The 288,358-nt window shown below is 45.8% G+C and overlaps 1 protein-coding gene and 1 non-coding gene across 5 annotated transcripts; both read right to left on the bottom strand.

The window, feature by feature from the left end:
- Positions 1-8,184: 8,184 nt before the first annotated feature.
- Positions 8,185-181,001, bottom strand: NOTUM (notum, palmitoleoyl-protein carboxylesterase). Of its 4 annotated transcripts, none has more exons than XM_086931182.1 (11): positions 180,727-181,001; positions 142,002-142,382; positions 107,980-108,032; positions 100,790-100,885; positions 99,368-99,428; positions 98,232-98,290; positions 92,765-92,867; positions 70,226-70,417; positions 63,511-63,759; positions 62,271-62,318; positions 8,185-13,679 (listed from the first exon to the last, which is right to left on the bottom strand). In XM_086931182.1, the coding sequence occupies exons 2-11, from the start codon at positions 142,328-142,330 to the stop codon at positions 13,373-13,375; spliced, it is 1,497 nt and encodes a 498-aa protein (XP_086787308.1). In that variant the 5' UTR covers positions 142,331-142,382; positions 180,727-181,001; the 3' UTR covers positions 8,185-13,372. The 4 variants fall into 4 exon arrangements, with proteins under 4 accessions (XP_086787308.1, XP_086787307.1, XP_086787306.1 ...); XM_086931181.1 differs by lacking the exon at positions 180,727-181,001 and adding an exon at positions 148,693-148,986; XM_086931180.1 differs by lacking the exon at positions 180,727-181,001 and adding an exon at positions 147,930-148,519.
- LOC147702516 (U6 spliceosomal RNA) lies at positions 178,224-178,331 on the bottom strand. Its single transcript, XR_015298494.1, has one exon. It is a non-coding gene; the product is annotated as a U6 spliceosomal RNA (small nuclear RNA).
- Positions 181,002-288,358: the final 107,357 nt, after the last annotated feature.

Below are 288,358 nucleotides of genomic sequence, written 5' to 3' on the forward strand. Positions count from 1 at the left end.
CACAGTAGTGGGCTTCAGTACAGTAACAATAAGTGTCTCCTGAAGGGAGGGTGGAAGTATTCCATGCCTCAAAGACTCTCCATACATGGTCAAAAGGTGGGGGGGTGGAGTAATGGAGCATATTATTTATAAAAGGCTACTGTTAAGACATCCAGACTTTGTGCCTTGTCTCCAGGCATGCTTTTGATGACCTGCACAATTTATTCAGTTGTGAAGGGGACATCTAGAAACTGGCAGTGCAAATCATCAAGCCAGAGTAATTGACTGGTATTAAAATAGGAAGTCAGGGCGGTAGGGCCATGTGACAGCAAGGAGGTGTTAAGGTCAGTGTAGAACATGGCCATGATGCAGCAGATATCGTCGGGACCAAATGGGCTGTCTGTGGGTCATCTACCAGCTCCATGATGTGGTCACTAGCCCAGGGTTTGTGAAGTAGCCTAGCAAGTGTTTTGCCCCCCCATTCTCTTCCCCAATGCACTAAGCAACTGCCTCCCTACCAAGATAATGCGTCTCCCTGAGCACCACCTCCTCATACTCCAATAATTTACTCTTGAGGGTCGCTAGGGTGTACATGTCTTTGGTGGCATAGCATTGAAGTTCTAGTGCTCGTATCGGTTTCCAGTTGTGTAAGATCCCTATGCAATTCACGGAGCACTTAATGATACAATCCCCACGGATCAACACATTAAAGGCCTCCCACAATGTGTAGGGAGAATCACCAGAGCAAGCATAATAATCAAAATAGTCAAGTATGACCGTTCTGATCTTGTCCCTAAAGATCTGGTACCTGAGAGCACCGGAGGGAGGGGAGTCTCCAGGAAAAGGCCTTTGTGTCACGTTCTTTGTGGGTGTGGGTGGGGTGGGGGGGGGGGGGGGACGGAGAGAACTCGACCAGTACAAGAATATGACCCAATAGCGTTTTGGGGTGGTGTGTGACGTTGGCAGTCCAGGTAACTATGTCTTTGGTGACCTATCAGTATTCTATTCAAGATTCAAGATTCAAAAATTCTTTATTTGGGCCAATTTGGCGATAGAAGAGTACAGAATAAAACACAAAGGGGATGAAGGGGGGAAAGGAAAGCAAATAACATTAAAATTAATTTATGTACACATGGCAATATTTTCGTACAGGTAAAAGTACCCTCTCATCTATGGATAATTAAAAATGCATCAGATACCAAACAGTCATTTCATAAACATTAAAGCTAGTAATCAATATCGATTAATTTACGCCGCTTGCACCACATAGCTAGCAAAAATTTGGAAAGGGCAAAAACAATAGGGCCCGGTTTACTGGTTTTAAAAATTCTAAAAGCATTCAGACAATGTTTAAAGCCCAGATTTCTGCACAATGGTATCAGCCAATATTTTCTTGGTTTAGTATATGCTGGACAATAGAAGAGAACATGGAGCTCATCTTCTAAGTCACAGCTGCAGCCCGGGCAAGACTTATTAGAGAAGGCCGTCCACTTGCTTGTGACGGCCTTGAGGGGTAAAGTGCCATGTCGCAATTGAATAAAAAGTTTCCGCGCTAAATCGGGAAGACAACATCCATGAAGTCCTCGAAATAATAAGAATTTTTGAATTCCCAAAAAAAGTTAGTGAGGGAACCTGCATTAGGGGCCGTGATTAAAAGTTCCAGCTTTCGCCCTTTGTAAATTTTGGTAAGCATCTTTCGTGATATCCGGCCACATGCCCTATCTGGATCTTCCCACATGGATTGTAGTCCTAGACTTAAAAGTTCACACTTAATGAACGCAAGCCAGGGGATTTTGCTTACACAATTAAAACTAAGGATCTGTTTAAGTTCATCCCTATAGTTTAAAAGATCTGGAGTGGTCCATAGTCTATGCCAGAACCTTAGGGGCTTTACTGCTAACTCATTTGCAACAGGCGTCAGTCCCAGGTCTAACCTCAACGGTGTTAATGGAGTACTCTGAGGAAGCGATAGTAATCGCCTTGCAAATTTGGACTCAACTTTGGTGATATCAGGGGTAGCACAGTGACCCCAAAGCTCACCCCCATAGAGAGCAGCTGCCCTTGCTTGGGTCTTATAGACCTCAAGGGCAGGACTCACTGGTCTAAAGCTTGATGAGTTGGAAACCTTTAAGATAGCACCCAACAGCTGTGAAAGTCTCATGTGGGATTTGGCCTTTTGCGGACCCCATGACAAATTTTCATGAACTGTAACACCCAGGTACTGGAAGGTTGAAACCCTTTCCAGACATACATCGCCCAGTGATGGATTTGCACGAGTATACACTGGCGGGTTAAAAATCATGAATTTTGTCTTGTCGGCGTTGATCTCAAGGCCTCTGCTCTGACAGAAGTCCCCAAAGCCGTTCAATATCCTCTGGATCCCCATGGGAGATTTGGAAAGTAGGAGGGTGTCGTCCGCTAACATGATCACCGGCACCCTCCTATCAGCCAGCCTTGGTGCGTCATTGTCATGGACACTGTCCAGATGTGAGATTACCCCATTGACATAAAGGCAGAACAGGGTCGGTGCTAAGACACAACCCTGTCTCACCCCCCTGCCAACAGGGAACCTTAGTGACAGCCTCCCATTCTTACCACAGCGAACCTGGGCGAAGTTCCCCTCATGCAATCTCATGAGTAGCACTAAAATCTGATGCGGGAGGCCCAAATCCTGAAGGACAGCCCACAGTTTCCCCCCCAGGAACTAGGTCAAACGCGGACCAAAGGTCCACGAAGACCATGTAGAGGCTGCCACCCTCTACCTTAACCGTCTTCCAGTACAATAGGATCAGTCGGAAAATTTGGTCCATAGTGGACGTATTCCTTCTGAATCCCGCCTGGAAGGGGCTCAGTATGTCGTGATCCTCCATCCACGTCAACAAATGGTCCAAGACCAGTCTTGCAAATATTTTTTGTTGAACGTCGATTAAGCTGATTGGCCTGTAGTTGACTGGGAGCAGAGGTGACCCCTTCTTAAATATCGGGACTAACTCTGCCCCAGCCAAGTACTGGGAATTCTATTCTAGACCAGGTGTTGTGGGTTGAATAGTCTGTGCTGGCGCCATGCTGATGTCGCCAAATGTCTGTAAGATCATTATCCACTATGTGAGTGTGCAATTGTGCAGCAGCTCCTGGGTGTGGTCGACGGGTGTCACTGGATCGATCTACATGCTCATCAAGGATTACATTGAAGTCCCTACTGCAAATTACAGTGCCTGAGCCCATAATGGCAATCAGATGCCATACCTCAGTGAAGAAGACCGGGTGGTCTACATTTGGACCATATATCAAGGATAGTATAACAGAGTGCCCTTACAGTGTCCCTACCAAAATGGTAAACCTACCTTGTGTATTGCACAGGACCTGGCGCATTTACCAAGGCAACACCTTCCCAAGGAGTTCAGCTAACCCCACATGCATAATTTGAATAATAAATAGATGTGAGTATCTGCGATCCATCCTGTGTGAAGTTGGGAGCGGCTAGCATCCATCAAGTGTAGCTCCTGTAGCAGGCATGTGTCAGGCATAGGTCTGTTTGATGTCTTTGCAGGTACGCAAGCACAAGCAGAGTTTTGTACTGATTATTGAGCCCCTGACATTCCAGGTTAAACAGTTAATAGTGGCCATCAAGTGTCAGGGATTGCATCCTTAGAGGCCTGACCATTTCACCCAAGGAGCAGATATAGCATTTGCAATTGATGACTGTGCACCTGAAATGGGGGAAAACAAATGTTGAAGAACAAGCAACAAACAAGCCACTCAACACCCACCTCCCTGTCCCTGTAACTCTTCCACCTAGTCAAATTTCCTACTCCCCCAACCAAATAAACATATCAACAGACCAAAAGTTTAAAGGGAATCCTCCTCAGCTGGTGCCAAGATGGCCATGTGTAACCCCAAGTCAAGAAGCGGCCGGGTGGCCAGGGAGGTGCAAGAGGGAAGATTATCGCTAGATCGGCGTACTGCTCCAACATCATTGGGGACCATACAGGGCTCATCCTATCCCAGGAGACGTGCAGACCTTCGCCAATTAACACCACTGCCTGTAGTTTAAATAGACCAGTTGCCCCCCTACTTCCATGGCCACCATGCAATAATAGCATTAACGTTTACAGGTAATAGTTCATTGTTGTCACTGAGTCAACCCCTTGCCGAACCCCCTGGGGAAGGGGAGTGTTTCACAGTCGAGGAATCTAGGACATGAGAAAACGTTGTTTTAGCTTTGAGGTCTGTGAAGTAGTAGGACTTCTCATTATGGTTGATGCGAAGCTTGGCCAGATAGAGCAGCGAGTAATTGGCACCAGCCTTCTGCAGGGTTCTCATGATGGTAGAAATTCCTGATGTGTAGCCAGAGCACTAAGGTGAAGTCCAGATTCAAGGAGATGGCGTTCCCCTGGTACTGGATAAGCTAGTGTTCCCTCAGCAGTAGCTGGACGGTGTCTCTGTCCCTGTAGTTCAAAAGTCAGGTCACTATAGCATTGCCGGGGCCCCAGGAGGTAGATGTGGGCCCAGGGATTGATGTGCCCGCTCCACAAGAAACACAGGAGAGAGGCAATCTCCAAACAGCGCCCTCAGCATGGTTTCAACATAAGTTTCCATCCTGTCCATGGCTGTGGATTCAGGGACGCCAACAATGCACAGGTTGTTCCTGGGAAAGCAGGCCTTGAGTTCTTCACTTTTGTTTTTTATGGCTTCCTGTACTTTTTCCATCCATGGGAAGAAGCTGTTCTCCAGAGGGCGTGTACTCTTCCTAAATGTCAGACATGCAACATTCCGGCTGGTCTAAGCACTCCTCACGTTTCCCACCTTTTTTGGAACCAATTGTATTTAGGCTGTGTTTAAGATCCATGAGCATGGAATTTATGTCCTGAGCACATGTAACATCTCCATTCTCCTCTGCATCTTGCACCCAGTCCCTCAGTTCCAGGTCTGCTGCATGCGTAAAGTGCTGAGGTTCAAACAACAGTTTGGCTGGTTTATTAACACTTTTCCCATGATTAAAGTCTGTGATCTCTGCTGGTCACCAGTAAAGAATTATGTGTAGCAGAATTTCCAAATCTAGGGAGCCAAAAACTGTAGTCTTCAGGGTCCCGCCACTCCCCAAAGGTCAGTCATTGGGGGGGCTCGAGCAGACCCAGCTCCTGTGTCTTGCAGGCCTCCTGTTCCAGGCCTGCAGTGCTTCATAGCACAAAGTTCAATGAAGAATTCTTGCAAGCACTGTTACTCTGAGGTCTGCAAGGTGTACCAGGAGATGGAGCTCTTGTAGTAGCAGTGCTAAGTCCAGGGTGCCTCCAGCTACCATAGCCAGGGTCCCGACACTCCGCAGGGGTCACCTGCGGGGGGGGAGGGGGCACGAGCAGACACAGTTGCACCTGCACAGTGATGGCAGCTCTAGAACCAGTCTCCACATATAACCTAAAAATGAGCTGACTGGTGTCAGCAGGCCGGTTCCCCAGTTTGCTGTGGGGGGAACCCCCAGTAAGTCCGGAGGAGCGCTCAGCTGTGTTGAAGGTCCCCCAGCGCACCCAGGCCCCCTCTCACAGCGATCGGGTGAAACCCCGTGAGCAGAACCCCGCTCCTCACCTGACAGTCACTGGTTTCAGGCGCACACATGGCCACTATCCGACTTGGCAGCCACTGATGTCGCCTCCCAGTAGTTCGCTGGTGTAATCTGCGTTAAGGAAAGAGCATTGCGCCCTGCTGCACAGCACAATTCACAGACCTCAGATGGATGGGCGAGGCGCACCGTTCAGGCCACTAGGCTCCAGAGTGACGGCCCAGGTTACGTGGCTGCGGCTCCGGTCACGAAGACAGGCAGGAAGACCATGACAAGAGGCATTTAAATGCAGTGAGGATTGTAAAAGTGTCATAGTCGCTACTCCCTGTATGATAACCCACAGATTAAGCTCCCATGCCGGCAGAGGCTCGCTACATGGTGGCCATCTTGCTGTCAGGCTCTCTAATGCCCCCCATTTTGTTAATTTACTCTTACTCCATTTTTCTAAATCGTTGTGGGATATTTATTGTTTTGCATTTTGCTTTTATTACTGCTATAGTACTGCATACATACAAGCTAGTGAGTGCTTTGGATTCTCAGTGAGACAGTGTTGAAGACCCTTCTTATCACGTGGACCAAGATCTGCATTCCAGCAACTTCAGCAGATGCTTTTTTGCCTTTATCCACGAGACGCTGCTGTCAAGGGAAGGCTTATATACTTCTTTTGCAGTGTTTGTGAGCTACAGACATGTCTAAACAACAGGAACCATAACAAATCTACCTTAACTGTATAAAACACCAAATACACAGTGATTTTTAAAGATGCAAAAGAATATTTATTTTAAAAAACACCACGGAAATGTACTATAAAAAGTCTGAAGGCATTAGAATGGACAGTCGTTACAATACAAAAGAGTAAAACACTTATAATGTCCCTTGGGGGAGCTTTAAGCAATTGTATAAAAAGGTTCAATTTCTAGTGAATGCCAACTTGGTGTACATATTTAGATGAAGTACCTTAAAGCCAAGCCTTTGCTGGCTTATAACTTCAATGTACTTGATCCAGAGTGATATCAAAGTTTATTTTCAGGGTGAGCAACTATTCCTGTCAAAATAGTGACAGCGTCGTATTTTACATCTAGTCCCAGCATAAATAGTAACCAAAGTATACTCTTTCCTTCGTGAGAGATCTGTAAATTGATTGGTCTCTGATGGCCTTTACTTATACACCACAGTGTAGACCAATGTCAGGGTGTCTTAATCCCACAAGAGACCATGGATTACCCACTGTTGCTCTTTCACGAAGATGCTAGTCTGCAGCCATAGTAGGTTTGTATTATTTTCCAATATACTGTTGTTTCCCTCAGCAACATTATAACAAGTATTTAGACACGTAATACTTCTCTGCTGTGAATTTCGTGATATGGGAAGTACGCCTGGATCTAACACTGTTCCTGGCCAGCAAACCATATTCAGGTATAATGGAGGCTTACTGTGGCTACTTCTTCTGTGTCCCAGTGGTGGTGACTGATAGACTGCCCTGCACACAGTGACCCTATTGAGGTCTGGGTGAGGTATATCCCCGTAGAAGATTTGGTCAGGTTTATGAAGGGCCTGTCCTATGAACAAGATTTAAGGCCTGTGTTTGAAGAAATGGTACTTGAGTGGTGATGTTATGCAGAATTTATAGGCATCTGCAGATCCTCGCTGAAGACAAACTTTGTAAACCTCTGGTGCTCCCAAGCACATGCTCCACGAACATGGGCACCATGTGCCCAAAGGTTACAAGAGCATCTGCCATGGTCTGTTAAAACGGTCAAGCTCCAGATATTGAGCGGTAGCTCGGATTTCTTGACTGGAAATATACCTACTGAATTAGCCTGGGGTGCCTAGTCCATCTACTACGTAGCCTTGTGTGATTTGGCAATGCTGTCAGCTGTCTAAGCCGAGGAGAAGCCACTATAGCGTGCCTCTATGCCATCCATTACATTATGTTATTTTGAATATATCCTTTCTAGATGATCATCTTAAAATGAGTTTCCTTTGCCTGAGTGTTCAACTATTCCCACAGGTGCCGCACAAATTGGAATGCTTTTAAAGTTATCCAGGAAATGGCCTATGTCAAATTCCCCAATTACAACTGTGTTTGGAAGCCGGTTTGCCACATATTCTTGACGGTGTCTCAGATCAAAGTATCAGTTTCTGTCATTTAGCAAGTGTGGAGATGGTGTGCACTAAGCAAGAAGTAAACTATTGCCTTTATTTTTTCTTAGATTGGCATGGTCAATTGTTTCCTTCAATTCAACCCTCGTGGAACTGGTGCTGCTTGTTAGAAGCAGGGCAGTGTAGTATGTGCAATATAATTCCTGTGAAAAATCTGAGATTTTAACACCCCCTTATCCACATTTAAGACGCTAAGGCTTCAGGTCTACAGACTTAAGCAGGTCGTGCTTTTTGTAGCCATTCGCGAAATGTTATAGCAACCCAATACCAGTTCATCCTTTCAGATGAAGCAGGTGCATGCATGCACTGGCAATTTTTTGTTTGAAGCCACTGATATTAACATTACTTCACACAGCTTTTCTCAGACAGACCCTTCTTCTTTAAACCTGCCAATTGACTGTTTTCTGCAGAGTTGTCCACCTAAAAAATATAAGCCAAAAAACTCGCACAGCCGCCCCCCCTCACCCTCACCCCCACCCCCTCCATCTCGTGTTTAACTACTGTGCACCATAATGGATTCAAGGTTTTCACCAGACTAGGCAACATGCTATTTTGTGTTGTGGTACCCCTATCCATTAAACTGCAGGTTTTTTAATGTAATTTGGCAATTGTGTCGTCCTATGGCTATGTTACCTCGCCTTATATAAGCACCCGTCATGGCAAACTCCACCTTTTACCAGGAACTATGGACCAGTCATTGGCATGCTCTGACACATGGGATATGTTCAGTGCAGTTCTGAAAAACATATGTGCCTTCTCTTCCAAAGGAGAAAGCAGGATGTAGTACCACAAACTGGAGAGTGTTACTCATGAACCCACCGAGCATGGGTGTAGCTAAGTAACTGAGGCAAATAAAAGTGGAAGAACAGACAAAATGTACCCTGTTAATAGCATCAAAATACTTAGACAGGCCTGGGAGAAAGAGCCCGATCAAGAGGCCCTTCACAATACTCTTAAGAGGGAAACGTTCGAGACACCCCGTCCCTCCAGAAATGAGCAGAGAAGGGACAAGATAGAACAATTATGGCTGCTTTGTTAGTCGTTCAGCTCCATATACTGGTGTGTCAGTGACATTGCCCCATATTCTATTGGTTGTTCAGGAACACTAGTGTGACAGGAATTATCTTGATCGTCGCCAAATCTGAAACTAGTGTGTGGTTATATTCAGTATTGTTGTATAGTGGTGGGGTGATTGGAACAGTATAAGCAAACAATACTTTGCAATGTCCGACTGCTGTATGAAGGGTTGTGACCAGTGGGCCACAGCCGTAAGATCTACCTGCAGAGTACAGATGAAGGGCCTGTTCTCCAGTCCCAAGTCCTCCATAGCAAGACTGCGATAACAAAGACATCAGCAGCAACGCCCATACTAACATGACCAGAGGCACACAGTACACAGGTCAGTGCCCTCAAGCACCGGACAGCAGGGTGCAGCCCAGTCAGGACAAAATCCGAAAACAATGTATCTTGACCAATAGCATGCATGCCGTTTATGAAAGAAAGGCCAAGGGTTTCAAGTCTACACAGAAAGGACTTCCTGAAAGGAAATGCCACCTCTCTCTGGTTTTATACAGTAAGCACTGAACATATAACTTTATTTTGTAGCATGTAACACACTGTTATATACATTCGTCAGTAATATCAGTTCCTCCACATGATGGGAGAGACAGTCTTCATATGGACCATGGGTCCTTACCATGCCTAGAAAAGAAGCAAGGGTGAGCTGTGGGAGCGTGAGCAGCAACGAAGGGCCATTGGCATTAGGATAGGGTAGGGCTGACTAGAGGCAGCCAGAGGTACTAAGGTCAAACGGGGAGGTCAGGGAGCAGTAGGGGGCTGTGAAGACCACTGAGGGAAGGATTGGAGGCTGTGGTGAAAGAGACAACGCAGCTGGAGGACAAGAGGCTTGAGGAGGATCAGCAGCAAAAAGGGATGGCTTGAAGCAGCAAAGGAGTAAGGAGCTGGAAAAAGGAGTATGGGGAAGACATGCTGGCACGAAGCAAATAAGGATTAAACCCAGCAGGGTAGTGGTCAGAAGGAAGGTAAAAGAGGAAACGCAGCAGGTGAAGTAAGGCCACGATTTTATCATGGGAGGAGCAAGAGGGGAAAATAATTGGTGAGAAAGGCAGCATGGTAAGTAAGATGGGAACTGCGTAGAGTGAGGGACAACAGAGGAAGCTAAAGGGCCAGTGTGTGACGGAAAGTGACAGAAATTAGGCAATCTGGGAGATACATATGGCTTAAGGGATAATAAGGTGTAGTGAAGATGAGGAGGGTAACCCAGGGGCAAAGGGCAGGGATGGGCACGATAGGCAGATAGCAAGGGTCAGCAAGGTAGGGCATGGGGTAGGAGTTAATGTACAGAGCTGAGGGCAAGTGGATGGGTGAACGGGAGGGGCAGTAAGTGACAGCAGTATGTGGGACAGTATAAGAAGAGTCAGAGCAAAAAGGGGGAGATCAAGAACAAAAATTGAAAGGGTGAGGAGCAGCAGCGGGAGGATACAGAGATGCCTGGTGAATGGTACTAGCGGAGGACAAGGGGAAGCAGATGGGGCAGCATGGTAGGGACAGGGGGCGCAAGAGGTAGAAGAGGAGGGAACAGGGCTGAAGCTATGAGGGGCGGTCAGGGAAAAGGTAACCAGAGTGAAAGAAGGTCTATGAGAGAGACAGGGAGCAGTAAGCAGTGGTGGGAGACTACACTTGGTGTGAGAGGTGTCATGGCGCAGCATGCTGCCTCTCAGATGAGGCAGTCTGTACATTTACATATAAATACAATTTGCACAATAACAAAATAAATAAAATCATGTCGCCGTGGCAGCAGCAGAGCACGGGCGGCACGTCCTTCATTCTTTAAAAAAATATGTTACAAAATAATATACTTTTTCATATATTTCTTACTTAGATTTTAGTAGTTAGAAAACACTCTATAGAAGAAACCCATAGTCAGGCTGGACGCAGGAAGCCCTTGACGGGTCTCTTTCAGTCTGTCACTACCTGGGATGGAGGATAGTACTTGGGAAGTGGGGAAATAGGAAGCTCTCTTCTCTTGTCAATGCAAACAAATCCAGTGCTTTCCGTGAAGGTAAGGAGTCTGAAGAAAGGGCTCTGTTCTAGTATACTTATTAATGTAGAACTATAAACTTCATGGTGCAAGGTTTTGGTGAAGTGAGGAGTCCAGCACATCTAGGTGCTTGAAGATGGCTGAAGTCTTGGATGAGAAGTTGACCATGACTGGCTGAGCACTGTTCCTTCATGCATGACTTTATGGTTTTTGTGACAGTCTTGGTCATGCGTGAGCAAGTGCTCCATATTCATGATAATCTTTGGTGAAAAGTTGCCCGTGGTGGGAAGAGTGTCACGCTTTCATGTTATTCTTGTAGAAGATATAGTACATGGCAGGACGAACATTGTCTTTCCACAGTGAGGTGGGGAGACTTAAATAGTAATCTTTTGTGAAGTCAAACACGGTTTGCCCAGTACCAGAATTTCTTGGTAATCATAGTAAAAGTGCGATTGAGTGTAATTTTTTCGCTGCATTTTAAAATGAAGGGTTGGCCATCACTGTGGACGCACCAGCTTTTAACAGTAATGTTGGTTGAAGAGTTGGCCACAGTTGTGTGATACGAGGTTTTCACTGCATTCTTGGCTTGCCATTCCTAGACAAGTTATTCTAAGGTTTTCTTGGCTTGGCCATATTTAGACGAGTTCAACGTTCTCTTGGTTACCAGGGGTGGGAGGTTAGGCTTTTCTGAAGAAGCTGCATGTGTTCCTGTTTCGGTTTGAAGAATTGACCCGTGCTTGGCAATTGTTCACATCATTTTGTTGGCTACAGAATTGTACATAGTTGGGTGCATGCCACATGTACAATGTAACCATGGCTGAAATGTACGACTTGGATTACCAAGTGGCACATTTTCATTATTTTGCTGGGTGAAGAACTGGCAATAGCTGGGTAAGTTCTTACAACATTATCGTGGCTGATGGTTTGGCTAAAGATTGCAATAAGTGTCCATGCACATTTTGACTGAAGCATGCCATGCTTGACTGACTGCAAGGCTTTCAGGACAACCATGGATAAAAGGTTTGCGGAGAAAGGTTTTCGTGCCAGTCTTACCTTAAGAACTGGACATTAGCATGGGTAGTTTCAAGTCTTAAGTTTAGACATAACTGGACAGTTGGCTATTGCTGAGTGGTACATGACATGCAATCTAGGATGAAAAGTTGGATTTGGTAAGGCAACTGCAGTTTTCTATATAATTTTGGATAAAGAAATAGCCAAAAGTAGGTGACTTTCCAAAGAGTTTGTTTTTGAGAGAGGCTTTGAAGAAATATTTGTTATGGAAGTTTGATTGTGAAGTTTTTTTACTCAAATTTTCAGATTTTTAGGTTCTAGTTTTCGATCTGAACTAAAAGCAGCATGTTCTTAATAGAGGCATGGACTTGTGGAGAAATGGTAGAACAGTGCCAAGCCTTCATAAAGCAGACCAGTGTCTGCAGTGTGATTTATCTGGCAAACTACGGGCAAAAAACAACATCTGGAAGAAAATAAAGCAGTTTTGAAGACTGTTCTGAATTGCTAGCCAAAGAATGGAGCTGGTGTTGTACAGAGTTCACATCACCAGGTGTAGAACTGCACCTAAGGGATATCAACCCTGGTCCAATCAATGAACACTGTGCTGGAGGCGCAGAGGGAGATCGGGGTAAATAAAAGGGAGCTCTGGGTTTTAACAGGGCCAAGCTTCAGGCAGAAGATGCATCGGTTCCCATAAGTCTTAAGGGGTTGGAGCATGGACGGAAAATGGAAGCTCCAGATGTCAAAGGTACGCAGGCTGGGGTACATTGATGTTCCATAAGAAGAAAAACTGCTTAGGTGCGTATAGTTTCCAGTACCATCTCTTTGGTACTCCCTCACCACTAATGTTATTGGCCCAACACTAAATACCCTTGTACTAGGTGCCCCTGCACCCTATTCCCGGTTTATGTTGTCCTTGCTGCTCCTTCAATCCCCTCATAAGGTGCCACCTTTCCAGGCCTGTGTTGGATGGTGTTCTCCCCATTGCAGACATTGGTCAGTTCCTCCTAGACACTGCCTCGTCAGCTAATCTTTTCTACTTTGTACCCAAATTCCTTTCCTTTGGTCACTTACTTGTGCCCCAACAGTTTTCCTTTCCTGGACAGATTGGGTGCCTTCCAACCAACCCACCACTACCTCCTCCCTCTGCAGCCAAAGCTCAGCACGCCCAGGATCTTAATTGGATCCAAGTCATGGTCCCATTCCCTACAGCCCAGTGGCCCCATCAGTAACCCCAGCCCCTGGCACCTAAACCCCGACAGATGCAGGAGGTTGTTGAGTTAAAATCCATGCCACCCACACTTGGAGCCCTTGGCCATCTTCCTTCGTGTGCCGTTGATCAGTCTAATCCCTACCCACTTTATTGGTTGTGCTCAGCATTCACAGGAGCAAGAAGCTTCATGGGCTTCGTGTCCTGCTCGCCTCCCTGAGTGTCCCAGTCCTCAGGGACTCCTACCTGATGCATACACTGGATAACTCCATCCTCCAGCTGTAATTATTCAGAAAGATCAGGAGCTTTGACTCCATGCCCTACCCCCATTCCAGGAGCACTCCTTCCCTGGTGCATCCTCCTCAGTGCTCCCAGTCCCCCGGTGTCCTCCTTAGCTGCCGCTGCTTAGCATGCCCAGGAGTTTGTTGGGCTCCATGCCCTGCTGCTGGGCCATCTTCTGCACATCAAATCCCAGGTGCATCAGGAACTGGACAGCATTCATCTCCTGCCCCGTGAACTGGTCCCGGATGGTGGGGCATGAGGGGTTACAATGGGGCCAAGGGCAGCTATCCACCAGATGCGTGGGGCACCCCTTCAAGGGTGTTCTTCCATTTTTGTTGCTGTCGTGGAGACTCCGGTCCCAGCAATGTAGAGCCCGTGGCAGAGATGTGCCCTTCACCTGAATATCCATCCAGTGGCTGCCAAAGCAAGGAGTACAGATTAGTGACCGCCAGAGGATGACATTGAAAAGGGGGAAGAGATACATGGACACAAAAGCTCATGAGTGGAGGAGGTGCATAGACCAGGTAGGAAAGAGAGAGGCACAGCGCAAGAACCACCGAGATTCGCAAAGAAATGTAGAGAGGAACTAATAACTTAGCTCGATAGCTTATCTAAATTAATATGCTCTCTATTCTCTATCAAAATTTCCATTGTTTATTTAATAGTTGTACTCAAAGGCAACATCAAAAGACGGAGGGATGTGTGTGTGTCTTGTCTATACATATATATGTCATCGTAAAAAAGCAACGATTATAGTGAAGTTATAGTTAGCGATGAAAATAAGAGCTTCATTTGTTAAAACGACAGCAATTCACAGAAAAAAAACAAAAAGGTAATTTGACGTTATATGTGGGTGTTAATAATGAGATAAAAACTAACATACAAAAAACTGGAAACCACTGAACTAATTATAACTTGCACTCAAATCATGCATTGCTATTCACACATGTATTTAATATAAAAACCTGGTAATGCCGACTGACTTGTGAGAGCATGCTCTATGCCGTCAGGCCCTATGCCGTTTTCCTACAGTTGTACAGTTTGTGTGCTTGACAGTCAAGCATCCCAAAGACTGAGACCACAGGGCTTCGCTAGGGGGTGATGAGGGTCACTCAAAATGCAACCCTTATAGAGAGAGTGACTGCTATCATCTTACCAGTCTTTGTAAGACTGGCTATGGAGACAGCATAGACTTACAGAGAGGGCACCCCCTCACTGGCATTTCCTTTTTAAAAAGTGCTCCCCGACGCCACTGAGAAAATACATACTTGTAACAATAGTTTTGAAGCTATTTTTAGAGTTACATGTTTTGTATTATTTTACAATCTATTGGTTGGTCCTAGAGTGTATATATAAGTAGTGAGAAACATACTTCCCTATTAAGTAAAGGAGGTGTCTGCCTGCCTGCTTGCTTGCTTGCTTGCTTGTTTATGGTCAGACTCCCACCACTCTGGCCTGCCTAGCCCAGCCTGCAGCATCTCTCAAACTGGAAGGTATAGGAGGCGGATATTATCTCAGAGAAGGCTTGGGCGTCTGCCAATCAGGCCGATGTAAACCTTCCCACCACTGTCACCTGCCCACTTGACAACCCACATAACTAAGTCTGTGGGAAACCAGGGAAGTAGCTGTTTGCTTACCAGTCATCCGAAGGAAGGGGAATAAAAAACAAAAAAGATACTCAAAGATGGATGTACTTTTCTGAAGAGTCTCAATTCAAGCACCATACATTGATGCATTCAGTATCTAGTCCTTGTTTTCGTAATTTATACTACAGGACTTGTAGTTTTATTTTCTGTTGGAAAATACAGACTACAAGTGCTAAAATGCAAATAAATTGTGGGATTGAAATCGCTATGTACACATTACCTGGTATAATGTGTGGGTTCAGTGGCAAGGTGGAAACAGAATGACCCATTTTTAATACAGAATAAAAGTTCCCCAGATGTACATAAACCACTTTGCTGCCCTATTGATATATGTACGTCATTAAAGTAGGTCTCTAGGACGGCCTTATGATTATGTATACGTCAACGATGGGCCCCCAATCCTCTCACGCTTGTGGCAGTTTAAAATAAATAAATGTGTCCTTTCAGAACTATCGTAGACATCCTTCTTGGGTGACAACGAGCCAGTGTTTGCCGGTGCAAAGGAGATGACAAAATGATTTATTTTCTCGAGTTGGCTTGTTTCTTGCAAGTGACACATGGCTGCCCCTTTGACATCCGGTGTGTGAAAGGCATTTTCTGCCTGAGATCCTGGGTTTTGGAAGAAGCTGGTAGCTGTATAGCCTTGTTGATATCAACATTTATAATGACCTCTTACAAAAAATGAGCGTTTGTCCCCATTACAGTCAGCCCTTTCATATCTGCAAGGAGTAGTATAACTTTATTTCAATTAAAAATAATTAACTATAGAAGTACATGGAAATTATCACATATGTTACTTGTCCACAAACAGGGCCGTAAGAAGTTACAGCACCATAATCATTATTTGAGAACAATCAAAATGCATTCAGTTATTAAGTGATTTCCACAAAACAAAGGGGAGAATTTGAATTCTCGAATTCTTGTTGGTATCCATAGGTTACATAAATATTTGAAGACCTACCTAAATTATCATGCGCCATAACCAAATCATGCAGTAAATTACAGCAGTTGGAAAGTGAGCAACATAACTTTGATCAACAGTTGTAGATTGTATTGTTGTTGTAAAAGTGCCATTATGTATAAAAAAAACGCGAGTGCTGATGTAATCGGACTCACAATACAATATCCAGTAGACAAATGTAAACATTACTAACAAAACTTTTGAAAACTACAGACCATCGTAAAATAGACGATATAATATGATTAAACATTTTGACAATTGAGGGATTGCAGCCTGTCTTCCAGCTAACCGTGAAGAGGGCAGTCTGAAGCCAGAGCCCTTACCGCCTCTCCAGAGTGCCTGTGGGCTTTTTTTAATTTTAATTTTGTGCCCTTGAAACAAAACTTCTCCATCGACCTCCCCAAAAATCGGACACCAATGTATTTACAATAGAAACTCAAATAGACCCTTCGCGCTAACTTGGACACTGTGGGGACACTCTGTTTGTTTGCCTTGCCTCTCACCTTCACGTCTCGCCGCTCCCGCTGCGCGGGAGCCGCTTCGAGGGAGGACCGCCCCACCAACGCTGTAAGCTGCCTGCTGAGCCAAGCCTGAGGAACATCTGTGGTGCAGAGAGGCTGCGGGGGAGTAGCGCGGCAGGGACTCACTTTCCCAGGAGTCCGTGCCTGACCAAGCAACATCCGGTCAGCGCCCCCTGCGTGCCCCGCCCACACCGGCAAACGGCTAAAAAGGAGGTTGTGGAGCCTAATCCTTGTGACCCTTCGCGCTAACTTGGACACTGTGGGGACACTCTGTTTGTTTGCCCTGCCTCTCACCTTTACGTCTCGCCGCTCCTGCTGCGCGGGAGCCGCTTCGAGGGAGGACCGCCCCACCAACGCTGTAAGCTGCCTGCTGAGCCGAGCCTGAGGAACATCTGTGGTGCAGAGAGGCTGCAGGGGAGTAGTGCGGCAGGGACTCACTTTCCCAGGAGTCCCTGCCTGACCAAGCAACATCCGGTCAGCGCCCCCTGCGTGACGCGCCCACACACACCCTCTCATCCTTATTACCAGGAGAAGAGCCGCTTTGCGGGACGCCCGGGGCGAAGCCCGGGCAAAGGGCGGGCCCTCTACGGCCCTCAGCGGCCAGAGGAGGCCGGGCCGGGCCACCCCCCTTATCGTTGGACACGTTTACTGGCATGAGGAAGGGTCTCAAAACCGGCAAAATGCCTATCCTACGTTCCAAAACCAAGCGTAAGGAACCTGTACCTCAACCTGTCCCTACATTAACTGCTATTGACCTTATGCTGCAACAAACTATTGGGGTTGTATCTTCAGTTATAGCCAACACGGAAAGGAGACTATCATTACCACCTACAATAATTCTGCACGACTCCCAGGAGGCACCAGCCAATCACATGTCTCCATCCCTTAACACTACCGAGGATTTAGACTTAAGTCTTGAAGTCACTGCTTCGTTCGCGGAACTTCCGTGCGGCCAGCCACCTACTGAGTCACCAGGGGTCTTAAAGAACTCCATGCCTGATACTATTTCCATAAGGGATGGCGAAACAACAAATAACATATGCCCAGGTTATAGGAATGAAAGCAATGTTAGTAGTCAACACAGGAAAAAGAAAAAGATAAACGCTAATACACGTAATCACAATCTAGTGACCCCAATTTCTAGTCACTCACCAGGTATACCTTGTTGGGTAACTAACATGGTAACGGACCTCAAAGCGGACCTAGAAGCCACAATTATTGCTCACATTAAGCCCCTTATGGCAAAAATTGATAGATTAACATCACTAATGAACACCAAAGGGCTGGGGTCCAATAAGCCAGGCAGTATCGAGGGCACATCATCCCAAGGAAGATCGAAAGGAGTGACATTGGGGGAAAATGTCAGCAAATCAGACATAGTTACAAAGTCGAAATTGCCCTCGGCAAATATAGCCAAAGTCACACATTGTCAGACCCAAATTGGGGCAAGAAAGATGTTCCTTCTGTCCCGCTCCCAAGTTCTGCTGGTTCCATTTTACAGACCCAGCAGAAGTTGGGAACTGGAAAATCCTCTAATTCGGCAACTGGGAACGCCCAAAGTTCTAGTAAACACACAAAATCAACTTCCTCTCCTACTAAAACCCAAGAGCTAAAGCCAAGACCTGCTCGTTTTAGGACAATCAATTTACCAGTGGAAGCTGCACCTTTTGTAGTCATACTAACGGGAGTGCCACCACTGAAGGAAGGTAGAAGGGAGACAAATGTCGAACTAAGAAACAAATGTGCTCAATGGTTACAGATTCACAGACCCCTACCCCCACATATGCCAGGGGAAATACTTGCGGTCAGAAGAGGAGAGTGGGTGGGCAGGAACACTAAAACTATAGCAGGGGATGTCATAACCGTTAATTTTAGAAATATAGCGGTAGTGAACCATATATGTAACACACCCACTAGTGGAGTAAATACTCAAATTCACCCACTACCCCTCTCTTACTTCTACCCGATGGCACATAGGCAACACATTCCGAAAACTAATTTTCCTTTAAACAGGGTCTATCCTCAAGTTCCCCATCATCCCTTTCATCAGTGGCAATCCCCTTGGCCCGGCCCACCTGTAGCTGACCCCTTTATTTCTCAATTCACCCATTGGAACCGGTTTTGTGCTCTCGATGAGGTGGATTGACTCATCTCTGAGCCAATCAGTACCCCTCCTTTACATTTGAAATTGGGGGAGGAGGAGCATACATTGACTGGCTGGCACACTAAGAGCCCTAAGCTTCCATCCCAGGTAGTCCCAACTAAAATCCAACTTCTACCATCTTCTCAACCGATAGAGAGTTTGGGACTACATAACAGCAGCGAGAGCGATAGTAATCCTGATAAGGGCCTAATAAAAATACTTAGTTGGAACCTTGCAGGTATCCACAGGAAACTGGGCTCGCCCGAATGGAACAACTTGATTGAGGCGCATAAAATTTGCCTGTTCCAAGAGACTTGGAGTGTTGAACCGCTCCACTGGGTTGGCTTTGTAACATACTTTGTGCCCGCTGTGAAAGCCACACAAGGAAAGGGTCGTCCCTCTGGGGGGCTTCTTATTTGGGTAAGCACTTCCCTTAACTGCCTTATCAATTCTAAGCATGTCAACAGTCCAGACATACTAGCAATTGTACTAAGAAATCGTAGTAGGGGCTTATCCCTTGTCTTGTACAATGTTTATGCCAGAGGAACCAAAAAAGTGGTGACATCCCTAGTAATATCTTCCCTAGAAACAGAATTAAGAGATCATGCAGAAGGTGATTATACCCTAATAGCGGGCGATTTTAATTGTACATATGAACCACTCCCTATGGAGGATGGTTCAGACCTAAGTGAGGACGACAGCAGATGGGGTATCCCATTACTATCTATTGCCCCGATAAAAAGATGGTCGCGAACTGCAGTTCAACTTAATGCTCTAACACTGGAGTTTGGCTTAAGGGCCGCGAACGGCCGTACAATTTCTGATCGCTTAGGTGCTCCCACTTTCAACAGGGTTGATCAAACCTCGAGGATTGACTATATCCTGTTGGATTTAAAACTTTGGGGACTGGTTAAGGATATGGCTGTCCAACCCACCGTGGAGAGCGATCATAACTCGCTTTGCTTATCTTTATACAATCCCTGGTCTAGTAAAGAAATCGCACCCCTCCCCAAACGTACTAATGAAATTACTGTAGCATCCTGTGGACGACGTCTTAAGTGGAATAAAATCGCCACTGACGCTGCCAAACTTTCTACCATCAAGGAATTACTCCAGGCTTCTCAGACTGAACTAGATGCTACCAATCTGGTCCATTCAGCTAGAATGGCGACGTCTATTTTTGAGACAGCTGTTAAGTCCATAGGGGATGTATTCCAGGGTAAGGGGTTCACAAGGGGGAATCCATCTCAGTGCAAACCCAGGGGGAAGCACGACTGGTACACCCCAGCATGCAGGCGGGCAAAGTCACTTTTAATAGAGGCTGTTAAAGGGAAATCCCAGCCCTCGATACAGATAGCCAGGAAAGAGTATAGGCTCGCACTAGCATATGCAAAAAGAGAGTGGGAAGAGGAGTACTGGCGTACTCTTAAAGAGGCTAGCTCCAAGAGGGACTCAAAATGCTTCTGGGATACAATAAAAGCCAGAAATAAACCAACTCTGATTTGATGACATGCAATATCCCCAGCCAGCCGTGGGTCAACCATTTTTCAAAGTTATATACTGCTGCTGAAGTAGGGGCAGGGAATTAGCCTGAGATTGCTTTAGATTGGGCGACCTTTCAGGAAGGCTCAGACTTTACAATTAAAGAAGTGGAGTATGCCATAAGCTCCATCAGGCCACAAAAAGCTGCTGGACCGGATGGCATACCGGGGGACTTGTTGAGATCAGATATCCAGAAGTGGTGAAAATGTATCTATTGCCTTCTTGTTGCCATCTGTAGGGGTGCACCGATTCCCACATCATGGAAAGGAGCTGAGGTAGTCCCTATCTATAAAAAAGGCGCCAGAGATGATCCCTCCAATTATAGGCCAATCAGCCTGCTGGATATTAGCCAAAAAGTAGTTGGCAAGGTCTTATTGGTCAGAATATTGGACTGGGTAGATCAAAACAATATTCTCTCCGACTACCAGGCAGGGTTCCGAGTGGGCACGGGCACAATTGAGCAAGCCTTTAGGCTAATGATGATATATTGGAAGGTAGTGGTTATAGGCAAGGGCAGTCTTTATCTCGCTTTTATCAATTTAAAGACTGCCTTTGACCTTGTACTGAGGGCGACCCTTTGGGGTGTTTTGGCAGACATGGGGCTACCGCACTATATCCTTTCATTGCTTATTAGGCTTCATGAAAATAGTTTTGCCCAGATAAGGTGGGGCCCAGAGGGTGAAAAAACTAGTAGCATCCCGGTAGAGAGGGGGGTCCGCCAGGGATGTGTCCTAGCTCCCACTCTTTTTTCTCTTTACATCAATGGGGTGGTTGAGCACCTCCGGAGACATCCTTCAGACGAACCATCCCTGGCTGGAGAGCGTATACCAACCCTTCTATTCGCGGATGATACGCTTCTGATATCGAAAACCCCGATTGGCCTCCAAAGACTTTTGACCAACTTTCAGTCCTTTTGCTCGGAACGGGGCTTGATTATCAACACCGACAAGACGAAGTATCTCTTGTTGAATCCCCCAAAAATGTCAATCCGCCCTCCTACCCTGAATGGAGAACCTCTGGGGAAAGTTGAAGTTTTCGACTATCTAGGCATACGGTTGTCCCACAAAATGCAATGGGCCCCTCATTTGCATAAAATGTTGTTAACCCACAAACGTATAACAGGAGCCCTATTGAAAGAACAACGTTCCTGTATCTTTAGACCTATTTCTACGGTTCTTGAAATTTATACAGCCAAAGGGGTTAGCTCTGCTCTTTATGGGGCTGAGTTATTGGCTCATCTATTACAAACGAACTGCCAAGATCCGAGAGGAAATTTTGTAGAGCAATTATGTCCCTCCCACAAGGTACGCCTATGGTCCCACTAATGCTGGATTTAGGTTGTCGCCCAATTGACGACAAAGCAAAACTTCGGCCACTATTGTTATGGGCCCGCCTGTGGCGAGTAGAGGAACTTGGCAAATACGCAAAAGGCCTTTCAGAAATGGTGTCTCTTCCAGGATGGCAGAAAATTAAATGGTTGAGAGATATGAAAACCTTGTTAATTAATGTGGGCCTAAAAGAAGCATGGCTAAATAGATCCTCACCACCTAAAGAAACTTTAAAAATCCTGTACTGGAATTGGATTGCCTCAAAAATCGACACCAATGACTGTTTGGGCAGACTAACGGAAGATTTCCTGAATTTTAAGGACTTGCCAGTGCGTGAACTGTACTTAGATACAATCGAGAAACCTTTTGATAGGGCCCTCTACTTTAGATTTAGAGTAGGTACTCTTCCTTTGTATGCCTTTTCATCACGTTGGAAATCGCCCGCGCAAACCACAGAGTTCTGCCCAACGTGCATAGGCAGACCAGAGACAGTGGCGCACTTCTTGTTTGAATGCGGAGAGTACACCTTGCCACGGAAGAAATGGCTTAAACATTTATGTCGCCAGCTAAGCACGAGGCGCCATGCGGAGGCAATACGCATACTTAGGTCTGACTGTCGCACTTTATATGCTTGCATTCTTGCAAAATTTTTATCATGGGCTTGGTCCATTAGATCCAAGAGGCTTAAATCAATTGTTTAATTTGCTTTTTAAATCATTTTATGAAATATCTTTTTTTTCCCTATGAACTCCGGAAATTCCAAAATTAACTGTATACTTAATTTTCTGTGTTTTGATTACTCTTCCTTTTTTAAATTTAAATATGTAATTGTGTATTTTATAAGCTTTTATGATAATTTTTATCGAAATAAAGCCTTCTTGACTTGACTTGATTAAAAGCACCTCTGGATAAGACAACAATATTGAATTAAAAGCTAGTACGAAATATTACATAATGAAAAAACTCTTAATAGATTCTGTGATATGAATAGCTTGAAGGAAGCCTACGTGGATGCTATATCAATATGAGATTATCAATTGTTAGAGACATTGAATTTCACATGGGACGCAGACGCCACAGTATTAGCCACATCAATAAGATTAATCAATCTGTTGACTATAACTGGAACAGCTTGCCCTTAAGTACCAGGATAAATTTAAATACTTTGATAAAGCAAACACTATTTGTTTACGTGCATCAGATCTAAGCATGCGTTGTGTCTCAGCGCAATGATTTAATCCCGGAAGTCGGCATATCAGCATGATCCACTTTGAGCAAGGTGGTGTATACTTAGGGCAAACAATTTAAAGTGGGCCTCAGTTTCCATAACTGATGGGCAGAAAAGGCACTCCTCTGCTAAACCATTAGGGGGGAGGTGGGAGGGGGGGGGGGGGGATGAGTTATTCTATCCATGTAAGGCTCATATTCTGTAAGGCATATTTGGACTAAGAACCCCACTATCACATCCTCCAGTCAGGCACCCCGCCAAGTTTCAATTACGATGTGCTCCCAGGGGATCCTGTTAATCTGTGTAGCCATGTTACTATCCAGGCTTGCTGTGTTTTCCCACATTTCAAACAAAAGTAAATGACTACAAAGATCATTTACCATCTTTAGCTAAGGTGTAGGTCTACTCTTGTCGAGTGCAATCAAATCTTTCAGCACCATCCTGTATGGGGAGGACCAGACTCTGATCCAATATTTTATGATCCTTAAATGATCAGTATGATCAAACCTCTGTAAATCCAGGTTACATCTCAACAGTAACATCGGGGTACTTCTTGGTAAGTTCAGTAGAGACGTAGGAATTTATTTTCCGTACGTACTAGGAGGCTAGTATCACTGTATCTCCAAATTCAGCCCCAGCGCAACTCTATAAACGTCTAGTACTGGGGAAAGTGCCCTACTGGAAGTACAGCTATACTTTTTGACTGACAATCGATGTTGCATCACGGATTGGCTTGTCTCAAGTTCAGGTTTACGCGACAATTTGTCTGATCGTGTCATGCCCAAATAATCAAAACTCCTGACCAGCTTAATTAGAACAACATTTATGTTCATCTTACCTTCAAATGCACGGAAAGGGGGCGTAGCCAAGATGGCGCGTAGGCAAATCGAGCCTTAACGACTCTCCTGCCCGGCGCTGCCCTAAACAGCGCTTTCCAGGTCCGGCTACGGGCATATATCGCACAGGGGGGGGCCGCTATCAGCTGTGGAGCATTGTGTTGGCGATGCAACCCCGAGCGACCTCGCTAAGAGCAGCTAGCGAGGTCAACCAGAGACAGCACAGGAGGTATGCTGTGGCAGCTGCAGCGTGCATGCCGTATGCTGCGGCAGCGTGCATGCCCTAAGCTGGGACAGGGCTACGTGAGTGCAAAGCTTCTACTTCTGGGCTGAGCGGGGCGGGGTGCAGGCGCCTGTCGCGCACCCCCCTTATCTCTTGTATTCCTCATGGTGAGCCTGGATTGTACACACCGCCATCGGACGCGGCCTCGGGCTGCAGGCGCAACTGGTCTAGAGCCACAAGGAGCGAGGGAGAGGCAATGTCCCGCATGAGATTTGGTGCGGCCTGCCTGCTGTGACACCTTTGCGGCGGGTGGACCGGCCCGCGACAGGCAGCCCCTACTAGCGGCATACAGGGAAGTGAGTGAAGACCCCCAGACATCAAGGAGGATGAGGCTAGCTCGAGTCCCGGTGAACTGGCAGGTGGTCTGTAGACTCGGCCTTGTGGAGATAAGGAAGACAGACTGTGGACAACACTGAGCTACGTCTCTCCTACAACACACACTGACCCGTGGGCTCCACAGCTTGGATCTAGACACGCACACCCCCATGGTCCGGCAGACTAGTGGAGGGCCTGGTCCAGCTATAGTGGCCTTGTCGCGTGTGGAGGAGAGGGCCGGGGACCAAAACGAAGCTGCGGGTTCTGTGCCCACTGTGAATGATCCCCCGTCCCTTCTCTCGGGTGTGGTCCGGCTCGCGGTAAACAGGCGCCGTTGAGGGCAGCAAGAAGGGAGCGTTACATTTGGTGGGGAGCGCACCACTAAGCCCGACGACCTCCACAGAAGCCAGAGGTCCAGAGATGCCAGGAGGCCATCCCTTTCACTTAATTTTTCACTGGGAGGGAAAACTCCTCCAACTTCGCTCACTGGCAGAGACATGCCGCCTCCTGGGACTAGATCCTCCGGAGGAGCAGCGCCCCGAAGACACACTACCTGCCTCACAAAGAGCAATAAAAAGCGGCTGGCAGAGAGTGGGACAACGCCGTACATTAACAAAGCCAAACTCGGAGGAATTTGCTAACGGTCGGCAGGCAGCTTTGGACGCTATCGCTTACACATTGGCTAAACCTGCTACCCCTTGAACCCGGACTCAACTTTTGCATGATGCACAGATAAGAGTGGGGCGGCAGGATAGGACTAGAAAAAAGAATGTATTTCTATTTTTTATCATTGTTGTGGTTTGTTAATTTGAAAAGGGAATTTGTTGAGGTCCACACTCATCCATACAGGGGTAACGCAACTTCTTACACTGTGCTGACACCAATCTCTGAATAGCTTCCTGAGTTCCCGAGGGCATGGGGGAGGTAGAGAGGCGGGGTTAGATGGAGCAGGCACCAAGTCATTGCCAACATGACCAGAAATACTCTTAGCATTTTAACACTTAATATGCATGGGCTTAAAAACCCGATCAAATGGCAGGCGATACTTAATTACCTTGAGGCCTCCGAGCAGATATCTACCTACTGCAAGAAACCCACCTCTTACAAGGGGACTCGTACTACTCTAATGCCCATGAAACGTATGCCAGGCTGGACTATTTTTTGGGCACCAAGGAAATTCTCCCACTCACACAAGACGTTGATATACACACTGCGGTGCTGTCCGACCACGGAGCAGTCACACTCTCACTTTCTCTTCCCCAGATTGCTCTTCCCCCAGGTACTGGCAGTTGCGGGATTCAATGCTACTACGCAAGGCGGTCAAGAACCAAATCTAGCACGCACCTGAAGGCTATCTCGCACATAATGATACCCCGGAACTTCACCAGCGACACTATAGGGAGCACTTAAGGGTGTCAGAGAGGAATTCATTGCTATTTCGTCAGCAGACAATAAGATGCACAGGGAAAAAGGGAGGACCTCACCGGGCAAACCAGGGAACTCGAATGCATACATCAGAGCACGGGAGCACCACAGGTCTGGCGCCAGCTGTCCAACATGCGCACACAATTAGCAGCTCTAGACACAGATAGGGCAGAATACTCAGCCCTCTGCCACTCATATTATATCGGGGGAGGTAAGTGCGGCCGACACCTGGCTAATACCCTCCGGGATAAATGGCAAGAACAGGGAATCACTGAGACTTATTCCCCTGCAGGGAACCTGGTCACTGACAGACCAGACTTAGCGAAAGCTTTCAAGGACTTTTATGAGCAGCTTTATGACTCCCAATGCCTAGACAGTGAGGCCGGATCGCAATACCTGAAGGGGGCCAAGACCTCGCCTCTCATCCCAGATCAGGCAGAGTCCCTCGACGAGGATATTAGCATCGAGGAGGTTATCTTAGCGATAGTGCGCCTTAAACCGGGTCGCCGGGTCCAGATAAGATCTCAGCTGCCTTTTATAGAACCTTTTGCTCAACTTTAGCCACTGTTCTTACAAAACTCTATAATTCCTTTTCAGAGCCTGGGGCGATCCTGCCTGGCATGCTTCAAGCCCCTAAAATAGTACTCCCTAAGCCTGGCAAGGACATACAACGCTGCAGCTCTTATCGGACACTTTCCCCCCTAAACATCAACCTCAAATTATACACGAGTAACATAGCCCACAGAATCAACAAATGCCTCCCCTACCTAGTAGGCCCGGACCAAGCAGGTTTCATTCCCCCTAGACAGGCCAGCGATAATACAAAGAGAGCCTTGCATATTAGTGACAAGGCAAATAGGTTTCAGGGGGAATATATGCTCTTAGCTGTCAACGACAAGAAGGCGTTCGACCGGGTCCATTGGCCGTACCTCAATCAAGTACTGACACACTTCGGGTTTCGAGAACAATGCAGAACTCGCATCCTAAATTGCTACCTAGCCCCTTCCGAGTCGGTCCGGATTAATAGTTTCACCTCAACACCCCTTTCCATACACAGAGGCACCGCCAGCGCTGTCCGCTTTCGCCCTTATTATTTGCTTTGTATATGGAGCCCATGGCCCAGAGGATCCGAGATCTCCCGGACATAGTCAGCCTTCCATTGGGTGGAGATAAGCTTTCGATCAGTCTCTATGCTGACGAAGTCCTGGCTTCCCTGGTGAATCATATTACTTCGCTACATGCCTTTATGGGGGAGCTGAAGGCTTTCAGGGCAGTCTCTGGGTTTCAGATCAACATCAGTAAATCCCAAGCAGTCAACCTCTCGGTGCCTCGGGGTACAGTAGACCTCCTCACGTCCCAATTCCTAGTGCCTTGGGCCCCAGAGACTATTCCGTATCTGGGGGTACAACTAGCCAGCACAATTCAAGTGACAATAGACAGCAATTAAAGGGCACTTCTCCAACAAATACGAAATTACCTGAGGAGGTGGAATTTCTTGGTTGGGGCGGATAGCGGCCTGCAAGATGACAGCCCTCCCCAAGATATTGTATCTCTTCCAGACCATGCCCGCTTTCACCCTCAGGGTACGATTGCTAAACTCCAATCACAGTTCATCTGGCAGGGACGGAAGCCACGTATGAAGCACTCCTTGAGCTATCTCCCCGCCGGAGGGCTGGGAATCCCGGATCTGCAACTATATTTGGTGGAATGGAGCCGCCGTGAGTCTGAGAATAACTGGCTCTTCCAGGATAGAGTGATGGCAGGTACAGCTCTCTGAAAGATCCCATTTCTCCCCAAAACACACATTTGGCGGAGCCTGTACCTGTCCCCGATAACCCGAGCAACGATGTCAGTCTGGGACAGTGTTAGCACCAGAATGGGTCTGACTACACATCCGTCCCCGCTGACTCCCCTGATTGAGAACCCGGACTTCACCCCGGGATCTACAGCAGCGGATTTCACAACTTGGAGGGCATCAGAATGCCACTCCACTCCACGGGACTCCGAGGGCCTGCTCTGATTCCCCCAACTACAGGAGGGCTTTGGGCTCTCTGAAATGAAACGATTTCACTATCTTTAACTGAGACATTGGATCCTGCATTCCTCCAACTGTGCCAAAGCACAACGTCGCTTGACTCAGTATGAAAGATGGCTCTTGGCCAAATCGTCTGATAAAGGCATGATCTCAGAGTTATATACAATCTTGCTTCAAACACAGACTCACACCTTCCACGCTGGGAGGGTGTGTTGGGAGGAGGAACTGGGGCGATCCCTGAGCGCAAAGAAATGGGAGGGCATTGCCTACAGGGCTCGCCACACAGCACGTAGTATGGCCCTTACTGAGACCCTCACTAAGATCACATCACACTGGTATTACATACCAGTCCAAATAAATAAAACCAAGCTTTCCCATAGTGACAGCTGCTGGCGGGGCTGCGGTAACAAGGGGTCCATAATTCACATTCTTTGGGACGGTCCGCAGATTCAGAAATATTGGACACAGGTTATTGATGATATAGATAAACACTTGGACACGCAGCTTCCACGGTTTCCAACTTACGTACTGCTAGGCCTCCCAAACCCATTAACATACCTTCTGAAATCCATTTGCGGCCGGCAGATTAATATGGTGCTGGGAGCGGCAGCACAGGTCATCCTAGCCCTTTGGAGCACAGCGAATATCCCTACACACACAAACTGGTTGCATACTTACGTATTGCCACTGTGAAAGCACACTTTGAGAGGTAGGTTGCAGCGTGGAGCATGCATTAGGAGGGCGAGGGAGGGGTGACAGGTTATAATCCACCTCTAGGAGGCACAATTCTTATAGGTACTGATACTCCTCGAAAGGCATCTTTGAATTGTAAGGCACCCCTTGCCTTTTCTGTTTCACCTCCCTTTTCAGTCTTTGCAGTCAATTGTCCACTACTGGCTCGAAGAGGTTTTCGCTGATAAAAGCATGTTTACAACTGCTGCTTACACTTCATGCAAAAAAAAAAAAAAAGGAAATTGCTACTTACCAGTATGCATCTGTTCTTGGCATGTAGAGCTGCAGAGTTCTACACTTTGCATTAGATCGCCACCTGGTGTTGGGCTCGGATGATTGCATGTTGTTGTCGTCTTGGAAGAAGTCTTTTGTAGTCAGGAGATAGGTGACTCCTCCCTTGCACGATAGTGCGAATGGGCATTGGCTTCATCCTTAGATTGTTTTACGCCATGATGGGAAATAATGGAGTTAGTAGAAATAAAGAAGGGATGTCCATGTGTATATCTAATACAAATGAAACTGGAACAGATACAGGTCCCAAGGAGGCGAAAGGGCGTGTAGAACTCTGCAGCTCTACATGCCAAGAACAGGTGCCAAGAAGCAGGTGACAATATTTAATGATGATTTCATGAAAGCAGATGTCAACGCTGGCATATCTTCACCTACGTAGGACAAAGATTTCCTATGATTTCCTATGAACAGAAAAACGAGTATGCCTTGGCTGTCTTTTAATTACCCGAAGTCCTAAGTTTATGTGACCTGTGGTTCAACATTAAATGAACAAGTGTAGCAAGAAGTGTCAACTATGTTTAGCACAACAGGACTGGATCAAGGCTGCCCAGTCAACTGAAGGCCCTGTTAGGTCAATCTACACAGACGGTGAAGACTCGGGCTTTTAAATAGAGTATCACCCAAATATTATTGCAGCAGTTCTCTCATTGGCCTCAAGGCTCGTTGGACTGAAGGTAACAGTAGGAGTTCAACCAGAAAATATTCAGAGAACAATAGCTATAGACCTGCTGGCATGGCTGCAATATTGTATTGCTGCAGGTGTACTGGACCTTCACAGACCCATATCTCACAAAGCACTGGTTGCAGCCTCGCAGATGTAAATATGTAAGAAGCAGGTGACAATATTTAATCAGGTCAACAATTAAGAAACAGATGGCAATATTAATAAGAAACAGGCCACAAAAAACGAGTGAAACAGAGGGCAGAAGGGCACGAAAAACGAGGGAAACAGGGGGCAGAAGGGCACGAAACACAAGGGGAAAACGATTGAAACAGAGGGCAGAAGGCCACAAAAAACGTGGGGAACAGAGGGCAGAAGGGCACGAAAAACGAGAGAAACAGGGGGCAAAAGGGCCGGAAAACGAGGGAAACAGAAGGCAGAAGGGCACGAAAAACAAGGGGAAAACGAGTGAAACAGAGGGCAGCATCGCGTTGTCATGTCGCGCGATGTAAAGTCGCCGATGTGACACGCGATCCAATTACATTACCACATTTGCAGCGCAACTACTTGCGATGAGATAAAGGCTGGTGTGACGGCCGATGCGATGTAATGGCCGCGATTTAAAGTGCCGCGATGAGATTGAGCTCGACGGATCGTCATACAACCACAGAATACGGTACCATCGCGTGTTCCACACAACTACTGTCGGACATTGGGTACAGAAATTGATGATGCGATGCAACAAGCAAATCTCTGCAGACATACCCCGGCTCAACCAAATCGGAATGCACAATTAAATGTAATAGCTTCTTAAATTATAGGCACAGGAGTCCCTGCATAGAGTGGAATGTAAGTGTAAAAAGTCCCATCAAACATTGTGGTATCTGTGTCTGAGAACTTGCTACATCCATGGAATTATAAAGATGGTACCAAAGCGGAGTGGAGTGGCTCCCAACCAAGTAGCACTAAATCCAACAGTAAATAACCTACCCTACTCCCCCCCCCCCTCCTCCTCCTCCCAGTACCTGGTGGCGGCAAAAAAAAAAAAAAGGGAGTATACGTTAGAGACTGCCTGACAGATTGCAGTTCACAATTGGAAAAGATGGAGTGCCCTAATGGAGGAAGGGCAGACGGCTGACGGGAGACCTCGGGAGAGGAAAGTGACCAGTGGACCCCACGTGAATTCAAAGTTTTTAAAATCGTCTCTAAAAATTTCCGACATTCGCTCCAGACTAGGGAGCTTCCATAATCTGGAGTGCCAGAGGGAAATTGCTGGGGCTTCCCTGCCGCTGCTAACGTAATCTTCGCAGCCCCTATACATAGCCACATGATCTTTTTGTCCGCCCGTGTCTGGTGTTCTAAGGAAGGATCCCTAAGCCCCACCAGAACCTCGGCCATATTAGTGGGGATAGGATAACCAAGCATGTCTTTAATGTGCGCAAGAATTTCTTCCCAGAAGGGCCTTATGTGTGGGCAGTCCCACCAAATAAGCTGAAAATCACCCAAAAGACCACATCCCCTCCAGCACCTATCAGAGGACCCAAGAAATATGCAACGGAGTTTGGAAGGGTAAAAGTACCAGTCCATAATAGTCTTGAGGTGCGCTTCCCTGAGTTTGACAGAGTGGTTAAATTTCATAATGTCAGACCATAGATGGGACCATTCCTCATCCGCAAATAACCGCTGAGGCAGACCCTCCCACATTGAGATGTAACGGGGACGAGGAGCCCAATGTAAGAGCTGAGTGTGATGGTATCTCTCAGAGTCCTGTAGATTATACTCCCTTTTACAGGCCTCAAAAGTAAGGGGGTCATAGTTATGAAAAAGGTGTGTAAGGGCCAGGCATACCCCATCCCGCCAGGCGTCAAATGGCCCTGACTGTAGTCCCGGAGGGAATGCAGGATTAAAATGCAAGGGTGTAAAGGGGGAGGGAAAATAGGTCCATCTCTCATCGCCTGACACAGAGTCCCAAACCTTGAGTGTTGTGCGGGTAGGGATGCTAATATAGATGTTCTTAGGCCTATCACACTTGGGGCGCCACACTAGGTCCCAGATGGTTTGACTGGTTACACTACGATCCATATGCAGCCAATGTTTATCGGACTCATATTTTGTCCATTCAGTAAGCCCTCACAATTAGGCAGCCTTATAGTACAAGTGGACATCGGGGAGTCAGACTCCCCCTCTTCTCTGGGACGGCAAAGTATCGTAAAAGAGAAGCGTGCCAGTGTCCCCTGCCATATGAATTTCAAAATCATGGCCTTAACACGTTGGAAGAAGTCTCTCTCCACTTCGATAGGTAAGGCCTGAAATAGGTACAGAAGTTTAGGCAGGAGGGTCATTTTTATAGCATGGATACGACCCAACCACGACAAGAAGAGGGGTTTCCACTTGTGGAGCTCAGTTTGGATACACCCCAATATAGGAGGACAATTGGCAGCGTAGAGACCTCCCACTCTGAGCGTGATTTGAACGCCCAGGTATTGAATGGAAGAAGTGGTCCACTGAAGGGCCGTAAGCAGTCAAAGAGCCTGCATCTCCGCAGAAAAAAGCGTGAGATTAAGGATAAAAGATTTACCTAAATTTACTTTGAAGCCTGCTACTTCTTTGAATTTAGCCAGTTCTGTTTGTAAAGGGGGGAGCGATGTTGCCGGGTCCGAAAGGGATAACAAAACATCGTCAGCAAATAGGGAAATTTTATGTTGTTCCCCCGTGAAGGGAATCCCCCGGATGGCAGGGTTTGCTCTGATCGCCACAGCTAGGCGTTCAATACTAAGGGCAAAAAGTAGAGGGGAGATGGGGCAAACTGCCTGGTGCCCCTGGAATGGTAGAAAGGTTGATTGGGTTCCATTAACCAGGACCCGAGATCGAGGAAGAAGATAGTTGGCCCGAATCATAGTGAGGAACCTGGGGGCGAAGCCAAATGCCGACAAGATATGGAACAGGAACTCCCAGTCCACCCTGTCGAAAGCCTTTTCCGCGTCTAGCCCCACCAGGACCGCTGGGATCCGGAACTTATAGGCCTTCTCGACAAGATGGACAATTCGACTTGTGTGGTCGTGAGTTTGGCGCCCCTTGATGAAACCGGATTGATCCGGATGGACGAGATCGGGCATGAGGTCATTTAACCGCCTGGCTAGAATGGAGGAGAATAGTTTTGCATCAAGGTTGAGGAGTGCGATCGGCCTGTAAGAGGAGCAGGCCTCAGGGTCTTTCCCCGGTTTGGGAATAACAGTAATGACTGCTTCCGATAATGAAGTAGAAGTGGAACCCTCCTCCGCCATCTTGTTGAAGAGTCGCGTAAGATGAGGAATGATATCTGGGGCAAAGGTCTTATAAAACAGGGCTGTAAACCCATCCGGGCCAGGAGCTTTATGTAGTTTGAGTGCCTTAATTGCCAGATTAACATCGTCGCACGTGATGGGAGCCGTAAGAAGCTCGTTCCACTCCGGGGAGACCTGCGGAAGCTGAAGAGATTGTAAATATGCCCGTTGGGCCTCAGAGTCTAAAAGATCGCCAGAGTATAAATGTTGGACCTGGCCTCGTGGCGTGGCCCCACTCCTCCCGTATGGCGGGTCCCGGACTACCTCGACCCCTGTTCCCCGGCCAAGAGCGGCACCTTCCACCTTCCACGAGTACCGCCCCTCCGGGCCGCCCCCAGCTCTCCCCCGACGGAACTCGACCTCATCTCCTCAACCCACTCGGCTGGCCCGGACCCTTTCCCGGACCATCGTCCCCGGCCCAGCCGCCATCTTGGACCCTCCACGACCAGGCCTTGTGGCCTCGGGTCGACCTCAGGCTCGGGCCCAGCCAAGCCCCGACATCGAGGCACCACCATCCACCCAGGGGATAAAGAGACCACTTGGCGAGTCAATGGGAGAAGGAGTTTCGATGGTCCCCCATCCGCCTGGTTTCGATCGCCCCCGGCCTCCCTGGGCGCTGGCTCCACCCCCCTGCTGGGTGTCTGGACTCACTCATCCCGGACCCCCCGACCTCCTAGTGCAAGGGTCCGGACATCAAAGGGCACCAGGCCTATAACTGGGGCAGCTCCAGAGCAGGAAGGCAGTTGTATCCTGGAGTCGAGAGACACCGAGACAAACTCATCCGTGGAGTCCTGCTGGCGCTGCCGCGGCTCATCTTCGTGAACCATCCTTGGGGTCCTGCTGGCGCTGCCGCGGCCCAACTTCGTGAACCATCCTTGGGGTCCTGCTGGCGCTGCCGCGGCCAATCTTCGTGAACCATCCTTGGAGTCCTGCTGGCGCTGCCGCGGCTCATCTTCGTGAACCATCCTTGGAGTCCTGCTGGCGCTGCCGCGGCTCATCTTCGTGAACTATCCTTGAAGGCCTGCTGGCGCTGCCGCGGCCCCCACCAGAGAACCCTCCAGCTCGAGGATTGAGAGCTGTACGCCAGAGATCACTGTACCAGACCGATACTGAGACTGTCCCGCTACCCCCCTTCCCCCAGAGACTAGAATTGAAGGGATCCCAGTATCCTGTTCCTTCTGTATCGTGAAGATAACCTGCCTAAAGAATACCGATAAAAGTGTTACGAACCTATCTTTGTGTGGTGTCCATCTGTGGGGGGGGGTGGTTGCTCGTCCGTACGATCTGAGGAGAGGACCCTCGCCAGGAGGCCTCTCCCCCTTGCTCGGCCGACCCTCAGGTTTCCCGTCTAACAATAAAGCTTTATAAAATGACCCAAAGAGTTCCGCTTTAGTCTCATCTTTATGAGTAAGGTCACCCCGAGGATCCCGGATCCCCCCAATGTATTCCCGCACCCGTTTATCCTTGAGTTGCCGAGTGAGGTGTTTACCAACCTTGTTGCCCTGGGAATAAGACAAGTGGCGCAATTCCAATAAAGTGCGTTCAGCCCTATTATACATGGCTCGAAGTTTACCCCTTAGTGCCATAAGATTGCGTAGGGTCTGTCTCTTGGGATTTAATTTATTGGCTTGTTCCATAGTAGCCAATTCCGACTCTAGAGTTTCTCTCTCCTGAGCACGTTGTGAATTTAAAACAGAGTTAAGGGAGATGCACTTCCCCCGGAAGACCGATTTAAAAGCATCCCAGGTGATAAATTCCGAAGTGACGTCGGGATTATTGATATCGAAGAATTCAGTGATGGCCTCCCTTAGTTTAGTGCAGGAGTCCTTATCATGGGCAGGAGCAGCTGGAAATTACCACCTGGGAGATGTAAAGTTGTTGACCCTCCAGGACAGGGAGATCGCTAGGAGGCTATGGTCAGAAACAGAGAGGGGAAATATCCTGGCTTCTTGGAGGTCGCCCAGAAGTGAGTGGCTAATAAAAATGTAATCCAATCATGAATAAGTTGGATGCACTTGTGAATAAAATGTAAAGTCACGATAAGAGGGGTACAGGGTGCGCCAAGAATCGAGGAGGCCCATGTCACGGAGACGCTGTTGCGTGGCTGCTGTGAAGGAACCAGTGCAGGCACGTTGCGAATGGGTGGTGTCTAAGTCTTTACTCCAAACTAAGTTAAAGTCTCCCATGAGAATGGTCTGTCCTTCTGCAAAATACAGTAGTTTCCCCAAAAAAGTGCCCAAAAAAGTTGTCTGTCCCGTGTTGGGGGCATATACTGCTACAAAAGTATTGAGCCTCCCCCGCAGGTGACCCTTGATCATCACCCAGCGCCCATCCCTATCCTGTTGAACATCTAGGGGTTGGAATTTAGAGGAGGAGTGGAACAACAGTGCAACCCCCCTGTGTTTCGTTAAGGCGGAAGACTTGTAAATCAAAGGGTATTGTTTGTGACAAAGCCGTGTGTCTTCGGATCTAGCGAGGTGAGTTTCTTGGAGGGCTACTACATCGAGGTGGTGATCGGTGATGTATTTCCAGATCTTCTGGCGTTTCTGAGGGGAGTTAAGACCTTTGACATTCCAAGTTCCTATGGTGAGTGTCATTATACTAGTGGGGGAAGGTAACAGTGCAATAGGAGCCGCAGCAGGTCCAGCAGGCCTCCCACACGTATGAGACCCAGGGGATTCGTCCCGTCTCCCTCAGTGGAGTGAAAAAGGGTTGTGCAACTCCCGAACCGAGGTGCACTGAACATGAAAGAGCTGCCACAACAATATTCCCAGCCCCTCCCCACCACACCCACCAATAGATAATAGCCTTTCCCTCCATCTGCCTCATCAAGAAAGTCATACATGTTCAAGTATACAGGTGTTAAAAAGCTGCCACCATAACCCTCCCACACCCACCCCTCAACCCCTAAACAAAAGTGAACAAACATAACCAAATAGCCAATACAAGACATTACTATCAGTCCCAACGCAGGGTTAAGAGACCCCACAGGAACCAGGGGAGAGACAACAGGACCGAGGGCCTGGTCCACGCACGCCCCAGCGCAAAAGCCATGTCCAAGGCAGCTTGGAAGGCCGGAGAGGCCACTCCGGCAGGAAGGCTGCCTCAAATTAGGTGCAGCATGCAAGACAGAGCATGAATGAAGAATTCTGAACTCAGCCCATGAGAACTGCAACATACCCTAAGCCTGTACTAGACTCTCTCAGTAGTGAGAACCCACTACCAGAAAATAGGAGGCAACAGTGGCCTTACACAAGAAGTTCTCAGAGATCATAGTCACTTCCGGTGCAGACCCATGGCCCGAGCAAACCAGGTTCTGGTGCGTGTTTTGAGCTTTTACCAAAGACAACAGGCAACTTGCCCATTACAAAGAAGTTCGTGAAAACGTCCTACTCGGGCCAGATCCCAGTGTTCATCGCCGCCCTCTGCATGATCCAGCGATCCATGCTGATGCCATTGCAGAGCTCCGGGAAGAGTCTCCAGTTTTATCTGACAGAGAAGTGACCTCTTCGGAGGGGAGTCCCAGCAGAGCTAGACCTTCCTGCAAGTCAGTGATAGGACGCCGTTTATTCTGATATTCAAAGGACAGCCCAAATGGATAAGTCCATCTATACCTAATTTTTTCATCTGGCAACTTAGTGGTTACCGGCCTGAGCAGTTGCCGTTGTGCGAGCGTGGATGGCGATACATCCTGAAAGATGGCGCAGGAGTGGCCCTGAAACAATAGAGTTTTTCTTCCTCGGCGCCTGCATAACCGCTTCCTTGACTTTAAAGGAATGAAACTTTGCGAGGACATCCTGTGCTCTTCTTCTCTTCATGCTGTAGTGGACCCACTCGGTGGGCCCTGTCCAACTTTATTTTAAGAGTCTGTGGGGCTAGGATCTCCGAGAACAAACCTACCAGGAAGGCCTCAAGGTCCCATCCCTGTGCGCCCTACTCCAGGTCCCTTAAGAGTAGATTCTCCCTCCGTGCCCTGTTCGAGATCTTCCGCCTTGAGTTGCGCTTGCATCAACTGGTCTTTGAGTGAGTGCACATCTTCTCGGAGCTCACTAGACAATTGAGCCTGCTTCTGGTGTTGTGTTTCGAGGTTGACGATTCTCGTGCCCACGGAATCAACATCTTGTTGAAGGGAGGCCAAGCGGTCCGACAGGTCCGACCGAAACTGGTCTATAGAAGATTTAATATCCTGGCTAATATCAGTACGGAGTTAATCTTTGAAGTCTTTGAGCATAGTCAAAAGGTCAGTCTTTGTGAGAGCCATTGCCGATGCACTGGCGTCACGCCGGAGGGTTGGAAGTTTGTCTGCGGCGTAGAAAAAATTTGAAAGACTATTCGAAGGCTTGCCTGTTGATTTCTTAGGCGGCATAAGGCTGAAACCCTCAAAACAGAGTGGATACGTCAGGAATGGTGCAAGCAATATGGTATCTGCAGGCCGTCATGGGGGAACTGCAGCTTTCGTTGGGGGAGAATCACTCTCCGGAGCCAGGATAAGGTCCTACACCGGTTCGAGACTCCCTGTCGTCCAAATACAAATGGACAAGTACCTCCGCTGCAAGAAGTCCCATGAGCCGACGTGGTCTGGTGCACAGAGAGAGGCCAACAGAGCCGCTTCCCCGTCTAAAGTACGCTCCGGTGAGGATGGATCCACAAGGGGTAGCGCAGGACCCCCATGCAACTGCCGGCCGTTCGTTGGGTAAGCTCACCCCCAGTCTTTGAATCAGGGACCATAGGGTACCGCTGCTGGTATGTGAGGCAGTGATGGGCAGAAACACCGACGATAAGCTCCTAGGCGAGGTAACAAGGCATGCAGGGATAGCAGAGTTAATTGATCCCAACTACCTGGGAACATCAAGTTGCAACAGGGCTAGAAGCAGGGATGACCAATTTCACCGCCTTCCGGGGAATTGCGGCCGCCATCTTAGAGTCAGGCAGGGGTGAAACTGCAGCGTACGATCGCCTCGTGGTCAGCGATTCTGCCTTCTTCAATGCCCCACGACAGACGCTACCTGAATTATGGCAAGCCTCCTCAATGGAGCATCATCTTTGGTGCATCGTCAGCAATCGGAAACCACTCTCTTTCACAGGCGCCGCGCCACAAATTTGCGCAGTGCCCGACCTTCCCCGCGGCGGCAGAGCAATCAGGGTGCCTCCAACACTGCTCAGGGCATAGAAGCAGCCTCCGTGGGTGCCCCACACCTTCACACGCTGAGGCCTTCTTTTACGGAGACGCGAGGTGTCTAGAGCCGCTGATAAGAGCACGGAAGGCGCGCGCGACTGGGAGCCGAGACGGATTAAGTCCGGTCGGCCATCTTGCCCGGCCACGCCCGGGTGATGTCATGTTCTGAGGTTACACATGCCACCCTGTTGCCTTACAAGGTTAGGGGTACAGATGAGCTAGCCATGACTACGGCCAACATATCCTTATGGTGTGCGTGGACTCAGTCTCGTTCAATCTTGATGTTTATGTATGTCCACTTCTTACTGTGAATCGTACAACAGTCTTCTTCTTAGGGCTCTGCTATAGCCAGAGATTCCAGCTCTGTGTTCCTCCTCTGGGTCCTTCTCACTTTGAGGCTTCAAAGTGGAATATTAAATCCCTTGTGGGTATTGTTGAACGACTTTTCCAGTCTCAAAATGGCCTGCATTTTGGGCTAGAGCCTGCCCTTTTCCTCTTGATGTTGAGCGCTCGCTGTTTGGCTTTGAGGTACTCCTCTCTGGCACAGAGTCCTTCATTTCCTGAGGCAATTTTGTCCTGCTCATGCCCCCAATCCCGTTTTGAGTCCAAGCCATATCCGTTGTTTTACCACCAATGGTGTCTTTTGACCCTTGACAGTTGGGGTTCTTTACGTTTGCACTTGCCCTTGATCACTTTTGGCTTCAGTGTCGGGCAGCCTTGCAGGACTTTGTGTACCAGTCCTTTGGCTCCGCCCCAACGAGCACCTGTGGTGCTATATTTTGCTTCTTTGCCTCTCTTTCTTAGGACATCCTCTTCACCATCTTCTCCATCACTGTTTTGGTAATTTCCTTGAGGTTTGAGCCCTCCTGCGGTCCCATCTTAGTTTCCTCGAGGCTCTCATCTCTCGACAGCCCTTGGTTTTCTGCTGTGACTGTGCCAAGACATTAGTATACATATATCTCCCTCCCTCCCTCCCTCTCTCCCTCCCTCCCTCATCTACAGGGTCTTGGATAGGAACTCCACACGCACATCACAGCCCTCTTAGCTGTGGTCCTACGGCAAAGAAAGGTTCCAAACCTCGTGCCTGTCCTTCTGGGTAAACTGGGGGGGGAGGGGGGCACTTGGGGTAAAATCTAAATGGGGTAATGCCCATACCAGATGTTCATTGTCTGACCCTCATAGTTTATGTCCTTCCGATCAAGAAATCTCAAAAACTCTTCATTTTATCCAGATGGAAACTGTTCCCTCAACATTATTCTTCTACCCTTCGGTTCCCTTCAGGCTTTTTCTTTTTTTGTTAACGATCCCTCAGTGAAATTTCGATTTTCCCTTGAATATCTTCTGTGCTGTTAGCTGCTTTTCCAGACCAAATGGCAGAAAAAAAGGATCTGAAGATGGTGACCACACAGAGGGATTTCCACTGCATCAGTTTAACATCAAAGAAGGTGGACAGGACACCAAATGGTGGATGTAAGCCACAGAGGGGGAAAAAAGAAATCAGACTACAAGAGTCAATTCCAGTCCCAACTGCTAGGGTGGAATGATGCTCGGCATGTAAATCCAGAAAATATTCATGCTGCAAAACTCTTCTTAATGATGCAGTTGCCAACAAGAAGGTGGCTTTCAGTTTTAAACTTATCTTATGCATTGGTTCGAAAGGTGGCTTAATAAGCCATGCCAAAATCAGGTTTCAACATCACGTAGGGGCTGGTATAGCATGAGGTGGGTATTACCTTCTAATCCATTCAAGGAATTGAATAATAAACGGGATAAAAAAATTGGTCTCTGATCCAAACCTTTGATTAGGCTAAAATTGCAGACAGAGTCTCATCAGCATTCAATTTTCTGCTGAATTTAAATATTGGTAATGCGGTTTCAGGAGTAATGCTACCAGTTGAAGCCTGTGAAGATTGAGGTGATAAGATTGCATTTTTAACAAGTCTTTGTATGGTGGCAGTTTGGGCAATTTTAACAGATGTGAGTACCATGTTTCTCACGCACAGTTTTCAGAATGGTCTTCATAAAGGACATTTTGAATAATAAAACATGATTAAAGTAGCAGCATAATTGGGAAAACAGAAGCAAATACCCCTTACCAACATTTTGTTTCTGTGTAACTGCATACAGGCATTACCACCCTCAAAGTTTTGGCATTTCACAAAATAGTGCACCACACAGGTTGAATATCCTTTCCAGCAGTGCTTTTGTTTTTTTATCTCACCCTCGCGTGATGTTCATACTTGCCTACTTAAAGGTGTGTAGGCTGTCCTCTTGTGGCAGGTAGTTTTCTACAAGTGTTATATTACTTTGTATTACCCAATGCCAGATTTCTTGTGCCAGTTGGCAAGGTCTTGCCATTCCGTTTGTTTAGCTAGACTGCATCCTGAGAAGACCACCATTGACAATCCAGAGTATGGTGCATTTCTAGTGATGGTGGCTGTTGGGACTAGTGTTTTGAAACGTCTGCCCATTCATATAGATCATTGTCTGTCCTCTATTTCAGTGTCTTTTACACTTTATTTGTAGCAAAAATGACATCTTCCTATACCGTCTGAACCTGAAATAATGGGTGGTTTTATCATTCTTAAATGGACTCATGACTTGCATATGGAATTAGGGGAATACAGGACACTCATATCCCTCAATAATCTCACCCGTTGCTCCGGGATCCCTTTCCCACCAAACCAGTTCCTAGAAAGCAACTATAGAATACTTGTCAATTCAACACCACACAGTTCTTTGATGTGTAGTCATAGATAAATTATAGCTATTTTTCAGCTTGACTTCTCTGTACGTGTATTCTTTAAAGCATGGCACACTTATCTACTAAACAGGATGTCGCAACATTGCAAGGTGGAAACGGGTCAGGGGCAGAATTTTCTCGAGTTTGTCAGTGCTCTATTATTGTGCAAGGCACTATATGAACCTCTGCATGCAACCCCCTCAGTCTAAATATTTAGACCTCCCAGCTTCCTTTCGATAAAAGACAATTCTTATTTCAAGATATTGGAAAAATTGCTCTCTGTGTTGAAAGACATGTATGGCTCAATGAAAGGATACAAGACGTTTTTCTAGGTCTTGAGGCAGGCAGGGAATAATGAGGAATGGGTACTATTTACCCCTGGTGTCTTAAGGACACTAATTCCCTCGACCATGTACTCCTTTAGTACTAAAGCCTCTAAATTGGTAGCTTGGATGAGATATCAAAGTTTATTTGCAGTGGTGGCAATAGGTTTAAAATACAGTACGACAGTAACTGCACAATAAAATACATAAAGAAATATGATCACATCTCTCCCATACTGATGGAACTCCATTTGCTCCCCCTGCCGACCCCTCCCATCTTCAAAACCAGCTGCATCATTTACAAAGCCATCATGACAGGCACACCCGCTTTATCTTGCAGACAATCTCGCGATCTCTAGTGGTTCACAGAACACCCGCTGCCTGAGACTCCATCAGACTGTTAAAAATACAATTATTAAAAACAAATTATTTAAAGATTACAATGTATTCTTGTCCACAAACCAACCACCTCTCCCATCACTTATTAACGTCCTGCTGGTATTTAGCCCGGCACATCACTCTGCTGCCCTTTGGCTGGGTTCATCCTGTAAAAATACCATATACATGTCCAGCCACAGCTACATCTTGTTAAAATAAAATAAAAAAAGACTAAACATTGACTTACAGGATGAAAATGTATGACAGCTAAAATAAGAAACTTCTAATCCTCAAGACACCACCTGGGGCTGAGATAAGACTGCAGATATTCTACAGGTTAACTAATTAGGTGTTAATTTATTTTAGAATTAAATCATATAGCCATTGTTATCCCATGGAAGTGACTCACAAAGACTTAGGCAGACTTGGAATTTCATCATATTTCTTTGGTTTACTCCTGTTCTTCAGTTCCCACACTCTGCTCAATGGACATCAAAACTGCTGTCACAGTAAAGGGTAAACAGTTTTGAATCAGAAGGGTATCAAGTAGACCAGATCCCCGGCTGGTGTTCTTGTAACTAGAATTAAAGGCAACACCAATTATTCAGGTCTAGTCTAGTCTTACACCCTCTTTTTTTCCTGACACTGTGGATTTGGAGTTTTCTGTGATTCTGCTCAAATGTTGGCGCTCTATTGGTGATGGATTTTTGTCTTTTTATAATCCCAGTCCATGTTTAGAATGCCATGGAGGTTTGGGAGACACAATGCTATCTTGTGGTGGTCAACAACGATGGTCTACAACTTTAGGGTCTCATATCTTAGAAAAAGCCTGTTGCAGTCAAGCTTTCCAGTGTCAAGAGGTAGGGACTCCTGGGACTAAAGGAATTCACTGCAAAGGGTGACATTCACCAGGAGCTGGCACACCACTGTTTGGGCGTAGTGAACAGCAAATTGTGTAACCATGATAGCTTGTGGACTGTACCGGTTGTAGACACTGGGTCCAACAGTGACCAGGCCAGAACAGTGATGGGGTCCCCTTGAATCAATGATGCAATACAAGAAAGGACACACTAGTGTGCTGCTTGGCCTGGAAATAAAAAGATCTAGTTAACGCACAGTTTCAAAAGGAGTTGTAGAGACATTGAATGTTACACTCACTGTCCACCACTAGGTCTTAGGTCCAGGTGCTCACTACTGGGCTATGGACCAAGCATGTAGAGGGGCAGGTCAAGACGGCAATCAATGCAGGTTCACCACTAGGTAGTCCATCAGAGTCTCCAGAATACCATAGAATCTCATGAAGGAGATTATAATCTTGCTCTCGGGTCAGTCTAGGTTTTGGAAATTTTGCAGTTTCGGCAGGGCCACCCCAGATTTCTGTGTCTTCTGCTGAATCCTATATTTTTCTTATTGTAGAACTCTGTGCTCCTTACCCCTACTAACCAGTAGTAAAGTGCTTGTGCTCCTCCTTTCTACATGAGGTCATTGGTGTACACCGGATTGGCATATTTAGCTTACTCATAAGTCCCTAGTTTATGGTACTGAGGTGTACCTAGAGCCTATATGTTAAATGTTACAAGTGGACTACAGCATCCACTGCGCTATCCGCTACAGTGACAATGTAAATATGACTGTAGGCCTGACACCAGCAGCCTGGCTGTGCACGTGTGAATAGCAAATTTGACCTGTCAAACTAACCCTTTTTTTATGACGGGCCTAAACCGTCCTTTTAAATATTTATAAGTCACTCCAATGTAGGCCTTTTTTCCCCGTCGGTCAGAGTGCATTTTCTTTAAAAAGACATGTAACTGTTTAATGCTATACACGTCCCTACAGTGAAAATAACCCTGAAAGCTATTTTTACTGTAGCAGGGTTGGCTGTTCCATAGGAAAGCCTTGAGGTACAGTATTAAGTTTCACTAATGTCATCTCCTCCTAGGAAACAGTTACAAATTAAAAATTTTGACTTTTTGAAACCTTTATTACAAGCCTAATTCACTGGTGAAGTCAGATTTGAGATAAATACTTTGGAAAGATGAGTTTTAGAAAGTAGCTTTGTCCTGCTTGACGTTCCTGGAAGCTAAATCTGCAGTTTGCTCTCACCCTCTTCCAGCCAGTAATTAGCATTTCTGTGGGCATGAGGGAGGTATGAACTTCCTCATAGGATAGGGACAAAAGGCTTTGGGAGTGGGGAGGTGGTGTTGTTGTGTCCTTCACTTGGCCAAGTACTTGATTATTTTCAAAGAGGTCTACTCTGTCACGAGCAGATATAGCCAAACCCAGGCCTGTACCTTTCTATTGTCCACCAAGCAAGAACGGCCTCCATCACGGCAGGTCTATTGTTGACATCATAGTGTCCGATTCTGATGAAGTGTCAACCTGCTGGAATGTCTGATGGGGTTTTTCATGCAACATTTGGGACAAACTTCAAAGGAAGGAACCAGAAAGTTGGAAGTACAAGGAAAGTACAGTACTGTGGTAGAGAATTCAATGTTAGGGCGGATGATCCAGAACCACGACGAGACAAAGTTTGTCCCAAGGTTCAAGAACCGGTTATGAACAGAACCAGACAGGGTGTCGCAAGACCTAGATGGAGAGTCCGGAGGTCAAAGGGAGCAAGAGGCCCAGAATGGGCAGTGGGCAATGTCTCAATCACGAAGGTGTGTCGGAAAAGAGAGCCCACCAAGGGGATCAAGGCCCCAGAACCGGAAGGGGACAAAGTCCCCAGAATTAGTACCGGGAGTGGACAAAGGAGGTCCCAGGACCGGAAGGGGACAAAGGCCCCAGAATCAGTACCGGGAGTGGACAAAGGAGGTCCCAGGACCGGAAGGGGACAAAGGCCCCAGAATCAGTACCGGGAGTGGACAAAGGAGGTCCCAGGACCGGGAGAGTTCACAACCGAGATTCGTGACGGACATTAGTTTCAGTACCACGACAGAAAAATCGTGAGAAGGTGGTTCCCTGAACCGAGACAAATGTTCTGCGACTAGAACCGGGCCTTATAGCCCACAGTACTGAGACACATTGTTCACAAAAAAAAATTATTAACAGTAACTTAGAGGCCCGAACCACAACAAGAGGCCCATAACCCGAGAAGGAGAACCAGAACCGAGACACCTGGTCCAGAACTTCAACTTGGACTGTAAGAGAACTGGCTCCAACTTTTTCTTCGGGAACATCCTTCCAGAACTTTTTGAGTGTTGGAGGCACTTGTTGAACTGTCCTATCTTCAACAATTAGCGGAAAGCCGCGACGGACAAAGACTGATCGGAGAAAGTAAACAGTCTCTTCCAGTTTTTGCTGGCCACAATGACGGATTGTAGAGGGTAGAGTAGCTCTTCATGTTTTGTCAATTGAAAGGGAGAAGGTGGTCATCATGATCCTTATTATGATCCTGTTCCTTTGCCTTCGTGATCTGGAAGTCCAGGAGGTTGCTGACCTCCTACGTGTTTATGTTTCCTTTCTTGTTGTTTTCCATGCCTTAACCTCTTACTATGTGTTTGAGTCTTTCATTTTTGTTTTCTCTGTAAAGGAAGAAGATATGTTGTATATTTCTGCTTCCTACATTATGGCTACTTGGTGTCAGTAGTCCCTCCTTTGTATTTTCACCTTCCCAACCTCCCATAGTACCTATGAGTGTTCTAACTTGTATGTGAAAGTTCCAGTATGGGCAGTTGATGGTCTGGTCAGCTGGCGAGGTATAATGCTCTGCTGTACTATCTTAATAAATCTATCTTGTAACTTGAAGATGTGTCCTGCTACCTACCTGAACTACTTACAACAAAGCTCTCTTACACTGGGCTGTTCAGTTCCTCTTTTTGTCACTAAGAGTAGTTGTTTCAGCCTTCTCCTCTACTAATAGACCTAGGCTCAGCTTCAGGACCACATTTTTCTCTGAGCTGGCTCAGCTGAGCTTCCAAAAGTGCATCATCTTTAATTTTTGGGGATTCCATCCATCCACTGGAAAGTGGAGGCACTAGCAGAATCCAATGCACATGCACCTTGGAATTCAAGCTAAAACCCTAACTTGAACTCCCTGTATTAGGTCACTTTTGTACCCCAGAGGGATGTGGATTGGGAAGTCATAGCCCAGAGACTCCATGCGGGGTCAAGGTGATGCTGAAGCGTTAGGGGATGACTCTGCTGAGGCAGTCATGCTGTGAGGAAAATCTGAGCTGAAGTGGTTTGCAGCTCAGAAACCAAGTGCACATTAAATTACTTTATGGTCTCTGCGGTGCATAGCCCCAGACCTTCTGAACAGATAATGATATTGGAATCACTTCAACCCAGCCTGGAGTGTTAGCTGATCAAATACATTTAGGAATTTTCTGGAGCTTCTCTAATGCAGCTAATTCAATAAGAGCTTTCCTTCATCCAGAAGGAATGCAGTTTTCCTCTGCTTTCCTTATCAAAAGAATAATAGTAACTGGCCATGTTCCCCATTGCCTTCTGTCATATCTTGCAAACTAAGCCACCAAATAGGTTTTATTAAATGTTTGGAAGGCTGTACAGCACACTTGTCTACTCCATCTACCTATTATGTTTTGATTTCTAGGAACCTCACGGTGGATACGAAGTTAAACTGGCCTTCTCATAGTGGTTTTTGCAACGAGTAAGTCCACTTTAGAATGTCCGTGGACATGTCTGGGGAGCTCTGGGGGTGGTAGCAATGTGGAATTTTATAACATCTCGATGAGTCAGGAATATGTGGAGCAGCTCTTACATGGATCATCTTTTTCCTCAGAGGCACATCTCCAAACCCTCCAACATGATCTGCAACGTCCCCCAGAGATCTTTTCGCAGCCCACTGCTCTTCATCATCAACAAGACCCCACTTGCCAACATTGTCAGAAAACACCTAGTCTCAACATCATTTTTTACACTGAACACACAGATCATACTCTCTAACCCCCCCCCCAACAACCCCCTAGAAACCGCCAGCACCCGAGCAAAGGTCTTCACCCTCTGGATTAACTCAAAGTGCCTAAAGTTCAACTCCGAGAAGACTGAGGTGGAACTCTTCGGAAGAGATCACACACTCTGGTCCTTGGCCTGGTGGCAATCTGAACTGGGACCAACCCCAACCCTGTCCAGCCAAATCAGGAATCTAGGGATCATGACTGAAGCATGTATCTCTATCCAGCAAGGTTAACTCAATCACCTCCGGTGGCTTTCAAACCCTCAAGCCCTCAAGAGAGTCTTGAGATGGATTCCTCTTGACACTAGTTGATCCATCACCCAAGCCATACTACTGGATCATGCTGTACATAGGAATCAATGCCCATCTTACCAAGAGGCTCCAGATCATCCAGAACGCAGCAGGCAGACTCCCTCTCAACCTCCCACTCCGCAACCACATATACATTTACCTCAAAGACCTCCACTGGCTTGCCATCCACAAGTGCACCATTTTCAAACCACTCACACACTGACACACACACAAAGGGTTGCACAACCTAGGTCCCACTAACCTGAGTAACCACATCAAAATTCACACTCCCAACAGACACCTTTGCTCTACTAGCCTTCTGCTCACTTCCGTACCACACACCTTAAGAGCCCGAGCTGGCAGCCGCTCCTTCTTGTGACTGGCTCCTAAAGCCTAGTGCAAACTCCACTTTCTCATTAGCACCACCAGCTCAGTCCTATATTTCCACAAGAAACTTAAACAATAGCTATTTGTTGCAATAAATCCTAATTTACTTCAACTACCTGTTTCCTGACTTTACACTCTTACAATACACCCCAGATAGGGCTCCTTCCCCTTCTCAAAAGCACCAGGATACACAGCCGGGTGATATACGTGCTCAGCAAATACACATATCATAACAAGGGAATTTCTCCACATGGGAAAATATTTCTTACTGCAGAAATAAATAAATAGGCAAGTGAATTTATAACTGCTGAGCAGATTTCCCATCAGCATATATACACATATGTATTTGCTCATGTAAACATTGAATTCACAAATGTTTGCTAGGTGTACACCTGGAAACTTACAGCTTTTGCAGGTTTCCGTACCTTTTGCTATAATCTCTTGTGAATTCCTGAAAGTTGCAAATCTGCAGAATGTCAATGACCTGGGGAGGGGGGTGGGGGGGGGGGGAGATTTCTGTAAAAACTGGGCCAGTATTAGTTTTGTGCATCCCATATTGGTAGCACACGGATTACCCGCTATTCTTTTTAATCACTGGCATGCATCAAACATGTTTGATTAAATTATTTGTTCGAAAAAAATGCACTGTAGTTCAGTAAAACGATCTTCAACCTTATTGTAAAGTTTTTTTTTAAGTTTCAATAATTATTGGGCATATTTTATTTTGAAAACAAATTTGACAACAGTTTAGCAAACCTGTCTGCAACCTTCATCATTTTTGTCTCAGTTGCAAATATCTTTGGGGTACATGGTTTGCTTTCCAAATAAGAACACCATTCTGCATGTATTATAAAGCAACATTCTGGAGCAGTATAAATAGCCACAAACTGGTACATTTTGCAAAAATATACACCTTTTTCTCTTGAAAGCACAGTCATAAATGCAATCTGAGCTTAGAGCCGACTGTATATCCTAAAAATGCTCACCCCAACAGTAAAGAATTTTCAGTAAAGAAACATGTATACCATTTTAAACATCGGACATAGAGATGCATATTTTTTCTTAATAGCAGACAATTCTCTTTCTCAAAAACATACAGTGGCACTGTAAACTGATATCCAAATTGTTTATACTGCAAAGGTTGGCTATTCGACTGAACAAAATTAACATGCAGACATTTTGTCCTCAACTCCAAACACTATATCCAGTGTGGTAGGGATAGGACTTCCACGCCTCTGGTCTGGCTCTTGTTTCTTCTTTGGGCGTTAGACACAGTAATGAAAAGGTCTTTAGCAGTTTGAAGTAGATCTGCAGTCAGTGACAAAAAGGTGTTTGCTGTCTGTGCAGATTCTAGAGGTTTTACTAGAGGTTTCTCTGTGGAAGGTTTCTGAATAAAATAGCTCATCTTGGCAGTACTTCTGAACCAGGACACTGAATACAATTTTGTCATCTGTGAGAAACGATCCTCATCAGAGAATCTCCTCCATATATAGTGAATCTATTCTGAAGCCAATCTATACATTTTTGTGTTTTCTTTCAGATAAAAAGGTCATTAATTATGTTAAGATATGCACAGTCTTCAGTCTCAATTCTTAGAATATCAGGCCATATTAAATATTGCTTTCTCTCTCACAAGAGTTGCCTCTATCATTGAAAAATTCTGGTCCATTGGAATATCAAGCAGCAATATATTTAGCACCGTATAGAACATTGGATTGTGTCCAAGAGTGGAGTGGCATTCAATCAATCAGAGAATTGTAAGCGCGCTTCTCACCTGTGAGGGTCTCAAGGCGCTGAGTGGGGGTCCGTAGATCTGTTTAGCCGGAGAGCCAGGTCTTGAGGGTCTTCTTGAAGGTGTTCAAGAAGGGGGCGGGTCTGATGTCTGCTGGTAGCACGTTCTAGGTCTTGGCTGCAATGTGAGAGAAGGATCTTCCACCTGCTCTGGCTCCATGGATGCGTGGGGTTTTGGCCAGTGCCAGATTGGAAGATTAAAGGTTTCTTTTGGGTATGTGGAAGTTGATTCTGTCATGGAGGTATTTGGGCCCGTTGTTGTGTAGGCATTTGTAGGCGTGAGTGAGGATTTTGAAAGTGACTCTTTACTCCACTGGGAGCCAGTGGGGACTTCATAGGTGTTGGCTGATGCGTTTGTGTCGGGGGATGCCGAGGACGAGTCTGGCGGCGGTGTTCTGCATTGTCTGGAGTTTGTGGAGTAGGGACTTATTGATGCCGGCGTAGAGTGTGTTTCCATAGTCCCGTCTGCTGGTGATGAGTGCGTGGGTGACAGTCTTCCTTGACTCAGGGGGGATCCACTTGAAGGTCTTGCGGAGGGTGTTGAAGCAGCTCAGAGGTGACGGTGTTGAACTGTCAGTTCATGGTGAGTGATGAGTCAAGTACGATGCCGAAGTTCTTGCCATGGTCTGAGGGGGTAGGTGGGCTTCCGAGGGTGGTCGGCCATCAGGTGCTGTCCCATGCAAAAGGGGTGGTGACGAGGACTTCTGTCTTCTCGGCGTTGACCTTCAGGCAGCTGTTGGTCATCCAGACTGAGACGTCTTTCATTCCTTTCTGGAAGTTGAGTTTGGCAGTGGTGGGGTCTTTGGTGAGGGAGAGGAAGAGCTGGGTGTCGTCAGCTCATCGTAAGATACGATGTTGAGGCTGTGTTGTCGATTGATGGCTGCGAGGGGGGCCATGTAGATGTTGAAGAGGGTGAGGCTCAAGGATGAAACCTGTGGGACTCCGCAGGTAATTTTCGTGGGGCCAGAGAGGAAGGGTGGGAGTATGATCCTTTGGTTTTTTCCATTGAGGAATGATACACTTCAGGGCTGTTCCTTGTATACCTCCGTCATGTAGTCTGGCGACTAGTGTACGTTGAGAGACTGTGTCGAAGGCCGCTGATAGGTCGAGTAGAATGAGTGGCCTTGGTCCAGGAGGGTGCGAATGTCGTCTGTGGCGTCGAGTAGGGCAGTCTCGGTGCTGTTGCTATTTCGGAATCTGGATTGTGACAGGTCGAGGACGGCATTCTCTTCAATAATTTGTGTCAGTTTCCTGTTGACAGTTTTCTCTGCAACTTTGGCTGCAAAAGGGAGGAGCGCGATAGTTCAGGAGGTCAGTGGGGTCAGCTGTAGGCTTCTCGAGCAGGGGTCGGACTTCTGCGCGCTTCCAGTCATCTGGGAAGGTGCCCGTTTTGAAGGTGGTTTTGATGGTGCTTTGTAGTTCGGGTGAGATTGCGGCCGCAGCTCTGTGGTAGATGTGAGAGGGGCAGGGGTCAGTGCCACCCCCCCGAATCCAGTTGGAGATGGTGGGCTGGCTGGTGTTTCTGGGGGGCAGGGGCCATCTGTGGCACCTGGTGGATGGTCGATGAAGTTGTTGTATAGGTTTTTGATCTTGAGGTGGAAATAGGTTCCAAACTTGCTGCAGAGGTCTTGGGATGGGGTGATGTCTTTGGCTTCGCTGAGTGGGTTGGTGAATTCTTAAATGACACTGAAAATTTCCTTGGAGTTGGCCAGGATTTTGTTGTGGATGAAGTTCCTCTTGGTGGCTCTGATCTGGTTGTGGTAGTCAGTCATGGCGTCCTTGTAGGAGGTGTGGTTTTTAGTTGTCTTGGTGTTTCTCCAGTTCTTCTCCAGGAGTCTGCAGGTGCACCTGGCTTCTTAGAGAGCGGTAGTGAACCAGGTGGCTTTCCTGGAGCGTTGTCTGTCGGGGTTGCGTAGCGGGCAAGCTGGTCTGCGCAGTTGGAGATCCAGGTGTGGAGTTCTCTGGCTGCGTCGTTTGCGTCAGGTGCCCAGGTGTGGTTGTATCGGGTGAGGGTGGAGTTAAGTTGCTCATCGGTAACCTTGCTCCAGTTCCTTCATGGTGGGCGTGGGGCTGGTTAGAGTGCCTTGGGTTTGTTGATGGGGAAGTGTACGCAGTGGTGGTCGGTCCATGGCGGTCGCGTTGTGTAGCTGAATTGGACACTGTTTCCTTCCGCGAAGATGGGGGTCAAGGGTGTGTCCTGCTCTGTGGGTCTGTGTGCTGACGAGTAGTTTAAGTCCGATGCTGACAAGGTTGTCACGAGGATAGTGGATTTGGGGTCGCTGGGGTTGTCTAGGTGAAAGTTCAAGTCTCCAATGAGTATGTAGTTTGCTGAGGCGATGGCGTGGAGTGCGATGAAGTCGGTGATGGTGGTGGCGAAGGGTGTTTGGGGGTCTGTAGATGAGGGTTCCTCGGAGTGTGGCTTTGGGTGTGGTATGGCTCTGGAAGTGGAGGTGTTTGGTGGAGAGGAAGGTTTCACTGGGAGGTGCTGAGGCGGAGGGTGCTTCTGTGGGCGATGGCGAGGCCCCCTCCTGGGTGGTTGGGGTGGTCTTTCCTCTGGATCTTGTATCCATCTGGGATGGCGGTGCGGATGTCGGGGGCGGAGGAAGCGTTGGTCCAGATCTCTGTGAAGAAGGCGATGTCGGGCAAGAGAGAGTCAAGTAGGTTCCAGATGTCCATGACGTGTCTGTGTACGGAGCGTACGTTGAGGAGGATGCATTTTAGGGCGTCGCTGGCTGGTGCTGGCATCTGCTGTGTGATGGAGGCCGGGGTAGCATTGAGGGTCTGGCAGCAGTGGAGGCAGGAGAACTGGCCATGGGTCGTGTTTGGCGAGGCCTGTTGGCATTCTCTAAGTCTTCCAGGGTTGAGTGCGAGGATGGTTGTGTCATAGTGATGGGTAGTGAGAGGTCCAGGGTTCCTGGCGCTGGCCGCAGTCGGGCGCAGAAGGGCTTGCTTTTGGCCCACCGGCTGCGCGCGACCGCTCAGCGGCTGCCATTAAGTAGGGGAGGTGGGAGGGAGAAAAGACTGGGAGGCGGGAGCGGGGAAATTCCAGGTAGGAATTCCCAAGGAATTCCGGGGGAGGGGCAGCAGCGGCGAAAGGAACAGGCAGGTACGAGAAAATAAAAAAGTGGTAGATTTAGAGCAAGACCCAGATGGCCACAATAACAGTGGCACAACAGGGAATAATTCAAGAAAGAAACGGCTGAGAGAGGTTACGGTGGTTGCAGGCAGTCTGGTCCCAGTTGGAGCGGAGCGCGCAGCAGGCGCAGGTGCGGGCAGCAGCCTCGAACCTCCCAAGTAAGAGTTCGGGTCTGGCGGCAGGAGGCGGCACAGCAGAGCTGCGGGGAGAGAGTGGACCTAGACTGAGGGCCGGAGCCCGGAATTGAAACCTGTTGAAGGCGTGGCTTCAGAACAAAATAGTTACCTGTAGGAGTAGTTTGCAGTTAAATAATTTTCTGGATTTGCATGCTGTGCATTATTTCAATTCTTCTGCTATCTCTTTTGTTTTTGTTTCCTGGGCGACCATTTCGTGTAGTAGTCCTTCCCCGTTCACCTGCTCAAGGAGACAGTTTATTTGGTCATCATCTTCAGATTCTTTTTTTCCCGTCTGTTGGCAACCTTGTTTTGTGGTGGCTTCCTTGAACTTATTTTCTTTGTTTCTTATGGTTTTCCCATAATCCTTATTTCCAGGGAGAGGAGAGGGTCACATGTGAAGCCAAAAAAACTCTTCAAGCTGCAATACTACTCCTACAGGTAAGTAACCATTTCGTTTCTGGATTCAAATGCTGTGAATTGATGATATAGCTATATTGTTTTCCCCTAGGAGGCTGGATCGAAAGGAGTATGGAGAGGAAAACAGAAGCTTTAGCAACTTTGATCCTACTTGAGTTTCCTTATTCACTTGAATGTCCAAGCAGTAATGTTTTGTGAACATATGTCCAGAAGTTCATGTGGCTGCCATATAGAGGTTTTTAATGGATATGTTGCCAGAGTGGCTCCCCTTTTCCCCTCAGAGAATGGATCTTTGGTCTTTGTTAGCCATATGCCAGCTGACTGGTAGTATATTTGGATAGTTTTCACAATCCATCTTGCGAAGGTTCCTTTAGCGACTGTTGCACCCTTGTTGCTCATGGCAAATGAGGCAAAGAACTGGTTTGTCTTCTTGATCGCTCTTGTTTTCTATAACACATTACTGCCTTATTACGCCTAGCCTGTGTAGGGTTCTCTCTGCCTGTCTTAGGGTTTTGGAAGAAGGCTAGTAGCTGCAGTGATTGGTTCACAGGGAAAAGGGAAATTACCTTTGGTAGAAATTGTAGGTTTGTCCTCATTACCACTCCGTCTTTAAGGATCTGTAGGTAGGGTTCTTGTTTTGTGAGCACTTGTAGTGCTATAACCCTTCTTATGGAGGTGACCGAGATTAGAAGGCTATCGTGAGAGTTAGGTTTTGAGATCGGCTTTGTGCGTCGGCTCAAAAGGGCTAGCGATGAGCTGAGTCAGTACTAGGTTCAGGGTCTAAAGTGATGTGGGCACTATTGGTGGTGGGGTTATTCTTTTTGCCCCCTCCAGGAACCTTTTATTTTGAAGTAACGTGTACCCTTGATTTAACTGGTGTAATGGACTATGGCTGAGAGGTTCACCTTTAGAGAAGCTTATGACCACCCTCATCTAGCAGATGGGCAAGTTACTTAAGCACTGTGATGTCTTGAGAACACCAGTTTTTGACCCCTTGTTTGCTGCACTAGTTTGTGAATCCGCTCCATTTTGCAGTGTAGCATGTCATTGTTTTTCCTCTTCTTGCTTCCTTAAGTATCTCCATGCTCCTGTGTGGTAGATCTAAGATTGTTAAATTCTACTTATAAAAAACGATACTGGGTGGTACATTTGCCCTCCTTTCATCATTTTATAAGCCCATGTGCAGAGGCAGTTTCATTATTTTGTCCTGTGCCATTTCTACCTGCTCAGAGAACCATGACTCTCTGGCCCATTTTGGGGCAATCAGAATTAGTATCAGAAGGGCCTGTCTGCGTCTGTTCAGTGTCAGCGGCATTATTAGAATTTGCAGAAATGCATACACAAATCTCCCTGACCAGTTTATTGGCAGGGCATTCCTCTCTGACCCCTCTTGTGGGTAACTGGATGTGCATTTTTGGCATTTTGCATTTGCTTGTGTTGCGAAAAAGTCTATCTTTGGTGTTCCCTGTTCTCCAGTATTTGCCATTTCAGTTTTCACTCATGTGAGAAGTTTTATTGTCTACTTAGCCTGTCCACTTCTGTGTTGAGGTCTATCGTGACCATGAAGTCCCCAATCTGCAACTGCGGTAGCACCTCCTGCAGGGAGGTCATTTTGAATTTCTGTGTTCTTATGAATGTGTTCAGGAACCTGAGGTCCAGAATGGGTCTCATTGTCTCGTCGACCTTTGGCACGAGGAAATACGTTAAGTATATTCCCTGGTCTCTTTCTTTGAAGGGAACCCGTTCTATGGCCTCCTTCTGTAGGAGCTCTCTTGCTTCTTCCTGAAGCCGCTGTAGCTGTTCGTTTGCTAGTGGCTTTCGCTTTGGTCTCCTGCTTGTTGGCCTCCCCTCCAACTCTAAGCAGTACCCGAATTGGATGATGTTTAGTATCCATTTGTCTGATGTGATCTCTCTCCATTCCTGGAGGTAGAGTCTTAATCTTCCACCCACTGGTGTTATGTGGTGGTAGTTGTCCATTGTGTCCTGACCCCTTTGTACGTGCTGCCCCCTGGGATCCTTTCTGTTGGCGGGCGCACGGATGTTTCTGAAGTCATTTAGAGGCGGGCTGCTGGCCCCCTCTTTTATGCTGTCCTCGTCCATTTCCTCTCCCTCGAAAGGACTGGCCCCTTGACTGGTACTGCCAGGACTGCTTCTGTTGACCCTGTTGCGCCTGCGAGTCCGCCTGGTGCGTCTGTTGGAAAGCCTGGTGTGAAGTACCTGGCTGGTTTCGACCTCTTCCGCCTGGCCTCCGTGACTGGGTGCCCCTCTTGTTGCCTCTGAACTGCAAAGCTCCCATGGATCGTGCAGTTTCATTGTCTTTCTTAAGCTGACTGAGTTTGTCGTCAACTGTTGTCCCGAACAGCGTCTCGCCGTTGAACGGAGTGTTCAAGATGCTGTGTTGCACCTCAGGCGTGAAGCCCGAGATTCTGAGCCATGCGTGTCTTCTTTCCGTGACACCCATCATCATGAGCCTGCTGGAGGTGTCTGCTCCATCCAGGTCCATCTTGAGGCAACAATTTGCCGCATTCTTCCCGTCTTCCACCAGTTTCTCTGCCTTCTGCCTGGCCTCCTGGGGTAGGTCTTTCACGAGCTTTCCTAGCTCCTCCATGATCTGGTACATGTGTCTGTTTATGAGGGCATTGGAATTAGCCATGCGCCATTGGGTCGCGGCATTCCGTTCGATCCTTCTGCCCACTAAGTCCATCCTTTTGCTCTCCTTATCAGGAGGTGGTCCAGAAGTAGTAGTGGCCACGTTAGCCCTCTTCCTTGCTGTGGCCGTGATGATGGAGTCGACTGAGACCACGCCTCGAATGTAGGCCGGGTCCTTTGATGAATGTTTATACTTCTCTTCCGTTCTGGGAGTGACTGCCTTGCATGTTGCGGGCTCCCTGAATGCCTCCATCCCCTGCGCCAAGACGCTGTCGAGCATCGGTAGATACTGGCTCCTTGTTTGCGTGGGGAGTAATGTCTCGAGGAGAAAGTCCGCTTTCTGCTTCTCCTCGTCGAGCTTGAGCTTGAAAGCTGCTGCCGCAGACCTGATCACCGAGTTGTAAGCCCCGATGTCGTCCGGCGGCGATGGTCTCGAGGGGTATTTGTCGACCGCCTCTTCCGGGCTCTCGATGTCGACATCCAGGTAATCCTCCTCCTGCGGGTCAGAGGTGGCCGACTCGGCGTCCAACCTGCTGTCCTCTTCCTCCTCATAGCTGTAAGCTTCGTAGGGATTCTCGTCCTCTTCCTGGTCGTCGACCATTTCGGCGCCAGGCTCATGTTCCTCGACGTGTTAGTCTTCCTCCTCGACCAGTTCTAGCATGGGTGACTTGGTCTTGTGGGGAATCGTGAAGGCTCTCATCTTGGCGTCGAACTCTTTCTTCAGCTGCAAGATGTTTTCCATTTCGGCTTCTAGTCGCCGTTTTTTCTTTTCCATCTCGGCCGCGTTGTCCGCGCCGGATTGTTCGGCCACCCTCTTCGGCGCCTGGCTCGGCTGTGAGAGTTTTGGCGTCGAGGACTTGGACGTCGAACTGGGTTTCGGGTCCCTGTACGGCGTCGAGCCTTTCGGGTCTTTCTCCCTCGACCGGTCCTTTTCGGGGACGATCTTCGACGACTTTTGCTGCTCAACAGCTCTCGGCGCCAGGGACTCCTTCTCAGAGGATCCGGTGGGCCTGTGGGTAGCCGCGGACGCCAGGTGTCTCTGCGTCGGCGCTTTCGGGGTCTTGCCCGTGTTTTTTCGAGACTCAGAGTCTCTCGTGCTCTTGGGGAACGATAAGTCTCCTACCTTATCAGAAGTCTTTGTGTAATCGGTCTCTACGACCGTGTAGCTGTCGTCTTCGGCGGCAGTGTTGTCCTCTTCCTCCGAGGACATCCCCAGCTCGTACAGCGATGGCGTCGGGGCTGTTCCTTGGAGGGTGGCGTGCGCTACCCTCTGGCTCTTCCTCACACGAAGGGTCTTGGAGGCGAAGGCGGAGCAGGCGTTGCAGTCCTCGCTTCTGTGGTCTACCGGTAAGCAAAGGTTGCACACCAGGTGTTGGTCTTTCTGCGCGAACTTGTGGTGGCAGTTAGGGCAGAACTTGAACGGCGTGTTGTCCATCATAGAGTGTTTAGGCCTCCCTGGCCACGCGGACGTCGACGATCGTCGAAGTCCTCGATGATTTCTCCTTCCTTTAGCTGGTCAGTGTTCTGCGAAGTCTTTCGTAGTCTTTTTCTTTCGATGTCTTCTCCAATTTCAATCTTTTCCTAGTACTTTCTCCAAAAATGTCTGGAGCCCAACGGGAACGATCCAGACCCGACCGTGGAAAAAAGAATCTGAAGATGGCGCCCAAGGGTGGGAGCTTCCGCAGGAAGCATGCCGACGTCACCGGAAATACACCCAAGGATGGGTGACGCCGACGCCCACCTGGGCGACGAAAAAAAAACAAAAAACACAAAGAAAAGACTACGAATCCGGACCCAACCACAAGACCGCGGAATATGCACAGCATAGTAAATCCAGAAAGATTCACGCTGCAAAACTTAATGTTTACCAACGTTATCCTCCTTTTGGATAGCCCACTGCTACCTAGGATAGTGGATGCAACCATGTTCTCCCGTTTTTTTAAGGTAGAGCATTGTGGTTGTGTTGTGCATCTGGATTTGGACTTCTTGTCCCTTGACATGTCTTCAAAAAGCCGTTAGTGCCAGAAAAAAAAATCATTTTGCGCTATAGAATGTTTATGTGCTTCACTCGTCCCTCTGGGCTCCATAGGACTCTGATGTTTAATTTACTCATGTGCACTCTACACTCTGTGTGAGATACATGCATTAGGATGGTCACTGATGGAGTTAGGTGTTCGAAAGGCCTGCCCACTGTGATGTTCTTTATGTTACACCTCTCGATCTTCTTTAGTACCTTTGCAATGGCAACCACTAGACCCTCCAAACTTCTGGTGGTCTGTGACATTGTCCTTGTAGCCACTCTTGAAGAGGTTTCGTCTGCAACTGTGCATATGGCACCAGGGGGATGCAGGATGCCAACATGCCCATTACCTTCCCAACAGTTCTCACTGTCAGAGACCATCCCTTCTGGTAAAGTGTTAATCTTAGGAATGCTTCGGCATTGTTTGAGTTCAGTGTTGCTCACAAGAAAAGTATTTTCCCTGTGTGGTGTCAGTAATGATTTGCCCAGGTTTATGGAGAATCCAAGGTTGTAGAGCGTTTGCATGACAGTTCTTATGCTGTTTTGGCACTGTGTGAACGATGATGCTTTCACTAGCCAGCCATCCAGGTAAGGGTATACCTGGATTCTTTACCTTTTCATAAGTGCTGTGACTGTCGCCAGGCACTTTGTGAACACTCTTGGTGCTGATTTTGAATATATGATTATAGCACGCAAACAAGTTCCACGCATGCCAATACTACGTGAATTTAACAACGCAAGAGGTTTTAACACGCTGAAAATTAAAACGAAGTACTTTACCACGCATATAACGTAATGATGTAATTACTTCCATCCTCCATTGAAACAAGCCTCAAAACACTTATACCAAAATAAAAAAAGGACTGCTTTTTTGACGTACACGGCACGTCTTTGGGGGAGGCTCTTTCCTTTTCCTTTTTAATTTATGTTCGTTTTTTTTATAAAGTAGCCTGCTTGTTATTTTTGGGGGGGGAGACCCCCCCCAGCCCCCCTCTGAGCCCCCCCCCGCCACCCCCCCCCATGCCCACGCAGATCGACTTGATGGAATGCCACGCCCGTGGTAAAGACGTCGTGGAAGGCACCCTGCGTGGAAGGCACCCTGCGTGGTAAGTGTCACGTGGTAAACGTTAGTAGTGGTAATGCCTTCGTGGTAAATGCTGTTTCCCGCTGATTTTATCCTGAAGGGAAACACTGAACTTGTGCCTTGTTCGGTCAATGACTAACCATAGGAATTTCTTGTGCTTCTTGTTCATTGGGACAAGCAGTTAGAAATCCTTGTAGTCTATGGCCACAGCATAGTCTCCCTTGCCAAGGAATAGAAGGCCTCCTAAAGTTTTAATGAATTTGTTTAAGGTGCATAGTTCCAGGATCGGTTTGAATGTGTTGTTCTGTTTTGGTACCAAGAAGTAAACTGAGAAGATTCTTTGAAACTCTTGTTATTTTGGTACCCTTTCTATTGAGTATTTCTTTACGAGGCTTGCCTTCTTCTGAAGTAAGCGCACCTTTTGTTCCTTGTTGCAAGGCCTTTTCCTTGGTTTCATGTTTGGAAGATTTAGCAGTTCTACTCAATATCCAGGTTGTATTAGGTCTAGGACCCACTTGTCGAGGTGAGCTTTGCCCTTCCTTCAGTAATACTCAGTCTGCCCCCATCCCTCTCAACAGGGCACCTTTCCCTCCGGGCGTGTGTATTTAATCCCGCCTCCTCGCGTGTGTCTTTTACCGACGAAAACCTTCACGCTGCATGGAGAAGGAGCTCCGCGTCTGTCATCCGCGAGGACGCCGCTTTCTATCCGGACCTTCGGGTCTATTCAGGTTAGTTTATATTGACCATGTGCCACTCTCGCTGCTTTCCACTTTACCTTCTGTTACCGGTGCCCGCTTCTCTTTACAATTATGGAGGCTGTATATTCAGTATGGAGTCTTTCAACCTACTTTTCATTTTTCTTTTAGGCCCCCAATTTTCCTTTGGAATTGACTTCCTGTACTTGCGGGATATTCCTTGTCCCCTTTTTACCTCCGATCAAACATCTCCGAGTACATTCCTTTAAGGTAGGGTCTCATTCACTTCACGTTTTGAGATGCATTATGTCAGAGTAACGACACCCCTATATGTTGTGTGTAGTCTATTTAGTAGTTTTCTCATCTATTCCTTTCAGGTCGTTCCCTTCTGCTTAAAAGGCATCCTTGTTATTTCCTGCATTAACTACAGTTTTTGCCAATTACTTTGAGGTATTTCTTTATTCGTTTCTTTCCTGTTGTCCTCATTTTCCACTATCGTTAGACTTGTGTCACATTTATTTTCTCATGTCTTCATTAGATATTTTATGCTGTCTGCGGAATTGTTGTCTCTGCATTCTTGCTCCCTGTGAACGCCTGGCTCTTATGTGGGGCCATCCTTAAATTTTAACCTCCTGACCTGTGGAAACTGGAGTTTATTTATCGTGTGGATAAGGTCTCTCATTTATCTATAGACCGCCCCTGGATATCTCGACTGGCCTCGTTTAACCTTAGCTTTCTAGGTAGACTACTTCTCTTCGAACTGGTTCCTAATATGGGTGCACTTTCCCTCATCCTGGAGAACTTTTGGTCTTACTTGGCTATACACCTTTCTTTATCTATATTCTCACGTGGTTGTTTAGTTCTACTACTTGTGGGATATAAGGACAGTCTTACTTTGAGTGAATTTTATGTTTTTGGTTGATTGAAGATTTGTTGTCTTGCTTACTCGCTCTCCTAGGCCACCTTGTCGTAATTTTACTTTATTTGGATTAGTCCTGAAATTATATTTTTTTCCCCCACAGATTACCCTCCCTCAGCCTTGCTGTTACCTAGGACCGCCTCTCAAGACCTTGCCACAGACATTAATTCTGTGTCTGTCCATGTTTATACCAAGTGCGCCCTGATGAAGGAAGCCTCTTATGGCACTTGTCCGAAACGCGCGTCGGCGCTTTTCTTGTCTTTGTGTGGATTGATATGGATGTGAATACATGAGTGTGGAAGTGATGGTATAAAAGTGATGCTTGTATGTATGAGTGGATGAATTTGGTGCCTTTCTTTAAACTGATCTTGCGTGTCCTAGCTTTTTAAACTGTCATTTGTTCCTTGATGATTAAATTTTCTAATGTTTAAATGAATTTATCTAAAAGAAATATTTTGATGTTTACATGTGAAAAAAATGAAAATTAAAAACTCTTTTGAATATAATCTTTTGTATTATTATGTGTGGGTTAGCCGCTGATGTGGGTTGAATTTCTGTACTTTGTTTATTAGGGAACACCCTTTCATGTTTTTTCCTTCCACCTTTCCCTCTGGGCCAAAAGGTCTGCCTCTGTGTGCTGGGGTATTTCTACTGGGGTGGTTCATTTTGTGGTGTTGCGCGAGTCACAAAGCTAGTGTGCGATTCCCCTTCACGACAATTTCCTTCTTTGTCTGTCCCCCTCAGGAAAACTCTCATGAACTGGAGTGCCCCCATGATCTTCGCTGTGACAGTGTCTCTCTTCATCTTTGGAAGCGACTCTTCCACTGCTGGCCAGTAGACGTTGTCCCCTGTTAGGGGCATGTTCAGTACAGCTGCCTGCACTTCCTGCTTGAAACCTGAGATCCACAGCCATATGTGTCTCTTGAAAGAGCTGCCGGCTGGTAGTGTCAGCGGCGTCCAGTGCTGGCTTGAGGCATGTGTTGGTGATGAATTTGTCTTCTTATGCGTGGGTCTTAGCCCTTGCCTGGTACAGTATCCAGGTCCAAAGCATGGACCTCAAGGTCCTTCTCCATCTATTGCTTTTAAGGCATGTAAAAACCCTTGAGGGATTCTATGATTTCCCTCTCTCTTGATGAGGGCTGTATTTCGGCTAAGAGTTTAAGTTTTTCCTCAATGTCAAGGGCCTTTTCGGCGATGTCTTTTCGTCACCAAAGTTTCTTTCTCTCTCTGCTTTTTATTGCTCTTTATTGCTCCTATGCTTGCGTTAAGGTCAGTTCAAAAGGTCAACCCCCAAAGGTGTCTTTTTCAACTTCAACCTGTGGGAGTCTTTTTGTTTTCCCTCGCACGGTTGGTTTTGGTTTCAGGACAGAGTTCCTTTTTAAGCCAGTGTCTCGACACTACTCCTCTGCACCCTTCTGTTACCAGGCACTTCTTCTAGTCCCCCATTGAATTTTTCCAACATCTCCTTCTCCGTCTCAATTACCATTTTGATGTCGGAGTCTTCCCTTTGTGCTACTTATGTGTGTTCGAGCTTCTAATCGCTTGAGAGGTAGAGTTCCATCAGGGATGTCTTTGCCTTCACCATGGCGTAATGTACCTATCTCTGCTTTTTCCTTATGTTCAGTGCCTTCAACTGAAATTCAACGCACGCGTTGATGTCCATGCAGTGTGATGTCCTTCTGGCCATTCTTTCCCCTTGTGGTCGATTTCTTCCTGATGGTTATTTTTTTGTTATTAGTGGAAACTATGTTGTCTCCTCGTTATTGCTGTATTTATTGATGTGCTTTAATTTTTGGGTACTTTCCTCCAAAATCCTTGGTAAAAAAAGCATAGTTATTCTAATAAAATCTTCTATGTCTTAGCTCTGTTTCCAGACTCAACGGCGGAAAGAAGAATCTGAAGATGGCGACCAAACAAATGGGCTTCCGGGGTGGGCGTCTGACGTCACAGGGGAATGACTACTACACCAAATGGAAACCACCCAGCAAAAAAAAGAAGGAACAGGAGGGGAACTAACAGAAGAATTACCAGATGGCAGAATATTGCACAACATGTGAATCTAGAAGAGTCACACTGCAAAATTAAATGTTCAACACTTATTTTGCAGGCTCCCTTTCAACATGTTTATTCTATGCCATTTCAGGGCTGTCTACAAGTTTGCATGTTGTCTGACATACAGAGACAATTGGCTTTAAATGTGTTGTTGAGGAGGATAGTAAGCCATGTATTACTGTGGCACTTAGTCATAACTTTCTTAGGCAAGGTCTTCTTCAAATATTCAACAAATGACAATCCCAGTTGCAACCATTAAATAGAAGAGATTGCAAGTGTATGTGATCTATGACACAATCAAGCTAGAAAACCTAGAAAAGGTACCAAGCTGCAATAACAGTGGAGAAACAAGAGATCGAAAAGTTAGTGACAAGAGACAGGAGGAAACAAAGATATACTGAAGAGAACAGACCCAAGAATGACTTAAACATTTAGAGATATAGCTGTCAAGTGAACATGCCATGCATTATACCATCAGCCAGTCCTGGACGTTTAACCAGCAGATTGCTAAATATAGCAGGGGAAGCAAAACATTTTCAAAATGAGATGTTTTGAAGAGTGGATACAAGTAGAGACACTCACCTCTGTGTAATCAGCTCATGCGAGAGGCAGGCTGCAGCAAAGGTAGCCCTGCGGGGAAAAAGGCATGGGTCAGATGGCTCTCAACTCTCATTGAACCCATCAAGGGGCATGCGCTATGCCATGTAGTAGCTCAAACATACAGCAGTGCTAATAAGCAAGCACTGAAGCAGCACTGTGAAGCACTGCATGTGGTCTGTACTTTAGGTTCCTGTGCCATGCATTCCATGAAAAGAGTTCTATGGTGATTTCAGGCTACACTGGCATTGTGCAGATCATCCAGGAATGCTTCATTACTTCACTTATTTCACCCATGCAAGCACTTCCATTGAGGCAGCATCACTCTGCTTGATGGAAGCAGTCCGAGTCTGTTAGAGGAGGAGTGTGGGAGGTGGTAGGATTGAGATTTAAGACATTGTGCTCTAGCAAGAGCAGGGAATAGTTTGGCTCTGCTGCAGAAGGGGGTAACTGTGTAGGATCTAGGAAGGGAAAGGATGAGAGCAGATTAGGTTGGGGTTGGGATTCAGTTCAGGGAAAAAGGGGGTAGGGTTGCTCTTACTAGGGTGAAGGCAGAGCAGTCTAGCTAGGGGAAGTAGAACACTATTCTGGCTCCAACATGTAGAAGAGCAGTCTGGCTGTTCCAATGCAGACCCATGTGGAATTCCAATTGCACCTTAACCAGGGTCTAATGAAATAGAATCCTTACTGCACATTGATTTAGCATACATTGTTGCTGAACAGTCATTATTTAATCAAATCATGCAGCAGAGGGCCTTTGGTCAAGTAAAAATAGTCCCTACTTGTGATGTATGGTTTGTACTGGCTACGTGCAAGCAGATGGTGTTTTGCCAATACAGGAGCTGAAAAGAGATTTCAGTTGATTCCACCAGTTTGTAGATCATACTCATCCCAAATAAGTAGACTATTCCTTATTTTGTCTGCCGGGCACATGTAGTAAAATGTCCCCAATCTCATGTAACATAATATTTATAAGGTTCACTTAAAGTCACTGTAGCACTGTTGTTCCTGAATCTAGTGGAAAACCTTTGCAAATCTTCAAATGAAATGTCAGCAAGAGGCTTTCTCTTTACCACTTCCACAGGACTGCATCCAGAGTACGGATCTCTGAACCCTGTTCCTGCAACACAGCTCACCAAATACTGCTCCTCTGGACACTTTCCTCTTACACGCCACCCTACCCCAAGCTGCTTTCTTATTACTGTGCCTCCACATGCTCACTCACGTGACATCCTTGAGGGTGTTTCTTAGTTCTCGACCCAAGTCTTGGATGTAGATCCACTGGCCCTCCTGCACCCGCTGACCAGTCAGGTGTACATTGTCCACAGTGAGCTGTGCCTCATCAAACAGCCATTGCACAACGAACACTGGGCTACGCAGTGTGGGGTACAGCTTGTATCCGAAGAAGCAGTGCCACTCCTCTCCTTCTGGGTACTGTCGCCGACACCGCTCAGGCACCATTCCACTCCAAAATCTATCAATTAAAGCAAAGAACGGGTGTGAGGACCACAAACTGCACTGCACTATCCCCCAGCTATGAACATGCAATTCCCTTTAAGTTGATTGCCCAGTGCCAATACAGTAAGAATACAATATTATCCAAGTTTGAATGTTGAGGGCCCTGTGGGTATGAATATGCATTGCTGGTTAAGAACAATTATATAATGCCGTTTGTATATGTGTGATGATTTGTGGCTGTAAATGAGTGATGGATAATTGAAATGGTTACTTACCTGTAGTAGTAGTTTTGCAGGTTGAAGACTCTCGGGATTCACATGGTGTGCATCATTTTACCATCTACTGGTTGGGTCCAGAAATGTATCTACCTTTTTTTTTTGAATGGACGTTGAACATTGGGGGACATGCTCCTCCTTGATGTCAGACTTACTTCCAGGAATCCTCATTGCATGGTCGCAATCTTCAGATTCTTTTTTATCCGACATCCTTATGTATGTTGCTTCCCTTGTGTCTTCATAAAGTATCTCATCCTTCCAGTTGTTAATCTCTGTACTAGTTTTCTGGCGGAGATAGGACGGTGATGTGTACATCCAGAAAGTCTTCAAGCTGATAAACTACTGCTACAGAAAAGTAACTTTTCATTTTGCATTGTGAACCTTTCTGGATTCACATGCCGTGAATAGATTGTGTAGCTTGGTGTTCTCTTTTCCTGTGGGAGGTTGGGTAGAGAACAGGTTTGTGTTTGAAAACCAGTGTTTCAGTACCATTTGTCCACCCCCTTCTTGCTTGCTTGGATGTCAACATATAAATGCTTGGTAAAGGTATAAGAAGGACCATGTAGCAGCCATGTAGATGTTGACTGAGATATTGACCAAGAAAGCTCGAGTTGTCCACATCTTCCTTGTGGAGAGTGCCCTGGGTTTTTTTTTAGCATTACTTATGCTGCTGTGTGGTGTCTCTGTGTGGTGTCTCTGTATAGTCTGAACTATCTATCTTGGTATGGTTCCCTTTGTAACTCTTACATCCCTGTTTTCTCGGACGAATGAGATTAAGACCTGGTTGGTTTTCCGGATTGATTTAGTTTCCTGTATGTAATACATCACTACTCTCCTGATAACCAGCATGTGCAGGATGCATTCTGCCGAGACTTGGTTTGCTGGAAGAACCCTGGCAGTTGTATTGTTCGGTTAACATGAAAATGTAATACAACTTTGGGCAGGAAATTGGGGTTAGTTCTCATTACTATCATGTCCTTGTAGATTTGAATGTTCGGTTCCTGCACGGTCAGTACTTACAGTCTGCTCATTCTGCGCACTGATGTTATGGCTACCATGAAGGCAGTCTTTAAAGGTAAGCAGTTACAGTCCTGTACTGTGCATGCACTCGAATGGTGGTTTCCTCAGTTGTGTAAGTACCAGGTTAAGGTTCCTTGTGGGCGTGGGCACTGCTCTTGGCGGCACAGTCTTTTCAATTTTTTAGAGTAATACTTACTTATGGTTTTTACTTCCTTTTTAGTTTTCCATGTTTATTTGGGCAGCATTGCCCTTGAAGATATAAGAATTCTGACACTTACAACTGAGTGATTTTGTTTCCGGGTGAAAATATTGTCCTCCTGCATGGTTAGAATGTCCTACTGGGTTGATAGTGGCATCACATGTCCCCGTGCCAGTAGGTCAGATCACCATGCCAGTGTGTGGATGTATGACGTTACAACTCATGCTTTTACCACGCATGCCTTTATAACGCGGTTTTTACAACGCATGCCTTTACAACGCATAGTGCTTTGGGGCGCTGGATAGTAAATCGTTTAATTTAGAAATTCCAACTCCAGTCCCCGTGGATAGTAGGGAAGGTGTTGGATAGTAAATTAAACCTATTCCCTATCCTAGAGCGCCCCCCAGCGCAATGCGTTGTAATGGTTTGCATTGTAAAAGTTGCGTCGTAAAGGCACTGCGTGGTAAAAGTTGCGTTGTAAAGGTTGTTTACCCAGTCTGTCTCATAAGTGTCATGGTTGACTGTTTACATCCCTCTCAAACTCTCTATTACCAGGATGATCAGGGGAATTAATGGAAAAGCATATGACATTTGCTGTGACAATTCTACCAATAGGGCATGCACCATGGACCTTGAGTTTAGGTATTTAGACACAAACTTTGGCATTTTGCTTTCTCATAAGTTGCAAATAAGTCCACGTGTCGCCACCTTTTGAAGATCCTATGTAGTATCCATGGGTTTAGCTTCCTTTTATGGAATGCACTTTTTTTATCTGCTTAGTCTGGCTACCTCTGTGTTCTCCGTTCCCGACAAGTGTATGGTTACCAAAATTATGTTCCTCTGTAACGCCCATTTTCATATCTCCTATACTAGGCTGTGTGTTGTCCATTTGTATAACCTTCCCCCTGCCTTGAGATTAGAAGGCTTTAAGAGCTAGGAAAACAGCCTTGAATTCCAGGGTATTTGTGTTTTACTGCCTTCTCTGGGTTCCACAGGCCCCTGGTGTTCAGACTGTTCATATGTGCTCCCCATCCAATGTGTGATGGAACCATTATCATGTTAACAGTGGGAGCTGGTTGCTGTAAAGGTCTGCCCACTGTGATTTTCATCCTGTTCCACCACTACATCCTCTTGTGCACGGTCTCAGTTACAACCCCCCAGATCTTACCAACTCCCAGTTGTTTGTGATCAGTATCACTGTAGCAATTCTTGAATCGTCCTCTTGTTGAGCCTGGCATTTGCTATGAGCAGTATACATGATGCCATCATGCTTATCAGTTTTCCCACTGTCCTCACTGTCAGAGCTTGCCCCCTTTGGTAGAGGCAATATTGTTCTGTCATTACTTGAACTGTTCTTCGTACTGGGAATTATTTTTCCTGTTCAAATTCCAATGTGGCCCCTTGGAAAATCTTCCCCCTTTCTGGTTCTGTGGACAATTTTTCTCTGTTGAAGGAGAATCAGAGTTTATGCAGTGTTTGTAGGACCATGTCAGTGTGGTCTTTGCACTGCAGGTACGACTGACTTTATGAGCCATCCTCCAGGTAGGGGTAGATGGGACTCCGCTTCCTTCATAGGTATGCTGCTACAGTGAACAGGCATTTTGTAAAGACACAGGGTGCAGATTTTATCCATAAGTGCTGAACTGTGACAAGTAATGAACCTTTTCTATTATAAATCTTAAGAATTTCTCATGCCTTCAGTTCATCAATGTTTAGGTACGAGTTCATGAGGTCTATAGCTGTGTATTCCCCTTTCCGAAGAAGGAGTGGGATGTCCTTTTACAATTTTGTCATCTTTGAAACTTGTGTCGTGTTGTACATGTTTAATTCCCTGAGATCCAGGATGGGTCAAGGACAAGTCTGCATTCAGCACTAGGAAATAGAGTGATTACACCTTATCCTCTTTTTAAAGCTGCCACCTTTTCAATTGTAGGATGTCCGATTCCTCCTTTTCAAATGTATGGTATTGATGTTTTGAGGTATCACCCTTAGTGTGATGTTGGGTGGTGCTTTCAAGAGTTTCATACAATATCTGTGTGAATTATGTCGAGTATGCACTAGTCGGAGGCGATGTTATGCCATTCCCAGAGGCATCATCGGACTGTGCCTCCTATGTTTGCTATGTGTAGGGATGGCTGGTTTGTGGAGTCACTTGCTGGTGTGTGCAACCCCTCTTCCTCATGCCCGCCCTTGAACTGCCTCAGTTCCTGCATACTGCCTCTGTCTGTGATGGTGTACTGAGGGTTGGTTGCTTCATACTTGAGGACGCAAAGGAGGTTGGAGGTTGTGAATCCTCCCTTAAAGGCGTTCTCCTTCGCGGAGTAGATCCTACCATGAAGTGGCCTCTGAATTGTGGAGTGTGCAGAGTTTAGCCATCTCATTGTCTTTTTTCATTCTTAGGAGGGAGCCATCTACCACCGTTCCAAAGCACGTGAAAAGAATGTTCACCACCACCACCTAGTTTCAATCCTGATACCCTTAGCAAGAAGTGGCTCCCGAGTGTGGCACCAGTACACAGTTGTCTGCTGGCAGTGTCTGCAGCATTAATTCAGGCCGGTGTTACTAATGGTCTCCCACTCCGGGTACGAGTACTCTTTTCCAATATTGTTCTGGAAGGTATTGCACAAGGCTCTCTATCTCCTCCCACTGTCGCAATTCTCCAGTGACCGGCAGAAGAGTGCTCCATCTTACTGGCCACCATGTAAACCTGCCTTCTCTCCCTTTCGGGTGCTGGGCCCACTGATGTTGGTTAATTTGCCCTCTTCCAGGCCCCACAGACTATGATGGAGTCAGCAGGCACTGATCCCCTCATGTAGTTGGTGTCCTGTGTGAAGCGCCTGTATTTGTGGGATAATAGCCTTGGGCACAGCTGACCCATTTAAGACCTTCAGCACACTTGGCAGCATTGGGAAGATCTGGCTCCTTCTTTGAGATGGAAAGATTCCCTTGTCTTTCTTTAAGCTTGATTCTGTAGGGGTTGCTGCGTGTTTCACCACAATATTGTAAACCCAGAGGTCACGTGGAAGCAAGGGTCCCGAGAGGTAGTTTCCACGCCTTCCTCATGTGAGGGAGTGTCGATATGTTGCCAATCCTCAGCGGTGTCTGCTCGAAAATGCTATCCTAGTACGATCAGTCGTAGAATTCTTTGTTGAACCTGAAGATTTCCTCTCCTTCTCTTCGGCCGGCTCGGGTATTTCCGGGGGCTGAAACTCCAGTTCGTTGGCTTCCATCGCAACCTCGGCTGGTGTTTCCTTCAAGAGCGGGATCTTGTGTCCCTTCAAGGAAATGTCAAACTCCTTCTACCTCTTGATAAGAGCCTCCATTTTGGCCTGAGGTGCCTTTTCTTCCTTTAAATGTTGAGGACTTTCTTTCTGAAGTGTCACCCTCTTGGTCCAATTCCTTCCTCTTGTGTTGTAAATCTCCTTTAGGAGTCAAGGCCGGTTCCGAGAGTTTGCCTCCAGCTGTGTCTTTCTGCTTAGACCCAAGGGACTCTTTGGGCTTTTGCTTTGCCTAGGGTGCCTTTGAAGTGAAGGTGGTCTTCTGTCTGGAACTGACCCATTCTGTCTGTTGTCTGTCTCTGATCTACCCTGTGGGGTCTTGTGGTTCCACCCTTCAGTGTCTTTTGACAATGGTCTCTTTGGCACCTTCCCCTTCTCAGCATCAGCCATTTCATCGTCTGATTCTTACTTCTACACCTTCTCCAGGTCATTGTTGTAGGTCTCTGTCCTCTATGTAGGTTTCTGTGCCTACCTCTACTTCTCCCTCACTTTGAGGATCTTTGGTCACAGGTGTTGCAGCCCTCTGGCTTGTGGCCCTTGGGTAAGCACAAGATGCGGACTTGATGGTTATCCTTCTACGCACACTTGTGGTGGCATGTAGGGCAGAACCAGAATTGCATATGCTCCATATGCCAAACGCATTCTCCATGCCGCACGATCAAGAACCTTGTGGCCTCCTGGTTTTGTGGAACCCGAGGTCTTCAATGTGAAATACATCATTTCGTCAGTGTTGATTGGAGTTCAATTGTTTTTTCGGTTTGTCCTAGTTTTTTGATGGAAAAAAAATGTCTTTCTCCAGTTCGTCCAGGGGCTATCTTCACTGCCTCCAGATCCAACAGTGTAAAACAGAATCTGAAGATGTCGGCCATGCAATGGAGCTTCCTGTACGTATATTTGATGTCATCAAGGAGGGATACCAAATGGTCGATGACTAGACCCACTCAAAAAAAAAAAAACAACAAGTAGAGACAATTCCATACCCAACCAAGCAATGGCAGAATGATGCGCAGAATGGGAATCTGGAAAGACTGATGCTGAGAAACCTTTGAGTTTAAATAATTCCCTGTGGATAAAGACTGTGTTCCATGTTGTTATGAAAGCAGTATTTGGTTTTCATGCATACTACACAGTAAGTGTGACATAAGGTCCTGAAGGTATGAACATGCAGTGCCATAAGAATTTTTATGATGGTGAGGTGAAAGACCTTAAGAGTAGATAGGAAGCTTTAAAACATGAGTGGCAACAGAGGTGGGTGGAGTTAGGGAGGGCAGCAGTGAGGAGCAAGAAGGCAAAAGGAAAGAGCTATAGAACACATCTATGGTGCTCGAGATGAGAATGGCATTTATGAGTTTATGGTTGGGTTGAAGTAGATGTAAGGAGAGAGCTTAGGTTGACGGTGGAATTGTGGAGTGATGAGAATGGCGCAGTAGTGTAAGTAGTGCGAATGGTGCAAACAGTGTGCTGTGAAGCCCATTCTAACCAAACTTTCAGATATCCTGGGTGGTGGTCTCTGCACTGTGCATAATATGATGAGAGTAGATGGCCTCAGTAAAGTGAAGTCAACTGTGTTGTATTTTGTCATAATATAAGTGGTGAGGGTGGTACAGGAGTGAGGCTGGTGCAGTAGTAGAATGGTGTCTATTGTGTAGTACTATAGGTGGTAAGGCTTATGCACCTTTACAGGTTGTCCGGGGGATTCATTGCCCTCACCTGACTCCTCTGCGGATGGCTTCTGTAGGAGGGCAGGTGATGGTATCAATGCAGTCTGTTCTACGGTACTGTTTGTTGTCCAGGAACCAGCCAGAGTCAGACAGGCCCCTCACCTGTATCCCAGGATATCCCAGCTCCTCCAACTGCTCTGCCACCCGATCCACGTTCAGCAGCACACCAGTGCCACCAGCACTACAACAAAAAGACAACCAATTAAGGATGACCAGTCAGGAACTCAACCAAAGAGAAATCAGAATGCAGGTAACCATCTATTAAGAAATGAGTGGGACAATCAGTTGACTAATGAAGAATTAAAGGCTCAGCTACCATTCATTGGGCAATCAGTCACGCAAATGGGTGGTATCTGGCGTAAGCAGGCTGAAGACTGCGAGGTAAACAGCTGAGCGCACTCTAAAGTTTTATCATGAGAAGAGTATTATCTCAGAGGTACAGAGCGTGTCAGGGTGTATGGCATCTGGGGGTTGCAGCCTAGTTTTCCTTGTGTTCTTTTTCTATATTGGTATATCCATACTTCCATACTAATATAATAAAGAGAGAGCCCAAGATTTTGAGGCGGGTAATCTCAAGAACCACAGCACCAATCACAATACCCAATACAGCGTTGGAAAGGGCAGCTGCAGCAGAAGGACATAGGCTATGCAGACGCCCACCACATACATTTAAAAGGTAAAAGAACCGTGCCAGCAAAGTAGTCCCTTGTGGGCCTGTCTGTGTTGTGCTGTGGGCGTGACAAATGCTGGGGGCGTGAGGTACGTTCCGCCCTTCATGCCATGTCTCATATCGTGTGCTAATCCCACCCTGCTCCCTTTAAACACACCTGCACCCCATAATCATAACCCACCCTTACTCCTTAAAATACCCCAACACCCTTAAACACTAACCCATCTTAACCCTATAAATATACCCTGTACCGCAAAACCCAAACCTATCCCTAAACCCTAAAAATACCCCTGTACCCCAAAACCGAAACCTAGCCCTGAACCCTATAAATACCCCTGTACCTCAAAACCCAAACCTACCCCTGAACACAAAAAATACCCCTGTACCCCAAAACCCAAACCTAGCCCTGAACCCTAAAAATACCACTGTACCCCAAAACCCAAACCTAGCCCTGAACCCTAAAAATACCACTGTACCCCAAAACCCAAACCTAGCCCTGAACCCTAAAATACCCCTGTACCCCAAAACCCAAACCTAGCCCTGAACCCTAAAATACCCCTGTACCCAAAAACCCAAACCTAGCACTGAACCCTAAAAATACCCCTATACCCCAAAACCTAGCCCTGAACCCTAAAATACCCCAAAACCCAAACCTAGCCCTGAACCCTAAAAATACCCCTGTACCCCTGTACCCCAAAACCCATACCTATCCCTAAACCGTAAAACTACCCCTGTACCCCATAACCCAAAACTATATCTGAACCCTTAAAATACCCAAACACCCCAAAACACATACTTCAGTACCCCAAAACATATACCCCTATACCCATACTTACCTTATCCAAACATTAAAAAAAACATGCTTTTACCATTCATGCATTTACAACAAATTTCGTTGTAAATGTATGCGTGGTAAAAGCATATAAAATGTAATGCCATGCGTTATAATGGCATTGCAGAGTCATGGTACTTTCGTAATGAAAGTATGCGGAGTGATGGTATGCAGAAAGAAAGATGCGGAATAATGGGTGTTTACCCTCCCCCGGTAAGTACATTGGTGGCACGGCGGCCCACATCTCCCGCAACATACTCATATTTTTTCACCACCCATTTGAAAAATGCACAGGTCTTTCTCATTGATGGCCAGCACCGACATACACTTTTAGACACACCTCCCGCCACAAGTTCTAGAATTGCGAACTTTATAGCTGGGGAGCTACGTTCGAATCTCGGCATCAGCTCAACATCCTGTGATTCCAGGCAAATCGCTTTGTCCCCCCGTGCCTACCACAAATTAATATGTTCTTCTGTAATGTAAATTGTGCTCATGCCATGTTGTCGAGTTCGCGCTATATAATATTGCAAGGAAAAATAAAGTAGGGAAACTCGAGTTCACACACTACTGAACGCGCACGTGCATCAGCAGTGCACTGTGAATCGGAGCGTTGCACAGGCCTGTCACAGATAAGAAATGCTATCAAAACGAAATCCTACAAAACAAAATACTACTGGCCAGCAGCAATTCATACCCGAACAACGTCGGGACGGGCTGCTAGTTCTTCTATAAAAAGGTTTTTTAGTCCTCTGCTGTTTGGGAGGTCTGTCTTGCTGGATAGCGGCTGGAGATTATTATTTTTTGCTGCTTTAAACAGGAGACCCTTTCAGATTGCACCACTTTGCTCATTAGACACCAGTGAGTAGGTAGTGTACCAATGAAAAATTTCAGAATGAGCATTCACCGGGATTGACAATTGACTCGCTCATGAGGAGACACATGGAAGGTAAACAAAAGAGGTACAGAAGAACCCACAATCAACCAATGTTAAATCAGAGGGACAGTCAATCGACCAAGGAGAAACTACAGGAACACTCATACTACTGATGGAAAATTTTGGCAGAAAATGGCTCACTCCGCTACTATGGTAAGAGAGGATTGCACACATTTAGTATTGGTTGGCGATCTGAATGCCAAAATCTCTATTCGCAGTGTAAGGCTGTACTCTAAGGCTTCGAAAGAGGAAGTTTTAAAAATTCCCCAGCTATGTTTCCAAATAATATTCGGGTAGATAAAAGAGGCTTGATCCGACTAGAAGGCTTGAGAAGTACAGATCTAAATGCCAATGAGAGAACAGGAAATGATATTCCAGCATCTGTTATGCATAAATTGACTTCTGGTAATGTAATGTAATATAATTGCCCATTTATACCGCGCTACAATCGTTCCAGGGAGCATCTCGGCGCCAATGTATGGTCAACCTGATGTCAAAGTTGCCTTACTGCTTGGAGTGACTAGGAACGGAAATCACACTAGTGCTCTGGCAGTTATGTCTGGAAGGTTGTAGATCCAAGTTTTTAATTGTTTACGGAATTCTGATTCCTTGCCCAGTGCTCTAAAGAGTGGGGGGAGGGCATTCCATGCTTTAGCACCTAGTACCGCCAGGGATTTGCCCCCACGGGTTTTAAGTCTAAACCCTGGGACGGTCAGTAGGTTGGCAGTGGAGGATCGTAGTGCTCGAGTTGGACAGTATCTTACGTATTTTTTTCTTAGGTATAGAGGGCCTAGGTCGTGGACAGCTCGAAAGGCAATTATCAGCACTTTATACAGAACCCTTTTTGTTATAGGCAGCCAGTGTAGTACATTAAGGGCTTTGGTTGCTGAGGATTTTCTCTGCCATTTTAAGACCAGCCTTGCTGCCGCATGCTGTACCATCTGGAGTTTATGGGTGACCACCTTATTGGTACCAGCATACAGGCTGTTACAATAGTCAATGCGTGATGTAACTAATGCAACCGTAACTGTTTTCCTCGCTTCAAAGGGCAGCAAGCCAAAGAACTTCCTGAGCCCCTTTATCACCCCAAAACAGGTGACTGCCACTTTTGACGCCTGATGTTTAAAGGATAAGTCGGTGTCAAAGTGTACCCCAAGGTTGCGGGCCGATGAGGTGGTAAGAGGCGGTATATCTGCCTTCTCGGGCCACCATAGTCTGGGAATGAAATCATTTTTTGGGCCTATAGGCATGATCCCAGTTTTGCCTGTGTTGCATTTTAGATGGTTTCTCCGCATCCACTCAAAAGTGGCCGTTAGGCAACATTTGAGTTTTTCCTCCCAGACCTGGTTATCTTTATCCATTACCAGGATAAGTTGTGTATCGTCTTGGGTCTATTAACAACTACTTAATTATTTCAGCTGATACTTTCAATAGGTTGTCTCATATGGAAGTTCTAGAAAACTCTTAGAGCAATAATATGCAGATCTCTTGTAAAATTGAGGTGACCCCAACAGAAGTAGGCTGGTGAAATTTTAAAGATAAATCTATAGGTAAAAAAAAATAACTGTAGAATATACTGGAACATCAAAGCAGCTTCAAAATTAAAAGAGACACTAACATTACTAATAGGAGATTAGCAGCATATGATAATAGGAGACCACCAGCCGGCTCAGCCAGATCCATTGGTATCTTACGGTTGCTGTAAAGATACTTTGGTTTCTGCATGTAAAGCTAACTATTGGATACCACATCTAAACCTGGTAAAACTTTTAAATGGGGAAATAAATAAAATAGTGAGGGCTCAAGGAAAAAACATTTCCTAAGGCAAGAAAAGGAAGATTACAGCTTGGTCCAGTTAAAAGAGGCCCCCTCAAAAAATTATGCTAAAAGGGTACTGGGAAATAATCTCAGATAGCTGTGGCTCTGGGGTAAAATCCGTCCCAATCCCATAAAAGAAGAACCTGGAAATCATATCTCGTAGATCTTTATTCAGCCAACTCGAATTCAGTTTGGTCTTCTTTCTCTAGATTCTGGGAGTTTAGATGTTTTGGTTATAGTCCTGCTCCTCTGATGAGTGAGGAGGTAAGACTCATTAAAAGAATGAGAGCCGCTGGAGCAATGGGTCCTGATGAAATTCCCAGGCAAATAATTTTTAAAAGAGCCTATGTTGTGGGCTACATATCTTGCTCACCTTTTAAATTACTGCTATCAGCGGAGGAAGACTACCCTCCCCCCTCCCTGGTCTGGTAGGGTTTTATTTCCACTATTTAAAAAGGGGCCTATATATCTTCCAGGTAACCACCACCATATAGCTTTACTAGATGCAGTAGGGAAAGTATTTGGACGCAGCATTTTGGAACATCTAACCGAGTGGGTGGTGGAGGAGAAAATCCTTCCCATAGGACAAGCATGACATAGAAAAGAACACTGCACCTTGGATAATATCTGTGTGTTGAAATTAACATAGGAGAAGTCCCCTCTTATTCAAGGGTCAAATATATGTGGCATTTATAGATTTTTCAACGGCCTTTGATAAGGTAGACCGGCCAACACTCTGGGATAAATTACAAGAAATGGGAGTGCCTGCCCCTGTGTATCTCTTTGCACTCTCATACGTGGTGCCAGGTGCTGCTAGAGGGAGATCAAGGCCTATCATCCAAACAAGGTTGTTTGTTAGCCCCGCTACTCTTCTCTTTGTACGTAGCAGATCTACTCAAATGCTTCACTCCTCAGGTGAGTGATGCGCCAATGATAGTTGGCTGCCCTTTTTCTTGTCTGATGTATGCAGAAGATATTGTAATTATGGATTTGACTCCCAATGGGTTGAATAAGAAATTGATGTCACTGCAGAAATATACAATGGTACAGTATTTGAAGATAAACGTCTCTAAAAGTAAAGTCTTGATTTTAAAAAGAAGGAGCAGAAAGATTCACAATTTTATTTGGAGAATTGGCTTATATAAACTTGAGATTGTCGATTCCTATCACTATTTGGGGAAATTAGTAGCTGGTAAAACAAGGGACAAATGCCACATTAAACACAGCTCTTGTAAAGCTGTCTCACATGCAAATGGTCTATGTGTATTTTATAACGTAATGGGTCGAAAGCATTTTTTGCATAGGATATCTTTTTTTAAAGTGAAAGTCACTCCAACACCATTATATGCTATTCAATCTATCAAAGTAGGAAAATGGAGCTTCCTTGAGGAGATAGAAGGCCAGATCTTACGTAAATTATGTAATTTTAACACATTGGTCCCTACTCCAGCTATCGATTGGAATTTGGTCTGATAAGCAAATTGAGTGATTCGGTGGGGCTATCAGCTGAAGAATAGTGAATCGAATACAATAAGGGGTCTCATAAGTCAGGAACTTTTTGTTGCAAAAGCAGATAAATATTTCTTCTCCCGTGATTTTACTTTTGCGTTGAACCACTTTGACGCACATGAGGAGCTTGTAATTTCTCTTCCATTCTTAGAATTCAAAACTTTAAAAAACATTAGTATCATAAGTTTCCAAAGAGATCTCAAGTACTGTAGGATGAAGAAAAGATTGGAGATAATAGCCACATCAAGTAACCCAAGAGTTGCCCAGGGGATTTGAATCATGGTATTCACCGTTTGTGGATTTTATTTCGTATGAATTTACTTCTGTTAAAAGAACGAACGGCAAATTGGTCTACCTCTGCGAAAACAGGGAGATGCTGTAATATGTGTAATTTTGGCACCCAGAACCTTAATAGTATTCTGTTTGTTTGTCCAGCCCTGTTACCACATCGCATTCATCTGTTTCAACCAATGTTTATACAGAAGAATATCAAAACTGTAGTGAGTTTCTCTTAACCCAAAGAATTAAATAATATGTACAAAACCATTTATTTCTTTTAAGGAGTTTTTTAATCTGTTTTAATCTCTTAGTATACTGCTATCTGAGAGTAAGCTAATGATAGGACTACTTTTTTAATAGTATAAACCATCTTTATCATCTATAGTTAGAAAGGAGGAACTTGTTGTAGGAGGTTGTAACTTAATACTGTCATGTGGTTACTAGAGACATTGCTGACATCTTTAAGTTAGCATGAGCCCGGTAGCCATGATGCTGCTTTTGCGCACAACAACTGTTCCTGGAGTTTAGTCTGAACATAGTGAGCAAGGTCGATAAACACGGACTCTTGTTATACTGATCAGTCCCTAGCACTTAGATAAAACATACCAATGCAGCTGTTTTTGCTGGAGACTCGTACTTCGATATTATGAGGATGCATGTTTAGTGAACACAACATGGAGAGGGACCTTTCCGGGGAGAAGATCAACCCGCACCTGTGATGTAGAAATATGATCTATGGCCTGAGTTATGGGGTCTGCTGACAAAGCCCAGAGATCTTCTATTATATAATAATACTTCTGCTTACCAAGGGGAGGGTGGTTAGGCCTTATAGTCCATTATCCACTGTCTTTATAAAATGATATCTCCATTTACGATATATGACCTTGCTGCAATGCTAACTGTATTGCTATTATGCCTTTTGCTGCTGATGGTGGCTTGTATACTGCATTTTAGAACAAGTTAGTTAAAATAATTATTTTCAACTATTTTCGTGTTTGTCAGATCTTATTGTGGAGAAGTATGAGAATGTGGGTGAAAAGGTATGTCTTGTTACCGCGATTCCTGAGAGATCCAGGAGTGTTATGTTCTGGGGTGTCTAATCATTGGTTTCTCCATTTGTGAGTAGGAGAACAAGTGAGACACTATAGCTAGTCGGTCCTGGGCTTGAGGGTACTAAGGCGGTAGGCAGGTTTAGCCCCTATACACCAAGGTCCCATAATCCTGCGCATAGTTCTGTGCCGAATCCCTGCAACATGGCGCCCAATGTTTGGTCTGGTACTTATTCGCGAGACCCCGGAATAGATAGTGCTTGTCCATAATACCCTATCACCAATTACCGGAGACGTCCGTGGTGCGAGGGATTGACATCCTAGATTAGAGATTATAGGTTTTTTAAGCTTGGATTATAAAAGGTTTTGTTTTTTCATATTTGAAACCCAGTGTTGCCCTTCCGTTTTATGCATTTTCCTCTCTCATTAGATAATGGCTATTGCTACTCATATTCGCGCATCACTGACTGCTCGTTTGACGCAACATGGAGTCCCAGTTGCGGGGGAAACCATTATCTTTGTGGTTGAAGCGAACGCTGCTTTTGTAAATGTAAATGTAAATGTATTGCGATTTATATAGCGCACGTATCACCCGAAGGCATCAAGGCGCTTGCCTTGGGAACCCGTCCTGGTATTCCCCTGTGAGCTAACCCCAGCAGGGTATCCACAAGGTGAAAGCCAGGCATCCCGCCGCGAGGGGCCGTAGTGGAGATTAAGCAAGCTATTGCCCAGAGTCGCAGAGTGTAAACCCGTGAGTTGAGTAGGCACCGGAACGAGAATTATCGAGTCCGTGGAATTTTTTGAGCCCAAGACCCGCCGAGGGTGGGAATTGAACCCTGGTCCAGGACTGATCTCAGCTTCCGGGTCTGCCGCCTCTAACCCCTGAGCCACACTTCTCCACTTTTCTCTTCGAGGTTTTTGTATTCTTGGGTTAAGTTCCCAGCAGTGGAAGGGAATGATGATTTCTTTCATGAATATGAACACATTGCGGTTACCCGGGATTATAGACCTCATCGGTCACTTGAAGTTCCGTTGTCAGCTTGGGAGCACACAATCTGGTTGAATGGCGCCCTACCTCACCCTGTTACAGTAGTTAGTTTATGCTCTTTATTTGTCAAGGGGCCTCATGTCCCTTTTTGGCGGGTTTTACACCACACCCAAATTATTGCGGTGTTTCACACGCAGAGCTACGAGACTTACATGAATCGTTAGTTAATATTCACATAAGTGTGGTACAATATATGTCCCGCATGATCCAGGTGACTCCGGCTAGAGCCCCACCTCTCACCTCAGCAACCAGGACATGGTGGCATGGTTATTAGCCCGATCACGATTAGTTCAGTGATGGGGAAGCGTCCTCAAAATAGAGATAAATTGCTATTCTGGTTAGCTGAGCGATTTGAGCAACTTGACGCTGTATTTCCCAATACTTCTCCTTTGGATAAACACAGAATCGTTAACGTGAGTTTTCCAAAAGATCTTATTCCCACTTTGGCTGATTGCACCGCCTGGGGTAAGGTGTTTGCAGCGCTGTATTCTCTATGCTTTGGCATCCCCTCCAGGACAGTGTTTCTGACAGTTCTTATGAAACTTTAAGAGGAGCACTGGATAGAGGCCGCCCTGGAGTTGGGGATGAGACTGGTTGGGGTGTTCCCCAGAGTCTCTGATATGATACTTGCCAATATAAAAGGAGAAGCGGTTAGTTTGCTAGTGAGTCAGCACCTTGAGGCATTAGAAGACCTTGATAAACAACGCAAACTGCCTAAGATTATTGCTAAGGTGTATAAAGCATTCTAGCATAATAATTCAGGGAATAAACCTTTTACTCAGCCACAAAATAAACCCCCTCCTGAAAAGGAGGGGCGTCCATTCTTTCCTAAAAATAAATTGGAACAAGAATAAACAACAACAACAGCAGACGCAAGGTTCACTTGCTGGTTCACAGACACCTGATGCTTCAGAGCATAGGTATGATTTGCGTGACCACTCTAAGCTTAAGACGCAAGAGTGGTTTCAGGTTCCTGATCCCCGTTCTCCTCATTCCTTGCAGGACTCGTCGGATCAACAGTCCGGTGGAGGGGAATGTCAAGATTGTAGAAAAGGCGAGACCACGCAACAACGATGTGATCCGCTACGCCAGTTTGATTTAAAAGCCAGACCGGAGGCACAAATGACATATCGTGTCTAGTTTCAGAAGAAAAAAGTTGCCGCTTTAACAGCGATGTATGCCTCAGACGGTGGGAACCCTGCTACTGGATTGGAGATGGGCTGTGACACTCCTAGATAGCGTGGTGAAAGTTACCAGAGGTTCTCCGTCCTTGTCTGGAGGAGAGAGCCTCTGACACATTCATTACTGTGGAAACAGCTGATACACAAGTTGCACCCCCAAATTGAAGGTGATATACAACGTACAATTAAGGGTATCTTTTGAGATAACCTTACCTTGTCATATGACATTGTTGGCGGAGGCAGACTGGCCTCCTCCATTTGTTTTAGCGTCTTCCCGCGGAGAGGACAGGATACACCAGAGCTTTTCAAATTAGGTCTCTGATGAGACTAGACAGGCTTATGCATTGGAATTGGCTATAGCCCTAGTGCCCGCTGTGTATCGCAATCAGGTTGGCTGGGATAGAGATTCACTAGCACATGAGATCCCTGTGCGATCAATGCTGCATCCTCAGGCGCAGTATCAGATCAGACGGGAGGTGAAAGCGTAAGTTAGTGACATTTTGGCCCAGTTGAATGCCAGCAGCCCTACATGCCAAGAACAGATGCATACTGGTAAGTAGCATATTCCGTTCGAGGCATGTGGCTGCTGAATTCATATCTGTGCAAAAACTGTATAGCAGTATCTCCTCTAGCGGTGGTTACCTGTGCCAGCTGCAGCAGTTTGAAAGAGAGTTTTGAGGACAGCCTGGCCTATAGCAGCTTGCTGCTTTAATTGCACGTCTACACAGTAGTGTTTTGTGAAAGTGTGTATGGTAGTCCATGTGGCTGCTCTACATATGTCTTCAAGAGGAATATTTCCCAGGAAAGCCATGGATGCCCCAATTTTTCGCGTAGAGTGTGCTCTTGGGGGGACATTTAAAGTGCGTTTAGCCTTTAGATAACATATTTGAATGCATTTAACTATCCATCTGACTATTCCGGACTTTGCTATTGGATTTCCTGTATGTTGTGGTGAAAAAGCAACAAATAATTGCTTTGTTTTCCTAAATGATTTCGTTCTGTCCACATAATAAAGCAGAGCTCTCTATACATCCAGTGTGTGTATGGCTCTTTCAGCTACTGACAGTGGATTTTGGAAGAACACTGGCAGTTCTATTGATTGATTAATATGGAAATTGGATATGACCTTTGGCATAAACTTAGGGTTTGTTCTAAGAACCACCCTGTTAGCATGTACTTGCATGAAAAGTGCTTGTAACTCGCTAACTCGCCTGAGTGAGGTAATGGCAATCAAGAATGCCACCTTCCACGTTAAGAATTGCAGTTTGCATGAGTGTAGAGGTTCGAAAGAAGGTCCCATAAGTCTGGTAAGTACTATATTTAGATTCCAGACTGGGGAAGGGGGGTGTCTTGGAGGGATCACCCTTTTAACCTCATGCGCGCTATCGGAATTCCGCTCGCACGCTGAGATTTAAAAAAACGCATGTTACGTGACGAGCTGGGCTCGTCATCAGCGTGCGAGGAGGCTACGCCATGACGAGCCCAGCTCGTCATCAGCGTGGAAGGGGTTAAGACCCTCCATAAAAGCCTTGATTGCTGGTACTCTAAACAGTGAAAGGTGTTTCCTGTTTTGAAGGTATGCTGCTATAGCAGCGAGGTGTAGTCTTATCGAAGAGTATGCTAGGTTGCATCTTTGAAGATGCAGCAGGTAACATATAATGTTCTGTATGGAAGCATCTAATGGGTTGATTTGGTTATTGTTGCAGTAAATAACAAATCTCTTCCATTTAGCTGCATAGCACGCTCTCGTAGTTGGTCGTCTTGCCTCCTTAATGATGTTCATGCAGTCTGGAGGCAAGTTAAGGTATCCAAATTCTAAGACTTCAGGAGCCAGATCGCTAGGTTCATCTGATTGGGATCTGGGTGTCTTATTTCTCCATGGTTCTGAGTTAGAAGATGGGGTGCGAGGCACAGCCTTTGATGAGGAACTACTGAAAGCTCCAGGAACGTTGTGTACCATGGCTGTCTCGCCCATGTGGGAGCAACTAGGATCAGTGTGAGTGACTGTTGCCGCAGTTTGCGTGCCACCAGCGGAATCAGTGGTGCTGGGGGAAAAGCGTACGCAAATCTGCCTGACCAGTTCATCCATATCGCATTGCCTTGTGACAACGGATGTGGGAACCTGGCGGCAAAGTACTGGCATTTTGAGTTTTCATTTGTGGCAAACAGGTCTATCTCTGGGTGTCCCCACTACCTGAAGAATAGTTAGAGAACTTGGGGGTGAATCTCCCATTTATGTAGTTGCTGGCTGTGCCTGCTGAGCAGGTCTGCTATTTGATTGTCTTTCCCTGGGAGGTGTTCTGCCAGGAGAAAGATGTATTTTGGAATTGCCCACTTCCATATGCTCTGTGCCAAGTGGGACAGCTGTGGAGAGTGTGTTCCTCCCGGTTTCTGGATATAGTACATTGCTGTTATGTTGTCCGTCCGGATCAACACAGTCTTGCTGTACAAGTATTTTTGGAATGCTTTCAGGGCTAGGAATATCGCCAACAACTCTAGTTGGTTGATATGCAGTTTCTTTTGTTTGATTGTCCAGAGCCCTTGTACTGTGTAGTGAAGGAGGTGGGCTCCCCAGCCTGTCAGTGATGCATCCGCTGTTAGTACTAGTTGTGGAACCAGCTCTTGGAACAGTCGCCCCTTGGAAAGGTTTTGTGGGTTCTACCACTGCAGAGAGTTGTGACCGCGACTGTCTACCAACACTAGGTCTTTTAGTTGTCCTTGAGCTTGGTTCCACCGCCGTGCTAGGCATTCTTGCAATGGGCGCATTTGAAGTCTGGCATGGGGGACAATGAATATGCAGGAGGCCATAATGCCTAGGAGCTGCATGAAGACTCGAGCTGGTAGATAGTGTTGTGGCAGAAATTTGCGAATGAGCATCTGCATGCTGGCTATCCTCGCTGAGTTTGGGTATGCCTTTGCCACTGAGGTATCTATAGTAGCTCCCAGATATTTTTGTGTGTGGGACGGTTTGAGATGCGATTTTAGGTAGTTTATTGAAAACCCTAGGCTGTGTAGCATCTGAAGTGTTTGAGACCTGTCTCTTGCACACTGTTTGTACGATTTTGCTTGTATCAGCCAACTGTCTAGGTACGGGAACACATGGATGTGTTGCCTCCTGAGATGTGCAGCTACTGTCGCTAAGCATTTTGTAAACACTTTTGGAGCCGTGGTTACCACGAAGGGGAGAACCTTGAATTGGTAGTGTTGACCTTCTATTGTGAACCGGAGATATTTTCTGTGAGCTGGATGGATGGGTATGTGAAAATACGCATCCTTGAGGTCCAATGTTGCTAGGAAGTCTCCTTGCTGTAGCAACAGGAGCTCTTGCTGTAGTGTGATCATATGGAAGTGCTCCGACAGTATGTATTGATTTAGGGGTCTGAGGTCCAATATTGGTCTGAGGGAACCGTCCTTCTTGGGAATAAGAAATATAGGGAGTATACTCCTGTCCCTTTGTGTTGGAAAGGGACTGGCTCTAGGGCCCCCTTTTCCAGCATGCATTTCACCTCTTGTTGTAGCAGGGTGATGTGTTCTTTGGACATAGGACGGTGTCTGGGTGGTATGTTTGGTGGGGTAGAGGTGAGTTCTAGGCAATAACCATACTGGATAATTTGTCTCACCCACCTGTCCGTGGTAATTGCGTTCCAGACAGGTAGGAATTGTTGGAGTCTGCCTCCGACCGGTGTTAGGTGGTCTGGAGGTAGCGTGATGAAGTCACTGTTTTGTGGCAGTGGAGACTCTGGTGTTATTGCCTCCACGTCCTCTTCCCCTGCTATTGTTGCCCCTATAACGTCCTCTGTTGGAGTTCTTGTTAAAGAAACCTTGGGTGTGGCCTTTGACTGTAGATGAGGTCTGTGTAGTATTGCCCCGTGTAGCTGCTCTGTATGAGGAGCGTCGAAAGGAACCTCTGTGTTGATGAAACTGCAATGCGCCCATTGATTTTGCAGTTTGTGTCTTTCTTCATTTTGTCTAAAATGGTGTCGACTGCAGAGCCAAAAAGGAAGTCTTGATTGACTGGTTGGTTAAGAATGGTGGACTGCACCTCGTTCTTAAAGCCCGAAATACGCAGCCATGTGTTTCTCCGTAGTAAAACGCTAGTGTTAATAGACCTGGCCACAGTGTCAGCTGTGTCAGGCGCACCCATTGATGGAGGAGTTTGTAATAAATTTTCCCTCCTGTATGAGGTCATTAGCTTGGGCTTTGAAAGGCTCAGGCAGGTGTTGCATTAAGCTTTCGAGCTGGTCATAGTGTGCTCTGTCGTAACGAGCTGAAGAATTGGCTTGGTAGTTTAGTCTGCCCTGTTCCCATGATGCACTGGGCCAGGGACAGACTGATTTGCATATAGCCAGGTTCTGAGCTGGGATGGGGCAGTGAGATAAATAACGGTGATGGATCAAGCCCTGATCTTTGGACTGGGTAAGAGTGGTCTGTTTAACTCAGACACTCTGTTCATCACCACCCCCTTTTCTAAATCTGTCGTAACGAGCTAGCAGAGCTTGTGTATTCGCAATTCTCCATGAATTGGAGGCCTGTGATGCTACCCTTTTACCCGAAGCCTCTAGTATTTTTTGACTCTTTATCAGGAGGAGGAGCCTCTCCTGTTGTCTGAGTTGGCCCTTTTGCGTGCATTAGCCACTACCAGTGAGTCTAATGGTAACTGCCCTCTGATATAGGTAGGGTCTGTAGGGGCTGCTCTATATTTCTTTTCAATCCTGGGATTGATTACGGTGCTCTGGCTGTATCTTTGAATATATCAGGCGCGTGTTTTAATACCCCCTTTAGCATAGGTAGTGTTCTGACGTTTTACTCTGAAGTAGGGAAGTAGGGAATGTGTCAAATAAGAAGTCTTCGTCTATAGGGTCATTGTGCATGTCTACGTTGTGGTACTGCGCTGTCCTGTCTATTAGTTGGTTGAAGACAATGGTGTCGTCGGTAGGTGACAGCTTTGCTGGGTATGAGGAGACATCGGGGATGGGATGTGTGTCATATGGGTCAGTTGGCTCTCCCCATGGTTCATTTTGGGGGTTAGGATCCTCTGGATAGTCATAATCATGCTGAGGATCTTCCCCTGTGTCACCCTCATTGCCCCCATAGTGAGAAGGAGAGTAAGGAGCAAAAGGCGTAATAGGCATAGTGGGATAGAAAGGAGTGAAGGGTCTAGAGGGAGAAGTCCCAAAGTCCTTCTTCTTTAGAGGAATGAGGGAATGAGAGTCCGTGTCCAGAGGTCTCTTCTTCCTGCGTAGGATTGTGACTTTACCAGTCTCAGAATTAATATATATTTTTGCCTGTTCGTCTGATGGATCTGGATGGAAGAGTTCTTCTTCCACTGTCCGTGACTGTGTAGTTGACTTCTTTGGCGTAGTCTGTTTTGGATCGACTATTGCCTCTGGGTCGATAACCCTTTTTGGTTCGACGACTTTCGGTGCCTTATTGCTTTTTCTCGGCTCGGACCCTTTGTTCAACAGGTTGTTTCGGTTCACTGTCCTTTGTCAAGTCGATGGCTTTTTTGGAATCGACCGGTCTTTTTGGAGCACTTGTCTTTGGTTCGATAGCCTTCTCCGGCTGGACCACAGGCTTCGGTGAGGCACCCTTTACATCGGCAACCTTCTTCGGTTCGGCGACCTTCGGCACAGCGGGCTTATTTGGGTCGACGGCCTTCTTCGGGTCGGCACCCTTCGGCTCTGTGCCTTCTTTGGCTCAGCGGCCTTTTTAGGTTCGGCGCCTTTTGGCTCGGCGGCGTTCTTTGGTTCGGCGCCCTTCTTCGGGTCGACGCCTTTAGGCTGTACGGCCTTTTTCGGTTTGGCGCCCTTCGGGTCGACGACCTTCTTGGGTTCTAGAACCTTCTTTGGGATCACGTTACTTAGCCCTGGGGTCTCTGAAGGCTTGGAATTTGGTTTTGGAGCCGAGCCGGATGGCGGGGCTGGCAAATGTTTCTTCGGATCTTGGCTAAGGCCTTTACCGGAGCCTTCGGTAACGGGGTAATCGGTGTCGAGGGCAGTGTACTCACGATTTGCCCCGGTGGGATCTCGTCATCGGAGTCCGAGTGGTCCTCGACAGTGACGATCTCTAGGTCCGAATCTGTCACTTCTGGAAGTTCTTGGTGATCATCGAAGATGTTGTCTGGTTCCGGTGCCTGTCGCTGCATCTCTTGACTAGCGGCCCGTCGATTCTGGAGGGTTTTCTTCTAACGGAATTGGGCACAGGCTGGGCAGGTTTCTTCCTTATGGTCTGGTGATAGGCACTTGTTGCATACTGAGTGTTTGTCAGTATGCGGGAACTTGGAGTGGCATTGTGGGCACCTTTTGAACGGGCTCCTTTCCATCGACAGCAGGCCCACGTGGCGTGGAAAAGGCCCAACGGCCCGCGTCGACGACCGGTCCGAGATGAAAAGTTTGATTGAGTCAATAAGTACCGAGTGAGAACAATACCGTCGAAGTTGAAGGCCTTTAGAAAAGTTTTGTTTCGATTCCGAAGTTGGAGTATAGGATTAACATCCAAACCCAATGGCAGAAAAAAACAATCTGAGGATGAAGATGCCCATGCGCACTGTAGTCCAGGGGAGGAGTCACCTATCTTGTGATACTTCGAAGACTCTTCCAGGACAACAAGGTGCAATCATCCGGACCCAACACTAGGCAGCGATCTATGCACAGATATGAATTCAGCCGCCCACATGCCTCGAACACAATATTGTCCGTAAAAAGTATAACACAACTTTGGACATTTCCAATGGATTTTACAGTCACAATTTGGCTCCTGAGAGCAGTGACTGGACAGCATTTACTGCGGCTGGCAATCAGAAAAGATTTAAAAGTTTGTCTTTTGGGCTAGAAGAATAGCCCTGGTGCGTTTGCTGCGCGTGTTGTGTCACTTTTACATGACATAGATCCTGATGCTTTCTCTTACGTCGATGACATTTAGTTGACGGATGACAAATTGATACCGCATCTGGTGCCTGTTGACTGCATCATCTGGTCCTTTGCAGACTTAGGGCACAAATTTAATTTTGCAAAGTCGCACATCACCTATTTGGCGGTTCTCTTTTTGGGTTACAAACTCAACAGTGAAGGAAGGGGGTTAGCCCCCCACTTTCTAGAAAATTATGCTCAATTAAAGCCTCCTTCCATTCTTAAGAAGTTACAATCTTTGCTGGGTTTTTTGAATTTCGGGAGGACATACATTCCTGATTATGCCCAGCGTATCAAACCACTTTATGAGTTGATACAACCCTCCTTTTCGTCTTCCAGCTCGCTTCCGGAACATACAGAAATTCTTCTGTCTTTGCATTTTGGTCTGCTGGCGACAAACTATCGTGACAACACAACGTACTTAGTCATACGGATTGTACCAACTACAGTGGGTTTCCCTTACCCAACGTCCATTGAGGGAGCTACGGTCCCCATTGCCTACAAATCGCATTTGTACACCCCAGCCAAGATGTGTTTTCCACCCGTTTGGAAAATTATTATAGCAGTACAGATGGAGATCCTGAAGGAACGCTCTTTGGCTCAGGGAAAACGCATGTGTATGGTATCACCTGTGCCTAATCTAGAAGCGGTCACAAAGGTGAGCGTACAGAATTCTAAAGCCTTATACCTGCGTGTGATACAGTGGGCAAGTTCTTTGCAAGGATGGGTCAAAGATGAAAGTGACCTCAGCCGATGTCAAACGCAGGAGAGTTTACAGTACGAAGAGGTTCATACTGAGCCACAGTTTTCGCTTCCTCTTGACCAATACAAATGTATAGTTTATACCGACGGATCTGCGCAGCCGGACGTGTATTACAAACATGCTTACTCGGCTGCATATGCTATTGAGGCGGGCTCTATGGTTGACGGTGTGTTTAAGTCTTCCTTAGTCCACACACAGTCTCCTGGAGACTGCACAGCTCAGTTGGCTGAGCTGCAGGCTTTAGTACTGGCTCTCAAATTCGCTGATCCAGATGTCCCTACTCCTACAGTGCGCGATTTTTTCTCTTTTGTACAGTCCTTTTACCGGTTCGATGCTGATGACGGAACCGCTCCGTCATCAGCTGCGGGTGCGCTGTGCCGATGACGAAGCGTTTCCGTCATGGCCCGCTCGGAACGCCTGCACGGCGCGAATTTCGTGCCTGCGCTGGACGTTCCATTGAGCGGGGCGGGCCATGACGGAACCGCTCCGTCATGCGCACAGCTCAACCGAGGCTGGTGACGGAGTGGTTCCGTCACCAGCATGCGGCCGCTGCGCAGCCGCCCCGCCCCCTTAGCATTGCGGCGGAATACCCGCCGCAGTGAAGGGGTTAATGACAATTATTCTTTTGGTCTCAAAATGACTTGCGTGCAACCTGTTTTCCACTGTTGACGGTGCCCTTCTATTGGGCCTTGGATATCTGCCTCTCCACTACTTCAGGCGCGGACCTAGATTATGATCTGTTGGTGGGTTCCTTGCTGGCCCATGACCAGGACTGTTCTAGTGACGCCCGTATGATTGTGGACAAGTACAAGAATGTGAGCGGAAAGGTGTGTCTTGTTACTGCGTTTCCTGAGAGATCCAGGAGTGTTGTGTTCTGGGGTGTCTAATCATTGGTTTCTCAATTTGGGAGTAGGAGAGCGAGTGAGGCACTATAGCTAGTCGGTCCTGGGCTCATGGGTACTAAGGCAGTAGGGAGGCTTAGCCCCTATACACCGAGGTCCCATAATCCTGCGCATAGTTCTGTGTATGTGCAGAATCCCTGCAACAATACCTGCTTGCATCTTTGGCCCACAATATTCTATACGTCCAAGAATATAAATATTGGGCTTACTTGCAGACTTTCGTTATGGCTGCCAGTATTTTTATACTATCTAAAATCATTTTACACACAACTTTTGCTGCTGGGTTTAAAATGTAGTTTTAAAATGGGTTTTTCTAATGTAAATACGCATGAATGCACTTTTACTATCATGGCCCACGGTAACAGTTTTAGTAAGTTTGCACATTTTGGGGCTATATGAAGATTTAGCCACAAATGTTATCGATTTCGCTCTCTTTAGAATAATTACCACATACATTTCTGCTGCTATGTGGTTGGATTTGTGCACAAAACTAACTTTTATGAATTGCCCTTATATGGAAGTTCTAAGAGAAGACTTCATATGAAAGATCTCATCATGGCAGACAGGACAATTGTCGAGCCGATTAAGTTAGATGCACGTTCCCGACCAACCACTAGATGGCAGGAGTATACAAAGGATAACATATAATCAACCAATTTACAAAAACAGAGAACATTTATTCTAACACGGGGAAGCATTACTACGAATAGTGGGGTAATAAATAATTCCAAGGCTAATCAGTCAACTTTTGAAATTTACAAGGTCATGCAGACAACCATTAGGAAATAAAAAGGTACACAATTTCCCAATTAACACCTGTCGGACTGGTCACAACAAATTAAGAGGCATCGAGAAAAGTAAATAAATGAGGAACTGAACCAATGATAAATAAGTGGACATGTAATCTCCTAATTAAGAACCACTGACCCGGAATGCAACGGTGAAGGGATGATTGGACATTGAATCTAACCTCAGAGATGAACAATGGACCAGCAAGAAGCAGAAGCAGGCAACGGGCCATGGAAAACCGATTAGAACTTTGACAGGTAATCAATGAATGAGGCGACAGAGAAATAAGCAACAGCCACTGTATGGCAAAATTGATCGGCATTCAACCTATGAGCAATCACTGGACAGGCAAAGGTGTAATCATCAATCAGGCAAACGGCAGTCACTCACTAACTAACTAAAGAGCAGCAAAAGAAAACCACGGTAAATTTAAATGATAAAGAGGAGCCACATGGGCGGCCAATCATGAAGAAATCAAATGACAAGTAACCGACATATGAGGATTCACATGAGTACTTAGACTTGCAATGAGCTAGTGAGAAATCAGAGGACATGCAGCTGACCAATGAACCCGCAGGCAATGAGGAACTCCAACTAGGGAACAGACCAATGAAGAATTGCAGGATAATTACAAACTAACATTAGAAGGATGGGCAATTGACCAATAGAGAATCAAGTAGAAGGAAATTTCCCAACAGAATTGAATTAAAGGCAAGCACCCAGTGAATAATCACTGAGAATATCTAGGACAGGCAACTGACAAATAAGGACTCATGGGGACAAGCACTTGGCCAAGTATGCCTCACAACAACTATCTGCACGATATGCTGGACCCTCCTTTTGACAGAGAGCAGTAGTTGGTGTAAAAAGGGCAGTGTATCTAATTTGATCCTCTATCTGGTAGGTTAGGTGCTAAGGTAAGACTTGTATTGAAGGCTTGACTCTATTAGACATAACAAGCCCTGACTAAGTTGATATTCGACAAAACTCATTGGCTACTGGGAAGAGTCAGCTTTGTGAACAAGCAAAATAAATTCTTTGTGAAGGCCAAGATTTGAAATAATAATTGACGTGTGGAGTTCAAAATCTGAATAAATACATCAACTTAAGAATCTATTGTGATTACTATCAGTGTGGGCCAATTGGGTTTGTCTGAATACTTTATTTAAAGTCACTTTAGTAATTATTAAAATTAAAGTCCTCTGTATATCTTAAAGCAGGGAGGACCAGCTATTATGTTATTTTTTGTCTGACCTATCCTATATTTTTCCTCTTATGAACGTGACAATCAGGGACTGCTTCTCATGTATTGCATTGCATGCAAGGTAGTAGCCAGAAAATTCAAATGTCACCATAAAACCTCTAATTACACTGGGTTGGAGATACAAGTAAGTCCAACCCATCCTAGAACAATTGGAATCACCTGTGTGTGTATATATATATATATATATATATATAGCCATTCGTCCTCATTCCTGCCCTCCAACCAACCCTATTTCTATTTTTTCATTAATCAGTACATTCTTTCACCTTTCCATCCACCTATTCACACATTCATCCTTTCGCTCACCTAGCCACCATTGTTTTTTCCATCCGCCCATGCTTGATTATTCTATCAATCCATCCTTTCACCATCTCGTCCGGCTAATGTGCGTTCTGTTCACACATCAATTTATTCATCCACTCATATCCATCCTTTCACTCTTTCATCCATTCTTCCTTTCACCCATCCATCCATCCATCCTTTCAAGCGTTCTTGGGCCCTTCTGTCGATCCATCCGTTCTTCCTTCTTTCAGGAATCTTTCCTTCATTTGCTCTATCCAACGTCCCATCCTACCACTCTTCCTTTCTTGCAAGTTTCCTTCCACCTTTTCTTCCTACCAACATCTCTTCCTACTTTTTCTCTGCTCTATCCTTTCCGATTTCTATCTAAAATCTTTCTTTCTCTCTTGCACTCACTCGGTTTGCTGCTCTTTGCCCTTTAATATTTTCATAATTTCTTTCTTAGTCTTCTGGTTCACTTAGCAGCCATACCTCAGCTCTGCTATGGTATTCCCTTACTGTGTTTTATGAGGCTTTTATGCACACCAACAAATAGGAGAGACCAATAAAACAAAAACATTTTTGCAAGACCCAGCTTATCAGGCTTTCTGGAACAGTTGGAACCCCCACTTAAGCTGCCAAAGCGGGTTGGTCATGACGCCTCTGATTACAGGTTTATAGCCGAGCCTAGGTTACAGCAGGAAGGTTTCACCAGCATAACTTAGGGAGACTACTGCTTACTCATCCAAGAATATGGTGTGGTGGCATTGGGGTCACGCTGTGAGTTTCTAAACTCTACTCTCCCCAAGGATACACATTGACTGTTCAATTCTACTCCCCTTAGGGAGTCAAAAGGCCCAACATAAGTACCTTGGTTAGCCAACTGACGTGTGACAGCAATAGGGACCCTTGGACACCTGTAATAAACAGTACCTACACCGGCTCCGATTGCCCCTGCATTCCAAGAAAAGGTCTTTAACAACGCTATACAGCTCTATAGTCTGTCACCTAATTAACTTATCTGACAGAAAAAAAGTTAAATCAGTTCACCGACACATTTAATGATGAATAGCTCAACTTTAGTTTCAGCCTCTAGTTCATTTGAATTATACTTCAGTACTCTATCCTTGAGCCTTCCCGTAGCCAACGTGCCTGCATCATTCCCTACAGTACTTGAAAGACTGAGCCTGCAGGAACACTTCGATCTCTTTGCAGATGTAATCATGCTTGGACATTGCGACTCACCAAAAGATTGTCAGGGACTGTAGGTCACAGACCACAGCTGTAAATACATCTTTAAATTCCCTGTAGGTGGACTGCCGATTTGGTACTGTAGGGTTCAGATTCTCTTCCAAGCTAAAATCCAGATCGCTGAAAGCAAGTCTCATGAATTTCATGCAACTTCCTAAACACTGTAAAACAGATGTTCTCATCACATAGCTAGCTCTGGTAAACATCAAAACAAGCATTGTTGCCCTGATTTCTGAGCTAGCTCGTAAAAAAAATGGTGAGATTCCCGATCTCCATGTTGCTAGCTTCCACACATCTTTACACATGTTCAAATCCCTGATCTCATAACTGACACCTGCACACCTTTAAAAAAACTGATCATTCAAACTTTAAAAAAAAAAAAAACTGATCATATAGATGACTCAAGAATACATCGGAAAATATACAGATGTCCTGATCTCCTCCCAGATTACTCTCAAACACCTCTAAATATGGAGAGTTGTCCAGTTTTAACCCCTTGGCTGCGGCGGTAATTCCGCTGCGGCGCTGGGGGTGCCGCGCAGCGCCGCCATACTCGGGACGGAACAACTACGTCACAAGCCACGGGCGGGCTGTGCTTGTGACGGAGTGGTTCCGTCACGGCCCCGACCGCTCATTAGAACGGCCGCGCAGGCACGGAAATCCTGCAGCGTGGGCGGGGCGGCCGCGCCGTGACGGAACCACTCCATCACCAGCACAGCGGGTCCATGGCTCATGACGGAGTGGTTCCGTCACGAGCACGGAAGGGGTTAAAGATTGCTACCACACACCTTAAAACAAGCCCAGATACCCTCCTTGCCAGATAAAAGGTTTGATCACTTGCAGGGGCCCATCTCTTCCCGTCTCACATAAATAAACAGATGCAGGTGCTCTATTTACCTCAAAACTGGCTCCCAAAATCGTGTGTACATATGCCCGACCCTCTAGCTTTCCAATTTATGCGATAGTGTGTTTCTTCCTCAGGCCACACTTTCACCCTACTCGCCCCTAGTGCATCTTCTCTTCAGTGCTGAAACCTTATAGGTACTAACCTGCTTCCAGCCAAGAGCAGCACCTTGGCATTATCCAGGCCCTTTCGAAGAAGCTCCTTCACCACTTCCTGGATGATCAATGCGCCCATAAAGGCAAATCCACCTGGAAACAAATATTGACATTATACCAGTTGTCAACGGCTACCCACGCCTTCAATCCTAATAAGATACTCGTCTATAAATGTGGATACCAGTGGAAATCAGATCAGTGGTGGGAGGAAAGGGGCAAAGATAGGGTAGGAGCAGAAGAATCAGAGTAAGAGACCAAAGACGCTTTCAAGGCACAACAGGCAACGGGTAAGCAGCAAAGCAAAGTGTGGTTCATTTTATATTACAACATAATTTAGAGACATCTGAAAAGGCAGGGTCAGCAAGGAGCATCCAGGGCAGGGCCAAAGACCACAGAGCGCTGTAAGGATAATGTTACTTACCCAGTAAGCATCTGTTCTTGGAATGTAGAGCGGTAGATCCACATGCTTTGCATACTCCTGCCATCTAGTGTTGGGTCTGGATGTTTGCAAGTTGTTTTTCTTCAAAGAAGTCTTTCCAGTCACGAGGCAGGGGACGACTCCTTTCGGTGATAGTGTGCATGGGCATCGACTCCATTGTTAGATTGTTTTCTCGCAGAGGGTGAGAATGGAGTTAGTAAGTAAAGAATAGAGATGTCCATGCATATGTATATGGAGTAAAGGAGAGAACTGCAACAGGTACAGGTACCCGGGTGGGCGCATGTGAATCCACAGCTCTACATGCCAAGGACAGATGCTTACTGGGTAAGTAACATTAGCCGTTCAAGGTATATGAGTTATAGATCACATGCTTTGCATAGATTACACAGCAGTATTCTCCTAAAGCGGTGACTGATCTGTAGCGGTTGGAGTTGTCTGAAAAAGAGTTTTAAGTACTGCCGGGCCCACGTTAGCTTGTTGTCTCGCTCACACATTCACCAAACACTATTGTGTAGATGTGTGTGGTGAAGACCATGTTGCAGCTTTACAAATGTCAACTATGGGGATGTTTCCTAAGAAAGCGAGTGGAATGCGCTCTAGGGCGTATTGTTAACGTTCGCTTTGCTTTTGCATAACAAGTTTGAATGCATTTAACAATCCATCTGGCAATACCAGACTTGGATATGGGATTGCCCTTGTGTGGTGGTACAAAAGCAACAAAAAGTTGTTCGGCTTTACAAAATGATTTTGTTCTTTTGATGTAATATAAAAGGGCTCTTCGAACATCTGAGATGTGTAGAGCTCATTCTGCCACTGAATCAGGTTGAGGTAAGAGTGCAGGTAACTCAACCAACTGATTGATGTGCAAGGAAGAAACTACCTTAGGTAGAAACTTGGGGTTAGTACGATGAACCACTTTGTCTCCGTGAAGTTGGAAAAAAAGAGTCTTCTATGGTTCGTGCCTGTAGTTCACCCACTCTCCTCAGTGAAGTGAATGCAATGAGGAAAGCGGTTTACCAGGAGAGAAACTGTAGTTCACATTAATGCATGGGTTCAAAAGGTGGGCCGGGTCCATTAATCGTGTGAGGACTATATTAAGATTCAACACTGGGGCAGGTCTTTGTGTGATAACTCTTTTAAGTCCTTCTATGAAAGCTTTGATTACTGGCACTTTAAAAAGAGATAGGTGATGCCTATTTTGTAGATACGCAGTTATTGCAGCGAGGTATAGTCGCATAGAAGTTTAAGCTAGCCCTACTGCTGCAAGTATAGCCAATAACAAATTATATTTTGTATTGAAGCATCAAGAGGGTTGAGGATGTTATTATTGCAATAGATAACAAAACGTTTCCATTTAGCTGCATAACAGGCTCTTGTAATAGGCGTTCTGGCCTCTCTAATGAAGTTCATACAGTCTGGTGGGAGATTTAGATAACCAAACTATGATTTCAGGAGCCAGATCGGGAGGTTCAGTAGTGTGGGATATGGGTGTATATTTTCTCCATGGCTGTGTGTGAGGAGACTGGATGGGAGGGGAGGTTTCGGTGTGGAAGTAGTGACAGCTCCATAGGGGTGGTGTACCAAGGTTGACAAGCCCATGTGGGAGCTACTAGGATCAGTGTGAGGGATGTTTGCCTGAGTTTCCGAACCACTCATGGGATGAGTGGGAGAGGCGGAAAAGCGTAGGCAAATATCCCTGACCAGTTTATCCATGGTACATTGCGTTTGGAGAGTGGGTGTGGGTACTAGGAGGCGAAGTTTGGGCCTTTTGCGTTTTGGTGTGTGGCAAAAAGATCTATTTGAGGAACTTCCAAACTTTGAAAGTATGGGAGGATAACTTGAGGGTGAAGTTCCCATTCGTGGATTTGCTGTGTCTGTCTGTTGAGGAGATCAGCAATCTGATTGTTCACTCCTGGGAGGTGTTCTGTGAGGAGATAGATTTTTTTGGTTAATCACCCACTTCCAAATGTCTTGAGCCAAGTGCCACAGTTGGAAAGAGAGTGACCCCCCCCCCCTTGTTTTTGTATATATAATACATAGCTGTCATGTTGTCGGTACAAACTAGGACAGCTTTGCCGACAAGGTGAGTCTGAAATCCGTTGAGCGCTAGAAACACTGCTAGCAACTCTAGATGGTTTATGAGGAGAGTTTTTTGCTGTTGACTCCACAAGTCTTGTACTGTGTGATACGAAAGTGATCTCCCCCCTCCCCCCTACCAGTGAGGGACACGTCCGTTGTTCGCATTGTCTGTGGAACAGGATCTAGGAGGGGCCGTCCTTTTGATACATTTTGTCGATTCCACCACTGCAGAGAGCAATGAGTACGTCCACTTACCAACACTAGATCAGTTAAAAGACCCTGTGATAGGTTCCATTGACTAAACATTCCTGGGGGAAAGCATGGGATGCCTGGCATGGGGAACGATCATGATGCAAGAAGCCATAATTCCAAGCAGTTGCATATATACTCGAGCTGGCAGCGAGTGAGTGGGCTGAAACTGGAGAACTAGAGCATGAATATTGCGAATTCCGACTGTATTGGGGAAGGCTAGAGCCCTTTGAGTATATAAAGTGGTTCCTAGATAGTTTTGAATGTTGGAAGGTTGAAGATGCGATATCAACACATTGGCTGTGAACCCCAGTTGGTGCAGTAACTTCAGTGTCCTGGGTGTGTGTTGGAGACACTTTGGATACATACTGGATTTGATGAGATAGTCGTTCAAGTAGGGGAAGACATGAATGTGTGGTCCTCTTAGGTGAGCAGCGACCACTGCCAGACAATTTATAAAGATTCTGGGAGCTGTGGTGACTCCGAACGGGAGTACCTTGAACTGGTAATGATGGCCTACTACCACAGATGTGAGAAATTTGCAATGAGCGGGATGTATTAGAATATGGAGGTACGCGTCCTTTAAGTCTAGAGTAGACAGAAAGTCGCCCTGTTGTAGGAGTGGGAGCCCTTGTTGAAGTGTTACCATGTGAAAATGGTCTGATTGTATACAACAATTCTCAGAGGTCCAAGATAGGTCTGAGAGGACCGTCCTTTTTGGGTATTAGAAAATAGAAAGAGTTATATGCCCGACTCGTGGTATTGTAGTGGTAATGGCTCTATAGCTCCCTTCAAAAGGAGAGACTGAACCTTTTGCTTGAGGAGGTGTAAGTGGTCTGGTGACAGTTTGTGTGAACATGGAGGAATGTTTGGAGGAATGTTTGGAGGACTGTTGGTAAACTCCAGGTAATAACCAGAACAGATAATTTCCAATACCCATTTGTCTGTAGTTATTGACTTCCAGACGGGTAGAAATTGTGACGGACGCCCCCGACAGGCGTTAAATGGCCGGAGGGGAGGGAGTTGAAGTCACTGCTTGGTATTGGAGGGGGGGGGGGCATGTGTGTTGGAACCTCTAACTCTATCCTTGCCATTGTTCCCTTTGTAACCCCCTCTGAAGAAACCCTTAAAGGCAGAGGGTTGATTGTTGCCTTTGTAGGTTGTTCAGGCAGTGTCTGATGAGGTGTTCTATGACACGCCACGATAGAAGAAGCGCCAAAAGGAACCACGACCTGAAGGTGACTGGAGCACTACCATGGATTTTGCCACCTCTGTGTCCTTTTTCATCTTTTCTAATGAGGAGTCTACTACAGGGCCAAAGAGGTGCTGCTTGTCAAATGGTGTGTTAAGGATAGAAGCCTGAACCTCGGGTTTAAAGCCTGAAATGTATAACCAAGGATGCAGTCTTAAGAGGACGATGGTGTTGATAGCTCTAGCCACAGTGTCAGCTGCTTCTAAAGCATGCCTGATGGAATTATTGGAGAGAAGCTGTTCCTCCCGCACTAGGTCTTGAGCTTTGGCCTTGTGCAGCAATTGCTTCATTTCATCCCAAAGCGCCCTATCATACCAAACTAAAAGTGCTTTGGTACTGGAAATGCACCAAAAGTTTGCAGCTTGGGAGGCTATTCTTTTTCCAGAGGCGTCTATTAATTTAGACTCTCTGGGGGTGGAGCATCCCCCGACGTTTGGGAAATTGGCCCTCTTGCGTGCATTAGACACAACTATAGAATCTAATGGTAACTGTCCCCGATGTAAGCTGGGTCCGATGGTGCAGATTTATATTTCTTATCTACCCAGGGGTGATGGGATCCTGTTCTTCCTGTGCTCCTATGGCTTCTCAGATTTCCTGTTCCAACTCTTCTCCAAAGAGGTCCGGAATGGAACCTGTGTGCTGGCTCTGTATGTCGTGATGTCGAGCCCGACGATCGCGAAGCGTCTTCTCTGATCGGAAAGCCATACGCGCTTCTCAATCCAGTTCTATATGCTCCTGTGACAAGCACAAGTTGCACACTTCATTTGAGTCGCTGCACGTAAATTTTGCGTGGCACAGAGGTCAGAATTTTAATGGAGTGTGTTCCATCCACTGCGAGGCAGCCCGATGCCGGTAGGCCCAACCGCCTTACACTAGTTACCCGTTCGAAAGAATTTGAGTAAATACGATGCGCGGAGAATAGAGATACGCAATCGAAAACAATACAGTCGAGGGTGAGTGTATTATGCACCGAGGGGAGCCCGAGAAACAGTGTCGAACCAGAGCGCAGCAACTCACGTCTAAACCCGATGGCTGAAAAAACAATCCAACAATGGAGTAGATGCCTATGCGCACTATCACCGAAAGGAGGAATCACCTACCTCGTGACTGGAAAGACTTCTTCGAAGAAAAACAACCTGCAAACATCCAGACCCAACACTAGATGTCAAGAGTATGCAAAGCATTTGATCTACAGCTCCTATGCCTCGAACATATAGTTTACCACAATCATCTCTGTAATACCTAAAAATAATACCCCTCTCTAATTTACTACATTCAACTTTTTGCTCACCCCTTATTATTAAAGGAAAAGCCGACAGGTAGCCAGCTATTGTGTATTAGGGGAGGGGAATCTATGTTTAGGGGAGATGATCTCATTCCCAGTGGAGTTCAGTTTATGCTTGGCACTGTATACCACTACCAGTACAGTAAAACTCACCTTTCTCCGATTTAGGTGTAGCTCCACTCCACACATCGCTGGAACAGTACGGAATGAACCTGGAGCAGGGAAGATGCGGTTAGCGAAGCATCAAAAACAGAGGGAGCCAACTCTCAGACAGAAGAAAGATGCAAAGCAAAGGTGAGACATATGTTACTAACAAATCCTTAAGAGAACAAAATAATGAACAGAGATGGACAAACCACAGATTATAAATAACTCTCCTACAGGGGTACACAAACTATTAGCAGGAAGAAATATTCACAGTAAGAGTGACAGAAAAACAACGAGAATTCAAGAACTACAACTACAGTTGAAGTCAGCAACAGAAAAAAATAAATCAATAGAAATGAAAATTGCCAACTGATAAAGACAGAACAACGACGTAACAAAAGGATAGAATCCCCATAGCCCCCCACAAAAACAGGTCAACCCCAAGCAAAGTACCTGGGCAGAGAAAAGATAACCCATGGAGCACCAACAGGCAAAAATTACACCAAAGTGAGATCTACATCCACCACAAACAAATAAACATGCAAAAAAGAGATACACAACCAAGAGGGAGATATTTCCCAAAGAAAAAGAGATGCAACCAACAGTGAGAGCTATATCAACAATAGAGGGGACGAAACCACCAACAGACAATAAGAAAACAGTAAAAGAGAATATATAGTGCCTGTGGAAAAAAATAACCACCAACTGCGAGAAAATAAATAACCACCAACAGAGAGAGAACGCTATACCACTAGGTGAGAGAGTTAAGAAGAATAGTTATTAATCACCAACACAGAATAAACCTTCATGTTTCCATACGAACTGCCCCAATGCTTCTCCAGTTTAGGGAAGAATTGACATCTCTTTAAAGAACACTAGATCACAATGCAGTAACAATCCCGTAACTATCTACCTCTCCTATTGCTTGTTGACTGTATGCTTGTTGTACAAATGCGAAATTTTATACTATACTGCATAGCAAGCAGAGTGCCAAATCAGCTACTTCGTGAGATAAACAGCCAACAAAAGTTTAACACATAGAAATATACACCACAACGTGAAGGCAACAAATCCATAACAGAACAGAGCTACGCCCTTCACAGATTGCCATTTCCCAAGTCTTTGTCCATTTTGCTCCTTACACCATGTTTGCATTCCACCAATGAGGATTCTCTTCGGGCTGAGAGGACAGGATGCCACTGCCTGTAAAATGACAAAGAGGAGAACATGATCAGCATTTAACTAAAAGGGTCTCTGTGATTATTAGGCCTGGGCAGATATAGGGTAACCAGACAATCATACGGTGTCTGTTTTGATATAAGGGTCCATATAATATATATGCGTGTTGTGTGTGGAGACTAAATGCAGCCTGTGTTTGTTTTGCATGCGTCAGGAAAAGATCTACAAGAGTACTGTCTGGGTGAGTACTTGAGAAGTGAAGAGGTCTGTGTGGATATTGGAGATATCTATAGGAATTGGGGAGAGGAGAATGAGGTTAGGAGTGTACATGTGAAATCTGTAATCCAAGGATTTAGACAATGGTAACGGTATTTCTGATTAATTACAGGGTTGTTACTTTTTCGAATAACTTGAATCACACCTCAACAGACACAGCGCCATTAGTCACGCTCACGCTACCCCTTTAAATAGACGTCATCGTAGTGACGCATACCCGCAACCGTGAATCACACAGCAGATGGACTCGTTGTCCGGATACGGAGAGCGATATAGAAGCTCCTTAGCGGTAAGCACACTTATAAATATGGTACGCGCGACCCAAGGCTTAATTGTCTCTGGTTGATTGCGGCACTTAGTTGTTTAATGGAACACCTTAGCACAACACTATGAACACACCACCAGCGCGCAAGCAAGCGCCTTCTGTATTGGAGGAACACTCGCATTTTCAGGCACTCAAACACACACCAGCGAATTTACGATAAGCCCACAGACACAGATTCATACTAACATACACGCCACACACATAGAGAAGGACGGTTCCCTAAACCCATCACACATTAATTTTTTAATTTTGTTCACTTTTGCCACTAACATGCACCAGTGGAGTGGTGGAATAATCAGTGATTTCCAGAGACTTGAACACGATTTATTTACTTTCATAGAATTATCCCCTGATGAAGGCACGTTAAATGCCGAAATGCATTGGGAAAGAAAAAGACTGAACATACATTTCTTCGAAGAATAATGCATTATGGGATATGAAGTTTTGGAATGTCAAATATATGGAATACAAATCTTTGAATGTTAAACAAAAGGACTATTCAATCGTTTGGTGTGCATTTAACACATCGATAAGAATAAATAACATTAATCGAGCAACAAAAACGCAACGAGTTTTTACTGAACATAGCTGGGAATCCAGCACCCATGAAGCCTGTGCCCAGGGAGACAGACCAGGGATCCCTGTGTCTGCAACTTTAAGATAATTACAGGGTTGTGTCACTGCAGGTGCTTGTGATTTGTTTGCGTCTTTGTTATCGTATAGGAGACACAATGGCTCTTAGTTACAGAATACAAAATCCCTTCTCAGGAAGGAGTCAGCTTACCAGTTTTTGATCTTGGCCAATCCCTGGAGCTCATGAAACTTCTCATGGTGCGGTACCGGGTGTCACAGTTCTCCCTGCTAATGCAGTACCACCCCCCTAAAAGAAGAAAAGAAAAAAAAGGAATGTGGTGCTTATTGCTACATAGAGAAAGCATGTAAGTCTTGAGCAATGACAAAATAGAGTTATGGTAAGGAGCGCAAGAGAAGAGCTGCTCCCAGGATAAAAGTCAGCACTAGCTGACCTCAAACATTGCATCACTCAAACCTACACATTTCGGTCACCCACACACTAAGGGACATCCTTCACATATACAGATTCCATGCTCCACGGACCACGCTACAACAAAAAGGCCCCCAATGAGCAGTAAGCTGCTAAAACAGTGGGCCGCTAGTCCTGGCGAAAGGCAGTGCCCTAAGAAAGGAAAGTACATACAGCGGAGCACAGGGCCCTCAGTGATTGACAAGGTACACAAATGAAAGCATGCAGCTACTAGCAGTAACAAGCATTGTAAAAGCCAAACCGTCTGGGTTGCATTTGCGTTCCGGACTAAAACATTTAAAAGGCTTGATGGAGAAAAAAAAAGCATGATATATACATATCTATTGCATCAATGAGATCGAGAATTTAATGTGTAATGACTGACTGAGTGAACCTTTTAGATTTAAAAACAGTCCACGGGCATTGCAATGCAAGCAGCCCCCAAGAGGCACAATGATACACCAGACAGCCAATAGCAGGAGGTGAAAGAGTGTTACTTCAATGGGTACAGCCAAAGCCCACTCTGTGTAGATTTTAAAGAGTTAGTAATAGATAATGAGACTGCTGTGGTGTCAAGTCAGATCTAAAAAGGATAGCGTTCGACTATTGATGTGCACAAAAAGCAAACGGGAACAAGCAACACTTGACAAAGAGCACAATACAGTTGCTAACAAGTTTCAAGGTACTAATATATAAAGTGTGCATCCCACGACAAGCTATACTGCAGGCAAACAGGACAGGATGTCACTGCTGGTAGGGCCAAGTAATAATAATCCGGAATATGCATTTTTTGGTAGAGTATTGAGGGGGGATTATGCACTAATATAGGAGAAATAAAGTATGATCATCATGTGGAGCACCCCTTCATTTTTTTGTAAAATTAATTGTAGGATAACCTGGGTGGCCCAGAGTCAGTGTGCAATTCTGCTCTACCATCTAGGAAGCACAATCACTGTATGGCTGGTCCACAGAGAGGTGCCGGAGAGCTTCGACCTTCAGACAAAAATCGCACAGGTTAGGCGAAAGGTCGAAAGACCCAAGGCACCCATTTCACATATATATATATATATATATATATATATATATATATATATATATATATATATATATATATATTTCTCCAAAGTGCCCTGCGCACGGGAAGTCACTCGACATTGCTTCACCCGAAGGTTAGTATTATGCAGCCTGCCCTCCGCTTTCACCTTGCTTTGCCTTTGCCAACGTGTTTCGGGATATCACAATCCCTTCTTCATGGGCAGCAAATCACGCAGCAGATGCTCGCAATATATTTTAATCATTAGTATGAACGCCCACACTGGGCGTGTTCAACATTGCTTTATGGGATATTGAGTCCCTGCGAGTATCGTAGTTCCTTTTGTAAGGTCTGAAGCGTGTTTGAAATTAAAAGTTAGTAGTTCAAAAAAAAAGTTCAAAAAGTTTTATTATGTTTTGGCTCTCGATGAGGGCCACATAAAGTAAAACACACAGTATACATCACAAAAAAAACCAACAAAGTAAAACCATACAGTCGAGCATAAGCGAGGAGACACATACAATCATTAGTCGAGCAATCCCCAGCAATTCCCCGTGCATTATTAATAAATATCTAAAAAACTTTAAAAAAAATTAAAAATTCTGTAGCAAAACATTTCATTAGGCGGGCAATAAAGTGCATGGAGAAAAGTATTTACATTTAAAATTCCTAGTTGCAGACAAATTGGTTTTAGCCATTTAAGGCGAAAAGGGCGCAATACCTTACATACAAACAAAACATGGTTACGATTCTGTACAGCATTATGACAGAAATTACATACAGGAGACACACCGTACCATTTTGCGTGAAGAGAATTTAAAGGAAGCAGATCTTGTCTCAATAAAAACCATAACCTTCTGACTCTATGAGGGATGTTCCACATGAGATATTGTTGGGGCTGTTTAAATAAATATGTATTTAACAGAGATTGTCTTTCTTTTTTTCTTGATTGGGCTATCCTATCTAGTTTGTAACATAGTTCCCAGGATGCATTTTTTAATTTCATCTTAAGTTCAACAGGGTCTAATAAGAACAAGATGTTTGCATCCAACTCTAGTAGACTTACAGCCATTCTAAAGTTTTTTACCAATAAAGAGAAGTCGTTGAGGTCCCCCAAAAGTTCTCTTTTAATCGCTTCTCTAAGGGAACCAATTTTACCTCTAACCAGACAGGCTACCCATCTTACAAGGGCAATCAACCCCTGTACCCAACCACTTCTCAAACCAAATTCTAGCCTGCATGAAATGTCAGAGCAGGCCGTATTAAGAGAAGATATTTTCCTTAAGATCTTTCCTTCTGTTTTCTGCACAAATCCCCAGTGTTTTAAATCCACTAATTCAATCCCATACAGGAGAGTAGCGGGTATCTTTGCTTTAAATACATCAAGGAATAATGTGAAATGTCTCTTTCCCGTAGCATTATATAAGGAACACAATCCCATCCCATGTGATAATGCTTTACGAGAATTGTGCTCTATGTGGGCAGTCTCACTTATGTTTGCTGTAATTATTTTTCCTAAAAAGGTGTAGGTTTTAACGACCTCTAATTTCTGTCCTCCTAATATCCAGTTATAGTTTGCAGACCTGCATTTTTTCTTACCGAAAATGCACATAATCTTGCTTTTAGTAGCATTAATCTTCATAAAGTGTGTTTCTGCGAAGAGTGTTAATGCATGCAGGCGATTTGACAGGCCCTTCGGGGTTAAATCATGCACAAGTATGTCGTCTGCATACATTAAAAAAGATATCGGTACTCCCCCAATTTTTGGGGCTAGTCCTCCACTAGATGTTATTTGGGAAGGTAGGTCTGCTGTATATAGGGAGAACAGTATAGGGGCCAATATGCACCCTTGTTTTAATCCATTCGGGGAAGGGATTGATTGGGAAAGTCCCCTTTCCCCACCTAGTAACAACTTGCACCATGTGTTGGTGTGAAGGGACTTTACCAATTCTAGTAAATATACTGGCATACCCATTGTGGCAAGTTTTTTCCATAGCATTGACCGATCTACCTTATCAAACGCGGTTGAAAAATCAATGAATGCCACATATATTCCGCCTCCTCGAACACGGACATATTTGTCTACAAGCACCTGTAAGGCAGTTAAGTTATCAAGAGTTCCATGCTCTTTACGAAAGCCAGTTTGCTGCATAGGTAAGATATCATTTACATCTATCCATTTCATAATTAATAGTAAAACACATTTTGCGAAAATTTTCCCTATTGAATCTAAAAGTGCTATTAAGCGATAATTCTTAGGGTTATCCCGTTCTCCCTTTTTAAATATGGGAATCAGAATACTACCCCTCCAAGAATTGGGGACTAATTTAGTAATAAAACATGTATGAAACAGTGGGAGTAATATCTTACTCCATGAAGTAACATCCTGCTTTATTATAGTCATGGGCAATTCATCCGGGCCCATGCCTCCGGAAGAGCGCATACTTCTTATCACAGCTGCTATGGATTCCTCAGTAGGAAGATCTATATTATTGTCGTTATTCAGGATTAATTCAAAATTATTATCCTCCACTCCATTGGAAGCGTAGAGTTTAGAGATAAATGTCATCCATACTTCCTCTGCAATAGAAACTGGAGTGGGAAGAGTTCTCGCTCCGCATCCTTTTCCTATTACAGACCAGAAGTCTCTAGCATGGAAAAGTCTGCTTTGAAGTGTGTGCTATCAGGCATTTGTTGTGGCTTATGTGGTTAAACCCCATGGAGATTCATGGGAATCAAGCCAGCTATGCCTCGTCCTGTGGTTTTGGGGTGAGTGTTTCTAGTGTGTGAGGAGCACCAAGTAGAGACTGGATGCAGACTGATTTGAGGAAGAGCATTTTTGTGACAACTATCTGAGTTTGCCTGTTTTTGCACCTCTGTATTTTACCGGCAACCTCCTGCATTAGAGGAACTGTAAGGGCAGCTTGGTGTGTTAATCTGCAATTGTGTTACTTGTTTGTGAAAATGTGTATAAAAAAAATTGTATATAACTTCTGATTTGAAGATGAAAAAAATGTGTTATTGAACAAGCAAGTGGAAGACAGAAAAGGCATGTTGCAATTATAACCAATATGAATACATGAGTTTGGACTGGAAAGTCCAGGAACAGGAAATGGGGTGAACATTGGGTATTGCATTCAGAGGTTAAGTGGTTCGATTGGTCCTGGACAAGAGAAAAAGGACAAAGGATAGATTAGGGTTTTATAATCAGCATGAAAAAAAGAACTGGAAGGTGCCAAGATAGGGGGAGGGCAGCCCACTTGGATGACTGAGGTAGAGAAGGAAGGTGGATTTAAACATATTGAGTTTATTTAGGGAATTCTGCAAGAAAAAGAAGTCAGGTGCTGCAGTTTTTTGCAGGAGCCGGCTTGTCTTATTAGTCTCTTGATAGCCGTACGGAGGCTAAGTTAATGTGGATTTCTATGCACGTTTTCGAATTTAAAAAAAGTTGTAAAACAACAAAAACCCACAGCACTAAAATATTCTAGTTTTTCATAAATGACCCAAGTAGAACTTGCACTGTCACAGGTTTCAGAGGTCATCATTGACATATGTGATGTCATAAGCAATGCTTCACAGTGGTGCTAGTTATACTTAGGTCAATCAATCAATCAATAAAACTTTATTTCGGTTTTTGTTTAAAAAACACAAAAGTACAATTTACAGCATCCAAAAGAAAATAGTACAAAATTAGCAGCAGTTTACATTGATACATGTTATAGTAGGATAACTTAATACAGAATTTTTTTTGATAAAGTTCATTAGCAGTCCAGGCATTTTCTATATTTTAAAATTGATAAAAAAAATTCTAAAAACAAAAAGAATACTGTCACTATGCAAAAGTTGAAGATACATCATGGCAGGTCTAATCTGGTAAAAATTAAGTGTCTTTAAAAGAGGGACCAGATAGTGTTTGTGGGGAAATTCATAATATGTACATAAAAACATAAAATGCAGCATATCCTGCGGAGACTTTCCGTCGCAACCGCAGGTTGCTGCATCATTATTAAAACTAATTCTTTGGGGTCTAACAAGCATGTGATAAAATTGGTTAATTCGAAATCTAGTCAATAAAAATGTCTCATATGAGGTCAATGAACCCATTAAATAAGGTTCAATAAATGGGGTAGTTTTTAGCATGATATATGTTCTGACACTATTTTTGAACCTCTTTGGCTTCCCTTGATGTTCTCCTTTCCATGAGGAATGCCATTTTGACTGCCTCCACTTCCTTATTGGAAATACAATCAGGGGTTTCAAATAACTCTATCCGTCCTAGGCTCAGAAAACTGGTCTTTAAATATTTCAGCCAGGGTATAGTCCTAGCATTATCCATGGAGCGACAATCTTCTAAAATCAAATGAGTCGGGGGATGTCTGGATTTAACCATAATTTCAGCCAGCAGGTCAATGGACGTAATGAAAAAATATCACTAACATATTGAACCCCTAGTTCTTCTTGAGCAGCTAAGTTGGATGTACCTTGCGGGAGACACAGTAAACGTTTTAAGAACATGTTCTCCACTATCTGGAGCTGCTCACCCCGCGCGTACCCCCTAAATTTTGCTACCGAATGTAGCCGTAGCCACAGACTTGGCATTATATAATTGCAGCATTGCACCAGTGGGCTTATTCCCCAATTTAGAAGTGAAGCGAAAGATTGAAGCATTCACTCTCGCAACTTCACCCTTCTTTTTCAGAACATGCGGGCCCCAGTTTAATTTATTATCGAATAGGACTCCTAAATAGGATAAAGTGCTAGATGTGGGGATTGTTGCACCGCCCACGTTAAATTGGAAATTCCGTCTTGGCGGCCTACCTACTTGCATGATATAAGATTATGAATTATTTATTGTACGGTCTCTATCTAACATAAAGGACTCAAAGGCAATTAAAAGAGCTTGAAGGCCTTTTTCGGTCCTCGATACGAGGACCGCATCGTTCGCGTATAGTAGGACCGGAATGCCCAGACGACCAACTATGGGGCAATCGGCCCCCACCTCTTGTAAAACACTATCTAGATCATTTATATAAAAATTGAACAAAAAGGGAGCCAATATGCAACCTTGGTGGACTCCCCTTCTAATATTAATACTTAGGTCATTTATGTATAACCAGTTAATTTCAGTGTTTTTTGTTTTAAAACTTTTGTCTTTTCATCAGAAGAATTACGTGTAAGTCCCTGTAAATCATCGTTTTGGAGAGTGAATTTCAAATGTATTTTTTTTTACGTAAGACAATGTCACTACCTTACTTGCATAGAACTACTTTAACCTTTGTGTCTTTTCAGTGGGCAATTTGGAGAAAAAAACACTGCTAGAGAGCATGAAAGAGAGAGAAAATGTAACAAACTTGGGGGCCTCTATTGTGTCCACAAGGTTTGTGTTTTAAACGCCTTGTTTGGAAAGTGAAGTGTTGCAGTGCTACTGGGTGCCTCTTTCAAAGTTATGACACTCAACGTAACTAGGAGTCGAATATACAGAGTTAAACATAACGATAACGGGTACATAGGTGACGTTACAAAGTTTCTGAACTTCTATCACTGCTGCCTTGGGGTGACGTTCCTCCCTTTTGCGGAAGGGAAATCCCCAAAAATAAATTTGCAATGGTCCTGCCTCAGGGTAACCCAGTTTTTCGTGACTACAACAAGTTTACCGTCAAACTTCAGTACGCCACACAGGTTGGCACTTCACATGTCAATTGAAATGGGACAAAAGGCAATTCTAACAAGGAGACATTACTTCCAAAAGTGTACAGCATGCAGCCCTATAAGAAGCGCAAGGAACTAAAACCCGGGACCATGCGGCGTGAGGGTTTAAAGCGTAAGGGGCGTGAGGCGGGACTGTCAGCTAGATCTGGGGGAGAGGTGGCGATGAGGGCGGGGGCGAGGAGTCACTCACCTTCTAGGAAGACCAGCCAGCGCCGACTGCCCTTGGACTCTTTAAGGTAGAAACTGCAAAGAAAAAACAAATAGAACTTTTCAGTGAATGGGCCGATTGATTTCCGGGGGGTAGTGGGCAAAGGCGTGAGGGAATCCGGAGGAGGGGGTGGGGGGTCGTGGTCGGTAACCACAGCCTGCAGCGCGCCCTCATTAGAATATCAAGAGAACGATGAACAAGGAGTAAAAGTGCTCAGCTGTCAGCATCGCTGAGCACGGCTCTGGATGAAAGGCTGCCTGGCGCGGGCAGACCCTCAACCCCGGCCTTTCATCCGCAGCCAGCCGCGCGCCGCCAGCCTTTCATCGGCCGCCAAGAGAAACGCCGCTCCCGAGGCGCTGCCATTCCAGGCGTGTTTGGGGAGCGCGGGGAGGGGGCACGCGCACCGGGCGACAGGGAAATCCAGCGGGCGACAGCACTCCAGTTCACCCAGTCGGCGCGCGACGGCCAATTCATGATTCAACAGCGCATTAAGGACTCAACAGATTAATGGTCCGGCATACCTGATCAAAGTCCGTCTGAATGAAGGATAAAACAATAACACGATTAAATGAAAATAATGTATGGCAGATGTGCAATTAATATTAACAGTAATGCTATATTCATGTACGGTTCAATTTTACTGTGGGAACACGTATTAAAGTATCATTCATTTATGCACAACGACCTACAAATGTGTATGCACCAATTCATACGAATACACATTTTAATATTAATCATAATTGAGATTGATACCCCCTGCAGAATGTGATGAGAGGGCCTGGAGTCCCATATTTCTTAGAGACATTCGGCATTCGGTGGAAAGAGTTTCCTGCATCATTGCAGGTTAGACCCAATATAGCGCTCTACTGCCTTTTGGCTAAGTTCGTAGTATAGAAATACCACATACATGTTAGTTCCCCGTTACTTCTTCCTCGGTGTCGGGTGCGCAGCATAACCCATAATTAACAGCCACTCACATCTGTGTTCTGATCTGTTACGGAGTACTATAAACTTTGCAGAAATAGAAGTCTGTCCTCGTATTCTCGAATCTCCTATAACCCGATCCTCCTTTGTAGGGGGACATGGAGGGCTACATAACTAGAGACACAGAACCGAAGGTCGATTGATGGGATGTGTGCTGTGGGGTGGGGGGAGGGGGGTGAAGTAGTGTGCGTGTGTGTGGGGAGGGGGAGTGGGAGGATTTCTAAGTGAAGGGTTATACATCCCCAGCCCGACTTTCCGCTTTCAAGCAAAATTAGTGAGCTTGACTCCTCCCGGTGGGTTCAGAAGAAAGCCTAAATAGGGCCAAATAGTGCATTTTACACGCATTTGTTACAAATGAATAGGGTTAGAAGTCAGTTCTGATGGATAGCAACAAAATATATTCTTGGGGTACCAATCAATTATGAGCTTCTCAGTGGCGTCGGGGTCAAACACCCTCCAAAAACTTAGACAATATTGGGGTCTTGCTGTGCATGGTTTAGCTTAATAAACCAAAACGTCTACAGAGCAATAAGCGTTTACAGGCAGTTTAAATAACGTAGGTTTGTAGTTTGAGAAGGCATAAGACTGTATACAACACCTTTCTTCACTTCTACCTCCCATGTCCTTTCACTTTCCCATACTGCCATTCATATATAACATATGTGGGAACATGCAACCCATGTGTAAAAGTCGGTCTCTAATTTATTTGTTACAGGTGGCCTTTGACGTCTCTAGTCTGTAATAAAGAAATTTAGTAGCTGCTTAATTGTAGTAAACTGAACTTTTGACGCCATAATGCTTGCTACTTGAGCCAGCAGCCAAGGGGAAAGACAGGAGACTGGCAATAAATAAAGCTACAGTTTAAACTGAAAACGAAACCTGGGGTTTCCACCTTCCTTTTTATAGGCGAACAGTAATAAGCCGAAAATATATTTATGGTAACATGTCTAGTTTTTGCACCTGTAAGTATAAGAAAGGTAGAATATCTTTCTGCATGTTTCTACACATTTCGGGCTACTACATTTTTTTTAAATCAGACTTATTAAACTGATTCAAACTTCTTTTTGCAACAAATATCTAACTGCTTTTTGGTGCGTTTAATTTCACACTAGCAATTCTACATTTATTCTTCATGTCTTCAAACATTATTTCTTTTTTATATGAAAGAGCAACACACAAAAGATTTAATCAGTTTGTGGGAAGGGTGATAGTGTGGCCATGTTATAAGGAATAAAGTACTTCCTGCTGTACATTATAAGGATATTGCAAATCACAACGGAGCTCCATGACCTTATAAAGAAACGAACTCTGCCTTCGGCATAGTTCCTCTATATGGTCACAGAACTGGTCAGTGATTTGCAATGTCCTTATAATTTAAGGCAGGAAGTACGTTAATATGCAGTAGGTTATGAACACTTTCGTTGAGGGTAGGAAGAGGTTATTACCCACAAGAGGCAAAGCCTTGAGTGGGTCATGATGCCCCTCATCAACGGTAGTAGTATATTACACTCTGCTCACCTGCATATATGGTTTATTTTATGGCACTTTTCATGTTTTAATTAGCAATAAAAAGGTATTTCACAAAAAGCCGGATCCAAGTGTTCAAGTTTGTGCAGCGAGGTAAAAGCACACCAAGTGACCTCCTGACTGTTACAATGTCTTCGTGAAGAGAAGCAACTGTAGTATCTAATCTGTAAGGAGGAAAACAGGGTTTTCTCACATTAATTTAGCTGTAGTGTGGAATGAGCTAGGAATTCGACCATTGCACCATAGTAATATATGTGTTAATATGAGTTTGTTGGTGTATTTGATCTAAATACCAAGTCTTATGGACTATGGTTATTTTCACATGCATAGTGTGTGTGCATTCACAAAAAATAAGTAGAGGTAGGATTATGAAATAAACAGAAAAAAACACTGGAATTTGACAGTAAAGGTTAGTTAGCTCTGCAGTTTATAATTAGCAAAACGGTCATGTAACCATAACGTGCACACCAAATGCAATGGTCTGGACCTCAACCTTGAAGTAACAGATGCAATGTCAACTGTCAAAAATGATCTTAAGGTTAGATTACATATCACTTTAACACTATATCAGTGAGAATGTTGAACATAGTATTCATTGGTTTGATGTGTGTTGCTATTTGTTGATGTGCTTTTAGGGGTTATTACATATAGGTGTAAATAACATGACATCATAATCATTGCATTTGGTTTGCGAGTTAAGGTTTGCTTGTCTGTTTTTGGGAATTAAGGAGGTAAGCACAACTGTTACATTTCAGCAATTTTTCTATTTTAATTCGTAACCATAACTATACTTTTAATTGTTTTTTAAGTGAATGCCAGAGTTTATGTTAAACATCTGTGACAGTGAATTACTTTTTTTATGATATACTGCACCCAGCTATCATGAAAATATTCCCTTTTCTGCTGCACAACGCCTTTGGCGGTGCACACTGGGAGTTGGTCATAAGCCTGTGAACAATCAACCCCTGCTGCACGCAGTCTTCAGCTGTGTGCACTTGAGGCCGGCAAAAGGCCTGGCCAATGGCCAAGTCGTGCAGCCAACCAACAATGGACAGCCTTCCTGCCCCGGGCAGCCAACCCCTTTCTACGCAGCAGGGGTGGGCTCATTTTATTTATTTTTTCCTTATATATTTTTTATGAATTTAGTTTATTTTTTTGGGGGCGGTGGGATTTGCAAACCCTAATCTGAGTTTGAAAACCCTTAAGAACTTGTGGGACTTTGTTGGGCCTCCGATCGCTCCCCAGGTTTTGCGGACCTGGACCAAGTCCCCAAACCGAAGAGAGGAGAGACTAATAAGCACCAGAGAGCCTTTTCATGGACTCCAGGGACCGATAAGAAGGGTTTGCAGACCTCAGGATCTTGGTCTAAGGTTACAAACCCCTGGCATAAGGTCTGAAAACTCAACAGCATAATATCTCTTTAAAGTTTTTTTTTTCCTCAAACGAATGGGGGGTCCTTGTCCCCTTTTTGCTCTTATTTAAAAAAAGTATTTATAGATGTATTTTTACTGGAGCCGCCTGGTCTACGGATCCAACTTTGGTACTACTGACCTGGAATGGAAGACCAGAGTAAACTTTTCTTTACTCAATTGTGGGTTATTTTATTTGATCATTGTCCATGGACAGTTCACCCACCTGGGTTAGAGGACTGTCCGTAGACTAATTGTCCAGCTATAAATATCTCTAACACTCTAACACACACACACACACACACACACACACACACACACACCCCTACCTTTTAACTCTTTTTTCAAGCCCACACAACACTTTATTGCACTGCGGTCTATTAGAAAATGACGTGAATTGACTTACACCAAAATAAATAAAGGCACTTGACTGAGTAAAGTTCTAGTTTCATGCCAAGTTTAGTGTAGTTCCATTCAGCATTATTTTTCCAATTTTTCTCCTATGGGAGTCACAATTGGAAACGCTGCTTAATTCTCCCCACACCACTTTTCAGTGACCTCAATTCGATGAATTTGCATGGAACCTAAAATATCAAGAGTAAGCTTAACATGGTGACTGGCAGTGGTTGTGCAAATCTGTAAACCTATGCCAAGGTTTCTATCAAATCTAAGATCTTTTAATTCACCCCTTCTACATTTCTCTATAGGCAAGTGATGTCCCGCACCCAATGAGTAGATTACTAAATGACAGGGTTCCCTGGCTTATACAAGGGTAATCACTAGTTGTCAAGGATACCGTCCTGTACTAGTAGTTTGCAGCTGATATCAGACCCACACCCAAATAAGAAGATGCCCACCAGAAGCGGCAGCAAGTAGTTGTTGATTTCTTCAGTCTGACAGGGTAGACCTAGAAGTTCTACCTGCCATCAGATGTCATGGAGAGCCCACCTTATGTCAGACATGCCAACTTTTAGTTAGGGTTCCTCGTCACATGCCAAGGATGGCCACCTAATTTAATGGAATCTCACTATATGCCAAGCATCATCACTTTTAACCAGGTGAAGGTGCCCACCAGATGTCCGTGATCATTCATCTTTGGCACAGATGTCCACCCTGTGCCAATGATGTACACCATTTGCTATTAATGGCTGATTCCTAGCAAGAATAGACACTCTAAGTCAGTGACAGCCCCATCCTGTCACACACACATATACAATACATTTCTCGCTCCACCTACCTGTCCATCACTCATCTGTAGTGCTTGCACTATCAACCAAAAAGGTTGTAGTGCCCCTCCTTCCTAGGAGCTCTGCTTGACTTGGTCTAGTCAGGTTCTGATATTGTCTCTGGGCCCACACAGCATGGTGCTTGGCGTCTCCCAGTGCTGGAGAATTCTTTAGTTCCCTGCCTTCAGAACCCAGTATCAAGGATACAGGAACCACCTGGGAGAAAATGCACAGGTGGAGGCAGCAGAGGCGGCCACACATTCTCTGCCGTTACCCAGGTGAGCTCCTTCTCCCCCTCTTTAGTGGAGCATTGCTTTGGCTTAGCCAAGGACAAAGACAAATCCGGATGCTAGGCTGTGTTTCACCTGATTTAGAGTCACAATTAGAAGTGCCCCACACATTACCTACTGGCGGTCGCCAGTAGGTAGTTACAGTTATGACCCAACGCCCGTCAAAATGTAATACAGAAAGGGGAGCCCCAAAACCCCCTGCAGGGCAGATTTTGGGCATGGCGGATATACTTAAGAGGGAGAGGTGGCCACGCACCCCCTCTCCCAGGCTGATTTGGGGCCCCAGGGACCCCATCCCCAGGGCCCAGCTGATAATCTTAACAGGGAGGGAAGGGGGCTGCGCAACACCCTCAGGTGGACCACATCGCTGGTGCCCGGCCACTATAAAAAAAAATGGGGGGGGGGCTGCCCTGGGAGCTCCTCTCCCTGGGTTGCTTTCGACCACATGGACTCCATCCCCTGGGGTCCGCCTTGCATTGGTAAGTGAGGTGGGCCACATGACCCCCCTCCCACCTCCCGGAGCCATTAATGAGCCTAGGGACCCCATCCCCAGGACTGGTCTCCTATGTCCTGGGGTGCGCACTCTCCGGGATATAGCAGTTTCTCTGCCTGCACAGATGAAGAAATTCCTTCCGCTGGGAGTAGCATTTTTTGCTCCTCCCAACCTGTGGGTGCAATACCTGCTGTCACTGGAGGTGGGTCCATTGGTGCTTCCTCCCGCAGCCCTCCCCAAAAAAACTGGGTGCCTTGGGTGGGGCCAGGGCACCCCCTATTGACTGGCCCCTGGCGATGGGGCTCCCAGGGACAAAATTGGCCCTGCAGGGGAAGCCACATGCCCCCCTTCCCTTTCAGTAATTGGCATGGCCCCAGGAGTTGCCTTCTGTACCCTTGCCGTTCCTCATCCCATTTTTCCCGCCACTGCGTCCCCTGCAGCCCGCACCCAGCTTGCCAGTTTGTCCGCTCCCACCTCCCAGCGGCTCCTCCCTCCCACCTCCCTCTCCCTATGGTGGCCGCGTGCAGCGGGCGTGCTGCTTGCGTGCCTAAGGCAAGCCCGTCTGCGCCTGGACCGCACCTAGTGCCAGTACCCCTGGCCCCGCGAACGCCGCAACACCCGACACCGCTACGATGCCAGCACCCTACACGCACTCAACACCAAACAATCACACACCTGCTTCCTGGCCACCCCGAAGCACACACAAGGACCCTTCTCCTGCCGAACTGGAGCTTTAGCATCCGAACCGCCAAGCCACCCACCGTGAAGGAACGCAACCACCTCAGATGCATCCTTCTAAACACCCGCTCCGCCAGCAAACACGCCGTTGAACTCTGGGACCTACTTGACTCAACCTCCCCAGACGATGTCTTTCTGACAGAGACCTGGATGAACCCCTCCTCGGTACCCGCCATAGCCATCCCGGACAGATACAAGATCACCCGCAGGGACTGCACCAACGGAACAAGAGGAGGAATCGCCATTGTCCACAGGAACACCCTCAGTCTCGACCAACACCGACGACATACTCGGCACCGCCGAACACCTGCACTTCCAGATCTACACTGACCCAGACACCGCCCTCAGAGGAACCCTCGTCTACAGACCCCCCGTACCCCAGCCACAATTCAGCGACTCAATTGGCGACCTCGTCAGTACACATGCCCTCGCCTCCACAGACTACATCCTCCTCGGGGACCTGAACTTCCACCTCAAGAACAACGACAACACCAACTCCACCACCCTGTTAGCAAACCTCGCCAAACCTCGGATTCAGACAGCTCGTCACAACACCCACCCACTCTGCCGGCCACATGCTGAACTCCATCTTCTCCGCAAGCTCCCACGTCTCCTTCAGCCACACCACCGAACTCCATTGGACCGACCATCGCTGCATCCACTTCACCTTCCGGAAACCCACCAAGCACCACCGCACCCAACAGATCCCTCGCCGATGCTGGAGCAAAGTCACCGAATACCAACTAACCACCACCCTCGCCCGGAGCCCACCCGCTGACCCTGACACCGCCGCCCACAACCTCAGACAGTGGATAGACGACTGCGCCAACACCCTCGCCCCGATAAAGAAACGTGCCAACAGACACCAACAAGAAAGCCAGCTGGTTCAGAGGACCTCCAGGCCTCCAAGCAAACGTGCAGAAAACTAGATAAGAAATGGCACAGTGAACCAACACCGGACGACTACGCAGCCCACAAGACTGCCACCCGCAGACACCATCACCTCATCAGATCTGCCAAAAGGGCCTCCTTCAAAGACCGCCTAGATGACAACGCACACAACACCAAAGAGCTCTTCAACATCGTGAAGGAAATCTCCAACCCCAGCTCTAACACCAATGACATCCCACCCTCGCAAGACCTGTGCGACTCTCTCGCCACCTTCTTCCATCGCAAGATCGCAGACATCCTTGTCAGCTTCAACGTAACGACCGCCCCGACAGCCACGGAGACCCCCGCCCCCACAGTCACCATCCGCACCGATCCCCTGATCTCCTGGACCAACATAAGCTAAGACAACACCATCAAAATCATGAACACCATCCTCTCCGGATCTTCATCAGACCCATGCCCACACCACATCTTCAACATAGCCAGCACCACCATCGCACCCCATCTCCGGAAAACGATCAACATCTCCCGGAGAGCTGGAAGCATGCCGAGATTAACAAGGCTGACCTTAAGGACCTCAAGAACTTCCGACCCATCTTCCTGCTCCCATTCCCAGCGAAGGTCATCATCGAAAAGACCGTCAACAAACAACTGACCCGCTACCTCGAGGAGAACAGCATCCTGGACCCTTCCCAGTCCGGGTTCCGCAGCAACCACAGCACCGAAACTACCCTCATCACCGCCACCGACGACATCAGGGCCCAGCTGGACAACGGCGAAACCGCGGCCCTCATCCTCCTGGACCGGTCATCTTCCTTCGACCCTGTCTGCCACTGCACCCTAAGCACACGCCTGCACAACACTGGGATCCAGGAGAAGGCTCTGGTCTGGCCCAGCTCCTTCCTCTCTGGCAGAACCCAGAACGTCCGCCTCCCCCTTTCTGCTCTAAAACCACAAGATCATCGGTTGCGTTCCCCAGGGCTCATCCCTCAGCCCGACATTGTTCAACGTCTACATGGTCCCGCTCGCACGACTGCATGACCTCATCATCTACGCTGACGACACCCAGCTGATCTTCTCCCTCAGCAAAGACCCCCTCACCGCCAAAACCAACCTCCACGATGGAATGAAAGCTGTTGGCGAGTGGATGAAGAACAGCCGTCTGAAGCTAAACTCGGAAGTCCTCATCCTCGGCTCCACCCCCCTCGGCCGACTCCTGGTGGCCGACCACACTGGAAGCAGCACCAACACCCACTGACCATGCACGCAACTTGGGGTTCATCCCAGACTCTACTCTCTCCATGACAAAACAGGTCAACACAGTCTCATATTCCTGCTTCAACACCCTCCTCATGCTCCGCAAGATCTACAGGTGGATCCCCACCGGAACTAGAAGAACGGTCACCCAGGCCCTCGTCAGCAGCAGGGGACGGGGGGGGGGCATGTCCCCCTCCTCATTTTTGATGGCTGGGCCGTGGGAGATGGGGTCCTTTGGGCCAAAACCAGCCCAGGGAGGGGACTGTGTGACTCACTCCCCATTTACTATATGTCTGGCCCCAGGGGATGGGGTCCTCGGGCCGTAATCGTCCCAGGGAGGGGGACTGCGTGCCCCCCTCCTGGGTTGCATGCATGTGGGGATTGGCCACAGGGCCTGAATGCAGACCAGGACCTGCGGCCGATACCATGCTGAAGACTGTGCACTGTGTTGGGCGCCTACAGGGCGGGTGGGGGGGATTGACCACACAGTCTGCAGACAACTAGACATTCACAGTGGAGGTTGGATTGACTTAATGTAATTAAATATTACTTAACATTAAAAAAAACGTAATTAAATATTACTTAACATTAAAAAAAAACGAGAAATACTCTAAAAAAAACAAAGGTTATAGCAGGGCACATGTTGGGGGTACACGCGGGTTGACGGCACCACCCACTACTTTTACAGCAGCGCCTGCATATTGTCTGCTTTCCATCTGCAACAAGCAACAACGTGCAGGCAGGGACGGGGCTTTCTTATTTAAGACTCCTGCTGGGCCCATAACAAAGGCCGAATTTGAGGCGTCATCAGGCCTCCTTTTGTTTCGAGTCTCCTGGTTAGGAGCAGTCAGGAGCCTCACACCTGATGCAAATGAAGCGGAGGGGAAACAAAGGCTCACACCTTGTTAGCACTCCACACATGCTTAAGAGATGTAGCTTTTCACTTTGTTCAGTCCCTGTTTAGGAGATATGCATGCACTGTAAGAATGTCATATGTGTTGGTCTTTCCCAGTATTTGCACAAAACAAATTGCATTTATATAGAGCTTACTGTCGCTGAGGAGGTGTAGAAATAATTTAGGTACCACTACTTTTCAGGTCTCGCCTACGCAGCGCGCATGTGCTGATAGGAGACCTTTAGCCGTCGCTCTGCTCTTTTAAGAAGCACATACTCGTGCTTGCGGGAGCGCGCAGGGGCACACTACAAGCTTGAGTATGTGCTTCCAAAAAGAGCAGATTGCTCTCCCCAGTGCACGTGCGTGCGCACCACTCGCGGGCTCACCTCTGCTCCCTACCTCATGTCCCTCTCCTCGCCCACACATCCCGGCCACTCACTCGCTCGGCCCTCTCAGTCTTCTTTTTGTTTTGCTCGTTGTTTTTAATTAGCTGTTTGTGCAAGTACGTGCATTTCCTCAATTCAACCTTAACCACGCAGAAAATATTTTAAATATAATCAGTTTTACATCATCCGCAGCGAGCGCCAGAAATTCAGATTTATTAGAGGGTTTGTGAAGAACGAAGTACAAGAATTTGTTCGGAGTGTGCGATATGGCTAAAAGTCAGATTAAGAAAGTTAATGGGCCCACCCTACTAAAACTCCGGTAACATAATTGGAAGGAGATCTGGTCACGTGGCTGTGATGGAAGGAGTGTGGGGGCTTGGGTTTGAATCCTTGCATCGACACTTCAATGAAAATTACCTGATTGTAGCAATTTCCATGTGCTTAAATTACAAATTAGTAATTGAAAGGCTCATTTCCTGTACCCGAACTTGTGTAATTTTCTCTCAAGAGCCCCCACCCCTATTAATGTTGGTTTCTCTGGTGCTTGCTAGCTAGGTTTGTGCTTTATAATTATGACTAATGTGAACTCAACAAGTACACGTTAACCCCGGAACATCCTAGAATCCACCCCACGCTTTAAAGGGCCGATCTGGTCAAGTGCTTCACATTTGCCCCTTTGCCTTTCTGACGTCACCACAGGAAGGCATCATTCTAATTCTGGAATCCACCCAGTTGGCCATGCTGCATAAGGAATTGAAAAACAACTTCCTAATTGGGAACTGTTTGCTAGACAGTCCCTTTGAGGTATTTGGTGGATTCAAAATATATTTTTCAAGCACACATTTCTACTGACAATCTTGTTTTTTTTGAGTTAAATTTGTGTAGCGCTTCGGGCCTCTGAAAAGGAGCAGCGGTGCTGTACTGGACAGGTAGCGCTCTGCACCATGAGGGGGTGCTTCGTGGGAAGGTGGCTGCCATTGCAATGAGTTCCACGTGTGAAGCAATTTGGGGTGATGTATGAATGACCAGAGTGGCGCTTTTAACCTCTCTTGGGACGTGGCACTTAATATTGTGATAGTGGGAAGGAGAGGGACAGATCAAGTGTGTGAATTGCACACTAAGCAGTTGAAAAGGCACCACATTTTCTCGTATAAGTTACTCATTGAAAATCAAGCGGCAAACATCTTCAATTCCACACCTGTAACCAAAGTAATGTTTACCGTATGTTGTGTGCAGGTTGCATTAGGACACATCTGCAGTCATTTGTACTTCCAGTTTCTTGGAAAAACAATCCAAGAAACTGGAAGTATAAATGACTGCAGACTTGTCATACTGATGCAAGAATATGCGGAGCCTTTTCGGTTATTTTGTAGCTATACCATTTAGGCTGTGAGAAACTTTGTGAGATTAGCTCTCTCCTATACAACATAAAGTCCACATGTACATGTTCCACCTTTCGCACTTTCTGATCTAAAACGATTCCATTTGTACCACAGATTTGTATCCTCTCTTTATACTGGGTGTATCTGATGTCGTTTTTGAACAAATGAAAGCAAAACATGTCTCTTGGGTATTGTACCCTCTGTGTGCGCATTGCATGTGATGAAATATCATTCTATACTGCCAAAAGCCCATGTGCCAATACATTGTATTTGGTATTGTAGGAATGTAAATATAGAGGTTGGTTTTAATTTTATGATTAGAGGTTTTAAATATTTTGCAATTTTGCACATTACAGCCCTGATGAAGTTCATGTATGAGTGAAACACGTTGGCTGTTTTAAATGTGAACAAATATTGAATGAATAACCTTTTCAAACTACTTCAGCTGGGATAGTCTTGAAACATTGGCATTTTTTAACCAAAAAGCGTTACTAAAAATTGAACACACATTTCTGTTGCCCTCGGTTATATTGTACAATTTCCCGTGCTGTGCTGTTGGATAGCGAACCTACAGAGGTGGGCAACGATTCAATATACAAAAGCGAATTTACTGGTAGTGCGGTGCTTTGGTCTTTAGCTTTCCTAGTTATTTGACTCGATTTTAAGACTTCTTTCTGAAGTTCTAACAGTGATTAATTCGGATATCCTGTGTTTTCAACGAACAGCACTAGGCATGTTGGGACCTACAGTTTTACTTTTTAACTTGCTTAGAATGCCTAGTGCAGTTTATTGATAAACACAATTGGCTGTAAGTTACCCTCATGATATGTGGCCAATTGACTGTTACGGTTGAAGTAATAAACAAGCATTGGCATAGTAAATAATAGGTCTCGCCTTTGGGACCTTATAAGGGTTTAGTTATCCAGCACAATATCCTTGGTGCAACAACATAAGGTCCCAAAGGCGAGACCTATTGGGTATGCCATTGCTTTTCTTGTATAGCCCTACTTATCCCAATGCAGGGTGTCCGAGCGCTTTACATCAGACGTGCATATTATATATACAATAAATTATATACATTTGTAAATTAATGTACAGGATGTGTTACATAAAACTGGGTAATACAAGGTGTAGAAGTCAAATTTCATCTTCCATAGCTCACTGTGCTATTATCCTCGCAATGCCCTCAAACGTACACATAATAGACCTGCTAAACATATATGTGAGGGCTTTAGATCTGATGTCACTTCTTGTGATGCCACTTCCTGTAAAGTTGTGGCGGGTGATGCCACTTTCTATGATGTCAATTCCTGTGAGGCCATGTGTGATGTTGTGCACCATGATGTCATGCGCTGTGATGTCACGCACTGTGATGTCACTTGTATACTGCTTTACTAGGTTAGTCCCCCCCACTTCTTTTTTTAGGACTTGTGCCCTGGATAACAGGAATGTTATAGTTAGGATCACATTTTACACACACAGCACCATGGAAATTTAGCAGTTACAGCTAGAGTTACCTTAAGAAACTAAAACTCGTTCCCTCAGGTAACTATAACTCAGGGCCTCGCCAAGCACTGCTAATTTCACACATATTACATTACTCATCACATATTACATCACTCATCACATATTCTATGACATCATTAATAATATCACAGCAACATTCGCTAAAAAAATGAATGAGAAAACTGTGCATGGCGGGGCCACGAGTTATGGTTACCTTAGGGTAGAAGATCTAGTTACTTAAGATAACTAGAACCACTGAATTTCTATGGTTTGTGTAAAATGTGGACCTAACTATAACGTCCCTGTAACCTTTGGCTTTTTAGTGAATATATACATCTGCTTCTGAACAGTTCTGCTGGACTACTGTGCTCGCGCTCAGTTGTGGGAATACAGGAGAGCAATTTGTTAACTTTATACCATTTCATCTCTCTTCCTCAAGCGGTGCACCATTAGAAGATTCACCACTCTGAGGGTGGGGAGATCAGCAACCCCCCTACAAGGACTTGCAACACGACTGGAAGCCGTGCAAGATCCACTACAGCTCTCTCACCTCTTGCATAGTCTTGAGACCATACTCAGTAAAACTTGTATTATCTTCATAATATGTATAATATGTAGTTACCAGTACAAACTACGACAGCAGTACAAGCGTCCTTGCATACAAGGGATGCAGCATAGACGTCAACTGTGCATGTTAGCCTATTACACAATACAACTTCCCTCACTCTCCTAGAATCTGCAGAGCATGTAGCAGAACTAAAGCTCCCAGTAACAGCTACATCACAGGAAGTAGCAGTAAACACTTTATTCTGTCACAGAGCTGGTACGCACAGTTAACATAGTCAGACGTAGTGCAAGATTCAATCAAATAAAGTGAGCACAGGGCAGCAGCAACACAAGCCTCCCTCATACTAACACAATACATAAAACACAACAGTTTATGTTCAGTTTGCACAAGTAAATGAGACTATGGTTAGATAGTTGTGACCTATAAACTCACACACTCGAAACAACAGCAGAAGGCAAAAGTCATTCAGTAACTTTAAAGTGCTAGAGAGACAAACCCTTGAGGTTTTGCACCCATAAGCCTAAAACGATCGAGCTAAACCAACAAAGCAACTACAACATCCCAAAAGGAGCAGAAATATTTTCCCTTCACATCGCAGCTGAAGAGACAGGATTCGAGTGGGGTTGTCTTTGTTATGAAGTACTTACTAGTCAACCCCAGTTACTGAATTATGGTCACATCCTCTGCTGTCACCTTCTTGCCTTTAGCCTTTAATAATTGCTGCTTTTCCTTTTAGCCTATTTGGTCTCTTTTCAGTCTTGTCTCCCTCCCATCACTTGTTGCTCTGAAGTGGCACCAAAGAAATCACCAAAAATAATTAATGGCCAGTAGCGGTGAAAGCTTCAAGCACAGAACAGGAACAGACTTTAACTCCTTTCCTGGACTTGCACAGGTGGCACAGTCAGTATATGTGTGGCTTAGCAGTGGTGGGTGGCACCATGGCAAACCTCTTTACTTCTACTTAAGCTCTAACCAGGGGACTTTGTTTTGCTGCAGTAACTGCTTGCCTCTTAAGTGCAGGTCTTCCTGCTAGTCTACTGTGAAGCTGCTGCCATGTGACTAGAAAATCGGCTAGCTACCGAGCTACTGTCTGTTTATTAACATTTCCTGTGCCAGGTTGACATTGTCTGCCCCTACTTTAACGTTTGTATTGTTTTGCGGTTTCCACATTAGTGCAGCCCCTACTAGTTATCCCATTATCATTACTTTCTTCTTAATGGGTCTGCTTATACATCTGTTTAATGTGGTCCCTGCTTATTTCCCGCATCGGTTTTGTTTCAACCCACACTACTGTTAAATTAGGTGTGTTTGCACATGTTTTTAAAGCAGTCCGTGGAAAATACACTGCCCTTGGTTGCATGCAGAACACGCAACAATCGGAAGAACCTGTATTCTTAGTTTGGCAGATCGCTAAACAAAACAGACAGCATAAGCACCCTATCCGCTCTGCCTGCAAACACTTACAACAGTCTGAGTTTGAGATCATTCTAGATTAAATATCTGATAGGGCACTACTGAGTCAGAGTAAAGTCCATCCCTGATCTGGAGTCAGTGTATATTTTGCAGTGATCCTGCTCACCACTGACATTTTCAATCCAATGACTTACCAAAGAGAGTCCCTCTTGACTCTCTGAAGATGTTAATGTGGGATGGTAGATAAGACGGCGTGGATGGTGTAGGAGAGTAGGGTCTGCTTCCTATGATCACCCCCACTTTTTGCAGTGATTCTCTGTTTTTTCGACTTGTGTGGCTGTGGGCCTGCTAATCAGACCCACAGCCCAGCTGTTCTCTCTCTAAATTGATACCATGTACTTTAGGTACATACCAGATTGGATATTGGCTCACCTTTGTGAGTCCCTGTATAGTGTACCATAGGTACCCAGGGCATAGGTGCATCCAAGGCCTACCAGGGGCTGCAGCATGTACTATGCCACCCCTGGCTGGCCATCTAAACTGACACCACAGGCTTATCACTCAGCTTGGGCAAGGTGGTGTAATCACCCCTTACTTAGATATAGTATATCTACCTTATATATAGACACATAGTAACCTATAAGTCACTCCTATGGCAGGCCTTAACAATCCTGGAGGCAGAGTGCTTGGTTTTATGCGAGAGGGTGCCCTAGCATGAGCTGAGCCTCTCTGCAGCTTTTGGAACCATCTCCTTATAGCTGTTCTATGATATAGCAATACCATATACTTCTAAGTGCATTATAATCCTTGCGGTTAATGCTAACTTGGGTTTGGCTTTATCAAAACATGTCGTGTAAGGTGTCAAACACTTTGGAATACTACCCCCGCCAGTTCTGGCGGCGGGGGTAGCATTCCACACTTCTAGAGGGAAAAGACATGTAGTTACTGCTTTACCCGGTTAAAGTTAAACAGAGCCTCAGCATCACAAAATGGATGCTGCTGCCACAGACGTGAGTCTGACCTGCTGCTGGGGGAAACTCCGGCAAGGGAGGCCTGGACAATAGGTTGTGTGTCGAGGGAGGTGCTAGCACCTCCCCAGACAGCCTGTAGTGTATTGGAGCAGGGTGGGTTGAATGGAAAGATGCTTTTCCAGACACTGGCTGGGGCACACAAGGTGCTCCATGCATAGCCCGCTTCAAACCAGTTGCTGGGGCACTCCAGCCCCGCTCTGGCGCGAAACTGGACAAAGGGAAAGGGGTGTAACCACCCCTTCCCAGGTCCACCCATAGGAGGGACCTAGCAGGTAATCCAGTCCCTAAAATCAGTATAAAGATAGGAGCTGTGTCTACAGACTTTAGATTATCCTGGAATGAAACTCTGATACGAAACTCTTGGACCTTCGATGTTCTATACCGACTAAAAGACTGAAGACATCTCCCTTGTGGTGAAGGAGTGACCACCCTGTGCAAACAGACACCGCCAGTAACTTGCCAGTTTGCTTTGTCGACGCTCCTGCCGGAACCCGAAGACTCAGCGACTCAGGAACTGGACTTCCAGACTTCTTTGACTCCGATCCACATCCACAGCAAATCTGAGACCCGTGGTGGACACGAGAGACGTGGAACCGAACATCCTGGACTGCCTGCATTTTGCTAACTGCTCGACTACCGAGGTACCCTCGCAGGCGTGCATTGGGGTATGAGAAGCCCCAAACCAGAGCGCCATTTGCACCAAAGCACAACCCTCCACGAGTGCCGCGTGGGGCCTGCTCCTGCATTTCAGCTCGACGAGTCTTCCAGATTGCTAGCCCGCTAGCTAGTTAGCCCTCTGAAGACTTCTTTTGAATTTACACCACGGGCCTGGTTGCTCCAGGCTTGCTCCAGCTTCCCTCGAAAGGAGAAGCTCCCCAGACCTTGCTGGTCTGACTCGAAGCCAATCTTCACTTCCTGTGTGGGTTGCGTTTGCCAAGGCTTGTTAGGTCCAATCCGGATACCGACGCCACAGTCAACTAGATCCTTCGTGGGACAGCTCGAATCCAGATCCTGGTCGTCGTTGACGCCTCCTGGTTCTCGTGGCTGCAGAGACAAGCTTCACCTCTTCACCTGAAATCTCCTCAACATCGCCCGGTTCCTTCCTGGTCACTGGCTAGTGACCCAGACTCTCCCCTCTGCTTTCAGGTTCTTCAGTTCCTCAATCCACCCTTGGATTCACCCGGACACTTTTCCTCTGGTCGCCTGCAGCACTCCTTCGAAGATCTCCATAGAAAACATCGACAAAACCAGACACCAAAAGACACCTATGCACCCGGCTTCCCTGGGTGAGGTAACTAGAGTACTCCGGTGCTCCCATGGGTAGTGACTATCCAAGGGTCCTAGTCTAAAGTGGTTTTGTCGTAGTCCATCCGGAAGTGCCCTAAATCTATAACTTTGTAACTTTTACGTTCCTATTATAAGTCCATGCTAACTCGCGACTGTGTTTAGACACTGCACGCTTCTACCGTGCGTCTCCTACTTCCTAACCGTTGGTCGTTTATTGTAGCCCCAGCGATTCCCTAGGCTCTAGGCCTATTCACTCTTTCTGTAGTGGCTCTTATACCACTATTTTAGTTTATGGTTTATGAGAGCTCTAGGGCAAAACTGTATTTGTGCAATTTATTGTATGCTATTGAAGTAACTTGTGATGTACTTTGATCTCTGACCTCATAAAGAGTGCAGAGGGATTGTGTTAGAAATAAATACATATATATTTGATATATACCTTGTGTGGTGTCCTTTCCTTTGGTATTCAAGGGATTATAATTGGTAAAAAGAAAAAGCTTCACGTGCTCTTTGGAGTTTAGCCTATGACTGCTGGTCCATGCTACCACTAGAATAGTTTGTCTATAAGGGTGACTTTACAACCACCATCAATAAGGGTCGTTTAGACTGGTGCAAGGTGCCCACTAGAATAGTGGACATCATATGCCAGGCTAACTTCTCACAGATGGTAGCTACAGAGTCCAGGAAGGGGTTAACAAACGCTTTCACCAGAACTATGTGATCCTGAGTTGGAATAAACGGCACAGCGTCATGAAAAACATTTAGCTCATAAAATAAAGATTTCACAACCAGCTCCATTGCATGTTGAGATCTGCATCCAACAATTTTTACCACCTTCTTTATTGGGAAAGAAGATTCAGAGACAGATGGGGTATGTGGGTGGTGTCAGAGTCTTAACCAGATGTTTAGGGCCAAGAACCGTCTTTGTTTGCCATTAATTTTTAAACTGTGAATACTTATCTACTTTTCCACTTTGAAAAACTGGTTGTTTGTAATTACTTGGGGCACACTTTGGATCAACCTGATTATCAACAACACAGAATGAAACACCGGTAGTAAGTAATCTTAGATCATGGGAATGACCAGTTTGATGTGTATTTTACATTTTTGGCACAAGGGAGGTATTTGGAGAGATAATTTTGGTTTTTAAATATCTATCCCCTGTCAGCAGGGAAAAGGTCAGCCTAACTAACAGATTGCTTTGATAACGAATTTACTGAGCAAAGCTGTAACATGGCACCATAATCAAAGGTGTCCAAGATAAGAGACAGTTTGGATAAAGACTCCACAGATAAAAATCTACTCTACGATAGATGGATGTCCCTATCCAAAAACATAGTAAGAGGTGAAACCTGACTTTGTTTGAAATTCAGTGCCCGATTTGACCAAAGACTCTTCCGTTTCCACCTCCGAAATGGAAACAAAAATACTATTCTCACTGCATGGGATGAAATATTGGTGAATGATGCCAGATTCCGCGGCCGCTCCCCCCACGCTCCCTCCCTGGCCACTGACTCGACCACGCTGGTGTCTGGTATCGTGTGCATTTCAGCTGGATTAGCGCTCCTCACCAGATTATAGCGCCGAGCATCGCGCTGCAGTCATCCTTAATAGCGCGACTTTGCTGTCTGCAATTGTTGCCTGTTGCTGTCTGTAATTGTTGCCTTTAGCTTTTTTACGTTGTGCGCTGGGTTCGCTGAATGCTTAATTTGTCTGCTATTTGAATTACTTTGGTAATATTTCCCTGCTGTTGCTCGGACCCTCAATCCTCCTGCCCCCCCGTTTTGACTCTCTATCCCGCCCTCCATTTCCCGGTTGTTCATTCCCCTGGCCCACCTACCCTCCTCGCTACCGCCTCCCAGCTGCCCCTCCCAAGCTCCGCCCCCCCTCCTCTCTCCATTTATGACCAATGACCCAACGCGCAGCGTCCACGCGCTGCGGCCGCGCCGAAGGTGCGCCTAAGGTAAGCCCGTCTACGCCCATCCGCGCCTGGACCGCGCCCAGCGCTAGACCCCCCTGGTCCCCGCAAATCCCAGCCCACCCGCATTACATACAACTCATCCACCCTCCTAGCACTTAACCCGGGCACACTCCCCAACTGTGCCCAAGCTTCACCGGGGCATACCCATGGACCCTTCACATGCCACTCCTGCAAGTTCGACTGCACCACACCCTCAAACACCAAACAGAGATACGACACTAACCACCTTAAATGCATCCTGCTCAACACCCGATCGGTCCACAGACACGCCATCGATCTTTGGAATCTACTTGACACCATCTCTCCAGACGTCGCCTTCCTCACAGAAACCTGGATGAACGCCTCTTCAGCTCCAGACATCACCATAGCCATCCCGGACGGATACAAGATCATCCAAAAAGACCGCACCAACCAAACAGGAGGAGGCATCGTCCATAAGAACTCCATCCGCATCTCAACCAGCTCAGAAGCCAACCTCGTTAGCGCCGAACACCTTCACTTCCAGATCCACACCGACCCCAAAACCACACTCAGAGGCACACTCCTCTACAGACCACCAGGACCCCGTGCACAATTCAGTGAAGACATCACGGACTTCATCACCCCACACGCCCTCCCCTCCGAGGACTACATTCTACTGGGAGACCTCAATTTTCACCTGGAAAAGAGTAACGACAGCAACACCACCACCCTTCTGGACAATCTCGCCAACCTCAGACTCAAACAACTTGTAAACACCCCCACCCACAACGCTGGACACACACTTGACCCTATCTTCACCTCCAGCAAACACATCTCATTCAATCACACCACAGCTCTCCATTGGACAGACCACAGCTGCGTTCACTTTGTCTACAAAAAGACCTCAACCCACAACCACCCACAACCTACTTTGCGAAGAAACTGGAACAAAATCACCATCGACCAGATCTCCACATCCCTTTTTCAAAACCCCCCTGCCTATTCATCGAACCCTAACCAAGCAGCCATTAACCTCACACAATGGCTAACCAACAGCGCCGACAACCTAGCACCCTTGAAAAAACCCCAAATCAAACTAGGAAGCAAAAACGCCCACTGGTTCAACGATGATCTTAAGAAATCCAAGAAACTTTGTCGCTCCCTTGAGAAGGTCTGGAAAAAAGACCCTAACACTAGCACCAAGGACGCCTTCAAAAACGCCACCCGTATACACCACCAACTGATCCGGACAGCCAAGAAAGCAGCATTCAAAGGCCGACTAGACAACAACGCCCAAAACAGCAAGGAATTATTCAACATCGTCAAAGAGTTTACTAACCCCACTGCCAACTCCAACGACATCACTCCCTCCCAAACCCTCTGCGACTCCTTAGCTTCGTTCTTCCACGACAAAATCGCCGACATCCACAACAGCTTTGACAACCAACCCGGAGACCAACCCACCCAACCTCCTGCCGAACCCTCACCCTCCTTAAACATCCTTCCTGACTGGAACCTAATCTCCACCGAGGACACCATCCGCCTGATGAACTCCATCCACTCAGGATCCCCCACAGACCCCTGTCCTCACCACATCTTCAACAAAGCAGACTCCATCATAGCACCACACCTCAGAGACGTCATCAACTCCTCCCTCAACTACGGCACCTTCCCGGAATGCTGGAAAAACGCCGAACTCAGCGCTCTTCTGAAAAAACCCACAGCAGACCCCACCGTACTCAAAAACTACCGCCCCATCTCGCTCCTACCATTCCCGGCCAAAGTCAACGAGAAAGCCGTCAACAACCAGCTCGCCGCCTTCCTCGAAACCAACAAATCCCTTGACTCCTCACAGTCCGGCTTCCGAGCCAAACACAGTACTGAGACCGCCCTTATCGCAGCAACAGATGACATTCGAACTCTACTGGACAATGGAGACACAGTCGCCCTCATCCTTCTCGACCTCTCTGCAGCCTTCGACACAGTCTGCCACAGCACCCTTATACAACGCCTCAACAACATCGGAATCCAAGGAAAAGCACTGGACTGGATCACCTCGTTCCTTGCCGGAAGAACTCAGAGAGTCCGACTCCCACCGTTCAAGTCTGAAGCCACGAGGTCATTTGCGGCGTGCCACAAGGATCCTCTCTTAGCCCCACCCTCTTCAATGTATACATGAGCCCCCTCGCGACCATCGCACGCCAACACAACCTCAACATCATCTCCTACGCTGATGACACTCAACTGATCCTCTCACTCACCAAAGACCCTAACACCGCCAAAACCAACCTACATGAAGGAATGAAAGAAGTAGCTGAGTGGTGAAGCACAGCCGTCAAACTGAATTCAGACAAAACAGAGGTCCTCATTTTAGGTACTTCCCCCTTCCGCCTGGGACCTACATGAAGGAATGAAAGAAGTAGCTGAGTGGATGAAGCACAGCCGTCAAACTGAATTCAGACAAAACAGAGGTCCTCATCTTAGGTACTTCCCCCTTCCGCCTGGGACGACTCTTGGTGGCCAGCGGCCCTAGGAAAAGCACCCATCCCAACGGACCACGCACGGAACCTGGGCGTCATCCTGGACTCCTCACTCTCGATGACCAAACAAGTCAACGCCGTATCATCATCTTGCTTCAATATTCTTCGCATGCTCAAAAAAACATTTCGCTGGATCCCCACCGAAACTAGAAAAACAGTCACCCACACACTAGTTACGAGTCGCCTGGACTACGGAAACACCCTAAACGCCGGTACCACCGTAAAACTTCAGAAAAAACTCCAACACATCCAGAACGCCTCAGCCAGACTCATACTAGACATCCCGCGCAAAGACCACATTTCTGGTCACCTTAAAGACCTCCACTGGCTCCCTGTCAATAAGAGGATAACATTCCGCCTCCTCACTCACGCACACAAAGCACTTTACGATCTTGGACCCGATTGCCTCAACACGCGACTTTCCTTCTACACCCCCTCCCGCCAGCTACGCTCTTCCAACCAAGCCCTTGCTGCGGTTCCACGCATCAACAAAACCACCATGGGAGGAAGATCCTTCTCATACCTGGAACTCCATCCCCACACACCTCCGCCTCACTCAAAACCACTTAGCCTTCAGAAAGCAACTTAAAACCTGGATATTCGACAAGTATGTCCACACCCTTCCTCAAGCGCCTTGAGACCCTCTGGGTATGTAGCGCGCTATACAAATTATTTGACTTGACTTGACAACCACCTTTGATTATTGGTGCTCATCAATACCATCTCAGGGCAGATTACCTTGATGCCCACAATTAAGGTAGGCTCAAAACTCCTGCCTCAACCATCAAAAACTCAATAGGTCAAAGTCAGACTTTTTTTCTCCGACACACTAGTAGCCACATGCATCATCCTTCCAGGTTACTAATCCCATTCATCATGCACATGCTTACCCTCAGACACCATAACCTCATCGTTCACCCCCCCCCCCCATTCTAACGACATCCAAAACTACCTTCGGTAATGTGGAACCATTGAGGTAAACAGTTACACTTATGATAGATCTGACATGCAGAAGCAAAGAAGCATTACACATGACTGGAGCTGTACCTGTACCAATTTCCTTAAAAACTACATAGATACTGCACCTCTCGGTTTACTGCTTTGTAGCGATCTTACCGCAAGACTGCACCTGGAGGGAATGTGATGGTGCATAAAGAAGACCTACATGTAGTCTATCTTTCTTCCAGCTTTGAATAAGCTTGAAATGATTTGATGTGACTGACAAATCTGCCTGCTGAAGAGTTCCCGAAGGAACAGAATCCTCAATGGAAAGAGGAATCATTGACCAGTTCTAGAATGCCTTCCAGCTCTGTACAAAGATCATGGATGCCTGCTGGGAGAATAGAATACGCGATTGGTCCAGTAGTGGAAAGAGAATGATGATGATGCATGGCAAGCGAAGTGAGCAGCTCTTGAACAGCGGTTGTAGCTGGCAAACATACTCATACTGCAATGAAGACCTAACCTTTTTCAGTCCAGGGAGCAGCCCGAATGAGTGCTGTTACCCCCCCACCCCAACCCCATCCCTACCCCCCCCCCCCCCCTCCCCCCCAAATCACCTCTAACCAGCAAGGTATAGATCATGGGTCAAAGATCATGGTTAGCTTCTAGGGGTGTAGAGAGAAAACATGCATGTCCAAGAACAAGCAAAGCCTCAAAGATCCTGTATTGCTGGATGCATTAGATCATGAACTAGAGACATTACAATCCCCTAAACCTCCAGGTTCTAGAGCCTCGTCAGCTCTCAGCACGACTGAAGGGGTGGCCCAGGTCTGTAGGAACCTACACGTGAAACCATTTATGGCCGCAGCCAGTGATACCAGGGAGTGCAGCACTCAAAGTTCCAGTGCCAGAGCTAACCTATCCAACTTGTCTCTTAGTACCCATAGACAGCAAGCCAGAATCTGAATTTTTTTCAAAGGCCTGTTCCAAGATAATGGCCTGCAAAGGTTCCATCCCCCTCTAGGGTAAACAAACCAAGACTAACATTTTCTGGGATTCTGGGTAAATGGCAACTAAGAAACTATTCAGTAGCCGGAATGAGAACTGTAAGTTTATGTGGGCACTTGGGCACCATCAGATATTTTTTACCATTGACTGGACTCAGTCTTAAAAGCCCAATGCTATCAAACGTTGTTCCTCCCAATTCTAGTGGGCTCTTCTTGCTTTTTGGCCCAAAATTAAAATTCATAAATGTAAACACATTCACTTTCTGTGTGGTGTGTTCTAACCCTAAAGCCCTGATCCCGACCAAAGTGCCCATGAACCTTACCCACAGACTTGCAGTGTGTTGTATTTGACACTATAGATTAACACAAGTTTGCATTTTGAGTCAGAACTCAGAAAACCTCAAGCGTAGGCACTTGAGATTTTTGCTACTCTACTCTAATTGCCCAACTAGTTCACAGGTGTTTTCAGTACTTATTCATTTCTGAAACAAATCTCCCTTATTGGTCATTGACCCGTAGCGAATGTGGTAATGTCTCTCTTACAGTGTATCTATTCTGATAGCCAACCCCGACACCCCTCATTCGAGTAAAGCATGACTTCAGAACCACACACACCAATGGAGATTCTGACACTAAGGGTGGCCTCGGCCATCCTTTCCAAACAAAAGTATCCAGGGCCCTGGTACAAAGAGAAAAGTCCCCAGCAAATAGATACAAACCTGTATTCTGCATGCCAGGGCCTGAAGAAAAGACCCACCACTAGGCTGAACTCACACACCCAACTGAAGCTTTTTGCAAGTATTTCTCATTCAAACGTAAGAGCTCCAGTACCTGCAGCCTCAGTGCAAGTTTCCCACACGTGCACAGAACACGTACAGCAGATATGGGCTGTACCTTTGCAAGCGTTTCCCACGCATTTACAGGTCACATTCACTTGCTCACAAGAGAGGGGGGCGGAGTGGGTTTTACCGATGTAATCTGCTGCACAGGTGTATGGAGGGGGCAGCCTTCGTGCTCAGCTCATGTCCTGGAAGAGGCTTCCTCTGTGAGCTCACCTCCTGGTCTGGAGCCTTCTACAGAGCTCAGGATTGTGAAATCCTTTGAAAGCCTGGATTATGAGATTTAGGTTGGCATTGTTCACTTACTGGGGTAGAAGTGGGGGATGAAAGGGGAAGTGCGTGATGAGATCATGGAAGAGCCTGGAAGAAGTCTGCTCGGATTTCAGCACACATTTTAGAGAGAGACATTAGCTTGTTTTGCTGCATCGAATTCATGCCTTGGATGGGTGGGGCAGAATATGGAGAATAAGCAATGTATGTACCACATTATGTTGCATTATTATTCAACTATCACCATTTAACACACTGCGATACTGACCTAAAAATACATTGCAATGCTTTTGAAATTCAGTGGACTATTGTAAGCAAGGAAGCTACTTACCTTGAGATATCATCATACATAATACATTTTACCATAAACTTAATTTGAATGCTAAAACACATACATACATATATATATATATATATATATATATATATATATTGGGGTTTTAATTTAGTCAAGCACAGAAGTGTCTGCCCTAGCCATCACTTTCATTTTATTAGCACGTTGTTCAGTCATATGGAGACTGTCACACGTTTCTGGCATTCGACTCAGAAATCTGTGGAGAGATTAATACATCTGTCCGAAATGCAGGCAACAACGTTTTTACTACGACCTTTATCTGCAATTACACTTGCAGCATGAGTTTGAACTTTTGATCAGTTTAAACTAAAATATTTTACAGTGTAATCTGCAGGTCGTGTAGAAAAGGATAGATTTTTTAAACAAACCCCCAGTATTGCAGACTTAGTGCTGCACAGACTAATGCAAGAAACACGTGTGATCTGCTCTAGGAATGAAGGCATGCAGCTATGAACAGGGCCAGTGGAAGTATGGGACTATTCAGGACCACCTTATGTGGCGGGAAGAATGAAATATGCAGCTAGAAAGTGCAACACCTGTGGTATTATAAAGCTTTTATAGCGGTTTACACGTATCAATACGAAATGGATCCCGATACTTTAGAGACTATAGAGGGTTTAAGAAAAAATGTTCCCAAGCAGCAAATAGTCAAAATATTCTTCACGGGCAATTAATGAATGTGTCTTTCACGGAACTCGACTAGTTAATACCACAGTTTCTGCCTCCTAATACAACAAGCATTTACAATGCAACGGTCTCGCCTTTGTAAAGGTTAGAGCTATTGGCATTGTAAATGACAAACTTTTTGTTTATGTGTTGGTTTGAAAACAGCAATGCAATAGGGTGCGTATTTACGCGAGTTTGAGCTATTGATAATGAAAATAACTGCGTTTTATTTATGTTTCAAAAACCAAAATATAAATAAAAGTTCTCACACTGTTGTCTCTCTCACACACACACACACTGCTGTCTCTCTCACATTGCTGTCTTTCTTACACACAATGCTGTTTCTCACACTGCGGTCTCTCATACACACAATGCTGTCTCTCACAATGCAGGTGTGAGTTGTGGGTTTCCAGCTCATATCTGGAGTGTGGGCATTGGTGCGTTTCATGTTTTTCATTTATTTATTTATTTACATACTCTCCAGGGCATTAGTGGTAGCTTTAGAAGCTTTTGTTTTGAGGGGGGGGGGGATGTTGGGGGTCAGATCTCAGCCAGCAAAAGGCAAATATACATTAGCCAGTAAGAAAATGCAGCATTAAGTAAAACTACACAAGCCAGGCAGAATTTGCAACAAATCACAAACAAACACTAGCCAGGCCGCATGTGCATCGGGAAGCAAAAATACACTCGCCAGACAGAATGTGGAACAAATGTCAAATATACAGCAGCTAGTCAGAATGTGCAGTGGGGAGTTAAAATACGTAGGCCATGTATACAGCAAATGTCAGAAATATACTAGCCAGGAAGAATGTGCAGCACAAGGTGGCTATACACTAGCCAGGCAGAATGTGCAGCGGGAAGTAAAAATACACTAGCAAGAAAGACTGTGCAGCAAGGGGTATAATTACACTAGCCAGGCAGAATGTGCAGCAAATTATAGATGTACACTAGATAGACGGAATGTGTAGCAGGAGGTAAACATACACTAACCAGGCTGAATGTTCAGAAAATGGAAGCTATGCACTATCCAGGCAGGATGTGCAGCAAGGGGTACAATGACACTAGCCAGGCGGAATAGGCAGCAAATGGCAATATACACTAATCAGGAAGAATGCACAGCAAATGATACATATACATTAGCCAGGCAGAATGTGCAGCAGGAGGTAAAAACACAATGGCCAGGAAGACTGTGTAGCAAGGTTAATAATATAATAGGTGTGTAGACAGTGCAGCATACAGAAAAAAAAATACAGTAGCCAAGCAGAATAAGCAGGTAGTGGTAAAAATACACTCGCAGAGCACATTGGGCAACAAGAGGTAAATACACTAATCAGGCAGAACGTAGTGCAAATGATAAATACACACTGGCCAGGCATACTGCAACAAGAGTTAAACTAGACTGTGCATCAAAGAGAAAAAATACAGTAGCCATGGAGATTGCGCAGGTGTGGTAGTGGTAAATTAGACTAGCCAGGCACAATGGGCAACAGGAGGTAAAATACACTAGCTACGCAGACTTACAGAAATAGGCAAAACACACTAGCCACGTAGATTGCATAAAAAGAGACAAAATACACTAGCCAAGCAGAATGTGTAGCGAGGGTACACTAGTAGCGAATAGTGTGCACTTAAAAGGTAAAAATAACACTAGCGACGCTGACTGAAGCAAGCGGAAAATACACTAGCCACGCAAATAGTATAGCTAGAGGTTAAAATAGATTAGCAGCAAAGAATGTGCATGTAGAGGTAAAAATACACTAGCAGCACAACCTGTGCAGCATGGGGGGGAAATACTACAGCAAAGCAGCCTATGCAGCAGCAAGCTTCTAAGCGCTATGAGTACTAGCTCTAATATTACTCAATCTAATGGTGTTTAAGTTACAAACCTGGGATATATGGCCGGCTGGGCTGGCCCGGTCTTCACCGTGATCTTTGAAAAACCGATCAGACTCCTCAATTTCGAAATTGACGCACAGACTGGAGCCCCTGGGGTGTATTGTGTTTAAAGGTGTGAAAATGTGTCTCCTGGTGTATCCCAAGCGGAAGTGCACACTGCCCATGCGTTTGAGAGTTGAACGGTTCATCCGTTGTGCCCTTAGAGTTCGTGCCCTTTCCGTAGGATAGAGGGGGGGGATGCTGAAAGCTCGAGCTTAGCATGACCCTGACGCGAGACATGGTCCAGGCTCGAGTTCTTCTTGGACTTCCAGGCCCAAAACGAGCAGAGCTGCTCTGCACTCAAACCACACGCGCAAAAGCAGTGACCATGATGCATTGGGAGACAGAAGTACATCTGTGGCTGAATGGCACAATGGCAAGGGAATCACTCCCAGCTTCCGAATTCACCAAAATGTGTGATCTTGGCAAAATATTTTATTTCACTGAACCTCCTTTCTTCATTATCACAAAGGAAAGCACTTTCGAATTGTGAGTTTAGGCTGAGTGCTTACCTTGAGTTTCTTACACTATAATGTTGCCCCTTGTATAATGTATAGTGAGGGCTTAGTCCAGATGTGGTAGCACATAACAGCGGCCTTGCCTCTAGTTCAGTAATAGCGCTGTAGTGGCCAAGGCAGGAATGTTTCTAAGTTCACCTTTAAATGCCACGACCTTTCATAAATGCCTCTTAATGCCCCGATATCTGGCGTACTCGGCTCCGCATGCCAGAGAAATACACTTCCTTTTTATTTTGAAGATATTTTAATTACCAACAACTGAAATAGCAATGGGTCAAAACAGAAAATCTAACTGTGTGTCTGTAGGGTACAGCCGCGAAATCAAACCTGGAGTATTTCGTCGTGAGAAAATTGTTCCCATCAGATTACCGACCTGTACCGCCCTGCATCATTTGGGATCCTTCACCATGAAGGTAAGTGGTTTTACCAGCGCTGTAGCCAGGTGAGGTGGGGCGTGCGTTCCCTAAAAATTAGGTGAATTTCTGGTGATATAATATATCTCCTTTATATTATTTTTCACTGATTTAATTCATATCAAGCAGTAGCATAAGTCAAGGTCCTGAAGAAGCAGTAGGAGACCTATAGGCTCCGATCTAACTGCAGAAACATGTCGACCAAACATCTATCTTAGTAGTCATTTGTTTACACTACTATGCACTGGTTTAAATTTTGGGAGTGGATAGGAACTTATTAAAATTGCTCTATTTACCATTTTCACTACCCATTTTTAAGAGTTTTCACACTATGCACATATTATTTTACCACAGTTAGCACTGCTAGTCGGATTACCACTTGATGCCATATCATACCACACTCACTTTTGGGACATATTCATTAGATTAGGCTACAACCTGCCAAATCTACTGTGGGTAAAACCACTTAGCTTCATGGTGAAGGATCCCAAATGATGCAGGGCGGTACAGGTCGGTAATCTGATGGGAACAATTTTCTCACCACGAAATACTCCAGGTTTGATTTTGCGGCTGTACCCTACAGACACACAGTTAGATTTTCTGTTTTGACCCATTGCTATTTCAGTTGTTGGTACTTATAGTTGTTTGGGGCGATAGCAATGCCTGGTCGGTAAACATCCCCTAGTACCCTCCCTTCCTCCGTTTTACATTTACGTAGATATTTTAATAACATTGTTGCATAAAATGTGTTGCATTGTTGCCATGCCACGTAGTTCTATGGCTCGGCTCGAGCTTGGGCTCTCTGGGGATGCTAGAGCCTTGGCTCGGATAGCTCGGCGCTCCCTGTTAATCTGTGGCTCAGTCTCCTCGCGAGGGACTAGCGGAGTCAGGCCAAGTTGTATCTGCCCCCGCTGTACAAAGTTGGCAGCCCAGCAACTTTCTCTAGCCACCCCGCCCCCACACCAATGCACCCTTCACATTCTCACAACCAGGGATGTGACCGCCCCATGGTTGACCCGGACATCAATGTATGCGGTGTCCTGCACAAGGAACCGGACCCCCTGCCCGACTCTCCCCTTCTCCCGCACAGTATAGGCCACACAGGGCCGCTGTACGGCCAGAGAGGCTCTCGGTTCTCGAAAAACAACGCTCTAAAAACAACAACTAGAGGGCGGCAGCCGCGCACAGCCGCAGCCGGGGTCAGGCACTTCAGGCTGCCGGGCAGACACCACCAGCAGACACTAGATTCCCGGGGACACGCTTCACGGCTACAAGGTTCACAGGAGTGTTGTGGATCAAACTGAGAAAAGTTGCAGTTACCCGCTTTAGAGTATTTTATGCACGTACAGTTTTGTGGGGAAATGGGATCGCTTAAAACGCACCGATATTCAACAATGCGCAGGGGCCACGGCCACTGGTTCAAGACGGCACTGCGGAGCTTCGCAAGTAAGCTACTGCCCGGGCGCCATCTTCGGAGGAATGACAAAAACAAACCTTGGAAAAAATAAATAAATAAACAAACACCCACCGCTGCATGACGGAGAAATGGGGCGGAGCTTTAAAAAAAAAAACACAGAAACGCCCACGAATCTGCTCCCACAATGGCTAGCCTCCATTTATGGAGCTAGCCAATGGAAGAGAGAGGCGGGTTAAAGCCACAGTACTGGAAAACAAAAAATTTGCCTGCGCGACACTGCTGCGGAGTGAACGGTAGGCGAAACCTAAAAAGCTTAAGTCCACATCAACAATGTTCTTCTCTTTCTCTAGATAACTAATTCCTCCCACCAGTTACTATCTTATGTCACCATACTTAAACTCGGGTCGCCAACTTGTCACAGAAAGGAGGCATCACAGCAGTCCCATGACTTTTTATTAAGTGCAAAACATGACTGATACTTTTCGGCAAAGCCTTCAACTGGGGAAATAGATATACACACATATAGATACATATTCTGCATGTATATATACACATTAACTTTTGAAATTCTAATGTTCACCTCAGTCTACACGTTTTAAAACTGGTCTCCTGCAGGTCAGCGTGAAGTCTGCTTGCAGATTTAACAAGGAAGTTCTGTGAAAGCAAGCCTTCCAACAAGAAACAGAATTGTGAAACAGTATCACACGGGGGGGGTTCTCTGTGCTGATAAATAGCAGCAAGCTCAAAGTTGAAGTACCCAACTTTATGGTGGAAGGAATACTGATTTATTTACCTGTTACCACCTTCCCGGATAGCTATAAGTGATAAGCTCCACAGCTTCGGGGGGAAACTTTCTTTCTTGTCCTACAGCCTCAGGCTCCCTGCTCCTGGTGCCGGTCTCCCCCCGCCGCCGCAAGCCTCCTGACATCTCGGCGCGGCCACAGAGAGGGGGGGGGGGGGGGTGGGGGAGGGGGACTACACGTCTTAGGAGCCTTAGAGGCAGGAAGCCGCATACGCCCGGAATCGCGCTCCAAGGCTCTTAGACTCCAGGAAGCCAGGTACGTGTTAACAAAACAGTTCCGCCAGAAATATATTACTGTAAGAACACTGCCCCACTGTTTAACTTTAAGCAGCAATGGACATTACCGCAAAAATTAGTAAACGGAAGGGGGTAGTTGGAACATTAGATGACTTCTTTACAATAGGGGAATCGGTGATAATACACGATAATACACGAAATACAGGCAACTGAGAGACGCCAGTCACTAGATCTTATGCCGCTACATCCCCGTTTGTCAACTGGGGGTACTCCGGACATAACGACAACAGGCCGTTTAACACCCTCATCTGTGCCTCTAAGCCACGCAATTGTTGTATCAAACAATCATTCTTCACCTGACCCTACTAACCAGGACCGAAGTGCACCTGCCAATAACACCAGAGGGACCTTGAGTAAGATGGCCAGAGGACAGTCATTGGTTGCCACAGCCGTCGGGAGAAAGAAAAACGCAGTTAAACCAAACCAACTAAAGCCTAGGCAAAAGCACACAGATTTTAACACTGGCACTCCGTGCAACTGTGAGGTTATTGGAGGCGATGGTATAACTGCTCAGAAAAGGGGGTGGTGATGAACAGAGTGTCTGAATTAAGCAGACCACTCTTACCCAGTCCAAAGATCAGGGCTTGATCCATCACCGTTATTTAGCTCACTGCACCATCCCAGCTCAGAACCTGGTTATATATGCAAATTAGTCTGTCCCTGGCCCAGTGCATCATGGGAACAGGGCAGACCAAACTACCCAGCCAATTCTTCACCAGAAAGGAGACAAGCTTCCGGGGACCGGTTTCTGGCATTTCAGCCGTCGTCGGCCCGGCTTGCTTGAATCCTGATGGTGCAGTGAGCAAGGGACTCATGTCTGAGTATACCCTGCCACTCCTATAGTGGCCAAAAACGATTCAGAAAAGGGGGTGGTGATGAACAGAGTGTCTGAATTAAGCAGACCACTCTTACCCAGTCCAAAGATCAGGGCTTGATCCATCACCGTTATTTAGCTCACTGCACCATCCCAGCTCAGAACCTGGCTATATGCAAATTAGTCTGTCCCTGGCCCAGTGGCCACCCCCTTTTCTGGATGGTATAACTGCAGCCTGGCGGTGTAATTCTATCTCCACCCAGACTGAAGAAGCGTGGGCTACTAACCCTAATAACACTGACATGGGAATTGAAATTTTAAACACTATGATGGAAGCTTTTGAGTCTAGACTAGACGATGTGATGGACATTTTTGTTAAGAAACTTGATGTCCTTTGGTTGACCTGGTCTAAGAAACACACTGCAACAGCTAATATAAATAATGGTGGGGCCGGGGAAATTTCTTCTCAACCAGTGCCCAAGGATCAGTCAAATGGTCAAATTACCTGCAACGGCGTTTCACAACCACAAAGTATAGCAGACCCTATAGTTCCAATCCAAGCAACCATTTGTCACCGATGTGGGACAGAGGGAGACTTCCTGGCAATAAATGATGGTCATCTAGATGGAAGTAGTAGGCCAACGTTAAAGGATGGGATGGGCACTCTCAAGGGGGTTACCAGCCAGGGCAGGCAGTTGAAGCAGGGTCTAAGGCCAGTCAATGCCATGAATACTGGGAACAGAGACCCTAGAAAGTCTGGTTTCCATCCCATCTCAAACACCAATCCTAACCCAGACGTCCTACACCTCCCCCGAGCCTCTGCCCCATATGTACTCGTCCTTACTGGTGTCCCTGCACTTAGGGAGGGACAGACAGAGTCTTGGTGCGATCTGCAAAACAAGTCGGTAGACTGGCTTCATAAAACATAAAAAGTTTGACCCGCACAGGATGGACGAAATAATTATGGCCAGGCGAGTAGGTTGGGTTGGTCCTTCAAATAAATCTATAGAAGGGGACTGCATCGTTTTTAAATTTCAGAAGACCTCAGTTGGTCTGTCGCCTTCTGTCCATCACAGATGAATCATTTAACCCCCCTACTAATATCAGCACATTTCCCCTGGGCTATTTTTATAAGCAAACTTTAATTCCAAATAGTAGCACCGAAACAGTCACGCCCCTTTCTAATGGATACTACGCTCTGTCCACTCTGGACACACAAGATTGACTACCAGACATGGTCCCCAATACAGATGTAAATGTTAGGCCATCCATAAATAACCCACCCAGAGCCAATTGCCCCGAAAAGAGGTCACACCCAGTAATAAGTGACAACGATATTAGCCTGAGCGTCTTGAGCTGGAACGTGGCGGGTCTACGCTCAGAACTAGATAACGTAGATTGGGTAAACATGATTAGGTCCTATGACATTGTAATGTTTCAAGAAACGTGGGCCACAGAAGAATTATTTATGAATAGCCATAAGGTCACCAGTTTAATTTGGAGTTTACATATTGTTCCGTCAAGCCATCTCAAGCTCAAAGCCATGGCAATCCAGGAGGAGTGATGCATCAAAAAGTTTGTATAGGATAAGATGTGTACATGCCAAAGTTTGGTAGAACCGGTATTGTAAGGTGGGAAGATGGTGAAATCTTAGTAAGGATGGTGCCCACTGATGATAATTTGAAAAATTACTGGATCGCAGTGGAGGACTGGCAGGGTGACAATACTCGCAACCAGTCAGGATATGAGCTGGACAACAAAATCAACAGATAATATGGATGAAGGAGAAGGCAGGTCCCACCCATTATAATAAGTGGACCAAAGGAGGGGACTCTTTAGTCCTCTACAGAATTATGGCAGACTTGTAAGGCAATGGATTTGAAACAGATGAGGATAGACCCTGTGCCTCAACCCACCATCTCCCCCACTCTCCACCCATTCCCAAATTCATGCATTATCCTTACCCAGCTGGGCTGCCGTCGTTGCAGGTGACCGATGTGTTGTGCAGGAGGTGAAGCTTCATGTCGTGCTCCAGCTTCTGTGCTGAGCAGGGGTAGAGTGACTGTGCCAAACTCTTTATCTGGGCCATGAAGCTGTCCATGTTTCCCTCCACCGCTGTGAAGTCCAGTGGGAAGCTCTCCACAGGCTGAGCTCCTGAATCACTCCGGTGAGTGCTGCTGGGCACTGGTGATTGTTGCCCTCGCCTCCGCCAGCTCTTTCTACTCTCACCAGTCCGAGGACCCCCCAGCAGGAGTCCTAGAATCAGCAGCACCTGCATCGCCCCAACGTCCATCGTTCAGTTTGGTCAGCAGGTAGAGTTCAAGCGAAGCCACTGGTAAAACAACCTACAGGACAAGGAAAATAGCATTATTAAAGTCCCACAGCAGACCAGAGGCAGAAGAAGCCCTCAACTATGAGCAATCTCAGATGTAGGAGACCAGGTATGACTGACGATTATGGACGGTGTATCTTAGTCAACCTAGACACTGTGGTACCTCCTCGGATGATATGGAAGAACAGGCCTCACAAAACGATCGGGGGAGGTGTTGGGGTGAACAGGGACACCGATAGCTCCTATGAGTGTGGGTATTATCATGGAGGACATTCAGACAGAGGGCAGCCTCAAATGATACAGGGTTCAGCCATTACAAATCAGTACAATGGTTAAGCACAGACAGTAGGGATAGATCACACTCTGGGACAGCTAGGGAATGAGGAGTTTAGTAGTTGAGTATTTGAAAGTAAATGGGATGGCTCCCTAAAATGATTTAGAGTTCACCGTTGTAGCGATTTTACCATAGTGTGGAACAAATGACATCTTGTGCACTGCACTATGCGGTTTTACTGGAAGAACAGAAATTAGAATTTGCACTTCTTAAACTTCCCAGTGCTGTGGAGCTGTAAAGTAACGAGCCAAAAAAGACATTGCCCTGAGTGGATTGTACTGCACTGCTCAAAGAAAGAGCAACGATCTGCACTTCCAGAGACTTCTGCACCGCAGCTGAGGCAGCGCCACAGACTAAGGGTCGAAAGAGGGAGCTCCTTCCTCTGAGCGTAGAGCTCAGATACTGCTCACAGATGTCGCACACACTTCTGTGTGTACCCTCATCAGGTGCACGTAGCACACACCAGGACAGCAAAGCAACTGCTAGCTTTCCAGAGCCATGGAGAACGGGTAGAGTTGGCACTTGCACTGGACAGAGCATGGCAGCGAAACAGTTTGGAGGTTGCCTCTCTAACTTTCTCTGCAGGAGCCTTCCCAAACCATGGACCTGAATGCCCCCTTGTGGTGATCACCCTTGAGGAGGGGTAGTCATGGCCCCCTTCAGAGACTGGCTTGCAGGGTCCACCTGCCAAAAGCACAGAGGACAGTTACTACTAACCTGTCATTCTATGTAGGCACATCTAGCCAGGAGCAGCAACCCCACCAAGGGGACAGACCTGGGGACAGAGTCCAACTGTAGCTCTGCTAGTGGAACCACTGTTTGGTCCTTAAAACCAGCCGTTCCCTCTACAGAAGGACGTTCTTTGTGGCACACTAAATGTGTGCCACCTGCAGGGTGATACACAGTGAGCGGACTATTTCACATGTGCAACTTTATTATAGTGGAGGTGCAGGGGCCAAGGCAAATGCTTAATTGCATGGTGGTACGCCCTCATACAAATAAAGGAGCATCCACTTTTCATTACACTGGCAAAACTGTGTGCCTGCACCATGATACACAAGTGTCCGAGGCCACAAAAGTTCCCTAGTGGTGTTAAAAAGTTTCTGCAGACCTGCCGTGCTCCTGGGAAATTTCCATTTCATAGTTTAGGAGAGTTGTGGATGCCGGTTTTGCTTCGCGGTATTGTGGAGTTCTCCCAGACAGTCCCCTCTGCAGAAAGGCCATTACCATTCTGCCTTTAGTAATGGTGTAGGAAGGTGTGCAGCAGGGTGATAGTACTGGGCATGTTCGGGATGAATATTATAATGCATTTCACTATAAAGGCAATGAACAATCCCTTTTTTGGTACGTTTAGTTGAGACAGATGCTAGCTGAAAAGGTGATCTTGTGCCAGGCTGAGCAGGGACTGATTGGAGAGGTGTGCAGGTAGACGACTTAAGACAGGCTCATGTGCTCAAGTGAGCAGAAACTGACTGAAGAGAGTGCCGGAAGAGCAAGAATTAATGAAGACAACTGTGTGGCTAAAATAAGTAAGAGAAATAGATGCAGGTGTTATCTTGTGTTACTAGGAATTTGCTCACTGAACCATTCGCCTTAATCATTTAGAGCAGGGGTCTCCAACCTTTTCTGTATTGAGAGCTACTTATGTTCAATAAAACACATTAACAGCGACTAATATTATAAGTGCAGTATAATTTCAATTTCTTTATATGTATATTAATTCAACCAAGCAAAATATTTCTCATTTAATAGGCTGGGCTGCACACAGGTGAGCTACTCAGTTAGCTCAAGAGCTCTTTCTCTGGGCCTTGTGTGCTGTTTGTCTATTGAGGTGAGTTGTGTCCTATTGTACCTTTTGTAGACTGTAAGGTGATATACTACTGAATGGATTTATGTAGCAAAAACAAGAGACCGTATTGTTGTGGTTCACTAGATGTTGGGGTCCAGAATTTTGTTTTCCGGATGTTGGGTTTAGTGTACAAACAGGTTGATGTCCTAGTGCCTAGGTGATAGTGAATTGCCAACCTTTATACTGAGTCCCTTAATGTCTAGGCTTTGCAGCCATAGTGTGATTTGATTATACACCACTGATCTCAGTGGAAACATTGCCAAAAAATTGGTGCTGGAGCAAAGAGCAACTATAGAAAGGGGTCATTGCCAGATTAAGCAGTGACTGACTGGAGAGGGTCCTAGACTAAAAGATAATTGTTGAGCTACAAGTTCTAGCTGGAGCATAGTATTGCTTAAGAGAGTCACCAATCCTATACTGAGCAGAGAACTGCTGAAGTGTGATACAGGTCCTAGAAAGAGTGAAGAAGGTTCAATGGAAGATGCAATCCATCAACAGAGCAACAACTGGCTGAAGAAAGTGATAGGCGCTAGAGAGAACAAAGATTTTCTGAAGAGAAGTGCAGGTACTGGGCTGAAAAGAGAACCATTCAAGAGAAGGGTTAGTGGTATTCTCAGCAAAGAACTACTAAGAGTAAAATTGAGGTTTTCAACCAAAGAAAGACTTGACTGAAGGGACGTGCAGATAATGCATTATCAAATAATTAAGAGAGATGCAGGTACTAGACTGCGAAAAACACTGACTGAAGAGAAGGACAGAACCTAAACTGTGCAAAGAATTATTTAAGAAAGTGCAGATGATAACGTGAGCAATGCTGACTGAAGACACCAGGCATAGGAATTCCAGAAGAAAAGTGCAGGTTGTTGACTGACCAAAGAGTTGTTGAAGAAAGGTGCAGGTACTAGAATGGGCAAATACTGCTGAGGAAGAAGAAATTACTTTAGAAAGGGACTGATCAATGACCAACATGTCCTTAGCTGTTTAAAAAACATGACGGGCCCGATTTACAGAGGTATGTTACACTTTTGAGTAAATTCAAACTTTGCAGTAAGTTTACTAATTTCAGTATTCACAAACTCAGGTTGTACATTTACTACAGAAGAAACTTACATGTCTCCAACCCCAGAGTGATGCAGTTAGCTTACTCTTGTGTGGAAGGGTCATGTCCCTCCTTAAATTGCTGCCCTGACCTTCCCAAAATCATCTTACTTCTCCCTAATCCCATTCCCTTTATTAGTAACTCTGCCCCTTTTCCCACCTACTCCCCGGTGTTCTTCCCACATTTACTACTAACATCTGAACTTAAATTTGCGGAGAATCCGTAGTCGGTGGAGAATTCAACTCATACATATAGGTAAAACTTACATTTTGTAGTACTACAAAGTGAAGTTTGAGAATCAGAACCATATTCTTTTTTTCCAGTTCAATACAGCATGCATCCTCTATACACAGTGGACACACACTCAGGTCTTGCCTGAACAAGGCAGCCTCAAATCCTACCAGTTTAGCAGAGACCAGTATAAAGACCTGGACTCTATGCAAACTTGTGTTAACTTTAAGGGCCATGAAGATGCCCCATTTAAAAAGAAGTCGGCAAACTGAAGCAGAGTGAGGGAAGGGAAAAAAGTTTGCGTATGTAAACAACCCAATACTGGCCTAACATTAACTGAGACTACACAGATTACTACAATAATCCAAACGGCTGCCAGCAGTAATGCAGCGACCAGAAAATAGGATTTGATACCTCTGAACACTTGGTGGGTCTCAGATCACAAAGCAAGATTTTAGCACTATATAGACCACCTAATGGGTGTTGAACTGAGCAAAGATCTGAAGAACAGAGGTATGACGGTAGACTCAGCAGAGAGCTGCCGAAGATGGATGCAGATACTAGACAGAGTCAAGATTTTCTGAAGAGAGATTCAGTGCTTGACTTTGGAAAAAGCAGCAGAAGAGTGCTAGACAGAGAATTGAATTGCTGAAGACAAGAACGGGTGCTAGACTGGGGGGAGATATGCACCCCTATGGCTGAAAAAAGAGGGGACTGTGCAAAGTATTCCATGTAATAGATTGAGCAAAGACCTGCTGAAGATAGGCGCGTGCTGAAGCTAGGCTGATCAAAAAACTACCAAAGAGAAATGCGGGTGCTAGACTGGCTGAAAAGAAAACTATATGCTAAGCTGACATTACAAGCTGAATAGAACAATTGAGCATGTACAATATAGGTCACAGGGTTCAGAACAGATCATCGTTTACTATATTCTGGTACACTGAATATAAAGAAGTCAGTTCTGCACAATCACAAGCACTCTCCCCAGTGCAACAATCCCAAGTGAACCCAACAGCTACTTCAGCCAGGCTACCTCATCATGCTGCCACCCAGTACCTCTAGCGCTCCTTTTAACTCTGTCTGTCATTGGTACCATGCAATAGAAAAACAACTAAACAAATCCATAATAATGAAAGAGGGTGTCAAAGGGCTTGGTGGCTAGATGTGAAAGGATGGGCATGGAGCAGACGCTGGTGGTGGGAAGAGAGGTAAAGGCTAGTGTTTAGGCAGAGGTTAGTCGTAGTTAAGTAAACTCGGCGGGGAACATGAAGAAGTTGGTTGGCTACACTGGGCGAGGATGGGTCAATATACCTTTATACCTTTAGTATATTGGCAATAGTTGATTGCTGGATGACTCAATAGTTGGTGGTTAGAGGGATTGATGAATTTGACTGATACAGTGAGAGGTCGGTAGGTGCTTGGAAAGATTGGGTGGGCAGCAGGGTCACTTATTGGTGAGTAGAGGAGGCTGGAGTAGTATATGGAGCATTAAGTGGTTGACTAATACAGTTGGTTGGGTTTACGTTTGGAGCATTTCAGTGGTATGTGAAGACCGGTTGCATTGGTATAGGGAGCAGAGGTGGGAATATGGGTATATCTACTAGAAGCAGGTGGCTAGAAGGGGCAGAGATTGGTGGGTATGGTCGGTAGATGGGGCAGTGATAGACTGGTGCAGGGAGCAGGGACGAGTGGGTATGTGGAGACGATGTGCAGATGGGACACAGGCAGTATTAACACAGATAGGCAGTAGCTGGGGTCTAGGGTGAGCAGTTGTCTGTGGATAGAGGATGCAGTGATGGTGGAGTTGGCATATGAAGAAGAGGTCTGTGGGTACTCCGATACAGGTTGGGCGTGTACATTAGACAGTGGCTGGTGGTTAGATGGTGCAGATAGGAGTTAGTTGATAGCTGGGACGGGGTCTGTGGTTACTTCATATTGGGCACACGCTGGGTAGACACTCGGGCGGGCTTGGTGTATTCCCCCTTGAGAGGGTCCCGAGTCTATTAGTGGGCAAAGGGAGGGTCACCTTTGGCAGGCGAGAGATTACCCGTCTTCTCCAAGCGGAGCTCCTGCAGTCGGGTCCTGCGTGCGCCCCTCCAGATGGTTTGACCCGCTGCGGTATTCGTACTGCTCTTAGCCCGGGATCTGTACAACTTCTAGGCCGAAAGGTGGGCATGTCCTAGCCCGGTGTCTGTACATGCCCAAACCTGAGATGCATGCAGTTCCGAATTCATGCAGCTGGTAGCCTGGCACCTTCAAACGCCCACAGACAGAGCAGGCAACCTTTCTCTCCTGGTGTTTGCTTTGGGCTCGCGCAGCTTCTTGCCCAGTGGTTGCCAGTTTGCAGTCCTAGCACGGCGCTCCCAGCCCCAATTGGGCTAGTGGGGTCCCTGCAGGCCGGACCCGCATACACTTTTCACGGGCGTTAGCAGTTTTATACTCCAGGCAGGCGGGCAGCATACGGTGTCCCAGCTCGTTATCTCCGTCTCAGGTTAGACTAGAACCGGCCATGGCAGCGTGCGCCGCTTTATCCCGGGGTCACGTCGTTCTGGGTAGATGGCCGTACCGAGGTGACTGACCTTTGTCCTTGCACTCGGAGCCTTCCTATCCTTTGCGAGCCGTCTTTAGCCTCTGGGTAGCTCAGCCTCTATGGGTCTCCCTGTATCTAGGGTCTCTCTGTGGGGTTAGTTCTCGGCGTCTCCCTGCCCCAGCCTCTAGGGTCCTCCCTCCATCTGCGCCTTGAATCGCCTCTGGTTTCTGCGTCTCCCTCCCTGGTCTCTTTTTGGCTCAGTGGGGTTCCCTCTCCTCACATTTTCCGGGGTTTCCGAGCCCCAATGATTCCGGGATCTCTGTGAGGTGTCCTCCGTCGCTGCTGCAGCCGTCCCCTCACTGCTCTTCGTGGCTCTCCTACACCCGTCTCAGGGGACCTCCTTCTCGAGGACTCTCTGCCTCCCTCAGTCTCTGTGCGTCTCTCTTGCCTTTGGGGATCTCCTCCTGACTCCCAGGCGGTTCTCTCAGTCTCTGGGCTCACTCTGGCGCGGTCCCTTGTGCAGTTCGTTGCTGCGGGGGCCGGCTCGGGGTGTGGGTAAGGGGGGGCGGGAGTGCCTTTGATGTGGTCGAGGCTCAGTGCGGCCCGGATGAGGCATCTCCCTCAGCAGTAACATGAGGCGGGCAGGGCGGGCTGATGTCAAGGGAGGGGGAGGCACCAGGGACTCCACAAGACCCCCTTTCATGGGGGCTCTAGAGCAGGGAAATGGGCCTTGGGGGTTGGGTTTCGGTACCTGGAGGGGCGCGGCCATTAGGGATGCCGAGTAATGCTCCGGACCCCCTCTCACCCTCCCCCGCAAGTTTATAAAGTACTCTGTTTTCCAACTTGGCTACCCAGTAAATACTGACGAATGTAGATCTATGACAGGAAGGGAAATGAAGCCTTTACTCTTTCTAAAACTTCCGCCTCCGACTTCCCACCTATAAACGAAGCCCAGTACCCAGAAAGAGCACATATCTCCTTTACACCTCCGCCGCCCTTGCGATCCACGCGGTGTCCCATGATCACAAAGCAGAGAGTTTATGCAAAACTTAGTATATGGTCCTCATGGTAAATGAACCCCCACATTCTTCAATGCCCCCCTTCACCACTTTGGGCCAATAACTATTGGTTCTTGCAACACCATTGAAGAAGTCTCAGCGTTCAAAGAGGTCACAGACCTTCCTCCCAGCCCACCTCTGCATATAGTATTTGTCCTCCTTACAGAGCTGTGGTATCAGGATGGGAGCAGCTTTGAAGGACACCGGTGAAAGCACCCCGACCTGCCCAGAGTCCCTCTGAGCGCAGTGAGGGGCAGTGTAATCCCATTTCTCTGGGACATGGGGAGTTTAAAGGCCATTGGTCATTCCCCATAGCAAGGATTTTCATGGTCAGTGCAAGCACCGTAGTCAGATACTATTTGGAGCTTACTGAATTGTCAAGTGTCTCCTTATTTAGGTCCGAGTCGCCAGCACAGCTGTCTGCAGACATAATGTTTACACTATACCCAGAGCGGCTTTCGGTTAGCTTCCTTTAATCATTGGCTCATGACACCGTCATATTTTAAATCAGACCAAAGGATTATTTCTCTCTCACCTCATATATTGAGTATTTAGTAGATCATTCCACTTCTATGGAGTAACTCCACTGGATTTCCTTTGCATGAGGGACTGGTTTGCAGCTAAAAGTACAGGCAATCATCATGTATAGTCACATTCAAAGCCAATAGGTCTGGCTGTAATGTGCAATCGTATGGATGCAATTTTTTCAGGCCTCTGTTTGCATGCATGCACTAAACCAGACTGATTGGCCGTGCCAGTGCTTGTTAAGGTACAATTTACAGGTCAAACAGTGAAGGCATGGTCTTGGAGTGTGGTTTGAGGTAGAATGTGAGGAATTATCAAGCACTAGTATCATATACAAAATACAGGTACAGGCGGTGCTTTTTCTGTATAAAAAGACAAGCCCATTTAAATTAAGAAAGATACAGAATAGCTATGAAAGTTCAAATTAAATGCTAGTTGCTATTGGCAGGGTTCTGGACTCTGACTCAGGCTTAAGCACAAGAGATTTTATGTTCTATTGTAGAAAAAATACAAATCTGACGGCAATGGTTAATATTAGTAAAAACACAGTGTTTGGTTTGTAGAGGACAGAGGCCCGACCAGTTCCTTTTTAACTCACCTTTTGTTAAATGGGGCACACACAACACCAGCTGGTTGCTGAACAGGAGGATTGTGATGTTTCAGCTCCGTTTTCGCTGGTATCTTCTCTGATCGCAGTTGATCACTTCAATGGAAGTTTGTGGCTGTGAGAATCACAGCGCTCTGAAGTGGGTGCTGCAGCACTATTCTTTGTGTGGTCAGCCGTCCCATACACTCTTGCAGACCATCAGTTCGAGCCACAATGGGGCCAAGGAAAGGGGTGAGGAATGCAGGACAGGTTATGCGCTTGGAGGCTAACAGACCTTCAACAAACAGGGAATAAGTAACACTTATCGGAAAAGGTTGGATGTGATAGGAAAGAACAATTCACTGGTCTCCAGAGCCTAATTGCAGCGCATATTTTGAGTATGGATACACACCAAAGAGTTGGTGGGCTCCGCTCTCTGCAGTCTTTATGGACCAAAGCTCCTCGTGGCGATGCAAGGACGACCTAGATTAAGGCTCTGGGCTGAAACTGGGCAGATTCTTCTTATGCCATACATTGCATATCCTTCTCTGTTCCTGTTGCAGCAATCCAATGTCCCATAGTCTATACTTTTAGCTCTTCAGGGAAAGACAGCAAAAGATACCTGCCTCGAGTTAACAGCCTTTTACTGCACGTGTACAGAACGCTTTCAGTTCAAAAGGTATACTAAGAATAAGCCAAACCATCAGCTAATATTTAGAAACAGCAGCACTAGGCCAGACCGCAAGTGACAGCTGTCATAAAGTTCTCCCCAAACATTCAGAGGGAACCACACATGAATAATGCAGTTTCCTGTCCTAGTTGATGTACATTTCAATGGTAACTAGCTAGCACAGGTGCACTAGCCAGTCCAGCACTCTGTTGAGGAGAAATATCCAAAGCATGGAAAGCACCAGTCAGAAGACTGATAAAAAGTTCAATACTGGACCCTCAGAATGAGAAAATGAGGTGCAGGATGGCACTTGGATATTCTGATGGGCACATTCCACCCTAAGCCGATGGTTGAAGCATCAAAACCTGCTCAACTCATCATGGGGCTTTGTTAATGGAGACATTACACTGTCTCAATGTAGGTCACCGCTCCTCCCCAAGTCAACCCCACCAATACACTTAGCCTCATACTCTGTACAACTGATCTGCATTGGAGATGTGTGTGTGCGGTTGTTAAAACATCAGATTATCCTACATACCACCTATGTGGTTTGAGTCTGCAGCCCTTTCATTAAGGTTTTCTTCCGTTTTTGTCCTTCGTTTTAATCTACCCCTTGGTCACAACACACCGCACCACTAATTGGACTTGCTGCAGGTATGTACCTCTGGGTTATTTCAAGGAGCTGTACACCACTATTAAGCTACTTAAAAGCATTTTGAGAGTGGGATTCACCAATTTTTTATGGGTAGGAAGGACAAGCTAAACAGTGCTAAATTACTGTGTGGAGTCCTCAGTCCTCTGTGACCTGGACTAAGTCTACCTTCGAGATGAGAATTGGAGCGGTGAAGGCACCCTGGGGCCCAAGAGCATATTTGCATTATGGCTCTGCAAGCACATCAGATTCTTCTGCTTCTTGGCTTAACTCCAGAAAGTTTGCCACTTGGTGACAGACCCAAAATTCCATCCTAATACTGGAGGTAATTCCAGGGGCGTAGTGCAAGCTCCCCCATCCCCTGTGGCACAGGTTGGCATCCAACCCTGCCGCGGGCCCCGAACTGTCAGGAGGCCTCCAATTAGCCTAATTCATATGAATATCTGTGAGATATGGGAGACTTAGGAGCCCCTCTTACTATTTTGCAGGGACTCCCCATCACTTTGCATTATGCCACTGTGTAGTTCCAGGCGTCCTCTACATAGATGAGGTATATGAAGGTGTGTACTTTCAAAAGACCAACAAGTGGGACCTTTCAGACAAGTGGGACCTTTCAGACAAATGGGACCAGCCACACTGCTGGCCCTCGCTGGTCTTAGCAAAGCTCACCTTGTCCCATAACCAGCCATTCTGCCAGCCCAGAATCACCATCTGCGTACTCTTGAGGGGTATTTATGAGGTCATACTGTTTCAGTTTATGCTTCCCACTCTCCACTTTACTTCCATAGGGGCACCTCACCCATCCCATGCCATGCCTGTTATTTTCACATGGTCCGCTCTCCTTGACTACCACACAGTATCACACTACCTGTAAAACACAATCCAGAGAAATAATTGTTTGATAATCCCCAGATCGTCTACAGTTCTCTCAGGGATAACCAAATGTCACCTAGCGCGAGTATAGTTGTATTAAACGTTTACACTGAAAAATGCAACACATAATAATGCTGTGCAATACAATCTCGACCGGTGTCAAATCAAGCAGCATTTGAATTTTGCTTAGCTTGTGCTAAAATACTTTTTAATGAAACACCATCAGGGTAAGGAAAATAGGTACTTTCTGCATTTTGAAACAAAACCCAGCCAAGCAAATGTGTTGTGAAATATCTAGTATGTGGACAAGTAAGACCTACTTTAACTACTTCAAAGATGCCTACTTGATGACACAAGCACCGATATTGGGACTAAAGTATCATGGCTGCATCATCATGCTAGGATTATGGTTAAAAAGATGACGTACTGCACGTTTCTAGAACTCAGTGCTCCTGTTCTGAATTTTTGTTTACCAACCTTGTCTGGGAGTTGTAGTACTAGTTTACTTCAGTTAGTTCAATTGAATCAACACCTGAAAACTCCTAAAAAGTGTCCAGAACAGAATACTGCAACCGTCTACCTATATGTATTAATTACCCATGTCAATATTTCCTTCAACAAATCTGTGCCAATTTCCGCTTGAGGTACACATCAAATGTTGCCTGAAAAATAGTGAGTTTGGGAACAATATGCAGGTGTCATACATTTAAAACAAGTAGGAGAAAGCACTGGACTCCCTGCTAACATCCTCTGCTGCACATATTTTCAGCTCTTATAAAAAAGAGACTTTCTAGGAAGAGACACCCCCCTGCCTTTTAGGAGCGCAGTCCTCTCAGGTTTTTGCCCGAGATCCCTATAGGCTTGTCCACCATCACAAGAATGAAGGCAGCTCACCCATTACTGCCCAGGAAGGCACTCAGTTCTCCCTTTTAGGTGCCAACATCGGTTTCCTGCTCGTGGTCTCTGGCTTCAAGTCACATGCCCCAGAAATCCCTCTCCTCGGCAAGGCCATCAAAAGAAACCTGGACCTTCCTGCCGCGTTTTCAATGTGAGCACTTCCCTTTCTTTGTGTAAACTTCCCTTCAGCTTGATTAAATATCAGAACTAGTGCTTTATTTACAAACACGTTGCTCTAGAGTCAGACTCTAGACTGTGCAAGAGAGGTGCAAGTGCAGTGCCTTGTTTATCCGTTTCTGCACCGCCAGAGCCTTCAAGAAGAATACAATTGGAGTATTCTCTTCTCACCAGCTACTAGGCTGTGCGATTGGACTATAGGTAACAGTTCACCCCTTTCACTGCTACCAAGAGGCACATTGCATGCGTGACATTTGCAAACCACCCTAATTTTTTTAGCCAGAAGTATGTTGCATTTATAGTTTTCCATCTAATATAGGAAATTGCTCTAGCATACCATCATATACCCTGGTGTAGGCAAAAAACCAGGTCGGCTTCAAGATGTTACATGGAATGGACCACTTCGCAACAATGACCCTGAGGGTATGTGCGAGGGCTTTAATTGCAATCCTTGGCAAGCAAAGGTTACAGGCCAATAGCTGCTAGTATGACTTGTATCATTTATCACGGGTGTCCCACAGACACAATATTGTAGCACTCCAAGAAAGTACACACTTTTAACACTTGTCTCTTTCAGAGCAGGTAGAGTGAGCAATGAAGGCCTGCTCCAGAAGAGGAAGGTGGAAACTCCGAATAGAATATCTCTTTAATAACTTGAATGTCCAGGCAGTATTTGGCTTTAGAAAAAGGACTTTAATAATAAGTAAGCAAGTACATTTAAAAGTAAAATCTACTAAAATAACCAGATTGTCCTTGCTCTGCCTAGGCCCACGTCGACACCCCAAGCTGTTTTATACCTACATCACACTTGCTAGAAATCCAGGTACCTTTGAGCCCCATGACCAATTGAATTTCTCGGAGGAAACTTGGGGTGGATACAAAACAGTTCAAGAGTACTGAGGTTTTGGTCCAGTCAGTGAAGAGGAGGTTCCAGACAGAAAGGCACATGCCGCGTGCCGCATAAATTTGGCATCATAGCAAAATATATTGAATAAACACGAGTGATAATATACACACATTAGTTTTTAAAAAACGGAATGAATGAATGTATGTACAATTTAATTCATGCAGTCAACGATTTATGATCAATTGCCGATACAATTATTTGAGATATTTTAACAAAGTCTGTTTTCACTGCTCGTAAAGACATCACATGCCACATTTGTAAATACATGAGCAATATGGTGCCTCACTATCAGCGAGCAAGGCAGCAAGGACAGCCGACACGTGTCTGATTCGCGTTACGGTAGCACACTAATACATTTGAAGCTGGATTAATAGTCTGATGCCTGCTTTCATTCAGATTGCGTCAGTACCTTATCCATACCCGGGTGAGGAAGGATAAAAATATGTTTTAATAATGTTTATGTTAAACGCTTGAATATTTTTTCTACATTAATACAGTTATTCATATATGTAATGCGTTTGAAGTTGCTTAGACTAGATTAGGAATAGTAACTTTAACCCCTTTGAAGTCCAACGCTTTCCCTGCAATTGCATAAACTAGAGTGGGAATAGTTTATCTAATATTCGCAGACTCCAATACTGTTCGTAATAATGGAGATTATATATATATATATATATATATATATATAGACACACACTTGCTTCGTTTCAAGAAAGTAGACGGCACTCCAAGCTTGGAATATTTCACGATTTATTGGCAGACCCCCCTGCCCCCAAAGAAAGACCAAAAAATATAAATATATATATATATATATATATATATATATATATATATATATAAATATGCTCCAAGTTCGCCCCAGCTGGCGAGGGAGCACACTGGGATCAGCAATACCCCCTAGACTCCGCAGCACACAGACTGCAGCCTGACGCGTTTTGCTAACATAGCTGTGTGCTGCGGAGTCTAGGGGGTATTGCTGATCCCGGTGTGCTCCCTCGCCAGCTGGGGCGAACTTGGAGCATTTATTTACACGTGGCATGCTCTGCCACGGAGGGAGCACCACTGCAAGGATAACAGCAGGTCGAGAACTGGGAATCATGCCTGGTTGTGTTTGAAGGGAACAGCACCGGAATCAAGACCCTGCAGCGCGCAGAGCCCATCCAGGGCGTGCATTGGTGTACTTCGGCTTAACGGCACCCATCCAGGGAAGATGACGCAGGACTTCATTTACCACAATTCTGTGGGAGACTGCTGTGAGAGGCTTATTAAGCAGAGCCTATCAGAAGGCGGCAGATTTACTTATGAGGCCCTGTGAACGTTGCCGAGACTCAGAAGGAAACAGCCTTTGAAAAAGCTATGTTAGCGAAACGCGTCAGGCTGCAGTCTGTGTGCTGCGGAGTCTAGGGGGTATTGCTGATCCCGGTGTGCTCCCTCGCCAGCTGGGGCGAACTTGGAGCATTTATTTACACGTGGCAGGCTCTGCCACGGAGGGAGCACCACTGCAAGGATAACAGCAGGTCGAGAACTGGGAATCATGCCTGGTTGTGTTTGAAGGGAACAGCACCGGAATCAAGACCGCGCAGAGCCCATCCAGGGCGTGCATTGGTGAACTTCGGCTTAACGGCACCCATCCAGGGAAGATGACGCAGGACTTCATTTACCACAATTCTGTGGGGGACTGCTGTGAGAGGCTTATTAAGCAGAGCCTATCAGAAGGCGGCAGATTTACTTATGAGGCCCTGTGAACGTTGCCGAGACTCAGAAGGAAACAGCCTTTGAAAAAGCTATGTTAGCGAAACGCGTCAGGCTGCAGTCTGTGTGCTGCGGAGTCTAGGGGGTATTGCTGATCCCGGTGTGCTCCCTCGCCAGCTGGGGCGAACTTGGAGCATTTATTTACACGTGGCAGGCTCTGCCACGGAGGGAGCACCACTGCAAGGATAACAGCAGGTCGAGAACTGGGAATCATGCCTGGTTGTGTTTGAAGGGAACAGCACCGGAATCAAGACCGCGCAGAGCCCATCCAGGGCGTGCATTGGTGAACTTCGGCTTAACGGCACCCATCCAGGGAAGATGACGCAGGACTTCATTTACCACAATTCTGTGGGAGACTGCTGTGAGAGGCTTATTAAGCACAGCCTATCAGAAGGCGGCAGATTTACTTATGAGGCCCTGTGAACGTTGCAGAGACTCAAAAGGAAACAGCCTTTGAAAAAGCTATGTTAGCGAAACGCGTCAGGCTGCAGTCTGTGTGCTGCGGAGTCTAGGGGGTATTGCTGATCCCGGTGTGCTCCCTCGCCAGCTGGGGCAAACTTGGAGCATATATATATATATATATATATATATATATATATATATATATATATATATATATATATATATACACATACATACACACACATATTCTCACACACACACCCACACACACCTATCTTTCTCTCTCCGTGTTTTTCTGGTTGTCACCATTCACCTGGACAAAGGGCATGTCGTCTGGGCAGATTCAGCTTGTCCGCTAGACATTCTTCTCACGCGCCTTATTATTACTCATACGTACAAGGAAGTCGATGGTTGTTTGAAAGTTTTAGCATTTATTCACGAAAGTGCTCATGGTACTCAGGCTCGTTTTGGCTGTATCACATCCTTGTTCACAGTTAACGAGGTGCCATTTTGTTCGCATATTTACATTGCAATGACCCGTGATATCATCATTGAAAAGGAGGACGTAGACTTTTATCGTACTTCTATCAGACACAATCACATATTAAAATTAAATGTTTTCGCCACTTGAAATCACATAAAGTTAATTAAAATCATTTTAACATGCCTTCATGCTTCCCAGAAATACTTTCCAGACATTGAATTTGGTAATAGGGTGTTTTGAAAATGGGTAAAAGATAAAATTATGCCTTGTAATGGTTGTAATGAATTTTATATGATTCCAAGCGGCACAAATATTTAATTTTAATATGTGATCATGTCGGACAGCAGCACGATAGAAATGCAAGTCACCTTTAATTTTCAGGATGATGTCACGGGCCATTGCAATGTAAATATGGGAACAAAATGGTGCCTCGCTAACTCTGAACAAGGCTGTGATACAGCCGACATGTGTCCGGGTAGTACGAGCATGTTCAGTGAATAAAAACTTTTCAACAAGCACCAACTTTCTTGTACGAGTGATACCAAGGTGTGTGAGAAGGATGTATATTAATATATATTCTTTTTATAGTCGTACATTTCAAATATTTAAAAAATACAATTCATAAAATGTAAACTATATATTTTTAATATTTGTGTTACACTATATTTATATATGCCTATAACCACACACAAACGTGTGTTTATATAAATATATACTGTATAAAACATTAGTGGTGTTTATTTAATTAACATTATTTTAATGTTATATATTATATTTATGATTTTTTACTTTAAAATGTATATTTAAAAAAGTATATTTTTTTATGTTGCTGGACAATATTTTTCTGATTTTTTTATTTACTATTATAAAGTATACACATGATATTTGACAAAATATTTCCATCAACAATATTTTTTACCACAATATTGAATCCGTGATCCATGTCAGACCTGTCCATATGCGAATCCATCGACTTCTGACAGAATATACATGTGTTTAATATCTATAAAGGGTTTGATCTATCCTTTCTTGACTAGTAAACCTATCATGATACACTTGTTACACTTCCAATTTAGAAATGCCTTTGGGGAGATGGCTGGTGTAAAAGGCAAAGGGAACAAACACAACCCACTTGCCCCCAATCACTCGATACCAGATTGACAGGGTAACCCTGGTGACAGGGGGAAAGTAAAAGCCTGATGTCGTTGGTGCATGTTGACCACCATGATACCTGCCAGAGTGGTATGGCCACAATGCAATAATCTATTTAGCACCAGTGTTTCAATGTTTCTGGGTTACCCCGTTCAACCAGATGTCTCAGACCTTGCTGTAGTGCGTAGTTGCAAATCTTGCTTGCTATCTTAGTGGTCTTTCCTACCAAATGAAGTTATTATTAGCCACTTGCAATGGTTTTAGAATCAAGAAGGGCAAGGCCAAACCAATGGTCTGAAATAGGTATAAAACTTAAGGAAGAATATTTATCTTCACAGTCCCCACCCTGCCAAGCCAGTAGGTTTTTCTTTGCCTATGTGAGCAAACAAGCTGAATTCATATATACTGCATGATGTGGCCCAATTGAATCTCCATGGTATGTGACAGACTTGGCATTACAATTCAGAGAGACCAGATCTTATAGTAACAATAGTTGTCTTTGCTGCAGAGACAGAATCAAAGCTTCTGACTCAGTTATATTAATTTTAAATCTGGATACTGTTCTGTGTCTTTGAATTTACTGCAATAGTGGAGGTAGCAATTGCTCGGGATGATCCATGGTCATCATAATATCATCTGTGAAAATTGGAAGGTTACATATTTTTAACCTCCAATCCACACCCTTGATGTTCAGTCTGCTCCCCACTGCGTTCGTCAATGGCCCCAGAGTTAGTGCAAAGATACGTGGGCTTAAGGGACAGCCTTCTCTGGTACCCGGTCAATCCTCATGGATGTTGACCAAACATCATGTAACTTTGTTGGAGGCCTGTAGAGGAGGCTTATCTTACGAATACCCATGTAAGAAAGTGTTTCCAAAGCTTATTCTACACAAAACCTGCGACACAAATGACCAGTCCACAAATCCTTTTTCTGCATCAAGTGAGTACAGTATGGTATTTGTCATTTTCTTTTGGCGCGTTCTATAATGTGAATGAGTTTTTTTATAGTATTATCCCCACGTTGCCACTGAGGATTAAAACTAGACTGATCCAGGTCAGCCATATCCGGCATGAGTTTTATAAGGCGCACAGCTAATGTTCAAAAGTGATATGGACCTGTATGAAGAGCAGATCTGCTGATCTATGCTCTACTTAGGAAGCACTATAATCCCTACATCCCTCATCGAGGGAGTTTCTGGGCTTGTAGTCCAGAAACTTCAAAAACAAAACCTCACCCAAAAAAATAAAAATAAAAGAGCCAGACCTTGACAAAAAAAGACTGTTGTATACCCATCTGGCCCAGGCGCCGTGCATACTCTTAACTATTGCCATTATAACTTCCTCCACGGAGATAGGCTATTTGAGTGCTGCAATTTTATCCATGGGCAGGCTTGGTTTCAAAATAGACTTCCATCTGTGATGCATTTACCTCTTCTTTAGCGTAGAGAATTTTTCTTTTTTAGGGAAGACAAAAAAGGTCCTAGATATTTTCATGTATTCTGTTACCTAATCACCTGTTGGGGAGAGTAAGACCGTTAACCTGTCCTTCGTTATACATTCTTTGAGTTGAGGCTAGTGGTTCGCCCGCCTTCTTATTAATTGAATAATACTTTTGAGCGAATTCGTAGAAGGATATGCTCTGCTTTATCTAATCGAAAACCTTGAGTGGAACCCATAGTGTTGAGACCCAACACCAGAACCTTATTGGTTTTCTTTTTCTAGGCTAATGATTTGTGATCCAATGTCTGATGTCTTGGCAATCCTTACCTTTTTTAATGTGAGCAGTTTCGGATAAAAATATTCCCCTTATAATTGTCTTAAGAATGTCCCATACCATGGCTACAGCAGTCTCTGGGTTTCATTCTCTGTATATTTTCCTTAATGGCAGTTACCACCATTTCCTTTACAGTATGGTCATGGTGGAGGAAATCATTAAGTTGCCAGCAGTGGTCTCTAGTTGGGAATTTTGAAGGCCAGTACATGAGTGTTATCAGATATGGTTGACAATCCCACACCGATCTTATGCATACAGTTTTATGTATGAGGAAGTAGTAGGTGTAATCATATTCATCATCATGTGTAGCACTGTGTGTTCATCATCATGTGTAGTACGGTGTGTTGATCAGCCCTTCCTCTAGCCACGCCCTAAATTACCCACTGGTTGCCCCACCCCATCATAAATGGAATGCAATCTATCTTATCCGTTACTAAGTTACAACCCCCTCCTATAATAGCATCCCAATCTGCTGCTTTAAAACTGTCACTAGGTTGGCTTTGAAGAAGTGTTATGGCCCAGAGCTAGGAGGGTAGATTGACAATATGGTATAGGTACAGCGCTCGACTTGTGCTACCACTCCTGACATTTTCCAGCCTCGTCTGCAAAGGATCATTTGATCCCCAAGAGCTACTACATAAGAAGGCTACTCCCACTGATTTGGATGGGTGTGAGGAGAACAAATGATTAAGAAAAATCTAGATTTCAGTCTGGCCAAATTGGATTTCACGATGTAGGTCTATTGAAGGAGGCATACATTCCATTTATCTTCTTTTAATAGGTTTAGTATTGTCTTTTTTTGCCAAACATTTGAGTTCCTTCTCATCTAAGCTAATTATCCTCCCTACCGACAAGTATATGCATCAGGCCTGTGAACACTTTCTGTTGGTTATCCCCCCACCGTAGCCTTTCCCTCTGCCATCAGAGACAGTCATTCTTCTGCTCTTGGGTGTACTAGGAATCGTTCTCAACTGTCTAAGTAAGGTGTTCTTGGGATGGTTTATCCCCCACCTAATAGGATCATTGAAAATGTTTCCCTTTTAGCCATGGGAAGCCCATCCTCAGCAGAACTCTTCTTCCCACCCTACAGTCGGCCACTCAAACCTAACTTTAAACTCATTTCCCCTAGACTAGTCAGTGGTCATCAAGTATCCCAAGAGTCCCATGAGGCTCCCCCCCTGCCCTTCTAAGTAGGTCCTATGTGTGATACCCAGGAATAATTGACAGTACTTTGCACCAGAAACAGACTCCAAGTTTCCGATTTGCCTGTGGCATCGCAGATGTCCCCTAGGCATTCTACTTCCTTCTTCTGGAACTTCTCCAATTCTTGTAGAGCATCTCGTTCAGCTTTCTTGATCTACAATGCTCCCTTGTCTGGCGGACCGGTTGCTGTGACGGCTCATTTGATGGACGTCAAGAGACTGATGTCTTTAAAAATTTGGTTAGCTTCTTCCATTGTTTTAACCAGGTGCATTCAGCCTGGTCATGTGAAGATGAGGCAGAAAAGGGTGATCCCATAGGTATCGAATGTAGTTTTTTCAAAGACAGTCTAATCTGATAAAAGTGTCTCCTCCTTTTTAATGTTGCAGCCACAAAGTCTTGAAAAGTCGTTCCCTATTTTGGTAGCCCTCTCTATTTGGCAGATCAATTCTGCAACCAGTCAGTTGTGTTCTGGTCTGACAATATGGCTGTGGTGGAGTGCATTATTAAACAATGTCCAAAGCGCAAAATGATTTTGAGGCTTCTGAAGGAGATTGAGTTGGCAAGCCCAAGGCTGAATGTATTATTTAGGACCAAGCATGTGCCAGGCATCTTGAACAACGCAGCTGATGCATTGTCTTGTTTCAAGGTACAGGGTTACAGGTTCCATCACCCAGGAGCAGCGGCTTCACCTACGTCATTCCCGGACCATCTGTAGCAGATTGGTGCCCCAGTTTATCAGACTTTGTGGCAGCCAGCTTTATCCCCTAGGACCAGGTGGGCTTACGAAGGGGCGCTCTGTGCTTACTGTGACTTCTTAGGGTGCAGGGAAAATGGCTCTTGGTTTAACTGAGCGTCAATTATAGGTTTTTTGGTGGCCCTGAAGAGTGAGGGGTATTTTGTGGCCGCATCCGTTTGTCACATAGCAGCGATTTCCTTTTTTGCAAAGATGCTCGGGTACCCTGACAGGATCAGGTCCTTCCTAGTTCAGAGGACGGTGAAGGGTTGGGGCGCCTGGAAGATTTTCCGCCAGACACCAGGCATCCCATTGACGGGGGCAAACTAACAGCAATATTGAAGTCATCGGGGGCAGTCTGTGGGTTCTTTAGGAAAGTCAATCTGTTTAAGGCTGCATTTACTCACCTTTTTTGGTGCTTTCTGGGTGTGTGAACTGGTGGCCAGGAAAAAGAAGGACTTTAGGGAGGGATTGCAGTTTGCAGACGTCCATTGGTTGGATGGGTATGGCTCCTTGGAGATTACTATGCCCAGGTCCAAGACTGACAAAGCAGGGAGGGGCGACCACATCTTGCTAAAAAGAGTCCCAGATAATTCATGCTGCCCAGTTAAGAAACTGAAAGTGTTTTTGTCTGGCCACAGTCAGGGAGTGGGGGGCCTTACTGGTCTATGCTGATGGAACCCCCCTGACCAGATACCAGTTTTGCAGAATCCTTAACAGTGCCCTACAGGTGGCGAGCTACGATCCCTTGGAGTTTGGGTCTCACTCCTTTAGGATTGGGGTGGTTACCGCGGCAGCAGTAATGGGGCTCCCAGGCGTAGCAGTGCAGAGGATTGTTAGATGGTCTTCGGGTTGTTACAAACGATATGTGACGCTGCATATGTTATGACTGTGGTACCAGATTCTTGATCCCACTTTCCTTTTGTCGCACATGTTCAGATGGTGGGTGTAGTGAGTCACACAATTGGCTGGAAGTCTTAGGGCCCCTGTCCACGCGGAGGTGACCAGGATCACAGAGGTTCAGGTTCTAGGCCATTCCTAGGTCCGCCGTGCTAAAGAGAATTATCTTGCAGGCGACTTTGCAAACAGAGCGCTGAAAGCAGGTTACTGCCTGCACTTTCATGGCCAAGGGGGATTTAGCTGGCCCAGCTGAGGACTGCTTTGGACATTATGATACCCAAGAGGGTCATGCCCCCCAGGGTCATCACATTGCATTTGTGTGGCAACGACTTGGTGCTTGTTGGTCGTCTGCAGCGGTTGGAGAGGTTGATAACTGAACTGGGTTGCTGGCTCGAAAGTTCCAGCAGGCAGTCATGGCATGGTGACACATTATCCCAAGGGTGGAGTGGAGGGGTGGTAAATCGATCTGTGCCCTGAACCGTTCGGTAAAGTGAGTAAATAATAAAACTAGCAAAAAAATTCCGATCACCTAGGTTGGGTTTGATCCCTCATGGACTCATTAAAGGGGAGTGTTTTTTTTTCTTGCAGGATGGTGTGCACCTTTCAAAGGTTGGAAATTATATGTTCATTAAGAAAATTTTGGCCCAGGGGGTGAGAGTGAGGCGAGAAGCAAGATGGCGGCCGCTACTGCAGCCGTGTGAGGAGCTGCTATGTTTCCGTCCGCTGGCCGACCCGACCTGGCGTTGTTGCTGTAGAGTAAATCCCATCGACTTCTGTGGCCTTTGGGACTCTTCGAGTTGCGGTGCTGTGGAGAAAGAGACCGGCTGTTTTTGGAACCGCTGTTGGGAACTTATCGTGGCTGTCCGCTTTCTCCTGCTGTGGCTGGGACCGCAGCGTCTCAGCTGTGATTTACCCGTATTTCCGTGGTGCCTGGACCGGCTGCTGTGTGGTGTCCGAGGACGCGATTCAAGGCGTCTTTGCCGGTGAAAAACTTGCTACATTGTGTCGAAGCGGGCAGCTCTCTGAAAACTGTGGCTGCAACAGTGTAGCAGTTTTGCTGACTTTTCCGTGGCACTTGGACCGGCTGCTTTGTGGAGCGCGAAGGGCGCGATTCAAGGCGTCCTTTCTGAAGAAGGTTGGAGAAGGCGGCGGGGGCCACGAGACTAAGACCGCGGCGTCCCAGTTGTCTCACTTGTGCTTCCGTGGTGTGGTGTGGGGGCAGGTTGCCGTTTGCCGCTTGTCTTGAGGAGTGTGAGGCAGCAAGGCTTGAGGAGGCGGCGGGAACCGTGAGAATCAGAACAGTGAGCTGAATTATAAAAACTCTGTGAAGCTACTGGTGCAACACTGTAGCAGTTTCCTGAGTTTCTTCCGCATTCGCAGTTGAAGAAAAATCAAGCGGTGAGCGGACATATTTTACATTGCTACATTGTGGTTTGTTAATCTCTTCAGCAACAGGTGGGGGCTATAATACCTGATAAAAAAAAAAAAACGAACAGAGAAAAAGACTGTAGCTATCTTACAAAATTTGACATATTACTTGAAAACTTAACTATGGCTCCCAAAGGCAGAGTAACAAAAAAAAAACACTAATTTGGCTAACCCTGCAAATACCACCTCAGGAGTTGCTGAGAAAACAACAACAGCAACAGTAACAGATCTAGAAAATCGCAATTCTCAAGCAAATGGCACTACTAAAGAGCCCATTATACCTGAATTATTAAAAAAAAAAAAAAGACTATAACTAATCCTAACAAAAGTATCACAAATGAGCTGACTCCCTCTAAGGTCTTACCTCCCGCTAACTCTAAAAAAACTCATGTAAGTTACTTAGCCAAATCTCCTGCTGTCTTAGCTCTAGACGAGGAAGGAGCCGGAGTAAGAGGGGGAGTGAATGATGATGCACTATCTGAACTTTGCCTTGCTGTAGAGGGAGTCAGAGTCTCGCCCAGGTTGAATGAACAACAAGATGCAGAATCTATAGAATCAGGGGGCCAATTTTTTTCAATGTCTGATGTATCAATAGCATCGGAAGGAGACCTTGATGAAGAACTTTTAAGTGAGGGGCATCCTCTGGAACAAGACTGGGCGGATGATTGTAACCAAATGTCAGAAGAAGATATGCTTGGATCTGATTTTTTAACAAATGAAGGAGTCCCAAATACTGTTCGCAAGGTCATAGAGGCCAAAACTAATGAAAATATAGGTGCCATGAGTCAACCTCAATGGGAGGGGGCTGGTGCGAATATTGGAATCGATCCTGAATCTTCAGAGTTATTAGAGGAAGCTGAGGAGGTTACACTAAAATCTATATATAAGTTACAGACGTCAATGTATCGTATGATTATGACTCAGAGAGGAAACTAAGGCTGAGGGCCTCCGGACTCAAGGGGCTGTACGTAAGCTCCAGAATGTTGTTCGGCGATTGGTTAAGTCTAGTACGGATACCAATTTGAGAGTACAGGAGACTGAAACGCGCATATCTGCGGTAGAGGATGAGCTAACTCTACAAAAAAACTCAAAGACTTGGACAGTACTAGACAAGATATCGATTGGAAATTAACCGATCTAGAAAATCGTGCGCGTCGTAACAACGTACGTATTTTGGGAGTTGCGGAGAAATCGGAAGGGAAGGATGTTCGACGGTTTGTCGTAGAGATGCTTTCAGATGCCTTTCAGGATCTTAAAGGATGGGCCTGGGACAAAGAAATTATAAGAGCTCATCGCTTTCCTTTCAACCAAAAACTTGATCAGGAGGGGAGGAATAAAAATCCAAGAGCTATTCTTATATGTTTGCAGAGTTATCTTCTCCTGGAGATTCTATATGATCTGGCTAGGCCATCAAAGACGAGAAAAGGTCTGGGGCATGAGTTCTTTGTTAGACCAGATTTTTGCTCTGCAACAGTTCAACAACGCTGGAGATTTAAACAGCTAATGGCACCAATCCAAGCTAAGGGGGGGCAAACCTTCTTATTAAACCCAGCGAAGCTAAAAGTTGTGCATAAGGGAAGAACTTTATTCTTTGTTTCAGAGATCAAAGCACAACAATTCCTAGAAACTATGTAATAATGTTTTGTAGGATAAAGGATAAGAATAACAATGGTATCTAGATTCAATGGGCCGACCCCCTAGCAGGGTCTTATGGTATTATTTTCTGGTTTTCTTTTTTTTTTTCTTTTGTGCCAAGAAGCATTCTGTTTCTTTTTTTTTCAGGTTGGACTGGCCCGGGCGGAACTAACAGCCCATACTCACTTACCTTCAATGAGGGCATTAGCCCTTACGCTTCTGGTGGGGGGGTGTTGGGGAAAGGGAGGGGTGGGAGGGAAGAATTCTTTCTTTTGGGGTGCAAGGACATACAGCTGGAAGATGTATTCATTTTGTGTTCAAGACCCACTTACGGCAGGTGCCAAATTCTGGAAATTTTTGTTAATGTATCCTTGATTAGGCGAGTTTACTTTAAAATAATACACAATGGCTATATTATCGATATGTTCCATTAATGTTTGTGGTTTAAATGACAAAAGAAAAAGGGGTATAATGGCTCAGATGTTAAAAACTATGATGGTGGATCTACTCTGTGTACAGGAGACGCATATCGCCTGGTCTAACAGAGGGAGCTTAAGAGATCTTGGACTGGAAGTGGTAGGGTGCTCTCGTCAGAGCTCTACAACAAGAGGGGTTGCAATTCTCAAGAGACATGGAATGGGGGAAATAAAAAAAGTTAAAGAAGACTCATCTGGACGTTGGGTGATTGCTGAACTTAAATTTGGAGGACTGATTACTACTATATGCTTAGTATATGCATCTATAATGGACGATCCCACCGCTCTTAATCATCTAAGTGTAGAACTAGCTCAATGGTCATCCAATATTATATTATGTGGAGATTTTAATTTACATTTGGAAGAAACATTCGATATTTATAGTAATACTCCATATAAGGGCAGGAAGAAGAAGGTATTTGCAGCACTCAAGGGGATCATCCAAGAATATAGACTGTCTGATGTAGGGTATGAGAAAAGGGCAGGGATGTCTGGATATACTTTTTTTTCTGCTCCCCACCAAAGATTTTTTAGACTAGATTACTTCTTTGTATCTAAGGGTTTATATAATGGCCTAGCTCAAGTGGAATATCGGGTTCTTCCAAAAATTATTTCAGATCATAACCCTTTAATGCTTAAGTTTGAATTGAATACTTCTAATACCCCTCGATCATGGTCATTTGATCGTAAATTATTGTATGATTTATCTTATTTTGATCATATGAACACTTGGATCCCAGAATTTTTTTCGAACAATAAAGGTACTGCTTCCCCTGAAATAGTCTGGGATGCTTTTAAATGTGGGATCCGAGGAGAAACACTGAGCTATTCAATAAGTAAACAAAAGGAAGCTAGATTGCAAGAAGATTCTGAAATTAAAAATCCTAGATCCTTAGAGGTTCAACTTATGCAAGCATGTAATCAAGGATTACCTACTGAAAGCATTATAAAGAAGTTAACTACTTTGAAAGTCAAGATACATCAACAATTTGCCACAAAGTTTGCCCAACAAGTCTCTGCCTTTAGGACAGAGGTTTATGAAGTTGGAGAAAATTCTGGTAAACTCCTGGCAAAGAGGGCGAGACAAAAAGCGACATTTGCTAGTATCAATAAAATAAATAATCAGACAGGGACGACCGTTAGCAAATTAGAAGACATTCTTAAAGTATTTAGTGATTTCTATTCCAAGTTGTATGCTGACGATGATCGTCCTGATTGCTCAGATCAGATTACTCGGTTTCTTGACTTCGTTTTGAATACTACTTTATCTGATGAAGAGAAGGAAATCGAACTCTCTTTAATGTCCCTAGCTTCAGGAAAAGCTGCAGGTCCCGATGCCATTCCTTTAGAGTTTTATAAACACTTTAGGAAGGTTTTAAAATTAGAATTATTGGATCTATGTTTGAATGCTCAGCAAGGTAGAGCCTCCCAATCATGGCATGACTCCATAATCACGGTGTTTTTGAAAAAAGGCAAGCCTCCGTTATTACCCTCATCTTTCCGTCCCATATCACTCATAAATACTGATAGTAAAATCTTTTCTAAAATTTTAGCGCTACGACTATCTAACATTATTTCCCCTTTAGTTTCCATTTACCAACATGGCTTTATTCCTGCTAGAGACACTGCAGATCACATTCGGCGTGTGATTTCTTTCTTGGATTGGTCTCAAGCAACTCGGTCTAATATGGGACTCGTATTTCTAGATGCTGAGAAAGCTTTTGACCGGGTTGCTTGGGGCTATCTTTGGGAAATCCTGTCCAGGAAGGGACTAGGTCAAGGCATTATAAAAGCGGTAAAAACTCTGTATATTTCCCCTAGAGCGTATATCCGTATTAATGGGCAATTATCCTCACCTCTATTAATTACTAGGGGCACCCGACAGGGATGCCCCTGTTCTCCCCTACTTTTTGCTTTTTATATTGATCCTCTAATTAATCGTTTTTTTATAGAACCAAACATTAAACCTATACACTTAGCTAATATTAATTATCGAGTTTTAGCCTACGCCGATGATATTGTGATTATCACTACGGATGTTCAAACAGCTTTACCTACTATTGAGGAGATAGCCAAACAGTTTGGGTCTTTTTCTGGCTACAAACTTAATTTGGAAAAAACACAAATTCTTTGCTCAGGAGAAAATCCGCCTGTAAATATTTCAATTACTCCAGAAGTCACATACTTAGGAATCAAAATTTCATTACCCATAGAGAAAATACCAGAACATAACTTAAACCCTATGGTAACTCAAATTAATATTTCCTTACAGCGCTTGGATCATCTACACTTATCTCTTTTTGGCAGACTTAACATTTTAAAAAGCTATGGGGGAAAAAATTTGGGCACCAATTGCCGAGTGGATCTAATCTAATCTAATTTTACTGCTTGACTTTTTTCTCTTTTGTTTTTTTTTCTGTTTTTTTTTTCTCTTTTTCTTTTTTCTGCCAAAATCTGTTATATATTTTTTTAGAACACATGTGTTATCTTGTGTATTATGTATTGCTGTATTTCCTTGCAATAAAACTTTAAAAAAAAAGAAAGAATATTTTGGCCTGGCTCGTGCATCGCCCTTGGTAGAGGAGCGGTCCAATTTGGAGGGGAGGGGGGAGGGGGGGGGGTAGAAGATGAACTATGCTGGCCTTTAGCAGGTAAGGTCAATTAGGCACTACCTTTCCTTACATTTACAAGACAGCAGGGTCACGGGCCCACCCAAGTTGAAAGGATACAGGGGTGTGGGGGTTGTGAGTGACTGCTGGCACCTGGACCTTATGGCCAACCACCTGCGTATGTGCAATGGGCATGCCTAGCATTGGCCCTTGGGAGGGGGGGGAAGGGAGAAGTAACTGGTCAGGGATGTGTATCTGGGCAGACGGGCTCCTTGCACAGAGCACACCCCGAGGGGGGATGTGATGGGGGTGGGTGGGGTACTCCCCCAAGGAAGGTCCCACCACATGTCATTGGGTGGAGAGACTGGGCCTAGACCAGAGAGGTATCACAGGAATCTATTCTGATCTCACTCAAGGCATGTTGGGAAACCCAGGAACATGTCTAGATGGTGGTAGGACGATGATGTCTTGTGTCTCTGTTAAGGTTAGGCATGCATCACCTGGTGTAAATAATGATGTAAATATGAAGAGTTTGCATATGCAAATGGGGAAATGAACTGTAATTTTGATTTCAATAATGTTTGTAATAAGATATAGCCAGGGGATCGTGCGGGATCCTTGGACAGGTGGTCGCTAGGAGAAATATGACAAAATTGTTCATGCAAACTCAAGTTTCACCACAGTAATGTCATATGGAGGTATCTTGTTCTACTTCCGGTAGACATGTGTTTTTTTTTTTTTTTTTTTTTTTTTAAAACAGCTTGTCCTCCCTTTCTTTGTGCTCCTATTGACAAATTCATCATCCCTTTATGTAAAACATTGCTACATAGGCTAACAAAAAGGCAGAAACATGTTGGCATGAATGTTTATTTCCATACAGGGACGCATATAGGTCATTACACCCATTAGTGCCTACTGTATTTACCCGTTGGTAATTTTTTAATAAACCCAGGATATCCCCTTAATAAAGGACACCTTTGTGGTTTTACAGGGGCGGCTCCTCCACTAGGGCGGAGAAGCGTCTCCCCACTGCTTTCTTGCAGTGTGAGAAGCAGAAACATAAAATGGTAATAACTACCATTTTGTTTCGACTTCTCGCACTGCAAGAAAGCAGTGGGGTTTAGTTGGGGGCGGGTCTGCTCTAGGGCAGAGGAGGAGTGGCTTGCCCACTGCCGAGGGCGCTGACTGTTTGTTCAGCCCTCTGGGGCCACCCAAACCAGTCATGCGCACTCTGCCCTTTCTCCATGTAGGCTTCAATGAAGCCTACATGGAGAAAATGGCCTCCCCATAGGCATGTGATTGGGCGCCGTCCCGACCTATCACAATGCTGCCATTGGCTGAGGGGAGGGAGGCTGTGGGCTTCCTGTTCCTGCCAGAGACAGGAGAGCAAGTCAGGAGCAGAGACGATGCGGGACCCAAGAAGGTAAGGTTATTTATTTATTTTTTTTATTAAACCCCCCCCCCCCCCCCCCCCCCCCCGCGACCCCCAGTGCACCACCCGCGAGTCATGCCGGTCACGACTGTTGGTTTATCCTAAGGCTTTTGTAACCAGCAAACTGGATCATAGTGTTATCCAGAAAAGATAAGAAATATCAAAGAACTCCTTTAGGTCAGCCACAGCCCGAGTCCACCCTTGTAGTACCATCTTACCAGGGTGGGAAGAGATGGCAAATGATGAAGCATGTCACATAACTTGAGCGAGCTATCCTCGTCTAATTCTTGAAATTGCCTAGAAACTGGGAGGAAAGTAGGTAGCTGTAGCAGGGATGTCAGTACTTCCTTCTTTATGTTTCGCTAAATAGCCTACTGGGGTTATAGCGTAATCCAGGGATGTCACACCACTTTGTGGTTTGATAAGTAATTAAGGGCAGGCGTGAGCCCACCAATGCCTTTTATCTCTCCTCGTGTGATATAAATCTCTCTGATCTACCCATAGCCGGTCACATTCCACTCTGTCAAGCCTACTTCTGCTCCTCTTTAATAGTGACACTCTCAGGGGAATATACCACATGTGGTTTCCTAATTAGGGCATTTATTTCTCGATTGAGCAATAGAATCGGGAGGGGCATGGGATAAAGTTACACTTGGATGGTTTAAGATTAACCGTTAACTGCTTCATAAATATAAAAAAACGTTTCTGTTCATCGCCCACCCAAACATTTACATTTTCTAGTGTGTTTTCTAATTTGCCCTTTAACTCAGTAGTCCTTCTATAGTCACTTTGTGTCCTTTCTGGTTTTTTTGTCAAATTTGGATGAGAACCCATCATATCTCCAGGAACAGGTAGAGGACATACTTAAGCCAGGGAGAAGATCAGCAAACTATGATCACTAATGGGGGCATCCACTACCTTTAAAATTACCCAATAAATAGAAAGAAGAGCAGCCGACCACCACATAATCAAAAATTGCACCTCCCCTTGAAGAGTTACCTGTGTATTGTGCAGGAGAGTCTGAAGGTATTCTCCCATTCGCAATAATATAGTCATTACATTTCAAGTGATCAAATAGAAGCAACCCTTATCAGTTATTGGTTCGGAGCATAATTGGATATTTAGCAATTTAGATCCCCTACCGAAACTACATGGGGAACCTGATCCTTGTCCTGATGGTTTTTGATAAAGGAAAAAAAGTTATGCATTAGATCATCATAGGATGCATCAAGCGGAATATAAGAATTTACCTAATTATAAAAAAAAGGAGCTGCACCGCGCTCTCCGCCAGAATGTAACAAAGTTACCGCCATAAATAAATCAGAGGAATCTCTGTAGCAGTCATACTTCATTTGAATCTATTGGACAGGAGAAATGCTATTCTCCCCATAGCGTGTCCCCTCCTGGAGGGCCTAACTTTACAGTCAAGAGTAAAATAATCGTCACACTGAAATTCCCTATCACACCATTTTCCTGGAGGCAGATCACTTCCGCTTTTAGGGAGCTTAGGAACTGCAGCTTCTCCCAACTATTCTTTATTCCTGCTGCATTCCAGGAGACAACCTTTATCTCATTGCTAACTATGGAGCAGCAAAGGGCAATTTTTCACACATGCACTTTTTAGAACACCAGCCAACCAATTCCATCTTTGATTTTCATAAGGTGCATTTTGGTCAAAGATTGTTATAGGTTCCCTGTATGCCACCTGTCTACCATTTTTTCTGCGGTGTACTTGCAGCCCCTGAACACCATTCATCTGAGCACCCCTAGGGGGGTATATGATCACCTGCCCACTCATTACCTGGCATCAGTTAATGCTTGCTTCCAAACCTCCCCGCACTTGAAAAAAATATAATTCTATGTCAGGACCGGAGGCTTCAGATTATGCTTTTCTCTCTTCGCTGTTTATTAACACCACATCGCACAGCAGCCAGAAAAGCATCAAAACTTGAAAAAAATGTTGTATTCCCAACACAGGAATATCAGAAAACATTGTAATAACATTGTTTAATAACTACAAATCCCATGAGATGAACATTTAGGCAGTCCTTCTTTAGTGTCCATAAATCCCAATAAAAGGCGTCCAACCAACGAACTCCTCCTCTTTCTTCGCTGCTTCGCAGCCAGTTAAGTGCTATTATCCCTCTCTTGCACTTTTGTGTTTGTTGAGGTTTTTTCTGTGTTTTCTTCTATTCTATCTGCATTGATTGTTGCTTTGGGGGGCCTGTGGGGTTTTCTTCCCTTTCAGAGCCCCTTCCATCGCGGGGACGCCTTCGCCCCTTACGCGATGTCCCCGTGTATTCCGCGGTGTTGAGTCACCGCTAGAGGGCACCGTTGCGTTCGCCTGCCCGCGCGCAGTTTTCGTCTCATTGATTGGAGCTGCGCTGGGGAGTCGACATCGCAGGTGCCCTGCTGCCGCCTAACCCTGACGCCCTCTGGGTTGTACTGTCCCGTGTTGAACGCCCCGGTGGGGTCTGTATAGTGGTCGTACCCACGTTGAAGCCTGCGGGCGATTTCAGCACCTCTTTTCTGCAACAGCTTCCGCTGGGGTGTTCCCCGCTTGAGCGCGCTGGGAGGCGGTACGGCCCGGTCTCTGGAGAGAGGGTCGGCGCGCTGTAAAGGCTGGTGCTGCCTTTTATTTGTCCGGTTCCACCGGCCTACAACCTTTGCCAACCTTCGGTCGGCCCACACGTGGCAGTCTGTGTACGCCATCGGAACCCTCAGTTTCACTTTCTTATCTACTGCGTAGCGCCATGGCTGAGGGGTACTACGTCGAGGAGGAGGAGTCTCACCAATACCTCCAGGACGACGAGTTTTATGCGGCTGTGGACCAGTCGATTTACCGGTGTGTGCAGGAAATCGTTGGGCCTATGGAGGACAGACTTTCATCCCGCATTGTCTTGGAATGTGCAAAGTTGGCACCGGCCCTGGGGGGTTCCCCCGCCAACGATCCTGGCCTGCCTCCGGCGGCCAAAAAGTCACGTGGGGACGCGGGTCCCAGTGGGTCGCATGGTGTGGACAAGGACGCTTTCGAGCGCCTACGCGACGCTTTCTTGGCAAAAGCGTCTGGGTCGACCCCCGAGGCGCCTCCGCCTCAGACACCTTCTACACCGGCGAACGTTGTACCGGCCTCCCCGGGGGGGGGGGGCTTCCCCCGCGGACACGGACGACGACGACGATGACGAGGACTCAGTGCGGTCATGGCGACCGGCGTCCAATTCGACGGAGTTGCCCAAGGACACCTCGGGCATGCTGGATCCGGACGAGATCATGCACCCGCGGTCAGCCGCCTGGGCGCCCGGTGATAAGGTGGCGCAGTTTGTGGCGGGCCGCCTCCGCAAGCCCTTGTAGAAGGAGGCGCGCAGCTGTCTGAGGGGCGAATGTCCTCGCCCGACTCTGGAGGGGAAGGTGGCCATGACGCCGGAACTTAATGGGAAAATGGCCACCTTCATGGCGAAGTTCGTCAAGGACCCCCGGAAGGGGATCGACCGTTCCTGGCGCTCCTGCCAGGACAAGCTCTTGGACACCATTGGCCCCCTCACCAAGATTCTCGATATGTCCGAAGAAGCCAAGGTGTCGGGCAGCGCCATTTGCCCGGAAGTATTGTCCAACTGGGCGCAGCGGGCGGTTATCTTTTTGGGGGATGCCAACTGTGCCCTGTCGACCGAGCGACGTCGGTCGCTACTGATAAAATTGGATCCCAAGTTGGGCGATTTGGCTTCGTCGGAAGCTGGCGCTGTCGCCCAAGGAGGACTCTTTGGCGAGCCATTCATTAAAGAACTGGGGAAGTTTGTCTCCACCTTCACCTCCCTGGATAAGGCCCAGTCGACCATCAAGCGGGTCTTAAACCAGCGTTTTTCCCGGGGGGCTGGTCGTGGTAGGGGCCTCACGACCGGCCGTGGTGGTCAGCAACAGCCCGGAAAAGGGCATGGCTACGGCAGGGGAGGCTACAACTCCTCCGCGAATTATAACAACTTCTACCCCACCAAAGGTCAGCGTTTCAGAGGACGCGGAAACTTCCGGAACGACTCCCGCGGCAACAGTTCACACGGTGAGTGTTATCCCTGCAGATCAGGTGGTTATTGGGGGGAGGTTGGCCTGTTTTCCCCAAGCGTGGGAGGCTATTACAACGGACGCATGGGTCCTTCAAACCGTGCGGGGGTTCCGCATAGAGTTCTACGACCAGCCGTGCCAGGCGGAGCCTCCCCGGCCCATAACGTTTTCTCAATCGGACGCGCTCTTGATCGACGAAGAAGTCTCGGCGCTGCTGCGCAAGGGGGCTATTTGTCGAACAACGCGCCACCCCCGGGGTTTCCTGAGCAATATTTTTCTTGTGGAAAAAGTGGACGGGGGCAGACGACCAGTCATCAACCTCAGAGAGTTCAATGGCTGGGTGGTGTACAACCACTTCAAGATGGAGGGCATCCATCTTTTGAGGGACGTTTTGCTCCCGAACGACTGGATGGTCCGTCTGGACCTCAAGGATGCGTATCTGGTGGTTCCGATTTACCCCCCGCATCGTCGTTTCCTTCAGTTTTGCTGGAAAGACATGGTGTTCGAGTTCAAGGCCCTTCCGTTCGGTCTTTCCTCGGCCCCTTGGTGCTTTACAAAAATTCTGCACCCGGCCATCGAAACCCTGCGGAGTCAGGGGATTCGGCTTATCGTCTATCTGGACGACATCTTGCTGTTGGGCCAGGACCCGAGAAAGTTGGCCGCCCATCTGTCTCAGACAGTCTCCCTGTTAAAAGGTCTGGGGTTTATTGTCAACAGGGAGAAGTCGGTTTTCACCCCCGCCCAGCAAATGGTGTTTCTGGGCTTTGTGGTGGACTCAGTGAAATCGACCCTCAGTTTGCCGTCCAGAAAGATGGCCAAAATAAGGCATCTGCTTCGGCAAACTATCTCAAAATCGCACACCTCCCTCCGGCAGGTGGCCAGAGTAGTAGGCCTTCTCTCATCGTCCATTCAGGCGATATTCCCGGGCCCTCTTCACTATCGGGCCCTTCAGCGACTGAAAGCGCACCATTTGCGCAGAGGGCTATCCTACGATCACTTGATTCCCCTGTCGGTGGAGGTCAAAGAGGAAATGTCTTGGTGGTTAGCCCACATGGAAGCGTGGAACGGTCGCGCGATTTTCGGGTCCGTTCCGGACTTGGTGATAGAGTCAGACGCCAGCAGGTCTGGCTGGGGCGCCCGCTGCGGGGATTTCTCCACAGGCGGCGCTTGGTCGTCAGACGAACAACGACTTCACATCAACTGCTTGGAACTTCTAGCAGGTTCGTTCGCCGTCCGTTGCTGAACGAGGGACTCGGTGAAGTCATGCGTCCTTCTGCGGATGGACAATGTCTCAGCGGTTCGGTACGTGAACCACTTAGGGGGTCCGCGGTCAAGAGCCCTTGCGGACCTGGCAAAAGAATTTTGGGATTATTGTCTCGCTCATCAAGTCTCGGTTCAGGCGGAATACCTGCCGGGTTGGGCCAATCAGGTGGCGGATTGGCACTCGAGATATCTCCGAGACTCCAGCCTGTGGAAGCTGTATGTTCAAGTGTTCCGCTGGCTGGCGACATGCTGGGGTCCGTTTTCCATAGACCTGTTTGCGTCCCGCCTGGACTTCCAGCTTCCGAGGTTCTTCAGCTGGAGACCGGATCCTTTGGCGGAAGCGACGGATGCGTTCCTCCAAGACTGGAGTCAGGAGCGGCCGTATGCCTTCCCGCCTTTCTCCATGATAGTACAGGCTGCGGCCCAGATTCGCCGCCAGATGGCGAACGTGGTGATGGTGACGCCCGTGTGGAGGTCGCAAGTGTGGTTTCCAGTTCTTCTGGAACTTTCCTGGGATTCTCCAATCCTACTCCCCCGGCTTTCTCGTCTTCTCCTCAATCCAGACGGGGTCCCTCACCATCTCCTCCAGGGTTCTCTCCGCCTCATGGCATGGAGGCTTTCAGGCGACGTTGGTCGCTCCCTGGCCTTTCGAACTCAGCTCAGCACTTTTTGTCCAAGGCCTGGGCAGGCAGCACTGCCAAGAGGTATAGATCAGCTTGGACCAGGTGGGTTCGTTGGTGTCTTTGACGGGGTTTGGATCCCATGGTCGCAGGCCTCGTTCCTATCCTGAATTTTCTTGCAGAACTCTCTACCGCCGGCTTGGCATACCGGACGATTAATACGATACGTTCCGCCATATCAGCGGCTCATGTGCAGATAGATGGAGCGGCGGTTGGGGAGCATCCCCTGGTATGTCGCCTCCTTAGAGGAGTGCGTCTGGCTTTACCGCCGGAACCACGGTATTCCGTCCTGTGGGATGTTAACGTGGTGTTGAACCTTTTCCTTTCCTGGCAGCCTAACAAGTATCTTTCCTTAAAAGAACTGTCAGCTAAACTGGCGATGCTCTTGTGCTTAGTATCTTGTCGCAGAGTGTCTGATGTGCGTGCCCTGGATGTCACGGCGAGAGCGTTCTCCCCGGATGGGGTGACCTTTACCGTGGGTCGGCGCACGAAATCGGCTACGAGGTCTATTTCCTATCCGGCATTTGCAGATGCCCCCAAGTTGTGTGTGGTACAGTGTTTGAAAACCTATGAGGATGTTACAACGGAACTTCGCCCTCCGGGCGAACGGCAGTTGCTGATTGCGCTGCGCAAACCGCACAAGGCTGTCTCTTCCCCCACTATAGCCCGGTGGGTACGTTGGGTAATGCAGGAAGCTGGTATTGATACGAGGCAGTTCGGAGCTCACTCAGCAAGAGGGGCCATGGCCTCTAAATCTTTTGCCCTTGGGGCACGATTAGAAGACCTTATGCGCGCTGCGGATTGGTCTTCGGATTCCACCTTCAAAAGGTTCTATTTTAAGCCAGTGGTGGATATTGCTAGTTTGGTGGTGAACAAGCTTTAAACAAGCATAATCTGAAGCTCCGGTCCTGACATAGAATCGAAATTTGCCTAGCGTAGTAACGGTAAGTTTCAATTCTATTAAGGACACGGAGGCGAGGATTATCCCACCCATACCTCCTGCGGAGATCCCGCCCGTACTAGGGTAAGTAATCCGTTTTCCGACTTGCAGTATGGTTACTGTTTCTTGGGTTGCATGTCGATTGACTTGATGCTCTGCTTTGTTGATTTGCCTTCATGCTTAGCGGTATGGTTTAGCTCACGCTGTTCCTTTTTCCGCCAGGGAATGATGGTGCGAAAAGAGATGCTTGAGACTTTGGCCTGACTCGCCACGAAGAAAGAGGAGGAGTTCGTTGGTTGGACGCCTTTTATTGGGATTTATGGACACTAAAGAAGGACTGCCTAAATGTTCATCTCATGGGATTTGTAGTTATTAAACGATGTTATTACAATGTTCTCTGATATTCCTGTGTTGGGAATACAATTTTTTTTTAAAGTTTTGATGCTTTTCTGGCTGCTGTGCGATGTGATGTTAATAAACAGCGAAGAGAGAAAAGCATAATCCTTGCCTCCGTGTCCTTAATAGAATTGAAACTTACCGTTACTACACTAGGCAAATTTCGATTCTTCAGGAATTTGTGTCATCCTTGCTCAGGGGCTACGCCCCTGATTCTCTCTGTATCATTCTAATTTAAGTATATGTGCCCCCGAAGCAAGCACAACTCAGGGGCAGTTCAGAGTCCACCAATAAAAGGTCCGTTTTAATGTGTTTCCTCTGTAATGGGCACAGTTTTAACTACATCAAGACAAGCTTTCATTGAGTGGGCCCTCTTCTCTAGCACCATATAGATTTAACGAAGGGCTAAAAAGAGCGCTAATGAGCATTTCCACTGGCTGTGCATCTTAGTTTGGTGACATCCTCTTGGTATGGAAATATTCCCTGCCTGGTATACAGGCTTGTGCCCTTGACAAGTGCCTACCTGTATATAAAACTCGTATCCCGACCATTTGGCCCTGGTGTCACTCTAATCTAGTGTGTGCTTGGAGGCCTTCGCTTGTCACTGAAAACAGGAGGTCCAGGACATGTCCTGTGCCCTGAGCGTGCCCTCGTGGGTGACAGTGAATACTGTTGCTGTGTTGGGTCTGTCACATGAAGCAGTAGTGGAAGGATTCGGATTCAAGAATTTTAGTTTGACTTGACCTTTTCCTCTGCATCAATTAAATCAATCATTTGAAGAGCGCGCTACTCACCCATGAGGGTCTCAAGGCGCTGAGGGGTGTGTGTGTGTGGGGGGGGGGGGGGGGGGCTGCTACTGCTCTAATAGCCAGGTCTTGAGAAGTCTCCTGAAGGTCAGCGGGTCCTGGGTCAAAGAGTGTGCAATCCCTCTTGTATAGAGTTCCACAGTTACGGGAGACCCTGTGTGCATGTCAAGTACATGTAGAATGAGATGCGACACATTTGGTAGTCGGACTTGGTATGTGGGCTGTGTGCCAAAGCAAGTGGGATCCCCATTGGCACAAGACAGGAGGAGAGGGCAGCTTCACAGGACAGTGGATGTGTATTGCCTGCATTCCAGTGGCTAGAGGAAGGAGACCGGGACACTGAAGTGACTAGGATAGAGACAGGGCTGCCTTTAGAAATTCCATGAACACCTCATTGGCGCGGGGCTGTTAATGAGGTCTTCCTAAGCAGGGATGTGCACTGCTATTTAGGGGTGAAGGGTGAGACTGCAGCGACCAGAAGAGGCTGCTGTCCAGGGGTTACACACGCCTACGTAAAACTAGTGGAAGGAAGGAAGAGTGAAAACCTTCACCCGCTAGCCCCGAGCTGACAGAGGGGCTGAGACTGACCTCCACATGGGGAAGAGGGAGCTCCTGCGCGACAGACTGAATTTAAGTCAGGGTTAAAAAAATAAACACTGCAGAGCATCCCCACAGTTGGAGAGAGCCTTGTTTATTTAGGAAATGGAGAACCGAAACCCTTGAAATATACACTCTTCTTCCTTCCTGGGCGAGAAGTGTCTCTGAACTTTGCTCCACTTAAAAAGAGGCGCTCCACAGACACCTTAAATCACCAGGGCATCCATAAATATAGCATCAAAGCTGGCCAATCCACTAGGCATCCCATTATATTCAGCAACACACCCGGGCCTCCCGTAACATTCGACACCTAGCAATCCTAAAGGCATCCCATAATATTCGAGCATAGCTCATACTTCTGCTCCTAGCATCGTATAATACCGCTCAGCATTCATTACATACCCTCCCGCTCACTCGGACAGACCGCAGTACTAGAACATCACAAACACCCTAAAACCCTGGGGCATCCCAAAATAGTCATGACCTCCTCCCGGCTTCCCAGAACACTAGATACCATTCACGCTTCAAGTCCCACCGGCATCCTATAATACTCTGAGCATCAGATACCCTTTAAATGCCCTAGGCAACCCGTAATGCTCTGCACAACATACTGGCGCCCCATAACATTTGGCACCTTGAAGCCTTTAAATAAATCGAAAGGCACCCCATAATATTCCGAACAACCCCAGCCCTGATCCTATGGACATTGCAGAGTAAACAGTCGCACATACCCGTCCACCCCTCTGGGCACCACATACTCAGTTCTCGCAGAGGCCCTGGACATTTAGAGCGTCGCGTGCTCAGTGCGTCGCAGAATCCTGCGCAGCGCTCTCTTCCAGTCTACCGGGAACACCAGTTCCAATATACTCCAAATGCCATTCCCTTCTCCTACCACCAAAACAAACAAACATTACTCCTTGTATCCTGGAGCACCACCGCCTTCCAGTTCTCCCACATTCCATAATCCTCACAACTAATGTTACAAGACGCGCCCGTGTCACAGGGCGCAGCATCCTTGGTTCAGTTTTCACTTCAGCACTCAATGTATGGTAAAACTTGCACCCACTCAGTTTCACTGAGATGAACCGGGACTACAACTCCCAGAAGCCATTGCTATTTTAAATGACTCGAGGCGGCATGGAGTCGCGCTGGGCTCACACATCCCCAGTGGCAGGCGGGACAAAGGCAGAGGGCCCTGAGCAGGGCTTCTCTCCAGACGAAAGTACGCACCGCCCCCTCGCGCCGAGTATCTTACCTGGGACTCCTGCGGCCTGGGGACGGTCTCGGTTGTAAACGGCTCCGGCGATCTGGTTCAGCGGGAACGTGGTGCTTTTTGAGGCTAGTCTCGAGTGTTCCAGGCTTGACTTTTCCTCCCTCATGAACTCGTCATCGGAGCTTTATTTTCACGCGGGTCTGTTATGGGAGTGATGAACGCTGAGTCCAGCTCGAGAGAGCGCCAGCCGAAAGGCCGGCCTAGGTAAGGGGTTGGTAATCTGAAGGGGCTCTGATGGCGACCTGTCCTATGTTAGAGTTCAGCAGGTGCTCCCAGTGAAGCAGAGCCCGGACAGACCCGCTTCTAGGCGCAGCGAACAGGGGGAGGAGATTTGGGGGTGGATTAGGGGGAAACATTAACCCTTTCTATCACCCCCCTCATTTGCTCATTAAGGCCCTGTTAAAGTCATCAGCGCAACCCCGCCCACAGCCCTCTGTGGCTGATTGAGCGGTAATTGGAGGCTTAAAAAGCTTTTCAAAGGGGACCCTGATCCGTCTCCCCAGGGCACAGATTAAACCAGAGCATCGGTTTCCGTTCAGAGGCTTCCCAGAGATGCGATCAAGTGTCTCGCTCAGTGGGGCGCCCAAAAGCTTCTGCACCCAGAGGAGGGGACATGATATATCTGTACTTACTTCAGTTACTTGGGCGCACCCCCTCATCCAGGATTATACAGCACGCATTTAGTGTCAATCATTTAAGAGTGTTGTTTGGAACCGCCTCCCGATGCTGCAGGCATTATTGGCGGAGTGAAAGAAATGTACTTCCGTTTTATTACAAACATAGAGACATCAGTTCTGTCCAATGTGTAATGAAAAGGGTGACCATTCCATTCATTTGAACGAGAACCGTCAGTGGTGGTGTTAAATGGCAAGGTCTTCTTTACCGAGCCACGAGTCTACGATTTTAGGGCCAGTTTACTAAACCATATTGTTGTTGAGCAGTGCATTACTAAGAGTTTAAAGAGTTTGTGGCCACAAAATGATGTTGGTCCATGCAGTAAGCCACTTTTGTGGGCCCGAGAAGATTTTTAGTCTTAGAAAACACATTTGAGAATAATTTGGGGGCGTGCAAGCGGCATCATTCCGTAATGCGACTTACAATGATAATTACCTTTTGACAGGTTACAACTCAAGGGGTTGGTGAATGCAAAGGCGTCCCAGGGAACAGTTTCCACTATTATGAATCATGTTGGGTATCCTTGTGCAGAAGTTGACCCTGGAACACTACCTGCTCCACCCACTGTGTTCCCAGATGGGAATTCTTATGTTTTTGTATTTTTTAAAGCTGTACCTTTCTCTGTAAAGGGTACTGGCCGCTTTATAAAAAAAATTACCTTTGGAAAAGTAAATGTAAAGATGGTAGTCTGCTTGCTGTCCCTTTCAGGCCACCACCTCTCCATTCACAGGGGTCGTAAATTGCGACCTGCCTGATTAATATTCATTAGGCAGGTAATTTGTGCGGCCCCCTCAAAATGTGCAATTTGTGATGCAACCAATTGGTGTATAGAATGCCACACGAACTACCTACCTATTTTCAAACCAGTTAGTGTGGGAATTGCATATCCTAGTTTGTAAATGGGTCTACACTGGGTCCCAGTGTGGAATAACCCAAACCGAATCTCTATGGTTGGCTGGATGCCCACTCCTGCTGGATAGTTAGTTCTTTGCATCGTGCAGGCGTTGTGTCACAGATGTAGGGCTCGGATCGCCCAGCATGCTCCACGCTCGCCCAACCCACCAATTAATCAGGACTTTGAGAAAGGGTGGGTGTAAAAAGGCCATGTTTAATGACAACACTCATAAACATGACAAACATGATTATTAAAACACATTATCAAATTATAAGCAACATTTATTATTGAATCATATTATCAACTTGTATTATGCATTATTCAAACTGTATTTGCTCATAAATTATTCTTCTTTCCCCCAGCACCAAGAGGCCCTCTGGTTTGCATCTCCCCAGGTTGAGATGCCCACGCAAGGTGCAACCCACCAGCGCCCCTGAGCGATGGGCCCCAGCCCTCGGGTCCTTGTCCGCCATTTCCAGGGCCCCACCTCTCGTCCACCAGGCTGCCTAGGAGGCTCGTACCTGTCGCCCTAGCCTCCCCAGCCTGTGGCCTCCATCCCCCTGCGGAGAGCTTACCTTCTCTCCCCTCAGTGCTGGCCTAGGGAGTGCGTAAGGCGGACTCCCGTCCATTTTGTAAGTCGGGCTCAAATCCACCGAGCTACCCTGCCCTGACCTTGCCCCGCCCGCTACATCGAGCAGAAAAGGGCATGGGATAGACTTTAAAGAACTGTATTATTTCCCGGTGTAAAAACATATCAATCTAAACGTGCCTCGAGGCACACAGCGTTTAGGATAAAACCGCAGTGTTATTTATACATTACACAGTGCTAGGAATTGGCGCTTTATTAAAACATGACCACATGATTTCATTTTGGACTTCGCAACAAATAAAGAAAAGAGAGTGATTTAGTTGTTATCATTCATCGGGTCCTCAGAGTTACACGCGAGGTGAGCCGACCCCCTTTTAACTCGCTATTCCCTTGTAATTACGCGACTTTCAGGTAGCACAATACAGTGGACTGGGCTGGATGGGTCCCTCGCTCAAAAAGGACAGTTTCAGCTGGGCGTCAACCAGCGTAATTGCGCAGAGTTCTGACTGAGCGTTTTTTCCAGTGGCCCTTGTAGTGTCGTAGACTTGCATCAGTGACCCCTGAGGGTATTTTCTTTTAGGGGTCCCTGTGTCTGGACAGTGATTTGTATGAATTATATGTTTATTTTGCCCCAATCACATGAAGAGAGTCTGCGCAGACCCGCCGCCTGTCCCAATGGAGCTCCTGCATGAATAGGTGAATATTGGTTAATACTACGGGTGTAGTCTGAAATGATTCGTTCCACATGACAGCTTGACCCTCCTAACAATGAGGGAAAAGTGTCCTCTATTGACTATATGGGCGGCAATAAGGTTGTAGGCAGATGCGCGCATATTCGTGTGTTTCTCACCGCCGAATTGACAGCCAGGTCGTGTGATCTTGAGCAGGTCACGTATTGCATAACTGTGCCTTTGACGTGTGTGAGCCTAATTCTCCAAGGTGTACGACATAAACCGAGTGTCACCAGTCTTCTCCCTGACAGGTTTTGTGAAGCCACCCGCATTACTAAGCTTTCCTCAACTGGAGCGCTGCAACGGCGTCGAGTCTTGCTGCATCATATTTTCCGATCTGCTGTAGGTGTGACGGAGTCCGAGCTGTGGCCTGTTTATGTCATGTGTAGAGATAACAATTGTCATATGTGCCGAAATTAATTGCCATTTTATGTGAAAGTGTGTGAAGGGGATGTACACGATTGCTAAAAAATAGAAGGGTAGCGTTAAAAATACCCGTGAGTAAGGGAAACAGGCGCTCAGACTACGTCATGCAATCATTGGCCTCGTGGCAGGGGGCGCATAGCGAACGTCACTGGTGCCAAAGGTAATTGCCATGTTATACGAAAATATGTGAAGGAGAGGTGCATGACTGCTAGAACATAGACGGCTCCAGAGGAAAAGAAAATGCTGTGTTTCCTGATAAAAAAGTGAGGGGTGCAGTGTGGCTTCCTCAGGGATATTAGTAATTTATGGCAGGCATTCAAGCAGGATGGGTGTCATCGCTGCAAAGGTACCAGAGGGTGTGATTCACCCGTGGGGGCTAGCCCATCCGAGAAGGGGGGTTCCTCGGGATAGGGAAAACATACTTTTGTTAGTAAGGAATCTAGGCCCCTTAGTGTAGTCTTCCCAATTCCCCCCCCCACCCCCCTTATATGGGCATCTTAATCTCATAGAGCCACAGAAAACATTACCTGACTTACGCTAAGTTCTTAGAATCAATGACTGTTTCTTAGAGAAACCTGCGTGACTGGGAAATCAAGTTCCATAGTTGAGATACGGGGCATCTTTTCATTCCAAATAACCCAAAGAGACCCAAATGGACAGAGCTTGTGCAACCCGTAAGGAATTTTGGTTGGTGGCCGAGAATGACCCAAACTTGAGCTACTTGAGCTACTCCTCTCTTACTCATTACCTCGTACTGTCCTTAGGTTAGGTAGTCCAGGGTTGACATATGGTGGTGGCACTAGTTGGGTGCGGGTCGTCATCCTTTAGCACGATAGATGCTTTATATGTTTTAGACTACTTGTGGCATGGAAAACAGGTAATGCTTGTTCAGAACCACTTTTATGGTACTGTTCGTATATACATTGTACTAGATAACCAGTATTACGATTGTGGCAGTGCATTTCTTACTCAAGCTAGTTCCGGCCGTCAGGGCGTCCTGATGGCCCTGCGAGTGTAACTGCAATAGGTGGTGCTCCATTGGTGGGTGCCGAAACATTTTGCACTAAAGGAACGGACGGCCTCAGTGGATTCCTGTACATTGGGGTCGTCAGCCTTCGCATTGAGGGGCAGGTTCGTTGTTTGACACAGCTGGAAAAAAGGGGGACACTGGCGACCCACTGGTTGTATCTTCATATCCAGTCTGGGTGGTTATGGCTGTTAAATGATGCTTGCAATTTGGTCATGACTGTGCCTGACTTTTCCATTTCTCTCCTGTGCATTAGAGTGCCCTGCCAAAGTGGTGGGGGGAATGGGGCATGTGTCCCTGATGGTCGAAGAGGTGCCGCTCACCGTGTTTGCCTGGCTGGGAAGTGTATTTCCAAGGATAGAAATCGCATGGTCAGGAGGTATGATGCCACGCAGGGCGGAGCGCCGGGTTGTGCTCAGCGAAGGGCCGCCCGTGTCGCATCACACACACCAAAGGGTTTCCAGAGAGGTGTTATATCACAAGGATGGACCCAGAGCGCGACCAAGAGCGTTGAATATCACTGTGTGAATGGGTCAGTGAGACGTCTCAATGGGGAGTTGGCGAAGTCGTGCTCAGCGAAGGGCCGCTTGCTGCACCTCCCACAATAAGATGATTTAGGAGCTGCAATGTGTCACCATGATGGAGTCCATCTATCTGCCACTTGTACGGATACATGGAGCAAAGGGATATGGTTCTTTGTGCTGGACTTGTCGGAAGTGGGGAAGGGCGACGGACTTTTGGGCCCTAGTCACCCTTGTGGCGGAAAAAAGACATTGGACCATTGATATAGACTTACAAAATGGACGGGAGTACGCCTTGCGCACTCCTTAGGCCAGCACTGAAGGGGGAGAAGGTAAGCTCTCCGCAAGGGGATGGAGGCCACCGGTTGGGGAGGCTAGGGCGACAGGTACGAGCCTCCTGGGATCCTGGGCAGCCTGGTGGACGAGAGGTGGGGCCCTGGAAATGACGGACAAGGACCCGAGGGATGGGGCCCATCACTCAGGGGCACAGGTGGGTTGCACCTTGCGTGGGCATCTTGGCCTGGGAGATGCGAACCAGAGGGCCCCTTGGTGCTGGGGGAAAGAAGAATATTTTAAGAGCAAATGCAGCTTTAATAATGAACAATGCAATTTAGATGATATGCTTCAATAATAGCTGTTGTTAATGTTTGATAATATGTTTCCTGTTAATCATCTATTGTCATGTTTATGAGTGTTGTCATTAAACATGGCCTTTTTATACCCACCTTATCTCAAAGTTTGTTTAATTGGTGGGTAGGGCGGGCGTGGAGCACGCTCGGGGATCTGGGCCCTATACCAAGGGCGAGGCAAGACGAGCCTGCCTTTAGGGCCCGGCCCCCCGGCCCACGCAACGCCATTAGTCAGTGTAGGTGGACGGCCACCCTATGGGAGGCCGGCCAGAGGAAGTGCTTCCGGAGCGGGAGGTGACGCACGTCCGGTGGGGGGGCGGGGGCAGAGGCCGTGACCTATTTAGGTCAGTAACACAGGGATCTCGGCCTCCTCCTTCGCCTACATCGGACCTGCTCTCACCCTGCTGGCCCCATACCCATCGCCTTAGATTAAGTTTTTAACTGGTCTCCGCTCTCTCCGAATCGACCGAATCGACTGCACCGGTCCGCCCGCAGGCCGCCAGCCACCCGCTGCTCCTCACGATTCTCCGGCAAGCGAGGGAAAGGGACTCGACTACGGGAAAGGGGAAGCTACTGGGCCCAAGAAAAACTCGAGTTAACTTTCAAAAAGTTTCAAAGCGTTATTCTAAGGCGAGGGGCGTGAGGTCGAGCAGGGTGCGAGCAGGTCCGGTGCTGGCGAGGGAAGAGGCCGAGTTCTTTGTAATCTTGACCTAAATAGGTCACGGCCTCTGCCCCCACGACGCCACCGGACGTGCGTCACCCCACCTAATCCGGAAGCACTTCGTCCGGCCGGCCGCAAACAGGGCAGCCGGCTAGATACCCTGACCAATGGCGTTGCGTGGGCCGGGGGGCCGGGCCCTAAAGGCGGGCTCGTCTAGCCTCGCCCTTTGTATTTGTGACTTTCTGTCTAATGAGTTCAGTTGTATTTGTGGTGCATGTGTCTTTTTAGGTCTCGACCTGCTTGTTAGGTCTCGACCTACAGCATTGCTTTAGCAATGCATGTTTGTCGAGATTCTAGTAAGCGGTCCGAAAAGTCTACCTAGCTGCGGATCGCGTACAGTTCATGTAAGCCAGGCGCGTGCACATCAAACACCATCAGCCTCGGCATCAGACTTCAAAGGAATGCCCCCGCTCCCCTACATCAGACTTCAAAAGAATGCGCGCCCACCACAATTCTCGCCTTTTATGCTTCCCACTTCCCCAGCACATCCTCCTGAGCCCGGCGCACGCTTCACAGCCTCCACGCTTAAATGTAATAGCACACTTCCCTCATGGCACACGCTTTATGGAAGCAATGTTCTTTTAATCTATGCACACACTTGACGAGATGTTATTTTTATTTATTTAGACTTTTTGAGGATGCTCAGTGTGGCACCTGCTTCACAGCCGCCAAACTTCCTGCGCACACGTCCTGCAATGTTATTTTTAATTATTCAGACTTTTTGGGGATGCGCAGGGTGATGCTCGATTCACAGCCGCCATGCTTTCTTTGCTCTTTCGGCCCCTTGCTCAGCACGTCTCCAGGTCTCTACAATCTGCTACTCGGGCTCAGCAGCACCCGGTCAGTACAGTAGGATGCCATCTGCACGGGGCCAGCTGCCAGAGCTCATCACTCATGTGGCCATCTTCCTTGGTGGCTAGCCATTCCCCCCTTGTTTTTTTCCTAATAACAAGGCTTCTTTTGATTTTATTTCTTGCAGCTTCTTTTGGGGGGGGGGGTGTTTGGAAAGTCATTACGAAGAGCATCTGTGTTTCTCTAGAGGTTCCGTTTAAATATACTTTGTGCTTCATGAAGCATTCATGCGCCCTTTCCGTTTGTTTTGCGGTCGCGTTTTAATCCGGGGTGTGTTGTATTTTGCTCTGAAAGTGTGCCTTAATCAAAATTGACTAGGGCATGCGCTAATATGATTACATGTGCAGGTGAATGAATGTCTGAATACAGGCAAGAATTACATTTAGCCCGTAAGCATATGCAAACATGGACAATGCCGCTCTCCCTGCGCTAATTTTGTAAACTTTATTTTAGTGTTTTTAGCACTTCCACGGATCGCTGCCCCAGACAGCTGCTTGGTAGGAGCGGGGGAGGACCAGCAGCGCGGACGGCCCATTTCACATGGACATGCTGAGGCACACACAGTTTCCAGGAAAGTCTGCTGCATATTCCGGGCTTAGGAGATCAGCAGTTCAGAGTGCTCCAGCAGTGGCTGAGCGTGGCATGTTTTCCCGTCACCGTCCCCCATGCACCTCAATTAAGTTCCTTTTAGAAACTACTAGCGCTTCAGGTCCACCCAAGGATGTAAAATGATTACTGATGCATCCCACACAAAATGCGTAGGACCCGGATCCCGCAGCATGGTCCCCGCCTCCCCCTAGTTTGACATGCAACCCCACATTTAAATCACCAAAAGATTTGAGTGGGTTATAACGGCCATGTTTAATCACAACATTCCATAAACATGACAAAGCAGATAACATGCATATTTAATAACCACAAAACACACTTTTAATATTGACCTTCATACTTGTCAGGTTATCCTCATCGCCCCCAGCACCAAGGGGGCCCTCTGGCTCGCATCTCACAAACTGAGCCTCCCACGGAAGGTGCCGCGCACCTGCGCCCAAGAGTGGTGGGCCCCAACCTCTGATCCTTGGCCGCCATTTCCAGGGCCCACCCCGACCACCAGGCTGCCCAGGGACCCAGGAGGCTCGTAATCTGTCACCCTAGCCTCCCCAGCCGGTGGTCACATTGTCCCAACGGAGAGCTTACCGGCTCCCCCTCAGTGCTGGCCTAGGGAGTACGCAAGGCGGATTCCCGTCCATTGTGTTAGTCAATGTCACTGTTCGCAGGTCTCTTTACCGCAACACGCCCCTTCAATCCACTCAGCATAAGGACGGGTGGGTGGGAGTTAAAAACCGGACTTTTACAAGAAAGGGGGTGAGAGCGCCGGCGCAAGATCAGCTGACTGGAGTGGCAGAGGGAAAAGAGACTGAGGCCACGGGGACTTGACCCTAAATAGGCCAAAGGTCTCCGCCCTCTGCCATCCCGGATATACGTCACTGGACTTACTTGACCCGGATGTAATTGGCGGCCGGTCGCCCATTGGGCCAGCTGGCCGCCACTGAACACGTGACTGGGGGCGGGGCCGGGTCCTAAGGGAGCGCTTCGTCTAGATTCGCGCTTGGCATAGGACCCGGATCCCCCAGCATAGTCCCCGCCTCCCCCTAGTTTGACATGCAACCCCACATTTAAATCACCAAGAGATTTGAGTGGGTTAAAACGGCCATGTTTAATCACAACATTCCATAAACATGACAAATCAGATAACATGCATATTTATTAACCACAAAACACACTTTTAATATTGACCTTCATACTTGTCAGGTTTTCATCATCGCCCCCAGCACCAAGGGGGCCCTCTGGCTCGCATCTCGCAAACTGAGCCTCCCACGCAAGGTGCCGCGCACCTGCGCCCAAGAGTGGTGGGCCCCGACCTCTGATCCTTGTCCGCCATTTCCAGGGCCCACCCCCGACCACCAGGCTGCCCAGGGACCCAGGAGGCTCGTAATCTGTCGCCCTAGCCTCCCGAGCCGGTGGTCACATTTTCCCAGCGGAGAGCTTACCGTCTCCCCCCTCAGTGCTGTCCTAGGGAGTACGCAAGGCGGACTCCCGTCCATTGTGTTAGTCAATGTCACTGTTCGCAGGTCTCTTTACCGCCACAAGGGTGGCCAAGGCCCTCAGGTCTGACACCCTCCCCACCTGCGTTCTGCACAAAAGACCAAAGTCCCTTGATCCAAGTGTCTGTGCCCAAGTCCGACAAATGCACTCCATTCTGGTGATACATGGCGTCTCCTGAAATCATCTAGTGCGGAATATGACACACGCGGCCCTTCACTGAGCACAACTTTGCCAACTCCCCATTAAGTCGCCGTACTGATACATTCAAGGACCTCGCCCGAACTCCAGGACCCCATGTCCTGCGCGATATCATGGCCGACCACGCAATTCTGGCCGATGGAAAGACTCACCCTAACCACGTGAATTCTGTAAGCAACGCTTCTTTGACTGCCAGGCGACCGCGGTCCACCATGTCGTTGCCTCCCAAGTGAAGGATAATCCAATCCGGAGACTTGTGCCTTCCTGTTCCTTTAACTCCTCCACAAGCTGCCTCAGGTGCCGGATTCGCATGCCCCCGACGCCTCGCCACAAGAATTCTGTCCGGCTCAAGCCTGCCGGCTTTGCCACTCGCCGTTGCTGTAAACGTACAGTAGCGCGACGCACAAACGAGTGCCCCAATACCCACACCACCTTCGCGGGCATACTGGTTAAGAGGAGAGAAATGAGTCAATCACAATCCACCACTGGTTATCAACATTTCGTCATAACAATTCTGGCCTCGCGTATCTCTTGTAATAGTCTGAGGACCAGCGCCCAACTCTTTTAACCGTGCTGCTTTTAAGGCCCGCTCCAGCTGCCAGAGTGGCTGCGCCAATTCTAAATGAATGGGAAGAGTACCCTACCGCCCCTAACCCCAGACCCATTAGTGCCATCCCAAAGACTGCTTTAAACTGGAATTGTGACAGACAATCGTCATTCTCGTGGATGAACAGGGCCTTCCCCCCCCCAAGCTGGGCGCAGGGCCTGGTACGCTCGCATCCGGGTTACTGGGCAGGCCGCCACTCCGGGCGCAGGACGTAAGTGAATGGTGGCCCCTTTACCCTCCTGATCAGTCTTGGATCTCCTCAAAATTACTTCCAGGCCTCCCGGGGTCAAGAATGTGTCACGGAATTGAATGCCACCTTCGTGGTCAGATCTGGATGCCCCTACCCCCTCCCCCAGTCGGAAGGCCCCGTAGAAAGCTGGTGTAAATGCCGCTCCCAGCAAAGCACCCTCAAAAGGAGAACTGCAAACCGTGGGCAAAGACTCCATAATGTTAACCAGGGACGAAATGTCTAAAGGCCTCCGGTGGTCCTGCCTAGGTCCCTCTAATCTGGCCCACCCTGTCAGTGCCTTCCTGACCACAAAAAGCACCCTCAAAAGGAGAACTGCAAACCGTGGGCAAAGACTCCATAATGTTAACCAGGGACGAAATGTCTAAAGGCCTCCGGTGGTCCTGCCTAGGTCCCTCTAATCTGGCCCACCCTGTCAGTGCCTTCCTGACCACAAAGGAGGACCCCGGGTCCCGCTCGCCTGCCAGCTTTGCGAAGAAGCCTATTGCTGACAAGTGCGCCCTAGCATAGGAAGCTGCCCTGCCCTGATCCCTTAAAGCCTGCAAGAAACCATATATTGCCTCAGGTGAAAACAGCTGAGCTATTCCAGCCTTCTCCACGAAGGACCTGTAGGAATTAAAATGCTGTTGGTACGATCTCCTGGTGCGATCGCTCAGAGAGGCACCTACCAGCCCCGCTAGCGCAGGGCTCCAATTATCCACAGTGATGTAGGAAACACTGTCATCCGCTCCTCCGCCTGCGGGTGGAACCTCCGGAAATCCTGCAACTTGGAACGTGACAAAGCATCAGCAGCGTGGTTCTCAACCCCTGGGATGTGTGCAGACTTTAATGTTAAGTTCAGTCTTAAACTTGCCAGCACCAAATGTTTCAACAACATGCCTGCAAGTAGCCCCTTGTCTGTTAATTACCTCCACCACGCCATGTTGTCAGACCAAAAGACTACCGCCCTGTCCTTGAATCGGTCAGCCCAAACTGTGACTGCCACTACAATGGGAAAGAGTTCCAGGAAAGCTATGTTCTTAGTCAGGCCTGACTCGTGCCATTCTACTGGCCATTCTGCCCCACACCAGGACGGGCCCAAAATTTCGCCAAAACCTATGCTGCCCGCCGAGTCAGTGAACAGGCCCAGTTCATTGCTGGACACTAGCGGTGCAGGGCACACCACCCTTCCATTAAAATCGCTCAGGAAGCTGCGCCACACCCTAAGGTCATCTTTCACTTCCGCCCTCAGACGCACACGGTGGTGCTTGTGGGTCAGGCCCACCATTGCCCTGGCTATAGACCTTGAAAACGGGCGCCCCATGGGAATGATTCTGAGGGCAAAGTTGAGCTGACCCACCAGTACCTATAACTGGTGCAAGGTAACCTTAGGCCCGTAAGGGTAGCGTCAATTGCTTGGGAGAACGCCTCCACCTTGTCCTGCGGTAGCCTACACTCCCCTGCTACTGTGTCAATTTCAATGCCCAAAAAGGACATGCATGTGTCCGGGCCCACTGTCTTGCCTGGTGCACACCCATCTCCACGCCCTTGGATGCCGCCTCGCAGGCCTTACCTCCTATAGGTATCGCTGCTACTGCTGGCGCGGGGGGATTCACTCCTGATGCCATGCTGGGATTCGCACTCCGCGCTGCTACTAAGAGAACCAACTGCTTCTGAATCTCATTTAGCGCACCCTGCTCTGCCGTCTGCGTGGGGACCCAAGGGGCCACTGCTAAGGTACTGGGTTTACTGTTGCTAGCCGGGGACGCCAATTGCCCCACCAGGGAGGTCACTGACGCCAGCAGGCCAGTCATAGGGTCCAGCTCACCCACTGCTGGAACCACTGGTTGTTGCAGGGGGGGTGGTGGGTCAAGTATCGCTGTAGCCCCACTTGCTGGTGCCAACGCCTTCAATGCTTCCCTGATCTCTGCCAGTACTGGTCCCACAGGGTCCACTGTTCCAGCTCCTAGAGGAGGATCTACGCCGTGCGCGCCTGGCTGTGGTAATGCCGGAGTGGGTGGGGGGGCTACTGCATCCTCAACTGGAGGGAGAACGGGACCTACTAATCCCTCGTCCTCCCCAGCTAACTCCTGCACTCTACTTCTCTTGTGCTTTGCCCCCCCTTTCCCTTTTCGCTGCGCTCTAGGCTTCTTAACCAATGGGTGAAGGCAGCCCTGGGTGGCACCCCCTCTCTACGAGGGCGCTCTCCTAAGCTTCCCTGCGCCTGTTCCTCCTGCGAGGATTCACTCTCATCGCTGCTCTCCTCGTTGTCTTTGCCTAATTTCGGCAGTACTAATTTTAACAACTGGGCGAGATCGGGGTCCTTCTCCTTCCGTTTATGGCTTGCTTTCTTATGGGCCATTGTTTAGCTATCTCCCCCGCTCTAGCGTACGATGTGTGCACTATTGTTAGTTCGCCTATCCACAGCCATGTGCACTGCCCTTTATTGCGCTATTAAACGCGTGCTTCCTCGTGCCTATCAGGTCGCCTGAGGGAAACGTTTAATAATCACGTTCTTTCCCACGCCTCACTGTGGTGCTCAATCGGTTCACTCCGCCACGTGCTCACACTTCCCCGTCCCCGGTCCCCAAGAAGAGCCACCCACGTTGCCCGTGAAGGAGCCCGCACCCTCGGAGCCCCGCCGGCAGCTGCAGACCACCGGGACAGAACTGGAACACTTTATACCCCAACAGACCCCCTCCCGCAATCATCGGCTGCAAGCGGGCCCCCCCAAGCACTCGACTCCTTACCTGGCCCGATGGGCGTCTCTCCGTCCCAGGCCGCGCTCGTCTTTGCCGTCTCCTCTCCCGAAAGCCTCGGGGCCTCGTCGCCGGGCTCTGGACCCCGACCTCGAACTCTGCTCTCCCTCGACAATCCAACGGGAGTTGAGCAGTTCCGGCCCGACACGAAGCACTCCCTCGACAATCCAACGGGAGGTTGAGGAGCCCAGTTAAAAGCCGGACTTCTACGAGAAAGGGGGTGAGAGCGCCGGCGCGAGATCAGCTGACTGGAGTGGCAGAGGGAATAGAGACTGAGGCCACGGGGACTTGACCCTAAATAGGCCAAAGGTCTCCGCCCTCTGCCACCCCGGATATACGTCACTGGACTTACTTGACCCGGATGTAATTGGCGGCCGGTCACCCATTGGGCCAGTCGGCCGCCACTGAACACGTGACTGGGGGCGGGGGCCGGGTCCTAAGGGCGCGCTTCGTCTAGATTCGCGCTTGGCATATGTGATCAATGCTCTACTTTAGCCATTTTGGCTCAGCAACAGAAAGAAATAGTAAGTAACAGTGGGAAATCTGGTTTAAAGCATAGGCACGAAGCAGGATACACCATCATACGTGGTGTATTTTAGACTGGTGAGGTGGGGAGAGAGCTGTTATTCTGCTACCCAGCTGTGCTAAAACGATTCCAGATCTTGAGCTAGGAACAATGCCCCCCCAGTTACAGTCAGTGCAACTCCGGATTCAGACTCGTGTGATATTTACACCATAGAAAAAAAAATGGCGCATGCAGCTCCAACAGTCATACTAATGGATGCTTCAGGAGATGCGAGCCTTGTCATGAATTAGCCGGCTTCTTCATTTGCCAGTGCAACCAGAGACCTTGCTAACACTGAACTGCCGTTCAGTGTTAGCAAGGCGCTGTAGGTGTGCTTTTTATAAATCCGTGCATTCCATTCAGTGTCCAGGGGAGAAAGCTCCTAGACAGAAAATCTGCGAGAAATTATGCACCTTACAGTTCCAAGATGGCTACTCACTGTGATGTGAACAGAACGACCCATCTAGCAATGGTAGGTGCAAAGTACGCCATTGATCTGCTGGGAGACCGCAATATGTTTCCTGTCATCCATGCTCCTTCCTTGAATTTATCTTGCATAAGCTTGAGTGCTTGATTATTTTTCATCAGTGGGTGAGTGGCTGAATGCAAGTGTCAGTAAGTGGAGAGAATAGATGCATGAGTGCAAGGATCATTGAGTGGATGGAGTGAACAGATGTATGATTAAATGGATGCTTGAGTGCAAGAATGAGTAACAAAGCGCATGTATGAGGAGTTCAAGGTTCAAGTCTTTCTATCTATACTTGGTCAATAACCTTAATATACCTGACTTTTCCCAGTCACTTTCCCTGCCGTCATGACGGCACCACCCGAGTGACCACACATGACCCCTCTCAGCATACTGGAAGCCGATGGTACATGGCAAATCCATTATTAGGTTGCACAAAAATATATATGCAGCGGTAGAAAGTAGAAATTGAACTCCGGCGCTAGTAAATCTTCAAAATGCATCTTTTTTTGCTTGTTATTGCCTTTCTTTGGAATGCGATCCAAACACATTATGCTTCGTTTCATTTGCAACATGCACTGGCAAGCCATGGGCATGCTGCAGCTCCCGATTTATGTAACTGCTGCTTTCAAGCTTGTGAACAGAAGCTGCTCGGTTGCAAGTTAAATGATAATTCAACCCCCCACACACACAACCCCACACACCCACAACCCCACACACACAAAACCCCACCCACACAACCCCCCACACACAGACAAGCCCCACACACACAGACACCCCCCCACACACACACACACCCCACACCCCCTCACCCACACACACACACCGCACACCCCCCCACCCACCCCCACGCCGCTCCACACACACAACCCCCAACACACAACCCGCCACACACAACTCCCCACACACAACCCCCACACACAACCCAACACCGACACACCCCACACATCCCACACTCCCACACACACACACCCACACACACAAACCCCCACACACAACCCCAAACACACAAACCCCCCCACACACAACCCCACACACACACAACCCCACACACATACAACCCCACACACATACACAACCCCACACACATACACAACCCCACACACATACACAACCCCACACACATACACAACCCCACACACACAACCCCCCCACACACAACTCCCACACACACAACCCCCCACACACACAACCCCCCACACACAACCCCCTCACATACAACCCCCCACACGCACACACACACACACCCTACACACACAACTACACACACACACAACTCCTCACACACACAACCACACACACACACACACACACAATCACACACACACACACACAAGCACACGCACACAACCACAAGCACACAACCAACCACACAACCACAAGCACACTCAACCACACACACAACCCCACAACCACACACACAACCCCAAACACAACCCCAAACACAAACCCAAACACAACCACACACAACCCCACACACAACCACACACACAACCATCTATCTATCAATCACACTCACTCTATCTATCGCCTTCACTCTATCGCCCTCACTCTATCTATCTATCGCCCTCTATCTATCGATCTATCTATCTATCTATCTATCTATCTATCTATCTATTGCCCTCACTCTATCTATCTAGCTATCACCCTCACTCTATCTATCTATCTAGCACCCTCACTCTATCTATCTATCGCCCTCACTCTATCTTTCTATCGCCCTCACTCTATCTATCTATCGCCCTCACTCTATCCATCTATCACCCTTACTCTATCTATCTATCGCCCTCACTCTATCTATCTATCGCCCTCACTCTATCTATCGCCTTTACTCTATCGCCTTCACTCTATCTATCTATCGCCCTCACTCTATCTATCTATCGCCCTCACTCTATCACCCTCACTCTATCTATCGCCCTCACTCTATCTATCTATCGCCCTCACTCTATCTATCTATCGTCCTCACTCTATCTATCGCCCTCACTCTATCTATTGCCTTCACTCTATCTATCTATCTATCTATCTATCTATCTATCTATCTATCTATCTATCTATCTATCTATCTATCGCCCTCACTCTATGGCCCTCACTCTATCTATCTATCGCCCTCACTCTATCTATCTATCGCCCTCACTCTATCTATCTATCACCCTCACTCTATCTATCTATCTAGTTATCTATCTATCTATCTATCTATCTATCTATCTATCTATCTATCTATCTATCTATCGCCCTCACTCTATCTATCTATCTATCGCCCTCACTCTATCTATCTATCGCCCTCACTCTATCTATCTATGGCCCTCACTCTATCTATCGCCCTCACTCTATCTATCGCCCTCACTCTATCTATCGCCCTCACTCTATCTATCTATCTATCGCCCTCACTCTATCTATCAACCTCACTCTATCTATCTATCTATCTATCGCCCTCACTCTATCTATCTATCTATCGCCCTCACTCTATCTATCTATCTATCGCCCTCACTCTATCTATCTATCGCCCTCACTCTATCTATCGCCCTCACTCTATCTATCTATCTATGGCCCTCACTCTATCTATCGCCCTCACTCTATCTATCTATCTATCTATCGCCCTCACTCTATCTATCGCCCTCACTCTATCTATCGCCCTCACTCTATCTATCTATCGCCCTCACTCTATATCTATCGCCCTCACTCTATCTATCGCCCTCACTCTATCTATCGCCCTCACTCTATCCCCCTCACTCTATCTATCGCCCTCACTCTATCCCCCTCACTCTATCTATCGCCCTCACTCTATCTATCTATCTATCTATCTATCTATCTATCTATCTATCTATCTATCTATCTATCTATCTATCTATCTATCTATCTATCTATCTATCTATCTATCTATCTATCTATCACCCTAACTCTATCTATCTATCGCCCTCACTCTATTTATCTATCGCCCTCACTCTATTTATCTATCGCCCTCACTCTATCTATCTATCTATCGCCCTCACTCTATCTATCGCCCTCACTCTATCTATCTATCGCCCTCACTCTATCTATCTATCTATCTATCTATCTATCTATCTATCTATCTATCTATCTATCTATCTATCTATCTATCTATCTATCTATCTATCTATCTATCTATCTATCTATCTATCTATCTATCTATCTATCGCCCTCACTCTATCTATCGCCCTCACTCTATCGCCCTCACTCTATTTATCTATCGCCCTCACTCTATTTATCTGTCGCCCTCACTCTATCTATCTGTCGCCCTCACTCTATCTATCTGTCGCCCTCACTTTATCTATCTATCGCCCTCACTTTATCTATCTATCGCCCTCACTCTATCTATCTATTGCCCTCACTCTATCTATCTATCTATCTATCTATCTATCTATCTATCTATCTATCTATCTATCTATCTATCTATCTATCTATCTATTGCCCTCACTCTATCTATCTAGCTATCACCCTCACTCTATCTATCTATCTAGCACCCTCACTCTATCTATCTATCGCCCTCACTCTATCTTTCTATCGCCCTCACTCTATCTATCTATCGCCCTCACTCTATCCATCTATCACCCTTACTCTATCTATCTATCGCCCTCACTCTATCTATCTATCGCCCTCACTCTATCTATCTCCTTTACTCTATCGCCTTCACTCTATCTATCTATCGCCCTCACTCTATCTATCTATCGCCCTCACTCTATCACCCTCACTCTATCTATCGCCCTCACTCTATCTATCTATCTATCTATCTATCTATCTATCTATCTATCTATCTATCTATCTATCTATCTATCTATCTATCTATCGCCCTCACTCTATCTATCGCCCTCACTCTATCGCCCTCACTCTATTTATCTATCGCCCTCACTCTATTTATCTGTCGCCCTCACTCTATTTATCTGTCGCCCTCACTCTATCTATCTGTCGCCCTCACCCTATCTATCTATCGCCCTCACTTTATCTATCTATCGCCCTCACTCTATCTATTGCCCTCACTCTAGCTATCTATCTATCGCCCTCACTCTATCGCCCTCACTCTATCTATCTATCGCCCTCACTCTATCCCCCTCACTCTATATATCGCCCTCACTCTATCTATCTATCTATCTATCTATCTATCTATCTATCTATCTATCTATCTATCTATCTATCTATCACCCTAACTCTATCTATCTATCGCCCTCACTCTATTTATCTATCGCCCTCACTCTATCTATCTATCTATCGCCCTCACTCTATCTATCGCCCTCACTCTATCTATCTATCGCCCTCACTCTATCTATCTATCTATCTATCTATCTATCTATCTATCTATCTATCTATCTATCTATCTATCTATCTATCTATCTATCTATCTATCTATCTATCTATCGCCCTCACTCTATCTATCGCCCTCACTCTATCGCCCTCACTCTATTTATCTATCGCCCTCACTCTATTTATCTGTCGCCCTCACTCTATCTATCTGTCGCCCTCACTCTATCTATCTGTCGCCCTCACCCTATCTATCTATCGCCCTCACTTTATCTATCTATCGCCCTCACTTTATCTATCTATCGCCCTCACTCTATCTATCTATTGCCCTCACTCTATCTATCTATCTATCTATCTATCTATCTATCTATCTATCTATCTATCTATCTATCTATCTATCTATCTATCTATCTATCTATCACCCTCACTCTATCTATCTATCTATCTATCTATCTATCTATCTATCTATCTATCTATCTATCTATCTATCTATCGCCCTCACTCTATCTATCGCCCTCACTCTATCTATCGCCCTCACTCTATCTATCTATCGCCCTCACTCTATCTATCGCCTGCAAACTATCTATCTATCTATTACCCTCACTCTATCTATCGCTCTCACTCTATCGCCCTACCTCTATTTATCTATCGCCCTCCCTCTATCTATCGTTCTCACTCTATCTATCGCCCTCCCTCTATCTATCTATCGCTCTCACTCTATCTATCGCCCTCACTCTATCTATCGCCCTCACTCTATCTATCTATCTATCTATCTATCTATCTATCTATCTATCTATCTATCTATCTATCTATCTATCTATCTATCTATCACCCTCTATCTATCTATCTATCTATCTATCTATCTATCTATCTATCTATCGCCCTCACTCTATCTATCGCCCTCACTCTATCTATCGCCCTCACTCTATCTATCTATCGCCCTCACTCTATCTATCGCCTGCAAACTATCTATCTATCTATTACCCTCACTCTATCTATCGCTCTCACTCTATCGCCCTACCTCTATTTATCTATCGCCCTCCCTCTATCTATCGCCCTCCCTCTATCTATCTATCGCTCTCACTCTATCTATCGCCCTCACTCTATCTATCGCCCTCACTCTATCTATCGCCCTCACTCTATCTATCACCCTCACTCTATTTATCTGTCTATCTATCGCCCTCACTCTATCTATCTATCGCCCTCACTCTATCTATCTATCGCCCTCACTCTATCGCCCTCACTCTATTTATCTATCGCCCTCACTCTATTTATCTATCGCCCTCACTCTATTTATCTGTCGCCCTCACTCTATTTATCTGTCGCCCTCACTCTATCTATCTGTCGCCCTCACCCTATCTATCTATCGCCCTCACTTTATCTATCTATCGCCCTCACTCTATCTATTGCCCTCACTCTAGCTATCTATCTATCGCCCTCACTCTATCGCCCTCACTCTATCTATCTATCGCCCTCACTCTATCTATCTATCGCTCTATCTATCTATCTATCTATCTATCACCCTCACTCTATCTATCTATCGCCCTCACTCTATCGCCCTCACTCTATCTATCTATCGCCCTCACTCTATCTATCTATCGCCCTCACTCTATCTATCTATCTATCTATCTATCTATCTATCTATCTATCTATCTATCTATCTATCTATCTATCTATCTATCTATCTATCTATCTATCTATCTATCTATCTATCTATCGATCGCCCTCACTCTATCTATCTATCGCCCTCACTCTATCTATCTATCTATCTATCTATCTATCTATCTATCTATCTATCTATCTATCTATCTATCTATCGCCCTCACTCTATCTATCTATCTATCTATCTATCTATCTATCTATCTATCTATGTATCGCCCTCACTCTATCACCCTCACTCTATCTATCTATCGCCCTCACTCTATCTGTCTATCGCATTCTATCGCCCTCACTCTATCTATCTGTCTATCTATCACCCTCACTCTATTTATCTGTCTATCTATCGCCCTCACTCCTATCTATCTATCGCCCTCACTCTATCTATCTATCTATCTATCTATCTATCTATCTATCTATCTATCTATCTATCTATCTATCTATCTATCTATCTATCTATCTATCTATCTATCTATCGCCCTCACTCTATCTATCGCCCTCACTCTATCGCCCTCACTCTATTTATCTATCGCCCTCACTCTATTTATCTGTCGCCCTCACTCTATCTATCTGTCGCCCTCACTCTATCTATCTGTCGCCCTCACCCTATCTATCTATCGCCCTCACTTTATCTATCTATCGCCCTCACTTTATCTATCTATCGCCCTCACTCTATCTATCTATTGCCCTCACTCTATCTATCTATCTATCTATCTATCTATCTATCTATCTATCTATCTATCTATCTATCTATCTATCTATCTATCTATCTATCGCCCTCACTCTATCTATCTATCTATCTATCTATCTATCTATCTATCTCACTCTATCTACCTATCGCTCTCACTCTACCTATCGCCCTCACTCTACCTATCGCCCTCACTCTATCTATCGCCCTCACTCTATCTATCTATTGCCCTCACTCTATCTATCTATTGCCCTCACTCTATCTATCTATTGCCCTCACTCTATCTATCGCCCACACTCTATCACCCTTAATCTATCTATCGCCCTCACTCTATTTATCTATCGCCCTCACTCTATTTATCTATCGCCCTCACTCTATTTATCTGTCGCCCTCACTCTATCTATCTGTCGCCCTCACCCTATCTATCTATCGCCCTCACTTTATCTATCGCCCTCACTCTATCTATTGCCCTCACTCTAGCTATCTATCTATCGCCCTCACTCTATCGCCCTTACTCTATCTATCTATCGCCCTCACTCTATCTATCTGTCTATCGCCCTCACTCTATCTATCTATCGCCCTCACTCTATCTATCGCCCTCACTCTATCTATCGCCCTCACTCTATCTATCTATCTATCGCCCTCACTCTATCTATCTATCGCCCTCACTCTATCTATCTATCTATGGCCCTCACTCTATCTATCGCCCTCACTCTATCTATCTATCTATCTATCTATCGCCCTCACTCTATCTATCGCCCTCACTCTATCTATCTATCGCCCTCACTCTATATCTATCGCCCTCACTCTATATCTATCGCCCTCACTCTATCTATCGCCCTCACTCTATCTATCGCCCTCACTCTATCTATCGCCCTCACTCTATCCCCCTCACTCTATCTATCGCCCTCACTCTATCCCCCTCACTCTATCTATCTATCTATCTATCTATCTATCTATCTATCTATCTATCTATCTATCACCCTAACTCTATCTATCTATCGCCCTCACTCTATTTATCTATCGCCCTCACTCTATCTATCTATCTATCGCCCTCACTCTATCTATCGCCCTCACTCTATCGTCCTCACTCTATTTATCTATCGCCCTCACTCTATCTATCTATCTATCGCCCTCACTCTATCTATCGCCCTCACTCTATCGCCCTCACTCTATTTATCTATCGCCCTCACTCTATTTATCTGTCGCCCTCACTCTATCTATCTGTCACCCTCACTCTATCTATCTGTCGCCCTCACCCTATCTATCTATCGCCCTCACTTTATCTATCTATCGCCCTCACTTTATCTATCTATCGCCCTCACTTTATCTATCTATCGCCCTCACTTTATCTATCTATCGCCCTCACTCTATCTATCTATTGCCCTCACTCTATCTATCTATCTATCTATCTATCTATCTATCTATCTATCTATCTATCTATCTATCTATCTATCTATCTATCTATCTATCACCCTCACTCTATCTATCTATCTATCTATCTATCTATCTATCTATCTATCTATCTATCTATCTATCTATCGCCCTCACTCTATCTATCGCCCTCACTCTATCTATCGCCCTCACTCTATCTATCTATCGCCCTCACTCTATCTATCGCCTGCAAACTATCTATCTATCTATTACCCTCACTCTATCTATCGCCCTCACTCTATCTATCTATCTATCTATCTATCGCCCTCACTCTATCTATCGCCCTCACTCTATCTATCTATCGCCCTCACTCTATATCTATCGCCCTCACTCTATATCTATCGCCCTCACTCTATCTATCGCCCTCACTCTATCTATCGCCCTCACTCTATCTATCGCCCTCACTCTATCCCCCTCACTCTATCTATCGCCCTCACTCTATCCCCCTCACTCTATCTATCTATCTATCTATCTATCTATCTATCTATCTATCTATCTATCTATCTATCTATCTATCTATCTATCACCCTAACTCTATCTATCTATCGCCCTCACTCTATTTATCTATCGCCCTCACTCTATCTATCTATCTATCGCCCTCACTCTATCTATCGCCCTCACTCTATCGCCCTCACTCTATTTATCTATCGCCCTCACTCTATCTATCTATCTATCGCCCTCACTCTATCTATCGCCCTCACTCTATCGCCCTCACTCTATTTATCTATCGCCCTCACTCTATTTATCTGTCGCCCTCACTCTATCTATCTGTCACCCTCACTCTATCTATCTGTCGCCCTCACCCTATCTATCTATCGCCCTCACTTTATCTATCTATCGCCCTCACTTTATCTATCTATCGCCCTCACTTTATCTATCTATCGCCCTCACTTTATCTATCTATCGCCCTCACTCTATCTATCTATTGCCCTCACTCTATCTATCTATCTATCTATCTATCTATCTATCTATCTATCTATCTATCTATCTATCTATCTATCTATCTATCTATCTATCTATCTATCTATCTATCACCCTCACTCTATCTATCTATCTATCTATCTATCTATCTATCTATCTATCTATCTATCGCCCTCACTCTATCTATCGCCCTCACTCTATCTATCGCCCTCACTCTATCTATCTATCGCCCTCACTCTATCTATCGCCTGCAAACTATCTATCTATCTATTACCCTCACTCTATCTATCGCTCTCACTCTATCGCCCTACCTCTATTTATCTATCGCCCTCCCTCTATCTATCGTTCTCACTCTATCGCCCTCCCTCTATCTATCTATCGCTCTCACTCTATCTATCGCCCTCACTCTATCTATCGCCCTCACTCTATCTATCGCCCTCACTCTATCTATCACCCTCACTCTATTTATCTGTCTATCTATCGCCCTCACTCTATCTATCTATCGCCCTCACTCTATCTATCTATCGCCCTCACTCTATCGCCCTCACTCTATCGCCCTCACTCTATTTATCTATCGCCCTCATTCTATTTATCTATCGCCCTCACTCTATTTATCTGTCGCCCTCACTCTATTTATCTGTCGCCCTCACTCTATTTATCTGTCGCCCTCACTCTATCTATCTGTCGCCCTCACCCTATCTATCTATCGCCCTCACTTTATCTATCTATCGCCCTCACTCTATCTATTGCCCTCACTCTAGCTATCTATCTATCGCCCTCACTCTATCGCCCTCACTCTATCTATCTATCGCCCTCACTCTATCTATCTATCGCTCTATCTATCTATCTATCTATCACCCTCACTCTATCTATCTATCGCCCTCACTCTATCGCCCTCACTCTATCTATCTATCGCCCTCACTCTATCTATCTATCGCCCTCACTCTATCTATCTATCTATCTATCTATCTATCTATCTATCTATCTATCTATCTATCGATCGCCCTCACTCTATCTATCTATCGCCCTCACTCTATCTATCTATCTATCTATCTATCTATCTATCTATCTATCTATCTATCTATCGCCCTCACTCTATCTGTCTATCGCATTCTATCGCCCTCACTCTATCTATCTGTCTATCTATCACCCTCACTCTATTTATCTGTCTATCTATCGCCCTCACTCCTATCTATCTATCGCCCTCACTCTATCTATCTATCTATCTATCTATCTATCTATCTATCTATCTCACTCTATCTACCTATCGCCCTCACTCTACCTATCGCCCTCACTCTACCTATCGCCCTCACTCTATCTATCGCCCTCACTCTATCTATCTATCTATCGCCCTCACTCTATCTATCTATCTATCGCCCTCACTCTATCTATCGCCCTCACTCTATCTATCTATCGCCCTCACTCTATCTATCTATCTATCTATCTATCTATCTATCTATCTATCTATCTATCTATCTATCTATCTATCGCCCTCACTCTATCTATCGCCCTCACTCTATCTATCGCCCTCACTCTATCTATCTATTGCCCTCACTCTATCTATCTATTGCCCTCACTCTATCTATCTATTGCCCTCACTCTATCTATCTATTGCCCTCACTCTATCTATCTGTCGCCCTCACCCTATCTATCTATCGCCCTCACTTTATCTATCTATTGCCCTCACTTTATCTATCTATCGCCCTCACTCTATCTATCTATTGCCCTCACTCTATCTATCTATCTATCTATCTATCTATCTATCTATCTATCTATCTATCTATCTATCACCCTCACTCTATCTATCTATCTATCTATCTATCTATCTATCTATCTATCTATCTATCTATCTATCTATCGCCCTCACTCTATCTATCGCCCTCACTCTATCTATCGCCCTCACTCTATCTATCTATCGCCCTCACTCTATCTATCGCCTGCAAACTATCTATCTATCTATTACCCTCACTCTATCTATCGCTCTCACTCTATCGCCCTACCTCTATTTATCTATCGCCCTCCCTCTATCTATCGTTCTCACTCTATCGCCCTCCCTCTATCTATCTATCGCTCTCACTCTATCTATCGCCCTCACTCTATCTATCGCCCTCACTCTATCTATCGCCCTCACTCTATCTATCACCCTCACTCTATTTATCTGTCTATCTATCGCCCTCACTCTATCTATCTATCGCCCTCACTCTATCTATCTATCGCCCTCACTCTATCGCCCTCACTCTATCGCCCTCACTCTATTTATCTATCGCCCTCATTCTATTTATCTATCGCCCTCACTCTATTTATCTGTCGCCCTCACTCTATTTATCTGTCGCCCTCACTCTATTTATCTGTCGCCCTCACTCTATCTATCTGTCGCCCTCACCCTATCTATCTATCGCCCTCACTTTATCTATCTATCGCCCTCACTCTATCTATTGCCCTCACTCTAGCTATCTATCTATCGCCCTCACTCTATCGCCCTCACTCTATCTATCTATCGCCCTCACTCTATCTATCTATCGCTCTATCTATCTATCTATCTATCACCCTCACTCTATCTATCTATCGCCCTCACTCTATCGCCCTCACTCTATCTATCTATCGCCCTCACTCTATCTATCTATCGCCCTCACTCTATCTATCTATCTATCTATCTATCTATCTATCTATCTATCTATCTATCTATCTATCTATCTATCTATCTATCTATCTATCTATCTATCTATCGATCGCCCTCACTCTATCTATCTATCGCCCTCACTCTATCTATCTATCTATCTATCTATCTATCTATCTATCGCCCTCACTCTATCTGTCTATCGCATTCTATCGCCCTCACTCTATCTATCTGTCTATCTATCACCCTCACTCTATTTATCTGTCTATCTATCGCCCTCACTCCTATCTATCTATCGCCCTCACTCTATCTATCTATCTATCTATCTATCTATCTATCTATCTATCTATCTCACTCTATCTACCTATCGCCCTCACTCTACCTATCGCCCTCACTCTACCTATCGCCCTCACTCTATCTATCGCCCTCACTCTATCTATCTATCTATCGCCCTCACTCTATCTATCTATCTATCGCCCTCACTCTATCTATCTATCGCCCTCACTCTATCTATCTATCGCTCTCACTCTATCTATCTATCTATCTATCTATCTATCTATCTATCTATCTATCTATCTATCTATCTATCTATCGCCCTCACTCTATCTATCGCCCTCACTCTATCTATCGCCCTCACTCTATCTATCTATTGCCCTCACTCTATCTATCTATTGCCCTCACTCTATCTATCTATTGCCCTCACTCTATCTATCTATTGCCCTCACTCTATCTATCTGTCGCCCTCACCCTATCTATCTATCGCCCTCACTTTATCTATCTATCGCCCTCACTTTATCTATCTATCGCCCTCACTCTATCTATCTATTGCCCTCACTCTATCTATCTATCTATCTATCTATCTATCTATCTATCTATCTATCGCCCTCACTCTATCTATCTATCGCCCTCACTCTATCTATCTATCGCCCTCACTCTATCTATCTATCTATCTATCTATCTATCTATCTATCTATCTATCTATCTATCTATCTATCTATCTATCTCACTCTATCTACCTATCGCCCTCACTCTACCTATCGCCCTCACTCTACCTATCGCCCTCACTCTATCTATCTATTGCCCTCACTCTATCTATCTATTGCCCTCACTCTATCTATCTATTGCCCTCACTCTATCTATCTATTGCCCTCACTCTATCTATCGCCCACACTCTATCACCCTTAATCTATCTATCGCCCTCACTCTATTTATCTATCGCCCTCACTCTATTTATCTATCGCCCTCACTCTATTTATCTGTCGCCCTCACTCTATCTATCTGTCGCCCTCACCCTATCTATCTATCGCCCTCACTTTATCTATCTATCGCCCTCACTCTATCTATTGCCCTCACTCTAGCTATCTATCTATCGCCCTCACTCTATCGCCCTTACTCTATCTATCTATCGCCCTCACTCTATCTATCTGTCTATCGCCCTCACTCTATCTATCTATCGCCCTCACTCTATCTATCGCCCTCACTCTATCTATCGCCCTCACTCTATCTATCTATCTATCGCCCTCACTCTATCTATCTATCTATGGCCCTCACTCTATCTATCGCCCTCACTCTATCTATCTATCTATGGCCCTCACTCTATCTATCACCCTCACTCTATCTATCTATCTATCTATCTATCTATCTATCTATCTATCTATCTATCTATCGCCCTCACTCTATCTATCGCCCTCACTCTATCTATCGCCCTCACTCTATCTATCTATCGCCCTCACTCTATCTATCGCCTGCAAACTATCTATCTATCTATTACCCTCACTCTATCTATCGCTCTCACTCTATCGCCCTACCTCTATTTATCTATCGCCCTCCCTCTATCTATCGTTCTCACTCTATCGCCCTCCCTCTATCTATCTATCGCTCTCACTCTATCTATCGCTCTCACTCTATCTATCGCCCTCACTCTATCTATCGCCCTCACTCTATCTATCGCCCTCACTCTATCTATCACCCTCACTCTATTTATCTGTCTATCTATCGCCCTCACTCTATCTATCTATCGCCCTCACTCTATCTATCTATCGCCCTCACTCTATCGCCCTCACTCTATCGCCCTCACTCTATTTATCTATCGCCCTCATTCTATTTATCTATCGCCCTCACTCTATTTATCTGTCGCCCTCACTCTATTTATCTGTCGCCCTCACTCTATTTATCTGTCGCCCTCACTCTATCTATCTGTCGCCCTCACCCTATCTATCTATCGCCCTCACTTTATCTATCTATCGCCCTCACTCTATCTATTGCCCTCACTCTAGCTATCTATCTATCGCCCTCACTCTATCGCCCTCACTCTATCTATCTATCGCCCTCACTCTATCTATCTATCGCTCTATCTATCTATCTATCTATCACCCTCACTCTATCTATCTATCGCCCTCACTCTATCGCCCTCACTCTATCTATCTATCGCCCTCACTCTATCTATCTATCGCCCTCACTCTATCTATCTATCTATCTATCTATCTATCTATCTATCTATCTATCTATCTATCTATCTATCTATCTATCTATCTATCTATCGATCGCCCTCACTCTATCTATCTATCGCCCTCACTCTATCTATCTATCTATCTATCTATCTATCTATCTATCTATCGCCCTCACTCTATCTGTCTATCGCATTCTATCGCCCTCACTCTATCTATCTGTCTATCTATCACCCTCACTCTATTTATCTGTCTATCTATCGCCCTCACTCCTATCTATCTATCGCCCTCACTCTATCTATCTATCTATCTATCTATCTATCTATCTATCTATCTATCTATCTCACTCTATCTACCTATCGCCCTCACTCTACCTATCGCCCTCACTCTACCTATCGCCCTCACTCTATCTATCGCCCTCACTCTATCTATCTATCTATCGCCCTCACTCTATCTATCTATCTATCGCCCTCACTCTATCTATCTATCGCCCTCACTCTATCTATCTATCGCCCTCACTCTATCTATCTATCTATCTATCTATCTATCTATCTATCTATCTATCTATCTATCTATCTATCTATCTATCTATCTATCTATCTATCTATCTATCTATCTATCTATCTATCGCCCTCACTCTATCTATCGCCCTCACTCTATCTATCGCCCTCACTCTATCTATCTATTGCCCTCACTCTATCTATCTATTGCCCTCACTCTATCTATCTATTGCCCTCACTCTATCTATCTATTGCCCCCACTCTATCTATCTGTCGCCCTCACCCTATCTATCTATCGCCCTCACTTTATCTATCTATCGCCCTCACTTTATCTATCTATCGCCCTCACTCTATCTATCTATTGCCCTCACTCTATCTATCTATCTATCTATCTATCTATCTATCTATCTATCTATCTATCTATCTCACTCTATCTACCTATCGCCCTCACTCTACCTATCGCCCTCACTCTACCTATCGCCCTCACTCTATCTATCTATTGCCCTCACTCTATCTATCTATTGCCCTCACTCTATCTATCTATCGCCCTCACTCTATCTATCGCCCTCACTCTATCTATCGCCCTCACTCTATCTATCTATCGCCCTCACTCTATCTATCGCCTGCAAACTATCTATCTATCTATTACCCTCACTCTATCTATCGCTCTCACTCTATCGCCCTACCTCTATTTATCTATCGCCCTCCCTCTATCTATCGCCCTCCCTCTATCTATCTATCGCTCTCACTCTATCTATCGCCCTCACTCTATCTATCGCCCTCACTCTATCTATCGCCCTCACTCTATCTATCACCCTCACTCTATTTATCTGTCTATCTATCGCCCTCACTCTATCTATCTATCGCCCTCACTCTATCTATCTATCGCCCTCACTCTATCGCCCTCACTCTATTTATCTATCGCCCTCACTCTATTTATCTATCGCCCTCACTCTATTTATCTGTCGCCCTCACTCTATTTATCTGTCGCCCTCACTCTATCTATCTGTCGCCCTCACCCTATCTATCTATCGCCCTCACTTTATCTATCTATCGCCCTCACTCTATCTATTGCCCTCACTCTAGCTATCTATCTATCGCCCTCACTCTATCGCCCTCACTCTATCTATCTATCGCCCTCACTCTATCTATCTATCGCTCTATCTATCTATCTATCTATCTATCACCCTCACTCTATCTATCTATCGCCCTCACTCTATCGCCCTCACTCTATCTATCTATCGCCCTCACTCTATCTATCTATCGCCCTCACTCTATCTATCTATCTATCTATCTATCTATCTATCTATCTATCTATCTATCTATCTATCTATCTATCTATCTATCTATCTATCTATCTATCTATCTATCTATCTATCGATCGCCCTCACTCTATCTATCTATCGCCCTCACTCTATCTATCTATCTATCTATCTATCTATCTATCTATCTATCTATCTATCTATCTATCGCCCTCACTCTATCTATCTATCTATCGCCCTCACTCTATCTATCTATCTATCTATCTATCTATCTATCTATCTATCTATGTATCGCCCTCACTCTATCACCCTCACTCTATCTATCTATCGCCCTCACTCTATCTGTCTATCGCATTCTATCGCCCTCACTCTATCTATCTGTCTATCTATCACCCTCACTCTATTTATCTGTCTATCTATCGCCCTCACTCCTATCTATCTATCGCCCTCACTCTATCTATCTATCTATCTATCTATCTATCTATCTATCTATCTATCTATCTATCTATCTATCTATCTATCTATCTATCTATCTATCTATCTATCTATCTATCTATCTATCTATCTATCGCCCTCACTCTATCTATCGCCCTCACTCTATCGCCCTCACTCTATTTATCTATCGCCCTCACTCTATCTATCTGTCGCCCTCACTCTATCTATCTGTCGCCCTCACCCTATCTATCTATCGCCCTCACTTTATCTATCTATCGCCCTCACTTTATCTATCTATCGCCCTCACTCTATCTATCTATTGCCCTCACTCTATCTATCTATCTATCTATCTATCTATCTATCTATCTATCTATCTATCTATCTATCTATCTATCTATCTATCTATCTATCTATCTATCTATCTATCTATCTATCGCCCTCACTCTATCTATCTATCTATCTATCTATCTATCTATCTATCTATCTCACTCTATCTACCTATCGCTCTCACTCTACCTATCGCCCTCACTCTACCTATCGCCCTCACTCTATCTATCGCCCTCACTCTATCTATCTATTGCCCTCACTCTATCTATCTATTGCCCTCACTCTATCTATCTATTGCCCTCACTCTATCTATCGCCCACACTCTATCACCCTTAATCTATCTATCGCCCTCACTCTATTTATCTATCGCCCTCACTCTATTTATCTATCGCCCTCACTCTATTTATCTGTCGCCCTCACTCTATCTATCTGTCGCCCTCACCCTATCTATCTATCGCCCTCACTTTATCTATCGCCCTCACTCTATCTATTGCCCTCACTCTAGCTATCTATCTATCGCCCTCACTCTATCGCCCTTACTCTATCTATCTATCGCCCTCACTCTATCTATCTGTCTATCGCCCTCACTCTATCTATCTATCGCCCTCACTCTATCTATCGCCCTCACTCTATCTATCGCCCTCACTCTATCTATCTATCTATCGCCCTCACTCTATCTATCTATCGCCCTCACTCTATCTATCTATCTATGGCCCTCACTCTATCTATCGCCCTCACTCTATCTATCTATCTATCTATCTATCGCCCTCACTCTATCTATCGCCCTCACTCTATCTATCTATCGCCCTCACTCTATATCTATCGCCCTCACTCTATATCTATCGCCCTCACTCTATCTATCGCCCTCACTCTATCTATCGCCCTCACTCTATCTATCGCCCTCACTCTATCCCCCTCACTCTATCTATCGCCCTCACTCTATCCCCCTCACTCTATCTATCTATCTATCTATCTATCTATCTATCTATCTATCTATCTATCTATCTATCTATCTATCTATCTATCTATCTATCTATCTATCACCCTAACTCTATCTATCTATCGCCCTCACTCTATTTATCTATCGCCCTCACTCTATCTATCTATCTATCGCCCTCACTCTATCTATCGCCCTCACTCTATCGCCCTCACTCTATTTATCTATCGCCCTCACTCTATCTATCTATCTATCGCCCTCACTCTATCTATCGCCCTCACTCTATCGCCCTCACTCTATTTATCTATCGCCCTCACTCTATTTATCTGTCGCCCTCACTCTATCTATCTGTCACCCTCACTCTATCTATCTGTCGCCCTCACCCTATCTATCTATCGCCCTCACTTTATCTATCTATCGCCCTCACTTTATCTATCTATCGCCCTCACTTTATCTATCTATCGCCCTCACTTTATCTATCTATCGCCCTCACTCTATCTATCTATTGCCCTCACTCTATCTATCTATCTATCTATCTATCTATCTATCTATCTATCTATCTATCTATCTATCTATCTATCTATCTATCTATCACCCTCACTCTATCTATCTATCTATCTATCTATCTATCTATCTATCTATCTATCTATCTATCGCCCTCACTCTATCTATCGCCCTCACTCTATCTATCGCCCTCACTCTATCTATCTATCGCCCTCACTCTATCTATCGCCTGCAAACTATCTATCTATCTATTACCCTCACTCTATCTATCGCCCTCACTCTATCTATCGCCCTCACTCTATCTATCTATCGCCCTCACTCTATCTATCGCCTGCAAACTATCTATCTATCTATTACCCTCACTCTATCTATCGCCCTCACTCTATCTATCTATCTATCTATCTATCGCCCTCACTCTATCTATCGCCCTCACTCTATCTATCTATCGCCCTCACTCTATATCTATCGCCCTCACTCTATATCTATCGCCCTCACTCTATCTATCGCCCTCACTCTATCTATCGCCCTCACTCTATCTATCGCCCTCACTCTATCCCCCTCACTCTATCTATCGCCCTCACTCTATCCCCCTCACTCTATCTATCTATCTATCTATCTATCTATCTATCTATCTATCTATCTATCTATCTATCTATCTATCTATCTATCTATCTATCTATCACCCTAACTCTATCTATCTATCGCCCTCACTCTATTTATCTATCGCCCTCACTCTATCTATCTATCTATCGCCCTCACTCTATCTATCGCCCTCACTCTATCGCCCTCACTCTATTTATCTATCGCCCTCACTCTATCTATCTATCTATCGCCCTCACTCTATCTATCGCCCTCACTCTATCGCCCTCACTCTATTTATCTATCGCCCTCACTCTATTTATCTGTCGCCCTCACTCTATCTATCTGTCACCCTCACTCTATCTATCTGTCGCCCTCACCCTATCTATCTATCGCCCTCACTTTATCTATCTATCGCCCTCACTTTATCTATCTATCGCCCTCACTTTATCTATCTATCGCCCTCACTTTATCTATCTATCGCCCTCACTCTATCTATCTATTGCCCTCACTCTATCTATCTATCTATCTATCTATCTATCTATCTATCTATCTATCTATCTATCTATCTATCTATCTATCTATCTATCTATCACCCTCACTCTATCTATCTATCTATCTATCTATCTATCTATCTATCTATCTATCTATCTATCTATCTATCTATCTATCTATCGCCCTCACTCTATCTATCGCCCTCACTCTATCTATCGCCCTCACTCTATCTATCGCCCTCACTCTATCTATCGCCTGCAAACTATCTATCTATCTATTACCCTCACTCTATCTATCGCTCTCACTCTATCGCCCTACCTCTATTTATCTATCGCCCTCCCTCTATCTATCGTTCTCACTCTATCGCCCTCCCTCTATCTATCTATCGCTCTCACTCTATCTATCGCCCTCACTCTATCTATCGCCCTCACTCTATCTATCGCCCTCACTCTATCTATCACCCTCACTCTATTTATCTGTCTATCTATCGCCCTCACTCTATCTATCTATCGCCCTCACTCTATCTATCTATCGCCCTCACTCTATCGCCCTCACTCTATCGCCCTCACTCTATTTATCTATCGCCCTCATTCTATTTATCTATCGCCCTCACTCTATTTATCTGTCGCCCTCACTCTATTTATCTGTCGCCCTCACTCTATTTATCTGTCGCCCTCACTCTATCTATCTGTCGCCCTCACCCTATCTATCTATCGCCCTCACTTTATCTATCTATCGCCCTCACTCTATCTATTGCCCTCACTCTAGCTATCTATCTATCGCCCTCACTCTATCGCCCTCACTCTATCTATCTATCGCCCTCACTCTATCTATCTATCGCTCTATCTATCTATCTATCTATCACCCTCACTCTATCTATCTATCGCCCTCACTCTATCTATCTATCGCCCTCACTCTATCTATCTATCGCCCTCACTCTATCTATCTATCTATCTATCTATCTATCTATCTATCTATCTATCTATCTATCGATCGCCCTCACTCTATCTATCTATCGCCCTCACTCTATCTATCTATCTATCTATCTATCTATCTATCTATCTATCTATCTATCTATCGCCCTCACTCTATCTGTCTATCGCATTCTATCGCCCTCACTCTATCTATCTGTCTATCTATCACCCTCACTCTATTTATCTGTCTATCTATCGCCCTCACTCCTATCTATCTATCGCCCTCACTCTATCTATCTATCTATCTATCTATCTATCTATCTATCTATCTATCTATCTCACTCTATCTACCTATCGCCCTCACTCTACCTATCGCCCTCACTCTACCTATCGCCCTCACTCTATCTATCGCCCTCACTCTATCTATCTATCTATCGCCCTCACTCTATCTATCTATCTATCGCCCTCACTCTATCTATCGCCCTCACTCTATCTATCTATCGCCCTCACTCTATCTATCTATCTATCTATCTATCTATCTATCTATCTATCTATCTATCTATCGCCCTCACTCTATCTATCGCCCTCACTCTATCTATCGCCCTCACTCTATCTATCTATTGCCCTCACTCTATCTATCTATTGCCCTCACTCTATCTATCTATTGCCCTCACTCTATCTATCTATTGCCCTCACTCTATCTATCTGTCGCCCTCACCCTATCTATCTATCGCCCTCACTTTATCTATCTATCGCCCTCACTTTATCTATCTATCGCCCTCACTCTATCTATCTATTGCCCTCACTCTATCTATCTATCTATCTATCTATCTATCTATCTATCTATCTATCTATCTATCTATCTATCACCCTCACTCTATCTATCTATCTATCTATCTATCTATCTATCTATCTATCTATCTATCTATCTATCTATCTATCGCCCTCACTCTATCTATCGCCCTCACTCTATCTATCGCCCTCACTCTATCTATCTATCGCCCTCACTCTATCTATCGCCTGCAAACTATCTATCTATCTATTACCCTCACTCTATCTATCGCTCTCACTCTATCGCCCTACCTCTATTTATCTATCGCCCTCCCTCTATCTATCGTTCTCACTCTATCGCCCTCCCTCTATCTATCTATCGCTCTCACTCTATCTATCGCCCTCACTCTATCTATCGCCCTCACTCTATCTATCGCCCTCACTCTATCTATCACCCTCACTCTATTTATCTGTCTATCTATCGCCCTCACTCTATCTATCTATCGCCCTCACTCTATCTATCTATCGCCCTCACTCTATCGCCCTCACTCTATCGCCCTCACTCTATTTATCTATCGCCCTCATTCTATTTATCTATCGCCCTCACTCTATTTATCTGTCGCCCTCACTCTATTTATCTGTCGCCCTCACTCTATTTATCTGTCGCCCTCACTCTATCTATCTGTCGCCCTCACCCTATCTATCTATCGCCCTCACTTTATCTATCTATCGCCCTCACTCTATCTATTGCCCTCACTCTAGCTATCTATCTATCGCCCTCACTCTATCGCCCTCACTCTATCTATCTATCGCCCTCACTCTATCTATCTATCGCTCTATCTATCTATCTATCTATCACCCTCACTCTATCTATCTATCGCCCTCACTCTATCGCCCTCACTCTATCTATCTATCGCCCTCACTCTATCTATCTATCGCCCTCACTCTATCTATCTATCTATCTATCTATCTATCTATCTATCTATCTATCTATCTATCTATCTATCTATCTATCTATCTATCTATCTATCTATCTATCTATCTATCTATCTATCTATCGATCGCCCTCACTCTATCTATCAATCGCCCTCACTCTATCTATCTATCTATCTATCTATCTATCTATCGCCCTCACTCTATCTGTCTATCGCATTCTATCGCCCTCACTCTATCTATCTGTCTATCTATCACCCTCACTCTATTTATCTGTCTATCTATCGCCCTCACTCCTATCTATCTATCGCCCTCACTCTATCTATCTATCTATCTATCTATCTATCTATCTATCTATCTATCTATCTCACTCTATCTACCTATCGCCCTCACTCTACCTATCGCCCTCACTCTACCTATCGCCCTCACTCTATCTATCGCCCTCACTCTATCTATCTATCTATCGCCCTCACTCTATCTATCTATCTATCGCCCTCACTCTATCTATCTATCGCCCTCACTCTATCTATCTATCGCCCTCACTCTATCTATCTATCTATCTATCTATCTATCTATCTATCTATCTATCTATCTATCTATCTATCTATCTATCTATCTATCTATCTATCTATCTATCTATCGCCCTCACTCTATCTATCGCCCTCACTCTATCTATCGCCCTCACTCTATCTATCTATTGCCCTCACTCTATCTATCTATTGCCCTCACTCTATCTATCTATTGCCCTCACTCTATCTATCTATTGCCCTCACTCTATCTATCTATTGCCCTCACTCTATCTATCTGTCGCCCTCACCCTATCTATCTATCGCCCTCACTTTATCTATCTATCGCCCTCACTCTATCTATCTATTGCCCTCACTCTATCTATCTATCTATCTATCTATCTATCTATCTATCTATCTATCGCCCTCACTCTATCTATCTATCGCCCTCACTCTATCTATCTATCGCCCTCACTCTATCTATCTATCTATCTATCTATCTATCTATCTATCTATCTATCTATCTATCTATCTATCTATCTATCTATCTCACTCTATCTACCTATCGCCCTCACTCTACCTATCGCCCTCACTCTACCTATCGCCCTCACTCTATCTATCTATTGCCCTCACTCTATCTATCTATTGCCCTCACTCTATCTATCTATTGCCCTCACTCTATCTATCTATTGCCCTCACTCTATCTATCGCCCACACTCTATCACCCTTAATCTATCTATCGCCCTCACTCTATTTATCTATCGCCCTCACTCTATTTATCTATCGCCCTCACTCTATTTATCTGTCGCCCTCACTCTATCTATCTGTCGCCCTCACCCTATCTATCTATCGCCCTCACTTTATCTATCTATCGCCCTCACTCTATCTATTGCCCTCACTCTAGCTATCTATCTATCGCCCTCACTCTATCGCCCTTACTCTATCTATCTATCGCCCTCACTCTATCTATCTGTCTATCGCCCTCACTCTATCTATCTATCGCCCTCACTCTATCTATCGCCCTCACTCTATCTATCGCCCTCACTCTATCTATCTATCTATCGCCCTCACTCTATCTATCTATCTATGGCCCTCACTCTATCTATCGCCCTCACTCTATCTATCTATCTATGGCCCTCACTCTATCTATCACCCTCACTCTATCTATCTATCTATCTATCTATCTATCTATCTATCTATCTATCTATCTATCTATCTATCTATCGCCCTCACTCTATCTATCGCCCTCACTCTATCTATCGCCCTCACTCTATCTATCTATCGCCCTCACTCTATCTATCGCCTGCAAACTATCTATCTATCTATTACCCTCACTCTATCTATCGCTCTCACTCTATCGCCCTACCTCTATTTATCTATCGCCCTCCCTCTATCTATCGTTCTCACTCTATCGCCCTCCCTCTATCTATCTATCGCTCTCACTCTATCTATCGCCCTCACTCTATCTATCGCCCTCACTCTATCTATCGCCCTCACTCTATCTATCACCCTCACTCTATTTATCTGTCTATCTATCGCCCTCACTCTATCTATCTATCGCCCTCACTCTATCTATCTATCGCCCTCACTCTATCGCCCTCACTCTATCGCCCTCACTCTATTTATCTATCGCCCTCATTCTATTTATCTATCGCCCTCACTCTATTTATCTGTCGCCCTCACTCTATTTATCTGTCGCCCTCACTCTATTTATCTGTCGCCCTCACTCTATCTATCTGTCGCCCTCACCCTATCTATCTATCGCCCTCACTTTATCTATCTATCGCCCTCACTCTATCTATTGCCCTCACTCTAGCTATCTATCTATCGCCCTCACTCTATCGCCCTCACTCTATCTATCTATCGCCCTCACTCTATCTATCTATCGCTCTATCTATCTATCTATCTATCACCCTCACTCTATCTATCTATCGCCCTCACTCTATCGCCCTCACTCTATCTATCTATCGCCCTCACTCTATCTATCTATCGCCCTCACTCTATCTATCTATCTATCTATCTATCTATCTATCTATCTATCTATCTATCTATCTATCTATCTATCTATCTATCTATCTATCTATCTATCTATCTATCTATCTATCTATCTATCTATCGATCGCCCTCACTCTATCTATCTATCGCCCTCACTCTATCTATCTATCTATCTATCTATCTATCTATCTATCTATCGCCCTCACTCTATCTGTCTATCGCATTCTATCGCCCTCACTCTATCTATCTGTCTATCTATCACCCTCACTCTATTTATCTGTCTATCTATCGCCCTCACTCCTATCTATCTATCGCCCTCACTCTATCTATCTATCTATCTATCTATCTATCTATCTATCTCACTCTATCTACCTATCGCCCTCACTCTACCTATCGCCCTCACTCTACCTATCGCCCTCACTCTATCTATCGCCCTCACTCTATCTATCTATCTATCGCCCTCACTCTATCTATCTATCTATCGCCCTCACTCTATCTATCTATCGCCCTCACTCTATCTATCTATCGCCCTCACTCTATCTATCTATCTATCTATCTATCTATCTATCTATCTATCTATCTATCTATCTATCTATCTATCTATCTATCTATCGCCCTCACTCTATCTATCGCCCTCACTCTATCTATCGCCCTCACTCTATCTATCTATTGCCCTCACTCTATCTATCTATTGCCCTCACTCTATCTATCTATTGCCCTCACTCTATCTATCTATTGCCCCCACTCTATCTATCTGTCGCCCTCACCCTATCTATCTATCGCCCTCACTTTATCTATCTATCGCCCTCACTTTATCTATCTATCGCCCTCACTCTATCTATCTATTGCCCTCACTCTATCTATCTATCTATCTATCTATCTATCTATCTATCTATCTCACTCTATCTACCTATCGCCCTCACTCTACCTATCGCCCTCACTCTACCTATCGCCCTCACTCTATCTATCTATTGCCCTCACTCTATCTATCTATTGCCCTCACTCTATCTATCTATTGCCCTCACTCTATCTATCTATTGCCCTCACTCTATCTATCGCCCACACTCTATCACCCTTAATCTATCTATCGCCCTCACTCTATTTATCTATCGCCCTCACTCTATTTATCTATCGCCCTCACTCTATTTATCTGTCGCCCTCACTCTATCTATCTGTCGCCCTCACCCTATCTATCTATCGCCCTCACTTTATCTATCTATCGCCCTCACTCTATCTATTGCCCTCACTCTAGCTATCTATCTATCGCCCTCACTCTATCGCCCTTACTCTATCTATCTATCGCCCTCACTCTATCTATCTGTCTATCGCCCTCACTCTATCTATCTATCGCCCTCACTCTATCTATCGCCCTCACTCTATCTATCGCCCTCACTCTATCTATCTATCTATCGCCCTCACTCTATCTATCTATCGCCCTCACTCTATCTATCTATCTATGGCCCTCACTCTATCTATCGCCCTCACTCTATCTATCTATCTATCTATCGCCCTCACTCTATCTATCGCCCTCACTCTATCTATCTATCGCCCTCACTCTATATCTATCGCCCTCACTCTATATCTATCGCCCTCACTCTATCTATCGCCCTCACTCTATCTATCGCCCTCACTCTATCTATCGCCCTCACTCTATCCCCCTCACTCTATCTATCGCCCTCACTCTATCCCCCACACTCTATCTATCTATCTATCTATCTATCTATCTATCTATCTATCTATCTATCTATCTATCTATCTATCTATCTATCTATCTATCTATCTATCTATCTATCTATCTATCTATCTATCTATCTATCTATCTATCTATCTATCTATCTATCTATCTATCACCCTAACTCTATCTATCTATCGCCCTCACTCTATTTATCTATCGCCCTCACTCTATTTATCTATCGCCCTCACTCTATCTATCTATCTATCGCCCTCACTCTATCTATCGCCCTCACTCTATCGCCCTCACTCTATTTATCTATCGCCCTCACTCTATTTATCTGTCGCCCTCACTCTATCTATCTGTCGCCCTCACTCTATTTATCTGTCGCCCTCACTCTATCTATCTGTCGCCCTCACTCTATCTATCTGTCGCCCTCACCCTATCTATCTATCGCCCTCACTTTATCTATCTATCGCCCTCACTTTATCTATCTATCGCCCTCACTCTATCTATCTATTGCCCTCACTCTATCTATCTATCTATCTATCTATCTATCTATCTATCTATCTATCGATCTATCTATCTATCTATCTATCTATCTATCTATCTATCTATCTATCACCCTCACTCTATCTATCTATCTATCTATCTATCTATCTATCTATCTATCTATCTCCCTCACTCTATCTATCGCCCTCACTCTATCTATCGCCCTCACTCTATCTATCTATCGCCCTCACTCTATCTATCGCCTGCAAACTATCTATCTATCTATTACCCTCACTCTATCTATCGCTCTCACTCTATCGCCCTACCTCTATTTATCTATCGCCCTCCCTCTATCTATCGTTCTCACTCTATCTATCGCCCTCCCTCTATCTATCTATCGCTCTCACTCTATCTATCGCCCTCACTCTATCTATCGCCCTCACTCTATCTATCGCCCTCACTCTATCTATCACCCTCACTCTATTTATCTGTCTATCTATCGCCCTCACTCTATCTATCTATCGCCCTCACTCTATCTATCTATCGCCCTCACTCTATTGCCCTCACTCTATCGCCCTCACTCTATTTATCTATCGCCCTCATTCTATTTATCTATCGCCCTCACTCTATTTATCTGTCGCCCTCACTCTATTTATCTGTCGCCCTCACTCTATTTATCTGTCGCCCTCACTCTATCTATCTGTCGCCCTCACCCTATCTATCTATCGCCCTCACTTTATCTATCTATCGCCCTCACTCTATCTATTGCCCTCACTCTAGCTATCTATCTATCGCCCTCACTCTATCGCCCTCACTCTATCTATCTATCGCCCTCACTCTATCTATCTATCGCTCTATCTATCTATCTATCTATCTATCACCCTCACTCTATCTATCTATCGCCCTCACTCTATCGCCCTCACTCTATCTATCTATCGCCCTCACTCTATCTATCTATCGCCCTCACTCTATCTATCTATCTATCTATCTATCTATCGATCGCCCTCACTCTATCTATCTATCTATCTATCTATCTATCTATCTATCTATCTATCGCCCTCACTCTATCTATCTATCGCCCTCACTCTATCTATCTATCTATCTATCTATCTATCTATCTATCGCCCTCACTCTATCACCCTCACTCTATCTATCTAACGCCCTCACTCTATCTGTCTATCGCATTCTATCGCCCTCACTCTATCTATCTGTCTATCTATCACCCTCACTCTATTTATCTGTCTATCTATCGCCCTCACTCCTATCTATCTATCGCCCTCACTCTATCTATCTATCTATCTATCTATCTATCTATCTATCTATCTATCTATCTATCTATCTATCTATCTATCTATCTATCTATCTATCTATCTATCTATCTATCTATCTATCTATCTATCTATCTATCTCACTCTATCTACCTATCGCCCTCACTCTATCTATCGCCCTCACTCTACCTATCGCCCTCACTCTATCTATCTATCTATCTATCTATCTATCTCACTCTATCTATCTATCTATCTCACTCTATCTACCTATCGCCCTCACTCTATCTATCTATCTATCTATCTATCTCACTCTATCTATCTATCTATCTATCTATCTATCTATCTATCTATCTCACTCTATCTACCTATCGCCCTCACTCTACCTATCGCCCTCACTCTACCTATCGCCCTCACTCTATCTATCTATTGCCCTCACTCTATCTATCTATTGCCCTCACTCTATCTATCTATTGCCCTCACTCTGTCTATCGCCCACACTCTATCACCCTTAATCTATCTATCGCCCTCACTCTATTTATCTATCGCCCTCACTCTATCTATCTGTCGCCCTCACTCTATCTATCTGTCGCCCTCACCCTATCTATCTATCGCCCTCACTCTATCTATTGCCCTCACTCTAGCTATCTATCTATCGCCCTCACTCTATCGCCCTTACTCTATCTATCTATCGCCCTCACTCTATCTATCTGTCTATCGCCCTCACTCTATCTATCTATCGCCCTCACTCTATCTATCGCCCTCACTCTATCTATCGCCCTCACTCTATCTATCTATCTATCGCCCTCACTCTATCTATCTATCGCCCTCACTCTATCTATCTATCTATGGCCCTCACTCTATCTATCGCCCTCACTCTATCTATCTATCTATCTATCGCCCTCACTCTATCTATCGCCCTCACTCTATCTATCTATCGCCCTCACTCTATATCTATCGCCCTCACTCTATATCTATCGCCCTCACTCTATCTATCGCCCTCACTCTATCTATCGCCCTCACTCTATCTATCGCCCTCACTCTATCCCCCTCACTCTATCTATCGCCCTCACTCTATCTCCCTCACTCTATCTATCGCCCTCACTCTATCTATCTATCTATCTATCTATCTATCTATCTATCTATCTATCTATCTATCTATCTATCTATCTATCTATCTATCTATCACCCTAACTCTATCTATCTATCGCCCTCACTCTATTTATCTATCGCCCTCACTCTATTTATCTATCGCCCTCACTCTATCTATCTATCTATCGCCCTCACTCTATCTATCTATCGCCCTCACTCTATCTATCTATCGCCCTCACTCTATCTATCTATCTATCTATCTATCTATCTATCTATCTATCTATCTATCTATCTATCTATCTATCTATCTATCTATCTATCTATCTATCTATCTATCGCCCTCACTCTATCTATCGCCCTCACTCTATCGCCCTCACTCTATTTATCTATCGCCCTCACTCTATTTATCTGTCGCCCTCACTCTATCTATCTGTCGCCCTCACCCTATCTATCTATCGCCCTCACTTTATCTATCTATCGCCCTCACTCTATCTATTGCCCTCATTCTAGCTATCTATCTATCGCCCTCACTCTATCTATCGCCCTCACTCTATCTATCTATCTATCTATCTATCTATCTATCTATCTATCTATCTATCTACCTATCGCCCTCACTCTACCTATCGCCCTCACTCTACCTATCGCCCTCACTCTATCTATCGCCCTCACTCTATCTATCTATTGCCCTCACTCTATCTATCTATTGCCCTCACTCTATCTATCTATTGCCCTCACTCTATCTATCGCCCACACTCTATCACCCTTAATCTATCTATCGCCCTCACTCTATTTATCTATCGCCCTCACTCTATTTATCTATCGCCCTCACTCTATTTATCTGTCGCCCTCACTCTATCTATCTGTCGCCCTCACCCTATCTATCTATCGCCCTTACTTTATCTATCTATCGCCCTCACTCTATCTATTGCCCTCACTCTAGCTATCTATCTATCGCCCTCACTCTATCGCCCTTACTCTATCTATCTATCGCCCTCACTCTATCTATCTATCTATCTATCTATCTATCTATCTATCTATCTATCTATCACCCTCACTCTATCTATCTATCTATCTATCTATCGCCCTCACTCTATCTATCGCCCTCACTCTATCTATCGCCCTCACTCTATCTATCGCCCTCACTCTATCTATCGCCTGCAAACTATCTATCTATCTATTACCCTCACTCTATCTATCGCTCTCACTCTATCGCCCTACCTCTATTTATCTATCGCCCTCCCTCTATCTATCGTTCTCACTCTATCTATCGCCCTCCCTCTATCTATCTATCGCTCTCACTCTATCTATCGCCCTCACTCTATCTATCGCCCTCACTCTATCTATCGCCCTCACTCTATCTATCACCCTCACTCTATTTATCTGTCTATCTATCGCCCTCACTCTATCTATCTATCGCCCTCACTCTATCTATCTATCGCCCTCACTCTATCGCCCTCACTCTATCGCCCTCACTCTATTTATCTATCGCCCTCACTCTATTTATCTATCGCCCTCACTCTATTTATCTGTCGCCCTCACTCTATTTATCTGTCGCCCTCACTCTATCTATCTGTCGCCCTCACCCTATCTATCTATCGCCCTCACTTTATCTATCTATCGCCCTCACTCTATCTATTGCCCTCACTCTAGCTATCTATCTATCGCCCTCACTCTATCGCCCTCACTCTATCTATCTATCGCCCTCACTCTATCTATCTATCGCTCTATCTATCTATCTATCTATCTATCTATCTATCTATCACCCTCACTCTATCTATCTATCGCCCTCTATCTATCTATCGCCCTCACTCTATCTATCTATCGCCCTCACTCTATCTATCTATCGCCCTCACTCTATCTATCTATCTATCTATCTATCTATCTATCTATCTATCTATCTATCTATCTATCTATCTATCTATCGCCCTCACTCTATCGCCCTCACTCTATCTATCTATCGCCCTCACTCTATCTATCTGTCGCCCTCACTCTATCTATCTGTCGCCCTCACCCTATCTATCTATCGCCCTCACTTTATCTATCTATCGCCCTCACTCTATCTATTGCCCTCACTCTAGCTATCTATCTATCGCCCTCACTCTATCGCCCTCACTCTATCTATCTATCGCCCTCACTCTATCTATCTATCGCTCTATCTATCTATCTATCTATCTATCTATCTATCACCCTCACTCTATCTATCTATCGCCCTCACTCTATCGCCCTCACTCTATCTATCTATCGCCCTCACTCTATCTATCTATCGCCCTCACTCTATCTATCTATCTATCTATCTATCTATCTATCTATCTATCTATCTATCTATCTATCGCCCTCACTCTATCGCCCTCACTCTATCTATCTATCGCCCTCACTCTATCTATCTGTCGCCCTCACTCTATCTATCTGTCGCCCTCACCCTATCTATCTATCGCCCTCACTTTATCTATCTATCGCCCTCACTCTATCTATTGCCCTCACTCTAGCTATCTATCTATCGCCCTCACTCTATCGCCCTTACTCTATCTATCTATCGCCCTCACTCTATCTATCTGTCTATCGCCCTCACTCTATCTATCTATCGCCCTCACTCTATCTATCGCCCTCACTCTATCTATCGCCCTCACTCTAGCTATCTATCTATCGCCCTCACTCTATCGCCCTCACTCTATCTATCTATCGCCCTCACTCTATCTATCTATCGCTCTATCTATCTATCTATCTATCTATCTATCTATCTATCACCCTCACTCTATCTATCTATCGCCCTCACTCTATCGCCCTCACTCTATCTATCTATCGCCCTCACTCTATCTATCTATCGCCCTCACTCTATCTATCTATCTATCTATCTATCTATCTATCTATCTATCTATCTATCTATCTATCTATCTATCTATCTATCTATCTATCTATCTATCGCCCTCACTCTATCTATCTATCTATCTATCTATCTATCTATCTATCTATCTATGTATCGCCCTCACTCTATCACCCTCACTCTATCTATCTATCGCCCTCACTCTATCTGTCTATCGCATTCTATCGCCCTCACTCTATCTATCTGTCTATCTATCACCCTCACTCTATTTATCTGTCTATCTATCGCCCTCACTCCTATCTATCTATCGCCCTCACTCTATCTATCTATCTATCTATCTATCTATCTATCTATCTATCTATCTATCTATCTATCTATCTATCTCACTCTATCTACCTATCGCCCTCACTCTACCTATCGCCCTCACTCTACCTATCGCCCTCACTCTACCTATCGCCCTCACTCTATCTATCGCCCTCACTCTATCTATCTATCTATCGCCCTCACTCTATCTATCGCCCTCACTCTATCTATCTATCGCCCTCACTCTATCTATCTATCTATCTATCTATCTATCTATCTATCTATCTATCTATCGCCCTCACTCTATCTATCGCCCTCACTCTATTTATCTATCGCCCTCACTCTATTTATCTGTCGCCCTCACTCTATCTATCTGTCGCCCTCACTCTATCTATCTGTCGCCCTCACCCTATCTATCTATCGCCCTCACTTTATCTATCTATCGCCCTCACTTTATCTATCTATCGCCCTCACTCTATCTATTGCCCTCACTCTAGCTATCTATCTATCGCCCTCACTCTATCGCCCTTACTCTATCTATCTATCGCCCTCACTCTATCTATCTATCTATGGCCCTCACTCTATCTATTGCCCTCACTCTATCTATCTATCTATCTATCTATCTATCTATCTATCTATCTATCTATCTATCTATCTCACTCTATCTACCTATCGCCCTCACTCTACCTATCGCCCTCACTCTATCTATCGCCCTCACTCTATCTATCTATTGCCCTCACTCTATCTATCTATTGTCCTCACTCTATCTATCTATTGCCCTCACTCTATCTATCGCCCACACTCTATCACCCTTAATCTATCTATCGCCCTCACTCTATTTATCTATCGCCCTCACTCTATTTATCTGTCGCCCTCACTCTATCTATCTGTCGCCCTCACCCTATCTATCTATCGCCCTCACTTTATCTATCTATCGCCCTCACTCTATCTATTGCCCTCACTCTAGCTATCTATCTATCGCCCTCACTCTATCGCCCTTACTCTATCTATCTATCGCCCTCACTCTATCTATCTGTCTATCGCCCTCACTCTATCTATCTATCGCCCTCACTCTATCTATCGCCCTCACTCTATCTATCTATCTATCGCCCTCACTCTATTTATCTATCGCCCTCACTCTATTTATCTATCGCCCTCACTCTATTTATCTGTCGCCCTCACTCTATCTATCTGTCGCCCTCACCCTATCTATCTATCGCCCTCACTTTATCTATCTATCGCCCTCACTCTATCTATTGCCCTCACTCTAGCTATCTATCTATCGCCCTCACTCTATCGCCCTTACTCTATCTATCTATCGCCCTCACTCTATCTATCTATCTATGGCCCTCACTCTATCTATCGCCCTCACTCTATCTATCTATCTATCTATCGCCCTCACTCTATCTATCGCCCTCACTCTATCTATCTATCGCCCTCACTCTATATCTATCGCCCTCACTCTATATCTATCGCCCTCACTCTATCTATCGCCCTCACTCTATCTATCGCCCTCACTCTATCTATCGCCCTCACTCTATCTATCGCCCTCACTCTATCCCCCTCACTCTATCTATCGCCCTCACTCTATCCCCCTCACTCTATCTATCTATCTATCTATCTATCTATCTATCTATCTATCTATCTATCTATCTATCTATCTATCTATCTATCTATCTATCTATCTATCTATCTATCACCCTAACTCTATCTATCTATCGCCCTCACTCTATTTATCTATCGCCCTCACTCTATTTATCTATCGCCCTCACTCTATCTATCTATCTATCGCCCTCACTCTATCTATCGCCCTCACTCTATCGCCCTCACTCTATTTATCTATCGCCCTCACTCTATTTATCTGTCGCCCTCACTCTATCTATCTGTCGCCCTCACTCTATCTATCTGTCGCCCTCACCCTATCTATCTATCGCCCTCACTTTATCTATCTATCGCCCTCACTTTATCTATCTATCGCCCTCACTCTATCTATCTATTGCCCTCACTCTATCTATCTATCTATCTATCTATCTATCTATCTATCTATCTATCTATCTATCTATCTATCTATCTATCTATCTATCTATCTATCTATCTATCTATCTATCTATCGCCCTCACTCTATCTATCGCCCTCACTCTATCTATCGCCCTCACTCTATCTATCTATCGCCCTCACTCTATCTATCGCCTGCAAACTATCTATCTATCTATTACCCTCACTCTATCTATCGCTCTCACTCTATCGCCCTACCTCTATTTATCTATCGCCCTCCCTCTATCTATCGCCCTCCCTCTATCTATCTATCGCCCTCCCTCTATCTATCTATCGCTCTCACTCTATCTATCGCCCTCACTCTATCTATCGCCCTCACTCTATCTATCGCCCTCACTCTATCTATCACCCTCACTCTATTTATCTGTCTATCTATCGCCCTCACTCTATCTATCTATCGCCCTCACTCTATCTATCTATCGCCCTCACTCTATCGCCCTCACTCTATCGCCCTCACTCTATTTATCTATCGCCCTCATTCTATTTATCTATCGCCCTCACTCTATTTATCTGTCGCCCTCACTCTATTTATCTGTCGCCCTCATCTATTTATCTGTCGCCCTCACTCTATCTATCTGTCGCCCTCACCCTATCTATCTATCGCCCTCACTTTATCTATCTATCGCCCTCACTCTATCTATTGCCCTCACTCTAGCTATCTATCTATCGCCCTCACTCTATCGCCCTCACTCTATCTATCTATCGCCCTCACTCTATCTATCTATCGCTCTATCTATCTATCTATCTATCTATCACCCTCACTCTATCTATCTATCGCCCTCACTCTATCGCCCTCACTCTATCTATCTATCGCCCTCACTCTATCTATCTATCGCCCTCACTCTATCTATCTATCTATCTATCTATCTATCTATCTATCTATCTATCTATCTATCTATCTATCTATCTATCTATCTATCGCCCTCACTCTATCTATCGCCCTCACTCTATCTATCGCCCTCACTCTATCTATCTATCGCCCTCACTCTATCTATCTATCGCCCTCACTCTATCTATCGCCCTCACTCTATCTATCGCCCTCACTCTAGCAATCTATCTATCGCCCTCACTCTATCGCCCTCACTCTATCTATCTATCGCCCTCACTCTATCTATCTATCGCTCTATCTATCTATCTATCTATCTATCTATCACCCTCACTCTATCTATCTATCGCCCTCACTCTATCGCCCTCACTCTATCTATCACCCTCACTCTATTTATCTGTCTATCTATCGCCCTCACTCTATCTATCTATCGCCCTCACTCTATCTATCTATCGCCCTCACTCTATCGCCCTCACTCTATCGCCCTCACTCTATTTATCTATCGCCCTCATTCTATTTATCTATCGCCCTCACTCTATTTATCTGTCGCCCTCACTCTATTTATCTGTCGCCCTCATCTATTTATCTGTCGCCCTCACTCTATCTATCTGTCGCCCTCACCCTATCTATCTATCGCCCTCACTTTATCTATCTATCGCCCTCACTCTATCTATTGCCCTCACTCTAGCTATCTATCTATCGCCCTCACTCTATCGCCCTCACTCTATCTATCTATCGCCCTCACTCTATCTATCTATCGCTCTATCTATCTATCTATCTATCTATCACCCTCACTCTATCTATCTATCGCCCTCACTCTATCGCCCTCACTCTATCTATCTATCGCCCTCACTCTATCTATCTATCGCCCTCACTCTATCTATCTATCTATCTATCTATCTATCTATCTATCTATCTATCTATTTATCTATCTATCTATCTATCTATCGCCCTCACTCTATCTATCGCCCTCACTCTATCTATCGCCCTCACTCTATCTATCGCCCTCACTCTATCTATCTATCGCCCTCACTCTATCTATCTATCGCCCTCACTCTATCTATCTATCTATCTATCTATCTATCTATCTATCTATCTATCTATCTATCTATCTATCGATCGCCCTCACTCTATCTATCTATCTATCTATCTATCTATCTATCTATCTATCTATCTATCTATCTATCTATCTATCTATCTATCTATCTATCTATCTATCTATCTATCGCCCTCACTCTATCTATCTATCGCCCTCACTCTATCTATCTATCTATCTATCTATCTATCTATCTATCTATCTATCTATCTATCTATCTATCTATCTATCTATCGCCCTCACTCTATCACCCTCACTCTATCTATCTATCGCCCTCACTCTATCTGTCTATCGCATTCTATCGCCCTCACTCTATCTATCTGTCTATCTATCACCCTCACTCTATTTATCTGTCTATCTATCGCCCTCACTCCTATCTATCTATCGCCCTCACTCTATCTATCTATCTATCTATCTATCTATCTATCTATCTATCTATCTATCTATCTATCTATCTATCTATCTCACTCTATCTACCTATCGCCCTCACTCTACCTATCGCCCTCACTCTACCTATCGCCCTCACTCTACCTATCGCCCTCACTCTATCTATCGCCCTCACTCTATCTATCTATCTATCTATCTATCTATCTCACTCTATCTACCTATCGCCCTCACTCTACCTATCGCCCTCACTCTACCTATCGCCCTCACTCTATCTATCGCCCTCACTCTATCTATCTATTGCCCTCACTCTATCTATCTATTGCCCTCACTCTATCTATCTATTGCCCTCACTCTATCTATCGCCCACACTCTATCACCCTTAATCTATCTATCGCCCTCACTCTATTTATCTATCGCCCTCACTCTATTTATCTATCGCCCTCACTCTATCTGTCGCCCTCACTCTATCTATCTGTCGCCCTCACCCTATCTATCTATCGCCCTCACTTTATCTATCTATCGCCCTCACTCTATCTATTGCCCTCACTCTAGCTATCTATCTATCGCCCTCACTCTATCGCCCTTACTCTATCTATCTATCGCCCTCACTCTATCTATCTGTCTATCGCCCTCACTCTATCTATCGCCCTCACTCTATCTATCGCCCTCACTCTATCTATCGCCCTCACTCTATCTATCGCCCTCACTCTATCTATCGCCCTCACTCTATCTATCTATTGCCCTCACTCTATCTATCTATTGCCCTCACTCTATCTATCTATTGCCCTCACTCTATCTATCGCCCACACTCTATCACCCTTAATCTATCTATCGCCCTCACTCTATCTATCTATCGCCCTCACTCTATCTATCGCCCTCACTCTATCTATCGCCCTCACTCTATCTATCTATCTATGGCCCTCACTCTATCTATCGCCCTCACTCTAGCTATCTATCTATCTATCGCCCTCACTCTATCTATCGCCCTCACTCTATCTATCTATCGCCCTCACTCTATATCTATCGCCCTCACTCTATATCTATCGCCCTCACTCTATCTATCGCCCTCACTCTATCTATCGCCCTCACTCTATCTATCGCCCTCACTCTATCCCCCTCACTCTATCTATCGCCCTCACTCTATCCCCCTCACTCTATCTATCGCCCTCACTCTATCTATCTATCTATCTATCTATCTATCTATCTATCTATCTATCTATCTATCTATCTATCTATCTATCGCCCTCACTCTATCTATCGCCCTCACTCTATCTATCGCCCTCACTCTATTTATCTATCGCCCTCACTCTATTTATCTGTCGCCCTCACTCTATCTATCTGTCGCCCTCACCCTATCTATCTATCGCCCTCACTTTATCTATCTATCGCCCTCACTCTATCTATTGCCCTCACTCTAGCTATCTATCTATCGCCCTCACTCTATCTATCGCCCTCACTCTATCTATCTATCTATCGCCCTCACTCTATCTATCGCCCTCACTCTATCTATCTATCTATCTATCTATCTATCTATCTATCTATCTATCTATCTATCTATCTATCTATCTATCTATCTCACTCTATCTACCTATCGCCCTCACTCTACCTATCGCCCTCACTCTACCTATCGCCCTCACTCTATCTATCGCCCTCACTCTATCTATCTATTGCCCTCACTCTATCTATCTATTGCCCTCACTCTATCTATCTATTGCCCTCACTCTATCTATCGCCCACACTCTATCACCCTTAATCTATCTATCGCCCTCACTCTATTTATCTATCGCCCTCACTCTATTTATCTATCGCCCTCACTCTATTTATCTGTCGCCCTCACTCTATCTATCTGTCGCCCTCACCCTATCTATCTATCGCCCTCACTTTATCTATCTATCGCCCTCACTCTATCTATTGCCCTCACTCTAGCTATCTATCTATCGCCCTCACTCTATCGCCCTTACTCTATCTATCTATCGCCCTCACTCTATCTATCTGTCTATCTGTCTATCTATCTATCTATCTATCTATCTATCGCTCTATCTATCTATCTATCTATCTATCTATCTATCTAACTATCTATCTGTCTATCACCCTCACTCTATCTATCTATCGCCCTCACTCTATCGCCCTCACTCTATCTATCTATCGCCCTCACTCTATCTATCTATCGCCCTCACTCTATCTATCTATCTATCTATCTATCTATCGCCCTCACTCTATCTATCTATCTATCTATCTCTCTATCTATCTATCTATCTATCTATCTATCTATCTATCTATCTATCTATCTATCTATCTATCTATGTATCGCCCTCACTCTATCACCCTCACTCTATCTATCTATCTATCGCCCTCACTCTATCTGTCTATCTATCGCACTCTATCGCCCTCACTCTATCTATCTGTCTATCTATCACCCTCACTCTATTTATCTGTCTATCTATCGCCCTCACTCTATCTATCTATCTATCTATCTATCTATCTATCTATCTATCTATCTATCTATCTATCTATCTATCTATCTATCTATCTATCTCACTCTATCTACCTATCGCCCTCACTCTACCTATCGCCCTCACTCTATCTATCGCCCTCACTCTATCTATTGCCCTCACTCTATCTATCTATTGCCCTCACTCTATCTATCTATTGCCCTCACTCTAACGCCCTCACTCTATCTATCTACCTCCCTCACTCTATCTATCTATCGCTCTCTCTCTATCTATCGCCCTCACTCTATCTATCGCTCTCACTCTATCTATCGCCCTCACTCTATCTATCGCCCTCACTCTATCGCCCTCACTCTATCTATCTATCGCCCTCACTCTATTTATCTATCGCCCTCACTCTATTTATCTATCGCCCTCACTCTATCTCTCTATCGCCCTCACTCTATCTCTCTATCGCCCTCACTCTATCTCTCTATCGCCCTCACTCTATCTATCTATCGCCCTCACTCTATCTATCTATCGCCCTCACTCTATCTATCTATCGCCCTCACTCTATCTATCTATCTATGGCCCTCACTCTATCTATCGCCCTCACTCTAGCTATCTATCTATCTATCGCCCTCACTCTATCTATCGCCCTCACTCTATCTATCTATCGCCCTCACTCTATATCTATCGCCCTCACTCTATATCTATCGCCCTCACTCTATATCTATCGCCCTCACTCTATCTATCGCCCTCACTCTATCTATCGCCCTCACTCTATCTATCGCCCTCACTCTATCCCCCTCACTCTATCTATCGCCCTCACTCTATCCCCCTCACTCTATCTATCGCCCTCACTCTATCTATCTATCTATCTATCTATCTATCTATCTATCTATCTATCTATCTATCTATCTATCTATCTATCTATCTATCTATCTATCTATCTATCTATCTATCTATCTATCTATCTATCTATCGCCCTCACTCTATCTATCGCCCTCACTCTATCTATCGCCCTCACTCTATTTATCTATCGCCCTCACTCTATCTATCTGTCGCCCTCACTCTATCTATCTGTCGCCCTCACCCTATCTATCTATCGCCCTCACTTTATCTATCTATCGCCCTCACTCTATCTATTGCCCTCACTCTAGCTATCTATCTATCGCCCTCACTCTATCTATCGCCCTCACTCTATCTATCTATCTATCTATCTATCTATCTATCTATCTATCTATCTATCTATCTATCTATCTCACTCTATCTACCTATCGCCCTCACTCTACCTATCGCCCTCACTCTACCTATCGCCCTCACTCTATCTATCGCCCTCACTCTATCTATCTATTGCCCTCACTCTATCTATCTATTGCCCTCACTCTATCTATCTATTGCCCTCACTCTATCTATCGCCCACTCTCTATCACCCTTAATCTATCTATCGCCCTCACTCTATTTATCTATCGCCCTCACTCTATTTATCTATCGCCCTCACTCTATTTATCTGTCGCCCTCACTCTATCTATCTGTCGCCCTCACCCTATCTATCTATCGCCCTCACTTTATCTATCTATCGCCCTCACTCTATCTATTGCCCTCACTCTAGCTATCTATCTATCGCCCTCACTCTATCGCCCTTACTCTATCTATCTATCGCCCTCACTCTATCTATCTGTCTATCTGTCTATCTATCTATCTATCTATCTATCTATCGCTCCTATCTATCTATCTATCTATCTATCTATCTATCTATCTATCTATCTATCTATCTAACTATCTATCTGTCTATCACCCTCACTCTATCTATCTATCGCCCTCACTCTATCGCCCTCACTCTATCTATCTATCGCCCTCACTCTATCTATCTATCGCCCTCACTCTATCTATCTATCTATCTATCTATCTATCGCCCTCACTCTATCTATCTATCTATCTATCTATCTATCTATCTATCTATCTATCTATCTATCTATCTATCTATCTATCTATCTATCTATCTATGTATCGCCCTCACTCTATCACCCTCACTCTATCTATCTATCTATCGCCCTCACTCTATCTGTCTATCTATCGCACTCTATCGCCCTCACTCTATCTATCTGTCTATCTATCACCCTCACTCTATTTATCTGTCTATCTATTGCCCTCACTCCTATCTATCTATCGCCCTCACTCTATCTATCTATCTATCTATCTATCTATCTATCTATCTATCTATCTATCTATCTATCTCACTCTATCTACCTATCGCCCTCACTCTACCTATCGCCCTCACTCTACCTATCGCCCTCACTCTATCTATTGCCCTCACTCTATCTATCTATTGCCCTCACTCTATCTATCTATTGCCCTCACTCTAACGCCCTCACTCTATCTATCTACCTCCCTCACTCTATCTATCTATCGCTCTCTCTCTATCTATCGCCCTCACTCTATCTATCGCTCTCACTCTATCTATCGCCCTCACTCTATCTATCGCCCTCACTCTATCGCCCTCACTCTATCTATCTATCGCCCTCACTCTATTTATCTATCGCCCTCACTCTATTTATCTATCGCCCTCACTCTATCTCTCTATCGCCCTCACTCTATCTCTCTATCGCCCTCACTCTATCTCTCTATCGCCCTCACTCTATCTATCTATCGCCCTCACTCTATCTATCTATCGCCCTCACTCTATCTATCTATCGCCCTCACTCTATCTATCTATCTGTCTATCGCCCTCACTCTATCTATTTGTCTATCGCCCTCACTCTATCTATCTATTGCCCTCACTCTATCTATCGCCCTCACTCTATTGCCCTCACTCTATTTATCTATTGCCCTCACTCTATTTATCTATCGCCCTCATTCTATCTATCACCCTCACTCTATCTCTCTATCGCCCTCACTCTATCTATCGCCCTCACTCTATCTATCGCCCTCACTCTATCTATCTATCGCCCTCACTCTATCTATCTATCTATCTATCGACCTCCTTCAGTAAAACAAACTCATACATCAACCAAATTCCTTATACAATGTATTTACAATTATTTAATGGCTAACAGTAACATGTTGTCTAATACATAGCCATTCCTAATCAAAAACTAAATTATGTACAATTTTGTTTTCTGCGTACCCTGAATGAGCCTACGGGCAAGGTCAGGACTGGTCCAGCTATATGCTAGGCCCGCCCTCTTACCAGAGTGACCTTGCACAGGAGGCCCGGTTGCCCAGAAGATCACTTCCCTCGGGCACACCCACACCCTCAAATACTACCTCCAAGGAACTGTGCGTTATGCAAACTTGACTCACATGCGCCTGTGCGGGGATTGGCCCAAAGGCCTGCCGGAAGCGGACTTCCCACCCGCATCCTCCAGCCTACAGGTCGTAAACTGCCCATGGAGTACTATGAGAGACCACTGTCCCCCTCAGGCGTCCCCATTAACAATGGTGATGCCTACTAAAGATGGTAAAAATGCCCCACCAATCATGACTTTACCGACACAGGCCAAGATAGTTGACCAACTATCTGCCCCCCCCCCACTCACCTCAGAGATGCTCGAAGGTCATGCCCTGTGTTTCATCCCTGCCAATCATGCTAGCAAGTTCTCTATGAACATTGCATTGCCCAGTTTTGAGAGGTTAACTCCATCTTGCATAAAAACCCTCTCCCCCTGGATGCACCCATGCGCAATAGTTTAAAGCCTTGGAATCCTAAACAACTTATCAATCCTTTTATTAATTCTTTTAACTGAGTGGTTCAAAGCCCAAACCGACTCACCCCGCCATTGGAACCTGGGAATGATGTGGGACCATGCCATTAACGCCTGGGGGCACTTCTTTACCAACCATCCTATCCCTGTGATCAGTGCCTCAACTACGCCCTTCCTGCTCAAATGCACCAGGTCATTGCCCCCAGATGCACAATTACCATGGCGTGGGGCATGTTAGTCTTAGCTAACAGAACCCCCAACGGGCTTCGCAACTGCCCCAGGTGCAAACCTCCTTGCCCATGCAATGATACGTTGAAACCTGCCCAACGGGCCCTGTCCGCATAGATGGCTGTGAAAAAATTATGTTTCAACCTGTTCATGGCCAAATGACCTACTATCCAAACTTCTATTCGACCTGGCCGCCCGCAGGTGGGGACCTGGATTGGGCGAGGCTCTGGCGATCAGCACACGATGGTGAGCTTCCTTCCTGCGTCACAGGACAGGCAAACTGTGAAAACAGAAACACTGTCATTAGACATAACATACCTCAGAGAATGTGTAAACGCACATATCGATTGTAACAACCAGAAGACCAACGACCGCTCCTCTGTACCCCCCGCCTGACAGACCTCTAGCCATGGCCTCGGTGGCTGCCCCAATCCTAAAAGAATGGGTACCGAAATGAGATGGATGCAAACCTGCTGCCCCAAGTGCCAATGCCGAACCCTGCCAAACTGAAATTTTGTAAGTGGGGTGCCATCTTCGTGAATTAAAAGTGGACCCCGTGCCCTGTGGTCTATTGGCCAAAAAAGACTCTAAGTTTCCCACTGGACAGCATGAGCGTCCTTGAGCTTTGTGCAGAATGACATGGTCTCCCCTACCCTTTTGGTCTGTCTTGGATCCTGGGATTGATAAAGATAGTGAGCCCCCTTGCACTTGAGCATGGCCAAATTGGAGCCCCGCGTGCCAGTCTTGCTTGTTACGCGCTACCAGCTCTCCAACCCTGAAAGCGCTGTAGAAGGCCAGGGAAAAAGCCGCCCTGAAAAGATGAACCTCCCTGGTGGATCTACATACCATCTCTAGTGCCCCCAATACGGCTGACAATGTTTCAATGCTAATCGGGTGCAGGACATTAGGCTGGAGACCTCCCCAACCGCAGCTCCTTCACAACTTTGGCTACCACTGCCACCTTGTTGAACCTTACAGATTGTGGCAGTAAAATACCCCTATGTAGCCAGGTGCAGGAACCCTAAAACCATTCTTGAAGCCTTCCAAAAGAATCTGGGTTGTGGTTGGGCAACTATATTTATTCAACCATGGTATCAATGCCGTTGTCCTTATCACGGAGTGAGCCTTGGTGAGAAGAAATTCCTCATTCTTGCTTTTTACTCCTTTTTCCCTTGACTTTTTAAAGAATTTTGATTCAGGGCGTGAGGTGAGGCCACAGAAGGAACATGCATGCCTAAATCTGCATGACCCCGGGGTCCTGGTGCAGGTTCATGTATTGAAATCCCAGCAAGCCCCCTTCTCCCGCCCCTCCCCAACCGTGTTAGCAGATGGGCCCACTCGAAAGGACTGCCCTCGTGTATTATCTTGATTCACAGTTTTCATGTGACACAACCACATGATGATGTCAATCTTAACCCAGATTAAGGCAGGGTCAGTTGCTATCGCCCTCCTGAACTCCTTGGCATATTCTTTCCATCCCACTCCCCCATATTCATCATGCTTACAGGCGATCCTATTTTGGTAGCATGCTATCTGCTCGCCTAACCCAGGGAAGCATTCCACTGTTATTGCATGATAATTTGGGAACCCTTTTATCCAATTCACCAAAGGTTCCTCAATCTTCTTCTTGGGAGACCATATACCCCAATCCCTAAGTCTTTATACTTCTTCCTTCTCATCTTTATAATTAATAAGGAAAACATATTCACATATTCCCCTTTTCAATTTTTTGTTAGAGCCTAGCATTGCAGTGCGCATGCGCTGCTCGCTACGCAAAGCTTGCACTAGTCAAGTATGCTGTGGAAGCCTCACCTACTCTCCTCCCATATTTTTGATTGGCTGGTGTCATTGTCCTTGGTAAATGCTGGCTTCCGATTGATAATGAGGTTTGTTAGTCCCTCCTTGTTACCGCCCGGTCGCCTTTTGTTACCTCCCATGAGGACTGAATCTTTTACTTGTGGCGTTAGAAAAATGTGTCTCCATCTTGCCCTCCACGGCAGGTCCCAAATCAATAATTCACCATCATTACATTCAACTCATCATGGAAAGTCGGCAAGCACATTTTCTTTTTTTGCTTAACGGTCTGCTTTCACTTTAACATCTGCGCTTATTTTTTTTAATTACTTTTCAGCACAAATGCTTGTTTTGATATTTACACTCAAGCGAAATCATGTTTTAGTGTCATACAAATTAAATTTTTAAAAACTGAACAATGGGTGCTTTTGCCTATGCCCATCAGGAGCGCAATTTCTACTTTGTTATTCATTTCATACATAGATTTACATATGTGTCAAACATGCCCAGCGGATATGCATGTTCTGCAGAAAAAACATGACTAGGTTTATGGAAACAGCGCCTTCTTCTCAAAGTTGTCATGTGATGTAATGTTTGATTCTGCAAGTAGTACACTATAGGTTGACTTGTGGTGAAAACATCCAGTGGCTTCCTCTTCCACAATGATACCTTTTGCAAGATTGCTACAGGGTCCGCAGCACATAGTAAGGTTTTAAGGTGAAGTAATCGAATCGTCCCCTCCTGCAAGATTAATGCTGGTGGCCTCAACACTCTTGGAAGAAACAATCATATACATCAATGAAGTGTTGCCAGAGGCACCGAAAGCTACTGGCTCACCCATTTGTAACGCAGCACCAGGGGTATAAGAAAACGAGGGGACCCCCCTGCAAGGGAGATGGAAGAGCCGCCCAACGCACTCAGTGAGGAGCACTCAGGCCAGGTTACGGTGTCGAGAACCTCCCCTTCCAGCTCGTGCCCCCCCCCCCCCTCACTCCCACACTGCAGGGGCATAGATTACGCCACTGGCACGGACTGCCCTTGCTGCTGTCCCTTGTTTTAGGGGTCATAAAGGCAGCATCAGTACCAGACATGTTTACAAACTTTTCATTCATCAGCCCTCAGCAGCAAAAAGGAGGCTTTTGAGAGCTTAAGGGTGGGCCAAGGCATTAACCCAGTGTAGGAAGGTGGATACCTGACTATGGTTACCCCAGATTTTTTGCCAGGTGTTTAGCTGGTATTCGACTTAGTTGGCCTGGGATCCTGCTAATCAGGGTCCCAGGCTAGCTGCTCTCTCTGTAAAATGGACTCCATGTACCTCAGGTACATCTCCAATTGGATATTGGGTCACCTTATGAGCCCCTGTAGTGTGTACTATAGGTACCCAGGGCATAGGTGCATCCCAGGCCTACCAGGGGCTGCAGCATATCTTTTGCCACCCCTGGCTGGCCATCCAAATTGACACAACTGGCTTATCACTCAGCTGGAGCAAGGTGGTGTAATCACCCCTTGCTTAGATATAGTATACCTATATCTGACCTTATATCTGGACACATATACACCTATAAGTCACTCCTATGGCAGGCCTTAACATTCCTGGAGGCAGAGTGCTTGGTTTTATGTGAGATGGTGCTCTAGCATGAGCGGAGCCTGTCTGCAGCTTTCAGAACCATGTCCCTTAGCTGTTCTGGGATATTGACATACCATATACTCTTAAGTGCATTATGAACCTCGCGGTTCACTGCTAACTTTGGTTTGGCTTTATCAAAACTTGTCGTGTAAGGTGTCATAAGCTTTGGAATACTACCCCCTCGCCAGTCCTGGCAACGGGGGTAGCATTCCACCCTTCTAGAGGGAGAAGACATGTTACTTTCCTTAAACGCGGTTAAATCTAACCAGAGCCTCAGCATCACAAAATGGATGCTGCTGCCACAGACATGAGTCTGGCCTCCAGCTGCTTACCGAAACTCCGGCAGGGGAGGCCTGGACAAAAGGTTTCCTGTCACAGGGAGGTGTTACACCACCCCAGACAGGAGATAGTGGATTGGGGCAGGGAGGGCTGAATGGAACTAGACACTGCCTGGGGCGCACAATGTGTCCCAAGCAAAGCCCAGTTCAAACCGGTGCTGGGGCACTCCAGCCCCAGCTCTGGCGCGAAACTGGACAAAGGGAAAGAGGTGTAACCTCCCCCTTCCTGGGTCCCACCCATAGGAAGGACCTAGCAGGTGATCCAGCCCCTTGATTTGGAATAAAGGTAGGAGCTGTGCCAATGCACATCAGATCATCCTGACTGAAACTTTGAAACAAAACTCTGGACCCTTCGACATCCTACTCGACGTAGAAGACTGAAGAATCTCCCTTGTGGTCAAGGAGTGGCCACCCTGTGCAAGCAGGCACCATCAGCGCTCAGAGGCTTTCTTTGCCGTTGCTCCCGCCGGAGCTCGAACGACAGAGACCGACAAGACCTGGACTCCCAGACTTCAAACAGCCCGATCCACAGTCCCAGCAGAGCTGAGACCCGTGGAGGCGACGAGAGACGTGGGACCCAGTGTAGGAAGGTGGATACCTGACTATGGTTACCCCAGATTTTTTGCCTAGTGTTTAGCTCGTTTTCGACTTAGTTGGCCTGGGATCCTGCTAATCAGGGCCCCAGGCTATCTGAGCTCTCTATAAAATGGACTCCATGTACCTTAGGTACATCTCCAATTGGATATTGGGTCACCTTATGAGACCCTGTACAGTGTACTATAGGTACCCAGGGCATAGGTGCATCCAAGGCCTACCAGGGGCAGCAGCATATCTTTTGCCACCCCTGGCTGGCCATCCAAAATGACACAACTGGCTGATCACTCAGCTGGGGCAAGGTGGTGTAATCACCCCTTGCTTAGATATAGTATACCTATATCTCAACCTATATCTGGACACATATACACCTATAAGTCACTCCTATGGCAGGCCTTAACAATCCTGGAGGCAGAGTGCTTGGCTTTATGTGAGATGGTGCTCTAGCATGAGCTGAGCCTTTCTGCAGCTTTCGGAACCAAGTTCCTTAGCTGTTCTGGGATATACCATATACTCTTAAGTGCATTATAATCCTCGCGGTTACTTGCTAACTTTGGTTTGGCTTTATCAAAACATGTCGTGTAAGGTGTCATACGCTTTGGAATACTACCCCCTCACCAGTTCTGGCGACGGGGGTAGCATTCCACCCTTCTCGGGGGAGAAGACATGTTACTTTCCTTAAACGCAGTTAAATCTAACCAGAGCCTCAGCGTCACAAAATGGACTGCTGCCACAGACACAAGTCTGGCCTCCTGCTGCTGACCGAAACTCCGGCAGGGGAGGCCTGGACAAAAGGTTTCCTGTCACAGGGAGGTGTAACACCACCCCAGACAGGAGATAGTGGATTGGAGCAGGGAGGGCTGAATAAAACTAGACACTGCCTGGGGCGCACAAGGTGTCCCAGGCAAAGCCCAGTTAAAACTGGTGCTGGGGCACTCCAGCCCCAGCTCTGGCGCAAAACTGGACAAAGGGAAAGGGGTGTAACCAACCCCTTCCTGGGTCCCAACCATAGGAGGGATCTAGCAGGTGATCCAGCCCCTTGATTTGGAATAAAGGTAGGAGCTGTACCAATGCACATCAGATCATCCTGACTGAAACTTTGAATCAAAACTTTGGACCCTTCGACATCCTACACCTCGTAGAAGACTGAAGAATCTCAATTGTGGTCAAGGAGTGGCCACCTTGTGCAAGCAGGCATCATCAGCGCTCAAAGGTTTTCTTTGCCGTTGCTCCCGTCGGAGCTCGAACGACAGAGACCGACAAGACCTGGACTCCCAGACTTTCAACAGCCCGATCCACAGTCCCAACGAAGCTGAGACCCGTGGAGGTGACGAGAAACGTGGGACCAGCCATCTTGGAAAGCCAGCGAAGTGCTTCCCGTGCAGCTCCCGAGGCACTCTCGAAGCTGTGCATTGGGGATTGAAAAGCCCCAGCCCTGAGCAGCTTTTGCACCAAAGATCACCTCTCCACACTCACCGAGTGCTGCGGGGGGCCCTTTTGCATTTTCCTGCTCGACGCGTTGTCCGGTCACTTGCTCGTTGGCTAGTGGCCTCTGAGACGACGAACCTTCAATTTTAAACTGCTGGTCTGGTTGCTCCAGACTGGCTCTAGCTCCCCTGAAAAGGAGCCACCGATCTGACCTTCCCAGTCCGATCCAGCAGACATCTTCGAGTCCTGCGTGGGTTGCATTTGCCAAGGCTTGGTGACACCGATTCGAGAACCGACACCGCCGCCAGCAAGAGCCTTCGTGGGACAGCTCGTGTCCACCAGCTGGTCATAGAACTTCACGAAGAAACCCGACGCACTTTGACACCTATGCACCCACTTCCTGTGGGTGAGGTAACGAGGGTACTCCGGTGCCCCTGTAGTGATTTACATCCCTAGTGTCCTAGTTTCAAGTGGATAAGTTCTTGTCCAGTCGGAAGTCTCCTAAACCTATAACTTTCTGATTTTTACGCACCATTGACTTGTATGGTAAACGTGGTTGCCTATAGACACTGACCCGCATCCTGTGGGCCTCCTATGTCCTAACCTTCGTTAGGCCAGTGTAGGCCGAGCGATTCCCAAGGCCCTAGGCCTTACCATTGTTCTTGACGTGGTACTTATACTACTTTTTTAATATATGGTTTGAGGGGCCACCCAGCCTATCCATAATTGTGCATCTTATTGTATGTTATATTGAGTTCTTTGTTTAACGCTTGTGCTTCTGTGCTCATAAAGAGTATAGGGGATTATTCTAGAACTAAATACATATATTTTGTAATATATAATTTGTGTGCTGTCATTTCATTTGATATTTAAAGGATTGCATATGGTAAAACAGCTGGCTTCACATGCCCTCTTGAGTTTAGCCTAAGACTGCTTTTGTCCATGCTACCCCTAGGATAGCTGGTCTATAAGGTTGCCTTACAACCAATCATCATAAGGGTAGTTTGGACTGGTGCAAGGTGCTTACTAGAATTAGTGATCATCATATACCAGGCCAACTTCTCACACCCAGTAATGTAATTCACAGTTAAGGGGTGTATGATGTCACTCCCACTATCCCTTTGGTGAATTGTCTACTGGGAGGAGCCTAACACACAATAATCACTGCTCAAAACGTTCACCCCTAAAGTTAGGCAATGCATTTAGAAATAAAAGTGGTAATGCCTCATTTTAGTTTTATAGTTTTAGAAAACAAGCATTTGCAATGCAATAGGTCTCGCATTTACGCAAGTTTAAGCTATTGGCATTGTAAAAGACAAATCTTTTTATTTATATTTTAAAAACGAAAACAAAAGTAAAAGGCATTGTTATTTGCAATGTCAATAGCTCAGACTCGCATAAATGTGAGACCTATGGCATTGCCAATGCTTGTTTTCTTTTTCTTCTTGTGAGGGTTAGCCTTAACTGCGACGCTGAAGCGAACGCGCAGTGGATGAACGCAGCGGGCGCACCGCTGGCGTGCTGAAGGCGCACCTAAGGCAAGCCCGTCTGCGCCCGTCCGAGTCCGGCCGGGTCTAGGGGCCAGACTCCTCGTCTAAAGATGAGATATTCCGCATTAGAACTGCAATCGCTAGCCACAGGTAAGCATGCACTTAATAACAATGCCATAGCCAAATTGAGCACCTGAAATATCCTGTGGCACAACAGGACAGTTAGCTATACGAGCCTGAGGCCAGCACCTCACAATAGCATCAGGTCAGGGTACCCTCCTGGCTTAAAAGTAGCAGTCTTAAATACAAGATCTCTACAGAAACATCATCTGGAGATCTTTGTGCTTTTCCAGAAGGGGGATATTGATATTCTGGCACTCACGGAAACTTGGTTAGGTGACACATCTGTCCCGGATATCATCGCTGCCCTCCCAGGTGACTTTGATGCCCTCTGGCACAATAGGCAAGCTAACAAGAGAGGAGGGGGAGTGACGATCCTTTTCAACATCAGGATCATGGCCACCAAGATAATAGCAGAGAGCGTAGATAACACAGATATGCTAGTAGTTAAAATCTCCTTTAAATCCTCTTGCCTCCTTCTCCTGGCTGTCTACCGCCCCCTGGAGTCAACCCCTGGGTTCAACAACTACTTTGCAGAGACCGTGTCTGACCTCAGCACACGGTACCAGCGACTCGTGGTGGTTGGAGACTTTAACCACCATTGGGGAAAAAACTCCACGAGAGCCGCATGCCAAACAGCTTGACATCGCAATGTCCTCCATGGGGCTCCATCAACTGGTGGATCGCCCAACCCACAATAAAGGGCATACTTTAGACCTGGTCTGGTCCTCTAACCCTCGGGATAGGCTAACGGACATTTGGCCCTGCGCCTGATCGGAGCATTTGTTAATCTCATGCTGGGTCCCAATGGATAGCCCACTTTCACAAACTCCTCTCGAGTGAAGGAAAGTGCGGAGCTGGAACAAAATTCAGGCAGATAACTTAGTGGATACACTACAGAGGCTACCTTCACCCAAATTTGAGGAAGGTAACATTGACTTAGAAAGCGAAACTCTTACTAACACCCTACAAACTGCTATTGATCGGGAAGCTGCAGAACGTAGCGAAAGAAGTAGACATAAAGGCAAGGGGCCCCCCCGGTTTAACGAGCCACTGAGGGAAAGGAAACAAAGCCTCCGCCAAGCCGAGAGACGGTGGCGGAAAGCTTACGACCCTGCTGAACTAACAACCTATAAACCTCTACTCACACTTTATAAAAAAATCCATCATATCTAGGAAAGCTGAGTACTATGCAGCGCGAATCACTGACGCGACGAATATACAAAAGAAGACTTTTAAGATCTTGAAAGAACTCAGCAAAAAGTCAGATGCAAACCTCGCAGTAGCACCCACTGACTGTAACATCCTACAGTCCTTTTTCCTCCAGAAAGTAGCAGACATCCTCCTAGAGATTGAAAACACCCCCATCACCATGAGCTCCCTGGAGCTGTCCACACCCCTACCCCTCACGGTCATCTTCTCACAAGCTTCACTCAACTAGACTCAAGGTCTTTAATACTCCTGGCAAATGGCACCAAATCAGGCTCTCCTGCTGACCCTTGCCCGCCACAGACCTTCAGGATGGCACTCCCTGCCCTGGAAAGTCAGATTCTTATCCTCCTGAATAATTCCTTGGCGACTGGCCAGGTCCCTGGAAACCTGAACGAGGCTAGAGTTACTCCTCTTTTAAAAAAACAAGGGGCAGACAGGACTGAACTAAAAAAATATAGGCCTATCTCCCAACTCCCTTTCCTGGCAAAAGTTGTGGAGCAACACATCTTGAAGACCATCTCTGCATTCCTGGAGGAACACGAGCTACTCCAATCCCACCAGGCAGGTTTCAGAGCCCACCATAGTACAGAGCTGGTTATGTTATCAGTTCTGGACGAATTTAGGATTAAGGCCGACAACAAAGAATCGAGTTGCCTGATTTTATTAGACCTGTCAGCAGCGTTCGATACGGTCTGCCACACAAAATTATTGGCCTGTCTGGTGGACTTGGGCATTCGGGGGCAGGCCCACAAATGGTTAGAATCCTTTTTATCAGGACGAGCGCAGAGGATCCAACTGGGCGAGCAGGTATCGGAAAAGGGCAACATCTCGTGTGGGGTCCCTCAGGGCTCCGCACTGTCCCCTCTCCTCTTTAATATATACCTACAGCCTCTGGGGGCTGTGCTAGCCAAAATGGACTGCAGAGTATTTAAGTACGCGGATGACACCCAACCCATCCTAAGGATCGATAATTCGGCCCATGCCCAATAGTCAGCCATGAGCATACTCAGGTTTACAGTAAACTGGATGACTGCTAATTCCCAAAAAAATCAATTCAGACAAAACTGAAGTCCTAGCCATCTCAACTAAAAACAACCCCTGGAGCAATCTTTTCTGGCCCCAAGAGTCGTGGGCGACCCCTAACCCAGCACCCGTTGTGAAAAGCCTGAGCATTAAGATCGACTCTGAGCTCTCTATAATCTATCAAGTCAATTCTGTGGTCGGAACATGTATACGTCTTCTAAGACAGCTGAGGAAACTGGTCCCTCTTCTTTCGGTCTCGTCAATGAAAACGATAGTATCAGCAACTATTGTTTTGCGACTTGACTACGGCAACGTGCTCTATGTCGAACTACCCCAGAAACTTACTAACAAACTGCAGGTAGTGTTGAATGACACAGCCAGGCTAATCTTTAGGCTGCCCTGAACAACTCGTGCCACTCCCTTGCTGAGCAACTTGCACTGGCAGCCTATTAAGCAAAGAGCGAAGTTTAAGGGATTGTGCATTACCCACAAAGCTCTATACGGACACGCCCCAGGGTACATAAAAGAACGTCTACTCAAATATGTGCCAGGGCGCGTGCTGTGCTCAGCGGAAGCTGGCCGGCTGACCTGCCCACGTTTTAACACCACATCCAAAGGAGGGCGAGCGCTTTAGGTCCTTCTGCCACAACTTTAGAATCAGTTGCCCGTTAATCTCCGGAAAGAACCCAGACTTCTCCCCTTCCGAAAACAACTACAAACTTTCCTTTTTAGGGAAGCATTAGACACGGCTAAAAGTCCTTTATGTACCTGGAGACTTTCCCGCCTTTGACTTTGTTTCTCCTCTTTCCAAAGCGCTAAGAGACCTGTCGGTGTACACACGCTTACAAGAGTAAATTAACATAACACATTAACATGTGTCTACCAAGACGATCTCTGGAGGACTATAGCTCTCCCAAACCTAAGCTTGGTAACACTTGCATCATACCTGCTGCCGTTGCATCCTTTTTCTTGGCGTGCTCTCCCTGCATTGTTGTACTCGCTTTTTGCAGCTCAGGTCCACCCTTGTCTTTCACAGGTCCACTTTGCTCTGCACAGCCGGTTGCCACACTACCCACAGCTGCTGGAACTGCCTCTACTTTCTGTGTCCCCGCCTGCTTTAACCCTTCAACTTGTGCCACCAGCCTCCTGGCCCCCTCCAAGGCGTCCCCCTCGTTCAGCAAGGCCCCATTGCCCGCGGAAGGGGTCCATGTCCCTGCCTTACCTAACCACAGGAGCACTGGCTCTAGACTGGTCGCCATATGTGGGTGTCCAGGCACATCACTTGCTGGGGCCTCGCAGAGGACCGAAACTAGCTGGCAAGGGGCCCCTTCTAAACAGGGATCTCCCGCTGGCACCACAATGACCGGTTGACTGAGGCCCCGTACCTCCCGGCGTACCCCCTGCTGGAGTTGGCCCATTCACCCCTTCAGATGGGAGTCCTCCTCCCGGGGCCGAAGGCCCTGCAGTCTCCACATCCGATGACCTCGTGGGCAAGGGCCCCACACCATGCCCACTTGGATTTAGCTTTTTGGGTACCGAAGGGAATGCAGCTCTAGGGGCTACCCCCGCTCACCTAGGCCTTTCCTATGCTCCATCCTGTCCCTCAAACCGATTCCACAAGTCCACGAGGGACTGCCCCATATCTTCCATCCTATGCATCATTGCCTCCATCCACTCCTCCATCCTTGAGCGTTTCTCTCCCCTCTTTACCTTAGGCGCTATGACCAATATAAGTTTATAGCACACTAAACCTTAGTCAACAAAATGACTAACCACCTGTGTACCACAACCCCTCAAACTGACTATTCCAAAAACCAACTGGATGCCACAGTCCCTAGCAAATGACCAGCCTACTTCACCTGAACAGGGACCAGAACCACTAAACGAACTAAACTTAAATGGCAGTCCCAGAAATAAAACAGCTGTTGGCCTAGCAGGCCAAAATATTGCCCCTCACCTGAAAAAGGGGACTTCCCTTACAGACACTTCAACTCCCAGGTGACCAGTAATCCGCATAAGCAGCCAGAGCCACTTCTGCAATACCAATAATGCGGGGCAGGTGAGTATATACTCGAACCTGTGTGGCTCCCAGCTACTGTGTGGGCAAGAAAGCAAAACAGCTGATCCGCATTTTTCTATTGAGCAGCCAACCTGCAAGAAAGACAAGAAAAACACAGTTTAGATGAAAAAGCAGCCAGAGCCACCACCGCAATACCAATCATGCGGGGCAGGTGAGTATACACTCTACCCGCATGGCTCCTGGCTGCTGTGGCAACAATAGATTCAAACAGCTGATTCAAACAGCTGATCATCGATTTTCCCCACGAGGAGCAGCAGAACTGCCCGGAAAACACCAAAGGAAAAAACTCAGCCTCAGATTAAGGCAGGAAATTCCGTCGCGTGGACTGAGTAGTCTTCAGTGTGCGGAGCGGCGAGGAAAGAGACCGTCTCGCCGCTCTGTTGGCTTCTTTAAAGGGTCGGCTCGTGACCTGCTGTGACCGGCAAGATCTGGCTTAGCCCGACCTCCCACAGCCCTTCGCTAACCAAGCAGGAGGCGAGTTCAGGGCTGGTGCCAGTGGTGTCATCTATGCAGTCACCAGCCCCGCCCCACAACGGCGTCCGGGACCTGCATCAACCACCATAGATGTGGCGTGCCAGAGTTCCCGTTTGGCGCCTTTGCAGGCTTAGTCCAGAAGGAGTGTTAAGCAGCTTGTTTTACCAGATCTAATCATATAGTGAAGATTAAATGAAAAAGAACGACACAGTGTATTTATAAAAGTATGTATATTTATTATACAACACTCACTAACACATTGGTATATCTTCTACCCGGAGATATCAACACAAATACACACAATACTTCAATTGTAAGCAAGTAAGGGCTAGATGCAGGTAAATAGGATTTACCGATTTTTAAAATACCGAATTTTACCGATTCGGTATTTTAGAATCGGTAAATGCTATGTAGGTAATAATTCGGTAAAAATTACCGAATCGTTAAGATTCGGTAATTAACAATTTGGTAATTGCCATTCATTCCTATGGGCTTACCGATTCGGTAAAATAGGGAAAGAGTCAAGGGTGGCAGGGTGTCACTTTGACACCCTGTTGCACCCCTGAATAGTGCTTGTGTGCACATGTGGCACATATACATGCCCTAAGGGCATGTATGTCTGTCACATGGCACAGGTGTAAATGCACAGATTTGCATTTACAGAGGTATTCGTTATTTACCACCAACTAATAGTGCTTCCTACATTTAATTTACCGATTCGGTAAATACCGAATCGGTAAATGATGATTCGGTAAATACAGAATCGGTAAATACCAATTTGGTATTTACCGAATCGGTAAATTTGCCACCTTCATAGGAAAAGCCTATTACCGGTCGGTAACGGCCGATTTCGGCCGTTACTGACCGGTAATAGCTTCCTACATCTGGCCCTAAGTGAGCACAATACACAGTGGTCTTCAAGGGGACACCAAACCATATATTAAGAAAGTGGAATGGGAACTGCGATCAGAGTCAGGACTTGGACCGGGAGACTCAACAGAGCTGGGGACACAAGGAAGAGCCCAAGGTAAGTTCCCAGGAACCCCACGGAGGCTATGTGCAGATTGAGAAAACAGACACATATTCAACCGAAGTCAATAGGAAAGTCACGGGTCCAGTGGACCCTGGTGAAACCCCGTTTAATGCGGAATGTTGGAGAGTCACCCCACCCATGGATACCCAAGGATACCTACACCAGGGAAGCCAGGTGCATAGGTGCGAAGTGACGTCGGATACCACAATAGACCACAATGGAGGACTTCAGAAAAGATGAAGCTGGCGAAGACTGTGCAAGAGTCCAGTGGAATCCAAGGGTGGATTCTTGAAGAGAAGAACCTTCAAGCAGAGGGAACAGAGTCCATGCCATTCTGAGGTGACCAGGAGACACGGGAGAGCAATGACCACTGATGACAGAAGATGCAGATGTGGTGACTGCGACGTCACAGCAGCTGTGAGGACAAGGCAACTCTGTGGAAGACCAGGAGCCGTTCACGAGCTGTCCCACATCGGAAGTTGAGAACCAGGGGGGCAGGTGTCCGCGAGAGCACCAACAAGCCTTGGCAGCAGCAACAGACATGGAAAAGGATAAAGAAGCAACATTGGGACCAGCAAGGTCCAAGGGACTCACCAAGTGCAGGAGTGCAGGAGAGTCAAAGCAGGCCCCGAGCAAGCTGGGGAGCCTGCTGAAGCAAAAGAAGACCCGTGAGAGGCCACACAGGCCGAAGGCACAGGAGTCGCAAGAGTACCTCAAGCAGCTCACCAAAGATGAAGGCCCACGGTGCAGAGGCTGCGGTGAGGATGCAGATCTTGGCAGGAAGAGATCCTGGAGCTTCTTGTATGCCAAAGATCTCTGGAGTGCAGAGCCAACCAGCATTGGCAACGGCATGTCGACGTGGTGCACAGGGTTCGGTCCCAGCGGTTCCAACGTTGGATAATGGCCTCAAAATTGCAGAGAAGACAGGTCAGGTCTCGAGGGAGATGCAGAACCACCACCTGTGTTTCTTAGCTTTTCAAAGTCTGTGGGACTTTAGAAGCAGCAGACCAGTCCGCTTCATTGTGGTGCCTGCAGATGCAAGGGAGTGACTCCTTCACTCCATGGGAGATTACTTCAGGTGTCCTAAATGCCCACAGGTCTGTTGAAGATCCTGGATGAAGCACAGACACAGTCGACGAAAAAGACTTGCAGAATAGGAAGACCAGGACCAGCAGGAGTCTTACGTGATGCAAACTTGGTTCTATGTGAAGTCCAAGTGTCCAGTCAGTCGAAGACTGACATGTTTTCAGGCTTGAGTCAAGTCCCACAACGAATCCGAGGATCCACCCGCAGGCAAGCCCTTTCATATCCTAAAAAAGGTGCTAGGACGACTCAGGGGTCCCTCCCAGAAACTCCATGCCATGTCCTTTGTCCAGTTTCGTGGCTGAGGGGGAGCCAAGGGCTCCCAGAACTGGTTCCAACTAGAGTATGCATGGAGGGCACCAAAGTGCCCTTCAAAGCAGTCCTGTGGCTCTGGCAAGCACCCCCACCCCAGCCTAATACACCAAGTCCTGTCTGGGAGGTGGTCACACCTCCATGTGACAGAAAACCGATTGTTCTACCTTTCTCTGCTCAAGTTTAGCTCAGCAGCAGGAGGGCAGAATCGTGTCTGGGGTCGGCAGCACCACTACTTTGCTGGCAGAGCCTGGAAGGCTGTTACCAGGAGTATTGGGGGCTTTCCAGAGGAGCCCCCCAGTGCATGGAATCATACCTCCAACACCAATAACGTTGTAGGGGTATGATTCCAACACGTTTGATACCAAACATGCCAAGGTTCGGCACAGACAATATACAGTTAGCCATCGCGTAATGACGCGTTGCCACGATATATCAAAATGGCTGACCGCACTTACAAAGCCTGTGACAGGAAACCTGCAGCAGGAGGGCAGAATCGTGTCTGTTGTCGACAGCAACATTAGCTTCCTGTTATACCCTGAAAGGCTGGTACCGGGGAATACAGGGGGTTCTACATCCAACTCTGGAGTTAGTGTTGGGGTAGGATTCCAACATGCTTGATACCAAACATGAACAGTTTCGGTGCAGCCAATATATAGTTAGACATCTCGTAATTGACTTGCTGTCACTGTATGTATTGAATGGCTGACTGCACTTACAAAGCCTGGAGAATTGACTCTGGGGTTTGTAGGGGGTGTCCTGCTCATGCAGAGCATCCTCACACTTATAACCCAGCACCCTGCCTTCAGGATTGGAAGGCCTGCCTTAGGGGTGACTTATAGGTTTCAAGTGGTAGAGGTGTGGCCCAGAGGCCAGGGTGCCTGACTTCGGACCACAGGATTCACGAGTCGATCACCGGCACCGGCGGCAGGTTAGCCCAGCACCATGTGACTCTGGGCAATAGCTCGCCTAATCTTGCCGACGGCACCTAGCGCCTTGACACCCTCAGGTAACTGTGCACATTACAAATACTGGATTTCATTTCAAGTGTAGTGACGTCAGATATAAGGAAGCAATGGCAGGCCTGTAGTCACAGTTTGAGTGGTCTCTCATAGGTGGCATAATACATGCTGCAGCCTATGGGAGACCCCTAATGTATCTATGCCCTGGGTACCTTAGTAACATATACTAGATACTTACATGGGTATACCAGTAGCCAATTGTGTAGGTACCAAAGTAGTTACCATTAAAAATATAGGGAAGAAACACAGAGGCTGGGGTCCTGATTAGCAGGATCCCGGGCAGACCAGTCAAAAAATACACACTGACCCCTGCAAAAAGTGGGGTTATCCATGAAAGCAGATCCTACTTTTCTTCATGGCCATAAAGAAATTATGTGCTAAAATCAAAAATAGTTTAATGCACATATGTGTGCTACAGGAGATGAAGTGCCTTTCTGATGTTGCATGCCCCACTTAAGAAATGTCTGTACAAAATCCAAAAATAAGAGAAATAACACACATTTTTTTCAAAATCTCAAAGTATTTTATTGTTATTTGGGGATACAAAGAGAAGGTGGAGTGAAAAATTGCGGGGTATCAGACACTCATAATGAGAAAGATACTTGTGGAACAATAGTGTATCCAAGAATGGTACCAAATTTAATTATCCGATTGTAGATTTACACACATTACTGATTACAAGGATATTGATTATGAACCCTGGGTGGGGTGGAGAGGGGTTGGAGGAATAGGACGGGGCTAGGGGGAGAGGGATGACCTAAGGGAGCCCCAGAAAGGTCAGAAACTGGGCTAGAAGAAAGTGAGAGAGAGGAAAGAGATGTCTAGATCGAAAAGCAGTTGGCAATGTGATGGTATGTATTGTAATTATTGGGCACCTTAAAAGCAGGTGGGAGATTGGATGAGCTCCAACGTTCAAGGTAGGAATATGGTGATTTAAGGAGGTTTTATTTTTTGCATGTATAAGTATAAACTATTCCATTGTTTCTGAGACGTCTGGTTAGTGTAGGTGTTGTTAACAATGGCAATATCCGCGCATTTCGTGAAGCAGACCCACACCCACCATTTGTGATATGAGAGGGTTTAGAAGGATATCCATTGAATTTAATTCCTATTGTTAATAGGAGGTCCACGAGGCTCATGTCTGATTGGTTTGGTTTCAAGGTGGTTGGATGGGCCCTGGTATATAAGGTGACTGTAAGGACATTTAAGACGATATCAATGTTGAAGATTGCACTTATGGTCTTCTAAATTTTGTTCCAGAATAACTAGAGCTTACCCAAATTGAATAGCATATGTGTAAGGGTACCTGGGGAGTTTTGGCAGTTTCAGCAAATGTCTGGTTGTAGAATCCCAACTTTGGAAAGTTTTTCGGAAGTCCAGTAGGCTTTATGTAGGATCCAGTATTTACCTTGTGGGGGAGATTTTATTTTTGACAGAGTATGTCCAGATTTGTTTCCATGGAAGTTCGTTTTTGTTGTTTATTTTTGTGGAGTTCAGTGATTTATAAATTGAAGATGCAGCAGCAGGCATTTTGGACATTTTAAGAAGTTAAGGGAATTAGGTCTGAGTTGTGTGGTATAGAGTTCTTTTTCATCGCAACCATCAGTTTGAGGAAATTGTAGAAATCAATGTTTTTGAAGTTGTGGGATTTCTGTAATTCTGCAAATGTTTTGGAAATGTTGGTGAGCCGAGGTCCTAGAGGAACACAATATTATTAGATGACCAAGATGGGGAAGTGCCATCTATTTTAATTTTTGCTTTTTTCCACAGGGAAGCAAAGTCTGAGTTTTGGATTTTGCAATGATTTAAGGGGCCGAGATAGTGTTCTTGAGAATAGTGTGAGTGTTGTAGTGGTGAAGTTTTCATAATGAGCAGTGAGATTATGGCATATGGGTTTATCACTGCTTCCTCAATATAAACCCAAAGCAGAGCTTCTAGTTATATGGGATGTAACCACCAAGTGGCTTGTTTGATAACAAAGGGAAGTTGGTATTTTAAAAAATTGGGAATGTTAAGACCTCCGTTTAAAATTTTGTTAGTTTCTTGAGTGCCAATCTCCCTTTCTTCCCCTTCCAGAGGAATTCAGAGATTTGGTGTCAATATTATTAAAGAAGGTGTTCAATACTTGTAAGGGGGAGCATGGAAGTAATAATATTTATTTGTGGGGCAATTATTTTAATATATTCCATGCAACCCCACTGTGTTCTAAATTTCGGCAACTAGGCTGTCAGAGTGTCATTTTATTTTCCTTTAGAGATATTCCTCATTTGTTTTCTTTGTGTCTCCAAGGTTGTTTTTAAAGAGTAGCCCTGGGTATTTGATCTGTGAGGATTGCCAGTGTAGTTTGGTTTTGTTCACAATGGATGGGAGAGTTAGGTTGTTCAAAGGGAAAATTTGGCCTGATCAAGATTTAAGGAGTAGCCTGAGACTTGAGTGTAAGATCTAATTTTAGACAGGATTGCTGGGATGGCAGTATCGGCTTATTGTGAGAAAATGAGTATGTTGTCAGCACAGTTGACAACTTTGTAGGGAATCTTCCCAATGAAGATGCCTTAATGTGTGTTTGTTTGTTCTTATGGAAACAAGGATGGGTTCGATGACTAGAAGATAGAGAAGGGGGAAGGGGAAGCCTTGTCTGGTTCCTTGAGCCAGGTTTATTTTTTTGGAAATAATCCCATTTACTCTGATGCAGGCAGAGGGTTGGGCCTATAGATCAATTGTTTGATGAATGAAGGTATATCTGAGGTTGAATTTGCTCATGACAACCCGCAGGAAAGACCAGGAGATCTTATAGAAGGCCTTCTCTGTGTCCAGGGCCATGGCCATTGTAGGTGATGGTATGAATTTAGCTTTTTCAATGATGTGGCAGAAAAGTCTGATGTTGTCAGAGCCATGTCTACCTTTAATGAACCCAGTTTGTGATCTATGAATAAGAGATGGGAGCTTTTTCTGGGTAGGTCTCCATGATGTTTGCGTATATTTTACAGTCCAAGTTTAGGAGGGAAATGGATCTATAGTTTTTGACCGCTAGAGGGTCCTTCCTATAATATTGGCTACGGAGTTTGTCTCTGGGATTTTAGCTTATTTTTTCAAAGTGAATAAAAATGGACTCCAAAAGGGGGATTAGTTCATTTTGAAAGGTTTTGTAAAACCTGGCTGCGAATCCATGGTGCCCTTGCCTAGTTTAAGGCAATATATCGCTTTCGCAATCTAAGAACGAGAGAGGGTTTGGTTGAGGGAGATGTAATTAGATTCAGAGAGTACCGAGAGCTTGGTTTTCTCCGAATATTTGTCACAATCAGCTGTTGTTGTAATTTTGTTAGGATTGCAAAGGTCGTTATAGAACTCTCAAGACGTTGGCTATTTCTGTAGGGTTAATGACGTTTGTTCCAGATTTGTTTCTAATGGATGACATATAGTTTTGGCTCTTTTAAATTTTTAGGCAATTCGCTAGCACGATGCCTGCATTGTTTGAATTGTTAAAGTACTTAATTTTGTTGTGTTCTACCCAAGTGTGTGCTCTGTTATTTAAAATATTGTTGTATTAATTTTTTTGTGTTTTTTAAGTTGTTGGAGGAGTTCTGATTTTTGTTAACCGAGAATTTCTTCTCGAGTTGTTTAATTGAAAGTTGCAATTCATTGATGCATATGTTAGGGCATTTAACTATTTGGACATATTGTTAATGAGTTCTCCCCCGATGGTAGCCTTTATAGCATTCCAGATAGTTTCTTTAGCGATATCATTGGAGCCGTTCTCAAGGAAGAAGTTGTCTATGGAGTTTATTTATCTTTGAGAACCTCTTCATTGAATCTCCACTGATTCATCCTGGGGACGGGTGGGAGGGGGGTGATCTATTTGTAAGTCCACTGAGATGCAAGCGTGGTCTAAGATTAATATTGGTTCGATTGTTGAGGCAGCAGCAGCAGCCGGTATAAGTAATTGTTTGTTAGGATATAATCTGTTCTTGATAGCGTGTTGCGTGAGTGTGAGTAGAGTGTGAAGTCGCTTCCAGTTGGATTTTGGAGGCACCAAATGTCCATCGCCAATGAACTTTACACAGGTTGCTCATTTGTTATTTCATTTGTTTGGCCTGTATTTGCAAGCAGAGTTTCCATCTAAAACAGCATCCCATGGGAGGTTAAAATCACATGCAATAAGAATGCTAGAGTGATTTGGTTAGACGCACAGCTGTTTGTTTAGAGTGATCCAGAAATCTGGGCCGTCGGCATTAGCGATGTATTTATTGATAATATAGAGTGAAGGAGTGATTGGTTTTAACTTGGTTGATTAGCCACCTGCAATCATTGTTGTGGGTGCTGTCCACAACTTCTATATTAGCTTTATTAATTATCAGTTTAATGACCCAAATTTTCTTTTTTTATTGGCTGGGGAGTAGAGACGCTCCGTATACCTTGATATCATATGGAGTAGCATTCTTTGTGTCCCAATTTCGTTTTTTGCAATAGTATTATATCACCTCTGAGTTTAGTAGAGTAATGTAAAACTTTCCTGCGTTTTACAGGGTGATTGATACCTTTGGTATTGAGGGAGAGAACCTTTAGTGATATTAGCCGTAATTCTAGTTGATGTTGAGAGGGTCCACGTTAGCACATGGGTCCGAATTAACACCACATCTTATCACTAGAGACACACATAATGAATGTCATTTGGTCAGGTTTGTACCATAGACCATGGCATATACATACCACATTTGTAAAGCGCGAACCATCACCCGTTAGGGTCTCAAGGCGCTGGCGGCCGTCGGGAAGATTAAGCAAGCTATTGCCCAGAGTCACATGGTGCTGGGCTAATCTGCTGCCGGCCCCAGGGATCGAACCGTGATCCCCAGATTCTGGAGTCAGTCACCCTGGCCGCGGTGCCACACCTCTCCCATGTTAGTATGTTAAAGAAGCATAGTCGTGGTGATTGGTGGAGTGCTAGTGGGGAACTAAGGTGGCATTTGTACCAGCAGTTGATTTAGCGAAGTGTGATGATCGCGATTGTGCCATGTGAATGAAGGAAAGACAGTTTATAGAAAAGGAGAATGGACAGTGAAGAGAATGGACAGTGAAAGGGTAATCAGAAAATGAACAGTGGAAGGAAATAGGATGAAAATAAAATCCCTTAACCCGCCCATATCCCACCCACTAAGTAGCTTCTGGGAGATGAGAGGAGGTGGATGTCCCTGTGGTTCTGTCCGCTAAAGGAGAAGGGAGAAAACATGGAAGCAGCAATCGCCACAAGGAGAGAACAACCAATACCAACAAATTCTCATTAACATGAAGTCTTATCCTATGCATTCAGCTTACAACATTAAAACATGATGTATTTAAAATTCTATGTCAGGACCGGAGGAGAGGATTAGGCTTAACATACTTCGCTTTATTTGGTAGAAGCAGATTTTCAAAAGATATGTAACAAACTGCCATTCCCATGAAGCTCTGAGAAGGAGAAAAACATCAACATCCAATGAGAGAACAGCTCCCTGCAAGCACCAATCCGGTCCACATAGTTTATAATATAGTCCGCCAACTGTGTTCCCTCTTTCTTCGCTGCCCGCAGCGATACCATAAGTGACTCTTAATTGTCTGCTTGTTTCCTGTGAATTTTTCATGATTTTCATTGTTGGTTCCTAGATTGTGTATTTGCGATATACCTTTGCTTTGTAAGCCGGTTTAATTTCCATTTTGCTTTCCTTGATCACTGGAATGCTCTGCGCTTTTTCGCAATCAGGCTTCTTGGTGCAATTCTGAGATGCACCGGGGACCTCCCACCGCTAGAGAGTGCGCATGCGTTGCACCAGACTTGCGCTGTCACTTTCCTTGATCACCGGAATGCTCTGCGCTCCTTTGCGATTGTGCTTCTTGGTGCGACTCTGAGGTGCGGTGGGGACCTCCCACCACTAGAGGATGTGTGTGCGTCATGCCAGACCGGCGCTGTCGCATGGCTCAGTTTCCCCTCACAGCGGGAGCGGAGCCGCATGCTGGAGCCAAGGAGCCTGCCGTCTGGAGAATGACGCCCCCACAGCGGGGTCTGTACAGCCCGGTTGGGCTTTATTTACAACAATCTTTCCTGACACCCGTACAGGGTCTTGTAAGCACTCCAAACCAGAATAGTGCTGACCAACTTCAGACATGCTTGATCCAGATGAGGTCCTCCACACGTGTTCTTCCGAATGGGCCCCTTCTGACAAGGTTGCAAGGTAAGTAGCGGGCCGCATTCGCAAGCCGCTGGAGAAGGAATCTCGCAGTTGCCTTTGGGCAGAGTGCCCTCATCCTTCTCTTGAGGGAAAGGGGGCCCTCACCCCTTAGCTGGACCCTCGAATAACTACCTTCCTTCAGGAGTTCATGAAGGATCCAGAAAAGGAATAGATAGGTACTGGCGGGCATGCCAGGACAAACTCCTGGATGTCCTCGGCCCATTGACAAAAAGTTTGGACATTACAGAGGATGCTAAGTCCTCCTACTCTTTGATTTCCCTGCATGTTTTGTCTGGTTGAGCGCAATGTGCCATCATATTTTAGGAACTGCAAACTAAGCCCTGTCAACAGAGCGCCCTCGCTTTTTGTCAATCAAGGTTGACCCCAAACAGGGGGACTTGACTGACTCTGAGGCAGGGGCGGTTCCCCGGGGCGGGGTCTCTTTGGGGAGCCCTTTATCAAAGAGCTGGGCAAATTCGTAAATACTTTCACCTCACTGGACAAAGCCCATTCATCCATTAAGAGAGTTTTTCATTCCTATGTTTTCCATGGGACCGGACAAGGCAGGGGCCACCTGTCTGACACTGCACAAGCACACTATAGCTCCAAAGGACAAGGCTCTTGGCAAGGCCAATATCAGGACCAAGGCTGCTTCGCCAATTTCTACCGACAAGAGGAAACCTTTTTAGAGGCAGGGGTGGCAGAGGAGCATCGACTACCAACTCTTCCGGTGAGTGTTCTCCCTTCTTACGTTTTAAGAGTAGGGGGCCGGCTGGTGAATTGTCCCCAGGCTTGGTAGTCCATTAACAGGAATGCATGGGTGCTTCAAATGATCAAGGGGTTCCGTATACAGTTCCACTGCTCTCCCAGGCAGGTTCCCCACCTATGTCCAATTCAGTTTTCAGACTACCAGGCTGGGTTGGTGGACACAGAGGATGCAGCCCTCCTCCCCAAAGGGGCTATCGCCCACGCAATGCCTCACCCGCAGGGGTTCATCAGAAATATTTTTCTATTCGACAAGACAGGCGGGGGCTAGAGGCCAGTCATCAATCTCCGGGAATTAAACGAGTTGCTGGTATATCGTCACTTCCAAATGGAAGGTATCCATCTCCTGTGGGACGTCTTACGTCCGGGGGATTGGCTGACCCACTTCGACCTCAAGGATGTGTATCTGGCGATCCCAATATTCCCACCACACAAGCATTTTATGCAGTTTCTTTGGCACCACCAAACCTTTGGGGTTACCACTCTGCCTTTCAGACTCTGCTCTGCCCCTTGGTGCTTCACCAAGGTTTTCAAACCAGTTGTGGAGCATCTTCGGGTGCAGGGAGTCCGTCTTATTGTGTACCTGGACTATATGCTCTTCATGGAAACTGTCTCTCCACTTGCAGTTGGCATTCGACCTCCTACACATTCAATCTTCCGCCTCAGAAGATGACGAAGATATGCCACCAGTTGAGACATATCTTAGCCAGAGAGAGGGTCTCTCTTCGGCAGATCGCTTGTCTAGTGGGCCTCCTCTCCTCATCTATTCAGGCCATCTTTCCCAGGCCTCGCCACTACAGCGCCCTGTAGCATCTGAAAGCTGTCCATTTGCGCAAGGGCCTCACTTACTCTCAAATGGTTGCCCTGTCCGACGAGACACGCGCCGAGATACAATGGTGGCTGGATCACATGGACGCTTGGAACTGCAGGGCAATGTTTGGTTCTGCCACAGACCTGGTCATAGAGTCAGACACGAGCTGGTCAGGCTGGGATGCTTGATGTGGAGACTTCTCCACCAGAGGGTTGTGGTCTCGAGACGAACAGAGCTTACATATCAATTGTCTGGAACTCTTAGCCGGGTCCTTAGCGGTCTGCTGCTGGACCAAGCGTTTGATCCAGTTGTGCGCTCTCCTCAAAATGGACAACGTTTTATCAATCATTTGTGTGGAACCAGATACAAAGTTCTTTCCGATCTAGCCACCCAGTTTTGGCAGTTCTGCCTAAATCACCAGATTTTGGTCACAGCGGAATATCTACCAGATCAGGCGAATCAGGTGGCGAACTTTCATTGTCATCATTTCAAGGATTCAAGTCTCTGGAAACTTCACCCAGAAGTATTTTTGATCCTGAACGACTGATGGGGCTCCTTCTCGGTGGACCTTTCTGCCACCAGGATGGATCATCAGCTACCAAGGTTTTTCAGCTGGAGGCCTAATCTGTTGGCAGTTGCCACTGATGCTTTTCTCCAGGATTGGAGCCAGGAAGTTGGCTACTCCTTTCCCCCCTTTGCGATGATCACCAGGGTGTCGGCTTAGGTCTGGCGTCCGTGAGCCAAGCTGGTTCTGGTCATTCCCATTTGGAAATACCAATTGTGGTTTCCGGTTCTTCTGGAACTTTCTTGGGATTCTCCAATCCGACTCCCCCTGTTTAGAGCGCTTCTTCTCAATCCGGACTTGCTCCCTCACCAAATGGTTCTGAACGGGTCTCTATCTCTCATGGTGTGGCAGATTTCAGGGGACCATGGTTGGTCCTAAGCCTTTCGTGCCAAGCTGAAAGCTTCTTGTCAAGAGCATGGGCCAGCAGTACCAACTAGTGTTACTCCTCAGCATGGGGCAGGTGGTCCCGTTGGTGTTTGCGATGGGATCTTGATCCTGTGGTCGCTGAAGTAGTTCATGTTCTTAATTTTCCAGCCGGTTTGGCGACAGATGGTTTGGCCTATAGGACCATTAATACTTTCTGTTAAGCCATTTTAGTTGGTCATATGCCAGTGGAGGGCTCTGCAGTGGGAGAACACCCTTTTGTGTGTCGTCTTCTCAGGGGAATGAAGCTCTTTTTGTCCCTGGAACCTTGTTACTCCACTCTTTGGGATGTAAACCAGGTGATTTATCTGTTTTATTTCCTGGCAACCAAACAAATACTTGTCCAGGAAAGAGCTGTCTGCCAAACTTGCAATGTTACTTTGCCTGATTTCATGTCACAGGATGTCAGATGTTTGAGCCCTAGTTATTTCGGGCAGAACTTTTTCTCCGTCGGGGTCTCTTTCACAGTAAGTAGAAGGAATAAATGTAACACCACGGTCATATCATACCCAGTGTTTCTGGAGTTACCAAAACTTTGCGTGGTGCAATGTCTTAAGGCATATGAAGAGATGTCGGAAGAACTTTGTCCCCAGGGGAATGACAGCTCCTCATAGCTTTGAGGAAACTGCACAGGGTGGTCTCTTCTCCTACCATAGCCCGCTGGGTTTGGTGGGTAATGCAAGAGGCCGGTATTGATCTCGCTTGTTATGGAGCTCATTCAGCACGTGGCGCAATGACTACAAGGGCCTTTGCTCTGGGCTCCAGATTTTAGGATATAATGAATGCAGCCAACTGGTCTTCATACTCTACCTTTCAAAGGTTTTACTTCAAACCAGTCTTGGACATGGCTCACTTGGTCGTGAGCAAACTTTAACCTAGCATAATCCTCCAATCCGGTCCTGACATAGAATGGAAAATTTCCTAGCTATTATAACAGAAAGTTTCAATGCTATTAAGGACTCAGATTATCCTACCCACTTAGGCATATATTGATGACCCTCCCCGTCACTAGTAAGTATTGATTTTTCTTCCAGAATTACAACTGTATAATGTTTGACATGAGCTTATTTACACTGTTACTTCTCATTACTGTTCTTTGCCTTCAGTTGATTTTAATGCTGTATGTTCCTCTGCAGAGTCTATCTAGTGCTGGGTTTTTGTTCCCGACAGTGAGTGAAATTATGCCTTGTTTCGTAGGGACAGACAACAGTAGAAAGGATGCATAAAGATGGAGCTTAGGCGTGACTCACGCGAGGAAAGAGGCAGAGGGAACATGAACTATGAACATGAACTATGTGGACCTGATTGGTGCTTGCAGGAAGCTGTTCTCCCATTGAATATTGAGGCTTTTCTCATTCCCAGAGCTTCCTGGGAATGGTAGTTTGTTGCATATGTTTTGAAAACCTGGCTGCTGTCAATTAAAGTGAAGGAAGTTAAGCATAATTGTTGTGTTTACTTTATTTTGTCATGATTCCATTATTACATACAATATGTTCTATGCTCCGCACCCTGCTATTTGTCCCCTCTAGCTGTGAATTCTAGATTGCTGAGAGGACGTTAGAAGCTGGACAATGGGTAAAGGGTCTCTCCTTCCTGCTGTACCAGTGGCAGGTCGTATGTTATTTTTTTCACTGCCCTGATCTGCCTTTAAAACGGTATTGCGATATACCGTTACAGATACAGCCGTTAGAATTTAAGGGGCACAAGTGCTTGTGCCTACCTGGAGGTTCCTTGCACTCCAGCACTGTTCACCGTGATCTCTAGAAATCCGGCTGTGGAACGAGTGCTGTGGTTTCTGTGCGTCCACACAGTGCATTGTGGGGCGTTTTCTTCATGTTTGGGGTCATGCTGCGTGAACTTACGCGGCGCCATTTTGGAAACCTCCATAAATCAATCAGCGCGGTGATGCGCACACCCTTTCTGCTCAGTTGCTCTTTGCTTGTGCGATAATGGCATTTGCAATTGCCGCATTTGGAAGTGTGATGAAACCCACGCTTTCGCATCTTAGTTCGACCCTTTAAGCCCATGGTGATTGTCACCACATGTAAGTATTTTTTAGTGTTTAAAGCTGAGACAATTTAATTATCTTCTATACTCACCATCATTAAACAATACATTTCACAGTGAACTAGTACTTTTGTTAGGTGAAGTAGGGACGCTGTGAAGTAAATGTAAATTGATACTTGTATAGCGCACAACTCACCCGCAAGGGTCTCAAGGCGCTTGTACGAATACTGCTGTGGAACCCATCCTGGCTTTCCCTGTGAGGCAGCCACTTCTGGGCACCCCCAAGGTGGAGGCCAGGCATCCTTAGCGTTGTGGGGGCCGTTGTGGAGATTAAGTAAGCTATTGCCCAGAGTTACACTCCATGATTGGAATAGGCACCGAGGCGAGAATTATCAGGTCCGTGGAATTTTTGAGCCCAAGACCCGCCGAGGCAGGGAATTGAACCCTGGTCCCAGGCTAGACATCTGCATCAGGGTCTGCCGCTCTAACCATTGAGCCACACTTCTTCTCTATTGTTCTCAAGTGCCATGGCTAGTCAAATTTTTTCTCTTCAACCACCTCAAGCATTTTGGCCAGCTGGAAGAAACCCCTGCATGAAATGGACTGAGTGGAAGGCCTATTTTCCGAACTTCATTTAAACCATTGATGAAGACGGGGAAATGACACCTGAAAGGAAAAAGTGGATTTTCTTACATTCCGTGGGTCCAGGTGGTTTGAAAGCTCATAAGGAGATGACTAAAACATCAGGGAGTGGTGATGGAAATGTATTTGATGCCATAATGAATGATTTCAACAATTATTTTGCACCTAAAGTGTGTATGGGTATCGTAAGATGGCAAATGCAAGAAGCAAATGAAACTATGGATGAGTATGTCTCTGCCCTGAGAAAGTTAGCTGCAGATTGTAAATGTAATCATTTAGTGGATCAGTTTATCAGAGATCAAGTTGTGATGCATGCTAAGGATCCTGCTATCTAAGAGAAATTATGAATAAATGGTGAGGGTGAGGTAAAGGATATTTTGAATATTGTTAGGAAGGCTGAAATGTCTAGCCGTAGCGCTAAGCTTCGCAAACAAGAAGCTAAGGAGATTCAAGTTGATGTGATTTAGGAAAATTAAAACAAAGAGTACTACTAAGCCCAAGAGGGAAATTTTTAATAACCTAGACGTCATCAAGCCGAACAATTTGAGGTGTTTCCATTGTAATAAATCTTCACACATAGCTTCCAGCAAATCCTGTCCTGCCATTAAGCAGAAATGTTCCTGTTGCGGGGTGATTGGTCATTTCGCCAAGGTTTGCGGAGGAAAGGTGGCAGGAGAGTGAAATGTGTAGATGAAGCTGAATGTAGTTCTAGTGATGAAGAGTCCAGAATCAAGAAACTTAGCATAAGGGATTGCATTAATTAAAGGCAAAACCTTGATTTCGGAGAATTGTTTCTTTTAAACATTAATGACCGTAATGATTCATGCAGCAAAAAACCCTTGTGTTATGTGTCCATTGGGGGAGTTATTGTACAAATGTATGCAAACTCTGGTTCTCCTTACACCATTGTGGATGAGGGAATCTGGCAGTCTTTGTTTGCTAAACGGTTAAGAGATAGACTGTTGGAACCGGATATTCACCCGGAGGGATAATCTGGTGAGAATATTGACATGGTGGGCTATAGGTCACTAGTCTCCAGGTTTAAGAACAGGGAAGCAATTAGCAAGTTGTACGTTGTTAAGAAAGGATTTGCAGTTTTGGATTGCAAGGACCAAGGATATTTAGATACTCTTAATCCCAATAACCCCGATCCGGTCATGGTCCTAAATGACAGTGAGCTACTTTGCAATGAGATCTTTAGGAAGTTCCCTAAGGTTTTTAGTGGAGATATTGGGCATCTCAATGATTTTGAGCATCTAATTCTTTTAAAACCTGATGTGTGTCCCAAGATGCATAAGGTAAAGCACATTCCTGTTCTACGTAGAGAAGATGTTGAGAAAGAATTGGAGAGACTTGTCAAGGCTGATATCATTGAACCTATTGAATCGGCTGAATGGATTTCTGCGATTGTGGTAGCCGGGCTTAGCAATGGGAAATTGAGATTATGCATTGACCTCAGGCACCTAAGCAATAACATTGTTAGGACACATTTCCCCTCCCTAAAATCTCAGAGATGTTATCCCTTGTTAAAGATGCTAAATGGTTCTCATCCATTGATCTATCTGCAGCCTACCACCAGATTTCTTTGGCTAAAGAGAGTAAACAGTTCACAGCATTCATTACTCCTTTCAGATGCTTCCAGTACAAGAGACTTCCTTTTGGCCTAGCTTCTGCCGCTGCCATTTTTCAAAGACTTCTTTATCAACTATTTGGTAAATGCAAGAATGTAAGGTGTTTCCAAGACTATATACTTGTTTTGGCAAGGATAGGGAGAAACATGACAAGCTCTTAGAGGAAGTACTAGCCATTTTGGAAGCTAAGGGGTTGAATGTAGAACATTCCAAATGCCAATTTGCTGTAAAATCTATTACATATTTGGGCTATGTCCTTCGTGGTGAAGGTATTTCCCCCCAACCTTCTTTGATTGATGCTATCCATGATGCTCCCAGCCCAAAGAATCAGAAGGAGGTTAGATCATTTCTAGGTCTTGTGGAATTCTATTCAAAATTTGTAAAAGATGTTTCCCGCAAAGTTTTTTGCATTAGGCAATTAATTAAAAGCAGTGTGAAATTCCTTTGGGAAAAGGAGTGCCAACAAGAATTCGAGAATATCAAGAATGCTACTGTTCATGCTCCTGCACTCACGGGGTTTGATCCTGAGCTGAACAATGTGGCTACTGTGGACCCCAGTAATAAATGGCTTGGTGGCGTTTTATCCCAGATAGATATTGATGGTAAGGAAAACATTATTGCATATGCATCTCATGCTTTGTCTCCCACCGAGGAGAAATTCTCAGTTATTTAGAAAGAAACACTTGCATGACGTGTGCAGTGACCACAAGCCTTTAGTCAATTTACCGACTACTGAAGGACTTTTCAATGCTTCTGCTAGAATAGCGAGAATGTCGATGTGCTTGCACGACTTTATTTACAAGATTGTATATGTTCCTGGGAAAAAGTATGTTATTGCTGAATTTTTTGTCCAGGCTATCTGTTGAGTGTGATAGTAGCGACTTGAAGTATGAGCAAATTGCTTTAATTCATGACCAAGGGTTGCATAACTTAAATGAGAAGGAATGGGTGAGACTTTACAGTTTGGACAAGGAGTTGCCAAGCTTGTTGGGGTTTGTTGAACGTGGTTGGCCTTGGAAGACTAGTGTACCGGATGTTTTGAAACCCTTTTGGGAAATTCGACACAAACTTTCTATTGTCAAGGGGTTCATCCATAGAGGTGATGGAATTGTTCCACCTTCCTCTTTGAGGTTTGATATTGTCAAACTGTGTCATCAAGAGCATTACAGCATTGCCAAAACTAAAGAGACGGTCAAACAATTATTATTATTGGTGGCCTGGAATGGATGTGTTCATTGAAAGGAGTGTATGGGATTGCATGTGGTGTGCCAATTCTGACAAGTCTCTTGTTACTCTAATATCCAACATGTGTGATACTTTAGTACCCACTAAATCTTGGCATACTGTGGCTGTATATATCATGGGACCTGTTGGTACACAAGCAAAGTATATCATTGCTCTCATTGATGTCTTTCCTAGATGGCCTGTCATCAAAGTTGTTAATAAGATAGCCTCTGAAGAAGTTTTGAAATTTCCCGACAGGGTGTTCATTGAAGAAGGGTTGCCTGTTCAAATTGTTTCTTTTAATGAGGTGCCGGGTTTTTAGGGACCCGGTGGTGCCAGGGGATAACACCCGAAGACCTCGGAGTTCTCCCTGTTCCGGACCACAGAAACACAGAGTCTTCTAGTGAAGTCAGAGATCGAGTTTTATTGGCTGCAACCAAGTAACATGTGTCCTAGAAGTACAACAGCACGGGTCGTAAGTTCTCAGGAGACTGTTCGTTTTTACAGAACCAGCCTTCTCCTTTTATACAGAAATAACAGCTGCAGGCAAGAATTCTTGAGTTGACAATACGGCCATACACATATTTCCACAATAAGGCAAAAAGCGAAGTCATGACGGCCAACCCACATTTTAGATGTCCAGTTTGTGATGGATTACCCAGCCAGGCCCAGAACTCCCATCAGATATCGATGAAACCCCAATAAAACCGGGCACCTCCTCGTCGTAAAACTGGCCATAAACAAGGAACATGGACAGGTGTATGTGTGTAGAAAACATGGTCTGTATGTAGTGAATGGTTTATGGCATGTTATGCATCAATGCTATCTTATTCGGCCACTGGGCGAGGAGCTGCCCAAACAGGTTTGGCTGGAGGCAGGGGAGTCAGTTTGGCCAGGTCATGGTGAAGTCAGCTAAGGTGGACGTGTCCTTTCAGATCAAACTCGGCCTTAATCGATTGACTTATATGAGGGCAAGCCATAAGATGGATGCCGTTCACAAAATGGAGTCCGAGGGTTCAGAACGGAAACCATGATTTAAGGGTGTTGGCATCACTCAATCACGACGCAAATGCATAGGGATGATGTCCTAATCATTACCGGTCGTAGGTTTTCCAGCGGGGAGCCGTTTGGAAACAAGTAAGTCTATCTCCGTTTTCAGCGGCAGTTCATTATTGTTTCAATAGCGGTTCGGAGATGTTTTTAAAAAAACTAATTTCCGTTGTTTTCATGTCAGAACCAAACGTGAAGATTTCCTCCTGCCGCTACGCCCATGGGGCTCACTAACCCATAATATTATGTAAGTGTCTGGCCGATTTTTCTTCTTTTGGAACGTACTGTGCCCTAGATGCTCTCTGTAAAGGTGTATTTTGGTGTAATCACTTTAGTTTTCAAACTATATATATGGTTTGTCGAGCACTGTTTTTATGCAATCACTTACTCTTTGTAGGTATTCAATGCACAGCGGACAACGTTAAGACGTTGTTTGATAGACTGCATGTATAATAGTTATATTACAAGCATGTTTTCCCATTTATGGTTTAAAAACAGAACAAAATATGTTTTCTCCCATAGCGTTTGTGACACGTTCTCAGTAGACGCATGCACATGATCAGAGACTACCAATGTATTTGTATCCTTTCAAGGGCTTGTAATGTGGACGCCTTTGTGTATTTGTTTATTCTTACAGATTTTTACTGTTTCTCCTATAATAAGGAGTCAATTGAAATTGGGGACAAATTTCCTAAAAGGAGCTTCGACAACTGCAGGTCGTATTGTTCCTTGGAACCACTCTTTGGTCTTAGCGCTTTAGGGTGTTCCGACCATCGAGCGGTATTGTATTTTATCTTCTTGGTCCTGACGAATGCTGAGCTGATTCATTGCTCGTTAAGCAGAAACATGTTGACCGTATTTTATCACTTTTCTTTTTCTTCTTTCACTTAATCAAGGGACTTATTGGTTCAAATTTGCACAACCTCTCAGTAGTCCTGAAAAATAATCACGTTTTTCAAACATTGGTTTTAATAGAGTTAGAGCTACCCTCTTATTAAAACAGTCTTGAGGAGTCGTCCACACTCTTTTTAACGCACTTTTCACTTCTCCTAGCAACTAAGGAGGACCCGATGAAGACAACTGGCTACCAGCGTTAAGCTGGGGCCTGAGGGTCCTTTTAGCTAGATCTCTGAGCACGTGCACCCTATTTTCCTACTGGAATAACAGTCTTTTCTAAGGTTCAGACGTGCTTTGAAAATAATCTTTCTTGCCTTCTGCATCTGATGTTTATGTTAACACTCTCTTGTTGTTTAGTACATGTATGTGTGTAGAAAACATGGTCTGTATGTAGTGAATGGTTTATGGCATGTTATGCATCAATGCTATCTTATTCGGCCACTGGGCGAGGAGCTGCCCAAACAGGTTTGGCTGGAGGCAGGGGAGTCAGTTTGGCCAGGTCATGGGGAAGTCAGCTAAGGTGGACGTGTCCTTTCAGATCAAACTCGGCCTTAATCGATTGACTTATATGAGGGCAAGCCATAAGATGGATGCCGTTCACAAAATGGAGTCCGAGGGTTCAGAACGGAAACCATGATTTAAGGGTGTTGGCATCACTCAATCACGACGCAAATGCATAGGGATGATGTCCTAATCATTACCGGTCTGCCGATTCCAAATTCGTCATGGTACGATGATATTTTGTGACACGAGTGTCGGACCTCGGTACCATATTACAGCAGGGTCCAGAATTTCAGAACCACAGACCCTCCTTTTGCCCTCATATTAGGCAATAACTCATGCTAATCTGAGTCCAAATCTGTATTAATGAATTCATGGAGATGCTGCTGTAGCATCATTCTGTTGGTCAATTCGTCCCTTGACACAGGCTTCCTTACACATGAAGTAGCACAGAGGCCACATATTGCAGGAGCGCACTGCACAAACAGGCAGAACGTAAACAGAATGGCCAAGATCATCCCAATGAAGATCAGAGTTTTCCATCCCCAGGCAGAGATCAGTTCCCAGAACCACCCTAGCAGGGACCAATCCCCTTTCTCCACGTGAAGGGAATCAGATATTTTGTGCAGTTTGGAGATGGCCTGGTACACTGTCGGAGCATTATCAGGGATGAAAATGCAGCAACTGGATTGGATCACCCTACATACACCACCACGGTCTGCAAGTATGACGTCTAGGGCGACCCTATTCTGAAGAGTCATAAGTCTGTCCGACTGAAGCTCAGCTGTCAAGTTACTAAGGGCACCAGCCGTTTCGGTCATGGCGGACTCGACTACCCTCATTAACTGGCGAATGTTCCTGCTGTTCACCATTGGCCCCCAAAACGGCAGAAAACCTTTTGCGAAGTCCCCAAACTCTTGACCCGCAGTGTTGTCTTGACTCACGACAACCCTAACTGTCCTTGTCCGATGGTAATCTGCCCCGGCCGTGTAGGTGGGTGGCAGCAGAAACGAGATAAAACATGTGCCCGAGAAGTCAGGGGGCAACCATGTGTATGCTTTGTCGTGGCAGATGAAGTATGTACCCTTAGCCGCTAAGAATGGAGGGGAAGTTCGGGATGCGAACACGTACGTTTCCGTGCATACGCTCTTCCCCAACTGTGCTTTGGGATCCCTGCCAATACCTTGCAGACATAGGTGACCTCGGTGGGGTACTATCCAAACCGGGGAGGATTTCTTTGTTGTCTGGCTCTTACTCAATGGAATCCCATACTTGGTGATGTTCCATCTACTGTACGGGGTAAACTCATCCTTGGGAATTGTCCTAGACGTGTCGATATCCCTGCTCATATTTCTTATTCCTGCCACTAGTGCCTTGTTGCTGGAATTGCTCCCTGTGGGACGCGGGGGATATGGTTCTATGGCAAACAGGAACATTGTCTGGAAAGCCCACAGAGAACCATAGTAACTGAAGGGCAGGACAAAGTAAGGGATGCCTTTATCTGTTGCGTGCGGCATGAGTCCACATATCCAACAATTCGATGTGTTCATTATAGATGGGTGCTGGTGTAGGAGTTGGATGAATGAGTTATTTACAAATTCTAGTCTTCTGGCAGACTCGTGTTCTGGTAGGGGGTGAAAGGAGTGCGGGGAAACAGTAGGAGGAGGTGTGGGCTGAGTGTTATGTACAAAGGTAACTTGAAACGTGAACAAAGTATAGCCAATCAAGAATATCATTATGCTACACATCATAAAAATACATGTCGTCAAGAATCTTTTTCTGGTTATCACAGTGCATATTTTCCTCTTAAAGTTCGTAGATCTACCAGGTCTCTCTACCCTCGGAAACTCCATCCTCTAGTTGCTGCCCGCGGTGGGAGTTTGATTCTGCCAAGGAGTGCGCTCCGTTCAGTCCGGGGTAATTCCCTCAGACCGACCAGAACCGTTGACCTAAACGTCCCCAGCTGCACTCCCCAGACCTCAACCGCGGCCCTAGCAGCAGAACCGGATGGCGGTTCGAAAATCAAAAATGAGCTAGTTCCCTGGGCGAGAGAGCTGTAAAATCAAAAATAGTTCATGGGAAAAAGGGGGGGAAATCGTATCAATCTGTTTTTATAAGAGCTTTTCCTCTTGACCTCAGACAATATCGTTGTTTCCCAGGTACGGTGTGGTCTTCAAACAATGTTTCAGGTTCTGTAGTGTCCAACTGCATTGACGGGGGCACAAATCCTTGCAAAATACGATCACTTTCCTTTTCGGTACCAGTTCCTTTTAAATGTGCATCGCTGAAAGGGACGAAGCGTGGTATGGACTCGGTCTCGGAGTCAGCAATTCCCTTCTGGACCCACCGGTCAGATGGAAGGGGCAGCCTGACCCGTTTACAGTGGGCGCCGTGCACCCAATGTTTTTTCCCGTGGACACGTACTGCAGAACGGGTAGATAGCAGGACCTGGAAAGGTCCAGTCCAACGAGGCTCCTCGTTCTTGGTTCGCCTGAAGTTCCGGACTAGGACCCAGGAGCCAGGTTCGATGGCGTGGCCTGGATCGTCAGACGCCGGTGGAGAGGAGCTGTGGACCTGTTGATGTAAAACATGCAGTTTAGTTGTCAATTTGTGCAAATAATCAAGCAGTGCGGGGTACTCTACTTCACTTAGTCTCTTGGGCCTTGGCACACCCCAGATGTTGGCTGGGCGGCCAAACACAATCTCATGGGGGCTGAGTCCTAATCTGGAATGGGCAGTCATTCTAGTTGATAGGAGTGCTAAAGGCAAGGCGTCAGGCCATTTGAGACCTGTACTGGCTTGGATTTTGGCCAACTTTAATTTTAGCGTGCCGTTGTAGCACTCAACTAATCCTGCCGATTGGGGGTGATTTGCAGCGTGAAACTTCTGGTGTATGTCTAGACATTCGCACACTCTCCTCATCACTCGTCCCACGAATTCACTTCCATTATCGCTCCAGACCACTCGAGGCATTCCGAATCTAGGGAAGAATTCCTTAACAAGGGCTTTGGCAGTTGACAAGGCAGTGTTGTCCTTAAGGGGATACGCTTCCACCCACCTGGAGAAGGCGCAAACAACAACAAGCACATATTTCAGATTGTTGCACCTCTCCATGTGGATGAAATCGAGCTGCAAGACCTCGAACGGATACGTTGGAGGTGCAAAATGACCAGCTGGAGTTGGGGTTCCCCTACCTGGATTGTACTTCAAACACACCATACAGCTCCTGACCAAATTCTCTGCACATTTTGGTATACCACTATTCTGCCATACTGGGGCCAATAGTTTGCAGATCCCCTTTGCACTAATGTGAGCCATTCCATGGGCCATTGTCACCACTGCAAGCACATATGCATCGGGTAACAGCCATCGTTGATGTTCTGACAATTCGACCCAACAACCATTCACATCCAATCTACCCTTGCTTTCTCTCCATTCATTCACCTCTTTTTCGGTGGCATCAGTTTGTATAGACTTCACACTTTCAATAGTGTCCTCACACATACCCACATCGGCAATCCATCTCGCAGGACCTGCAACATACATTCGACTCATTGTGTTCCTTGCAGTCTCTTTCGCAACTTCGTCCGCAAATGCATTCCCGCGACCAACATCATCTTGAATCTTTCTGTGTGCACTGCATTTCACAATCGCAACCTGTAGGGGCAAGGTCAGTGACTCGAGAAGGTCGTTCACTAACTGACCATGTTGGATTTTTGCACCGTGTGATGTCAGGAACCCACGTTCACGCCACAATCTTCCAAAACTGTGAGCTACGCCGAAGGCGTATTGGCTATCAGTATACACATTCACTCGCTTTCCTTTTGCCAACACACATGCTCTTGTAAGTGCAACTAACTCTGCTGCTTGTGCAGAATTATGGGGGATGCGAGCTGTCTCTACAATCGTGTGCAATGTTGTCACAGCATATGCTGCAGTTGTATCACCATTTGGCAACTTGAAGCATGAACCATCAACCCATAAAGTGTCATTAAATTCAGGAAGGGGAGTGTCCTGCAAATCTACTCTCCCTTTTGTCTCTTCTTCTGTCCTAAAACAGCAATCATGCATTTCGACCTTATCTGTCTCTGTTGGAATGGGCAATAGCGTGGCGGGGTTGAGTGTATCGCACCTTTTTATGTGAATGTGACTCGCTAATAGTGTCAGTTCATAGCTTGACAGTCGAGCACTAGTTAAGTGCTGCGTCTTCGTTCTGTTTAGTAAAATGTCTACCGCATGTGGGACCATAACAGTCAGAGTGTTATTCATTACTAACCCAGCAGACTGTCGAATACAGACGGCTGCTGCAGCAGTAGCCCTCAAGCAACTTGGTAATGCCCTAGCTACAGGATCTAGAGTCGCTGAGAAATACGCACATGGGCGCTGTTTGTCCCCAGAGTGTTGCGTCAGGACTGATAATGCGCAACCTTCTTTCTCATGGACATATAATGTAAAAGGCTTACTGTAGTCGGAGTTGCCCAACACAGGAGCCGAACATAATGCATCACGCAACTCGTGGAAACTTGTCTGACAATCTTCAGACCAAGGCATAGGAATGGGTGTGTCTTTACGGATTAGCGTCAGCAAGGGTTTGGCCAATAGTGAGAAGTTCGGTATCCATTGTCTACAGTACGATGTAATGCCCAAGAAAGCACGCACTTCTCTTTGTGTCCTTGGGACACTCAATTCTGCAATTGCCTGTATCCTTTCTGGGGTCAATCTTCTTCCCTCCTTCGATAAGATGTGACCTAAGTAGGTCACTTCTTGTCGACAAAATTGCAGTTTCGAAAGAGAGACTTTGTGCTTCATGTCACATAAATGATGCAACAGTGACAATGTGGCTCGCTTGCAAATTTCTTCAGAGTCTGCAGCGATAAGCAGATCGTCCACATACTGTATCAGAGTTGCACCACCAGGTAGGACAATCGTGTCCAGTTGTGTTTTCAGAGCCTGACTGAATATTGATGGACTTTCGCAGTAGCCCTGAGGAGCGCGCTTGAAGCGGAAGCTTCGTCCTCCTAAATTGAAGCCAAAAATATCTCTGCTCTCCTCAGCGATCGGGATGCTGAAGAAAGCGTTCTTCAAATCAATCACCGAAAACCAAGTGGCTGAAGCTGGAACCATTGTCAGTAAGGCAGTAATGTCGGGGACAACCGGAAACTGTGGTACAACGATCTTATTCACTTCCCTGAGATCAATCACAAACCTGTACACAGGTGGCTGTGAAGGATCGGTACGCTTTAAGACAGGTAAAACAGGACTGTTACAAATGTTGCCTGTTGTCTCTTCAATGACATCTTTCTCGATTAGATCGTAAATGATCGTTAACAAAGCCTTTTCACATTCGCTAGAGATTTTATATTGGGGAATACGTGGTAACCTAACATTGGCTTTCAATGTTATGACATATGGTGCTATTTCCAAACGACCTACATCATTAGAACTAGTGGCCCAAAGTATATCCGGAAGAGATGACAATTCAGTTGGAATATTTCCCTTTGACAAATACATTGGGGAAATAACTTTCCTACATAGGGTAAGATGTACTCCAGAAGGGGAACAGTACAACGTCGCGTATAATCTCTTTAACAAATCCAGACCTAACAAGTTTTCGCCGCAACCTGTTGTAAGAATGAGGGGTGCTTCTAATTCGCATGGGCCAACAGAAAGGGACATGGGACTAGAGATCGGGTTCCCTAACAGGGGCGCCAGAAAAACCTACTGAAACATTCATTTCGCCAGACAAAGGTGCGCCAGGAAGTTTTGAGTGCATAATAGAACTTTTTGTAGCACCAGTATCCAGCAGAAATGGCTCTGACACTCCTGATGTAATCACCTCGACATAAGGTCCATTCTGATCTACTGGAACTGAAACAACTCCCTCTCTTTGTCCATGGCTGTCCTAGCAATTATTACCCTCATTCTCGTTTTCGGCGTAATAGTCATCAGCATAGTACTGGGCTGACCTGGAAGACGCATTATTCTGTTGATCAAAGCTATTCATGGAATTCTGAGGCGGAAAAGAAGTGGTATTCTGGGGGAACTTTCCACGGCCCCTACCCCTAGGAGCCTGTTGAACACCTCTACCTCTTGCACCGGAAACACCATTTAGGCGTCGCGCTAGAGCTGGGCAATTATTTTTGAAATGACCCTCTTCTTTGCAATAGGCCCATTGATTCGGGCCATACGGAAAACGCTGATGGGAAAACTCGTTTCCTTGCTCGTTTCTCGAATACTACTGTGGTTGTTGATAATTGGGCTGACTAGGTGTGCGAGGTGGATAGGCTTGCTGGAGAACAACTTTAGTTTTTAAATCTTTAGTCTTTTTATCTGCCTTATCTAGCTCGTCTTTGCGCCTGTTTTCGTAGTACTGGGCTGTGGCTAAAATCTGCGCTGATGTGGAAACAGCCCAAGCACTCTCTGAATCTTTCAATTTATTGCACAGTTCGGGAAGCAGATTATGTACAAATTTGTCTACAAACAATCTTTGGCCACCCTCGGTAGCCATATCCTGGCCACTATGATCGACGAAAGTCTCCTCTAATCTCGTGAAAAAGTCAGACACATTCTCACCTTTCTTCTGCTTGCACGCAGATAGCTTGTCCCAATTCACGCGCAATTCGGGCATTAAAGTTTTCATGTACGCGATAATTCTACCAGGAGGTTCGGCTACTAAAGGCTCAGGTTTAGAACCACCAACTTGTCTAGCATCTGTAGCAGTAATATTAGCCCATGTGTCACTTAGTTCTTGATCATGATCTGTATGACGAATTTTACTCCATAAAGGATGCGGAACAACATTCCCAAACAACATGTCTACATCCGCTAAATTCATTATACATGAGCTGGCAGTCTGTGATAACTCCTTATAGTACCCTGCAGGATTTTTACGGGGATCAGGTAGTGTCTGCTTGAGTGCTAAAACTTCAGATCTTTTCCAGGGGACATGTACCCATACACGCTGAAAATGTGGCAGAATTGGTGGATTTACATTCGCGTCACCTTCCCTCCATACTGGAGGAACCTCTCTCATTGGGTACTGTCGCGCCTTTTGTTTACCTGACACGTCATCTTCATACAATGATCTAGAGACGTTTCCCTTACTCCTATAAGACAATAATAAGTCTATTGCTCTTTCAACATCGGCACCTACAATCATGCCTTCATAGAATTTAAAACGCATACGGAATAATTCCTGCATCTTGCGTTTGGGATCATTCGTCTCCAAATCTTCGCAAAGATATACACACATCTCTTCGAATACGTATCTCTGAGTGGGTGCATCCCATTGACGGAAAACTTCCATAACAGACTGAACATCATATTTTACAGTATCAGTAACCCATTTACGTGCTAACTCATTCAGCACTTCTCGTTCCTCGTAATCAGGCAGTTGACTACGCAACTGTCTACGTCCTTTTTTGGGGGTCGTTTTAGGCGACCCAAAGAAAGGTGAAAACAGACCAGTGACGGTACTCGCCACTCTCTGTCGAACAGAAGGAGAAGCTTGTGGAGAGGCAGATGTGCCGAAAAAGACAGGCTGATGTAAAGAGGAAGTCGAGGCAATAGCAGAAGAAGTCGAAGCAGTAGCAGAAGTAGTATCGGGATAAATAGTTGGAGCAGTAGGCAAAGTTGTAGAAGAAGTAGATGGAGTATGTAGCAAAGGTGGCGGCCCTTGAGAAGGCTGCGCCGGAGAAGTAGGAACCAGCTGAAGAGGAGCTGGTGCTTGTGCATGAGCGGCATTTCGTGCGCCAGGGCGCGGTATAACAAAACGCTTCGGGGGTCCAGTAATACTCGATGTGTATGGGGGTGGTGAATTCAGTACATGGGACATTAATGGATCTTTCTCGGATGTTCCCCTTGAATCTTGTCCTTCATGGGGCAACATCGGGTAGCATTTATCTATCGCTAATTTCTTGCTTCTGAGCATTTGTTCACTTTCCTGCTCTTCCTCATTATCCCTGTATGCAACGGCGGCTTGCACCATTGACATACCTCTTTTATTCTTCTTTGCTAATTTCATTTCTTTCTGTTTGGCTTCTTTGCGCCATAAGCGAAAAGAGTCAAACATCGCCGGCCGGGCTTTTTTCTTGAACAATTTTACCTCGAGGTTATCTAAAATTTCTGGGTCAAAGCTACCATATTGGGGCCATTTTAAAACACCATCTTTGCGGGTGTACTTTATCCATACTTCATTATATGTGATAGGGCCTACTCCGTGCTTTATATACAACTCATATGTTGGAGTTCCAATCAGAGGAACCGGACACGAATCCTCTAATTGGGAGTCCTTACTACAACCAAGACAAAACAAGTTTCCAAGTCTGCTAAGACCAGGCATCTTTGCTCACTAGTCTAGCTTCAAACTTCAAGGGATTATCTATTTATGATATTCTCGTGAATACACGAATCCCTCGGTTTTGGCGCTTGCAAGCTCCAATACAAAACCGTATCTCAAGGATACCAAAAACTAAGAACCAAACTAAGGACTGGGAGACGCTCCACTTATACTTAACTGAAGTTATTGAAGATCGATGACGTCACTAGAAGACTCGTCTATCGTTTCGCTCTACCAAGGATCACTGGGTCCAAAACAGGGCGATAGTCAGGGCAGCAGTCCTTCGTAGCCGTCGGGACGCGGGGAACCTCGCAGCAAAGACCTTCGGAATCACGTCGACATACAGGGGTCGCTGAAGTGGCTGGCCGCCTCCGGAATTTTCACACGAAGCTCCTCACGAACATCTGGCTTGGACCGTCACCGCTTGATACCGCCCCGAGTTGGGCGCCAACTGAGGTGCCGGGTTTTTAGGGACCCGGTGGTGCCAGGGGATAACACCCGAAGACCTCGGAGTTCTCCCTGTTCCGGACCACAGAAACACAGAGTCTTCTAGGTGAAGTCAGAGATCGAGTTTTATTGGCTGCAACCAAGTAACATGTGTCCTAGAAGTACAACAGCACGGGTCGTAAGTTCTCAGGAGACTGTTCGTTTTTACAGAACCAGCCTTCTCCTTTTATACAGAAATAACAGCTGCAGGCAAGAATTATTGAGTTTACAATACGGTCATACACATATTTCCACAATAAGGCAAAAAGCGAAGTCATGACGGCCAACCCACATTTTAGATGTCCAGTTCGTGATGGATTACCCAGCCAGGCCCAGAACTCCCATCAGATATCGATGAAACCCCAATAAAACCGGGCACCTCCTCGTCGTAAAACTGGCCATAAACAAGGAACATGGACAGGTGTATGTGTGTAGAAAACATGGTCTGTATGTAGTGAATGGTTTATGGCATGTTATGCATCGATGCTATCTTATTCGGCCACTGGGCGAGGAGCTGCTCAAACAGGTTTGGCTGGAGGCAGGTGAGTCAGTTTGGCCAGGTCATGGGGAAGTCAGCTAAGGTGGACGTGTCCTTTCAGATCAAACTCGGCCTTAATCGATTGACTTATATGAGGGCAAGCCATAAGATGGATGCCGTTCACAAAATGGAGTCCGAGGGTTCAGAACGGAAACCATGATTTAAGGGTGTTGACATCACTCAATCACGACGCAAATGCATAGGGATGATGTCCTAATCGTTACCGGTCTGCCGATACCAAATTCGTCATGGTACGATGATATTTTGTGACACGAGTGTCGGACCTCGGTACCATATTACAGCAGGGTCCAGAATTTCAGAACCACAATAACGGCGTTCAATTTTTGTCTAACGTTTCTAGGGAGTATTTTGACAGAGTAAGAATTAGGCATAGGACGACTTCCCTATAGAATCACAGCAGTAATGACATGATTGAAAGAATCAAGAGAGTACTGAAGAATGCCATTCAAATGGCTGTTAAGAATGGTTGTGATTGGGAGGTTCAAGTTTTCAGGACCTTATGGATGTACAGAACCATACCTCATGATACCGTGGAGGTCTCCTCTTTTGAGGTCATGAGAGGACGTGGTGCCAGAACCAAGTGTAACCCTGAATGGATGTTAGAAGTTTCTGTAGGTTTGTGCCTGTGGATGTTGTGAGATCCAGAATTGTGGAGAAGTACAGATAAGGAGATTTGTGATCAAAAAAGAGGTTCAGAGGGTGTTTCCATCAATGTAGGTAGTTGGGTCAAAATTAAAAAACCTTGGAAGGTGAGAGCCAATTTTTGGAACCTTTGAGAGTTACCAAGGTTTTAAGGAAGGCTGTTCAGTTAAGTGATGGTAAAGTATGGAATTTAAGACGTGTGACTGTTTTTCAGCATGGTTCGAACTCTATAGGAAGTGGTAACGTTGGTTGCAGTGACATGTCCAATGTTTCAAATGCTCATTCAGAGTGGGATGTATGCAGTGAGGATTCTGGTGTGAGGCATGCTGCCACTGATGTTCATGAGGATTGCACTACTACTTCTGAAGCTAATGAAATTGTTAACAGTGTTGATGATGTTTTGGTGGGGAGAAGAATGGAGGTTTGTTCTGACTGTGAGGTAGGTGGTGAAGGTGAGCGCACTGTGGAGTGTGACAAGAGGGTACGTACCAAACCCAAATGGATGTCTGGTTTTATTTGTGATAATGTATGTAAACAACTTATTTTAGTTCATTTCTATGGATGTTCTTTTCCAATTGTGATTCATCATGTTTTCAACTTAGTTCATCTTAGTGATGGTATTTCTTTTCGTTATGGAATATCTATATATTATTTGTTTTCTGTATTAATATTTTTTGGGGGGGAGGTGTGTTGTGTTTACTTTCTTTTGTCATGATTCCATTATTAAATACAATTTGTTCTATGCTGTGCGCCCTGCTATTTGTCCACTCTAGCTGGAATTCTAAATTGCTGAGAGGACGTTAGGAACTGGACGATGGATGAGGGGTCTCTCCTTCCTGCTGTACCAGTGTTTCTTAATATGGAATAAAACGTTACAATAATCCTCACCTCCGAGTCCACAATTGAATTGAAACTTTCTGTTACTATAGCTAGGACATTTTTCATTCTCTTTAACATGAAGTTGTATCTTATACATTCAGCGTGCAACATTCAATATACAAATATATACAAATTCACTATATTCAAAATAGCGGTGTCCTAAGAACATTGTATGAGGTTTCATAAGGTAGTAAACCGAGACCATGAATGGTGCCAGTAGAGATATCTACAGGGAGTAGACATAGTCTAATAGTCTAAATATCGCAGTGAAGTAAGTATCTCCCCTGGCTTGCGGAATCAGCTGTTTTGCTAAATATTTTTAAGGGCAAACATTAATCCAATGTAATTAAGTACTGTTGGTTATAGTTGCCCATATTTATCGTGTCTATAATGAACAACATCGCATCCATAGTTAGCATCCAGAGTTTAAGTGGGGCTCTGCTAAACGCTAGTCCTAGCAGTTACAGCCATGCACGATAATTCTCGAAGTATCAGGAAGTAAATGTAGGTAATTCTTAACAGGATTAGTGGCACTGACATGGTGGGAGGCAGTGAATGACGTGTAGAGACAGGTGTGATGTGCGGGGGCATTGGTTAGTGGATTAGTGAACATAAAATGTTAGTGAGCGTAGTATAGTAATTAGCCATTAGTGAGCCATTAATTAGTTAGTCATTAGCCAATTGACAGAAGTTGAGTGTTATGTTGAATACTCACGACCACCATGTCCGGGTTCACAAGCATGCGTGATGAACACATATTGAGGGTTTCAGATGAGTGATAGGTCAGTGTGTTAATCAGGAGACTAATCGAAAACTGAGGACTGAGCCGGGTGACAATTCGAGCCAACTCAGGCCATCCAATTGCAAGGGCATATTTGATTGTGATATATGGTGCTATGACGAGATATACATCGATTCACTGTATATGTCCATCTTTTGTTGCATGTATTCGTCTAGGAATGTTGTTAGTTAACACTAGTTTTACATTTTGTGTTGGTGCATATTTCCTGTCATTTTCGTTTTGTCTTTTAAGAGTTTATCACGACTTTTTTTGTTGCTACTAATATAATGCTAAATATGCCAGCCTACCATGATTACTGTTTACTTAACTCATCTCTAAATTTTCAAGGAATGATTACTAATAACAATAAGCATTGGCAAAACCAATAGCTCTGGTCTTGCCAAGCGGGCATGGTGGTTGTTTTTATTGCAAGTATATGCTCCAAAAATACAAGAAGAACAGCAAGTACAGTCATTTTAAATATGGCATGCATTTCCTTGAAATAAATAATAATAATAAATTACCCTTTACATATCATTTTAATAGAAAAGTACAGGTGTTTTCTTTGATGCAAGTGCAATTAAAAGTGATATAGGAAACCTTTCGTTTTAGTGCACTTCACAGGAAATTTTGACTTATACTGGCACAAAAAAGTACTATTGTCTTTGAATGGCTATAACCTAAAGACCTAGTTTAAACATATGGATGACTAATTAAAAAAAAATAATAATGGAAAGAAAAAAACTGGCATAGTTTTGGCGCAAGAACGCTTGCACTGAAGTGCTCTTCTTTATAGATGGCTGTGCATAAGTGAACAGGAAAAAAATGCTATCACTCCCAGTACAAGAAAGCCAAGGATTCTGGTGGGCTGACCCATTGAGACATGCTGTGTACTGTGGTATGCACAAGCAAAATGTTAGTGACAGTTGAACAGACCAATGGATGAAGAGGACTGACCCATCGTCCATTTATTTATGAATATATGTATTTTATTCATGCATTTGCTGTTGGTTGTATGACCAAGTCGAAACAGCTAAAGCATTCCCAAGACCAGAGGTAAATAAAAATGTCTCTATTGCGCATTGTGAAAGGTGATAGCACGTTGTGTCAATAGACTGTCCCGGGTACTAGTGCTATTGTTCAGGATACTGGTACTGGTTCCGTTTATTTATTATGAGCGCAGAAGCATTAGATGTATACATTAGAGTACAGCTACTGCCATAATGCCAATATCCACATTCCCCAGTACGAAAATACTCTTCACCAAGACAGCATCTGCATTGTCCCAGTATGTAAGTCAGTATAGCTGTGCTAGAAACAACATTATAGTTGGTATAACATCACCTGCATGCTAGAAACCACAATGGCCAGTATGTAAAGCACCATTTGTTATACCACAAGCAATACTTCCCAGGTATGTCATGCCAGATTGCTTAGGTAATTTATTCTATTTAGCGTATATGTGCAGAGACCTACTGCACTGCGGGTATCCAAATTGCCCTGTTTGTGAAGTGGCTGAGGGCCTGCTCCTCCGTATCCTTTTGTAGCGATAGATGAACGAATGTGCCTCCATCTTTCTAGGCGCTACTTTAGTTTTTCTTTCTGCAAGGAAGCAGAGTAGGCCTCCCACTGATTCACCACTGAAGTCACCTGTAGCGGAACTGTACTATGCCACTATCTATGAATATGAAATCTGGCAGTGTTTTACTGGCCACTTGGTTTTAAACACAGAAACAAACCACCTGTAAAAGTGTCAGCCTTGAAATGAGGTAGCAAGGGGGTTACTGAGGGGGGTGTGGAAGCTTGCATGAGGCTATGACAGGAATGGGGCCATGGGTGTGTTCAGAACTAGATAATGATAAGCCACCCAGCACAATGTACACTGCAGCCTAGCCTGCAGTCTACATAGCAAAGACAGTGCACTCAGTCTGCCAGTTCATCCCTTGCACACTTCTATCTCTCCAGGAGTATCAAAGCTCTCACATTTACCGACCCTGCCTGCTTCTGTGGCGCTTTACCTGACGGGCTCCTGCCATACGCCCAGGTCTTACGCGGCTCGTACGCTCTCCTGCTATGGGCTCCTGCTCTTGCCCAGGTCCCCCCCCGCCGCCAGTGACGCCATTCCATCCCGCGTCGCAGCCGCTGAGAGGGGGGACTACAGCCCCCAAGAGCCTTCGCGCCGGACACCGTCCACCTGCAGCCAGTGCCCGGAGGCGCATAAAAACACCGGACTCCCTCCGCGTCTCGGGACGCGCGTGGGAACGCCCCGGGAGAAGTCCGGGACAAGGGCGGGACCGTCTGTGGCCATCCGGGGCCAAACGAGGCCGGGGCGGGGCATCCCCCCTTTCAATCTGTGGACATTGGACACTCCTCTTTTAGTAAGAACTTTACGTTGCACTTTTATTTTTTAATACATGCAACAAAACCTATTATCCCACTATTTTGTATAAGGGTTAGAATTGCTGTTAGGTTGTTAGACTTTGCTGTCAGTCTCATTAAGAACAATGACTGCACGATTCACTAAGGGTAGGAACTCTTTGGGGGAGGGTCAAACAAAGGGACACTTGCCCACTTTTTAACTAAGGCGGCCTCAAAGATCGATCAGGAGATAGCGATGGCCGAACACCGATTGTCCCTGGAATTAGCAAATAGAAACTCTTCTCTGGGTTCCTTAATTACAGCTCTATCCCCGCCCCCCCAAGTTACTCAAGTAACCCCAACAAAAGATTGTAGTATTCCACTACTTCTCCAAGACCGTACCACATGTTCGATTTCAACTAGGGGGGCACGAGCAATTAGCAACAGTTTTGATACTTCTTTAGAAATATTGTACGTACCTCCTAAGTCACCAGAAAAAATTAAAAACACCCAGAAACAAAAACCCGAAAATAGGAGAAAAAGGGCAGGGTATCACCACAAAGAGAAAAAGGGGAGGGCCCTGTAACCAGGGTAGACCCCCGAAAACAGCCAAAATCTATACTAGCCCTTCAAAGTCTAAAGGTACACTGAGAAAAGAACCCTTGTCCATAGATTCTAACGATCTAATGAACAATCTTGAGCACTTAGTAAAATCCCTACTCTTACCCCATATAGAAAGAGTTAAGAGGATATCTGACCAGTTGAGCACAGTGGCTGAAGCTACAACTAATAATGCCAAACTCTTAAAGCAACTGTTGACATCTAAACAACCTATTATTTCTAGCGGCCAGATGCCTGGGGATGCTCATAAAACAGCGGAAACATTAGAGATCCCACATACCGCTAAGGAGTCTAACTTGGTGTCCATTGCAACAGATAGTACTCATAAAATTAAGACAGGAGCAAAAGCAGCCGATACAAGAGAAATCCCAGAAGATTTAAATATTCTTCCCACTAAGGAACACCCTCCGATTATAAATCCAAATAAAACAGGTTCACATATAGATCTTCCCCCAGCTGCTGCCCCTTATGTCATAATCCTCACTGGCATCCCTGAGCTGGCACTAGGGAAAAAGGAAGCCTACCCGGAACTAAAAAATAAGGCCATCTATTGGTTAAAAAATAATAGACCATTGCCACCAAACATAAATGTTGAGATTATTTTTGTGAGAAGATTGGCCTGGGTTGGCCACAGGCCAAAGGACATACCGGGCGATATCTTGATTATAAATTTTAGGGACCGAAGAGCAGTTACTCATATCACAGATTGGTATGTGGATAGAGGCAGCGACGGTATATCCAACCGTGATTTGAGCTATTTTTACCCCCAGTCTTTAGTAACCCGGGGGTTATCTAGACCCCTCAACAAGACTGTGAATAATTTTAGTCTCTTTTCACCAGTTCCAACCCCTTTGGTTCATAGAAGGCAGGAGGTATACTACCCGCGACTTTCCCACAGATATAGGCCCTTTACCCATCAATATGGGAGATCTCAAAGGTCCACGTTCAATCCATCCTGGTCTATCCCTTTATACAATCATTATGAGGCGCTAACTTCTCTTGATGATTTGGATTGAAATAGTGGGAGAAACAGGGTACAGAAAACCACTGGTTGGTTAAAATAACAACTGGAGATTAACTCCAGTTAAGGAATCCCCTGAAAAGAGGAGAGAAGAAAATCAGGAACAAGGAACTATATACAGACTGGATATCCCCAAATCCAAAAATTCTCCACAAGTGCAAAGGTTTAACCTGTTAGGCGAGGCAGACCTACCCTCACCATTATCGATGATAAATCTTAGTGATAACATCAATGCTGCTAGCCTGCCCCAGAGGAAAAAATGTACTTTAAACTTTCTATCCTGGAATGTTTCAGGGCTAGCCAGTAAAATCTCCTATCAACCCTGGCTACATGTTGTCCATAACTATGATATAATTTGCCTTCAAGAATTATGGGCGCCCGATGAACTACATATAACTGGCTATCAGACCCTACATACCCCTGCTATCATAACCACCCATGGCAGAAACAAAGGCGGGTTGTGCACGTATGTTTCCACGGCAGCAGGAATTAAAATGTTAAACTTTATATCTACAGAATATTATCAGATTCTAAATATTAGCGGGGGTCATGTTAAAAACATGACCATAGTTAATTTTTATAATAATGTGCCCATAAATAACGTGGATAAAGTAATGGATAAACTTAAAAGTAGTTTATCTACTGTTCAGGACCACTCACGAGGGGAGTTGGTTCTTATTTGGTTGGGAGATTTTAACTGTACCATCTGCCCTTATGGTTCGTCTGACATGTGCGGTCTAACCGAACACAAAGAGGACTCTCCCACCCATTTTATTCATTCCAAATCTGGAAATGCTTTTAATAGCATATTATTTTATTTTCATTTTTCATACATAAACAAACTATGTTCCTCAGCCATTTCGTTCTCCCCTACTTTTAATGGCAGGGGACGAAATTCAACGATTGATTTTACACTCTTAACAATTTCCCATGCGGCTTTGATTTCCTCATGGGAAACCCTTCCTCTAATCCTTAGCGATCACTATCCCATTTCCTTCCTTTTAAAATTTAGAGGACAAACTAAGACCCTGAAAGAATTTTTTTTATACCATCCGGAAATCAAACTAGCCACTTGTAACGGATACACGTTAAAGTGGGATAAGGTGAACCCAGCTGATTTCCTACTAAAATTGGAATCGATCTGTCACGAAGATCTTCTTGTCTGCCTATCCCATACAGAGGAACCAGCAAATGTTGTGAGTTCTTTTATTAAAGTTCAGGGTGAGATGAAGAAACTACTAACCAAGGAACACCGACTAAACTCCAACACATTGCATGGCTGGTTTGATGAAAACTGTACAAAAGCACACACTCTTCTGAAAAGGGCACTGCACGCAACACCTAGATGTTTGCCTGCGCTTCGGCTAGCCAGGAAACAATATAAAGTGACAATTAAGAATAGGAAAAATCAACTTAAGAAGGCGGCTTGGTCAGCTTTATGCGATGCCTCCAAAAGCAGGGATAACACCGCTTTCTGGAAAATTGTTAATACCCCCTACCTAGCAAATAGAGATGTAGATATCATAGATCAGGCCATTGATGAGGAAACATGGGTCAATCACTTTACACATCTTTATGATAAATTGACCCCTTCAGAAATTGCAAACTTTGGAACGGGTTTGTCGAATCCCCACTCTGACATACTCCCACTCACTGTATTTCCGCTAGATATCACTTTTAACTGCGGGGAGGTTTTAAAAGCTATTAGTGATAGTCCCTCGGTTAAAGCCCCGGGCCCAGATGGAGTCCCAATAGACGCATATAAAAATGAAATTGATCTGTGGGCTCCACTACTAACAAATGTTTTAAATAAAGTAAATCAACACAGCCTTATACCCTCTTGGACGGAAGCGATAGTGGTTCCAATTTTTAAAAAAGGTAATCGTAATGACCCCACCTGCTACCTTCCAATTTCGTTGCTTGATGCCCTTATGAAGGTAGCAGGTCGGATAGTGTTAAACAGGATCCAATCATGGGCTGAAGAAAACGACATCATATCAAATTTGCAATATGGGTTTAGAACTGGGAAGGGCACAATAGAGCAGGGCTTAAATCTTGCACTGACAATTTCTAAGTACACACAGGCCAAGAAGGGAAACCTTTTTATTGCCTTCGTTGACCTGAGTTCTGCTTTCGATTGCGTCAACCATAACTTTTTATGGGAAACATTAACAGACTTGGGCCTAGACAATCAAATTCTCCAGTTCATTAAAGAACTTTATTGGGGAGCAGGTGCTAGGGTCCGTTATGGCAGACTGGGTGAGTGTTCAGGAAAATTCCCCATTAAAAGGGGTGTGAGACAGGGGTGCATGCTTGCACCCCTTCTCTTCACACTCTACATAAATACGATCAGTCAACATCTTAGGGAGTTCCAACACGATTATCCAACAATAATGGGAACACCTGCACCACTATTTTTATATGCCGACGACGCTGCCATCATGTCCCGTACTAGAATTGAACTGCAGAAAGCTGTCCTTAAATTCGCTAACTACATGGCAGATAGGAGTTTAAAAATTAATATTCGGGGGTGTGGCCAAGATGGCGGGGTGAGCATACGCTTCTTCCCGCAGCTCCTCCGGCCCGACTAGGCCCGAGCCCTTTTTCGTCAGCTTCTCTCCCCCTGCTGAAGCTCAGTGACCAAGGGACCAGTGGCGGAGACCCTGGGGCACATATTGATGCAACTTTGGCCCCGAACGATCCGGCGGAGGCACATATAGAGACGATAAACGAACTGCGGAGCGCTTCGGGGGCGGAGCGGAGCGGAGCGCTGGCCTGGAGGCTTGGATAGATCCTGGTGCTGATAACTGGTGGCCTGGAGTGGAATTCGCTTGGGTGCCCGCATCAGACGGTGCCCAATTGGGAACGACGGATGGCTAGCTGCCATGGGCTGCCGCACAGAGTGGACCCTGTTGTGTGATCGTGGTGGCCCCTGGATCTGCAGCGGTGGCTTACGACATTGAATGAGCCCCGGCCCGACGCCAGTTTGAGACACTGCTCAGAATCTGAGGCCAGGTTTATTGTTTCTCTTCGTTGGCTGGTCGGCCT

Source organism: Lissotriton vulgaris, chromosome 7, assembly GCF_964263255.1.
Source record: "Lissotriton vulgaris chromosome 7, aLisVul1.2, whole genome shotgun sequence".
Taxonomy (NCBI): domain Eukaryota; kingdom Metazoa; phylum Chordata; class Amphibia; order Caudata; family Salamandridae; genus Lissotriton; species Lissotriton vulgaris.

What these genes read in the sequence shown, in the direction of transcription:
- NOTUM (XM_086931182.1), bottom strand. Translation starts at nt 142,330, where the DNA reads ATGGACGTTGGGGCGATGCAGGTGCTGCTGATTCTAGGACTCCTGCTG. An exon ending in TACACCTAAATCGGAGAAAG is followed by an intron (nt 92,868 to 98,231) that starts GTGAGTTTTACT and finishes ATTTGTTTCCAG; the next exon opens with GTGGATTTGCCTTTATGGGC. An exon ending in GCCATCCGCAGAGGAGTCAG is followed by an intron (nt 63,760 to 70,225) that starts GTGAGGGCAATG and finishes TTTAATTGATAG; the next exon opens with ATTTTGGAGTGGAATGGTGC.